General features: G+C 46.4%; 12 protein-coding genes, 7 long non-coding RNA genes and 2 pseudogenes across 24 annotated transcripts; 11 read left to right on the plus strand and 10 right to left on the minus strand.

Moving 5' to 3' along the window:
* Positions 1–67,886: 67,886 nt before the first annotated feature.
* Positions 67,887–68,548, minus strand: LOC150001280 (large ribosomal subunit protein uL1 pseudogene; annotated as a pseudogene).
* A 2,138-nt stretch (positions 68,549–70,686) lies between these two features.
* On the minus strand, positions 70,687–75,462 carry EVX1 (even-skipped homeobox 1). The gene is made up of 3 exons (XM_090287793.1): positions 75,036–75,462; positions 73,290–73,534; positions 70,687–72,668 (listed from the first exon to the last, which is right to left on the minus strand). Exons 1-3 carry the CDS (start codon positions 75,460–75,462, stop codon positions 72,117–72,119), a joined length of 1,224 nt encoding a protein of 407 aa, XP_090143919.1. The 3' UTR covers positions 70,687–72,116.
* Positions 75,463–111,848: 36,386 nt separating this feature from the next.
* On the minus strand, positions 111,849–114,683 carry LOC150001282 (uncharacterized). The gene is made up of 3 exons (XR_016513004.1): positions 113,862–114,683; positions 113,611–113,745; positions 111,849–112,612 (listed from the first exon to the last, which is right to left on the minus strand). It is a non-coding gene; the product is annotated as an uncharacterized LOC150001282 (long non-coding RNA).
* A 168-nt stretch (positions 114,684–114,851) lies between these two features.
* Positions 114,852–118,106, plus strand: HOXA13 (homeobox A13). The gene is made up of 2 exons (XM_090287794.1): positions 114,852–115,830; positions 116,540–118,106. Exons 1-2 carry the CDS (start codon positions 114,915–114,917, stop codon positions 116,782–116,784), a joined length of 1,161 nt encoding a protein of 386 aa, XP_090143920.1. The 5' UTR covers positions 114,852–114,914; the 3' UTR covers positions 116,785–118,106.
* Positions 118,107–125,631: 7,525 nt separating this feature from the next.
* On the minus strand, positions 125,632–130,646 carry LOC150001284 (uncharacterized). 4 transcript variants are annotated; one of them, XR_016513008.1, is made up of 5 exons: positions 129,633–130,646; positions 129,365–129,480; positions 128,054–128,248; positions 126,760–126,948; positions 125,632–126,374 (listed from the first exon to the last, which is right to left on the minus strand). It is a non-coding gene; the product is annotated as an uncharacterized LOC150001284 (long non-coding RNA). The 4 variants fall into 4 exon arrangements; XR_016513007.1 differs by having other exon boundaries at positions 129,365–130,639; XR_016513006.1 differs by lacking the exons at positions 129,365–129,480; positions 129,633–130,646 and adding an exon at positions 128,651–129,130 and having other exon boundaries at positions 126,760–126,870.
* On the plus strand, positions 129,584–133,345 carry HOXA11 (homeobox A11). Its single transcript, XM_090287078.1, has 2 exons — positions 129,584–130,450; positions 131,842–133,345. The coding sequence occupies exons 1-2, from the start codon at positions 129,730–129,732 to the stop codon at positions 132,072–132,074; spliced, it is 954 nt and encodes a 317-aa protein (XP_090143204.1). The 5' UTR covers positions 129,584–129,729; the 3' UTR covers positions 132,075–133,345.
* Positions 133,346–140,286: 6,941 nt separating this feature from the next.
* On the plus strand, positions 140,287–143,686 carry HOXA10 (homeobox A10). The gene is made up of 2 exons (XM_090287077.1): positions 140,287–141,506; positions 142,709–143,686. Exons 1-2 carry the CDS (start codon positions 140,528–140,530, stop codon positions 142,981–142,983), a joined length of 1,254 nt encoding a protein of 417 aa, XP_090143203.1. The 5' UTR covers positions 140,287–140,527; the 3' UTR covers positions 142,984–143,686.
* Positions 143,687–147,335: 3,649 nt separating this feature from the next.
* HOXA9 (homeobox A9) lies at positions 147,336–152,425 on the plus strand. Its single transcript, XM_090287079.1, has 2 exons — positions 147,336–150,011; positions 151,028–152,425. Exons 1-2 carry the CDS (start codon positions 149,435–149,437, stop codon positions 151,264–151,266), a joined length of 816 nt encoding a protein of 271 aa, XP_090143205.1. The 5' UTR covers positions 147,336–149,434; the 3' UTR covers positions 151,267–152,425.
* A 5,275-nt stretch (positions 152,426–157,700) lies between these two features.
* Positions 157,701–161,145, plus strand: HOXA7 (homeobox A7). Its single transcript, XM_090287082.1, has 3 exons — positions 157,701–157,779; positions 158,020–158,607; positions 159,606–161,145. Exons 2-3 carry the CDS (start codon positions 158,229–158,231, stop codon positions 159,923–159,925), a joined length of 699 nt encoding a protein of 232 aa, XP_090143208.1. The 5' UTR covers positions 157,701–157,779; positions 158,020–158,228; the 3' UTR covers positions 159,926–161,145.
* Positions 161,146–162,203: 1,058 nt separating this feature from the next.
* LOC150001289 (uncharacterized) lies at positions 162,204–166,645 on the minus strand. 2 transcript variants are annotated; one of them, XR_016513009.1, is made up of 4 exons: positions 166,369–166,645; positions 163,228–163,334; positions 162,864–163,071; positions 162,204–162,638 (listed from the first exon to the last, which is right to left on the minus strand). It is a non-coding gene; the product is annotated as an uncharacterized LOC150001289 (long non-coding RNA). The 2 variants fall into 2 exon arrangements; XR_016513010.1 differs by lacking the exon at positions 162,864–163,071.
* Positions 166,646–167,005: 360 nt separating this feature from the next.
* On the plus strand, positions 167,006–170,868 carry HOXA6 (homeobox A6). Its single transcript, XM_090287081.1, has 2 exons — positions 167,006–167,681; positions 169,109–170,868. Exons 1-2 carry the CDS (start codon positions 167,240–167,242, stop codon positions 169,366–169,368), a joined length of 702 nt encoding a protein of 233 aa, XP_090143207.1. The 5' UTR covers positions 167,006–167,239; the 3' UTR covers positions 169,369–170,868.
* Positions 170,869–170,926: 58 nt separating this feature from the next.
* HOXA5 (homeobox A5) lies at positions 170,927–173,917 on the plus strand. Its single transcript, XM_090287080.1, has 2 exons — positions 170,927–171,958; positions 172,924–173,917. Exons 1-2 carry the CDS (start codon positions 171,064–171,066, stop codon positions 173,172–173,174), a joined length of 1,146 nt encoding a protein of 381 aa, XP_090143206.1. The 5' UTR covers positions 170,927–171,063; the 3' UTR covers positions 173,175–173,917.
* An 861-nt stretch (positions 173,918–174,778) lies between these two features.
* HOXA3 (homeobox A3) lies at positions 174,779–208,664 on the plus strand. 2 transcript variants are annotated; one of them, XM_090287084.1, is made up of 5 exons: positions 174,779–174,912; positions 187,898–188,077; positions 192,347–192,429; positions 203,894–204,539; positions 205,969–208,664. In XM_090287084.1, the coding sequence occupies exons 4-5, from the start codon at positions 204,014–204,016 to the stop codon at positions 206,769–206,771; spliced, it is 1,329 nt and encodes a 442-aa protein (XP_090143210.1). In that variant the 5' UTR covers positions 174,779–174,912; positions 187,898–188,077; positions 192,347–192,429; positions 203,894–204,013; the 3' UTR covers positions 206,772–208,664. The 2 variants fall into 2 exon arrangements, with proteins under 2 accessions (XP_090143210.1, XP_090143211.1); XM_090287085.1 differs by lacking the exons at positions 174,779–174,912; positions 187,898–188,077; positions 192,347–192,429 and adding an exon at positions 200,636–200,858.
* On the plus strand, positions 184,162–186,446 carry HOXA4 (homeobox A4). Its single transcript, XM_090287086.1, has 2 exons — positions 184,162–184,841; positions 185,402–186,446. Exons 1-2 carry the CDS (start codon positions 184,223–184,225, stop codon positions 185,758–185,760), a joined length of 978 nt encoding a protein of 325 aa, XP_090143212.1. The 5' UTR covers positions 184,162–184,222; the 3' UTR covers positions 185,761–186,446.
* Positions 192,095–200,579, minus strand: LOC150001294 (uncharacterized). The gene is made up of 2 exons (XR_016513011.1): positions 200,490–200,579; positions 192,095–193,079 (listed from the first exon to the last, which is right to left on the minus strand). It is a non-coding gene; the product is annotated as an uncharacterized LOC150001294 (long non-coding RNA).
* On the minus strand, positions 201,874–204,612 carry LOC150001295 (uncharacterized). Its single transcript, XR_016513013.1, has 2 exons — positions 204,463–204,612; positions 201,874–203,079 (listed from the first exon to the last, which is right to left on the minus strand). It is a non-coding gene; the product is annotated as an uncharacterized LOC150001295 (long non-coding RNA).
* LOC150001296 (uncharacterized) lies at positions 207,642–211,100 on the minus strand. The gene is made up of 3 exons (XR_016513012.1): positions 210,810–211,100; positions 208,919–209,015; positions 207,642–208,159 (listed from the first exon to the last, which is right to left on the minus strand). It is a non-coding gene; the product is annotated as an uncharacterized LOC150001296 (long non-coding RNA).
* A 262-nt stretch (positions 211,101–211,362) lies between these two features.
* Positions 211,363–214,138, plus strand: HOXA2 (homeobox A2). Its single transcript, XM_090287795.1, has 2 exons — positions 211,363–212,484; positions 213,130–214,138. Exons 1-2 carry the CDS (start codon positions 212,106–212,108, stop codon positions 213,867–213,869), a joined length of 1,119 nt encoding a protein of 372 aa, XP_090143921.1. The 5' UTR covers positions 211,363–212,105; the 3' UTR covers positions 213,870–214,138.
* A 523-nt stretch (positions 214,139–214,661) lies between these two features.
* On the minus strand, positions 214,662–218,409 carry LOC150001298 (uncharacterized). Its single transcript, XR_016513178.1, has 2 exons — positions 218,111–218,409; positions 214,662–214,796 (listed from the first exon to the last, which is right to left on the minus strand). It is a non-coding gene; the product is annotated as an uncharacterized LOC150001298 (long non-coding RNA).
* A 113-nt stretch (positions 218,410–218,522) lies between these two features.
* Positions 218,523–221,212, plus strand: HOXA1 (homeobox A1). Its single transcript, XM_090287796.1, has 2 exons — positions 218,523–219,244; positions 219,721–221,212. The coding sequence occupies exons 1-2, from the start codon at positions 218,593–218,595 to the stop codon at positions 220,074–220,076; spliced, it is 1,008 nt and encodes a 335-aa protein (XP_090143922.1). The 5' UTR covers positions 218,523–218,592; the 3' UTR covers positions 220,077–221,212.
* Positions 221,213–253,077: 31,865 nt separating this feature from the next.
* LOC150001300 (U6 snRNA-associated Sm-like protein LSm4 pseudogene) lies at positions 253,078–253,574 on the minus strand (annotated as a pseudogene).
* Between the last annotated feature and the right edge of the window lie 29,565 nt (positions 253,575–283,139).

Raw genomic sequence — 283,139 nt, forward strand, 5'->3', positions numbered from 1 at the left:
TTTTATCATCTCTTGTGGTTTTTGTGGGTCAGAATTTGGGAAGGGTTCAGCCAGGCAGTCTGTCTAGGCAGGGATGTCATAGTTGTATTCAGACAATGCGGGAGCCTGCAAAGCAGAGGGAGCGGGACAGCGAGAGCCAGCCAAGCATCTATCTCTTCATATAGTCTCACGGCCTCTCTATGTGGTTCATCCACATGTGACAATTTAGGCTTCCCCACAACATGAAGGCCTTTTGCTGATGAGCTCCAAGGAGCAAGGTGGAAGCTGAATCACCTTTTATTGCTTAGCCTTGGAAGTCACATGATATCACTTTCACCACTCTGTTGGTCAAGACAGCCAGACAAGTCTAGTGTCAAGATGAAAAGACATAAACGCACCTTCAGTGGGAGGAATGTCAAAGAATTGGTAAATATATTTAAAATCACCACAGCAAAGGGTTAGAATTGAAAGAGCTTAGTGATTGAATTTTGGGAGTGAGGGATATAGAGTGGAAGATGAGTCCCAAATTAATCAGTTGTTATCTTAGTATGTTCAGGATGCTCTAGCAAAAGTACTATAGACTGGGTGGCTTTAAACAACAAGCATTTATTTCCCAGAGTTCTGGAGTCTGGGAAGCTGGGAAGATAAAGGTGCTGGCAGATCCAGTGTCTGGTGAGGGTCCACCCCCTAGTTCATAGATGGCCATCCTCTTGCTGTGTCCTCACACAACAGGAAGGATGAGAGAGCTCTTTGGAGTCTCATTTACAAGGGCACTAATACCATGTGTGAGATCTACATCCTCATGACATAATCACCTCCCAAACACCTTGACTTCTACTATCATCCCATTAAGATTTCAACATATGAATTTGGCGGGGATATAAACATTCAGACTGTAACATCTGGGTCAACAGAAATGTTACCAACCAAGATATGGAATTCAGGAGAAAGAGACGTTTGATGAGAAAGAGGTAGATTTAGGATGTTTCTAAGCAAAGAGTTAACAGTGCAAAGTTAGAAAGTTATATCTGAACCCCAAGAGAAAATTGGAGCTACAGACAGAAATCTGGGAGTGACTGGAACATAGGGAGGCCATAGGCTTGAATGGAATTTCGCAGAGAGTGTGCAGATCAAGAACAGAAGTCTATAGACAAAGGGAATAAAATTTTGAGGCCATTTGAGTGTCCCCAAACACTAAGTAGATTATATCTACCCCAGCGGAAATAAACATGGCTGAATCCACACGAGTCCCTCGGTAGGTGAGCGGATATTGAACAGGACCGGTAGCTGGGATCCATCCTGATGACAGTGGAGGACTGGACCAGAGCTGTCTGATCCCAAGGCCCACGCTCTTTCCCTCACCAGATCACCTCGCTCCTTGCTCTGTGCTCCCATTTCACTGGAAGGTTTAACAGTTCTCACCCAGTTGCCCATCCTTCCCTTGGTTTCCTTCTCTTTTGCTAAAGTCTGGACTGAGATTGATTCTCAGCTCTGCGCATCTGACAGATAGATACAAACTACTCATACATACTTGTGCTTCCTAAGTCTATGCTATCTTTTTATATTTTTTAAAAAGTTTATACTTTTAAATTTAAATATCTACCTCTCCTCCTCCAGAAAAGGAATGAGAACTCTTCTAGATTCTTCTTGACTTTTATAGTTCTTTTTTTTCAAGTGATCGGGGTTATATCACTTACACTCAGATTAAATTTGACTTTTCAAGATCTTCATCAAATAAATCACTTTGTCAAGTGATTTATACCAAACCTGTATAAAAGCCAGGTCGTCTGGCCCCTTGATCTTAGCGGAGATCTAAAGATTAAGTTGAAAACAGAGCTTCTCAAACACAAATGTGGGCTCATTTGATTTTCTCAATAAGCCTGTGAAGAAGACAAGCAAAACAAGTATTACCATTATTTCTAATCTTACTGATGAAGAAGTGGGACCTAGGACAGACATTCAAGTCACTTGTCCCAGAAACGTTATTGCTGAAGGAGTTAGCCCAAATACAGACCCAGGCCTCCTGCTGTGACACCGTGACACACTGCTTCTCCCAGGCCTATTATGCATGACTTCCACGATCGTGAAACATGTGGAATAATTATTAGGTGACAGAATTGTTTGGAATGGAAATAGACAGTCTTAAGAATCAATACTAAATCAGGAGGATATTGGCTGGATGGTGTCATAATCCTGGTTCCACTGAAGATATTCATTTGTGGAATTTTGTCTGTTTGCTTGTTTTTTAAGAACATATGAACACCTTTGTCACAATGACTTTCTGAGGACGTGGTGCCTTGAGGCATTTCTGTGGAATCGCACCTTATGAATCACTAATAAGAGTCCTGGCTTTCATTTTAATCCTGCATCCAGACACTGAGGGAAAAATTGAGAACTTACCCTTCCAGATTCCTGTGGCCAACTTTATATCCTGTTATTAAAAATGACTCCTTTCTGGGGAGGCACCACGGAGGCAGAAGGAGGGCCCTACCGGCTGCACAATGAGGTGGAAGGACTTCGGAGGCCCTTTCCTGGCCCTACCTATTCAAACACACACACACTCACAGCCTCCTTTGATTTACGATGCTGCAGCTCAACTGTTTTGAAAAGCTGATGTGTGGGATCCTTAAGTTATCTGTGACCTAGGTCACTAAAGACAGGCGCAATTTAGTAAAAGTATTAATTGGAACTCTCCTGTCAAGCCTCACTCCTCCAGATAAAGTTACATATCAAACCCACACAGGCCACTGGGCTATTCTGAGCAGCCTGAGATTTTCAATATCTCATAAACAGGCCCCTCAATCACTACAATCTAATAAGGCTATAATCATCATTGACACTATAATGATTAAAATGAATAAAACCCATTAAGAAAAGTCATGTTGAGTTATTAAAAGTTTCGCTCTGTGTGATATGTAATCTTTTATCCATTTTTTATGATGAAATCTGTAACCATCTATCCACAAAAGACCATTAATTTACTGCTCTGTGGATGTTACCATGCTCTTTAGTTTAACAGCTTATCATTGATTTCTTGAGGGAGATATTATATTTGGAGAAATACACATGGAACAAAAGCCCGAATGTTGCTGTAAATTTCCCGCTGACAGGATGATCAAAGTGTTTTGGTCTGGTCTGCAGTCCGGGGTTGGCAAGCAAGTTTTCTAGAGCAGAGAGAGCCCTCCGGCTACCAGGCAGCAGATGCATGTTTTGGGGCACCGCAAATGCTTCTAAGGGAAGGTCATGTGCGTGGCGGGGAGAGAAACAATAAAATGTCCATTAACTGGAGCCTCGTTAACTGGCTTATTGGCATCTATTAGAAACAAATTGCAAACAAAACTGATCCTATTATAAACTTCTCTTCATCCCCTCCATCAAGGGTAGTCGTGATTGGCTCAGAAGAGGCCCAACAAATACAATCCTGGCAGATGACTCTTTTATTTGTAAAGGGGAGGATTGGGTTTCGGCCAGTAGCGGCTGACAACGCCGACCAGCAGGGAACTACAAAGTTGGGAGCAACTGATGTCGTCTTGCCCACATTCTTTCACTGGGGACTTTTTTCCCCCTCTAAGCAAACAGCAGTTTTAAAAAAATCTGAATGAAAGAATGTGTAGAGTGCTGAGCTAAGTGGTGGGGGAGCCTGATTCTTAATGTGTACTTTTTCTTGTAATAAACTCTGCTCCGATATCTTTACTGCCCATCTCTTATTTAATCTTATTAATGGTCAAACCTAAAACGATTCTGTGAAGCTAAGGAGAGGGTGTTTGTCTTTGACGATGTTCTTCATTTTTCCTGAAATGATTAATATATCCGTTTGCCAGTCTCTGAGGGGACTTGCCAGGGTTGTCCAGCAGGTAATGACAAGGTTCACAGAACAAGATGACAATGGCTGCCTCATGTTTTATCAGATAGTCTTATTTTCCATATTTGCTTCTCCTCAGCGATGTCCTGCTGTGGGTTTTCCCCTTTATCTAAATAACATTAGGTTATAAACGTCATTCCGTAACATACCAACTCTTTTACTAAGGGAAGCTTGTCATTACCAAAATAATCAAATATTCTTTATGATCCTCCCTTTTAAAAGAAAACAGTGAATTCCATAAAAAGGTTGAAGTATAATTCAAAGCATGGCAAACGGACATCGATTTTTATCAATCTTTGGAGAGTTCATTTAAATCTACACCCTTCTATCATGGAAAACAAAATGGTTGCTAAATGAAAAGGCAAATTTGCCAGGAATAAAAAAGAAATCGCTCTTGATATAACACATCATTAGCCGGTGGAAGTGACTGCTTCAGGGCATGATGATGCTTATGGCCTAGTACAAATTTTTAAATGATGTAAAACTTCCACAGATCAGAATGGCATGAGTAACTGGTAACTACCAATCCTCGCATTTCTACGCATGCACTCATACCACAGTTGAAGCCAGGGCGACATTTCACATGTCCTCAACATACTGAGAAAAAGTAAGCTGGTGAGATATAAATACAGTGCTGCGGGTGCCCAGACAATGAACTTCTTCTGCTTTTTCTATATGATCTCTCACCTTCCATATTCATGTCAAGAGGGAAAAGGGACTGGGTGAAGTATTTGTCTGTTTCTCTGTGGCAAGTCATTACCCCCCTCTCTTTTGGGGGGATCAAGATATAATGCAGTATAAATGGTCATTTCACTGTATCTAAAGGCCCTTAAGAGAAATAGCAAATCACTTAACATGCCAATAAAAATGGACTGTATTTAAAAGAAAATTGCGTGTGTGTGGGTATAACATAAAGTAGAATAAATAAGCTAGAGTAGGGGATAAGGAAATTAGGAAGAAATCACTTCAGTACATCAAAGAAGTCTTCTTTTAGTATATCTTCAGAGAAAGTGAAATTGACTATTAAAATACCTATAAAAATTGTAAGGACGTTCATGAATTTTAATTTATCATCATGGTATCAAAAACATAGCCCTTTCCAACCACGGAGGCACTGAGAATATTTTGTGACTTGAAAGTTTTCCTGGTGTTAATTCGAGCCTTTAATTAATTATAACCTTTTAGAAGGGGGTTGTTTCACTGCAAAGAAAAAAGCGGTTACACAGAAATGATGAAAAAACAAGCCGCATTGTGGATCTTGGTGAAGCTTTGTATCGGTAAGCAGTGGTGCAAGAATGATGAGTCAGCGCTTCTGTGATTACAGGTGGAGAGAGCAATAAAATCTTGCTGAGTTTAGTTATTGAAATTATATGGTTTCATAAATAGTATAATGTTGTTCTCAGCGGGTAAATGTTATATTTTAATGACATCCGTATTACAGCACATACAAATTCTCCAGCTCAGGGTCAACAAGACCCTCTTCTATACGAGCAGCTGGAGCCCAGCTCCGAGGCTCAGCTGAATGATTCAGGAGGGGAGAGAAACGGAGATCACAGTGACTTATTAGTTAGGAGAAAAATGTTTTTCCAGTAGGCCATTTGGCAATGCGTGCAGGTTGGAGCTGGTTAGAACTTGATAGGTGACCAGGCTTTCTCCTGAGGTAACAGAACCTTACGTGACTGTTGCCATAATGAAAGGAGCAAGCCTGCCACGGTGCTCAGGGACTCTGGCTTACAGCCTTCACTGTGTGCAAAGACAAGTCAACGTACTCCTTCACTAGTCTCATACCAGGGCACCCTGTTTAAGTCCAGGAGTTGGAATGACAGGCCACACATCTGTACATCTAAAACTTCTCCTGGCTTTGAAAAAAATTTGAAGAAACTAAATTTGTTTGGGTTGTTAATAAATCAGCTTTGGTTCATTAAAACAACTATTCATTTGCTGTAATCCTTCCAGATGTTTTGCTTCTGAGCCTGCCTCCTCGAGTCTACTGCCAAGATTGGTGTGGTTATTTTCATGTGAATAAATGACACATTATTGTTTCTATTTTTTGTTTGTTTGTTTTAAGTATATTTTACTGATTATGTTGTTACAGTAGTCCAAATTTTTCCTCCTTTGCTCCCCTCTGGCCAGTACCCCTCTTCCCCCAGCAACCCCACCCCCCTTAGTTCATGTCCATGGGTCGTGCATATAAGTTCTTTAGCTTCACCCTTTCCTATATTATTAACTTCCCCCTGTCTATTTTGTACCAACCGATTATGATTCTTAATCCCTGAACCATTTCCCCATTCCCCCCGCTTCTCCCTCACAGCTGATAACCCTCCAAATGATCCCTATGCCTATGATTCTGTTCCTATTCTGGTTTGCTTAGTTGGATATTGTTTTTATTTTTTAGAATCAGTTGTTGATAGTTGTGAGTTTGTTGTCATTTTAGTGTTCATAGTTTTGATCTTCTTTTTCTTAAATAAGTCCCTTTAACATTTCATATAATAATGACTTGGTGATAATGAACTCTTTTAGCTTTACCTTGTCTGGGAAGCACTTCATCTGCCCTTCCATTCTAAATGATAGCTCTGCTGGAATGAGTAATCTTGGTTGTAGGGCCTTGCTTTTTATAATTTTGAATACTTCTTGCTAGTCCCTTCTTGTCTGCAAAGTTTCTTTTGAGAAATCAGCTGATAGTCTTACAGGCACCCTGCTTTTCTCTTGCTGCTTTTAAGATTCTCTCTTTATATTGAACTTTTGGCATTTTAATTATGATGTGTCTTGGTGTGGTCCTCCTGGGTCAAGCTTGTTTGGGACTCTCAGTGCTTCCTGGACTTGTATATCTATTTCCTTCCCAAAATTTGGGAAGTTTTCCTTCATTACTTTTTCACATAAGCTTTGCATTTCTTGCTCTTCCTCTTCTCCTTCCGGCACCCCTATGATTCGGATGTTAGCATGTTTAAAGTTGTCTCAGAGGTTCCTAAACCTCTCCTCATTTTTTTCAGTTTTTTTTCCTCATTCTACACTGGTTGACTTTTTCTTCCTTATATTCCAGATCATTGGCTTGAACCCTGGTTTCCTTCCCTTCACCATTGGTTTTGTGTGGATTTTCCTTTGCTTCACTTGGCATAGCCTTCACTTCTTCCCTTATGTGTTTGCTGTACTCAAGCATATCGGTCAAGCCCATGAGCATCTTCATTATCAGTGTTTGGAATTCTATGTCTGTTAAGTTGTCTATCTCCTCATCTGTGAGGTTGGCTATCCCCTGGTCACTTAGTTCTCCCATTGGAACCCTGATCCATCCCCCCTTTTGGGCCACACTTCTCTGTCTCCTCATTCTGACAGGCTCCTGTGTTTGTTTGCCTCTGTGTCTTAGGCAGAGCTGTCACACCTTTTATGTTGTAAGGGGTGGAACCTTAGGTATTCATCAGTACAGGTCGACCTGTTTCACCACGTTGTGGCGCTGTATGTGGGGGAGGGGTCTGAGAGGGAACAATGCCACTTGCTCAGCAATCGCCCTTTTTCTAGGCACTTCTCCCATTTCCGTATGGGACTGGCTCCTCTCTAGCTGCTGCCCTGGCCATTGTTCCCAGAGTAGGTGGGTCTGCAGACATTCTAGGACCCTGGGGGTCCTTTAAACAAGCAGACTCTGCTGAGAGACCAGCAATTTCTTCCTCCACCCCAACCCCCACTGGTCTGCACAGTCAGAAGCAATGAGGCTTGATTTTCCCCGGTGTTGGGACCATGAGCTGTGCGGTCTGGTCAGGAGTTGGAAATGCTCCCCAGGTGTCCCTTCCCACTTTTTAAAATGTGTGATTACACTTTCCACCAGCCTGCCACTGCCCCCGCCGCCACTGCCGCCACCACACTGTGTCCTCTCCGCCCCGGCTCCACCCCTCCTACCTGTCTGGATGAGTATTTCTTGTTTATATCTTTGATTGTTGGACTTCCATGCAGCTTGATTTTCTGGAACTTCTGGTTGTCTCTAGTTATGAGGTAGTTGTATTCCTTCTTAGTTGTGGAGGGAGATGCAGCGTGTCTGTCTATGCCTCCATTTTGGCTGGAAGTCTATTGTTTCTCTTTTGAAATATCTCTCATATATAGACCATGTGATAGTTTACAAAGCACTTTCCCTTGCATCAGATTTTATTTAATTCTCACAGAAAACTTTGACATACTGGGAGGTGGCTTTCTCTATTTTAGAATGAAACTAAGATTCAGAAAAGCTGAGTCAAGATGATAAGTGTTGAAATCAGAAAAGAAATTTAGGTCTTCTGTCCCCAAATCCATTCCCCTTCATACCTTACCAGACTTACATTAGGAATTTTGAACACCACATGATGCTCAGTAGTTATCTTTAAGTCACAGCATGATAGTTCATCACTGCTAATCCTTTTATGGGGTTTGTTTCTGATGTCCAAAAAACACTACAGAAGAAATGCCTTTAAGAACAGCTGCTTATTTACTCTGGTTATTTCAAGACAAAGAGCATTAGAGATGGTCACGGACCTGGCTAGTCATCCACCCAACAGTTATCTCCCCCTTTCCTTGCTGAAAGAGTTCTGATTTTGCCTGGGGACCACCCTTCCTATGATGTTCATGGGTAATGCCTCGGTAGACCAGGCCAATCAAGGTAATAACATATTCTTCCAATGACTGATTTAAGAAAGGGCACGTGACACAACTGACCAATGCAACTCAGGAGAATGTCTCCCAGCTACCCACTTAGGGAAGTTTCCTTGCTTTTACAAAGAGAAGTACAGTAACAAACACTTCCCTTCTTTTATTTTATTTTTTTTCAAAATTTTTAAATTAAATTTATTGGAGTGACATGGTTAACACGGTCATATATGTTTCAAGTGTATATAACTGTGACCCATGATCTGTATATTGCAATAACAAACACTCCCCTTCTTTTTCAAAGTATTTTATTTGTTTGTTTGTTTGTTTATTTATAGAGGACAGGAAAGGGAAGGAGAAAGAGAGGGAGAGAAACATCAGTGGGTTGCCCTTTGTATAAACCCTGACCAGGAATTGAACCAGCGACCTTTGTTTTGCAAGATGGTCCCCAACCAACTGAGCCCCACCAGTCAGGGCAACACTCCTAACAAAATTTGTGCAGGTTGCATACATGTCCCAATTCAGTGGCATTTAAAATTAAACTATAAGCTGTTGAATGTGTCTTACTTACACTGTCTAAACAACATAGGATACTATTATATTTGTGAGGTGTTCCAACTTCCTCAAAAATATACTTTATTTACCCAAATGAGAATCTTCTTCAACCTAGATCTGAAAGCATCTGAAGGCCTCTATATAAAATCACCTCAGTATTTTAATAATAACATGTGATTTAACTTTTGGAAATTAGAATAATGAAATGGCTAGAAATCTATTAGTTAATAGCTTTAGATAATACAGTAATCTTAGGAAATCATTATGATTCTAAATCTTACAGTAAAGAAAATTCTTATACTGACAGACCAAACTGCATCATCTGTTAACATCACAGAGATGTTTGCAGTAACTCATCGAGTTCCCACAATGACACCTAAAATGAGCCAGGCTCAAAAACACAACCAAGATTTACAGTTATGCTGAGAAAAATGCTGCGCCATGTCTTCCCTGTAAGATGTAGTACTATAAAAGAATACAATGTAAACCATATATTAGGGAGAGAGTAACAAAAAGGTAAAATAAAAGTGGAATGGTCGCCTATCTAAGATCCAAGTATTATCATATATGTCAAATTATTCCCAATGAAGAACACCTTGAATCAAGAATACTTGAGCTACCCATTTTACTATCAACAAGTCTTGGGACATTCAATTAGTTTGAGATAAAGGTCATTTTCCCTAATGCCTGTGTACCCTTGATCAATATTTCTCAGGGCCTATTAGATGTTAATTATGAGTAACCCCCAACCCCAAGAAGGAGGGTCTTGGATTGGCTTTCCCCCAAAATAGGGACAGAAACAAGAATTAAAGTCTAAATAGTGTACTTAAGAAGTGAAATGTCAACAAACTCACAACTATCAACAACAGAATCTAAAAAATAAAAACAAAAACAAACTAAGCAAACTACCAGAATAGGAACAGAATTAAAGGGATGGGGAACATTTGGAAGGGTATCAGCTGGGAGGTGGGAGGGGAAGAAAGGGGGAAATGGTGCAGGGATTAAGAAGCATAATTGGTAGGGACAAAATAGATAGAGGGATGTTGAGACTAGTACAGGAAAGGGTAAAGCCAAAGAACTTATATACATGACCCATGGACATGAACTAAGGTGGGGGAGAAGGAGGTAATGGGCGGAGGGGAGCAAAGGGAAAAGAAATTGAGACAGCTCTAACAGCATAGTCGATAAAATACTTAAAAAAAAGAAGTGAGTGAACCCTAGGAAATTCCAGTTCCATTCTTTGTAAAATAAAAATAATCATATTTAGTCTGCAGTGTTACTTCAATGGCTAAATAAAAATGCCTGAAACACAGTAGATTATAAATATTCTCCTCTCCCCTAGAAAAGGAAAGAAAGTCACTGGAATGTCTGCATCACCTAAATTAGCTTTATTAATTTGTAATCTAGTTCCTATCAGGATGGGACAGAATTCAGAAATTTTATTCATTACAATTCCTTGTACAGTAGACATAAGTGCATAAAGCTACCGAGACTTATAGAATCCTCAGATGCTAGAGTCTGAGGAACTTTGGATATTACCCCCCACTCCTTATTTTTCAGGTGAAGAACCCTGTGTTGAGAGAGGTTATGTGACATGCACAGGTCACATAGCCAGTTACCAGCAGAGCCAGGAGGACAACCTGGGTGTCCAATGTTGTTCCCACCAGAGCTTGTTGGTTTTCTTAATCTTGGGTTCAGGTTTTCTGTTCAAAGCAGAATAGATCCTACCAGAATTTCTGTTGTTTTCCTTTTTGGTTATCTACAGCTAAATCTAGAAACACTTTTCCTGCAAACTTGGAGGTATGTCCCCTGGACATGGTGCACTCTCCCATTCCTTGAAATACTCTTTTTCTGTCCCGACTTCCTCAATCCCCCCTCTCAAGTTTAGGTTAGGGGTCCTTCTGTAACTTTCTTCTATTATCACTTCATACAGTGTTATAATTCTTGTCTCCTCCTCTTGACTTGGCATTCCCCGAAGACAGGGCCATTTGGTACATTTTAGTCAGATGAATTATTTAACATACATTGAAGAGAACCTGGTTGAAACAGGTTAGAATAACCTCAGATGTTGAGGTAAATGGGATGACTCCCTGATGCCAGCCATGTCCTTACTGAAGGTATGTAAATTAGAGATCAGTACACTGACAACCTCTGGAGAACAATGGTCCAGCCTAGCTAGAGTCCCAAAATGGGGACTGGGTGGAAAGCCCCAGATCTACCAGCTGGGTGACATGGAAAGTCATTTCTCAGGTCTCTGTGTCAGCTTCCCCATCTCTGAAGGTGCGCGGGGCGGGGGGGCGGGGGGTGTCCTTAGGTTATTTTTAAGGTCATTTTTAGTTCTAAAATAGTAAGATTCTAAAATAGTAAGATTCCAAAATAGTACGTTCTAAAGTAGTTATAATTCATTAACTATAACCCCACTAAAGGCTACTAAACTAGATTGTTGCTCTCAGGTTAGATTTCAAAGAAATAACCTAAATTAACACACAATGTGTTCCATAACCAACTCTACTTGTAAGTGATAAAAACAAATCTTTTGAAATCTTTGAGCAAAATGCAAATCATATACCTTTCTCTTTTTATAGTCACTACTTAGATCTAAAAACATAAGAACACAAAAGCCTCTCATATCAATTTATTCATTTATCTTATTAAAATTACTCTGTGAACACTGTGGCATTTGATTCCTGAAGAAAGCCAATAAGTTTATATATCTGGTCAGTGATACTGACAGGTCCCTGCATTAAGAAAAAAATGATTTTCTAGAGTGCAAGAACCCTGGTTTCATTTGACTTTCTAACATGAATATTTGTGAATGTTTTCAAGGATAGAAAAAGAAGGCTAATTATGCTAAACAGACATTTTGGTTTCAAGAATTTAAAACAAAATCGTAGGCAAAAGCATAGCAATCTGTAGCAAGATGGTTGCTGCACCAGGGAGGAATGGAGAATTCTCTTTCTGAAATGGTTTGCAAATCATTTCACCAACAATAGAGCTATAAATAAAAGACCTTGGGAGATGCCCTCTTACCAGAGGCCTCTGTAATATGCATAAGTGCACGTACGCATGTATGAGAACTGCCTTTACATTCCCTTTACTGTTTTCAAAAATACTCCTAAACTGGGTAGGGAATAAGAATCAAAAGGTGGAAATTCTTTAACATGTATACTTAATGGGTGATACCTTAAATATCAAGCAGCTTAAGGAACTGGAGTTTTTCTAGAGGCTATTGAACCATGAAGCACTTAATCAGTGTAGAAATGTCTTTGGAACTGAACAAAAAAAAAAGATTGTGTAACAAGATTCTCATTTCTCTAGGGCAGAACTGGGGAATTGATTAAACTAAAACTCAGGAAAAATTTGCTTAACATAGATGTAGCTATCAATGATGCATTGGTAGTTGTTTGAAACTGGTCACTGTCCTCTGTAATAATATTAAAGGTGATCTATCTCTGATGATTGATCTCAGGTCTAGTGGAAGTTAAACTTGAGAAACTTCATAGTCAGATAGAGGCCGTGTCAATTTCAGCATTGCTATTTGTGCTATTTTTGCATGTTGAACATCCTATGCAATTTTTACTATTGTTACACACATATTCTACATTAGATTGGAAATTGAACTGAAAAAAATGCATTATATTTGTTGTGTGTGTGTGTGTGTGTGTGTGACAGAGAGAGACAGAGACAAAAGGACCTAGAGACAGAGTGACCAGAATGGAAAGAGGAAAAGGTACAAGCGCTTACTTGAAAACTTACACTTCAACTATAATAAACTTAAAATAGTTTTTTAAATGCACCCTCTTGAGCAAGTAAGTCAAATACAAAATACAGCCTACAATTCCATTTATATAAACTACACGAGTCAAGGCTGTTAGGAGTTAGGGTAGGGGTTACCCTGAGATGAGGGGAGATGACTGGAAAAAGGTCGCACAAGGGGACTTCTAGGGGACTGCTTAGAATCTTCCAGATGTGCCGGTTACACAAGTGTGCTCAGTTTGTACCAACTGTTCCCGCTGTCCCCTTGTGGCATGTGCACTTGTCCATGGTCAGAGCAGATGCTGAGATGGAGAGACAAGTGAAAACATTTTATTAGAGTAACATCTGACAAAGGAAAAGGGGGAGAAGCAGGATTGGCCAGGAAGAGCCGTCAGACCATCAGCTGATCAGGAGTCCACAGCAAAGGTTGCTCGTTGGAAGAATTTCATGGTATGTAGAAATGATGAGGCCTTGCTCAGTCATTGGCCGGGGCCATCTCAAGAAGAGCATGAACTTCTCAGCTCAAAAATGAACCTAAAGGAATTAACAGTGAGAGGCTGGCAGCAAACCATAGCCCTCGCCACTGGGCAATGAATTCTTTCTTAAAGGGAGTTTGAGCAGCAGGTGAATCCTTATAGTGCAAGGGGCTATGAATACATACTAACTATTTAACATGATATATAAAAATATTATGTTGTATTTCATTTCAAAGGGCTTTTAAGAAAAAGGAACATGCCATGCCATCTTCTCTAAGTGTTCTTGACATCTACTCACGCAGAACGCCAGCATTATACAAGTTAAATCAATCAAAATCTTCCACTAATTCAAAGTGAAAAGACTATTATTTTTTCCATTTTCAGAGAACAAAATTCTAATACATTAGTTTCTCTTATTTTTAACTTTTTATCTCAAATTCTTCTTAAATCTCTGACACATCCTCCTTGATGTCTGTACAGAAATCTAAATAAAGTGTCATCTGATTTAGCACAAAATTATAGATATCTTTTGTCATAGCAATAGTTCATAAGAGGTGTCCTACCACAGGAATGAGTTTGAGAATCATCTGTGCTACTTAGAAAAAACAGACGCTAGAACTGCCACTGGCAAAGGAATAGTTCAAGCTCAAAGGTCACAAGCAGTTAGGGTCTGTGTATGTCTCCTCACAGGCACTGCATACTGTGCTGGTGTCTCTCATCTTACAGGGCCTAGAGAATAAGTCACCTGTTCAATCCTTTAAGCTCAGGTTACATTGTACCTGAATGCCTAGTCTGAGCCTGCCCACGTGTATTCCATCAGTCTGCCTCTTTGGGTATCAGAGACACCCCAGGCCTAGATCTTAATCATGCTCTCTGGATTCCAACACACACATACACACACACACACACACACCCCTTTCCTACTATTCTTTCTGAACCTTCTCACTCATAACCTCTTACCCTCACAGCATGCTCTCTACCTGACCCAACTTGGCCTGTTTCCCAGACCAGAGGCTTGCTCTATCTTGTAGCCATCCTGGTAATAAAATATGTTAGGTATAAGGACATTTTTAAAAGTTCAGAACAGAAGCCTAGAGCGTGTAGCAGGGCATATATATACATATATATGGAGAGGGACAGTGCGTGTGTTTTCTCCTGATAATAGAATGGAACAGCAATCATCTAAGAATCCTAACATTAGAAATGCTTTACAGTATTACAAAAAGTGATCAACAGTCATTTACCTGCAAGTTCGTTATAGCATAAGCCAATAAGACTTCAGTACTAAAAAGAAAATCCAAGGAACACCTCTACAAATGACTACTAGAAAGAGACAGCTATGATTTTGGCCGAACGGAACCCACCTCCTTTGTTTGGATAGGGTATGCCTGTTTCCTCTGGGAGCCTTGCTGTCCCCGTCACAGTAGGCAGCTTTGATAGGACTGTCAACAGAGGCACACTGCGTGCTCAAGCCCAAAGAATAGCACGTGGTCCCAGCTAGACCAATCGGGATCGCGGGGTTTTTCGTTTTCATTAGAGGGGCACACGGATAGAAAGATGAAATGGCTGTAGGTTATCTGTTACAGCAGGTCTCCTGACAGAACAATCAGAAAGTTCCAACTTCTTTGCCCTTAGGAGCTACTGTTCTTTCCTGATCTAGCTTTTCAAAGAATAGAACAATTTTCAGGAAAAAACACAAACAGACAATAAACCCCCCACAATTTTAATGAATTCCCATCACCGGACAGGACAGAGTTCATTCATTCATTAAACAAAATTTATCAAATTTACTGAGACTTATGCTCTGACCATGACGCACTAACAGGAGTCTAATTTACCCTCTGCCTGAAACAAACAAAAAAGAAAAATACATTTTCAAGATATTAGACATCAGATTTTGAAGAACAACAATCCCTGAAGGTGGGAAACATACAAGATGAGCCCTGCAATTACCTCAGACTTTGTAGGCTCTGACATAGGAAGAGGAAACCCAGGCAAAGTCCCAAGATCTCCCTGCACTGGGGAGGTCTGGGAACACAGGGACACCAAGGCAGCTAGCACACACAGGACACAGTCCCAGGGAAGAGAAAACTGCCCAACGAACTTCCCAGGTTTGCAGAGCAGTCACCCTCTGCTTAGAGCCTGTGGATAAGGAAACCGCTCAAGGCTGGCAAAAGGAGCACCGGAAATGGTTAGAGGGAATAATCTCCAGAAATCATTCAGGGCCAGAAATAGTTCCTCTTCCCACCACCCAGTGTGGGAGGCTCACAATTCCTGGGGCTCCCAGTAGGATACTCAGAAGAGCTTCACCTCAGGAGTGGGCAACATTTGCCCTAGGCGAAGCTCTGGTCTTGCCTTAAAAAGCTGAAAAACAAGATCGGAAAGGATCAAACTGTTCCAAGTGCCTTAACTGTCTTCTCAACTCTTCTATAAATCTAACATTATTTCAAAATCAGTTTTTAAAAATGACATACCATGGGCCAAGAAAATATGATTTAAATCCAATTTCTAGGGATGTACACTACAATGTCTGAGATAGAAACTACATACATTGGATGGGATTAATAGCAGAATCAGACATTGCAGAAGGAAGAATTAGTGCCCTTGAATATAGAGCAATAGCCACTATTTAAAATGAAACACTGAGAAAAATACTAAAAAGAGAACTTCAGGAGGCCTAATACATATGTAACTGGGATCCCTGAAGAAGGAGTGGGCAGGAGAAAATGTGAAGAAATGACCAAATGAAATTTTTCCAAATTTCTTTACCCATAGATCCAAGAAACTCAATAAACCCCAATCAGAAGAAACCCAAATAAAACCATACCAAAGCATACCATAATCAAATTGCTTGAAAACAGTGATAAAAAGAAAAATCTTAAAATTATTAAGAGAATGTGGTAAATATAAAAGACTTTTATTAAGATCCTACCATGATTCAATGAAATGAATAATCCCCTTCCTTCCTCCTTCCCTTCCTCCGTCCCTCCCTCCCTCCCTTTGTGTCTCTCTTTCTTTCTTTCTTCAAAGAATAAAAGGTCTAACAGAACTTACATATGTTTTTACTTCAGACCCCTGGTTCTTTGGATTCCAAAGATACATGAGAAATATTTCTTTCATAAATCAGATACTCTCCTTGCCTTGAAACTAGTATAAAACACTCAATATTCAAGCATTCAGACTTCCACTTTCTTTTTCTTGAGGACACCTATTGTCCAGAACTCCTAACTATATGGCAAAGATGAGTATTTAAAGTTACTTAGGGATTGGACTTCACAGATGAAAAATAAGGTTTCCATCACTGTAGATACGTTTTGAAGGAAAAGGAGTTCCAAAGTTGATTGTAACTGGCAACTGTACTCACAGAGAAGAGAAGGGAAATCTGAGGATAAAGAGAAGGAAGGTTTCCAACTTCAAGGCTTTTGATATTTTTAAAAGTAACGAGAGATGGAAACTCAGAACAGTTGTGAGTGAATGCGGGAGGAGGGGCAGGTAGATTTTAGAGGTCAGTCCTCTGCTATCATGCACCTCACAAAATATAACCAAAGATATCTTTATGCCAAACATTCTTCTTTCTTTATAACCAATGCTGTCACCGTTCTAGAAATGTGCCATTTGGACATTGAACATGGCATGCGCTCCATGACGTAGATTTTTAGCATGCTGCTTGGTGTTCATTTGGACCATGTAAGGACAGAAGTCTAGACTCTGTCCTTTCCTGTCACCTCCCTGCCTTCCTTTCCTCTCATCTATTCCTTTCCTTTGTGATGAATGTGCCCCTCGCTCTGAAAAGAAAGAAAAAGCTTGACCTGAGAGGGTTTTCTGTTCACTTTGGTTGTTCTTCAACTCATTATCTTTCAATCGGCCACTGGAGACTCCGCTGCTGTATACTTAAGGCACCCTAGACGTCAGCTGGGGATGAATTTATCATGAAATTTTTATAACAGAGAGGGCCACGAACAGTAGAGTGCTTTTAAAATGTCTCCTCTCCTGAAGACAGGTGATAAGTTCACTCTCTGGCGAGTTCCCGCTGCTTTCCTATCACACTCAGATGTTTTCATTCTAAGGAGAAAATATTACAGATGCACATAAAGTTTTACTGTTTGGATGGATGAACTGCACACCAGGTACTTGGATCTTTTTTCCTATCTATAATGTATTTTAAAATCAGTTATATTTAAGGCTTCCGATTCTAGCTGGTTTCCAAGACAAATGGAAAAAAGACTCGTAGGAAACCTAGTCTGAGTTTGAAGGAGCTGCTTTGCCCAAACTTCCAACCAGAATATAAGTCTCCTCAATGGCATTCTTTACAGCACCCACCCTCTCAAATGAATGGGGGTGGTATTTGGGGTTTATATGAAAAGCCAACGTGGGAATCCCATCAATAAACATAGCTACAAAGTGTAGTAAGTGTTTCAAAGGTGAAGCAGGATGCTGTCTAGAGTACATCAGGGTGCAAAGTTTAGGTTGGGAAGGGGTTGTCGAGGAAGACTTGCTAAAGAAGTAGTATTTAAGCTAACCCAAAAGTCAGGCAGATAACGACTGGGAGGGAAAGTGTTCCAACAGCAGAGGCAGCTTGCGTCAGAAGGCTCGGGATGCACGCAGTTAGCGGGAACACACACGAAAGCCCGCAAAGCAGCTAAGACTGGACGTGACTGGCTACCCAGCCCTGGCTCACAGAGAGCGGACTTCTCGGCTCCAAAGTGCGCTGGAGAGTCGGGGCAGTGTCCTGGAGGGCGGGCTTTAGCCTGGACACGTCCGTGACTCGTACCAGAGGAGCTGAGGTCAGAAACACATTGTGACTCGTGGGCCCCAGGCACTAAGCCTTTGTGGGCTGTTTGTTCCATTTAAATATATATATATGGCCCTGGCTAGTGTGGTTCAGTGGTTGAGCATCAGCTTGTGAACCAAAAGGTCATGAGTTCACTTCCTAATCAGGGCACATGTCTGGGTTGTGAGCCGGGTCCCCAGCTGGGGGCGTGCAAGAGGCAACCAATCAATGCTTCTCTCCCTCTCTCTAAAAAATAAATTAAATCTTTAAAATAAATAACTATATATAAAAAGTTATACATTATAACTGAGTTGGTATAAACATTAATATAATCCAGGCTGGATTATATTCACTTTTTTCTTCTGCTATTAAAGACATTAAAACATGTTTGTGGGCCTCGGAAAGTACTGTGGCCCTGACCACTATGCCTACCGTGCCCAACAGCTAAATTGGTCCCGGCGAAGGAAGGTGGAGGTAGAAGAAGCAAGGCGAGCCAGACCCATCAACCCGAAGAAGTAAGTTTAAACACATTTCTAGACCTGCTGGGATGTCAAGTGATACTGGGGCTTCTTGGAAGTCTTTGCTGACCTTCAAACAAATAACAAATAATCACATCACACATTAGTGATATTCACGTACACTTCTGTAGTGCTTTTTGCATTAATAAAGCCTGTCTTAACACCACCTTTCATTTGACCGAGTAAGCTATGGATTATTCACCTACTCACTCACGCAGACAAGGTTGAAGCAAGTGTTCAGTTACCTACTTCTCCCTGAAAGCTGAAGAAGTATCTGGCAAGATTGTGGCCTTTGAGATCAAGTTAGATCTGGGTTGAATATCCCTCATCCAACAAGTCATAGTCGTGTGACCCTGAGCAAGTTGCTTAACTTTGCTGAGCCTCAATTTCCCCCTCTATAAAAACATCGTTATATTCTCAAAAAAAAAAAAAAAACATTGTAAGCTTAAGTGAAACAATAGATCTCAAGCATCACTACAACCTAAAAATAGTTTAAGAATATTTTATAATTTTTTTAAAGCTTCTTGAAGAGGGTTAGAGCCCGGGGGACCATGGAAACTGGAGTACCTCCTGCCGACACAGGGCAGCTGGATAAGGCATGCCAGTGCATGTGGCTGTATGTGAGTGTGTGTGTTTGTGTGTAGGTTTTGGAGGAAAGGAGAGGAATAAAGCTGGGATTGAAAATATGTCTAAGCCAGTGTCCTTGTGAGAGCTGAGGATTAGACATTTGGACACTGGCCATGTGGGCTAGCACCTCTGGTGTTGGCCAGGTAGGAAATGGGTTTCAGTCTCCTACAATCTTTGTAGGCTTCCAATGGTTGCAGATGAAAATGAATTCTGAACTCCTCTGAGTATATTTCATGAAGTATATCTGGTCAATTACCAATAAAACCTAACTGAGTTCGTCTCATGTCAGGAGACCCTTAAAGCTGCTATCATAAAACTCAGCTGATGAAAGCATTTCTTATTGATTACAATCATTATTGGCTCAGCCTGCCCAGCAAAAAGCAAATGCGCATTACACCCCTTGAGAAAACACATTTCAGAACCACACCAATTTTATGAGACAAGGCTAAGAGATTAAAGCATTTATTCAAAGCCCCTTGTGATTTTTCAGGAGGCCTGTCTCAAACCAGGAAGGTCTCTGTGATTCAGAGAATTCCAGAGCGGCAGGCTCTGTGATTCACGCAACCCAGCCAGAGCCATGTGTCTGACTAGAAAGACGTCCCCAAACTCACGCAGCCTAATTTGCTATTTTATGCTATATTCACCTTTCACGTCTATTAACTCAGCACACCAACTATTGATCTGAAAATAAAATTAGTTCTTGCTTTCACATAACAAAGAATTGCAGTTTCTAATGAAAGAAATACTCATACTTGATTGCATAATAGAAATCATTGTATTTCCTTATTACAAACGTACCTAATTAGCAAAGATTTTCATTTCCCCTGATGTCAGGGGTGGGCCAATCGCTATTCTAAGCACATAGCTGTCCCTTAGGTGCATCAAAATTTGCATCTTGCAAAATCCTTTTGAAACAATGCCTTAGAATGAAACAGAATAAAGATTTGACATGAGGTTTTGAAGAGCAGAGGACAGAGAGATCTATTAAGTGGCAATAGTATTCCTCAGGAATCAACCAGGGAATTCTTTCGTCTGCCTGGCTCTTCTCCACAACCTTCACTCTGCCTGTGTGAGAACACCTTTTAGAATTCTCAGCATAATAAATAAGATCGTTTACATTTTCCTCTGCTGCTCTGTAGATTCTTACAGAACATCAAAAATTGAAATTACACTAAATATAACCCCAGAATGTATAGTATAATGAAATTTGTAAGTGAAATAACTTTTAAATTAAGTAATAGCATTCAAGGCTGGTAAAGCTGTGGCAACACTGGCGCTCTCATGCGCTTGGAAAACAACACAGTAACGTGTATCATTAACTATACACGTGTTTAATACTATTGGCTCATACTGCCATGCCAGGAACCCCGAGAGAAGGTACTCATGTATCAAGTTGGGTTTTTGTTGCAAGTAACAGCAGTGAATTCAGAAAGTTAACAAGAGGGTAAAGGAATTCAATGGAAAAATCTGGAAAGGCTGAAGGACGAGGTCTGGAGTATCTCCAGACTGTAAGGATAGTCTTCTCAGGGCACCTCTGTTGGGAGGAATCCATAAAGGTCCTTTGTCTTCCAGACTCCACTCAAAATTCAGATTTCCCAGAGGGAACATCTGATTGGCCAGTCTTGGGTCATCTGACCATTGCTTAACCAGGGGATGACAGGGCAGCCCAACACAATAGAGGAGAGTGGGATCCCCACTCTCAAAAGAGAATCGGGTTACCAGAAAAGAGGGGAGTGGCTGCTGGGCAGGCAAAAGGAGGAAGTGCCCATTACACGCTGGGAAGCAAGAGTTTCCTGAGCTGCACGCGTGCGCCGGTTTAGGCAGAGGAGTCTCCTTGACCTCTCCCACTGCTGCTTCTCCAACAGCTCAGAGATTTAGTTATGATCCCATGTTCCAGCATCGTTAGGCAAGTAGCACGTGAAATCAACAAGGAACATTTCATTTTAAACTTTGCTGATTATTCAAATTTGTTTTGCATTCTTGGTAACGATTTCTTGCTCTATTTTTGTGCCTCCTCAAATACAGTGCCATCATACATGATGTTAGCCCCATTAGGCATGAAGTAACCATTATTTATTATTATAATCAGGGTTATGAAGCATTAAAATAGGATAGAAAATTCTTTCCATGGGCCTTTTCAAAGCCTCAAAAGTTGGCGTTTAATTTGTCAGACTTTTGCTTTCTTCATGCCATAAGGTGGTGTGAAGTGTTGGAGCAAAACTAATCAATGGTTCCGATGTCTTTGACTCCTAGTATTACATGAAAGTGCTTGGGTATTTCCCCGATCCTGCCCCAGAAAGATGAGACCCTAGCTGAACTCAGCCTCCTTTGACAACTTGAATAGGAGTGAGGCTTCTCATATCTGGAGTTTAGCCTTATGCTTGGGAGGGTCAGCCATGGTTAGCTAGAATTCAACGATAAGGCAGGGTACAGACCATAAGGCAGATGAGAAGACTAGACCAGTGCAATACTGTATCTTATCAGCATGTGAGACATATATTAATACTTAAAACCACTGTTGGGAAAGGAGTGTTTTTCTTTTCTTCAGCTTTTTTTTTTTTTAATTTAATGGGGAGTGGATATTAATTTGTTGTTCCACTTATTTATGCACTCGTTGGTTGATTCTTGGTTGTGCCCTGATGAAGGGTCAAACCCATAACATTGTATATAAGGACAACTCTAAGCTGCTGAGCTACCCAGCCAGGGCTGCTGCTTCTCCCCCTCCTCCTCTTCCTTGTCCTCCTTCTCCTCCTTCTTGTTCTTTCAACTTGGCTAGACCTTTCTCTACATTGACAAATATGACACAAAGATGCTTAGGGGAAGTTGCATTGAGATAGAGGTGGGAGCACAGGAGAAAAGTAAAATAAAGGGGAAAAAATGTAGCTAACTTTAGATTCCCAAATAATGAAGTCACTTAAAGGTTTGCTTTAATAAGGCGATAAAGCCAATTAAATAAACAGTTTATGACAAAGAATGAGAGTGTTTGATTAACTTCATTTTTGCCTCATATTGTTCAATGCACTAATCATCCAAAGTTATACCTAATTAATAATAATATTTAGCACTTTTTTAAGAAGTCCATAAGTAAGACTTTTCTCTGCCATTAGGCAGATATCACTGGACATCATGAAGATGAATACCTTAGGTGCCCCCACCATAGACAAATGTGCTTATTGACTGAGGGGCTAGAGGAAGATGGTAAAGAATTGCAGGAACACAGCTGGGAGACGGCCGTGTCCTAAGTATTCCTTCCTACTTTTCACCTTTGACATTTGCCTGATACTGACACTAGACTATATTTCTCCAACTTTTACAGATGTATCTCTTGAAGAAATATAGTTCATAAAACAAGAACAGGATGATTTGGAAAAAAAACAAGTAGATATCACATAAATTAACAAATATCACTGAAATTGAAAACAACCTCAATAGATGAATTAAGCATAGAAAGAGAATTAGAGAATTAAAAGATAAAGTTAGTAAATCACTGAGAACACAAAACTAAGAGCTAAAAATATGAAATATATGAAAAAAAAGAGACATGACAAGTATATTGAAAATTTCCAGAACAAGATATCCAGACTCAGAATTTTCCAGATTATTTTTCAAGTTTCCTCAGATTAAAAAAGCACATCAGTTTCTGATCCAGATAAGTACAAACAAATCTATAGAGAGACGAATGCAAGTAAAATTGCAGACCATAAAGGACAGATGGAAAAAAAATCTTAAATTATGTCAAAGAGAAGACAGATTATCAACAAAAGAGCATTAGCACTGACCGTAGATTTCTCATTAACAACAAGAGGTGCCAAAATAGAATCAAAACAAAAAGAGAGAGAGAGACAGAGAGAGAGAGAGAGAGAGAGAGAGAGAGAGAGAGAGAGAGAGAGAAAGAAAGAAAGAAGAAACTAAGAGAAAAGAAAGAAAAGAAAAGGAAAGAGAAAAAGGAATCAAATATTTAAAGTGCTGAGGAAAAATAACTGCCAACCAAGAATTCTGTGTCCTGATGTGGCAGAGACTGTGCTGTAAATTCATTAAAGCTTCTTCATCTCCTCCTGGGTACACAGGATGGCTACATTTCCCACTTCCCTGAGGGCCAAGTTCATTGAATTTCTAGCCAACATGATGTAGTGGAAGTAATGGACAGCACTTCGAGGCTCATCAGGAAAGGTTAAAACAAAAACAAAAAGTGCTCGCTCACTCTCTCACTCTCTCGCCCCCTCCATGCGGCTTGGAGAAGGGGCCTTCTCCATGCGGAATAAAGAAGCTAAGTTCTCTATGTGGCCTGGAGAAGGGGTCTCCAGGCTGCTTTAAGAGGCTCTCCCCATGCAGTTTTGAGAAGGAGAGGAGATCCATGAGGTTTGCAGGATGAAGGCAGTTTACAAGGAGGCTGAGAATCCAGGCGGTTCTGCATTGAGAGCTGGAGGGCATCACATCACAGAAAGGACCTCCCCAATCAGATTTGAGTGATTGGCAGCTGCTGGTAAAGCTGAACTGTGTTTGGAAAGTAGGGAAACGGTTTCTCTAACTTTTCTAAAACTAGCCTGGTTTGGTAAGGGGGAGGCAAGGATATGTGTTTATGGGTGTTTTAAAGAACATAAGACTTAACAACAGAAATCCGCAAATAACTAAATCTATATAACTGTTAAATAAACAATTCTTTTTCTTTTCACTAAAAAAAAAAAAAAAAAAAGCCATGCTTTCCCTGGGAAGGACCCAAGCATGGCAAAACCATGAAACAGAAGCAGCAAGCATCCCCGATTCACTGATTGGAGGAAACCACTGAGGAGAGCCAGGTGACCCATATAAGACTGAGGCATGAATTAGAGCTTTAACAATAAAGGTGGTGGAAAGGAAGAGGCAGGAACACTGGGCACAGCTGACCACTATGCAGACTAATCTGAATCTTAAGAAAACAGCTAAAGAGTGTGATTTATCTGCATAATATACCAGATAAGCAATCATTCAAGAATAGAGGTGAAATATGACCAGATCCTTTCTAAAAGAATTACTAGCATATATTTAGGGAAAGGGAAATGAATCCAGAAGAAAGGAATAGGAAGCAGTCACAACAGTGAGTAAAGATATCAATTGTATTTGTTAGTAAACCTAAATAAATATTGACTTAAAATATAACAACAAGGGAGAAATAAAATACTTGATTATAATGTAGTAAATTGAAAAGGGAAATGCAGAAGGAAGTTCATGTATGCCTAGTTAATTGTATTGTTCAGCAGATGGATAAAAATAGTGCTAATCTTTAAACTTTGTTAGTGGAACAGAGTTAATTTATTTTTTAATTTTTTTCAATGTTTTAAATTATTTCAATCACACTTTACTTTCAATATTATTTTGTAGTAGTGTCCGGTGTACAGCGTAGTGGTTAGACAGACCATCATATTCTCTACAAAGTGTTCCCCCTGATATGTCCAGAACCCACCTGGAGAACAGAGAGTGAGGCACCAGTCAGTATGGCCCAGTGTGTATTTCTGGGCCTGTGGTGCTCTCATCACTGCTTATCTGGTTTTCCTCTTGCTCTAACCCTTCAATATTGGTAACCTGGCTCAATAGACATGGATGAGACAATAAAACAATTAGAACGGAGGTGGGGGAAGAAAGGGAAAATGGGACAAAGAAATCCTTAGATTGCACAAAGAACACTTTCCAGTGATACGACTGTGACCTCCGCTATTTCACAGATGTGCTTTTTACCCAAACCCTAACAGAGACAGACACCTGGCTACTGCGATCACTCTGCAAAAAAGCAGAGAATAGTTTGGCAGTTCTTCAAAATGTTAGCATAACTGTGGCCCAGCAATTCCATTCCCAGATATATACCCAATAATAATGAAACCACACGTTCACACAAGAACTTGCACGTGAATGATCGTTGCAGCATCATTCACGAAAAGTGGAGGCAACCTAAACGCCCAACAACAGAGGAATGGCTGAATAAAATGTGATATATCTGTACAATGGGTTATCACTCATAGATGAACCTTAAAAATCCTATGCTGAGGGAAAGAAGCCAGTCACAGAAGACCACATACTGAATGATTTCATTTATATGAGAAGACCAGAATAAGCAAATCTACAGAAACAGAAAGTAGACTAGTGGTTGCCTACTAGTGGGGGAAACTGGAGTAACTGTTAATAGGCATGCGATTTCTCTGTGGAGTGATGAGCATGTTTTATAATTACATTTTGGTGATGGTTGCACAATTCTATGAATATATTAAAAACTATTGGACTGCACACTTTAGTGCACTATATGTTATAGGTCTCAATAAAGCTGTTAAAAAAAGAACACCTAGATTTCTCTCCCAAAACACACTACAAATCAAAAATCCAAGATTAAATTGCAAAAAACAAATAGAATATTGTTTTCAAGCTTGAAATAAAATGTATTTATATATATATATATATATATATATATATATATATATATATATTTAAAAATAAAAATGTAAGGAAGACCTAAACTAATGGGCAGCTCTCTTCACAGCAAATCGTATTAAATATGGCTTTTAGAGACCTGACCATGACTTTGCTGTGGGAGTCAGTGACAGTAGACAGTAGACAGTAGGGGACAGCAGGGACAATGGCTGCAGTTGGGGTCCTAATCTTGAGATGAGAAAGGCAACAGTCTGAGGCTCTGGAGGCCCAGGCGCACTGCTTACCTTGTGAAATCCACCGAGGCCTGGAAGCAAGCGCTATGACCTCTATACTGTCTATTTTTATTTTAACTGTGAGAGCTCAAGTCAAATACTAAACCTACATTTCCATAGATCCCAGACAAAAATAAACACAGACTATTATTCTTAATCCCTCCCGATTAGATTGCATTTTCTGTGAAAGGATGGATGAGTTCAGTCTTTGCTAAAGTATTTCCTCATGGGTGGGTCCGTGATGAAGGACCCCAGTTTTCCCATTTGAAAGATGCATGATCCAGCTGTTCTGTTTGCCCGCTGCAACTTCTTGCTAACCTTTCTGGAATGAAGGAGAGCAAAACAGTGTTTAATTATTGTGACCTGAGCATGTACCTCCCAAATGAGAAGAGAATCTTTTGTATGTACATGCAAGATAATAGCTTCTTTTAACCAGTGATCTGTCATTCTAATTCATTGTTTACAATTTCAAAGGTTAGTACGTATTTTATCTTGTAGGTCTTTAAAAAATACAGTCATTTTGGCTAACACACAGTGTCATACACTAAGGCCTGATAAGTTGAGGCCTAAATGTTTGAAGACCTCTAAAGTAATAATCACTAAGTGCTTAATTTCAAAACACACACCATTCATTTGCTACCCAGGATGAAGTGCCCATCACAGAGGCGCACCCCTGGCACCAGGCCAGACTTTTCTTCCTCAGCCTTTGGACAGTTAGGTTCCCAAGGCAACGAGTTATCTCTCTGGGCCTCCCAGTTTCTGCCTTTCCGGGCGGCTGAGGCCCAGCGTGTGTATGAACAGGGCAGAGGAATCCCTTCTCCTGCTGCATCGAAATCTGGAGTTGCCAGTTCTAAATGAATGTCTAGGTCACCTCCAGCGCAGTCAAAGCTGCGTGAGGAGTTACTCCTGCCCGGGGTCCCTTCCTGTAGCACCTGCTGGGAATGCTTCCTAGGAGCCACCCAGGGGACTCTTGCCCAAAGGTCCAGATCAACACTGTGTCCTCACTCACAGGCTGGCTAATTTCCAAGAAGCACCAAAGCTCAGCCCTGTCCTACGGGGAACCAATTTAATTTTTATCAAAAAGAAAGAAAAAAAAGCTTGTCACATAATCCAACATAATCAAATGACATATGGACTTGAGTCAATGAATCGCTCTTGTGCAAGAAACAAGGTAAGCAGACCTCTGACTGGCTGAGACCCAACTGGGGTCTGGCTGAAATCTTAATTCAAGTTTAAAGAGCAAATCAAGGTTTTTCTTTGCTAAAGGACAGGGAAGTTGGGGCAGTATTTACGAGGCTCTGGAGCTCCAAGTTTCAACCACAGAGAGGAGACATTCAAACAGGAAAGCAAAAATCTTAGACCAAAAAAAAATTCTTAGGGAAAGAAACTATTATCAAAATTCATATAAGGTTAAATTTTAAAAAAGAAGATGCTAAACAGGTGTACGTATGTACCAACTTTTGTTTAAAATATATATATAATGAAATATATATTCCTACTTGATTGATTTTGCATAAAGAAACTCTAAAGAATATAATGCTTACTAGAAAAACTGGTTCCTTAGTTCGGGGATAGAAAACTGGGGACACAGAGGACTGGAGTGAGACATAAAGTTTCATTATGTATCTTTGCTTATTTTTTTGACCATATGTGAGGAACTGCTCTCTGTACTTAGGACGTATCAAGGAAGAAAATTGCTCCTTCAAGGAGCTTACATGTGAGTGAGAGAAAACAAATATAAACACATAAAAGTAAGTACATTAAATGGCCATAAAAATTTAAAAGTACATAAGAGCCAGGGATACAAGGGTTAGGGATGGAGAGTTTGCATTATTACATAAGGTGGTCAGAGAAGCCTCCGCGGGATAAGAGCTGTACTAAGATTTGAAGGAGATGAGGGGATAGAAACGTGGATCTTTGCAGGAAGAGTGGGCCAGGCAGACGGGAGAGCTGTGGCAGTCGTTCTCAGAGGACATTGGCCAAAGTCTTTAGACATGACTGGTGGTGGAGTACTACTGGCATTCAGCGGGTAGAGCCCAGCGACGCTGCTACACATGCTACAATGAACAGGGCAGCGCCTCACAATAAAGGCTGAGCCAACCCAAACCGCTGTAAGTGCCAGTGCTAAGAAAGGTTGAGCTAGAGCAAAAGCCCTGAGAAGGGAGGGTGCCAGGTACGTTCAAGTAACAAAGAGGCTGATGAGGATCTAAGAGAAGTAGGCTGTCCTGCTTGTATCGTCCTAAGATCGTTCATCAAGCTACAGCTGAATCACAGACTCACACAACTTCCCACGGCAAACATTAATTCTAACTGAACTCTAGACCCCTAAGAATGCCATATTCACAAGGTTACCATTTTGTAACAGTGCTGACGCTTCCTACTATTGTGCAGAACAGTGTTAGTTCTTCCCTTCATTCCTCCACTGCCCCGTCACCAGCCCCAGGACAAACACAGCTTCACAAAAGACTGCAGAAATGCCCACCTTCTTAGTTAAGGACGGGGAAGAATTCAAAGCGAGACCATTACCTTGTAAAACGAGAATGAAACCTTGGGTTAAGGAGGTAGAAGAGCAATAGGGAAGATGGAGGCAAATAAAAATAACGGAGAGGAAGGTGGTTTCCTTCCCTTGTCAAAGAGAAAGAGGCTCTGGGGTGTCCTGCAGGGGGCGCCATGAAGAAGGGAGCCCTTCAAGTCTGTTGCCTCCGCCAGTGAACGAACACCCGAGACACACAGCCCCCTCCCAGAATTTCCCATCCTTTCCGGTCTCCTTGTTACCGTGTTCTCTTTAGTTGCTACCTCGTCATTGCTCTATAAATGTTTGTTGAGCTGAACTGTTGTAAAACAGAACTGGCTGACATGAGGACTTCCCTCGGCATTTCTGGAGCCAAAGTATTTACATTAGTAGGCAGGAAAACACAAGGTATATTTAGGTAAGAGTGACTGGTTCCATTTAACTAGAGTATCTGTCAGGTTTAGGGGAGCAGTGAGTAATAAAATTAAAAGCCAGAGTGATATTAAAATATTTTGTAACTGGTATGGTTATAAAAATTAATATGTAAATGGATACATTTCTGACACTTAAAACTATATCCTATTTTAATCACTAAATAAACTAAATTATATATGTATCTGGAGATATTATAGTAGTCATTAGAAAACAGGCTTTGGTGTCACCCCAACCTGGGTTTGAGTCCTGGCTGCACTAATTTTTACCAGCTTCGAGAACTTAGACCAGCTATTTAAGTGCCCTGAGCCCCAACTTTTATAGCTATAAGATGGCGGAAATAATAGTATCAACCTTATAGAAATGCTGAGAGAATTAAAACCATAATTTATGTTGAATGCAAGGTCTGGCAATAGTAAAAACTCAACAGCAGATATTAAGATCAAAATAATTCTTTTGTGTTCTTCAGATGCCAACTAGACAAAAAACTTCTCAGTTATTCCTATCTCATTGTCATTACCAATATTTGCTTTTGTAACAATTATGTGGGTAAGGACTTCCTGTCTGAATTATCTGGATAACTGGCGCTGACTGGAAAGGCCTGGCAGACAGCGGGGGTCAGAAGGCACCTCACTGTGGGCAATTCAAGGTAGGAGTATTAAAAGTGTAATCCTGGATAATGGAAGTATTCTGTTTTCATACAAAGACACAATTAAATGGAAATAGATTTTTAATTGACCCTTAAAAACTAAGTAAATATTAATAATACTGAATTGAAACAAATTCCAAGGTCATTTGTTAAATGAAAATATCAAGGTACAAATACACAAATAGGACACTTACTTACATGTATGTTTACAATATACACATATGTGTGTGCATACACACATTCACATACACAGTGCATGTTTCATTTCCCTGTGCAAATGAAAACTGAGAGATAGTCAGAAATGGAAAATGGACTCCGTTTTCATTGTATATGTTTTACTGCTCTGAATTCTAAAACCATGTACTATTAGCCCTGACTGGTGTGGCTCACTGGGTTGGGCATCATACTACCAACCAATTCCCAGTCAGGGCACAGGCCTGTGTAGGGTCTCTGGTTGAGGGCATATGAGAGGCAACCTAACTAGGTGTCTCTTGCACATTGATGTTTCTCTCCCTCTCTTTCTTCCTCCCTTCCTTTCTCTCTAAAAATAAGTAAATAAATTCTTAAAAATAAATAAAAATGAAATACAATCATGTTCTAGATAACATAAAAAAATCGTTTTAAAAATTATCAACCAAAAAAATTGGCTGTAAATCGCATGGAGAAAAGAAGCTCAATGTTTACAAAATTTTGAAGTCTGAGAATACCAGATGCTGGCAAGAAGTGGGAGGAAATACAAATTCTTATTCTTTTCTCCCGGGAGTGTGAACTGGCACATTTTGAAGAGCAATGGGAGAAATAAAAAAATTAACCTGGAGCTTAGTTATACATTGGTGTATTATATAGCAGCTAAATAAATGTGAATAAAACTGAATCACGTTATATTCTTTAAGTTGTAGAACAACCTATTGGGTATATCATTTATGTATCATAAAACACAAAAACACCCAAAATGATTCTATGTGTTATATATAAATATACACATTTGTAGTTAAAGCTCAGAAACATTCAAGGGAAAACTACATCCTAGTCCTCCCATGACAGTAGCTTCCGAAGGTGAGGGAAGGGAGCCGGGAAGGAGTAGACTGTAGGAAATCAGGGCGTCGGGGCAAATTTCCTCTAAATTCTCTATAATCCAATCTCAACCAGGATCTGTGAGGCTGGGCAGGAAGGAACATTAATACATTTGATCCCTGTTTTGAGTGAACTCCTGGCTGGCTTGCCCAGAAGCAGATGCAACTGGGCAAGACAGCACCCGCCATGTGGCACGCAAACATCTCTGGGGTCACGCACCAGCCTGAACACTTCGGTGGCACTTTAGGTGCCTAAGTTTCTGCATCCGCAACATGAAACTAGTAAAAGTGCTGCAGAGGATTGTTATATAGGTCCAAGGAGAAAATACATGTAAATGCTTAAAACAAAGCCTGACATGTAATAGGTGCTCAAGCAATGTTAGCTATTGTTCATCAGCCATGGCCAAGCCATGAGCTAAGAAAGTCCCAGAGGGCAGGTATGTTCAGAGGTGACTTTCCGGGAAAGAAAGCTCAGACTTCCCTAGAGGCCTAATTTAGGGCCACCACCTTCAGGGAAGGCTGTTTAAGGAAAGGACACTCCAGGCAGTAAAGTCAGCAGATGAGAAGATAACACTTGCAGATAATGGGCCCCGGTTGTCCGAACACCTCTAACAAACCATCGAGCGAGAAGTAAGCCATGCCAAGGGAAGGGGGGCATCAGACAGATTTTCAGTGACTTTAACTGTGCAGCTTGCTTATGAGGGAAATATTTTTCACCTCTGTTTTAAAAATTCAGTCCTTTGCTTATGAGATAATAGGACCCTGGGAGTGACCTATTGTGATATTATGTTCACGAGGTTTCTGAACCTCTGGAGGCTTTGAATATTTCAGAAAGTAAACATAATTCCAGCCTCTGAAACTACATCACAGCATCCCGTGATAAGACAACCCCTGAGGTCCAAAATTGGGGGTCCTGCTGGTCACATCAGGGCAGAGCTAGGTGCTGGGAGAAGTGAAACTTAGAAATGAGTGATCTGAGAAATAATAGCAGTTGCAGTAACATCTGTGACTAATATTTACTCTGTACCAGGCACTGCGCTAGTTATTTGGGTGAATTACCTCACTCGATCCTCAGAACCTCTATGAGGAAACTGAGGCCATGACTGGTTAGGTCACCTGCCTGAGGCCCAGGAGCTGCCACCACCCAGCTGTGAACTCTTGGGCTGGTCACCTCACCTGTCCTGATCTCACTCCATTCACCTGTAAAACTAAGGGTGGACTGGATGATCTCAAGGGACACCTCTAACACTTAGATTTCAGGTTTCCATGAAATTAAGTCACCTCCCTTCTGCCAATAAAACCACAATTTCCAAAGCCTTCTCTAACACAGATTGCCCAAAAAGGAGTACGCTCCTCCCCTAATATTAAATAAAGGTTCCAGTGTTTTGGTCAGAACATGTAAGGCTCTGAACAGCCTTATACAACAGTGTTTGTGTTTAGGGGGTGGGTAGGGAGAGAGAATGGGGCAACGTGGGCCACGTGCAGGAGGAGCCAGGCGCTGGTTCTTGGAAAATCATGAAAGCATGTCCTGCTTGAAGTCATCAGTTCCACTAAACCAGGACCCCTGAAAACCAACCTTGTGACCTTTCTGCTGGGAATACTAAATGAGCCCCCAAGGTCTTTAGAAATATGGGACTTACAAATAAGGCCAAATATTTCACCTCTGATTCTGATGAAAGGTTTATGAGCCCCAGAATAGTTCAAGCACGACATGTCTGGATTGAATATTTGGTGTGCACTTAACACCAACGGGTTTCAGAGGCTTCGTGTTTCACAACCAAACTTTGGCAGAACTGTGTTAGTTACCTGATACCCATGGTAGGGGACATTTTCTCACTTCTCGGTGCCATAAATAGTGCGGGCTCCTGTCTGTGGCATATGCGAGTTAATTAGGCACGTTAAGCTTCAGAGATTTGCCGGCATTGCCGTCCCTTGACTTTGTGACCACAGGAGATGATGACATGCAGCTGACTGAGGTTCTAATAGGGTGACCACGGAGAGGAGGGTTCCCAAAAAATGCAGGCTCTCTTCCTCCCAGCAGGCTAACTGTGCCTTGGTCTTAGTTAGAACATGAAAATAGACATGCACGACATGACTAGAAAGAAAATCCTCTGAATCTCAGAGGAAAGTCAGTTCTATTTGGAGATAAGAGTGTAACTGGTGCTGGTTTGTTCTCTGATCACTCTCATTGATTGAGATCTATCGTTAGGAAGCGTGCAGGTAGGAATTAAAGGCAAGCATGAGGCAATAAACACTGCTGATTCTTAAAAAGAATGACTTGGAGTCTGCACGGTATATTCTAGTTTACAAAGTACTTTCTCACACATAAAAGAGCCTATTTAGCCCTCAGTGGAGAGATGAGAACCAATTTCTAAAGGTAAAACCTTGTTCTGCCTTTAGAAAGTAAAATCATCTGCTCTGCACTCATCAGTAGGACTGATCACATACTGGCCACAGAGACACCGTCTCTTGAAGAAAGGAAAAATGTCATTGACTGGCTAGGTGACCTTAAAAACACTTACTCTTTCTGATCTTCAGTTTTCTCATCTGCAAAATGGGCATCATAATAATAGTGTCTACTTGCCTTAGTCCAGTCCAGCTGCTATAAAAAGTATGTTACAGACTGAGTGACTTTAACAACATAAATTTATTTTTCACAGTTTTGGAAGCTGGGAAGTCCAAAATGAACGTCTCGGCTGATTTAGTTTCTGGTGAGAGTTTTCTTCCTGACTTGTAGATGGCCTCTTAATCTCTGTATGCTCACATGGCGGAGCGTGTGTATGTGTGTGTGTGTGTGTGTGTGTGTGTAAGACAGAGACAGAGACATGACTCTCCGGTGTCTTCTTATAATGACACTAATCCTATCAGATTCGGACCCCACCTTTATGACCTTATTTAACCTTAATTGCCGCCCTAAAGGTCTTCTCTCCAAATACATTCACACAGAGGGTTAGGGCTACAACATACACATTTTGGGGGACACAGTTCAGTCCATAGCACTTCACCAGGTTTTTGTAAGGGTTAGACAAAGTAATACATGTTAAAGACTAGTTAGGGTCTGGCATTTAGTAAGAGTGCAATAAGAGTAAGAACTTATTGCCTTTCGACTTGCTAACAAAATATAAAGAAAGGACACAATCCTTGAAGTCCGAGGATTTATTTGTTTGCTCTTAAGCAAGTTGCTGAGCCACTCTGGATTTGGTTCCCTAATCAATGTATTTGTTTCCTATATTTAGTGTGTTGGCTTCTTTCCTTGCTCGTCATCTTGTGATTGCAAGATTGCAGCAGCACCTCCAATCATTTCATCTATTCCACACAAGAAGGCAGAAGTAGAGGCAAGGCACATGTCAGTTAGGTTTGTCTCTTTTTACCAGTAAAGCAGAAGCTTTCTCAGAAACTATATCCAACAGACTTCCACTTACGTCTTATTGGCCATCACTGTGTCACATGGCTACCTCTTACTAGGAAAAAAATAAAGAGTGAGGGAGGAGGAATTTGTGGCTGTGTCTGCCATAAAGTATAAAGGTTTCCTAGAGTGAACTCAATATTTGCATGCCCATGTTCTTGTTGTACTAGTGATGACAAGGTAACCTTATTGTGGGGTCACCAAAGATTGTCACCTTCACCACATGTGGTCACTGGCAGCCTCCACCAACAACATTCTGATCCACGAAATGTACCAAAGCTAACTTGGGAAAAAGAGAAAAGGAGACATTTACTCTCAGACAAATCTAGAAAGAAAAACGCTACAGCATGTGTGATAATATACAGAGAAGCTAGCTTCCTCTGTCTGGGTTGCACAGACAGCTTCATTCTGTTCCTCTTCTCCTCGTGTACCCTGTTTTCAGAGACCATTCAAGCCGTCACAACAGACACATGACTCTTTCTTAGGGTTACATCACTCCCTAACTAAGTCACAACGAGAAGCCCCAAGTTCTGAGCTGGTGCCTGGTCTTCCCCCAAATGCTAAAAGGCTTTTTAATGAGGAAGGCAGGGAACTAGATCTCAGTCAGAGCATCTCATTCCCCACAAAGGAAGGATCAAGGTCACAGAGGACAGAGCAAGCAGCACTTAAAGTACAGAATCTAGGCAAAGTGGGGGATCTTTCTGTCACGGGAAGAAAAAAAACATCTAAATAATGCTGCAGACATTCCAAAAACCGTCCTCTTCTAAGGGCTACCGAGAGGTGGGCAACCTGACGTTTTTCATGAGCACTGTCATGAAGGATCAGCGAGCTGCTTTTTCATCTACTCGCAAAAGCAAACAAATCACGGAGCCGGGTTTATTCCAGGAGGTTTCATGCAAATATTTTAAAATTCAGATTTTGTCAAGCTGGTTTAACTAGGAGAGCCTCATTGGAAGAATATGCTAATAAGTCATTAAAGTGCACTCATATCATGCCATATGGTACACTTGAAACATAAAACACTGGCCTCTATTCTTCGGGCAGAGTCGTTTGATAAAAGAGAACCCTGGGGAAAAGATTGTTGCTCTGTCCACCCTCACTTTATATGCTAACTCTTATTCTAGGGGCCTGTTTGTTTTGATGAAGCTTGGCAGATATCTGTAAATGGACTCCACTGGAGAAAACTATTGCAGATATGTTCCTATAAAATCCAGGCTGGCAGAAATATGTGTGCATGAACTCAGTTTCCAGGGTGGCTTTTGTTTTGCTAATTATTAGTACAGGTTTTCATAATTACATTCTAAGTGCCATGTCTAGTGATGTCTGTTCTTTTAACTAACTGTTAAAAAATAAGATAGACATGGGGTCAGTGCATACAACAGACAGACAGATTAGACACCAAAACTGTGTGTTTAGTGGACGTCTTTAATATGCAAGTCAGGCCTAGGCTGATGTACATTCAGAAACAGAACATGGCAGTTTGGGCATTTAATTGTGCTGTGGCCCATGCCCCGCATTTGAGGAAATTATAGGCAAATGCAGAAACTCGATGATCAGTCTCTGGCTGCAGCACTACCTCCAAACCCACCCCACAGCTGGCAATTCAGAGAGGGGACACAGGCTCCCCGTCGCCAGAAATACTATGTAAGTGTCAAAGTTAAGTGAGTTTCATTTCAGCACTGGGTTATTAAGGAAATATATATATTGCGGAGCTTTGGGGCGGGGACCCCACCTTTTACTTTTGCTTGAACCTCAGTGCTCAAACTCACGTCCAGTCCTGGGCATGCAAGCACTCAATTAACAGACAATATGTTGGTCACAGCATCTCTCCTGACATACTGTAGGAGGGAAACTTTTTTAGTTATTTGCAAAGACGATCCTGTCTCCTAGTCTATGGAAGCAAAAGATGAAGGAAGGAAGGAAGGAAGGAAAAAAGAAAGGAAGGAAAGAAGGAAGGAAGAAAGAAAGGAAGGAAGGAAGAAAAAGGAAGGAAGGGAAGGGAAGAGAAGAGAGGGGAAGAGAAAGAAGGGAAGGGAAGGGAAGGAAGGAAAGAAAGGATGGAAGAAGGAAAGAGAGGAAGAAAGAACCACACTGCATAGTACCCTGCCCACAATAGAAACAAGTGGCCTGGAAAGGTCCACATGCCACGGAGTTTCCTGGACTGCTGTCTGTCGGGCCAAATCTAGGTCAGAGGCAGGACAAACTAATAGCAGGATTAAGACAGCTTCTCTGGGTTCCTAGAACAAAACAGCATACCAATTATTTGCCTAATGAATTATATAAACCTCCCACTGATCAATTAATAAGTATGACTATTATTTTTTACCTCCATGATTATAATTTCTAAGCAATCCCTATATACAGTGACTAGAATCATTTTATTTGTTTTTAAGATTTTATTTATTTTTATTTTATTTTTTTAGAGAGAGGAGAAGGGAGGGAAAGAAGAAGAGAAACATCAATCAGCCTTTCGCACACCCCCAACCGGGGACCTGGCCCGCAACCCAGGCATGTGCCCTGACTGGGAATCAAACCAGCAACCTTTCAGTTTGCAGGCTGGCAGTCAATCCACTGAGCCACACCAGCCAGGGCTAGAATCGTTTTATAATTGCACAATTGTGTAATAATATAATATTATATATATAGTTAATAATAATTATATTGTTATGCAATTATAACATATTTTATAATTTTATATTATAACATATTATTACAAGTAATAATTTTGTATTGCAATGATTATATAACAACCTCTTATAACTATATAACTATGCCTACATAATAATTATTTCACTTCCCAAGATATATTGTTAAATGAAAAAGGAAGCTGTAAAAGTATTTAATATGATGTCATTTATTATACTTATTTTTAATCACATTTGTACTGTTTTGGGTTAGGGTTTTTTTTTCCCTGATTACAAATAGAAGACATACCAAACAAATTCAAACGCAGAACAAGTTAACACTAAATATCAGCTCCGAATAATCTCCTCCCCCTACCTCTACCAGAGCTCTGTCCTGTGGGATTTCTATGCTAAACTGAGATGGGCGTTTTATGTGTGAGTTTTTAATGAGTGTGTAATGCTGTTATCTGAAAAAAGAGTAAGTATGTAATTTAAAAGGAAAATTTTTCTACCTCAAATTCATTTTGGAAAAAGGGACAGAACAAAGAAATAAAAATATTTTTTGTCATCTGTTAATCTGGGTAATTCTGATCCCTCCATTTACCCCAAGAGCTCAGCAGAACATAAAAAAAAAAAAATCACAGAAACCTAAAAGAGTCTGTCTCACCAGGATCCTGGGACTCCTTAGAACTTAACTGCAGGAACCAGAAAAATCACAAGATCCCGTGGCTGCACCTGGGATCCCACTCTTCATCCCTGCATCCCAGGTCGTTACATCAGCGGCCGCTGTCGTCCTGCCCAGTGGAGTGTCTAGCACGTGTGTGTTGTGATGAATTAGTCTCACTGTTCCCAGGCCCCATCCCTGTCCTCTTCCCATTCTTCGCTGCCAGATGAATCTCACGGGGCAGTGGGGAGAGCTGGCCTGAGCGCAGGTTTGGAAGCAGAGAGACCTCAGTGAAAACTCCAGGGCTTCTCCACTTCCTGCCTATAGAATTGTTGAAATCAGAAAATACGCGCCACAAAATAAACACCACCACCTGTAGCATCCCTGCCAACAAGCACACTCGTAAGCTGAGCCAACGATCATCTCCAGTTTACAGGAAATTAAGGGACAGGAACATGTTGCATGGAACAAGGCGACATATCAGCAAAGTTCAGAATATAGAAAAGTCTAAGGAGAAAATCTGGTTTCTCCAACAAATAAATTTCAAGAAAAAAAGAGGAGAGGAATGAAGAGCTTTTCAATAAAAGAGACTGAAGAAACATAGCAACCAATTTCAATATATAGACTTTATTTGGTTTTTGATTGAAGCAAAACAAATTATTTGTTTTTATGAGAAAACCAAGAAAATGTGAACAATGGTTATTTGGCAATTTTTTTAAATTATGACTTAATTTAGGTATGGTGATAGTATTGTGATTATGTGGGTTTTTTTTTAAAGAGTCTGTCTTTTAAAGACACACACTGAAATATTTATGAAGTGCTACGATGACCGGGATTTCCTGCAAGACAATTAGAGGCTGGCGGAAGGGGAGGGGTAATAATCAAACAAGATTGGCCATAACTGATCATTGCTGAAGCTGAGTGGTAAATACAGAGTGGGTTCATTATACTTTTTTTTTTTTTTATTTTCTCAACCATTCTCTTTTAATTCAGCCATTTCTCACATCCTGGAGTCTGTTGTTTCCATTCTCATGTATCGTTTAACACGCACCTCTGTTCTCTGTCCTGTAAACTCTTAGCAGTACCTAGAGACTTGGTCACATAGAAATTCCACTATACACAAGAATATTTTATAGGTAATTTTCATACTTTTAAAAATATTTTTAATTGGTTTTCCCAGCTGAAGAAATGAAGATGCTTCTTGGAGAGGTCATTCTGAGTTTAAATTATTTACATAAGTAAAGGACCAACATGGAGCCTGGCACATCATCATGGGTGCTTTACAAATGTGCTTTCCAGATTTCTCCCCTCAACCCCTCAATAACCTCTCCCATAATTTCATTATCTACTGGATCAAGTTTTAAGTACTCTTAAAATTCCAGCTCTCCTACGGTCTATTCCTAGTCTGCCTTTCTAGTTTTATCCTAGGCTTGAAACACGTGCACATGTACTACGTTTCTCAACTCCAACCCTTCGGTCAGAAAGACATTCTCCTTGCCTCCTCTCTGCCATCCTTCGAGACTCACTTCGAGCCCCACCTCCTACAGGGGAAGCTTGGGCTCAGCCAGCCTGTGAGGTCTCCCTGAACACTGCCTTGAACTGCGATTCCCCGCTTACATTATGAAACTTCCCCTGCTACGTTTTTGTTCTCCAACAGCCCGGGCACGGGTAGGCCTCAAGTCCCTGCTTCTTTCACAGCACACAATCCAGCCCATGCACACAAGGACACGCTATGGATGTCTGCCAGCCAAGAGAATGAAAAAATGAACCAGAGAATAGCTTCCAGCCTGAAAAGAGGAGGGCAAACCTGCTCGGTCACACCTAAACAGACACTCAAATTTATAATCCTGACTTTGCTTATCCCGTTCTGAATTCCATGTATGAAGAAGCAAAAATTTTTCCAGGCCCTGATATCACTATGATCATGATCAAGATTTAATAGACTCAAATGATCAACTCAAGTATCTGAACATAGAATTTGGGTTCCCAATTAGGACTGCGTAGGGAGGGAAAAGGGCAATTAATGCACAGCTATGTGACCATATGAACCACTGATGTGATCATGGCCCCACAATCATTTCCAAGCTACCTCTGTTCCAGCAAGACGTCCATCAAGCCCACCTAAAACTTGGCTCTATAAAATGAGTCATGACTTCCTGAATCAAGAGATTCTGCAACATTGTGTGGTTGAGAAATAAAAACTCTACCTTCTCCTCTACTCTCCCAAGGCCTCAGAGAGGGTTCTAAGTGGCCAGCAGGCCCCAGATGGACAGTAATGACCTTGAGCTTTAGCCTGATATCTCCATAACTCTTTGCCACATAATTATGAAAGAAAGATCTATGATATGGTAATGTTTGCTTCACCATCAGATTTTTGCATTTTTTGGGACTACAATTAACAATAGAGCATTCTAAGGCTCTTATATGGAATTCCTCCTTGGTGCCTGGCATATATTTATTTACCAAAAGGCACAAGGGCAGAATCTGATGAAAGCTCTAGCCCTTCTCCTAAGGAAAATGCACACATACATGCAAAATTTTGCATGTCATTTCATATACTTCTAAAATGACGTGTATACAATTATTTTATTCCCTCATCACTCCCAACAAACCTACATCTAGTAACAGAAAGAATAGTAATGAAACATTATTTCTTTAAAAAGTAAATATTCCCAAACTATGTCATGTTCTTTCAGAGAGGCTGCCTGCTTTTATGCTGTAACAATTCTCCAACATTCCAGGAAGCATTCAGAACAATGGGCAGGGTCAAGGGACCTTTGGGAGAATTTGGGGGGCAATCTTGGATGATTTCTTAATAAAGCAGTCATCATTTCTTCAGGGACAAAAAACCCCACCACTTACAGAACGTATTTAGTAGAAGCCTAATAGATTGTAGGTCTGATAGCAAGGCTAGAAACAGTGATATTGATTTGGGGGAGTGCTTCCAAGGGACAGGTGAGGGGCCCTCTCTAGCTATATTTTGCTCAGAGCTTGACCCCTGGGGCTCCACTGGTACAGCTCAGGAGAAATGTTTTGGCAGTTATAGTCAGTTATTAACAGAGTGACAATAAAGGGGCACAATTCACAAAGTCATCTTCTGCTAAATGGCTCCTTGCTTCCCAGGGCACTACATTCACAAAAGATTCATCCATAGCCCTGCAGCCCTGTTTTCACTGCAGTTGCAAAACAAAAGCATCATGTTCCCTATTCACTGCCCACAGTTGATAACTTTCCTAATTAGCATTACACATGTTTAAGACCCTCTAATTATTTAATGATGGTCACCAGGTAATCCATAACAGCAATTACATATCTAAACTGTCATGGACTATTGGACAAATATGCAATGGGGCATTTTAAAGGCATTTAAAATGTAATGCTAATTAGAAAGGTTATCAAATACAGTACTTACCATAATGGGGAACATATTGGAATTTTTGTGGTTTTAAAAAAAACAAAAACAAGAAAATGTTGTTTATTAGTACTTAGGTTTTGTGACTATAAGTAAGAATGAAATCAAAGGATGTGGAGAATTATCTGGAGCCAGATACATAATTTAATGTGAAGTTCTCATTGTATTTTTTCATTTATTAGCTAAGCATCAATTAATCACCTATTGCATTTTCCTAAGCATTAAAAGCTAATAATAAAATATTAAGAAGAATATGTGGCTTGCTCATGCCCTTGAGAAGTCTGAAATCTAATTGGAGAGGCAGGCCATAGAGAAATGGAATGACCAGAGATCAATTAACCAACTGTATTTAGTATTACCATTATAAAAAACAAAAACAAAAAACTGTAATGACCCAGTTCCAACTATATGCAAAGCACTGAGGAAACATGACAAAGACTCCTGAATGAGGCAAATTTCAAGAAAATTCTTGAAAAGAGTTGGGGATAGAGACGGATGTGTACTGACAAAAAGCCAAAGAGAAGGTGTTACAGGTTGAGATGATTGAGATGATGGCTTAAAGGCCAAGAAAGGACACTGGGCTTGGAACTAGAAAGCCTGTGTTGAGATTTTGGTTTCTCCTCTTACCAGCATTTTGACCTTGAGCAAGGCAACCCCTGTAACCCTTAGTTTTCGCATCAGTGAAATGAGGAGGATAAATCCTATTTCATGGGTTGGTTGCAAAGATTAAATTGGTGAGCATATATGAAAGTATGATATTTAACAAAGTGGTTGACATGGAAGGCATGTAGATGCTTTCTAAATGAATGAGAACAAAATTGTAACCGTAAGTTGAAGCAGACTGTGTTTCAAGAGTAACAAGTCCATGAGGTTTTACAACTGGAGTTGGTTCATCTGGTAGAATGTCTTGAACTCAGGGCTGAATCACTTTAGATTTGTTCAAAGTGACTAGCAGGACCCATTGTCAGCTCTTGAATGGGGGTATGGGAAGGCGATCTTAATACTGTCCCAATAATTATGGAACTATTGGAGGCTAAAGAATCAACTAGAAATTGGGAATTAAAAAGGCTCTTGGAGTGTTCAGAGATGAGGAGATAAACCACAAGCAAATGGAGCTACCAATTAAAAGAGAGAGGGGGAGAAGGAAGGGGTCAGACTTGAACATGAAATAATCTGCATAAAGTTGGTACTCAGCACTATTGCCCTAGTCCAAGCCACCACCTCTCACCTAGACCCCACAGGAGCTTCTGGGTTAGCCGGAAATAATTTCGGCTGCAGGTAGCATTTTAGTTATTAGTGGCTTCAATAATAAAGGCATTTACTTGTTCTTTTAGATAAAAAAATTCCGAACCAATTCAGACTTCCCAAAGGCTCCAGGGTTTTACAGGGGTTCCATATCTGTGTCTCTGTAACTTTCTTGGCCTTTCCCTCATGGTCACAAAATGGCTGCCACCACTGCTGGTATCATTAGAGCAAAGGCAGAAAGCAAGGGCACGAGGCAATGCAGGGAAGGCAGCACCAGCCAACTCTCACATCTGTCCCTTTCATCTAAAAATACATTGCCTTCCAGAAGCCTTCCAGTAGATTGGCTCCTATGGTACAGAGGTCATAGCTGAGTGGACCTGGCCGCCTCTAGCTGCAAGGGAAGTTGAGAAGTAAAATCTAGACTTCTAAGCGGTGTGGTGGGAGGAACGGGGACTCGGGATAACTTCTGTGTAGTCACCAACAGTATCTGCCATGGCTTCCTACCTTGTTCCTCTCTTCCGGACTTGTTTCCCTGTAGTCCATTCTCTACACATCCTCCAAAGCATTCTTTCAAAACTGTAACACTGATTTCATTATTTCCCTAATTAATTAAGACTATTTAAATATTTCTTATTTGCATAGATTAAATGTGAACTCCCTACTTAGGCTATAGTGTCCCGCGCTATATTGGTCCTGCCTGTCCCTCTAACTATTCTTCTCATGGCTCCTCTCCTCCTAACTCACTGTTCCATGGCCAAAATGGCTTTCTAGGAGCTCCTCCAGAGGGACTCCACACTGCTTCCCGATCTGGGATAATTCCCCCTCCCACATCTCAGGCAGCAGCTCCTCCTCACGCAGGTCTTTCCTCCTTGGAGAAGTCTTCTCGGAGTACACTATTTAAAGCAGGTCTCATGGACTCAAACCCCACTGCTCACCAAACCTTGCTTTTTCCTTGGTTATACTTACCGCAATCCTTAATTTCCCTTATCACAATTGGTCATTATTTTGCTTCTTTCCTTATTGTCTGTCTCCCCCTGCAGAGGTGAGCTCTGTGAAGATGGATACCACCTTCTCGTTCTCCTTTTTTTGACCACTTCTTACACAGTGCCTGGCACATAAGTGTTCGATGAATATTTGCTGAATGAATTAATTAATGAACACATGATCAAGAACTGGGTCTTAGACAATGAGAGGAAGAATAAAAAAAAATAGTAAAAGAGAGAAAAAGAGTGATAAAGAATTAGGAGGGAAAAAGTCAAAAGAGCTTGAATTGTGTGGGCCCAAAGAGCTTCAAGAGTGAGAGGAAAGGATTCCATCCCAAAAGGAAAGGATTCATCAGCATCAGATGCCATAAAAAGAGCAAAGAGAAGGAAGAGCTGAAAGTATTGGTGAATTTGAGTAGGAAAAGGCCCATGGTGACTTAGATTTAGAGGTTATATAAGAGATGCATGTTCTACCTGCTGCATAAAGAGCTTCAGAATCCAAGAGAAGACACAATAGCACTGAAAGGAAGTGGTTTGCTTTTCCCTTCTTGGCTCCAACAGACACTATATTGTACCTTTTTTATGCTTTAGTTTTTCAGTTACTTAACAACAAGAGAAATATCTTTAATCTTCCTCTCTACCTTGGTAAGATACCTCAAGTATCAAATGACAAAAAATAATAATTTGAACACCCAGGAAGCTAAATAACAAAAGAATTTAATAATAAGACAGGGGACAAATTTGTATTTGGAAAAGGACCCAAAATAAGCATGTTCATTCTTCTCCACTGGAAAAAGTATTCCCCCATTCAATAATCTTTATCCCATCCTAAGTTTCCTCTACCTTATATATCTTTCATATATAATTACGAGTAGTAGGCTGGTAGAAAAGCCACACAAAATAGAGTTGAGTAAGGAAATTTTGAGGGTAATTGGTCCATAAACATGTATATTTTTACTTAACTGTTAGATGATATGCTTCAAATCATTACCAGAGAGAACAGGGACCATTATGAGTCACAGCCATGAATTGTATTAGAATAAAACTTGGTGACATCAAGGAAAGAGTATCTGGAGGAAATCAGAAACCTCCTGGTGGTAGTCCTTCCAATTATTCCCATAGTGCAAATCCATGTGACTATTTCCATTATAGGTCCTTAAATTTTAAAATATTATCTTATATGTTTTTTAGAAATAACAACAGAAATAAATGCCTTACCTCTGTACACGTGCTGACAAAGTGAGCATATAAATGCCTTAGCTTCTGATAGTCTTCAGAATAGGATTTTTTGGGACATCATCAGAATGGTTTCTTGTGAATAGCCCAGCGGAGAGAGATAAGGCGGCGGAGGTTTTATCTGCACTGCAGCTGTGAGAAGACCCAGGAACCCTCTTGAGGGCTCAGTAAAAGTAAGAGTCTTTCTAGGTCAGCGGTTCTCAACCTGTGGGTCACAACCCCATTGGGGGTCGAACGACCCCTTCACAGGGATCGCCTAAGACCATTGGAAAACACATATATAATTACATATTGTTTTTGTGATTAATCACTATGCTTTAATTCTGTTCAATTTGTAACAATGAAAATACATCCTGCATATCAGATATTTACATTATGGTTCATAACAGCAAAATTACAGTTATGAAGTAGCAACGAAAATAATTTTATGGTTGGGGGGTCACCACAACATGAGGAATTGTATTAAAGGGTCGCAGCATTAGGAAGGTTGAGAACCACTGTTCTAGGTGGTCTCTTATTTAATTTTATCTTAACATTCATAAGAGCACTTAAAGAGATTTAATTATAGCATAAAATGACTTTCTGTTGATATTTTTCCCTGAAAAAAAATTAGTAGCCAATTTGAAGAAAAGGGTAGCTGATCATTGTGAAGGGTGAGTTAGAGGCCAAAAGGATGAGCTATCTAAGAGAACAGAACAAAAATACAAAGAAGTAGAGATAATGAGGAAAAAGGCTAAGCATGTTAGAGGGGCCCTATTATGTGAATACCAGGGGTTCTAAAGAGAGAGAGAAAACAGAAGGGAGACGTAATACCGTAATTATACAAATGGAAGAAATGTCTGCAGGCTACAACTTCAAAGGGCATTGCCAAGTTTCTAGCAACTCCAGTGACAGAACACACACCCCTAGGAATATCATTGTCAACTTCCTGAACTACAAGTATGAAGAGAAAAGCTTAACACCTTCTAGACAGAATGAATAACTCACAGAGGAGAGCGACAGGCACTGGATTTCTCATCCTGAAGACGGGAAGCTGGACTAACATCACAGGTGTTTGGGAAAAAGAAAGTGCCACCTAAAAATGCTGTCGTCTTTTAAGATATCATTTGTTGTAGAAGTGAAGGAAGATACTCACATACTGTATCTGGAAGGATTCAAAGAATGTATCACCCTGTATCCTAGCCGAAGAAATTAATTGCCAAAGATCCTAACCTAACAACCTAGGAGATGAGAGCAGGAAAAAGGTGGAGAGAAAAGCAAGAGATTTCAAAGATCTCAGCTGAGAGAGGAAGAAAACAGAGAAAAGAGGACGTGCAAGTCCCCTAAAGGCCTCATCGTTAGGGTTGAAGGAAATCCAGAGGAAATTCACCACCTTATGAGGGGACAGAGTGGACATCTTGCTTCAGGTAATAATACAGGTACTTGTGTGTGATTGTGAGTGCTAAGAAAGGACAGAAACCGGTGAGAAAGTCAATCAGATGTGATTCCACCGCCCTCATACACGAAGAAAAGCAAATTTAATTTTTTTTATTTTTAAATGCCATTTTTACCTATCAGATTGACAAACATAAGAAGTATAACAACATCCAGCATGGCTGTCGAGGATCATGAGGTACCCTCACACGCTTTTGATGGGAACGTAACAGATGTAATCTTTTTGAAAAGCTATTTCACGGTGCCTAGCAAATGCAAAGTGAACATACCATATATTGAATCTTCTCACTTGTATTGTTTTTGTTTTTGTTTTTGTGTTTGTTTTTGGTTGGGGGGACCCCTACTCTGTAACAATTCGCCCCTCTCAGACTTAAGACCATGTATAATCTTATAAAGGACAATGGGCGAAGGTCTTGTGCTCCTCTAGCTGCTTCAAGCTGGACATGGTCGTCGTCCTACCTACCCTTGGGTCTAGAAATCCCTAATAAGTGTGGGGGTGGCCTTCCATACTGCTTGATTTTCTGACAGTGCTGGGTGTTATTAGTTTTGAGATCTGGTTGTAATTCTTTCTGTGGTTGCTAAAGGAGGCAAAGTGTGTCTACCTACGCCTCCCTCTTGACCAGAAGTCCTCTCAGCCTCTTGAGATTTTTTTCTTTAAAGAACATATGTACATATGACAGTGAATGTTGCTGGCAGGAAATTTTAAGCTTGTTTACCTCTGGGTTGAGGAACTGAGGATTGAGGTGTATAGTAAGGCAGACTTGTTTTTCCCTATAGGCTTCTGTCTTTTGTATAGTTTTAATTTTTTCCATTAACATATACTACATTTATAACCTGAAATAAAAGTAACTTTTAAAAAGTGTAATAAATGATATGTGTAGATAGGTGTGTATGTACATATTCATACCCACATGAAACTGCCTAGTACATAAAAATATCAAACGGTATGAAGCATCAAAATGCTGATTACAAAAATTCCACATTACCACATGGCATCATTGTTAAATAATCACACTTAATTGTCGAGCATTTTTACCTTGGCATTTTGGGATATCCTCTTGCACCTTCTGTAACTAATTAGTCAAAGCTAATTGTTTCTCTCAGAAATGCATGGCCCCATCGGGAAGCCCAATTGCAGGGCAAAGATACCATACTGGATGAAATCCCTGTCTTCTGAAATCTTCAGTATTTTGCACAGCATTTGAGAAACATTTAAACCATAATATCTAGAAATGAAAAAATCAGTGTGCTGTGCTCTGTGTTAAGTACAGCATCTTGAAAATCTATTGTTGAGCAGTTTCATTATCAATTATATCGACATAAATAAAATCTTTTAATAATAAGGATAATTTAAAAATCTCACTAGGTCTGTTAGAAGCACATTTTATTGAAAAGTGTGAATGTCTGTTAACATCGCCCCCTTCCCTCCACACTCCATAGCTTCATTTCTCGGTATCTTTCTGTTATTTGTCATGCTTCTCTTTTGCAAGTCTGCTAGATTCCACAAATCTTGTTCATGTCTCTCTCCAATGGGACACTTATCTTCAGTGATGAGAGATAAATGCCATTAATACTAGAAGAAATGTTTTAAGCATAGAACGAGAAGAGTCCTATAATGGCATAATAAGCACAATGCTCAGAATAGAGATAAATCTTTAGAAAATTAGGTTCTTTCATCTCATTAGTTTCTCGGGGTCTTTTTATCATATCACAAGGACAAAACAAGTAAATCAACTTCCTTCTTTATGTATCACTTGCACACTTGCTTCTTGCTCTCATGAGTGAGCAAATAATGATCAAACCAAATCAAACCAAGTCTAGTCTTATCTGCTATCATGGGACACCACCAAGTGCCTATAGAACTCAACTGACTATCCAAAAACCTTTCCAAATATTTGGAAACCAGTCCCCAAAATAAAGACCAAGGTGGTCTATGATAAGCTATGATTCAGGGGCAAGCTTGCTAGATTGGAGTCACAGGACCTGCATGCAAATTCCAGGTTTCTCATGGTCTGCCACTGGGTGCTTTAGAAAACCACAGGAATTTCTCTGAGCATCACTTGCCTCACTTATCCAAGAGAAATGCTAGTTATGCCTACTTCCCATTGAAAACACTCAATAACTATTTGTTGAATGTTGACTCCACAACAGCAAGATTATGTGGAGTAGATGAAATAATACACTTGCAAGCATGCAGCAGGTAAAAGCATATACAAACGTTAGGCTGGATTAGCTTGTGCCATTACTGCCAAGGGAAGCAACAGAACACAGAGATTAGGGTTCTCAGCTCCAGCACCAAATTGCCGCAATTCCCGTTCTGACTCCCCCTCTAATTTAAACTCTCCAAGCTTCAGTATCCTCTCCTGTAACATGGAGATTATAATCTTTTGTATTTCATTAGCTGTGCTTCCTTTTTGCCAGTTTTCATCGTTTTCCTAATCAGCTTACATTATTTTTATGATTTTTTAAAGTTTAGGTATATGAATATTCACTCTGTAAACCCAGAACAAACAGATTCAGTTCGTAATCTAAATTTGAACTGGATTCCAAGGTATAAATTCCCACTTGGTATTTGGAAATACTTCAAGTGAGTTTGTTGTTACAGGCAGGGTGGATTCAAGAAGTTTTCAGAGAGTAAGTGAAGAGTTAAATAGCCATTTTCACTCAGTAGAGGATGACTTCTGGAAGAGGTGGGATCTGAATTCTTGAGAAAGGAGGGTCCCTGATAATCAGTATCATTGAAGAGGGTAACCATGGCAACAGAGCCTGGTCTTCCCATTCCCAACCCTAGTTCTCACCAGCAACACTGGGAAAGTCAGCGGAGGCAGAGAAAGTACACAGAACCCCACCCTGCCTGGGATCCCAAGGGCCTGGAGTTCAGCTACACTATGAGTCATAACCAGTTAGAAAGACTAGGAGAAGGTCAAGTCAGTCTTTGAGAGCAAAGCAAATAAGAACACTCATCTACCCACAATATTCATCACCCTGTGGCAGTGTGAGTGCAGGCGGGGACTGGCCCAGGTGAAAGGTCAGTCTGTAAAGCAGCTGCTGGGGTGAAGCCCAGGCAGAGAGAGTGTCAGGAAACAAAAACTAAAATAAAGGGACGTCCTGTTTGTCCAGACTTGAATAACACAGTACTTTTCTTAATTAAACTTAAAGTATGTCATTGGTCATTTGGTCCTCACTATCATCCCTTCAGACAATAATGGAATACATGGCAAATCTCAGCCTTTTCTATTAAGTGTCCCCATTGGTTGAGGCTGAACTTGGATCACAAAGATCTGAGGACATAATTCAATATAGATCACCAATGCCACAAAATTTCTCTGCAGTTCTAGTGTTCTTACAGTTTTCTCTTAAAATCATGCAAATTTTACATTCTAGCCAATAGAATACCTATTTGTTCATTTAAAATTATTATTCTTAGGCTTTCTTAAAAAATAAAATGTTCAAACATTTTTTCTTATTTGAGAAATAAAAAAATTAGGTGTTATATTTTCTCCATTTTACCAATGAGAGCCATATAGCTATTTAATGGAAGAACTGAGATTTAACACACATCTCACTCCAAACTGGCAGCATCCTTTCTATGATTGCATGTGGCAAAGGAGGGAAAAAGCCTAAATACTAAAAAATGTTCAAAAAAATCAAAAAGAAGAAAAAGGGAATTAAAGGAATGAAAAGAAGAAGGAAAAAAAAAAGATAAATTTATCCAACCATATCAATAATGATTTAAATGTAAATTATTAATTAAATGATTGGTGTCAACTATATAAGAAACTAGCTTTAAATATAATGGTATAGGTAAATTTAAAAAGAAACAAAACAGAAACATACAAACACAAGTCAAAAGAAAGCTGAAGTGGCAATATTAATATCAGAAAAAGTAAACTTCAGAGAGAAAAACATTACCAGCTATAAAGAGGGACGTTATGTAATGTCAAATGGACTAATTCACCTAGAAAACCTAACAATCCTAAATGTGATCTACTTAACACTAAAGCTTCAAAATACCTGAAGCAAAAACTAAAAGAACAAACAGAAGAAACAGGCAAATTCATAGTTATAACTGGAAACTTCAACACTCTCAATAATTGATCAAATAAATAGACAGAAAATAGTAAGGATAGATAAGACATGAACAACATCATCAAGCAATTGAACATATTTGACATTATTGGAAATTCCACCCAACAACAGCAGAATACATATCCTTTTTAAATACACATGAAACAATCTTACGACCTATATCTTAGGTCCTAAAAACAAATCTTCAACAAATTTAAAAGAACTAAAACCATACAATGCATGTTTCCTGACCAAAATGGAATTAGGCTAGAAATCAATAATATAAAGATAACTGAAAAAAAAGCACCCAACACTTGGAAATTTAAAAAACAAACAAACAAAAAAACCACTTCTAAATAGTTCATGAGTCAATGAAGTCTAAGTGGAAATTAAAAAATATTTTTAAATGAACAAAAATGAAAATATAACAAGTTAAAATTTGTGGGATGCAGCTAAAGTGTGCTTAGAAGAAAATTTATAGCATTAAATGCTGATATTAGAAAAAGAAGAAAGGTCTCCAATCAATTATTCTACCTAAAGACACTAGAAAAAGAAGAGCAAAACAAACCCAATGCAAGCAGAATAAAGAAAATAATAACATAAGAGCACAGATCAATAAAATTTAATTCAAAAAAATATAAAAAACAAATTGATCCAAAAGCTGGTTCTTTAAAAACATCAATAAAATTGAAAAGCCTCTAACAAGACTGACAAAGAAAATAACAGAGGAGACAAAAATTACCAATATTGAGAATGAAAGAGAGAGATCACTACAGAGACTGCAGTCATTAAAAGAAAATGAGGGAATATTATTAATAATTTAATAAATTCTACAACTTTGATTAGATAGGCCAATTTCTCAAACCAGCAACACCAAACTTATCCAAGATGAAACAGATAGCTAGAAGAGTTCCATAATAAATTGAATTGGTAGTTAAAAATACTTGTTGAAAAGGAAATCTCCAGGTCTGTATGGTTTCACTGGTGAATTTTACCAAACATTTAAATGAAAAAAAAAAAAAAGTTCTACACTATCTTTTTCAAAATAGAAGAGGAGGGAATACTTCCCGTAGTACTTTATGAGGCCAGCAGTATCTCAACAAAATCATAGTCAGTAAAACTATAGACCAATGCTTCTCACTGTCATAGTGTTTTAAATCCTCAACAAAATATCAGCAAATGAAATCTAGAAATACATAAAAAGAATAATATGCCATTACTAAGTGGGGTTTGTCCCAGTAATGCAAGGGTGATTAATATTCTAACACTAAGCATATTGTCTAAAAAAGAAAAGCCACAAGATCATATCAATTGATCCAAAAAGGCACATACTGTGCGATTCTACTTATAGGCAATATCCAGCGTAGTGAAAATCAGGGGAGGAGGGGGGAGGAGTAGCTCCACAGGTACAGGGTTTCAGTTTTGAGAGATGGAGATGTTCTAGAGATCTGTTACACAATACTGTGAGATAGTTAACACTACTGAGCTGTATACTTAAAAGTAGTTTAGAGGGCCCTGGCTGGTGTGGCTCAGTAGACTGAGTGCTGGCCTGCAAACCAAAGGGTTGTGGATTGGGTTGCAAATTAGGGCACATGCCTGGGTTGCAGGCCAGGTCCCCAGTTGGGAGCGAGCGAGAGGCAACAACACATTGATGTTTCCCTCCTTCTCTCTCTCCCTTCCCCTCTCTCTAAAATTAAGTAAAATCTTTTTTTTTTTAAAGTAGTTAAGAGGCTATATTTTATATTAGACATTTTTAACCACAAACATTTTTTATAAAAATAGATTTTTAGGCTCTACCCTTCATCTGATGAGAACATTTGGAGGTTAGCCTGGAAATCTGCATTTTAACAAGTTTCCCAAGTGGTTTGCAAGCACATTTAAATTTGAGAAGCTCTGCTGGGGAACATATTTCCAAGTACGTCAGCAAGCTACTAAATTAGTTGTCATCTCTGCCCTCTCTTACCCTTCATCATGTGGGGGAGGGGCAGGTAGGAATCCCCTATAGCATACTACACACAAGCATCTAATGGATTTTCAAAGGAAACTACTTCCTTGAATTTTTTTTTTTCCCCTGAGGTCTTTCTCCTTTCAGCTTTTCTTTTACCAAGAGGAGTCCCTGGCTTTGGATTGCTACCACTACCAGGTGACCTGCTTTTGCTCCTGACAGTGCCTGAGCAAGCCCTCAGAGTTTCCTTGTGTAGTTATCTGCACAGACACCTGTATGATCAGATCTGCCTACCAGTGTCTTCTTGAATCATTTTTTTTTTTTTTTAAGATTTTATTTAGTTTTAGAGAGAAGGCAGGGAGAAAGAGAGGGAGAGAAACATTGATGTGTGAGAGAAACATTGATTAGTTGCCTCTTGTACAAGCTCCAACCAGGGACCAGCCACAACCCAAGCATGTGCCCAGACTGGGTAACCAACCCATGACCCTTCACTTTGTGGGACAACGTTCAACCAACTGAGCCACGCCAGTCAGGGTGCTCCCTGACTCTTTACTCTCATAACCTGTCAAGATAGCAGCCTAATAACAAGACCCCTCTACCTGTCTTTAGCAACCCACAGCATCAGATCTGTTTCAAGTTTGAGTGGGAAGGTATTTCTCTTAAATAAAAGACTGGGTCGGCCCTACCAAGGCTTATCTGTGTTTTAAAAGAAGAGTGTCTCTGTCCAAGTAAGTCTCTAATGCAAGTAAATTCTCTAACAGGAAGAAGTTTTGAATAGGGGGGGTAGAAGGTGGCACCAATTAATCCCTGTTTTACAAAAAAAAAAAAAAAAAAAAAGCTGAGTCTCGGAATTTCTTTGGCTTGACCAAAAGCGAATCAAAGAATGTGAAAAGAAGCTCTGCCTTCTAATGCTTAGCTCCAAACCTTGCCTTCTATCTGCTGGTGAAAGTAACTCAGAACATATATTTATGAGACTTCTGGTCAAGATGGTGGCATGAGTAAACACAGCTCGCCTCCTCACACAACCACATCAAAATTACAACTAAAATATAGAACAAGCACCACTCAGAACCATCAGCAATCAAGTAGAATGGAAGGAAATCTGACAACCACAGAATTAAGGAAACTACATCGGTCCAGACTGATTGGAGGGGCAAAGACGTGAAACGGGCTGGTCCCACCTCCACGTGCGGTGGATGAAAACTTAGGAAGGATGTCTCAGGAGCTAAAAGTCCCAGCCCCACCCAAGGCCCCCCCCAGCCCACGGTTCTAGAATGGAGCTTATATGCATGGCCCACAGACATGAACAATGGTGTGGGGATTGCCTGAGGGAGTGGAGGGTGCTTGGTGGAGGGGGCAAAGGGAGAAGAATCAGGACAACTGTAATAGTATCATCAGTAAAACATAATTTAAAAAAAAGAATAAAGCATATAAAAAAGAACATATATTTGTAATTTAAAGTGACCATTTACCACTTAGCCCACCTCCAACTGTCAAGTTTTTTATATCACATTTTAAAAATAAATAGGATGTTCTATAATTTTTTAAAAATCTATATGTTGAGTATTTAAAATCTGGCATTGAGTCCAGGAAGCAAAATACTAAAGATGAAGGATAAGAAATAAAAAAGTAAAGGAGAGCTTTGAAGCCTAAAATTGCAAATTTCAACAAATGGAAGATATACTCCCTCTAGGCCTAGACTTTTGGATCTAGCCAGGCCACTTATTCAGCAGCCTGAAGGAGCTGAGATAGCCAGCCCACCCAGGAAAGTTTTAGGATTTGCTATGAAGCATTAGGACAGGGATACGAGAACCAGCATTTAACTTTAATGTGAATATGATCAATGCTTTCTCTCCTTTTTTCTAACTTCAGGTTATTGACTTACCCTTCCTGGCCCCCTGTGTCCTCCTCTATAAAAATTTGGGCCTCAAGAAAGTCCCTTCCTGCCGTTACATTCATCACTTTATGAGCCACACCAGCTATACCCTAGAATGGAGCTATAAATTTAGTCTGGAACCTTCTGGGCTCCCAAAACTGTAGAAAGTATATGAATGGCCCTCAAATGCCTAATCAAGGGCAGTCTTTTTGGTCAAGATGTGGGTTCAGGTTGGGGGCAGTGTGGGTAGGGAGAGTGGATCTAGGGCTGCCCTGTAGTGTCCCTGAGCACAGGTCATCTAAGGCTTGGGTTTTCCATACCGAGGGTCAAGAGCCTCTAATGAATCAAGGAATTTAGTGGGTCACCACCAGCATGTTTTGAATGGAAAGGGAAAGAAACCGTCTGAGTTCATGAGTAAGTATAAATACTGTTTTAGCAAAATTTGGTTGGGGGCTGCGTGTGTGTGTGTGTACTGGGTTGTGATATAAGATGTCTTTATTTCCTGTGAGAAACAGTCGAGAATTTGAAAACCGCTGACCTAGTTGTGAGCAGAGGGAGGGGCATAAGGAGAGGTGTCTTGCCAGCCCACATATAGGCCTGGGAGAGGGTGAGGAACAGAGGGGGAGACTGGAATTGTCCCATGACCCAAATCCCCAATAACCCTCTAAAAACTCTCTCAGGATTCTTGAGAACAAGAAAGAGAGGCAGGTCTCCCACATCAGGAAAGTGGCCCTGGCTACTGGCCTACGCCAGTAGGATGGCTTTTCTGTGTTTGTTTGTTTGTTTGTTTGTTTGGGGGGTTTTTGCCCAACAACTCACTGTTCAGAACTAACCATGGCTTCTAAAGTCTTTGCACAGCCACTGCGCCTCACGTTGCCTTAATATTTCCAAAATTCAAAATGATCCAAACAGGGTTTTAAACTTACCTACTTAGTGACACAATTTGCAATTCTCACTGCAGGAAGATTTTCAATATACATCAGCCCCAGGGAATCCCGCCCCATTGAGGCATTCTGCACTTCAAAGCTTCCTACCTTATCTTCAGGTACTGGAATTGTTAGAAGGTGTGTTACTAATTACTCTGTTTGGGGGTAGGCAGGAAGTCTGTGGCATTGCTATCAGTTTTACCTTCCTCTTTACTTCGGAGCTAGGTAGGTACTCTTTCTCAGAGACCTCCCACGTTTCAAAGCCTGCACCTTTCCCATTACATGGGGTTGCCTCTGTTCCTGAGGAAGCAAGTACATTTCTTATGAATCTGGATTGACTTCCATTTGAGCTGTTTGAGAAAGTATTCCTACTGTTCTCCCAGCTGAAAAGTTTAAATTACTCTCTGAAGAGATAGCAAAAAACAAAAGTGTTGCAGATTCTACAGAATTTACAGTTAACAGGGATTATTGGTGAGTATAGTTTTCCGTGGGAATTGAAACCATATAGGTTGATTGATCATTTGACCTCCTTCTTTAAAGAGACAGTAGGAGAATTAAATGCAGAGACTGAGCATAGAGCGTACTGCTTGGCATGAGTACTGGAAGTCTAAAGCGGGATTTCCAATGTGTTAGATCAAAATTGTTTGTACAGAACGTATTTCCAAAATTATAACAAATGATTAGTAAAATATGATTCAAAATATACAATTCATTTTAATACATCTTTCTCTTTACCAAGCACACAAAATTAAGTCAATTTATATCAACCCCTCATATTTTTATAACTAGTGCTTATAAGATCCTTGAAATGAGAAGGTACTCTTTGAAAGTCAATTAATACTCTCAGATGAATATTCACTTTAACTTGGCTCACTTTTAGTTTCTGAGGTAATCATTTTCCTCTGAAATAAGCCAGACTGAGGAAGATTTATTTTTCACCTTCCACAAAATCAACATACACATTGATCTACTGTTCTGAATCAAGTAACCGACAACAAAACTTTGGAAATCAATTTTCCTCCCCCCATCCACGGAGCACTGTGAGGTCCCTATGCCATTTACTGTGTATCTCATGATTCCAGGTGATGGGAAAAGGGACATGGCCTGAAAAGTGGGATAAAAGGCAGAGTGACTATGACAAGCCCCAAATGAGGCGATTTCACACATACAGTACTCCTGTCAAGAATGTGTTGCTTTGTCCTGAAACTGGAATAATTGACTTTGAAGGGAGGGAGGGCAAAAGCACAGAACTTGTTCTCAACCCTGCGTATTAGCCAATAACTAAAGCAACTTCCTTTAACCAACGAGATTGTCCGTCAATGAAGCATATAAACAGTCACTGCATAAGTCACAGCAACTTCTTAGGCACAATGTCCAAGAATTACATTGTAGAAAAAGGGCAAAATAAATCTTTATGCCACTGGGACTTAACTTCACAAATGAGGAGAAATATTAAGGGGTCCACCGTTCATTTTTTTTAAAATTATATTTTATTGATTATGCTGTTACAGTTGTGCTGATTTTTTCCCCTTTGACTCCCCTCCACCCTGCACCCTCAGGCAATCCCCACACCATTGTTCATGTCCATGGGCCATGCATATAAGTTCCTTGGCTACTCCATTCTGTAACTACCTATTTGTTCTTCTTAATCCCCTCACGTCTTCACCTACTCCCCTACAAACCCACTCCCATCTGACAACCATCAAAATGCTTTCTGTATCCATGATTCTGTCTCTGTTCTTCTTGTTTGCTTAGTTTGTTTTTTAGATTGAACAGTTGATAGATTTCTATTTATTGCCATTTTATTGTTCATAATTTTCCTCTTCTTTTTCTTAAGTCCCTTTAACATTTCGTATAATAATAGTTTGGTGATAATGAACTCCTTTAGGTTTTTTCTTGTCTGGGAAGTTCTTTATCTGCTCAGTGGTTCTAAATGATATCTTTGCTGGGTAGAGCAATGTTGGCTGTAGGTCCCTGCTTTTCATGGAATATTTCTTGCCAGTCCCCTCTTGCCTGCAAAGTTTCTTTTGAGAAATCAGCTGACAGTCTTATGCAAACTCCCCTGTAGGTAACTACTTTTCTCTTGCTGCTTTTAAGATTCTCTTTATAATTAACTTTTGACATTTTAGTTATGATGTGTAATGGGATGGGCCTGTTTTGGTCCAACTTGTTTGGGACTCTCTCTGTTTTCTGAACTTACATGTCTATTTCCTTCACCAAATTAGATAAGTTTCCTTTCATTTTTTTTTTCAAATATATTTCTAATTTCTTGCTCTTTTTCTTCTCCTTCTGGCACCCTATGATGCAAATGTTGGAACATTTGAAGTTGTCCCAGAGGCTTCTTACACTATCCTCGTGTTTTTAGATTCTTTTTTCTTCTTGATGTTCTGATTGGTTGTTTTTTGCTTCCTTATGTTCTAAATCATTGTTTTGATTCTCAGCTCCATCCACTGTACTTTTGTTTCCCTGTAAATTGTTCTTTATGTCAGTTAGTGTAACCTTTGTTTCTGACTGGATCTTTTTTATGCTGTTGAGGTCCTCACTAAGTTTCTCAAGCATCCTAATAACCAGTGTTTTGAACTCTGCATCTGATAGATTGCTTATTGCCATTTTGTTTAGTTCTTTTTCTGTAGTTTTGATCTCTTCTTTCATTGGTTCATGTTTCTTTGTCTCCTCATTTTGGCAGCCTCCCTGTGTTTGTTTCTATGTATTAGGTAGAGTTGCTTTGACTCCATCTCTTGGTAGTGTGGCCTACTATAGTAGGTGCCCTATAGGGTTCAGTGGCAAAGCCTCCCCTATCACTCAAGCTGGGTACTTGAGGTGTGCCCTCTGTGTGGGCTGAGTACACCCTCCTCTTGTAGTTGAGCATTGGTTGCTGTTAGAAGGTCAATAGGAGGAATTTACTCAAGCCAGTCAGCTGCAAGGATTGGCTGTGATCAACTCCGCCCTCCATGGAGGACCAGCTGTGCAGAGGCAAGATGGTGATACTCTGACATGATCTATAGTTGTCCACTGACCCTGGCGTTGCCAGGTGGTGCAGGCCAAGGTCAGCCACAACCTGTCATTTGCTTGGGACCACCCTGTCTGAGCTGTAAAGCAATCTGTAATGGTTGCTACTTGTGCTGGGCTTAGAAATTCCCAGGTGGAGCCAAGCTGTGAATCTAGGCTGGCTGCTTCTAGTGCTGAGCCTGGGAATCACTGAGGCCAGCTTCTGTTTGATAGGATTTGGGAAGTTGTGAAGCATGAGCCAAGACCAGCCATTGATATGGAAAAGCAGCTTGGGTGGGCCCCCACATTGGGTGGGGCAGAGTCTCTGGAGATCTCCAAGGTGGGTCAAACAGCGTTAGCCAGGTTGATGGAATCTCAGGTATGGCATCAGCCTTCCGGCTCTGTGGCTCAGTGGCTCTGTTGGGGGAAGGTTTAGAAAAGGGACAATAGTCTTTGCTTGCCTTGATGCCAGACACTTCAGTTTCTCCCAGTATGCTGATACTTTTCAAGCAATACCCCAGTGCTGGAGCTCAGAGGGAGTGAGTCTGAGTAGGTGAGTCCAGGTGTGGGTTCTTTAGTAGGAACTGCTTGGGGCTCCAGCAGTTTCTTCTACTGACTCAGTTCCTGCTGGTTTTTGCAGTCACTGAACACACCCCTCGAGTATACTGATGACTCTGCCCCAGATCTGATGCTCTTTTAATAAACTGGAATGACCACTTTGGCCTTCTGAAAATCTCACTCTCATTTTACCCACAACAGGGTTTTAGTAAAATGTGACAAAGGCTCTTTCACTAGTCTCACTGTGTTTCCCATCAGTGGAGAAATGAGGCTTTTCTTCTCCTTCTGAGGTTTGTTTTATTAACTTAACATTATACCATAAAAATCTTTTGATGTCAGTGAATCAGCCTGACACATTCCTTTGCATACATGAAGAGATGCTGAAATATTATTTTTTTTAGGTTGCAAAACATTTTAATTTCTAGGGTCATTCCTGGCTCTGAAATGTCAGGGTACCTCTACATATGTAGTATATCCAAACTAGTAAAATTTGGGTTAGTCAGTAGATCATCTGAGTGAAGCATGTATATTTAAAAATTAAAGAGACCCAGAGCCTTTCCTATTACTCCCAACCTCAGTTCAACTGCAATCAGTAGAATTTACTGAGTATCTACTAAGTGCTGGGGAAGCTTATGCTTCCCTTCCCCAGTGGTTCTCAGTATTCACTGTGTATCAGTGAAAAGGACCACCTAGGGGAGCACTGAAAACTACAGATGTCCAGACCACCGCTTCCAAGATTCGGGTTCAACTGGTTTAGGGCAGCTGATTCTAATGTGAAGCCAACATTGAAACCTTTCATGGCTAAAGTCACCATCGCTGCCACCACTGCCACCAACACCATCGCAACCACCACCATCACAACCACTACCACTATCACTGCCACCACCACCACCATCACCACCACCATTACCATTGCAACCATCACCACCACCAATCTGCCCCAGTTCTGTGGCAAATCCCAACAGGTCAAACTTACACAAGTGACCTCTACTTTCCTTCACCCCCAGAAAAGGTGAGACTTGGAATTAAAACTTATTCCCACTCCAGGGGGTAAATGGAGTTAGGATTAGGGGTAAAAGATTAGAAAAGGGAAAGGAATTAAAGTGTTTTATGCTTGCTATCTCATTTAATTATACTTACTACCCTAAGATTAGGAAACTGCAGCTCAAAAAGATTAATCAACTTGCTGGATCACTCAGCCAGTAAGCAACAAAACAAGATTTATATCAGTCTCTCACCTTAAAACTTATGTTCTCTCCATGGTGCGCTTCCCATCCTGAAGGTCTAACTTCAAGGCTCCATACCTTACACATCACCTCCACGCCAGCAGTCATGCCTTCTTCCAGGTTCTGTCTTTGTGCAATCAGTTTACAAGAGTGGCTTCTCTTCAGTTTGCCCTACTAATGTTAAATACTGTATTACTTAGGATTAGGTTCAATTCCAGGGGCAAGAAAACTCAAATTAAGAGTGGATCATTGAAGACAGAAGTTTCTCTCTCATGGGAAAGAAGTCCAGAGATACGTGGTCTGCTTTGCTCCACACCTGGCTTCCTTTTTAGGGTCCAAGATAGCTTCTTGAATTCCATCCATTATGTCAAATTTCAGCCAGAAAGAATAAGGAGAGGCAGAAAAGAGCACAATCCCCTCCTTTTAGGGACACTTCCTATTAGGTCACACTCACCAGGTCTGCTTATATCTCATTGGTCAGAACTTAGTCACATGGCCACACCTAGCCAGCTGGGACATATAGCCTTTATTTAAGTGGCCATCTGACCAGCTGAAACCAGGGGTTCTTTTACAAAAGAAAAAGGTTATGACAGGACAAGGACAATGAAGTCTCAGCCATGTTTCCTTGCCTGATGCTCTGGTCTTAACTAAACGTCATCAGTCTGACAAGTTTGGGAGCCTTATTTGTCCCGCCCTCCTGGTACCGGTTTCTCTTGCTAGTTGCACAGCTATTGTCTTTGATCTCAGACTGCTGAGTAATAATGCATCTTTCACTTCTGTTCTTCTGCTACTGGGCTCCACCTTCCTAACTGAGAAGCTTGGTACTGAAAACTTATGGAATCAGGACTGAACCCCTTTGGGTGCCATGGCTTGACCTCTTGGTTGCTCATTTCTGAGTTGGCTTCCACCAGCTAGGTCAGGCAGGACTGGGACCCCTCGCCTAGTACCTGACAATTGCCTCTTCGCCCCAGCACAACACCCACGCCATATCGTTTTGCGTGGCTCTCACTAAAGCTATAACTTGATAGAGAGAAGCTGGGCAGCTGAGGCAACAGAGTGTAGCAGAAAAAACAAAGGGCTTGGGTCCTGGATTTGAGTCCTGAATTTCCCCCATTTACTAACTATGTGACCTTTCTGGGTATATCTGTCAGGATGCCCCAGAGGAACAGAACCCACAGAAGAGGGAGAGAAAGAGAAACGTAGATACGTAGATACACATACATAAAGAGATTTACTATAAGGAACCGGCTCACATAATTCCGGGGGCGGAGAAGTGCAGATCTAGGAGAGCCAATGTTCCGGTAAGTTCCAACACAAGTCCGAGTCTGGAGGTTTGAGAAAACTGATGTCCCCGTTGAAGAACAGAGAGAAAGAATTCTTTGTTATCAGCCTTTTATTCTATTCAAATCTTTGAATGAATGGATGAGGCCCACTCACACAGAGGAAGGCAATCTGCTTTGCTCAGTTTATCAATTCAGAAGTTAATCTCATGCCCTGACTGATGTAGCGGAGTCGGTTGGGCATCACCCTGCATCGTGAAAGGTCACCAGTTCAATTCCCTGTCAGAGTACATGCCTGGGTTGCAAGCCGGTCCCTGATCGGGGGCAAATGCAAGAGGCGACTGGTTGATGTTTTTCTCACTCATGGATGTTTCTCTCCCTCTCTTTATCCCTCCTTTTCCCTCTCTCTAAGAACAAATAAATAAAATCTTTTTTAAAAATAACAAATAATAATGATTAAAAAGTTAATCTCATCCAGAAACACATTTTTAGACACATCCCGAATTATGTTTAACTGAATATCTGGGGACCCTGTGGCCAATAAAGTTGGCACATGAAGTTAACCATCACACTGGGCTTTTACCCTGATATCTAAAATGGTGATAACAGTGATTTTTGTCTCACATGGCTGGGTCAGATTTAAGTATGATAATGTATGTGGAAATGCTTAATTTAAAAAGTGAAATCCTACTATACACATGTCATAAATGTGATAGCAAATAGAAGGGTACAAAATGGTATTCACTTGATGCAGGGAAGAATGCCTTTGAAAAGTAAGGAACAAGCTAGCTGACAAGACTCCCCTGTATTACCTTTCATCTCAGGGCACCCAACCCTGGAGTTTTTCCAAATATTTCATTCTATTCTCTTTCTGTTCTACTTCCGCTTCCCCTTTTCCATGCATCAGTGACTCTGCCCTGCCCTTACTACAATCTTTTACATGGCTTTGCAAGAAGAAAGAAAGAAATTGAAATAAGAAATGAGTGCTCGATTGCAGCAGAGGATGACTCTGCGGTCCCAGCAAACAAACAGGTGCTGTCCGAAGTTCTTCGTCTTTATAAAGTCATGTAATCCTCAGAAGGACCCTATGAGATAGGGTCTGTGGGAAGCAGACCCTAAGGTAGTCCCCAAGGATCCCTGCCTCCTGGTTTTGATGCTCTGTTGATGCCTTGTGTAATCCCCTCCCTTTGAGTTTAGGATAGAATTGGACCTAGTGACTCACTTCTAACAAATATAATATGGCAAAGTAATGAAATGCCACTTCCGAGATTAGGTAACAAGACTATGCGCTCTCTCTCTCTTCCCCTCCCCTTCCCTCCATCTTTCGCATACACACCCACTACCTTATGGAGAGGTCCATACAGCAAGGAACTGAAATAAGCCCCCAACCATCAGCCAGTGAAGAACTGAGGCCGTCAGTCAAACAACCGACCAGTAAGAAACTGAATTCTGTCAACAATCACAGGTGCTTGGAAGCAGATTTTCCTCCAGTTGAGCCTTTACATGAGACCACAGCCCCAGCGGACTGACCTTGAGCCAGAAACACCCAACTAGGCCGTGAAAAGATTCCCAACCCACAGCAGTTGAGATGATGCTTATTGATTTCAGCACTAAGTTCTAAGGTTACAGCAACAGATCACTATTACGTGTTTATTGTTATCACCTCCATTTTGCAGATGAAGAAACTGTATATCAGAGAGATTAAGAAACTTCTAATGTTATACAGCTTGTAGGTGACAGAGTGTGGTTACAAACCCAGAAACTCCGGGTCCACAATCTGTGCTTTTGAGTTGCTTGAATCATTTGTTTCAATAAATAGATTTCAGAGTGTTTATATTTTGTACAGTGTAAAGTTTCCGATGCCAAAGATGTACAGGCTGTAAGTCAGATAACAGATGAGCTCTCTTTTACCAAGTCCCCTGCCAAAGCAATTGTATTTCCTACCATAAAATCACCCTAACCAGGATTATCACCACTAATGAGTTCTTCTCAAGCAAAGCACGGATTATTTATAATAGGTTATAAACACAACCTTAAGCCATATCAGCACCAAATTAGAAAAGAAAGAAAATAAGGTGTAGCTCTGGCTCAGTTGGTTGGAGCATCATCCCAAAAAGTTGTGGGGTCAATTCCCCATCCGAGCTCTTAGAAGAGACACCCAATTGATGTTTCTCTCTCTTTCTTTTTCTCTCCCTTCCTCTCTCTAAATGCAATAAATATATCCTTGAGTGGAGACTTAAAAATTATAATAATAATTTTAAAATATGTGTAAACCACCCTGGCTGGTGTAGCTCAGTGAATTGAGCGCCAGTCTGTGTGAAGCAAAGGGTTGCTGATTCGATTCCCAGTCAGGGCACATGGCTGGGTTGTGGGCCAGGTCCCAGTTGGGGGCGTGCCTGAGGCAACCACACGCTGATATTTCTCTCCCTCTCTTCCTCCCTCCCCCTCTCTTCCCCTCTCTCTAAAAATAAATAAATAAAATCTTTAAAAAACTGTGTAAACCTAGGTCTGGTATTGACCATACAATAGATGCTCAATAAAATATTGATGGATTGATTCATTGGACTAAACTGTTCATTGAATACCACCAAAAAAAAAAAAAAAAAAAAAAACCTGGAGATTGTATTTCTGGAAGGCTAAATGGAGTTGTGGTTTTTAAAAATAGACACATGAGTCCATCCTTCCTCCTACACTAGCACCCTTGTCTAAGAACCCACCTCTGATATTAGCAACTCCTAGAGAAATAAGCTGTCAGCCTGCCCTTAGCCACCATACTATACCACAAACGTGGCTTCAGTGTGGATTCTGGAATCAGACTCACCTACTAACTGTGACACAGGCAATTTCTAACTCTCCATGCTTCAATTTCCTCATCTGTAAAATGAGAAGCATCATAGTCCTCACCTCAAGTGGTTGCTGTGGGAATTAAAAGAAATAATACACGGAAAGCATAGAACAGTGAGTGACATGTGACAAATACTCCATAAATGTTAGCTATTCAACTTCACTGCCCACCACCACAGATCTGGTCCCTGGACTTTCTAAGTGAAGGCAGAGAAATGTAGGAGCCACAGTTACTGCTGAACTGAAGAAAAACCTCAGTGGAGTATCTTCCCACTCCCTTCCTTGAACCCACATGCCCATAGCAAAGAAGCTTGAAAAGTCTCAGCCCAGGAGCTGAGTTCCCTGTTTGGTGGATTCAGTAAGTGGTATGTTTTAGAAATTAGCCAAAGAGTCAAACTCTATTGAAACAACAGATAAGTAGAAAATTGGCAATATTAGATGCATATGTCATGGGATTCCTAGTCAAACGGAGGCATCCTTTAACTTTAGTTCACTGTCAAATCTCCAGAACTCCAGGAAAGAATCTTCTCTCGGTCCCCCTTAACAAACTTTCTGTCAGGTAACTATTTCTGCAGTATTTATCCTTACTGGCTTCCTTGCCATCTCCGCAAGATCTACACTTCTTTTACATATTCCTTTTCCCTTCACTCTACAGTTTCTCTCCCCTACACATATGTACACATTCTAGTCCACTCTCTCTCTCCAGTTCTTTCTCCCTTGTCTTCCTTTACAAAATGTTGTATTTGGGAATGACATACCCAGGGATATACAAATTGATATCCGGCTCTCACAGTTAAAGAATATACGCTGCACAGTGACTGGCCCATAGTAGGCTCTCAAATATTTGCTGAATGAAATCCTCTTTGACTGAACCCTCCAAGGGTGGATGGAGACAGAGTATCTGACAGATGCTCAGATCCATAACTCTAGTGAGAGCTGAAGGAAAGAAGAAGGAATATTATATGTACATCATCTATACCAAGCCCTGTCTCCTGTCTACCTTACAGAGCAGGAAAATGAAGCTAGGAAAACAATGTAATACAGATGACACAGCTATTAAGGGGCAGAGCCCAAGCTATGAACTTCATCTTCTATCTTCCAATCCAGTGTTATCCACCTGTGGTACAAATGTCCCTTACTTCCCAGAGGTATGACTTTGTAAGGCGTGGAAGGCAGCAGATGGACCCTTCTCAAAGAGTGGCCCTGGATTCAGACCCAGGGTGCCACTTCTGGTCTCAGCGGGCCACTGGCAGCGTTTGAAATCCACCCATCACTGGGGCTGGTTCCTTTATGGATTTTTCTATTCAACACATCAAGGGGCTGGGCCTGAGTTGATTTTATGGGGACACCCTGGAAAGGGAGCCCAGACCTTCCCTCTCCTCTACCCCAGGGCTCCTGGCAGGCTGTTTATTTCCACCTTCCTCCAGGCTCCAGAGAGCCGGTGGCTCCTGTGCAGGTCTGTGTGCGACTCAGCTCCCGGCTCAGCTCCCGGCGCCTTGATGAGGCATGTTTAATCTTCCACCCGGATTATTTAACCTCCAAATCCTTAACAAACAGCCATTATTAACGAGATGAGAGACCACATGGGGTGGGCTTCTACAGACAATGCACTCTCCCTTGGCCTCTCTGCAAGCACATTCATAATCCTCAGCCACTCGCCTGCCCGAGCCCTCCTGCCAGGCCCAGGGGGAGTCAGGAAACTGGGTAGAAACGAGGTGATCTGGACCCTTAGCCACCATCCCCACGGCTGGAGAGTCTGGGCTCTGAGACACGTAGCCGTGTCTCTCCCTTCCTCCTCTGCCTCCCTCCCCGGCTCCAGCTCCCAAGGGATCAGTACAGTGCGTTATAAATTTTACCTTTCCAGTGTGCCGGAGAGGCGAGAGGAGGCTGCGTCCCAGCTCCGGGCAGCCCGTCCCCGAGGACACCAATTAAAGGCACTAATTGGACAGCAATACATCAAAGTCGTTCCCGGGAGTGGGTCCTCAGAGCGCCAGGAATCCATTAGTTGGGCTTTTGTTTCAAAACACAGAAATACAGAAGAAGGGGAAAAAGGGAAAAAACACCTCGACGCTGCCGGGAGTAGCGCGTGTGCTGTACCCCGTGGACGCGGCTCTGTCTTCACTGGAAGCCTCTTTCTCTTTCCTTTTGCTCCAGGCTCTGTTCACCAAACGACCTTTCTCGCTTCTACGTTCCAAGCCCACCCCACTTATATCCCCCCAAAGCGCCGCCTGGAAAGGCTCCTTGTCCCCTGCACCCTCGCCCAGAGCCCGTGTAGACGCGGCACACAGTGTTAACTAAGCTCGTGTGTACCGATTCGGGGAAAGCAAAGCCACCTCCCCGCGCACACTCTTCTGGGTCTTTGCCCGATGGGGGGGGGGGAGACACCTCAGAAAGGCACGTGTCGTCTCGAAATCTTGACGACCGCCTCGCCTGCATTGGGTTTTCACGAGGCACGGGGACGCTTGCGGTGGCGTGACCACCCCGGGGAACTGCCTCGTTCGGAGGGGTTATTTCAGGAGGCAGGGAGGGCACTTAATGGGGGAAGGACGGGGAGTTCTGTTTTTGTTTGGTTTGGTTTTTGTTTGGTTTGTGTTTGTTTGTTTTTAGAACCAGGCGCTGGTCACAGGCCCGAGAAGCCGGTCTGGAAGGGGTCTAGGCCGGGAAGAACGTGCAGCGACCCCAGGGGCGCTTTCTGCCCCTGGACGGCCAGGGGGAGCGACCCGCCGTGGGCTTAGAAGGAAGCCAAGTTTAAGAGGAGGGTGAGCCTTCGGAGTCCAAAAGCCTCCAAGTACCTCCGCCCGTGCCCGGCGAGGCCTTCCGACCTGTGCGACAATGACCCAAGCGCGTGAGACCGGGGTCTGTGCCCGGCGATGGCCGAGCCCGTGGCACCAAGTGCAACGCCCTCGGGTGGCTTGCTCAGGGCGCTGCTCCCCGGGAGGCGCGGCGGGGCCACACCCGCAGCCGAGCGCCTGACTGCCGTTTCCTGCCCAACCTGGAGCAGGCGAAGTGTAGGCTGGTCGGGGGTCAGCACTGCAGCCAGGGCGCTGGCTGGCGCGCCCCGCAGACCCGGCTTTACGTGGGCCGCGAGGACGCCAGAAGCCGATCCCGGGGTGTCCCTTATCTTGCGGGGGCCACGCCCGCTCCCTTCCCTCGAGGAGCCAGATTGGAATGGCTGTTTTTGATCCCATTTGTTTCTTACCCCAGCATTTGTTTTCCATTTTATAAACGCTTCCCTTTAAGTAATTGTCCCTGTTAACAACGTATACCTTTCAGCAGCCCTCATTGCGCTATAAATAATCTCGATGAAGATGCAAGGATATGACTTTCACAAGATTGGACAATTGATTCAATCTGTGACCCACAATCGCGAATAATATTGGAAGGCTATTTAAACAGATGAAGGCCTAAATTGTCTTGCTTGTATCTGAATTAATTTCTCATTCATCATCATTATGAAGTGATTGGTCTATTCAAGCTCTTCAGCCTGCTGGAACAGAGCGGGATTTAAATGAGATTGTAACACAATTTAAATGCTTGCCAACTTTAACGAGGCCAATTGAGCAGCTGCAATAAATACAAATATTTTTCTAAACAGCCTTGTTTTAAATAATTACTTAATGCTTTCATGTTATTTTTAAGTAGCAATCTTTCTCTCTCTCCTGCTCCTGCTCAGAATTTCACATACTTATTCGCTGAGAAGGCGATTTTGGAATCGACTTTGTGTTTCTGTTTGCTTTGTAGATGGTTGGCTTTCCCACCCCACCAGGGTCAACATTTCGGGGTTCCACAACCTGGCACAAATGGTGAGCTGGGCCTTGGTTTCACCCTAATGTAGTCTGATGTGCCTGCCCCCACAGAGCCAGGGAGGAGCTGAGTGATGGAAGAAATTTGCCATTTGGATCAAGTCGCTTATCCAGACACATCCCTACATGGGTCTTGCAAACGAATCCATGCAAGTACACTTACCTACGGCACCCAGAAGAGTGGCATCGTTTCTGACTTGTTCTGATGACCATCAGACCATCATCATCTTGAGCAAATCAGAATTCCAGCATATCCCAAAGGTGTCCCTTAGGAAGTTCAATCTGCCAGCAGCTTGGCTTCCCTACAAGTCGACTGGAGTAGGTAGGTGGAGGCCAGCTCAGGGTTTCTTTGTTAGGCAACAGTCACAAAAAGAGAACCTGGCCACAGCCATTGGTTGAGGGTGGAATAATTAGAAGAAATCCCAGTTCTGTGCCCCAACCTCCTTTCCCTCCCCACCACTCATTAACTCCTACACCTGGCTCTCTCCCTCCAGGATGATGTGCATGGAGAGGATGCTAAGAAGGAAAAGCTCATCCCATTTCAAGAATGCTGTCCTGGTCTGTCTGGCCATCCTCCACAAATGTCCGCTGTGACATCCATGCTCTTGGGCTGACATATGGTGCCTGTGAGGGGTGGGGGGTTCCTCAATTGAGGAATAATGGGAGCAACCGAGCGGGAGAAGACTGGGAAACAAAAGAATCTTTTAAACTTTTGAGAGAGGTGTGAGGCTTGGGGTGGGGAGGCCTCTGACTTGCGGCAGGGCCCGAAGCTCACATTTGCCATGACCGCGTAGGGCCACGTTCCCCAGGGAGACCTAGGGTAAAAGGGTGTGTTCTTTTCGTTTTTGTTTTTAATGGTAGCAGTATGGTTTGTTAAGCTGTGCCTTAGTACAGGCTCTGGGGCTTGTCCGTGGTGCTCTTCATGTGCAAAGCCCCGACGTTCTGCCCGTTCTTTTTGAGCAGTGACACCAGGAAACTGACAGCCAAGTGGATGTTGTACACAAGCTCATCATCTGTCATCCTCATGTGGCCAACAGCCACTACCAAACACAGCACCTTTTTCATCGACTTTGGCCACCATGTTCTCATTGTGGGTCAACAAGGAAGGAAACTTGCCAGCCTTATTCAGGCCCGGCCCAGAATTCATGGGATCCGCTTGATCAGAGACTCTGAAGCCAAAAAGGCATCGTACTTCTTGACCAGCTTTTTGACCAGTTTTTCTTACTCTTGCTGAGTTTCTTCAGTGCCTTGATGTCCATGCAGGGGATGTCCATGGCCTTAACCTCATCACAGTGCTGCTGGTCCCCCAGAACACATACGGAAAACTTGGGGCAGGGAGTGGATTTAAGCCTGACAATACCCCAGAAGCATTTGTCCTTCTGAGGGTCACAGTTCTTCAAGCTGGTCTGTAGCTATACCATCGGCAAAAACTTCCAGTGCTTGTGCTGGTTCCCATGCAGGACTTCCTGCACCACCTCATACAGGGGGCTTTGCTGCTCCTGATTTCTCACGCCGTTGCAAAAACCGGAAAAGAAGAAACGGTGCATTCTGAATCACTCTTCCCTCTGCCTGGGATGGGGCCAGGAGGACTGAATGTCTCGGCTGTGTGGTGCAGGGTTCTCAGCTGGGATGACAGAGCCCGTATAGTCACTAGAGAAGCCATGCATGGGGCAGACCACATTGGAGGATTCAATCAAACTGCAGGCCAGGAAAAAATGGGGACAGGGATGGAGGAACCAAGTGATTTGCTATGTAACTGGGCAATTTAATGCCAGAGTTAGAGAGCTGCTGGCTGGAATCATTCCATCTTCGAGGCTCTGCCTAGCTCATCCTCTTTATCCTGTTGTTTAAAATGAGCATTATCCCAAACATATGCAATGCAATCAGTTTGGTCACACTTACAAGAACACGCTTTAATAAGGCAATCAATCACTGGCTAACAAGCGGTCGACGGCCAGCGCTGAGTGCGTACAGGGGCTGCAAGGCGGCTGGTCTTGCGGACCCGGAGGACCGCCGTCCAGCGCTGGTCTGCGCTAACAGACCCCGCCCCGCCCAGCTGGATTAGGGAGCCCAGGGAAAACGTGAGTCAGACTTTACAAGGGTTACCATGGCCTATGGGCCCCAAAGAGATTCATGCAAAGGAGATGGAGCCTGAGCCTGAAGCTCAAATCTGCATGGGCTACTAATAGCTGTGTGATATCAGGAACCTCTGTTTTCCCACCTGCAAAATGGGACTGAAATGGGGCAAAGCTAAGTAGAGGCGCTCAGAAAGTTGAAAAAAGGTTAATGATAATATAATAGCATGTCAGTCCTGTTGCCTGATCTAGCCTTCTCATTTTACAGATGAAGAGACTGAGACTGTGGAGGGTGGTCATTCCCCCTCCCCCTGCCACCACCCTAATGTAGGTATCAGGCCACTTGTGGCTGCAGGGTGCAGGCGGGCAAACCTGTTTTGAGGTGCGTGGGTGGGGGAGGGAGTGTGAGAAGTGGTGCCTAGCGCCAAACCGCAAACCTTGGCAAAAGGGAAATTTCATTATGAAGTAATGAGTAATTCCTCCTGGCAAGATGTATTGTTATATCTTCCACTTCAATTTGGAGGAAGAGAGGCTCAATTACCCAGAAAATACAGTCAATTAAAGGCTGCTGATTGGACACGAGGCCGGATCATCGATCTTGTACTTTCCAATATCGCTGCAGACACCTCATTTTCCCTCCCTATTAACTGAAAATACGCCTGGCATTACAGCGACCCGCAGCCCATTTACCTGTCGCGAGCAATCTCCGCCTGATGCGAAGTAGCCGGGAAATTTGCCGGCATTTGGCACGGGAAGCTTCCCAGCTGCAGAGGGAGCTACCCAGGGATAGGGGGTGGCAGAGTGAGGGGGCATCACTGTGTGCAGAAGGGTTTGCTCTGGAGCTGGAAGAAGGCTGGAGGCCAATTGAGAGGTCCACACCTGCTCAGGGACACACCCGCAGACGACCCTTGGAATCCATGCATTCTGAATTCCCACCTGCTGAGAACACCTGTCTCTCCTCTACCTGAGCAGGACTTCAGAGACAGCCACAGTGGCTCTCCTATGGGGACAGCCGGTGGGAGTGAGGTGGCTGCTGAGCACTACTTGTCCCCTTGCCCTGACAAGCCCAGAAATCCACCCTTGTAAATTACTTCCAGTTTGAAGATTCAGACCCTTCCATCCCAACCATGGAGTCCTCCTCCCTCACTTCCCTGAGCCCTAATTTTCAGACCCAGGTTGACCAGCAAACCCAGCTCTCTGCAGCTCTCAAGCTCCACCCCTACTGCCTCATTTGTTTCTACTTGTGTTGGGGTAGAATCCACAAAAACTATAGTCCAGAGTCACCTCTTCTTAAAGCGTTGGAGCAAGTGGAGGAGAAAGCATTGCAGGAGTGAGCCCCAGGTGGGGTCGGTGCTCTTCCAGGTTAGCCCTGGGAGGCCCCCAGCATGCACAGCACTAAGGAAACATGCACCTCAGGGCAACGTGGAGCCTGCCTTCTCCACCTCTGTGCAATGTCCACCTGGAGCCTGCCAGTGCCCAGCAAAGATTTGGGAGACTCCCAGTTTGTGGGTTCATCTTTTGGTTCCTTCCCTGTCCAAGCCTAAGGTGGCTGAACTAGCAATTCAAAGAGTCAACCTACTTACTGCCTGCTGCCAAAAAAACTAAAATGCTAAAGTGAGAATCATGTCCAGCTTTTATTGCAATATGGTCAACAAATTGTAACAGCAAATTCTTTGGGCTTCAAAGGAAAACCAAAGCAAATTCATCACCTACAGGAAGAACCACTCCCTCCCAGCCAGGGTGAAGCTTGCATTGAGGGTTACAGGTTCTCCTAGCCCTCAAGAGCTGGCTATAAGAATGAGAGTGGGAGTGAGAGTTAGGGAGTAGCTCCTAAACAAACTCTGGTGTTGGGGGGGTGAGACGAGGGCCCCACAAGGGGCAGAAGGCTCCCACAGGTATCTAAAAGTCTGGCTCCAATGGCAGCTTGGGAGAAAAATGAGAGGAAGAATAATGCAAAATGCCAAATGCAAAGGGCAGGGCCGGAAAGCTCCTGGTGAAGGCAAAGGCTGGAAATAGCCTCCAGATACTGAGGGAGGGAGATGAGGTCCTGCTCCCTAAGCTCTTCCCTGGGCGCCTTGTTAATAGCTCAGCTCTGTCCTCTGTGGCTGGCTGCATAGTGATCATTATTATACATTCAACATTCAAAACCCTCCTCACACACATCACTTACTAATCAGAGTGTGTGTTAGGCCCAGGGAGAAGAGGCTCAGTAGAAGCCGACAAGGGACTCTTGGTGGGGGTGGGGGGTGGGGGTGTCTGCAGCCTCCCTGCCAATGTTAAACAAAAAGTGCGGGAAGGGTGGTGGCAGGGTGGGGGCTTGGAGAGGAAGTTGCAAGTTGAGAGATATCAAGAAGCTTGTAGGAAGGAAAGAGAGCAGGTGCAGGTACATGGCAGAACCAGAAGATGTTGTGGAAGTGAGGCTCCAGGTAAGCAAGAGAGCCCCCAGGTTCCACGGGAGGGCCAGGGTTCTCCCGTGGTAGTAAATCATCTCTCTCACTCTCTCCCCTAGATGGCTGGTGCATTGCCATCCACAAGCCCCTGGCCATGCCTTGGAAAAAGCTGGCAAAGATTAATCTCTACCCGCTCTGCATACACAGCGTTTTGTTTAGAGAGACAGCAATTTCCCTTTCCAGTGCTTGGGCTTGGCCTTGGGGGATGGGAGTAGGGCACCCCAGTGAGAAACGGGTGTGAAGTGGGGGGCTGAGGGGCTGGATATCGGTTGCTTTTGCTGCTAAGTTTGTTTAGCTTTGGAGCCACAGCCCCAACCCGGGTAGGGGGCAGTGGGTCTGGTGAAGAACAGCAAAGAGGGGCTGCCCCAGAGGAAGGTCCCTCAGCCTCTGCCCCTCCTTTCCAATACCGCTGCCCAAACGCGCCAGCCAAGGCCGTTGCCCGGGCGTCCCCATCCTTGAGGCCGAGTCCTGCTCGTCATTTGCGGCCCTCTTCTTTCCCCTCGGTGCCCTGGGGGCGGGGAGGGGCTCTGGCTGAGTCCTGGGTGGGACCCTCACGGGCGTCCTGTAGCCGGTAGCCCGCGGGCGATCCCTTATCTGGTGAGGGGCACCTCCTCTCTCTGATCCATTGCGACGGAGGAGGCCTTGCTGAGCACGGAGGGTGCGAAGGTGAGGAAGGAGTCCGAGCGGGAGGTGGAGGCACAGGTGAAGTCCGAGGCGGCGGCGGCGGCGGCGGCGGCGCGGGGCGCCAGCCCATTGGCCGGGCCGCTGTGGCAGGCGAGGCAGGAGCAGGGGCCGCCGGCAGAGGCGCCAAGTCCGTGCGCGGGGCCCGGATAGAGCGGCGGGTGGCGGAAGGCGCACAGCAGTTCGGGCCGCGGGTAGGGCTGCGACAGCACGCGGAAGGTGTCGAGGGGGCGCAGCGGGCCGCTGAAGGGCGAGGCGGCGGCCGAGGCGGCGGACGCGGCGCCCAGGCCCACGGGCGAGTAGTAGGGCAGGGGCAGGTGCGACGGGAAGGGGTAGGGCAGGCCGCCCGCGGCCGCCGCGTGGCTCATCATGTACGTGTAGAAGGCGGGGTCGGCCGGGTGCGGCCAGGTCATGGCCAGCCGCTGCCGCTTGTCCTTCATGCGCCGGTTCTGAAACCATACCTGGAGGGAAGAGAGGCGCAGGCTGGGTAGCCGCGTTCCGCCCGGTGCGCAGAGGCCGGAAGTCCTGCCCCACTGCGGGGGACGAGGCCCGCAGCTCGGGGAAGAGCCAAGTGGGGAGATCCTCTGGGTGGGCACTGGTCCACCCCCCACCCCCACCTGGAGCTGGAATCCCTCTAGGAGAGGCTGAGAGAGTGACGCCAGTGTCTGTCCTTCCCAACCTCCGCCCCTGAAGCCAGAACCCCCTGCGCTGCCAGAACCAGGCGTCAGTGCGCGAGTAGCGGGGGACACGGGTCTGAGGCAGCAGGCAGCACTTCCCCAGAAACACGTCCCCTTCCAGCTGCTCTCCGTTGGGACGCTTCCTTGTCACCGGCCCAGGCACCCCATCCCTGCTGTTTATTTGGCTAGGAAAGGGGCAGAGTCAACCTCACGGAGGGTAAATTTGCCACACCTGGAGCCTGCACCAGGCCTGGACACTGCCAGCCCGGCTGCCACGTGGGCAGGGAGGCCACAGACCCCGATTCCTGGCTCAAGGCACGGTTTAGGAACTGGGCAGTAGTATTTACTTCCTCCTGAGCTCCTGAGTTGGGTGCACCCCCTCTCCCTAGTCCCAGGAGCACATACCTTGATGGTGGTTTCCGGCAGGTTTAGGGCAGCAGCCAGCTCACATCTCCTTGGCCTGGATACGTAGTTCTCCCTGTAGAATTCCTTCTCCAGCCGTGCAATCTGCTCCCGGGTGAAGGCGGTGCGGTAACGGCGCATCTGGTCACTGGCACTGCAGGCCAGGGTGCCCTGCGAGCCACTGCTGTTGCTCTTGGGGGCCTCGCTGCCACTGTTGGGACTGCTGGCCAGCGCCTCGGAGCCTGGCCCTGCACAGGGAGCCCAGAGCGCACAAGCACAGACACAGAAACACTGCTGATGGGGGCTGTAGGCCCAGGATGGAAAGAGACACCCCCTCCCCTCTCTGTAGCTTCAGTCACTGCTTCTCCGGGGGTGCCGGGGACTTCAAGAGCCAGGAAGGAAGGACAGGGACTCACCATTCAGATGAGCACATAGCAGCCATTAGGCCTGGCGTGGCTGCTATTTGGGAGGCCTGTATGCCCTGCTGGGCACAGAAGCCCTAGACACCTGCCCTGGGGCTCAGGTGAGATGCAGCTCCTCTGAGCTTCCTGCCCACTGCTGCCAGGAGCGGGCAAGGCTGTGACTATTAGACAGGCAAGTGCATTGACATGCACCATTGTGCTGGAGTATTGTGAACTCTGGGTCTTAGTGCACTGAAGGATGCTGGGCACGAACTGGTTTTCTTGCTTTTGTGTGGAGGCATGAGTCACAGGGATGGCAGAGCAGTGTGTGTATCAGTGCCCTATTACCTTAGAATATTTGAGGAGAGTATGAGCTGTTCTTAGAGCATCCTATGGTTAGGGAGTCAGGGTCGCCGTGGTAATTTGTGGATGTGAATGAATGCTCAACAAGGAGTTGACTGCCAGGGGCGGGGGGTGGTTTCCCTTCTACAGTAGGCTCTTCCCACCCACCCCATCAGCTTTGTGGAGCAGTGTCTGCTGGTGGGTTCTCTAGCTTTCCACCCTCTCAGGGAGACCCCCAGCCTGGACGTTAACCACCACCCCACATTAGCCCCTGGTCTGGGAGGGGATCTCCAATTCAAGCAGTGAGACAGTCCCTCCCCCTCTTTGGGCTTAACCCAGGGAAGGGTGGGGCGCCTGCCCCCTGCAGCTCCTTTTCCTTTGGGTGGAGAAGTGGGACTGGGAAGGGATGGAGCAAGGGGGAGGGCCAGAGCTTCGCCTTTTCAAATGCAACCGGAGACCAAAGGCAATTAGATCATTGGGACCATTTCCGACCTGGCGCCACCGAGCCCGGGAAGTGACAAGGTAATTTGGACCTCTGACCGACGTGCAAACTGGTCGAAGGGCCTCAGCACCTAGGCGGCCCGGTCAGCAGCGATTTTACGGTTTTTTTTTTATGGACTCCGCGCTTCCGCGCCTGGATGCGCCCTACACCCCGCCAGCCACAAACTGCCGGAACCCGCGTTTGATCTCACCCACGCCAGGGGAAGGTATCTCCCAGACGCAGTTGAAGCAGTCCCACAAAACTCTGAGCGGTTGGGGTGCACTTTGATTCCCCCTCAAACCCAGGGCTTTCGTCTCCCCCCTCCCCCCAAAGCATAGCTGTCACCCTCAGTCCCGCCAATGCCAGAGCACAGAAGGAGACCCCACCAGGGCTCAGATAGCAGGGGCGAGTTGCTCAAATGGGTCCCCCCGGCCACCCTGAGGGACAGAAGTGTCTTCCTCCCCCTCCGAACTGAAGTGGAACGTGGGCGCGGTGGGAGGCCGGGAAAGGGGTTGCAGTGGCTACCTTTGCTGTGCTGGTACTCGGCGTTCCCCGTGGCGCAGTCCGGGGTGCAGCTCACCTCGATTTCTTCATAGAAATCCGACTCGGTGTCCGAGCTGCTGGGTTGCCCCTGGCCCGAGAGGCTGTCGGCTGAGGCGGCCGGAGGTCCGGGGCCGAGCACAGCGGCCCCGGCTGCCCGCGGCTCGGTGCCCGGCCCCGCAGCGCTTCCTGCTAGTCCGTCCACCGGCTCCTCCTCCAGACCTCCCGCCCCGCGCTCCCTGGGAGCCGGAGGACCGGCCCGCGGGCTCAGGCAGCCACGGGGCACCATCTTCTCGGGTGACTCCGACAGCGGGCTGCCCACGGCTTCGGACAAATTGGAGACCCTCTTGCCAACCAGAGTTCCAAGCTGTCCCCCATCCAAAAACATAACCATGTCCTTTCGGCTCTCCATCCCGGGGCTCTCAGGACGAAGGACAGGGAAAGCCCCAAGTGAATTCCTAGCCCCCGGCTCCCTGGGTCCCCAGAGGTCCCACAGATCTTAGCTGCGGGAGGGAGAAAGAGAAGCCAGACGACTGGATAGGCGCAGAGCGGCCGGAGCGCAATGTCCACGGCGACGGCGGCGGTGGCGGTGGGGAGCTGGGGTCACCTTGTGATGCGAGCGCTCCTCTGTGCCGCACCGCCTCTGGGAGGAAGCCCCATTGCCCTCTTCTTTCTAAGCTGTCATCTTCCTGCTGCAATCGTCATTACAGTACCGCTGGTGACGCCACTCGGCGAGCTCAAGTGGATAAATAGAAACGTCTGCCACAGCGAAGATGAAAGGACCCGCAGCTAATGGCTCGGCAGTGATGCGCCAGGTGTGGGCCTCGCTCGAATGGGGAGGAGAGTGTGAAAACAGAGAGACACACACACTGAGAGAGGGAGACACCCAGGCAGAGGGGATGCAAATGGAATTCCGCAGAAAGAAAACAGAGCTTTATGCGCACGGCGAGTTCCGCAGGGGCTGCGGGACTCGGTAATTGAATATGCTTTTGATTTTTTTGTTTTGTTGTTTCAGCTTTGGTTTTCTTAACTTGGTGCCTTGATCTAACACTGATAAGAGAATCCATAACTGTATTTTAGCAGTGTGAAGGCCGAGTCACAGGACTCGCTTCTCCGGGCGTTATTACAGCCGCCTGTCCCTGGCGAGCTAACATCAAACGGGCTCCAGAGTCTCTTTACAAGCTGCCCCAGAACATATTCCCTTCTCCCCCCCAAGTCGTCTCAGGGGCTTGAGCCTGGGGTATCCGTTCCTTTTTGTTTCTCCTCCCATCTTCTACCCCTAGCTATCTCCCTTTTCCTGGAAACCCAGAGAGAACTTTGCTATTTTTCTTCCCCACAGGGCAAGAGATAAATGTCTTAACATTTTTCATTAAAGACCCGCCTTGGCTGCTGATTCAAAATGTTCACTGATTTTCTTTTATTTCTCCCCCCGCCCTTCTAGGTGGCCTTAAGCTTTCTACAGCTCGGCTTGACCTCCAGGTGTATTCGTAGAAGAAACAGCTTTTCCGTGTGTTCGGGTCTCACCTGCACTTCAGGTAAGTACGGTGGGGAGAGGTTCTGAGAGTGGCCTTTTCTTCTTTTCTTGTCCCTATTCGAAGGTAGTCATTCAGAGTGAATGAATTCCCTCATCCCCCAAAACTGGGTTTTTGAGTGAAGAGGTGCCTAATATGGCCCCTGCAGCAGCAGCGGCAGGGGTCCCTCACTGGGAGAAGGCACTGTTCTTCCCAGAGATTTGGGGCAGGAGTTCAGGGTTCAGAGTACTTGAGCCACAGCTTTGGGGTTCACAGGGGTTCGACTCACAGGGTTGTCACCGGGGCCTTCGGTCCTGAGAGAAACAACACCAAAAATGCTCTCATGAATATTTGGGGACAGAAGGAGGACCCTCATGGCAGAGCCCAGGAGGAGGGCGTTTGTTGTACTTGGTATCTCTGGGAGCAGCAGCCCACAGGTTCCCTCTCTGGTCTTCTTCCAGGGAAGGCAAACTAGAAGCCTTTAGGAAACCGACCCTTGCCAGCTCTGAGCAAGCCATCAGGGCTGGGCTGGTGGGCTGAGTCTCTCCGTACTTTGCTATGGATGGGAGGCGGGCCCCTTCTCTGCACTGCTGCCCCTACACCTCTCCTTTCTCCACCCCCTCAGGCCTTCTAGCTTGAAACCACCAAGGCTGCCCCTGCACCCCCTCCTTCTCCAATGTCCCAAGACAAAGCCCCCGTTTCCAAGATTCCAAAGGCAAGTCCCTCTATTACTCTTTTTTGTCCTTCTATTGCCTACCTTTCTCTCCTTCTCTTCTGTTTTCTTTTTCCCACCTCTTCTCCCTCTCTCCCTGCCTCAGTCTTCCTGTCTGTGGACTAATGGAGGAGGTAGAGGAAGCAAGGGGTTCAAGGAGAGGACCATTCCCTTCTCATTCCTGCTTCTGACTTATGTCCCTTATTCAATAAGATCCTCACCAACCTGAGGAAGGGATTCGGATGGTGATGTCCACATAGACACCTCCACTCCTGGGACTCCCAAAGCCACCATCTGCTGAGCATTGCTAGCCCCCAAGTCCTGGGGGATATTTAAAAGGTGAGAGGAGTGATTGGGAGTGGGGGGGGGCGGGGAATCCCAGAGCCTTTTGCTGCGGTGCAGAGTTTTCTGAGGATTTTGTCACACCCTGCTCTTCCCAGCAGCAGCCAGAGCCTGAGGGACCATCTGGCTTCTCTCTCTCCTTCCTGTCAAAGCTGAGCCCCCAGCATCTGTGTTAGAGCTGCCTAGGTCGCCCACCCTCAGCTGGGCCCTCTCGAGGCTGGGCCTGGGGCGTGCCCACCCTTTCCTTCCTCTGGAGCCCTTTTCCTTCTCCAAGAGCCCCCTCCCACCCCCACCCCCACTCCCGCTGCGCTCAACTCTGTGGGGCCTGCTCCTCAGAGGGACTCCGGGCTGCCCCGCCCCGCCCCCCGTTTTGCATTCAATTGGGAGTGCTCTGCGTTTGATCCTCTTCTCTGGGTTTTCCCTGCTAGATGAAAGCGGGGTAGGATTGAGAGATCAAGAGGTGCCACTGGCATTTTCTTCCTGGGTCCTTCCTGGGAGGAAAGAGGCTCAACCCGGGACACAGCCTCTCCAGGAGGTTGGCTGCATCCTCTGGGCTTTGGATCTGAAGCCTCTGGGATTACCCCCGCCCCATTCCTCTTTCCGACTCCTGCCTCTGCCCTTTCAAAGCAGCCTCAATTTCCCCATTCGTTAGAGGCCTTTGCACCCCCAGGAGCAGAGGGAAAAAAATCTTTAACCAAATGTCACTTCCAAAAGCATCCTTTTGTCACCATCAGATGAAGAGAGGCCGGAATTTTAATATGAGGAGGAAGAAAACAGGAGGGGGCTGGATGAAAACACTTTCTGTTGTTTTTTTTGTTTGTTTGTTTTGTTTTTTCGGTTTGGGGGTATTTTAATAGCGTGGTTATCACTGTGTCTTGAAGGTAATCTTCCCAACACAGCTCGAAAAGGAAGGTAAATTCATAGAGGGGGTGTCAGCAGCAGCCGCATAAAATCGGAGAGGGGGTGACACAGCCTAAGTAGGGTCCGGCCCAGCCCCCACCGCTTCTCACCTCCCTTGGCCCGGTGGATGGCCCGCCTGCCACCGCTGGCCTGCTGTCCCCTCCCCGCTGGGTGACAGGCTTAGGTCCCGGCGGCTCTTCTGGGATTGAAATTCTCCGGACTTCAAAAGCTCTCGGCTCCGCTTCCTCCCGGGCTGGGCCGGGCCGGGCCGAGGGAGGCGGGTGGGAATCCACGGGAGGCGACGCCGAGATAAGAGTGAGCCATGTGTTAAATGGAATCGGAAGCCGGGTCTGGGCCACCAGAAGCGCTGATCCTGCGGAGCCGCTTCGCTTCCCAAGAAAACCCTCCTCGGGAGAGCGGCGGCGGGGGTGTGGGGACTGCCTCAGTGGCTGCGAACCCCTCCGGAGTGACGTCTGGGGCCTGAGTACCTGCTCCAGCCGGACGCGGGGCCTCCCAGAGGCGATCACCCGGCCCAGCGGAAAGGAAGAGGCGAGGCAACCTGGCACAGGGCACAGGGTTCCCAGAGCTGGTTTGGCTGCTTCGGTACCAGCAAAAATTTGATCAAGAAACGATTGGTTTTGCTTTTCACTTTGGTAAAACGTGAGAACAAAGGGAGCTTCCCTTCAAACCATAAGCGTCGCCTGGCTCTTGTGGATCTTGATCCTGAGCCCTGCGTCATGTTTCCAGCGTGGGGCACGCGGCTGGCGGTCTAAGTTCCCCAGCCGCTAGGTCTCCGAGGCAGGGATCGTGGGGGTGAAGGGACTCCTGGAGGTCGGTCCTGCCCGGTCCCTGGCTGCTGCTGATGCCCATCTGGGAGCCCAGAGCTCAGAGGCACTGCGAAGTGGACCCTCCAGAGGTCCTGCTTCCTCGGGCAGATCACCCCTAGATCCCTTCCCCCACCCCGCAGAGGCAGTTTAGTTGACGGCTGGGTGAGCCTTTGGTGGGGACCACGGAACAGTTTCTCCTTCAGGCAGGCAGAACCTGCGGCTTCCGGAACTCTGGTTTGGACAAGTGCTCCCTTGTCTCCACACCTCCTGAAGCAAAGGGCCAGGCTTCTGGGACTGGAAACTGGATGGTTTCCCGACCCAGCTGCCTCCTCCTCCTCAGGTCCTTGGAGCCCGCCAGCCCTGCAGCTGATCCTGCTGTTTCATTTGTGGGCCTGGCTCCTGTAGGCCTGAGCCTGCAGCTTCCCCAGCCTGAGCTGTGCACTAAGGCCTGGCCAGCCCCATCCTCCCAACCATCACCTGCCCACCCGAGAGCTGGAGGACTTGGGGCAGGACTGGGGGCCTGTGCACCTCCCCAAGCTTGAGGCTCGCCCCTGACATCAAGTCAACAACTATGAGTGCCCGTGTTCTGGCCAATGAGCAATTCCCCAACACCCAAGCCTCTGAAGACCCAGGCATCCCCGTTTCCCACCCTGACAGAGATGATATAGGTTTTTTCCTTCACCATTACTGTCCTGACATTTGCTTTTTATTACAAAGTACATTGATGGTCATTTCTAGTTTAATCTACATAACATTCTTTAAAAGGCCTCAACAAGTTGAAGTGCCTTTTCTCCCATAATTATATAGTGACCAGTGGTCTTGACTCAAATAGCCAGACCCCCGCTGAATGTCAGACCCTGGACATTCGGGCCTTCCTAGGCCTTGTCCATCCCTGGCCTGCAGGGATGCCTCAACACCCAACAATGACTTAACTCTCCATAAGGCAATCCTCCACAAGCCCCCAGCCCTCTCTGGGATCTAGGTAGGTACAGGGGCCCCTCAGATGAGAAAGCTCATGGTCTGCACTCACGGGCTGTCCTTGTCCTGCCTCACCTGTGATTTCCCAGGAGGACAAAGAGAAACTCCTTCTGAAAGTCTGGGAAACCCCCATGATAAGAGCAGTCACTGTTCTAAGCATTTCACCTATTCTAGCACTTTCCATCCTCACAACAGGCCTGAGGAAGATATTGAGAATCAGCCCTACTTTGCAGCTGAGTAATCTGAAGCCCAGAGAGGAGGCTCATGTGTAAGTGACAGAGGCCGGACTTAACCCCCATCCCTCTAGCTTCAATCAGAACTATTAGAAAACACTGGGCATTGCATAGTGAACCTTTTCTTCCCAAAATGTCTCTTGTGTCTTTTGCCAAAGCGCTTCCTCCTCCGCCTCATTCCCTGATGGATTCATAGGGGTTGGGAGAAGTGTGTGGGGGGTGGGGGTGTGAGCAACTAACCTCTGGTCACTTGCTTTGGGCATAAAGGAGAGGAAAGAAAAAGGGGGGGGGCAAAAACCATTTGGAAACTTCCTGGAGAAGACCCCCAGGCCTTGCCCTGTTTTAAAACGGAGCCCAGAAGCTGGGTGGGGCTTGTGCAAGGACCTGCAGGGAGGTTGAAGCCACCTCAGGGATGCAGGGGGAGAGACTAACTGCTCTGCCCAAGCAGATGCGAAGAGTCTTTAGGGCCTGAGTTCCAAAATATCAGAAATGTCACTGCAGCAGCTGATTCTGGTGACCCTAAGAGACAAAGTCTATATACTCCCTTTAACCATCACTATCCCCTGAGGCCCTAAACACCTGTCTGGAAAGGGGCAAAACTCCCCAGGGCCATTCAGGCAGTTTTAACCTTTTGAGAGCCATGCCCCATTCACATATCTGGCAAACCTCAGTGCTCAGGGACACTGAGGTTAGCCTTCAGTTTCCTAGATGCCCCTAGCCCCTACAGCCCCTGTCGCCACCAAATCCCAGGCACAGTGGCCTGATCCCTTTGATAGGGGGTGTGGCTTTACCAGAGTATTTACCCTTATAAGGGGCAGCTACCTCTCCAGGATTAATGGCCCCAAGTGATGAAACCTAAGGGTCTGGCCAGCCTCTCCACACCGAATCCTGGACTGAGCACATCCTGCTGGCCCTGCACATGCCTTCATTCGAAACTTAGGCCCTGGAGGTGCAGCTAGGGCAGAGAATGACCAGTCTTGGGGCTTTTTGTATAAAGCAACACTCACCTTCCCTTGGGACAAAGGAGGTTCCCAAATGCGGGGAACTGGCAGTTATCATGGAGTCCCCTATACCAAGGCTTCCTTTTCTGCAACGGGGGTGGGGTGGGGGCGAGGGGAAAATGACTGGTAGCTTTTTGGTTTCGTTTTTTATAGCTTTCATTTGGGCACAAAATCTTTCCAAGTGCGGAACTGCCCTAAGGCCAGAGGTGTCTGCTAGCCTCACCTGAGGGAGCACCCCTGACCCTCAGCCTAGCTCTGGAAGAGGGAACCCCCCTACTGCTGCATGGGTCAGGGTGGCCCAACCTAATGATCCCTGCCTCTGTGGGAGTCGTTACCAGGTGGGATCTCTCTCCTACAACTTAACTAGCCCTCCCTAAATGTTCCCTCCTGGGTGCGGGAACGTTCCCTCTCTGTGAGTCTATTTCTGGGTATTCACTGCCAATATGTCGGCCTCGCCTGGTTCCCTGGCCAAGTAGGAGGCAGAAGCCCCTTCCTCTCTCCTCACTCTGCCTCTCCGGGCCAGGAGACGCGGTGGCGCCAGACTGCAAACCGAGGACTCAGTCTCCCGAGTGAGGGTTGGAAGAACCGCCCCCAGGCAGGGAAGTCCAACCGGTCAGGCAAGCTAAGCCATTCCCTCCACGAAATGGAAAAACCCTTGTGTGAGGAGTTCTGAAGGCTGATTTTTATAGAGCTCCTTCCTATAAGGGGACCCAGACTACTCCCCCTCCTCCTACTGAGCTTCACAGAGCCCCGATAGGGTACAGTTTCTCCCGTTGTGCAGGGGAAACCTGACTCTCAGAGAGGTTAAGGAGCTTGCCCAGGGTCACACAGCTGGGAATTGGCGGAGCTGCCAGTTCCAGCTTCCAAAAGCCACATTCTCTCTCTGACGTGAGCGTTGTGTCCCCAGGGCCGAGGACTACGTTCCCTAACACCGCAGACAGACAACCGCGGTGCCTGGGGCATGACCGAAGGACACGGACAGGGGCCACCCTTCTCTGGCTGGTTTGGCGGGTGCGGCAGCCAGTGAGCGATGGGCAGGATCCATGTCGGGCTGTCACTGTAAGTCTCCGAGGAGCGGGGGGAAACGGGAAGGGTGGCCAAGGACAGGAAGGGCCAGAGGGCGCCGCGACGTGGAGGGACTGTGAGTTCCCGTCCCAGCAGCTCGGCCTTAAGTGAGTGAGGGTGCGCATGCGCCTGCAGCAAAGAGTTTCAGAGGGTGGGGTACCGGCTATGAGGGGCTCGTAATGGAGGGAGAGCAGGAGAGATGTCGATCTAGAGGACAGTGTGTCACCTGCCCAGGACTAGAGTGCGCGCCCAGGCCTGGCCGAGACCTGGAATCTCAGTCCATTCCTGTTCCGCACAGGGCCAAGCCAAATGCAGCCCGGAGCCCCCTGAGCTCCCCTTTCCGACCTGTTATCCGGCGGACCGCCCCGTCCTAGCCCGTGGCCCCTTCTGCGCCCTCCTCCCCTCCCACCCCTAGCCGCCGCAGTGACAAAGCGCAGCTCCCGAACTGCTGTCTTGGTGCGCCCCCCACTGCCGACCGCCAGAGGCGGAAATCATGGTGCGTCCCAGCATCTCTGCTGGCTCCAAAACCGCCACTCTGCCAAGGCGGCAGTCCACCCTCCCTTCCCCGAGGGCAGCCGGTCTTCGGTCGGTAGGAAGCCTCACCCCGTCTTAAGCGCCCACAAACTAAGCTGGACCCCAGGAGGGGTGGGTGGCAGATCAGGGCCCCCCTTAGCCTAGGCTTCTAAGGGACGGGTAATTAACCGTGAGCAGCTGAGGGACTGAAGGAAACGGGCAACTCCTTGGAAGGGGTTGCAGAATCCACACACATATACATTGTCGAGTCTGGCTATCATACGGAGGATCACATGGGTGGGGGTGCCTTATAGATTCCCCTGGTCAGCCAGTCTAATCACTCACGCCCCCAACACACTTGCTGACCCTATTTGTTGTGGAAACTCAGGCACTGGGGATCCCTTTACTCCTCTGTCTCTGCAGACCTCCAGCGATTCTTTCTTGAGTCTCGTTGAGTTCTGAGGCCCATTTATAAACAATGTGACCTCGTGGCAACTCTTTTCAGGTCCTCTTTGACAATGTTTCTTGAAGTGTGGTCCCTACATCACCTGGGAACTTCTTAGAATTGTAAATTCTCAGACTTACTGAATTAGAAACTCTTGAGGGGTGGCCCAACAATCTGTTTTAACAAACCCTCCAAGTGATTTTGCGCACACTCTGGTTTTAGAACTGCCACCTTCTGAATCCCTTTTGTTACCCTGGTTTCTACATTCCCATGATTCTCCGCTATGCCTGGAATGGCTTTTTATAAATGTAGCCTATTTTTTTGGTACTTCTGATATAGAATTTTGTGCCTCTGTAACCCATGTTTACTCTTCCCTGTTCTTTCCACTTCATGTCCTCCGTGTATCTCTTCCTGCACTGCCGTATCACGGAACGGTGTCATTATCCCGTTTAGCTCCTCACTCATCTTCTCATTCATCCACCAAGGACACGCCTCACTTGGTGGCAGATTAAAAACTGCCCTGGAACTGAAGCAGCTGGAGCAGAGTAGAAAACCTGCCCTTCCCAGAGATTTCTCTCCCAAAAGGGAACCAGGGGCCTTGACATGTGATTGACTTGCTGGCTCCAGAGTGGAAAAGAGCAGATCTTCCATGTCTGGGTACTGTTATTCTGCCAGAGAACAGAGAGAATGGAAAGAAGTGCCTGGGGACAAGGAAATATGAGGCACACAAGTAGGTTTTCTATGGGCTCCCCAAGGACTATGGGCAGGGATACAAAGGGGTTCTGCCCGCGCCTCCTGCTTGCAGAGAGTGATTTAGGCATCTGCTGTGCCTGGTTAAAAGCAAGCAGGTTTAGCAGGAACCAAAAAGACCTGAGCCATGTGTCTATACATATAGATGCTTTTTCACTGAGTCAGATTTTTCTACTATCAAACATACTCTGGAACGCTAGTTAATAAGTTAAATTTACAGCTAATGTTATAAATTAGTCATCATGAGACCAAGGTGCTGCCAAGAATGCCCACAAATGAAGATAGCTCTATCTTCTGTGGACTGGAGACCATTCTAAATGCATTGCTCATAGCATATCACTAATCCTCACAATTTCATGAGTTGAGGTGGAGAAACCAAGTCAAAAATGAGTTAAAAGCTTACTCAAGATCACACAGCCCATTAGTGGCAGGGACCAGAATTGAATCCCAGCAGTGTGATACCAAGGCCAGGCCCCTCCTCATGATGGATTCAGCTCCTGCCTTATGGATCCCAAAGGATTGATTTCATTCTTAAAGGTGGCTAAACTGATCAAAGCCCTGAGGATACTGCAGCTTCATCAGGCATTTCTACTACCATTGTCAGTAATAGTTAACAGTTGGGTGGTCTTTTCTTATTCCAGTAATATTTTCACACTGTCCCACTTGATACCATAATCTTGTATAATAAGAAGAGCACCTGTTAATATAAACCGCATTCCACAGATGAGAAAACTGAGGCCCTGAGAGGTTCAGTGCCTCCCCCCAAAATCATTCAGCTACTGATATCAGGCAAAGCAAGGAACACTGTTATTCCTTTTGACATATTTGTCTTTGTTTCTTATGTTTTTTCTTTCATTCCCACTTGAAACACATACTCATGCATCATTATCTTAATCCTTGACGTCTCTGTTACTTTAGGTTGCTCCTAAGGACCTCTCTGTTCAGCATTTTCTTTGCTTCTCCCAGGTCCCTACTGAGGTAGAAAAGGCCAGAGCTCTTCTTTCCAGTTTCCAGTTGAGGAAGCCAAGATCTAAAGAGTTCATGGGACCTGACCAAGGTTATAGAGCCACAAGGATCAATGTCTCAGACTCTTTACAGGCTCGAGTAGGAATTTGGTAGATAATTGTACAGAATGAATGAATCATTCTTAATTTGCTGCCCGATCCTTAAAGCCCAGCAATACTGACAGACACACAAAGGAAAGGCAGACAGTTGTGAAATACTACCAACAATTTAAAAGTGTACATAATATAATGTGCTATTAATTAATGCAAGTTGTTACTATAATGGACTTAAAGTTGTTTCATAACTTCCATTACTGGCAATATGTCAACTTCGGAATGTTTTTCTAATTATTCTAGAGGCAGCCTTACTGTTCTTGGAAAGAATTAGAAGAGGAAAGAGGTCACTGTTTTAAAAATAGGCATGGAAAGGGCCAAAGGAACCCGGATCCAGGATGTAACTCTGCCCTGGTCTTAGGCCCTCAGGAATGGGTCTGCACTTTCGCAAGCAGCAATAGTCAGGCCGTGATTTTAATCCTAAACATGGCCCATCAACAACTAAAGATCCCTTTTACCTCCAACAACTGATGAATTTTCCTTTTATTAGAACCTTCCTTCCACCACAATCTTCATCTTTTCTCAGCACAGGCAATGGATAAAAAAAAAAAGAAAAACCTGCAGGCTCAGGCTCTGAGCTGAGAGCATGATGTGCCCACTCTTATGTAAGCCTCGGCACAACCCTTAGAGGAAAGCACAGGTCTCTCATTTTACAGACGAGGAAACTGAGGCATAAAGAGGTTGCACAACTACCCTGAAATCTCACAGGTAGTAAACGGGAGAGCCAGGAGGAAACCAGGCTTGTAAATGCCAAATTTTACTTCTAATAACTGACTCCATTTCCTCTATGGCTATAAACTCTGAGATTTTCTTTCTTTTTCTTTGCTGTTGTTCTTTATTTATTTTATTTTAAAATTTTTATATTTTGATTACAGTTTATATTCAATATTATTTTGTATTAGTTTCAGGTGTACAGCATAGTGATTAGATAATCATCTCCTTTACAAAATGATCCCCTTGATAATTCAAGGACCTACCTGACACCATAGTTATTGTGTTATTATTAACTCTATTCCCTCTGCTGTACTTTTCATCCCTGTGACTCTTTTGTACTTCTCAATGCCTTCACCTTTTTCACCCAGCTCCGCAACCCTCCTTCTCTCTGGCAACCAGCAGTCTGTTCTCTGTAGCTACGTGGACTCAGATTTTCTGATCCAGCAGAGCAGTGAGGAGCTGATCTGAAGTGCAGTGAGGCCTAGAGGGAGAAAGCCAGATCCCAGGGACCTCGGGGAAGGTAGAAGATGATCTGTCACTGCTGTGAGAACAGAATCCGTGGTGGAGGAGTGTTCCCAAGTGTGTCCAGCCAACATTTCTGGTGCTTCAAAACCAGCTGATGACAAGGTAAGAGCATGCACTTGGAAACCAGACAGACCTGAGCTTGAACACCAGCTCTGGCACCTACTAGCCCGTGACCTTGAGCAGACCAAAGCTACGGGATGTCAGATCTAAGATGCAGCTGTCAGGGAGAGAACACCAGGACTGCCACTCAGAGCTGTTCTAAAGATTCAATGAGATGCTAAGTGGAAAGGGCCTAGCACAGTGTCCGGCTACAGTGGGTCCTCAATAGATGCAAATTCTCCTTTGTCCCACCTTATCAGCGCCCCTGCTTCACCCTACTGTGTTTGCAATTCTCCTTTCTCAACGTTATACTCCTGGTAAGTGAGAACCAGCACTGACTCTGGAGTAAAGAAGAATGGGACCAGGAAACCTATAATATGGTTGTGCCCCTCTCCCTACCTGCTGGTAACATGTTCCAGAAACAAATAAGTATGTAGCAAAACTAGGGTGCATTCATGCATTTGTTGGAATTCAACAAGTAGGGGATGGTAAACACATAACTGAAATAAAGAATTATCTGGCTGGCATCTTTGCAGTGCCGTTATAGATGACATCCATGATCCCATGTCCTTTCTGTAACTTTATTCACTAGGACCTGGGATAGGAAGAAGATAATCAGGATATACCTAGTGTGGACGTGAAATGGTCCCTTTATGGTAGAGTAAAGGCATAGGCAGGTGACCTGTAGATGATAATAATAAGCTACCATTACTGCCTTCTTAACTGGAGTGGCAATTTAGCACAATAGTTAAGTGCGCAGGCTCAAGTTAGGTTGCTTGGGTTGTAATTTCAGCTTTGCCACTCACTATACTAGCTGTGTATGTTGGGCCACCAGCAGAAATGACACATGGCAACATCCAGGTGCCTTCTTTAAAAGACAGAAATGTACAGGGGTGGGCAAAAGTAGGTTTACAGTTGTTCATATGGTAAATAATTGAATAATTAATAAATAATAATACAAGAACAAGCTGTTTTGTGTATTCACAATGGTAAACCTGCTTTGCCCACACCTATATGAACATTTTGCACAGGGTTTCTTTATTGTTCCTCTGTCCCATTGCCTGGAGCTTGGCTACTGCCATCCTGGACTTACATATGACAGAGGAACAATGTGGAAGAAGCCTGGGTCTCTGACATCATGGAGCAGCACACCAGAGGGACCAAAGGCCTGCAAGAGAATGGGAAATTAAGAAGTCACGTTTTCCAAATTAAAAGCAGAGAGCCATAAAGAGAAGGGAGAGAAAGAGGAAAAAAATGTATAAGAAAATGTAAATTTCCCAAGTTTTTCTGGGTGGTGATAAAAGTGTGTGTGTGTGTGTGTGTGTGTGTGTGTGTGTGTGTGTGACATTTTCCACTGTCAAATTGCACAACATCTTCATAGAACTTCAGGGTACACTAAATCTTTTTCCAGGCAGGCAGCCGCACCAAAGAAAACATCGCTAAAGCACAACCAGTGACCTAATTATTTTTACATGTACAATATGCCACTTTTAAAAAGTAAAATCATTTTACCTAACAGTGATATCACCTAAGAGAGAGATTGCAGAGGGGCAACTAAACAGTATTTCTGGAGATAAAAATAAACGAACTAGCTTTTCTTAGGAAACAGCCAGCTCTTCCATTTCTATTTCTGTTCTCAATTTGCTATGAGACCTTAAGTGAGCTACGAAACATTTTGGACCTTATTAAAATGGGGTGGTAATTTCATATAGAGTGGGTATTGTTAAGCCTTCTTGATTGCAAATCCAAATTGAGCCTTTCTCACAAAAATGTAGCTTTTGTAAGCAGCTCACTGCTGGGAGGTAAGGGGATATGTCTGAAGAGCTAATGCTGTTACAGATACATATTCCATATGCTAACTTAACAAAAATGCCTCGAACTTTTATTTCCTTGGTGGAGAGACATCAGGGTCTCTGGCCTCTTTTACATGCTTTAGTCTTGGGTGGGAAGTGCCTCTAAGTAAAATAAGAAACCATTTCAGCTGTATTTCTTCTTTCCCACATCAGTTATTATCTCTAACAACTCATTTTCCATCCACCATGGTTCCCTGTACTGGTTTTATGGTAGGGAGTCTCCACCACAGTAGGCCCTCTGCTAGTCTAGCCAATGCTTTCTGGCTCCCCAGTGAAAAAAGGGGAGAAAACTCAGAATTATGACAGAGCTGGCACTGAAATGTCACTCTTACTTTTCTGGGCACCATCCACCCTCTAGTTGGCAAGTCTGAAGGTTTGAAAAAATTCCCCTGATGGCTAGATGCATGAATTTCCAGTGGGATCAGATTAGCACATTCAAGACTTCACGAGAGAATGAGAGGATAAGAAACAGCTGCCCACATGAAGTTCCTGAAAGGAAGACGCCTGCCTCCCCCTTAGAGCTCCTCTCTAGCCCAGGGTACAGTCATGTGCAACATCTTTGGCCATTGGCTGTGTTTTATTGAGGCCCCTTGGGCTGCCAAGAGAATGGGCCAATGGTCACGAAAGTGGGCTCTAGTCTTGCCCCTGCCATTACCTGACTAGGTGACCTTGGACAAGTCACTTTATTCCTCTGGACCTTCATCTGTGTTTGGAGTACCAGTCTCAGCTCTGCCACACACTGGATGGCCTTGGCCAATTCACAGTATCAAGTATCGGAGGAGGTAAAGAGCTTTGTTTTTCAGAACGCCTCCACCAGGGCATTCTGTGGCTCCAGCAGGGGATAAGCAATGCCTGTGAGCGCACCCTGGCAGTAGCAGTGAGAAAGGTGGACTCAGCCGTGTTAGAAATTGAAAAGACTGGGATGGCAGATTCTCGGCTCCAGCTGACGGTGTTGCCAGATATTTCATTTTCAATGCGTTTACATGTTGGCAACTAATTTGAATTGTTATAAAATTCTGTATTGGCCAATGATTCAAGGCCAGAAGTAGCCTACTGGGCAATTGGAGACTTCTGCTGTCTGGTGACCCAAGGAAGAGACCCACTTGCTGGGGTCCTGGGGCTGGGGGTGGATGCAGTGTCCCCTGTGTGACGGACACAGCTGTCCTGGCCAAGGCTTCACAGCCTTGCTGCTCCTACCCCAGCCTCAGTTTCCTCGGCGCACCTGGGTCTATTTCCCTCTACCCACAGGTGGGCCTGCCTGTCGCTGGAGGGAAAAAGAGTATATGGCAGGCAGGACCGAACCCTCAGGGCGTCAAGGGTTGGCTGTGGGTCCCCAGCCTCCTGAGTCCAGCCACACCTCAGACGCGGGGGGCCTGCAGGTTGCAAACAGCGCCGCCAGCAGGTGCCGACTGACGCGGCCGCCGGGGGTCTGGGACACACACAGCCGCACCTGCCCAGAAACCCCAGGGCGCGCGACTTCCTGCCCGCGGTCAGGGAATTCGGTAACACATTCGTTGGGAGGAAATTCGATCCTTGAGGAACAGTGGAAGTCCTTCCTGCTTGGGTTTAAAAACGGATTCTCCATCTGCTGAGAAAGCCCTGGGCTGCGGGCGGCACTGTCGCCCCTGTGAGTTGTGCAGACACCCCGACCCCTGGGGGCCCTCGATCATCCCATCGGACACACAGCAGGGCTCCCTTTTGCGAACCCCTCTCCTCTCCCAGCCAGCCCTCCAAGTTAGCGAAGCTCTGTCAGCTTCAAATAAAGAAGCCTATTTTCTATATAATTCAGATTGTGCGAAAGAACCTCCGAAGACTGGCGACAGCACGTATGGACACTGTCAGGCTCACACTAGTGGTGAGACGTAAAAAAATAAAAAATTAAACTTTTGGAGGTAATTTTGACACTTGTAAATTTATAGTTATTATTCCATGTGTCCCTACAATCTTCAGATTTCCATTATACTATGCATTAAAAATATTTACTACAACATTTTAGTGACAATGAAAAAGTAGAAATAACTGCGCATTAACATGAATAAAATAGTTAAATAAATAATGAGTATACATATTGAGGAATATTTTTTTTAAAAAAGCTCTGTTATCAGGCAAACAGGCTGAAGCTTACATTAATTTTTTAAAAGTAGGTTTAAAAAAAACAGTACATATGGTATGATTCCACATTTGTTAAAACGCAGAAAGAAATTGTAAGTAAATGGCTGCAACTTACTCAGATATAATTGGTGACTTTTTATGTCATAGATGATTATATAAGAAACATATGCATTTTATATGTACATATATCTGGAGGAATGTGTACCCAAATGTTACATTGTTTACCTTTGAGGTGATGATGAGAGGGGAGTATAGGGAACATTAACTTGCTACTATATCTATTTTCAAAGTTTGCTTGCTTTTTAAATAAGCTTGCATTAGTTTTGTATTTCCCACACACAATAAAAACAATAAAGATTTTCAAAAATCATATCCCGTCCCCATTCCTAGACCACCAGATAGTTATCACTTGTCTAATTCTCTCCGGTCTTATTATTATGTTAATTTGCCCTGCAACCTCTTCTCCCTGAACTCTATCCAAGAAACTTGCATTCTTTTCAACTTATAAATTGCCTGTTTTATATGTGCAAACAACTTTTAAATCCTTTCAACCAAAAGAATGAAAGAAGTGAGACTATTACTTCCCCTCAATCTAGTCATATTATTCAAATGAAAGATGAGGTATAGTCTTTTTGTGTCCTTAATAGCTTTGCCATTTTAAATCCACCACCTCTAAAGTTCTGTGTAGATGTGGCCTGTTTGGTCCTCTGGCTGCACAAATTCTCTCTCAATGCAGCAAACCATGAAAGCAGATATTTAAAATATGGTGTGTGACTCTATTTAATCCAGAAAGGCTTCGTACTTTATAGAGGAAAAACCTTGGAAAGTAGAACAGGGTTGTCAGGGCAGAAATTGGAGTGGGATGGGCACTCTGGTCTGAAGAAGGTACGCTGAAAGGGGCTGGGAGGGGACTGTGATTTGGGACAGAGCCTGTACTTCTAGGATTGTTTAAATCAGTCTGACGTTCCAGAAACACGAGCTTAGTTCACACTAGGAGAAAAGAGCATGGCCACACTGCAGACTAGCAGAAATGAAGGTGTGTCTGACATTTTTAAATATTCATATAGAAAAATGGCACCCAGCAGCAATAAACGGGATCCACCCCCACCAAGACTCCGGTACGGTTCTTATTTATACATGAAACATCGTATGTTCTTAGGCAAAATTTCTGAATATTCCAGGTGCACACACTCTCACACATATAACTCAAGATTTTTCCTCAGCCCCTGGCATCCCTCTCCTTCTCATATGTATTAATAGCATAAGGGTAAAATGCAGGTGCCCTGGAGCAGACTAACTGGGTTCCAACCTAGCTCTGCCACATACTAGCTTACGACGTCCGTCAAATTGTTTAACTCCTCTGTACTTCAAGTTCATCACCTCAGAAATGGAGATAATAACACTACTCATTTTACAATATGTTGTGCAGTTTAAACGAGGTGATCTATATAAAGCTTTCAGAACAATAAAGCCATTTGAAATACTAGAAGGAGCTTATTCTTCCCCCATTCTCCCTTCTTAGACACTGGGGTCTCCACATTCTCCAAACTGTCTTGGTTCCACCCTTTATTTCATGGAGATTCTGACAGTTGCTCCTCCCTGCTGGCTGCCTTTACCCTGGCACTCAAATGACTGCACCATAGCCCAAAGAATACCTGATTGAAAACCTAGATTCTGTTCTCCCTCTTCAGCGATTCTTTCTGAGCTTTTAAAACAACTTTACTGACATATTTTATATATCATAAAATTCACCCATTGCAGGTGTACAATTTAGTGATTCTTGGTAACTTTACCAAGTAGTGAAAGCATCACAATAAATCAGTTTTAGAACATTTTCATCCCCCAATAACGTCCCTCATGCCCTTCTATAGTGTAATTTCTCTTTTCACCTCCAGCATGAGGCAACCACTAATCTACCTTCTGTATCCAAAGGTTTATCTTTTCTGGATATTTTTAGATAGATAGAATCATATAGTAGGGAGTCTATTGAGTCTGACTTCTTTCACTTAGCACACATTTTTAGGTTCATCCATGATGTGGCATATGTTAGCATTTCAATACTTTCTGTTTTATCACTAAATCAGAATGATTTCTGCCATGCCTATAAGAATTAGATTATATAACAATATATTTTAAAGTTACCATTTATTTTTTAATTAATTTATTATTTTTTTTTAGAGAGAGGAGAAGGGAGAAAGAAAGAGGGGGAGAGAAACATCAATGTGTGAGAGAACTATTACTTGGTTGCCTCTTGCACGCCCCCATCTGGGGACCTGGCCTGCAACTCAGGCATGTGCCCTGACAGGGAATTGAACCTGTGACCTTTCAGCTCACAGGCCAGCACTCGATCCACTAAGCCACATCAGCCAGGGCTAACAATATTAATAATAAGTAATTAAAACTATTATTATCCCTGTAGACACTGGGCTAAGTGCTTTATTTGCATCATAGAACTTAAACTTCATAAGTCTTATGGGCTATCTAGATGATATTATTATAGCCATTGTTGAGTTAAAAAAAAAAAAAAAACACTTTTGGAAATGTGAACATCCTTGCCCAAGGTCACCAGGCAAGTATGCGGCAGAGTGGGGATTCAAATCTAAAGCCAGAGTCACTGAGTCACCTTGCACTATAAAATTTAAAGGGTCTTTGTGTTCTGGATCCTTCTCTCATCACAAAAACAAAACCTAGGGAACTATTCATAGTAACCCCACAAAACGGATGACGATAAATGGCCAGGGCTTTGTCAATTGCAACTCTCCACTCGTACATAAGGAATTGTCACTCTACCATTTTCTCCATACCTGAGGCTGCCCCTGTTTGGAGGACATCTGGCTCCCTTGGGGGAAAGCTGGTGGCACAAAGGACTCAGTTTTGCTGGGTTAGGATTTCTAGTCTCTGCAGAGGTTGTCCTGGGCACTGGCTAGGCAACCTGGGAAGGGAGGCTGGACTTTACCCTTCACCCTACCAGGGAGTGAATATGTTAGGAAACACCCCTTGGGATCCATTCCCCCCACAATTTTTAGGTTGGATCATGGCAGAACATTATAACAACAAGGACGGACCATCCCATCCTGCCACCAGTGGTACTGGAGGGGACTGACTGTTCAGTAGGAAGATGCTGCTTGTGCAGGGAGACACACTCTCCTCTCAAGGTTTCTAAAGAAATCTCCAGTTGTTAAAGTAGTGGAACCTTTCTGAGTTTTATGATGAACCCCAGTCCCCACATTTTATTTATTTTGTTTAATAAGGAGGTCAGGTTTTTATTTATTTATTTATTTTCAGAGAGGGGGGAAGGGAGAGTGAAAGAGAGGGAGAGAAACGTTAATCAGTTGCCTCTAGCATGCCCTCAACCAGGGACCTGGCCCGCAACCCAGGCATGTGCCCTGACTGGGAATCAAACCTGTGACCTTTTGGTTCACAGGCCAGGTGCTCAATCAACTGAGTCACACCAGCTAGGGTATCAGTCCCCATGTTAATTGGTGAGCCTCAGGCAGGAGATGCTCACCTCTAAATATGTATTGTTGTTCTGAATGTATTAATATTTGCTTTAGTAATAATACTGCAACAAATCACACTCCAAATCCATCTTATTATTTCTGAGATGTACCCAAGCCACTCTCAATAGTCACAGAAGGAAGGGTCCTCAGAGTGAAAGGCAGCCCCCGCATTCCATGAGGGAGACCAGGGATCACAGGTGGTGCCTCAGTGTCCTGTGGACAGGTGGGGGTAGGAACCCGGGTCTCTGGTCCCTTGAAAAGATACAGGAGAAGCAAGTACTCTGATAAATCCACACCAGGCTCTGCAGCAGCTACATAGGTAACCTCTTCTTCATAGCACTTTATTGCCTGTGTGTAATGACCCTTTAGAGCATCATGTATTTGTTGAATGAAAATAACCTTTTGCTGGTGCTAGATGTCAGGAGAGTGGCTCCTCTTGGGGGGTGGGGAGGTGCCATGTGCTGGCTGTGTTCTGGTTAGTGGTCTGCAGCTGACTACACAGATGTACTCACTTTGTGATATTTTGTTGATTTTATGAGGTATGCACTTTTTTTTGGTATATAGTATTTCAATTAAATTTATCCAAAAAGGCACAAATAAAAAAAAATAAGTATTTTAGAATGAAAAGAGCCTAGCACAGTGCCTGTTATATAGTAGATGGACATCACATTACATTTGTGGGACAGATGACTTCATTTGAGCTTACAATGTAGGGTAAACAAACGCAAATAGTATTGTTACTGTTGTCATCATTAAGCTTCCTTCACAGATTAGATGTTACTTTGCCCCGTCGAGCAGTTGACCCAGCTTCGAACTTCGAGCTTTGTCCCTCTCCCCGAGCTGGAAGAAGGAAAATCACAGCCCCATTTCACTTTTGCTGCTGTGCTGGCCACCCTGACTCAACCCCAGGAGGCTTGAGGAGGAAGCCAGCTGCCGGGAGGCGGTTCTGTCAGCCTGGTCCGGAGGAGGTGTCACGGTGCCTCAGCCCAGCCCGAGGGGTCCCCGCCGACTCCACCCACCCCGCTCTCCCTCGGGCTTCAGGTTCTCTAGGTTTCTTGCCCCACCACTGGTCCTTCAAGCTGAGTCTCGTCCACTGAAGCCTTCCCAACTTCCTCACTGGCCTCCACGCCCTGAGCGGTGGTGCCCAGTGACTATCCCGGAAAAGAAGACCCAATTTTTCATCGCTGTGGGATGTCTTCTGCAGGATGTGATGGTGGCAGGAGGAAATACAGAAACGTGAGAACAGCTTTTGCTTATTGGAAGCGCAAGCCAGAGCCTTCCACAGGGGCTCCCCTTTACCTGGACTTACCTGCACAAGTCCAGCTGTATGTGCACCTGGTTCATAGTGGCCGAGAGAGGGAGGGAGGCTCCTGAGTCACCGCAAGGTCTCTGCCACCCATCTGTAGCACCTTGCACAAGTCATTGATCCCCTGCCTCAGTTTCCTCATCTGTAAAATTGGAATAACAGTAGTGCCCAATTCATCAAAGAGTTGTGAGGGTTCCATAAGATAATGCCTACAAAGTAGAGCATCTAGAATACAGGGAGTGCTGGACAATTCTTCCCTTACCCTCCCTGAACTTGGCCAGACTGGGCTTGTGCTTGTTCCCAGCATGCCCCTTGCATCTCCAGAGAGAACCCCCCCTGACCCCTCCAGGCCCAGGACAAGCACCCCAGCCTTTTTGCCACTGGCCCCAAACACACCCCCACACCTGCACACACCTTTTTAAAATTTTTTATTGACTGATTTGAGAGCGAGAGAGGCATCAATTTGCTGTTCCATTTATTTATGCATTCACTAGTTGATCCTTGTTTGTGCCATAACTACAGATCAAACCCACAACCTTGGCATATCAGGATGATTGCTCCAACTAACTGAGCTACCCCACCAGAGACACCTGCACACTCTTAACACACTGCTTATCACTCCATCCGTGGGTCTCAGCCTTCGGTGCAATCGTTGATGTAGCCATCCCATCTTTCTCTCATGTGCAACCCCCCACATGCGCACACTTGTGCACAGTTAAGGCTCCTTTAGGGTAAGTACCCCTTCTCATATTAAATGCCAAGCAGTGCCTAGCAGGGAGGCTCGCTGGCTGAGTGAATGTCTGCTCCAGGGCTATAGGTAGAGAAGGCCTGCTCCACCTCCAGACCCCATTCCCCACCCCCTCCCCCTTCCCTGCAGCTGGTGGTGCTAAATACTAAGCTTCCACCCCCTCCCCCCAACTCAGAAGCCATATTCACCCTAGCAGTGGTGACAGGTTGATGACTCCTATAACAGGCCCCTTTCCTCCTCTGGGGGGTTCCTGCCTGCATGGAGCCTGGTGGAGGGGCCACCAGCAGGGCCGGAAACCTGGGGAGAACGTCTCTGGCTGCCACTGACTTCTGTTACCAGAATTGGTGTTTTTCTGCAGTTACAACCTTCTCTCCTTCATTATATGTCCTGTGTTCCTGAGGCAGTAAATACCAGGGATATGCATTACATTTCCCATAACTTATTTTCGATGATCAGAAAAGCATCTATAAACAGATCCACTGTTGACAGGGACTCTGGCTCTGAAGCTCAGAGTGAGGCTTCTAGAGCACTGGCTACTTGTTTAGTACAAAGATGCCCACCTCCCCGACTGCCCTCCTCTGGGCCACTGTCTGTCCCACACTAACAGGAAGCAGCAGGGAACAGCAGTTGAAAACATGGCCCCTACCCCCAATGCCTGGGTTCACAGCTGGCATTGCCCCTTCGTAGCTGGATGATCTTGAACAAATTAGTAAACCTGGCTGTGCCTCCGTTTCCCTATCTGTGAGATGGGGATACTGATAATAATAGTTCCTAGAGTTTTTTTGTGGATTAAATAAGTTAATATTTGTAAAATGATTAGCATTCTGTAAGCACTTGATGAGTGATTTTTGTCAAATACCTAAAACTTATTATATCTGGAAACCCTGACTCCTAGATGCCTAGCTAGCCTTAAATGGTAATAATCTATTCTAGAGAGAGGTTAGGGATGACTGCAATCATATATATTGGATGATATATATATGATATTGGAATATATATAAATATATATAGATATATAAATCCAATTTAACCCTGTTCTTATTGTTATTCAAGCCTGATAGAACTGTCCTTGTAAATTGACCAATTTCTCTCAATCTTTACTTTCCTTCACTTATGTTTTATGTGCACACATTAGGAAAGGAAAACTCAAAAGAAAGAGAGGAAGGAATGAAGGAAGGGGGAGGGAGGGGCAAAGAGGGAAGAAGGATCTGGTTGAGATGATAAGATTGTGGTAAAACTCTTATCTTTAAAATTATTTTCCATCAGCATTATATTAATAATAACACATGTTCAATAAATTATGCCACACTCGTACTTTCCTGGACCGTGAAGTTTCCAGAACACCTAGTGAGAAGCGGTAGCTCAGGGCAAGGTCGGCTGGGTCTCAGAACTGGAGGAAAGAGATGACCCCATCCATGCTGGCTGGACTCTGCCCAACAGCATCGCAGAGGCCACTCTCGCCTCAACGTTTGCAATAGGCTCTCCACTCCCTGCTACACTGAACAGCGCAGGTGACACAAAACTCAGCCATTTCCTACTTCAAGGCCAGGCATGGCAAGAAAAGGGGTTTTATTTCATTCAGGACTGCAGGAAAAGGTGAGGCCTGCATCCCCTCCCCCAGCATCTATCTTACACACGCACACACACGCATTTATCCTAGATTAGTGTGTCTAAAGGTTTGGACCCTGTGCCCTTGAAGCTACATGCTTGTTCAAAACCTTCATGAAGCTGTTGCAGTGGATGTTCAGGGCAGCCTGAGAAGGTGTTCATGGTCCAGCTGTCCGAGAGGCTACAAGGAAGGGGAGCCCTCTATCCTGCTCCCCAGGCTCTCTGAAACCCTACAAAGGTCATTTGTCTCCAGAAAAACACTCCATTTTTTTCCCCCACAGGGGCCTAAACTGGTGGTTTTCAACTGGGAGCAATCCTGGCCTCCAGGGGACAGTTGGCAATGTATGGGGACACTTGTATTGGAGTAGGGACTAGAGTCCAAGGATGCTGCTTACCATGCTACAGAGCACAGGACATAACTCCGCAACAAAGAATTATCCGACCCAAAACATCAGTAGTGTCTAGGTTGAGAGATCCTGACCTAAACCAAACTCCCATTGCCTGGGAGGAAGTAGTCCCTCAGGACTCCTCCAGCTTCTTAGCAGAGAGCACACGGGAGCATCAGGAGGGGAGCCCAAGAGGGCCCTTTCTCAGACCCTTTCTCAGCCACTCCTTCCTCCTCCTGCTTCGCCTCCCAGAACAAAATCCCCTGGCATCTGAAAAGATTAAATAAAACCCATGATTCCTAGCCCCTCAAGCTGCATATCCCTGCCCCTCATATCCTATTTCCCTCCTGCACCCCCCCACTCTTGGAGCACAGTTGGAAATTTGAATTGCAATCTTTACTGTCCGGCCCTCAAAGGCTGGGCCTGCTTCCTCTCCCAGGGACAAAGTCTCCTCAACGTCCTGCCTCCCTTTGAGATGAACCCCCAACCTTGCCTCTTTCGCCAACTGTAAGTTTTTCTTCCCCACCTCCCTCTACCCCCTCGCCTTCTCTTTCTAATTAAACCACATCCAGGGTGTTGGGAGGGAAGGGGAAAGGATTCTGAAGACTTCCGTGCTGCAGGTTCTGGGGGCCTACAGCCTCATGGTTTTTTGTGAGGTGCCAACCATGCTGTGATCATTAAACTCCACAGTGGTGGGGGGCATTTTCTCATTGCCGTTAACCTGGGAGCCAGCTACATCTTGTTTATCAGACTTGTTTTAATTCAGCTTGGTCAGGTTCCAAGTGTTGAGGTGGAGATTAAAGGCAACTGAAGAATCCAATTAGCCGCCCAGTCTTCTTTAAGCCAAAAAATCAGGTCACAAACTAGATCAAAGTGAAATTATTTCTCGACAGCACTGTTCATTAAGGGGAGGGTGGGAGCTCACACTGCTAAACTGGGCTCATTACGGGGACTGGCATTTTAAATACAGTATCTCCCCCAAATTACATGTTTCAGAGGTCGGAGGGAGAAACCAAGATTATCTTACGTGAAGTCTCTGTTTGGCTAATAGAAAACAGAAAGCTAAAAAATGAGCATGTAACTTCTAGGAAAGGATTTAAACAAGGCCCCAATTTTCCTGGGCCAGAAAACCGAACCTGGAAAGTGGAATTGGCAACAATCACTCCCAGGTAGAGAATTCCTCCTCCAGGGAATCTAGACAGCTGAGAAATCTAGGTTTTCCAGGTGGCCCTTTCACCTATTTTCCTCGAGAGCCCATCTCTTTCCCTGGCTGGGTGCAGCTTCAAGGGAGGCCCCGCTGGCAACCCAGCCCAGCCTTCCTCCAGCCCCAGGACCCAGGCAGAGAAACCACTCACCATTTCTGAATTCTGGGTCCCAGGCAGAGTCAATTCCAGAAGCTAGAGTCCTCCCCCTGGCCCTTTCTGTGTTTCTGTGGGCTCTTTTGAGGGGCTGAAAAACAGACAGAGGAAACAAGGAAGGGCCTCATCACATCCTCCTCCCAGAGAGAGGATCAAATATTGGATTGCTCTGTGGGCATTTAGAAACCCTTGATTCTATGAAAAACTACATTCAAAAGAGCAGTAATAAGACACATGCCCTTCTTCTGTGAGCACTGATTTTACACTGAGCCATGAAATCTACAGAAACACTGGCTTTCTCCACCCCCTACACCCTTCTGCTTACAAAATTCTGCTTAGCCTCTCCAGCAACCAGGAACCTCTGGGTCAGAAGATGGCCTTATGAAAGCCCTGAAGGCCGCACACCTGAGGGATTCCGAGTGTGGTTCAAATTTCTTTTTTGGCGCTTTGGGTTGCGGTCACTTCTGGGTTCTCTGAAATTTGAACCACTAGTGAAACCCTTCTTCAAACTTACCAGTCTCTTCAACCTACTCAACCTACTGGGAGCAAAGCCACTAGTACCCAGAGGCCTGATGCCACCACCCCTTTGAGTGGGGAAAAGATGGGAGAGAGAAAGGGAGACACAAGAGGATGGAGGAAGAGCAATGGGAGAAAGTCTCAAAGCTTTAATCTGCACCTCCTGCCAGGGTCTTGCTGGCCCCAAATTTCTAGCTGCTACAGAACTGACCAGCTCCCTTCTCCAGGTCTGGGAGCTTCAACAACTGCACTGTGCCTGGCATCCAAGGCTTGGGGTTTATTTGAGGTTGCAGCCACCCGGGATGCCCACTAGGCTTTTCCTCTAGCCAAAGCCTACACTCTCAAGGAGGATGCTGGGAGCTCACGTCTTAGAAACTTCCCCCACCCCTGGTGGGTCTCAGAACCCCAGACTCCTGAACCCAAGGAAGGCTAGCCCAAGGGGATTCCCCTTGGACGATGCATTTGGAGCAGGAACAAGTCACGTCTGGTGGCTTTCTTTCCCGGCTCTGTGTGAATGTTTCCGTCCCTGATATTAGGTCACCCTCCCAGATCCTTCCACACCCGCAGAGGCTCCATGCCCCGGGGCCAGCAACGGCGCTGCCAGGCCTCTGACTCCCACACAGATTTTCTTACGTGCCCCGCGGCACGAAAGGAGCGCCAAATGTTCTTGTTTTGTTTTGTTTTCAATCAGCGGCCTAAAATGAGTTTCAAAATCTGGTCTTTTCCTAAGGAGAAATGCGAGGACACAGGCCCGCGGCGGAATGCTGCACCAGCGAGAACCGGACCGGGCGCTTCGGTGCCGAGTCGGGCGGACCTCCAGCAGAGAAGCCCTCGGGAGGACACCGCAGCAGCCCCGGCCGCCTGCCAGGGACGGGGGTCTCCCAGGCAGAGGCGCCCCAGCTTGGCAGCGGGCTGCGCGCAGTCCCGCACCACCCCAAGGCCTCGCTCTTTTCGGCCTAAAAGCCTGAGCTGAAATGGGAGTTTGGGGAGATGAGGACTGCTGTGGGCTGGCAAACGTAAGCCTTCGTCCCTCAGGGGTCTGGCACCGTCCCGGACTGCTGTCCCTGCAGTGGTCACTCTCACTGGGCGGGCCCAGCCGCTGTCCGAATATGGGGACCGAGGTGTACGTGTCGCGGGGCGGGAGGTGCCAGCACGAGACCTTACAAGGTTCCGGAGAGGCCGGGTCAGGGTAGGAGGCTCTGGACCTGCCCCTGAAGGCCGACGTGCCGGCCCTGGGGTGGAGGCAGGGATACCCATCCTAGCTGTTCTCTTGGCCCCTGGAGCACCCAGGACCCAAAAATAGCACGTTCACCGCGGGTCAACCCTGTGAGAGCCGACCCCGCACCCAGCCCCAGCAAGGACTCGGCCTGCGCCTTTTCTGAGGTCCTGAGCCCCAGAACTGTTCTAGAGGTCCCGTTTCAACCTGGAGCAGCCTCGGAGTGGGGTCTGCATGTGCGCCGAGGCGGCCTGATGAGGAGACCTGAACAGCCCGGAAAAGGGGGAGTGCTCAACGCTGCCCACGGTAGGGGCTGCCCCGGGCCGCGAGGGCTGCAGGCCACCAGCCCCAGCCACCTCGGGTGCCAGGCCTTGCGCCAGGCCCGGCCTCCGGGGACCCGCGCGGGCCGCTGGGCTCCTCTCTGTCGCCGCCTTCTCTCCCCCGCGCCCCTGAACTTGGCACAGAAGCCGCCCAGGAGACACTTCGAACAATACGGGAGAGAAGAAAACATTGGTCCGCGTAAACAGTACGAATCACCCTCAAAGTTTTCCTGGCTTCTCGTAAAGGTGGCCGGGGCCGTTTACAGTAAGAGCAGAATAATGTTTGCGACTGTAAGACATAATTATCTCCAGACTTGCCTCTCCCCCGCTCCCGGCTAGGGTTTTCACGAGCGAAAGCGGCTAATGCATTTGCACACATTAAACATCTTGAACGCATAATTACAGGCTGCAGACAGGCTGGACAATAAAATATCTCGGCTCGATATTTTTGGAAGCCTTTTGCGACTGTGCCTGGAATAAATAACAACCGCTTTCTCTGTCCTCCGCCATCTAACGGCGGCCGCCTTCATGTCAGAACACCCCCACTCCACCCCCGCCTGTGCTTTTGAGAAACGAGGGTGAGAGGCAGGACCCGAGGGAGGGGGTGGCTGCCTGGAGGGGTCCCCGAGGCCATAGGCCCTGCTTCAGGGTGCTCCTGAGCAGGGGTGACTGGAATAAAGACAAGAAAACGCGCTGCGAACCCCAGAGGCCGTCTTCCTCTTTATAGGGGCGCACGCGGGTCCCTCTAGGCTCCACGGCCTCCGCGCACAGCGGCCTCCCATCCCTTCCCGACTCAGAGGCTAAAGAATTTGAAGAAAGCCGCAGATGGTCCGGTTCTGGCTTCACAACCACCCTGAGAAGAGCGTCTCCAGATTGAACTGGTTCCCCGCTACCTGAGAAAACTGCTTGAAAAGAAAGAGCTCCCCATTGAAGCTGCAAGACCAGGAGGAAGAAGCTGGGAGTGATTCATTCCTTCCCCAGAGGCCTGGGACAGTTTAGCTGCCCTTGAATCTCAGTCGCCTTGTCAGTAAAATGGAGATTATTATAACAACCACGGGACCTACTTCACAGGTCGTTATGAGGGAGCACTTTAAAATTCTTTTATTGCCATATAACTTACATATAGCAAAGCATAAAATTCTTAAGCACACCAGCTAGCTGAATTTTTATATGTGTATACACTTGTGTAACTACTACTCAAATCCTGATATAGCATTACCAGCCCCTAAGAATCTCCATAAAGAAGCACTTTTCAAACTAACTTTAGCTGTTGATGATATTATTGTATCTAACTCAAGTAGCCAACACCCAGTCAAGTATGTGGAGCTTCTTGAAACTTGGGGACAAGAATGACACACCAGAGATACACATATACACATAAAGGATATTTACTATTTATACCATGGCTAGGGGCTGCAGGAATCTCTAATATGAAGGAGCAGGTAGGGGCCTTGTCTATAAATCCTCAAGAACTCAGGAGTAGAGGGAAATTGAAGATCAGGCTTGAATTCTTTTTGAGACAATGGAGTTCTTCTGCTGCTGGGAATAGCTGGAGGTTTCATATTCTGGGCTGGCATGTTCATTTCCAAGTTAGGGCCAATCCAGCAGAGAAAGGCCTGAGAACCCCACCCAAGAGATGGAAGTCTGAGTGGATAGCCTATAAAGCTCATGTCTAAGCTTTGGGTGCCTTATTTCAATGTCTGATTTGATGTTTGAAGGGAATCCCCCAGATGTATGTTTGGCCAGGAAATAAATGGGACACCCTATTTTCTGAAAAGTGTTGCCTCAATGGCTAATACATGAAACCAACTGATGCACATTACAAACAATACAAAAGAATTTATAGCAAAAAAGTGAATTCTTTACTGTACTCTGACCCTCAGTTCTCCCCAGAGGAAGCCACTGTTACTGATGACTTGTCTAGTCTTCCAGCCCTATGTACACACCCCCTTTTTAAGAGCATACTGGTAGCCCTCACTATACATGCTGGCTGACCTTGGGTTTTTCCCTAAATAACTGCTCAAAACAATTCTTCGTGATGAGTATATTGCTTCAGAAAATGATGTTCAGCCCTGGTGACTCAGCCCAGCTGAAATTCAAGCTAACCTTGTATGGTCTGGCTTGGGGAAGGGCCACTATAGCCTAGGTTCTAGATCCTGACCTACCTCAAAGGGGCTTGGCAACCTTCAAAACAATCAGCTAACTTGGCCTGCACCATCATTACCAGCAACTCCCCCATCCCTCCGTGGGCAACCTGGGGGAAATAATCGAGGCATGGACCATGACTTCGCAGCTACAACCGTTCTCTGGAGTCAGGGGAAATTGGAAGTGCCTCTTGGAATTTTTAACTATTCTGTCTAGTAGCTATAAAAACTGCTCAGGTCATTAGCCCACCCTGGGTGTCTGCCTCCAATCCTATTTCCTCAGTCCTCTTTGGAGCTGGATGGGATGGCCCTTGCCCTGGTCCCCACCCGGACTAAGCAGAGGCGGGAGGGCACAGTGGGGGCCACAGCCCCAGACTTCGAACCCCGCAGTGTCCGCCAGGAGACATCGGAGGAAATGCGTTTACCACCTGGGCGACCTTGACTGCTGCCGATTAAAGTTTAATCCGAGGTGTGTACTCAGCCTTGCTATGTTATTTAAACACATCAAAGGTCATAAAAAAGATTCCAATGGCAAAAGCGGTCCGACGCAGGCCCGCAGGGAGCCAACGTTTGATTCCGGTGGATTTCCAGAGCCAGGATTTGGAGTGCGGGGCGAGGAGGGGGACAGAGGAAAGAAAGAAAACAGTTTGTTTTTCCCAGAGGAACGCCACACTTCCTAAAGTGGCGGGGTAAACCGAGTCTCGGGCACCCCGCGGGAGCAGGCAGCGCCCTACAATTCCGACTAACTGGGAAGACATCTAGTGGGAAGAGGGCGGAACTGCAGCAGAGCCTTGTGCGCATCCTCTGCCTCTGCCTGCTGCCACCATAAAGTGACTGCCCCGGGACTGGGTGGGGGTGGGAAGGTAAGACGGGAGACCCTCTCTCCCCGGCCACCCCTTCGAAGCACGCGACCGTCTTGAGGATCTCAGGGCGTAGCGCAAGGTCCACGTCGGAGGGGAAAGGTCCGGCTCTCAGCAGCTTTCCTCTCTCCAGGCTGCGGTCCTGGTGGGTCAGCTAAGAGCAAGAGAGGCTCTGGATTTTCGGATTCTCGTCCAACTCATTTTGGGATTTCTGAACCCAGATCGGGCAGAGTCCTTGGAGCCACCATATGCGGGTTCTCCTCAAGGGTCCTGAGTGACTCTGAGGACCAAGAGGTCGCTGCAGAAATCTATGTGAGGCCAGAGGTCAGCTTTGACGCCTACCAACTGCTGGCTGGTGTAGGTCAGGCGCGCCGTAGAGCTGTAGGAGCCCGGCTTCCCAGAAACTGCAGGTGGTACTACCCACACATCCCCATTTTCATCTTGCCCGCCCACTGCCTCTTGCCCAGAATACCTAATTTCTATGGAAGATTGGGCATCTCTCAGAACCCTGGGGGATAGACCCCACGTGTGGAATGCTGTCTCTTACCTCAGCTCTCTCCATGGCACCAGAGCTTCCTTCTAACCAGCGGGCAGCCAGAAAGATAAGTGGATTCCCTGCTGGCCTCCCCATCTTCCTCGGCTGCCAGTCACAGCAGCTCTATTGGCCGGTTTCACCTGTACACAGCGGGGTCTCCCTCCTCGGACCCCCTGGTGACCACTTCGGCTGGGTCTATGTTCTCCATCTTGTGACATTGCATTTCTGGGGATTGTCAGGGAGGAAGAGCAGCAGCAGGGAGCCTCCTGAGGGTACATACAGGCCACATTTCAATGTGGGACTCCCAGCAGCCACCACTGCAGTGGATCTGCAGCTCTATGGGAGACTTTTCAGGTCCTCTGGGGTGGGGACTGCAGGGGACAGAGACTACCACTGAGAGTGGCCTTCTGTAGGAGGGCCCCGCCTCAAGCCTAGTCCAGGGTTGTCACAGTGGCCTCATCCCCTCCTCCTTTTGCTCATCAAGCTGCTTTCTCCACACCTACCCCTATTCTAGGGCTTGGCCCCTCCCTGATTCTCAAAGAGAGCTCAGGGGACCCTCTTTTTTGTGTCTTCTGTTATCTTCTCAACCTCCCCTCCACCACCCCCAAAAATAAAAACACTAAAAGTAACTGGAGACAGTGGCTGAGACCATTCTGGGCAAAATGCCTGAAGCCCTGTCACACACTGAAATGCATCCTTAAAGGGATATGAGGGTTCTGGCCCCTTCTGCCCACTCCTCTTCATCACTTCTCTGCTGGGTGAATCTTGTCCCACAGGCAAACAGGCTCCTGTGGGTTTTATTGAATCCAATACAGACCGCAGGAGCGGTGGTGGATAGGGGCGGGAGGGCAGATTGCCGCTGTGTTAACCAGCTTTATCTCCAGGAAATGAAAAGCTAAGATTTGGATCCTGTAGCAAATGAAGCTGGGATCCACGGGCATGGACGAGTCTGGGTCCCACAGGAGTTCAATGGGCTGATGGGCATGCTTGGATCACAGCTGACCCTTCACTTCCCTACGCTGACACACACCACCCAAAAAGCCCCCTCCCAGCCCACCTACCCAAGCCATAAGTGGACCTGTGACTGGATTCCACAGTCCGAGCCCTCTCTGCTCTGCTCCCATCTCAGACCTGTGGGGACATCTGTTCCTCACGGTGACAAATGAGTCTGCTTGATCTCAGCGACATCAAATTACTTTGCACCAGCCAAGGGTCCCATGACCCGACATAACCCCACATTAGATCCTAGAAATGTAAAGAAATATAGCCTTTTTAAACATGGCTGAGAGCACATAATTGCTAGCAGGCTCGATTGGTTGTCCCAAGCCTGGCTCAAGACCTGTGCCGGACAGCTGACTCCAGTCAGAATTCCTTGCTTGGGTTCTCCGTGGGCAAGACGTTCAAGCCCCCATTTAATTCTGGACTCCAATCAGTTTCTCAAAATCCAGATGACTGTTGTGCAGTTAAAGAAGTCACAGGGAGCCTTGCAGCCTAAGCACCCACTCCTCGCCAGCGGGGGGCCCCCAGCCAGGCTTCTTCAGCGAGCAGGCTTCTGCAGAGAATGAGCTTCTGCGGAGCTTTAAAAACACAGGCCTGCCTTGGGTTGCCTTGGCTTGACTTTTTGCTGGGAATTATGCTGTCCTTGCTTCTGATTTTTTGCCCTCACATCCCTCCCTTCCTCTTTGCTCCCAGCTTTTCTGGGATGGCATCTCTTGTCCTCTATACCTCTTCCTCTGAATCTTCTCACTTCTGCAGTCCCCAACCTGACCCTGACCGGAACACTAACCCCTGTGATGAACTCCATCCTAGAGTCAGCCAACTAGAGGTGTTCCAAGGAGCTGCTGTGCCCAAAGCCCCAATAGGGATCACTCTTGCTGATGACCTACAGGCAGCAAGGCAGGAACTCGGGGGCAGACAGCATCTTCATGGGCTTCTGCTGAGTGTAGTTGGAGTTATTTGAGAGGTCTATAAAATCTGTGCACACAATTCTCTTGTTTAATTAAACATTCCTTATGAGTTTAGCCAAAAAGCTAATGTAACGAGTGGTTATATTAGCCTATGGTAGCATAAGAGCATCCAGAATAAAAGCATCCCATGTGTTTAACAATACCTTTTTTAAAAAGTGATTAAGGAACCAGAAACTATACAAATGCAAAATAACCCAACACTTTGCCACAGAAAGAATGACAACTCTCCACTCAGACAACTGAACATATGAAGCAGCTAGCTGGTGTAGGTCTGGTCAAATTCAATGGTTTGCTATTTTTCATTGTTGCCTTTTTCTTTCTGAAGTTACCAAGGCTTTTAGTTAAATCGCACTTCAGAGTTTCAGAGTTTGCTGGGGAGGACCATGCTCATTGTCAATTAGACCACTGAATTAAAATAAAATAAACCACAATGCCTTTAATCATTCTTTAAAAAAAAACTTTTACTGCTGAGGAGATTTTTTTTTTTTTTTATAAATACACTGAATAGGATTTCTTTTGGAAAACTGTGGTTGCTGTGATGGGCTATCAGTCCTCTACAAACATTCCCTTCCTGGCTTAATCATTAGAAACCTCCTTTTGGTTTCTATCAGGGGGGGAGGTGTGCTGAAATACAAAACTGTCATTTGTCCAGTAAGAAGGGGATATATGTCACCTTAGGGCACAGAAAGGACTGAGCCATGGTGTCCATCTTTCCCCCAAACCCTGGTGCAGCAGTAGCAACATTCTATTAAAAAATGACACAGTCCTGGAAAAGGGTATCGTGAGTCTCCCTCATATGCATATTTGAAAAAGAAGAGATGTAAAATTTTAAGCAAGATGCCCCAAACCCCAAACTCCCTTTTAGTCCCGATTTATTTTAGGTGGACCCTTCAGTTCTTTCTAGACTGTGATTAGAACAATTTGAGTTCAAACATACTGACCCCTTGAAATCTATCCTCAAAACCGTATATTGGGAGTGGAATAATGAGATGTCTAGAATTTTCTTTAAACTACTCAAAAAAGTGGATGAGGATGATGAAACATGAAAGACAAAATGATAATAGTGGGAGTTGGGTATATAGGGGTTCGTTAGACTTGTATGTGTGTGTGTGTGTGGAAAATTCCATAATAAAAAGATATTTTAAATGTAAGCAAAGGTTTCGGAAAAATTATCCCTGCCAGAGGGCTCAAATAAAAACATAGTCCAGTTGGGTAGCACCTGAAGGTATCCATTTAACCTTCGTTTTCTAAGACGGAAAACGACCTTGCTCCCTTTCATTTCGCCGGAATCAGCCGGCCATCCCCAAGCTTTCTTTCCGGCAATCTCCCTTTCCCAACCCATAAACTGAGCATCCAAACCCGAGGTTGGGGGCCTGATTAATGGAGCTTCCGTACTCAGCTCCCCCGACCAGAGTGTAAATACCCATAAAAACTAATATCAAAAGTTTTTATTGAGCTGCTTCGTTCCCCTGAGCGCTGGGCCAAGCAGGGCTGGAGCAGCGGGACAAAGGAACGGCGACTGCGCCCTAAGCAGCGTCCGCGCCCCTGATCGGCTCCGCGCGGGGCGCCACAGCCGGCGGAGTTTCTGGGGAGAACACCCAAGCCAGGTAAATACCAGTCGGGGGCTCGCCTTCCCCTGGGGACAGGTGTATTTACCCAGCCGCAGGGGAGGGAAAAATCAGAATGGGTAGAGACGCCAGCCACCCTGAAGTATGTCACCGGGCTGGTCCGACAGGGTGAGATATCTTTCCTCCGTACTGATGCCTGTGTTTCATCCACGTGACGTTGGATGTCTTTTTCACTGTGTGTGTGGGCGCATTTGATGTGGGAATCTGCGTGTGCCTATCAAGGCACACACATCGTTATGATTACGGCATAGAACGTGCTGGTAAAAGTCTGATCACACCTCTGTGTTCTCTGACTTCTCCTTCCCCCATGGCTGCGCCTGTGAGTTTTCCTCCTTCAGCTGCTCTCAGCAGTGAGAATTCGCAACCAGGGTCAGGGACTTGGGAGCCTTTAGGGTTTGAGGAGAAATGGACTCACGCAGGTCCAGGCCCCCTGGCTGCCTGCACCCGTTTCTCCGCGAGAAAGCCGGGACTCAGCCCGGCCAGGCTGAGGTCCAAACACCCCCCACACCCAGTGTCTTCAAACGCTATGTCTTCAGCATATTTGTTGACAAAATGAATCCAAAGCCCAGAGCTGATTTCCTGTTTTGTTGCTGCCGGAGCAGCAAGCTAGGACCTGGGTGGAGGCCGGCGGGTGGGACGCCTTTGGGGCAGTGGCAGGGACAGATAACGTCTGGACAGAGACCTCTGGGCCTTTTGGTGTCGCAGCGGCCCGCATTCCTCCGACCGTCCGGCGCTCAGCCAGTGCGCTGGCTGAGTGATGGGGAGCTCACTCCTGGGGTGGGTGAGCCCGGAGTCCAGAGGGCCTGTACGCCCACGGCCAGATGAGATCTTTAGGAATGCGATTCCCTGTTCCCGCGGAGCACTTCCCGAGTTGCCCCTTCTTCGGATGCACGCTCTGGTCTTTAGACCGAAGGCTGAGCATCCAGGTCCAGTTAAGAGCAGAGCAACGGCAGCACGTCGGGGGCAGGCAGCGGTCCCCTCACCATCACCATCGCCACTGGCAGAATCATCCAGGCGTTCGTGAGCCCCAGGCAGCCACTCTCAGAGGCGCGAACGTGCCCCCTATTCCAAGTCTGCGCCAACCCTGGGGAGTCTGGCCGCCGCTGGCCGGCACTGTGCAGAGGCGGCTGCCCTTCCTTCAAAGGCACTTGAGTCCCGGGGCTGGTAGTCCTAAACAAAGTGTGGGGGCGCCCCTCTCCCTGCTCAGGGACTTTCTGGTTTCTGGGAGCAACGCTACAGGGCAGCGCGTAACTGATGTCCTCCCTGGGCTTCTGTGGCAGTCCTTTCTGAGGCACTATGCACTCCCTGGTGGTTTTGAAGGCCTGGTGCTGAGGGAACCCACCAGGCAGCTGGAGATCTGCTCCTCCCAAAGCTTGCTGTCCTCAAAATCCACGGCATGAGGAGATCTTAACAGCAAAGTGGGATCTGTGTGGATCTTCCTGGATCTTGCACTTCCATTTTCACTGTGTTGGCACTGAGTCACTACAGCGCCAAATGACTTCCCAGAGTCCAAAACTGTTCCTACAGCCTTGGGCCTTTTGCTGCTTCATTAATGCTTCAAATGCACAAAAATCTAGAACCAACGCTTGAACAGGTAACTCAGGACGGGCCAAACTGCCCTGCCTACTGACCACCAGTCCAGGTTTCTTCAGGACCTACTCTTTCTACTTATGAAAATGAGTACAATTTCCACCCAGGCTGGAAAGAGGGTGGGGAAGCTCACAAAGCCCACCATGAACAGAATTGCTCCCTACTCATCTCTTCCCCAAATGGGCTGGTCAGCTGCAGAGCCCTAGGTGCTATACTGTCAGGTTATTTTTCCCTGTCTTCTTTCTTTTTCTCTCTAAGTGAGCCTCTGCTTCTCTGCCCTTTTCCCTCCATATCTTTCTTCCATTGCCATTATCTCTGCGGCCCCAACCCCTGTGGAAGAGAGAGGGTTAAGATGTTCTGCAAATGCTGCTCGTAAAGTGGCTTGGATACATTAGAAACACATGAATATCCTGAAATACAAAGTGTCTTTAAAACCAACTGAGGAATGTTTATCCTAATGTTGGATGGATGCAGAGAAACAGTGCCAGGGAGAAGTGCTGACAGCCTTCTCCCAGTTAAAGTGAGAGCAGGTAAATTTCATTTGCTAGTGAAAATCAAACTCGATTAAAACATAGTTTCCCTTTTCTCTTCTAACCCTGAGAGCCCAGGGCCCCATGGGCCACACTGGTAACGAGTCCCCCACCCTTCACCCCCCCCCCCAAAAAAAACCAGCCAAAGTCTCTTTCTTCAGCAAGCAGGAGGCTCCAAGACAGCTAAGCCCCACGGGGCACTCCGGCTTGCCCCAAGAGGTAAGAAGCCATGGCTGCAGGGTCTGGCAGCTCCTGGAACAAAGGCCAAGCCCCTGGGCTGCTGTCATCCTCCATCTTGCCCTTGCTGCCTGTTCAGGGCCCCTTGGGGTAGATCAGGGAGCACCCGGCAGAGCACCCCTCCACCCCTCCCAGCCTCTTCCTTAGGGGGCCAGTGCCTCCTGCAGATCCAGCCTTGCTCACAAAGGGATAAAATTGTCATGGCTAGGATTCAAATTCCCATAGGAATTCCTTAGCATGACAGAGAAAGAAAGGAAGAAAGGAAGAAAGAAAGAAAGAAAAGAAAGAAAGAAAGAAAGAAAGAAAGAAAGAAAGAAAGAAAGAAAGAAAGAAAGAAAGAAGAGGAGAGGAGAGGGAAGGGAAGGGAAGAGATGGAAAGGAGAGGAAAAGAGAAGAGAGGAGAGGAGAGGAAAGGAAAGGAAAAAGAAAACAGAGAGAGGGTCACAGTCAACTAGCTGAGCAGACAAATGAGTCTTGACCTTGCTGTTGGGAAAAAGAAGTGTGCTGAGACTTCTGTGCTTGTTTCTCAGAGCACACTACAGTTCTTCACTGCCCTGCAACCTTTCTTTTTCCACAGCAAGCCAGTGTGGTGGCTGCTTGGAGGGCTACGAGGCTAAGAAATGGTATTGGAAACCATTAACAAATCTCTTATGTCCCTTGACAAAGGACAAGGAGGGAAGAAAAAGAGATTTTCTTGATTCAAAGTGAGTAGAAATTCTAGAAATTGAAACCCAAAATTATGTATGGAACTCATTCAGATTCTACAAACCATCCCCACTGGTTGGTGGCTACAACTCAATGTCTAACGGAACATGCAGACTCTTAAAAACAGTGACAGCATGCCAGGACGCCATTGACTTGCCTTATAGAAAAAATTTATTTCATATATATCGAGATCCAAGACATAAAGGGAAGGAACAGGCTGCCTCCCTCTAAGTAACCATGCCTCAAGAGTTTTTGAAAGTTGATAGGGAACTAAGAAAATATCTGAATAAATTGATTACTAAAGATCCACCACAAAGCTCAATAAATAATTCAGGCCTGAAGCCCTTCCCTGGCTGGGGCTGCCACATTTAGGGAGCAAAACCTAATTTGAAGTGCAACCCAAAGTCTTCCCGCAGCACCATCCCTCCGAGACAAACCTGCTCCGGGGCTCCTCAGCGGACAAGATGAAATCTTGTCTCACCATTTTTGGTGAGAAAGGACCCAGATGACTGTGGCAGTCTGTGGAGCTGGGGCCCTTCCTCTGCACTCAAGGCTTGGTCTCCAGTGAAGTGGGGAGAGGGATTGAGGAATGTAGAGCTGGCCTTGGCTGCTGCGTGCACCAGCAGCTGCACCATGGCCAGAGGTGAGCTGGCACAAGCGCCGGCTGGTGGGGGCTCCTCGAGTTGGGTTTTCGTTTTTTCCGGGTCTGGCTAGAAAACAGAAGAGGCTTGAAGCTCAGGCCAAGAGCAGGGCGGACGCAGAGAAGAAGAGTCTGTAAACACCGCCCCAAAAACTCCACAAAGGCAGCAAAAATTGCCGGGTAACCAAACAGAGCCAGAAACAAGAATTCCAAAGGAGAAAGAAGTCAAGAATGAGGGGACATGGGCGGTGGACCTTTCACAGCTAGCTGCCTGGGTCTCCGGGCTTGCATGGCAATTCTCATGCTGGCGAGACTGAAACTTTCAACTTGACCTTGGCCTCCAGCCGTGTCTGCCCCATATGTAAAACAGCCCTGAAGTTCTCAGGAACTGAGGCCTTGAACCCTCCTCTGCCTCTTTGTCACCATGAGTTTTACAATGCCACTTGGAGGAAGGAAAGAGGGCAAACAGGCCCAGAAAGTAACACAAAAATCAGGTCCCTACAGAGGCCGGCTCTTTAGTCTGCGAATGGACAGTCAGGGAGGAGGTAAACTGGGGGCAAATCAATATTTACCCGGAGCTACTAAAAATGTGGGAGAGAAAGGACACACTGGTTATGTGTATGTTTAAAGGAGGGGGTGTCATAGAAGGTTTTACTGGGCAACACTTACATTTGGTCCTGGCAAACCTGGGGGTCAGAATCGATAAAAGCCTGAGCCTAGCCTCCTTGGTCAGACCCTGCAGGAAGACCGGGATCCTTAGAGATTCGATGTGGATGTGGTAGGATGCGGTGGGGTTGTAGGGGCTAGGGATATTCGAAGTGCTCTGAGCTTAGGGCTGAGTCTACAAGCTGGGACCAGCAGGCAGGTCCAAGTCTAGATGCTCAACAGTCCACTTGGGTTGGAGGGGATTGTATGTAGCGCTCTCCCCAACCCTGATGTTCCCATGGAATACACCCACTTTCACTTTGAATGCATGTTCCCCTTCTGGGCATCTGACCAGATCACAGCCTCCACAATCAGAAATACAAGTATGTGGCTCCAAAGCGACAGGATCCCAGAACTCCTCACCAAATCATGGTCGCTGCTTGGCTTTTCCAGCACCAACATCCCACCGTACTCTCAGAAAAGGGTCGCATTCCCCAGGCACAGAGGAGAGGCTTCTTAGGCTGGTTCTTGGATAGAGGAGCTCCGGGCAGGCACCCTCTGCAGGATGGAAACAGTGTTCTCCCCAATCATACTGGAGGAGAAGGAATGAAGTGGCCCCAAAGAGTCCCTTTTTCCTGTCCCAGAACAGAGTGAAATAGAGAGTGCCCAGGTACCTGGAAAGTCAGCTCCTTGCCCAGGTTCTATGAAGCTTCATTAGACTCCAGAAGTGGGGCTCTTTTAAGTCCCAGCCAGCACCCTACCAGCCTGTTTCTCTTAAACTCCTTCCACTGAAGGTGGGGAAGCACTGGAGAACAGTGCACACAAATTTCGCTCTCATCTCAGTCTCTGGAGGAAGAGTTGTTACTGGTGCAGAGTGAGGAGCAGTTTGTATATATAAGTGTGAATGTGTGATCGCGGTACATTTAAATGTGTGTCAGTGTGGATGTGATGGGTCGTTCTAAGCCTATCGGCCTAAGTGCGAGTGTATGAAATTGTCCACCAACACCGTGGGCAAGGAAGTACAGGAAGCTCCTAAATGCAGGCCAGGCTTTCCGATGGAATGTCCTGGGACCCACGGCCCAGGCTCATCCACAACCGCCCAGCCACTGTTCCCGTGGAAGGAGCGCCCAATCGGGACGCTATAGAAGCGGAAAGAGCTAGCGTCCGTGATGGCCTTTCGCTGCAGAAGGACGCGTGGACACCTGAAAAGAAAACAGCGCCGGAGGTCCCAAGAATCACCCTGCCTGCACTACGCCTCGTTACCCTCCCCAGTTGCCCGAATTTTACCTGACCTGTCCCCACTGCCTCAGGTCGCAACCAACAGCGCGTTTCTGTCCCCTCCCAGCCTGACGCTGCTCTGAGCCCCACTGGGATCAGGGAAAGGACGGGGAGCGGCGCGGAAGCCGCCCTGCCCTCCCTGCCGCACCGACCTCTCGCGCCCCTGCCTCTCCCCAGGGTGGAGGGTGTGCGCCGCGCGGCGGGCGCTGGCGCGGGGGACCTCGCGGGCGGCGGCGGACAGCGGGTGCCCGGAGCCGAGGCTGGAGCCGCCCGCTTTGCATACGCCGTGGGCGGAGCGGGGGGCCGGGCCAATGGGCGGCCGCCTGGCGCGACCCCGCGGGGCGCGATCCGCCCCCCTCGCTCGGGCCCCGGCCCCGCGCGGCGCGCTCTTCACTTCTTGGGGGCTTTTTAAAACAGCGCCACTGGGGTCTCTCCATGCGGCTCGGGCTATGACAGCCTCCGTGCTCCTTCACCCCCGCTGGATCGAGCCCACCGTCATGTTCCTCTACGACAACGGCGGCCTCGTGGCCGACGAGCTCAACAAGAACATGGAAGGGGCGGCGGCGGCGGCGGCGGCAGCGGCGGCGGCGGCCGCCGGGGCCGGGGGCGGGGGCTTCCCCCACCCGGCGGCCGCGGCCGCTGGGGGCAACTTTTCGGTGGCGGCGGCGGCCGCGGCGGCCGCGGCGGCGGCGGCCAACCAGTGCAGAAACCTGATGGCGCACCCGGCGCCCCTGGCGCCCGGCGCCGCGGCCGCGTACAGTAGCGCGCCCGGGGAGGCGCCCCCGTCGGCCGCCGCCGCCGCCGCCGCCGCCGCCGCTGCCGCTGCTGCAGCCGCCGCGGCGTCGTCCTCGGGAGGGCCCGGCCCGGCTGGCCCGGCGGGAGCCGAGGCGGCCAAGCAGTGCAGTCCCTGCTCGGCGGCGGCGCAGAGCTCGTCGGGGCCCGCGGCGCTGCCCTACGGCTATTTCGGCAGCGGCTACTACCCGTGCGCCCGCATGGGCCCGCACCCCAACGCCATCAAGTCGTGCGCGCAGCCCGCCTCAGCCGCCGCCGCCGCCGCCTTCGCGGACAAGTACATGGAGACCGCCGGCCCGGCGGCCGAGGAGTTCAGCTCCCGCGCTAAGGAGTTCGCCTTCTACCACCAGGGCTACGCGCCCGGGCCTTACCACCATCATCAGCCCGTGCCCGGCTACCTGGATATGCCGGTGGTGCCTGGCCTCGGGGGCCCCGGCGAGTCGCGCCACGAGCCCCTGGGTCTTCCCATGGAAAGCTACCAGCCCTGGGCGCTGCCCAACGGCTGGAACGGCCAAATGTACTGCCCCAAAGAGCAGGCGCAGCCTCCCCACCTCTGGAAGTCCACTCTGCCCGGTAAATGGCGCCCCCCTTCTCAGCTCCGGTCCTCCAGCTCTGCTCCAGCTTCTCCTCCGCTTGCTCCCGGGTCACTCGGGTACCCCTTTGCTGTCTCTCCCTGACCTGCCCTAGCGGCGCTGCACCCCTGGGAGCCCGACCCCGCTGACTGGCGCTGCCCATACTGCCCTTGAGCTGGGCTGGCTCCTGGGTCTTCTTGGGTGAGGGATGGCTGGGAATAAGCTTTTTGGGACCCTGGCTGACTTCCTTCTCACTCGGTGCCCCGCCCTCCCTAGCCCTTGACATCGACTTAAGGTTGGGAAATTGACCTGGAAACGGTTTACTAAATTGCCCGTATTCATTCTCTCAGAAATGGTTTCAGTGTAGAAACATCAAGTGTTAGGGGTTGGGAAATACAGAGAGCTAGGCGTCGAAATGTTGTCGTCCCCTGGGCCCAGTGCTAAGGTGTGGGCCGCTAGGCCAGGCGATCAAGGGAACGGAAGCAGCCGGCCTGCCTGAGACGGTCATGGGAGCCCTAGACAATTTCATTTCAGTGCAGAACTAACCATTCTCTTCACTGACCGTCCAGATTTGGGCAAAAGGCTGGATTTTGCAGAGCGTGGCAAAGGGCAGCTGGATGCTGCAAAGCGGCTAGCTCAGATCAAGCTGTCGCCTGCGTCCTGGCCTGGATCTGATCCCTGTGTAACTTGCTTTCTTCCCTGTCTTCCAGACGTGGTATCTCATCCCTCAGACGCCAGCTCCTACAGGCGGGGGAGAAAGAAGCGCGTCCCTTACACCAAGGTGCAATTAAAAGAACTCGAACGGGAATATGCTACAAACAAATTCATTACCAAGGACAAGCGGAGGCGTATATCAGCCACCACCAATCTCTCCGAGCGGCAGGTTACAATCTGGTTCCAGAACAGGAGGGTCAAAGAGAAAAAAGTCATCAACAAACTGAAGACCACTAGTTAATGGATTAAAAGTGGAGAAAGAGGGCAACTTGAAGAAATGCTTCAGAACTCATTGCTTTACCCAGATAATCATTATAATGCTTAATGATAATTGAAGAATGGGAAAGAGAAAGAGAGAGACACGGGCATTTTGCTTTCCTAAAGGGGATCTCTTTCTCCTTGGTGGAATCAACTATTTTAAAACTTTAAGGAATGGTAGAGACTGCCAGTTCTTCTGCCAACCCCAGCAGACCATTAAATGACAAACTCTAGAATCAGATGTCAACCCCCAAATACGCAATTTGAGATAAGTTACGCATTTACTGAAATCTTGTAAGTATTTATGTGACTGTTATATTTTAGGACATGTTATATGGTCATAATCCAAAAACTGGTTACAAAAGCAAGAGGCTGTTGTAAACATCTGCTTGTCCTTCGCCATCGTCACCCCCTTTGCATGTTGTTAAGTGACTGCTCAGGTAAATCTTAGTGAAAACCCTACCCTTTTTGTATACTCTGCAAAACATGTCATGTATAGGTTTAGAGGGGAAAAGAGAAGGTACTGAAATAATGATTTTGGACTATTTTCTATGAAGGTAGATAGGGAGAGGAAGCTCTTCCAAGGATCATTTGCCTTGGTAGTAAATACAACCAGCTTAGCCTTTGAGGCTACAAGGGAACCCCAGTCTGGGAATGTCCTTCTGATAATAATTTTCATGTGCTTATAACAAGAATATTCTGTGGCATTTGGACTATGTTTTCTGCCCCAACATTATTTACTTTCCAAAGTATTTGATATCATTTTTTAAAATATTGGAAGCATCAGAAATTCACAGAATTTACTTTATGTCACATCTCCAGAGAGGTACCACCCCAACATGGTGGACTTTGGTTTAAATGCAACAATTACTTTTTCATTTAAATTGCTATTTTCCAATATTTGCTAAAATATTACTGGAGAAATAAATTTTCTCTTTTTTTAGAAAACTCAGAACGGAAATCCATTCTCCTGAAATATTTAGATGTTTACATTCTATATTTTGGTCTATTAAGGGATTTGTATTTTTCCATGTTTATTGTGTTATGAGACTGCATTAGAAAGTTTAGGAATTCATCTTCATAGCACATTTTTAATCAAGCAGTTATTCCAGTCAGCACATTCATTTTGTTCATATTCACTATAAAATGCTATCTTGTAAATAAAGACATTCAGCACACTGTGAAAATGTATTTGTGCACCTGCTTTCTAAATACTTCTACTAAAAGTAATTAAAAAACCTTAGACCTGTAGATAGTGCTATAGTGATGTTAATTATGTTAATAAAATAGTCACTGCCATTAAAATCTGAAAGAAATACTCATTATTTTCCTATGCACTGCACAGAAAGAAAAGAAGCAGGTTTGTTCTGCACAAGCCAAGGACCATTCTTTTCTATTATTATTTAGTTGAGCTATTTTTTTACTTTGCTACAATTTTTTTTAAAGCAAAGGGAGAAATCCCTCATAACTAAAATCCTAAAAATTTAGAAAAGGGGGTTAAAATGTCAGGTATTCTTAAAATGAGAAAAAAAAGAAAGATGGGAGAGATAGTGTAAGTTCTCAGGCTCCCTATAGGAAATGAAAACCAGTTGTTTAGTATCAGCGATGCCCAGGATGTCGTATTTTAAAATCTGCTTTTGGGTCTGCATGCGTCTGAGGGGGCAGGTTTTGATATTTGTTGAAATGACAGGACTAGGAAAGGCCTTAAACCTTGACCTTGACGAAAAAAGACAATTTGTGACCTTGACTTTTGACAGCTCATGAATTGGCCTTGGCTGGATTAGTAGATCAAGGGCGCCACCTCGCGTTGACAAGCTTCCTTGTAATTCTTCGGCTTCAAGGGAATCAAAAGGTCTTACCTTCTTGACTCCTTAAGAGATTTAGTACTCATTTCTTTGGCTCCAGATGGAGCAGATTTGAATATATGTAAGTTATACATGTGCCTGTATATATGTGAACATATATATGTGTATACATATATGCATATCAGTGCTTGTGTGTGCTTGTGTGTGTAGATATATATATATATATATATATATTTGTAGAATCTGTACAGATATAGTATTAATTACTGATGACCTGAGACGTTGTAATTTAAGGCAATTTCTAGAGTTGAGGTACAAAATGTACTTTACATGATGAAGTTTTGCTCCTTTTCTTTACTGACCAAGTTCAATTTGTTTTCATAGTAACTTGCTGCATCAGATTTCTGCAGATCTGCTTTAAAGCTGTACATTTTGTCACAACCTAAGAGGTGTTCTTAAATAACCAGTCTTTCCTGGCTCTCACCCTCCAAGGTGGTCTACCATCCTAATTAGAGCTGTAGGGGAGTCTATACGGCAAATTAAAAGTTTCAGATGCCTCACTAACTCTAGAGTTCTAGAGTTACATTTCAGAAATTCAAAGAAACCCACCTCTTAAGAGGTCAGTATGGAGAGCTTAAAGATCTCATATCTACAAAATGACCATAATATAAATGCAGAAGGAGCATTATCCTGGATAGCTCAGAGCTGAGTGCTGCTCCTGGGTGGTGTGCAATCTTATATTGATGTTTGCAAACCTGCCATTTGATTTGTGGAAGAAATATATACATGTAATATTAATAACCACCATCAAAACTATAATAAGTATTGTTTCTACTATTTTGTGACCCCTAACAATACATCAGGTGCTGTGTTTAGAGTCATAAATAATACATATGTATGTTTATATATTTAATATACACACAGGGTAATATGTTCTTGTGGAATCCATGCTATGCTCATATGTATTGCAATGTTGGTGGAACCAGGAGCCTTATGATGCAGAATTTTGAAATGAGGTTAATTTTATCTTTATGTTAGAAGAAAGTCATTGTGACTGGAAGAACTGTATCCATCATTTTACAGGAAATAATATTGGTTGGTTTCAAACCTGACGGAAACCTCTCCAACCTGAAGACATAAAGCTTGTTTATAGATGGGGAATTATAGAAGGCATCTCTAAAGCTGTCTCAAAAACAGCATGGTCTTGAAATGTACATATGGAATGGCCTTGTGAAGTGCAATCAAATTTTGCTGCCCTGAGGACTTTACTCCACTGTGGAAACTAATGAAAAAGATGCTTCGGATCAACCTCCCTGAGTCTGGTGCCACAGTACTGTATTTCTGAATGAGCTGCCATCATTCCAAAGTAACAGCTTTCACCCAAAATATTTGAAGTGGTGGAAAATCCCCTCAAAACTGGATCAAACTGTGTGTTTACAAACAGCTCCAAAGGGGACTCCTCTGTTGATGGAGATATTTTTCTTTAGATGTAAGAACTGTTCAGAGCCTCAGGCCTAGGAAGGAGGCCAACAGCAGCCCTGCAGTGGAATACCGCCCTCTCACACGCCATCCCCACTGCAGGAACTCTGGGTAAAGTAGTCGTTTTTTTTCCCCCCTCTCTCTCTCTCTGCAAATTTTGAAACTAATGACAAAAGATGTTTCAGAGGTTTTTTAAATTGCCGCCCTCCTTGCTCTAAATTGGTTGTTAATAATGTTGATTTTACCTAACTCCCCTCTTATTTAAAATTCCTCTGAATCTACCAGACAGCATGAAGTACTCATGGATTATGGTGGCTCCCTCATGCCCTCAAATCATTTAGTCTAAACCTTTAGAAAAAAAGGACACCCAGGAGGACACCAGCCACCATGTAGGAAAAATAATGCCAGATACTGTGATAGTGGTGCTGAATAGCTCATTTCAGTATATTTTTTTCCAAAAGGGAAACTTTCTGAATAAGACATTGTAAATATGCGAACAACTAAATACCGTTTTCATTTATTAAACTAGCAAAGATTTTAAATTCTGTCATGGCCTGTCATGTTACCATTTTTTAAAAATTGTAAATATGAAATTTAGGAGGGGGAAAAAACCCCTACTTTTTTCATCTGCTCTTAATGCTGTCAAATTTATTAAGATATTTTAAGTGGTTGATTGTAAAATGTCACTACTATTTATGCCTGATACAGAGCTGAAGCCATGCATTTAAATAGTGTGTTTTTTTTTTAAACAGAAAAAGAAAAAAAAGAAAGGGGAAAGAAAATTATTTTAAAATTTTAACCTAATATGTTTTCTTAAAAATTCACGAGGCAGCGCAATTCAGCTGAGGGTGATATAGTACGTGTGCGGGTAGTGACAGGTTTCACCGTGTAATATATGTGCCGCTCACACCTTGCTGAGTGTGTTTGGTGGAGATGCGGCCTTCTGTGCACGCCGGCGAATTCTCGAGGCTCCGAACGAGCCGAAGGCTGCCTGAGACGGCTCAGCTTTACACCGGGTGGGTTAAGAGGCGCCTCTCCGGATTCGCGGACCTCTGCGGAGGAGACGCGAGGGGCTCGCTGATTTATGCACGTTCCTTTAACGTTGATAGAACGCGTGTCAGCAGCCCAAGACCTGGAGAATCAGAAGCGTGCAGCGAGTTGCTTACATCCCGTTTTTCATAAGCAAAAAATGTAGCGTTATCCAAGAGGCCTGCGGAGATTTTTGCCTAGGTGTTAGGACAGGCACACCGGGCAAATAACAGGTGACTCCATTCTTTATGAAAATACCCACTTCCTGATCGGCCGGCTCCTTCAGTCCCGCGCATCTGCCAGCGCCCACGAAGGCCTAAAAGCTGTTTGCTGTTTTTAATTGAATTTTAAAGGGAAGAAAATAGACGCTGGCACAGAAAATTGTCTCCGTCGACGCAGCCAAGGCTGTTTATTTCCTTTCTGCACGGCCTCGTCGCGCCGCTGAAGAGCTGGATCCACCGGGCACGAATCCTGACTGCGGGTGGCAGTGCCGCGGCGCGGTGCTTCCCACGGTGCGGGGGCGCGGACCAGCGGGGGATGCTCAGCTTCGGACTCAGCCACCCGATGTCGCGCCCCTGGGGGCAGAAGCGAGGCTCAAAATCCTCCACACTTGTTCGTGAACCCTCTACTCAAAATGGAGGCTCCAATCCTACAGAGCCCGCCTTGCTTAGGGCTCGCGGGCGTGCCACGGGACGCAGACCGAGGTCAAGGCCCTGGACCCCAGCCCGCGCCGGGGGGACTCGGGGGCTCTGGGCATCCGCCCTGGGGAGCCGCCCCGCAGCTGCAGGCTGACGTCACTGCCGCCCAGGCGGGCCTTTGCGGGCCTCCCCAGGAGGTATTTGATGAGGACAAGGCGATTGAAACGAAGGTTTTGTGCGGGTGCCCCCTTTTCCGCCCTGCCCCCCCTCCCCAAAAGAAGAATCGGGTATTTAATCTCTCGCGGTCTTAATTCCTGGCAGCGTGGAAGGTGGTTTGCAACGGGAAATAAAACTTGACAGGAGCATTTTCTCTAAAAGGGGTTCTGAAACGGGCTGAAAAGAAACCGTGTTTTTCTTTACCAAATACTTCCGTTTTCCGAGCCCCGGGCCAAGGGGTGGGGTGAGATCCAAGGGAGCTGAGTGCACAGCGAGCCGGGCACGCAGGGCCAAGTTGTGGACCCGAGCGGCCAAATCCGGAGGCGCGGGCTGGGAGGTAGCCCTGGGCCTCGCGGCGCCCGGCGCCTCTGAGACAGTCCGCTCGGCCCGGCGGCGCCCTCAGCCCGAGGCCAGGACCTCGCGCGCGCCCGCGCGCACCAAGTTGGCACGGCCAGGGGCCAGGTTGGCACCCACGGTAGTACCTGGCGCTGGCTGAGGGCAGCCAGGGTCAAGCGAGAGAAGAGGGCCCTGGGAGGGCCGTAGACTGCTTGGCTTTAACCCTGAGGCCTAGGGGAGTTGAAGACAGGAGCTCGAAAAGGTGACGAGAGCACTGCTGGGGGCTTTGTTCAGGCTCAGGGTCTGCGAACCCTGCACAAAATGAAGAGGGGATGGGGTGAGCGGTGTAGTTGGAGAGGATTGTCTGGGCTGCTATTGGGTGGGAAAGCGTGGAGAGGGCAGAATCCCCCTCCCTCCAACTCAGCATACTCCCGGCTTAGCCACAAAGGTCAAGTCCTCCGCGCCATGGCCCCGTCCACGGTCACAGTCGCGTGGCGCTGGCCCCAGGAAGGCAGAAGACACACAATCGGCTGGCGGCAAGCAGATTCTGATAGCTTGGGGCTCGAAGACTTGGGGCAGGGGTTCTTTCTTGATTTTCAACTCCAGCCCTGTTGAAGTTCCAGCAGCCAGGTGTGTCTCAGGCTATGCCACCAGCCAGTCCTGGAAGAGCAGGGTCCAGGAGACTGAGTCCGTGAGGCCTATTCCCTGTCAGCGGCACAGGGCCTGCAAGGTGGAGAGACTAGACAGGAGATGGAGACAGCTGGATCGGAGTTCTGAGTTCTTAACTCCCACAAAAACAAGGGACGCAGTAGGGCCAGAGGGCCAACTGGGCCAGGAATAGGTTGAGGGAACAAATAGCCTGCTGGGAGCCTCTCTTGAGGTGCCTGAGTCCAGGCGGGCTCCCTCAGTTCGTGGCAGGCCTTTGGTGAGACCTTTGATGCTCTTCCTCTTCTGCCTAAAATCTGGGCCAAGAAGTGAGGTGATTCTTCCAAAGATAAACATCCCTGATCCCAGGTCCCAAGAATGCCCTCACTGTATTCTGGAGGGTTGGGAGCCCCTTACCTCTGCCCATGGCCTGCTGGCATCAGGTCACCACATCAGGCCCAGCAGTCAACAAATAGTGTAAGCCTGGTTTGCTGCTGAGCTTATTGCTCCAGGTAAATCAAAGATTTTGTCTCCCCCTGCCCATCCCCACCACACACACACAGAAAACAGAAAAGTTGGGCTTTATCCCTAGGGCTGCGTGGTGGAACAAGGCCTAGAAGGGCCACTGACCACTGGAGAGAGTGCCTGTGGGTGGGTACTATGGCAGAATTGTCTTGCAAGGCATGTGGCAGAGACTCTTAGGGCAGGCTTGGAATGCACAGGGGCTCATCCTTCTCAAGTCTGGAATATGAGCCATGAATTGTGGCTAAGTAGAAAGAAGAGGCTGGGGAACTGTTCCCAAGGGCATGGGGGTTTCCTGTGAGCTATAGCTGTGGGGACCATGATCCCAGGGCCAGAGCTGACCTTCTGGTTGGGCCATCCTCATTTGTCCCCTTTATTGTATGCATAATCAGTTGGGGAAACCCGTTTGGGCCGAAGTTGCAGGGAGAATGGAAGGCAGACTGCAAACCAGGGATTTGCCCTTCAAAGTTCCTCCTACCCCATTTGTTCCCACTTGGTAGGGGGAAAAAGTCTCTAATGAGTACACAACAATAAAAATAATAGTTCTTCTCAAAGAAAGTAATCCTTTTTCTCCCACCAGTTTGGACCCACTAAACTAAATAATAGATTGTTTGGGTGTCTGAGACCTTTAGTTGAGCCCTATGCCCCACCTCTCAGAGGCCAGGGGAAGGATGTGGACCTCTACAGATATCAGGGGACCTCTGATTATTGAACCTGTGGGCCAGAACCAACCATAAGGCCAAGTTCAAGGCATTACCTGTTCCCATGCTTTTGGAAGGGTAGAGGAGCTTGTGGAGAGGTGGGTGTCTTGCCAAGCCAATGGGATAAATTAACCCCTGCCTCTACCTAGCAATGACAGAGAAGAGTCTCCTGAAATATCATTTCAGTATCAGCACTGCCTCTGAACAGAGCTGATCTGCCCATAGACAATTTCCTAGTTTCCTGAGAACAAATACTGGATCTCCTGGGCCTTCCTAGAGAATCCATCTTCCAGGCTCACCATGGAAGACAGATGTACCTCCAGGACACCTCCGACTGGGAAGGAGAGAGCCCTCGATGGAGGTCTGGCCTCTGACCAGGGACCAGGGAAGGGTCGTATGGCCATTTCTACCCTGGGTCCTCACAACTGGCTCATACACCTGTGTGCAGTATGGTCACACAGGTTTTTGTTTAGCTTTCTAGAAACAGGTGTGACATTTAAGGACAAAGGAAGGTAGAGGCTCAGACCAGCAAGAAGAGGCAAAAAATTTGGTGCCTTAAGTGATCCATAGGTAAATGACCATAGATCTTTGGGAGAGAGTTTGTCAAGTGGGCCTGAATCCTCCCAGGCCGGCTGCCATCCAGGATTGCTGGGCCTAGAAAAGCAGAAGCTGCATCCCAAGAAGAGAAGATGGACATGCTGGTAAGAGAGGGAGGGAGAGAAAAAGGATGTGGTAGGGCTTTGGAATGGAGTATTCAGAAGGTGACAAGTCCAGTTCAAATCCCTGGTGAAAGCCTGAACTGAGGAAGGGTCAGGAACCTAACAGTCACCCTTCCCTGTGCTTGACTACTGGGTGCCCTCCAGTGGCACCTCACTTCTTGCTCAGCCTATGAGAGGCATCAGAAGAGGCAGGAGGCTGAAGAAGGGGAGACTCCACTGGAAAGAGGCAGGGCAGGAGACAGGCAAGCAGTACCTGCAGGAAGACGGACTGGCTAGGAGGGAGTGGAGTGAGCGGGCAGTCTGGTATTGGCATTCACACTATGCACTATACACTAAGCACTCAAAGGAGCGCAAGTGCAGGCACTGGGGAGACAATGAGCCACTACCTGAGCCCAAGCCAGCCCCAAGGAAAGAAGATAGCAGCCCAAACCCAGGGCCCATTCCGGGTTGGGAACACCAGAGTCTGGAGGTGTTCCCGGCCCCCAGCTCGAAACCTCTCTTTCAGGGAGCAGGTGTTAAGCTGCCTATCAAGTGGCAGTTCTTCGGCTCAGGCTCCTGTCCCTCGAATGACTGTGCTGGAAACACCCCCAAGCACAACAATCCCCATGAAAGGCCTCACATTGCCCCGGTGCGCACTGACCACGCCAAAGCCACCCAAACTCGGGCACCGCCAACAACGGCCCTCCAGCTGCCGTCCAGACCCATCGGCTGCAAGAAGAAGCGGAGGCGGTAGTGCTGGGCAGAAGCACCTGGACACACTTTATTCCGATAACCCGCCTAGAAAGGCGCTTGGAGCGCAGGTCGCACGAATCATCCTGTCCCAGCCGGGGCGCACTCAGCCCACTCGAGGAGCGTCCGGAGGCGCTGCAGAACTCCCCTAACTCCCCCCCGCCCCCAACATTGGGGCCTAATCAAACGAAGCCTTGGAAAGGCTCGGTCTGCTTTGCTGAGCAAATCTCCTCGTTAGCCATTTCCGCCTGAAGAGGTTGGCGCGGGCGGACGCCAGCCTTCTCCTCTCCGGGTGGCCATCTCCAAATGCTGCGCGGGGAGCGACGGGGCTGGCCCTGCGAGGGCTGCCTAGATCTTGAAATTTGGAAAAACAACAAGAAGAGATTGGAACGCCTCCCTCCCTTCTCCGCAGACACGCACGCACCGTCAGTCCGCAGCCACTTCCTGCCTTTGTTTTTCTTCCTCCAAAACATTTTTGGCCTCTTGCATTCGCTGCTGTGGGGCTCCGGTTTGACGATAAAAGGAAATACATACACGCTGAAGATTGTTTTTCTGGAGATGGCCCCGCGCTGTGGAAATCTTGAGAAACAACAGCTCCTGAGAAACCAGTCTCCAGGGCGAATGTCACAGTCTTGCCTGGCTCAGCCTCTTCAAGAAATGCGACTCCGACTTGGACTTCCTGGGCGGCCTTAGTCCCCGTCGGGTCTTCCCCTGAGTCCTGAGCCCGGTGGGCTCCGCTCCCCTGTTGGGCCTCCTGCAAAGCGGAAGGGTCCGTTAAACTCAGAGAAAAGTAAAAAACTAAGGACCCCCAGCCCTGCCTCCCCTGCTTCCCCAAGATACGGTCTGATCCTCAGAGCTGCGCCCACCCTCAAACTCCCTGCCCCAAACATTCACACAGCCAGTATATTCTAGGCAAGAGGGGCAGGAGCGGGCAAAGCTGGGAACAGTGCCGCAGCCTTGGGGATCTGAGCGCCCACTCCTGTCCCTCCTTGCTGGGAAACTAAAGCATTCATTATTCCTGGCATCGAGAGCCTTTGCCCTTATCTATCTTCGTGGCTGTGCCCCCACATGCCCCCTTCCAGGCTACCAGGCCCTCCCAGCACCCGCTCCCGTACGGACAGCCTTTGGAATTGCCCTACCAGCCGCTCCCGGAGCGCCTTCCTCTGCTCCAGTCTTTGCTCAGAAATTCACTTTTGTCTCCTGCAGACACCCATGGGATCCAGACCTGCCGGCACCCTCTAGGCTTGGCTCTCCAGGACAGGGAAGACATTGGTTATGCAGAGCAGAGCACATCCCCATACCGACCTTTCTGTGGGGACCTCTTCTCTCTGGCACCAAGGGGGTAACCGATCTAATTAGGAGAGGGGCTGCAAGCAGCTGGGGGAGGCAGCCTGGCGTCCCCCGCTGGCAGGCCACTGCAGCCTGTCTGCTCAGGCACAAGCTGAAGTTGACTGCCAAAAGTGCTATAAAACCCCAGGTCTGTCTAGAACTGTTTTCGGTTCCCCTAGACGCCCCCGGGTTCAATTATAGCCTTAAAAGCCCTAATACAAGTGCAAGAATTTGTTTGCCTTCACCCAGGGGCGGGGCAAGCCCCGCAATGGTGGCGCCTTTGTTACGGCACAGTCACTGAAACCCCTCATGCATTCCTTTTGTTTGAGGGTGGGGGTGGTAGGGACTGGGTGGGCTGTTGGGAGAGAGTTTGGGAAAACCAAAATCAAACCAGGGAATGGCTCAAATACTGCTGATTGAAAAACTCTTCTTCTCCCTTTTATATTCTGCCTCTAAGAAATAGATACTGTGGAGAAATAAATATTTTGCCTTGTTGGTCACTGCTGGAAATGAAAGTTGCCCCCCCCCCCCGCAGGGCAATTCCATAACTATGATTCCCAGCTTTAGGAGGTCTCATGCTCCCCTTTCCCAACAACCTTTCTTCCCATGAGACCTTCTCCCTCACACTTGCCACTGCCCCCTGCACAAGCCACAGTGGACAAATATGTCAAGTTAAAGATGCACAAATAATTTTGAGTTCAGCTCTGAGGGATTCAAGGGGCATGGAAGTTCGTGCAGCAAAACCTGAATAAAGAGTTCATTAAACCAATGTGTTGTAGTAGTATGATTTGTGATAAGCTACCCTGTAAGGGGGGGGGGGAGTAGGAGCCACATAAACATTAATGCTAATAAATTAGTTTGCTCCACTACAGAGTAATTATTCGATATTACTGATATTTACAGCAGGCATTCAAATGCAATGGTGAGCCATCACTTGGAGAAAATACGTAATGAGAATATTCCTTTTCCAGTGCAATACATGATTAGATTTGTTATTGAGTCGGTTACAGTCAGCTCAGCAATAAATAAATAAATCGATGTTGACACTTAAATACCAAAGATGTTAGAGTTTATACTCTAAATCTCCCCAAGATATATAAATACCTTCAGCTATTTCCTGGATGGGAAAAGGGAAAAGGTTATTCTTTTTCATTTTCGACTTTGCTTCAGTGACATCCAGCTCCTTCCAAGAAGATAGGTGTGGGGAGGCCTCATGCCTGGGCCCCTCCCTGCTCCTGGCTCTGTCTGGCTGCTCTATGTCTTCTTCTTTCGATTCTCCCAAACATTGTCCATTCAGTCCTGCAAGATGGTGAACATTTTTCACCATGAATTTTTTTTCTTTCCTCTTCCCAAGAAAACTAGACTCACACTAGCCGCTATGGCCTCTGTCTCTACATATTCATCTCAAATCTAGCCTTTTCAAGGCAGCCTCATCACCCAAGGTGATGGGAGTCTGGGAAGCACGTCTCTTTTCTTTGGCATTGTGTTTCTTCCATGGGATGAATAGCAGGACAGGCGCCGAGCCTTCTGAGTTTCTGCCCTGCACACCTCTGACTCTCACGCTTTGCAAGAAGGAGAGGAGGCGTGTTACCCCTTTCTCAGCGACGCTCCCTGGCCCTCACCCCCTCCTCACTGCCCCCACTATTCACAGAGCTCTGGGATTCTCTAGAAGTCTGGTGGGTCCCTGAAGGTGCAGCATACCCAGGAGAAGACTCCTCGGATGTCACCGCCTCTAAAGCAGCCCAGGCTCGCCTCTACTGCTTGGTTTTTCGAGTCTTCAGCTTCAGAAGACCAGGCGGGCTGTCGGGCGCACCAGTGCGCAGCTGCGCAGCCCCCACGCCTCTGGCTCTGCCGATTGACTTGGAACCCCCAAGGCAGCGAGGAGAAGGGGGTGGGGTGAGGAGACCGGCAAGGAGGATGAAGGGGAGGTGGATCCCGGGTAAGACGAAGGCCCTTCGGGACCTGCGGATCCCTGACAAACCGCGGGGGAAGCCGCCTGGTTGTTGGCGGTTTAGGGACGGAAGGCACTAAAGGGGTTCGGAAGTGACCATGAATGCGAGCGTGTAATCAAGTCACCGTGCAAATCGGGCAAGCCACGAGGCAGGCACATCCACCGTTGCGAACCCTGGCCCCGGAGGGTCGGAGGCAGAGGTGGCTCCCAGAGCAAGCCTGTGTGTGGAGGGGGGGTGGGCCGCGAAGAAGGAGGCGCGAACGCGATCCTCCAAGTGAATTGATTCCCCGACCGACCACGCACGGGCCACGCAGAGACGAACTCCCACCCGGACACCCCCAGCCTGGGGTACCCTTCACCGGGGGAGTGGTGAGTGGCAGGAGCTGAGCTCTCTCACCGCCCTCAGCGCACTTGAGGGCGAGGACGGTGCCGCTGAGCGCAAGCGGGGCTCACCCCAGTCTCACCGCGCGCCGGGAGGCCCCCCAGCCAACATGAGTTACACCGGCGATTACGTGCTTTCGGTGAGAACACCGAGTGACGATCTGTTGCTTCCCCTGAGGTAGCTACAAAGAAAGAAAGCCTGGAGGGAGGGGAGGGAAGAAAAAAAAAAAAAAAAAAAGGAAAGGGGGGAAAAAAGGCCCGGACTAGCTCGCAGCTTGTCAATTTCAACATCGGGTCACATGACCAGCACCTCCCTGCTAAGGATGGGGATAGATTTCCACGTCAGCTTACGTCTCCAAATTTCTACTTCACGGATCCGCTTCAAAGAGGCAGCTGCAGTGGAGAATCATGTTAAGCTCGGCTACTGCGGAGAGCCCAAGGTAGCCCAATGATGGATTTTGATGAGCGTGGTCCCTGCTCCTCTAACATGTATTTGCCAAGTTGTACTTACTACGTCTCGGGTCCAGATTTCTCCAGCCTCCCTTCTTTTCTGCCCCAGACCCCGTCTTCGCGCCCAATGACATACTCCTACTCTTCCAACCTGCCCCAGGTCCAACCCGTGCGCGAAGTGACCTTCCGAGAGTACGCCATTGAGCCCGCCACTAAATGGCACCCCCGCGGCAATCTGGCCCACTGCTACTCCGCGGAGGAGCTCGTGCACAGAGACTGCCTGCAGGCGCCCAGCGCGGCCGGCGTGCCTGGCGACGTGCTGGCCAAGAACTCGGCCAACGTCTACCACCACCCCACCCCCGCCGTCTCGTCCAATTTCTATAGCACCGTGGGCAGGAACGGCGTCCTGCCACAGGCTTTCGACCAGTTTTTCGAGACGGCCTACGGCACCACGGAAAACCTCGCCTCCTCCGACTACCCCGGGGACAAGAGCGCCGAGAAGGGGCTCCCGGCGGCCGCGGCGACCTCCGCGGCGGCGGTGGCGACGGCAGCGGCCACGGGCACGCCGGCAACTTCAAGTTCGGACAGCGGCGCCGGCGGCTGCCGGGAGGCGGCAGCGGCGGCGGCGGCCGAGGAAAAGGAGCGGCGGCGGCGCCCCGAGAGCAGCAGCAGCCCCGAGTCGTCTTCCGGCCACACTGAGGACAAGGCCGGCGGCTCCAGTACGTATAAAGGCAGGGCCCAGCGCTTTATGAAAGGGGAGTTGGAAATCTAGCGCAGCACCGCTGTTAAATTTTTATATGCTGTTTTATAAGCATATAAGGTTTATGAAGGGCCTTTAGGTTTCCCCCAACAAAACTTTGTTATAAAAGGCGGGATCACGTGGCGAGTGCTGAAATTGGCCGTGAAATACCCACCGGCCAAGGCATGCTTGCAAAAATATATATATATATACCTCTCTTTTTCCCCTTCTCAGCTCCCAAGCCCGGCAGCTGGACCCCGCTCGGGGCCAGCTCAGGGCTGGGGAGCCGGAGGTGGGCGCCTGTAAATTCCCCCTGCAAGGGCTCCAGGAGCCTTTGATAGCAAGGTAATCCGGAGATTTTTATAGAAACCATGTGTTGCGCCGGGTCTCCAGTCCCAGCCCGGATTCAAAGGCATCGCTGTTTAACGATGGCGCTAGAAGCGTGTTTAACAGATAAAATAGCCCGCTTAGCTCGAGCAATATATTAAAAGAAACAAATTAACCCAAAGTTGGCCTTTTTGTCCAAAGGAAGTCATTCTCCTCCTGCGCTGTGGCAATTACTTGCCGCCTTCTGTCCATCCGTATGTTACTCACAATTGTTATTCAATCTGTCAAAAGCGGGGCTGTGTTTTTCTTTATGTCTTACGGAGTTTTATCCAGAGGGGGAGCAAGTTGAGGGTGCCCGCAGCTTTGGGGAACCCCTCTTCCCTCCACCCTATATAAAAAAGCAGCCCTGTGCTAGGGGGACCAGGATAGCTGTGTGGCCTTGGTGCTCAGAGAAGGCCCAGGGTAGGGGGCTTCCGCTGACATCTCCTGACCTCGAGGAAGCCAGGAGGCTGGCCAAAGAAGCAAGAGCTAGTGGCCAGCACTCAGGCTGACAAAAGAACCGGCAGCTGCCCCACATGTTGAGGAGGAGAAAGACCGGGGCTGGGGGCTGGGGCCGCCTTTACTGCCTTGGAACCGGCCTGCCGCCTGCCCAGGTGCTGGAAGGTGAAATGTCCTCAGGCGGCTATTTGTTTAGTCTGGCCAGGCTGGTGGCGACCAGCAACCCCCACTCAGCTGCTCTGGAAGCGGGCCTCCCCGACACAAACTCTTCCTTTGCTATGAGGAGCCCTCCTTTCTGCTCTGGAGGCAGCATGAGCAGCCTCCCTGGGGGCCTATCTAGGGAACTGACTTTTATCTGGGGTTGAGCCTCTGCCTGCAGCCTGTCCCCACCCCACAGTAGAAGCCTGAAGGTAGGGGCCAGGAGAAGCCCTGATGGGGCTTGGGCAGGGCCTCCAGTTCCTGGATCTGGCCCCTCTCCTCCACTCGGGACTCTGGGATGGATTGCAGGCCCCACACCTGGCTTACTCCCGACCTCTTCCTCTGCAGGTGGCCAACGCACCCGAAAAAAGCGCTGCCCCTACACCAAGTACCAGATCCGGGAGCTGGAGCGGGAGTTCTTCTTCAGCGTGTACATCAACAAAGAGAAGCGTCTGCAGCTGTCTCGCATGCTCAACCTCACCGACCGTCAAGTCAAAATCTGGTTTCAGAACAGAAGAATGAAGGAAAAAAAAATTAACAGAGACCGGTTACAATATTACTCGGCCAACCCGCTTCTCTAAAGCTCCAGCCAGCTGGAATTGGGTGGGGGGCTTCATACACATGAGATTATATGCAGATTTTGCCCTTGACAAGGTCAAGGCACACAGTGACTTTTGAAGAAAGGAGGTGTGCAAGAGAGGGGCCACTACTGGGAGATACCCCGAAGGAGGCGGCCTGGGACTCTCTTGGCATCTGTGGTTAAGATTCCTGATAATAATTGGATTCAGAGAGTTATGCATCAACTAGGACGAAGGGTTTGGGACCCCTGGTGGTTCACTCTTGGAGACTGTGGAGCTTCACGCTGGGTGTGGTCTCCATCAGGGACTGGGCCCCCTGCCAGGTCCTCTGGAGATCAACCCCTCAGGACCCTCCACTTGGAGTCTGCCCCCCCCCCCAGGATCCCTGCATCAAGAAGCTTTTCAGTCTCCAAACCCAGTTCAGTCTGGGGACAGGAGCAGGAGGAAAGGGGAGGATTCCTGGATGTCCGGAATGGGGCTGCTTTCTAAAGCCAATGTGAAAGACAACTGGAGTAAGAGGTGGATAGGAAGTGGGAGAGGGCTGCTGATTCTTGAGAGAAAACAAACAAATAAAAATAAAAAACAATCTACTATTTCTGGTGGCATTAGTGGCTCTCCACTCCTCCTAGCCACTCACCGCATTGTCTCAGGCCTGAGCTGCTTAGCAGTTGCCTCCTGCAGCCCACCTAGTTTTTCCTATCATTGAGGGTCTTCATCCTGGTCTGCCGCTCAAGCAAGCCTAAAGCCTGGTTGCAGAGTAGACTATTCCCCAAGGTGGAAGACATCAAAAAGCAAAGAGGCTGCGCCCAGGCCGCTGGCCCCTAGATCTCTGCAGGAAATGCCTGTGGAGTGCGGCAGCTTGGCAAAGACTTTGCCACACTTAATAGAAGCTTGGGTTTGCTCAGGGGAGGAGCAGGCCTGGCCAGCGGTCCCCAGCTATGAGGGGCACAAGTTTCCCAAAACACCCGGTTCCAGTGCCACACTCTGCCTTTCAATGCCCCAGAACTGAGCTTGGAAGCTTCCAGTGACCTTCCAAGAGCTCAAAAGCGATTTGGAATTATTTTAAAAGATAAATGTTATATTATATATATATATTTCCCTGCAGAACCAAAGCGAATTTCAAAAGATACATGGTAGAGGGGAAAAAAGATGATGAAGAAAATATTTAAAGGCTCTATCTGTTTACAGTGTTCCATGGTTAAACTCACTCACTGCTAAGAATATTTGAATGTACGCTTCATACAGGGATGGTGTTCAAAAGACTTGTAAATAAAGGAACCGTAACCTATTTTGTTTGATTTTTTTTTTTTTTTTTTACCATTAGTTGATTTCCTTTGGGGTACTGGGGGGGGTGCAGGAAGGGTGCTGGAAATGGCCTTTTTAATTTTTTGCAATATTTTGAAATCATTGGGGGTTTTCTCTGAGGTAGTTCTGCCTAACAGTGTCTGGGGACCTCAGCTGAGAAAGCCAGGCCTCCTCTCATTGAATCTTCTCTGCTTCCCTGTGTTAAGAAGCATCTGGTGGCTCTGTCTGTAACAGGAGTGTTGGCCTGTCCCCTGTTCTCACCCACCACGGATGTCCGATGTCGCAGCATGTATACAGGCGATAGGGCACAAGGACAATAAAGACTGTGGAAACTTGAGTATCGGGTCCTGGTGTGACATTTCTCCCCTTGCTCACCTTTTACTGCCAAATGTCTAACCCCATCAGCCCCCCCCCACATACACACCAAGAAAGGGGCAACTTACCAGCCCCCTGAGAGGGTGGGGAGGTGACTTAGGATTTAATTCCACTAGAAACCAGATTTAGGAAGCCAAGGTGACTAGCCAAGTCCTTAGGGGACATGGGGTTCCAGGAATGGGGTATCTCAGGACTTGGAATATGGGTTTCATTCTCTTACTGACCCAGCCCTGGAAGAAAACCTTGGGGCTTGAGGTAGCCAATGAATCTGATCCCAGACTGGGCTCCCTCACCTCAGGACTAGCAGGACTGAAGTGGAACCCCTCTAGAGTGTTCCAGCCAACCCTTCAGCAAGAGGGAGACCGGTCTGGGTACAAAGACAGAGCAGACTCTCAGGAGTCTCTAGGGGTGCTTTCTCCCTAGCTCCCAGTTGACACTGCCTTTTCCCTTTGAGGAAAGAAAGATGCCTGTTTCCTCTTTGTTTCCTGCCTTTGAACTTCTGCCTTAAATTTGGACATCACCCATAACCTTGAGGGGCAGGACGGATAGGCCAGAGCCTTTTGTTGCCACTCCACCCCTACCCCACCCCACCCCACCCCACCCTCTCCCTAGCCACCAAGGCAGGGCCAAAGGAGCGGAGAGCATCAAATTTGAAGAAGGGCCCCAGACCCCGCTTTGTTTATTTGTTTGTGTGTTTGTCTAACTGGCGCGACTGGGAAGACTGAGCTCAAAGAGGAGTGGTACAGACCCCCGGAGATGAATGTCTGGGCTGATAGACACAGAGGTGAACAAGGACTCTCCTGAGGGGCAGGGAGGGGATGGGCAGGGAAGCCCAAGGTTTAAGGAAAGACTCCCTTTGGGATGGTTAAAGATTAACCAATGTCTCGCAAGTTGTTAGGGAGCGTCTAGCCAGGAGAACTGTTCCCGGGCGGGCAGCGAACGGGCGCGGGGTTTGATTTCTGAGCCCTATAAAAGCCCATCCTCCGATGGCTGTGACAATGTGGTCGTAAACCCGTCCGGGGCCGGCCAATTTGCATATTTGGAATGCGCCGCTATAAACCCGGCTGGGGTTTTGCAGCAATTTCTTAGATGTAAAAGTGAGATCTCTTTAGCAGCGGGCTGGGCACATTCTCTCCTGTCTCTGCCTGGAGCCTGCTTCCCTCTCCCGGCTCGGGTCGGAGCTCCGGCCGGGTCTAGGCGCTCAGCTGCCACGAGATGGCGCACTTCCGATCAATGTCAAAGCCGCCGGGGAGCCCGGAACCCCAGCGAGATTCTTGGCCTTTGTTCGCTTCTGATACTAAGAGCAGCACGTTACATTATTTCACTTGTCCCGCTCCCTTTCATATCAAAGAAGGGGGGCTCACCTTCAAGAAGTTGTTGGTGTTGTAATTTAAAGCAAAGCGCCTTCTCTAGGCCTCGCAGGCGTCGCGGCGCGGAGAAGCCAGCTGTCCCTTGGCAGTGATTTCGGAAATGTGTCAAGGTAAGAGGCCACAAGTTTAGTAATTTCAAACTGGCTGGGGCGGGAGTGAGGAGGTGGCCGATGTCTGAGCAGGGCTGGGGAAAGTATCTAGGTTTGTGTGCTCCTGGGTGACGCTATAGGTGGTCAGCCCACCTACCGCTCCCCCACTCCCCATCGCTCCCTAAGGTTGGAAAGGGAAGGCCTAAAGTGGGAAAGTATATGATTTTAGCTCCTTCCGCCAGCTAAAAGTCTAAGGCAATCTTTCGATTTTGTAAAAGTATTCAGAATGGGACGAGCCAGGGATGGGGTATATCCAAGAGAAAGGGTCCCCGCTGGTTGTGCTGGAATAGAGGGTTGTGGTGGGGGCAAAAAAAGGAGGTGGCGGTTCTGGGAAAAAAAACTGTCTCTACTCGAAACAATGAGGTGAACAGCGACCGTGGTCATTGGGGCAGGCTTATTCCCCGGGGCAGACGTAGTAGTGGTCGCTGGTTTTCAACTAGGTGCGGTCTCTAGGTCTGCCTGGCAGCCTGGGGAAAACCTTTGTTCCGAAAAAGGCCAATTCAGAAAAGTCGCGTTTGATTTTCTAGGCTTCCAGAGAAGTCTGTATTGCTTATTTGGAATGTACCGCTATAAACCTGGCTGGGATTTTGCAGCAGTTTCTTAGATGTAAAAATGAGATCTTCTGCATATTTTGCAAATATGCAAAACTTGTATTGGTAAATATATATTTTTAAAAACCGGCACCGAGGATAAACTGTGACCAACCAATCCCTCCATCAGTGTTGTCATAAAACAATTTTTAAGTAATCATTTCACTTATAGTTTGGAAAGCAGATTCAAATTACCTCTTTTCCTATATTTAAATCTTTATCCCAGTATGTTTTCATTTGTTTCTTTAAATGATTGGTTGATTTGTTTTCCACAAATATACAGTGCATAGGTGAGTGGGGGAATCTTAGAGAAAGTAGGTGCTGCCTGTGCGTGCGTACATACGTATGTGTAAATTTTGCCTATCAAAGTCACTAGTCTTTGTTGAGCACTCTGCCAGAATAAGGCAGCCAAGGAGTGGACACCCACACGGTGCTCTCTGCAGTCTGAGCTGTACCTAAAATCCCAGAGCCACCGAGTTTCAAAGCCAGAGGCAGTTTATTGTGGACAAAACTAAGAATATTGCCATTTAGGATGTGCGTGAAAAGGCTCCAACACTTCCCCCATCAGGAGAAAGGACCAGGTTGGTGGTTGGGTTTAGAAAAAAAAAATTTAGGTGGGTTATTTAGGGATAGATTGTACCTGATTGACTGAAAGCAAATATCCCTGGAAATACTACTACTCTTAAAGATGATAGGGAAAAGAACATTGCTGCTTAAGTTTTTTTTTCTAACTCTGCAGTAAACGCAATAATCAGAGCAGTCCAGAATTTTTGTTAAAGCAGATACGTAAAAGTAGCATTTACTCCTCTGAGGGCCTAATTCTTTAGTGGGTCTGAGCCCCGAAAACACTGACAGCGACCTTCAGATACAAACTGTGTACTACCTACCTCAATCTCAGTAATGAGTACTTTTTAAAAGAGGTTTTTTTGTTTTTTGTTTTTTTTTGTAGTAACTGATTTTTGTGGAAAGCAAGGGCCTTCTCACGAGGAGGAATCTGCTGGCGGGTGAACTGCATCGTAATCCTCGGCAAAGGGTCTAATTCACTTGCCTGGTGTTCACTTTCGCTCCAAGGCCCTGGGAGAGGAAATATTATCATCCAGGTAGAAACAGAGATATTTACTCTTAAATAAAACATGGGGCCTGTCGGGGTTCACATAATCCTGCACAGGCCTGGTTAAAGCAAGCAGTCACCGAGAGTTTTAGGTCAAAGGCATCCAGAAGGCAAGAGAGAAATTCAGCAGCTGGGAAGGAGGTCGAAAGGAGAGAGGTTAAGAAGGCAAATGGGCGAGAGGGGGAGAGTGTCTAGAGGCTGACTCTTGCTGCAATTGAATTGCTTTTCTTAATCTCTGGAGGGGGGAGGGGGAACCTCGGGAAAGCCGAGGCATTCAATAAATGGAATATTCTATTGAGTAGTCTAGCACCTCACCTTGGTGTTACAGTCTGGGGAGTGTGGAGACTTGGGGGCGGTCAGGGATGCTGAGAGCTCTGAGAAGGACTGAGAGGGTTTAACTTGAGCTTCAGCTACATTGATACCTTCTCATTCGAACCAGGGGTAGCAGGGCAGTGTGCAACCCAGGCTTACCCGCAGCCTCTCCATTTGCGTTTTCAGTGCAGCAAGCCCATGGGCCCCAGAGAGGGCTTCCACATGGGTTTACACACTCCTTTTTTTTTTTTTAAAGCACAAAATAGCAAAAATGAAACATCCCAGTTGGTTTATGACAAGGAGGCAGTGGAGGGGACAATGCTAGAGAAAAACATCCAGCTCTCCCCAAAGGTTGGTGAAGACCCAAGTGCCAATGCCATGATGTTCTGGGAGCTGGCAGCCTCGAGCCTTCTTGTAGCAGATGCAGTACCAAGCTGACTTCCGTAACTTAGATTGGCGCGTGCATGCTCTTGGATCCCATCCAGCCTAGAAGCCCATTTGGCCACCCTACAGGGCCCTGATTAGACCGGGCCTGAGCTGCCTAGAGTGGGGCACCCGGTTTGTCTTACCAAAGTGATAGGGGCGCTGAATTCCAGGAGAGTCCTGAAACATTCTGGAGGGCCTTCTGGGATTTGAGGAGTCTGTGTACTTTTTGACAATGATGGGTCAAAGTGTGGGAACGAACAGATGTGCATTTTTCACAGGTCAAGAGGCAGAACTTGGCCTTAGATTTTGCAGAGGAGCCTTAACTTCCAAAGAAATTAAGAAAGATAAGTTTAGATCATAGTCTTTCATTTTATTTTGTTAGCCTCCACCATCTCAAGCATTCTGTCCTATGGTCACTGGCCCTTCCCAACCTGTAGCCTGGGTAGTTGATTTCTGCATTTAGTCTGGAGAGGCACCAAGTCCTCTCCCACTGGCCTGCTGGGGCTCATGTTCTCCTCAAGAAATCTTCTCTTGTTCTTGTGACCTACTTCTCACTTGGCAGAGCTTTTCTGAGAGGTATGAACACTGCGGAGGGGCAAAGCGCCCTTCTCAGGGAGTCCTCAACTTTGTGGTATTTCTCAGCATCACTGCTTAGCACAGTAGCCCAGTCAGTTCCACCCACCTGGCAAGGCAAGCTGGGTAAGGACCAGGCCCATCCAGGGAAGGGTCCTAGGCTGCGGAGCTGTGAAACGGTTCTGTGCTCAAGTTCGTGCCAGGTTAGAATATGCCTTGGCCTTGTGCATGAGAGCGACGTGGAGAGCGAAGGGCAGTTTCTAATCTTGTGCACAGACTCCTGACTTGATTCAGCTGCCTCAGTGCTGCAGCCTCAAGGCCCTGTCCGATTGGAGACAACCGGCTTTCTCTTGCGTTCCCCTCTTCTCTCACCATCTTGCTTTCTTCTCCCTCTCCCCCTTTCTTTTCCTATTCCCCTTCTCTCCACCCCAGATGCCCGGTCCGCAGTCAGTAACATCACTTGGGTAGCAGAGGTGGAAGTGGCTGGAGCGCAGCGCAAGCACTGGCTCGGCATCCTCGGCTCTGCGCTCCGAGTAGCTGTAGCCGGCAGAGACCGCAACTGCTCGCATCTCAGAAGCCAGCGCCAGGGCTCTGTCGCCTGCTCTGCCGTGCACTCTCCCAGAGTCCTCTCAGGTTTTGCTTCCTCCTCGGATTTGGTTCGGTTCATCCTGGGAGGAACACGGCCGAATTCTGGCAAATCACTCGGGATGCAAGGTCTTTCCCCGCCCCGCAGAGGCCTGAGCGGTTGGCTGCCTAGGAGCGGACGTGCAGCGGCCCCAGTCAAGGCCTCTACAGGGGCCAGAGCTGGTGGGGCCGGCGGGCCTGGGGCATCCTGGAGAGCTGTAGCCCGCAGACCAGGGGCAAGGCCGCGACCTCCTGGGCTCCGCTGAATCCGGCCGGAAAAGGTCGAATTTCCTGAGACGTCTGAGGCCCACATTTGGGGGCTAGCGCCTTAGGCCAGCCATTTCCAGTTGACTTAGAACGCGTCTCTACGGCCATGGACGAAGGAGACCCTGGCCTCTGAAGGTTCCTATAACTGGGCTAGGAGCCCAACCCGGCCTCGCCGGGAACGGATTTCCTCACCGCGAGCCTCGTTAAAATGCGCACACCGCGGGAGTGAGGGCTGCCCCAGCGCCGGGTTTGGAGGGGAGGAGGGAAGAGGGGTGGGGATGGAGAGACAGGAGTGTGGTGACACGGGTTCTTGTCGTGGCCTCCAGGAGCAGGCACATGCCAAGGCTAAAGGGAGAACTGGAGAATAGTGTCAGAGGTGTCTGTTGGCCACCCCTCCTCCCAGTTTTCCCCTTCAGGTCTTCACCTCAGGGCAAGCCAAAGACCCTGAAGACCAACGTTTATGTCACTTCGCCCAAAGGGCTTGGAGCTTGGAGCCTGTCAGGATGATGGGCTATGGGGTGCCTGGACCTGGCGCTGACCTCAGAGTAGGGGTGAGGGAGTCTTTCAGGTTGCCAGTTGCTTCCATAATGCTCACTCATGCCAGCCCACTAAAGTCCACCGACAGGCAAGCCCGGTGAGCACACCAAAGGCAAAGATCCTAACTAGGTCAACAGTCTGGCAGAAGAATGTATAGGGGGCTGAGTGGCCAGAGCATTGCATTTGGGGACAGGGTGTGGGGTGGAGCGGAATTCTGTGTGGGATGTGAAAAAGAAGTGTCAATTGTCAGCTTTCAGTCTGCTCTGGATTTCTGAGGGTCCTGGTGGCTTTGGGACCAGGTCCACCACTTTTGGGAGAGAGCTCCAGAGCTGCGTGGGAAGAGCTTGAGGCCTGAGAGAGGACCCCTTAGTGTTTAGAGTGTACGGAGGGCTAGTGGCAGATTCCAAAATAAGGAAGGGAGCACCCATGGCGGGCCAGGGTGCACACCATAAACACTCCACTTGTTAATAGCACGGGGCCCAAGGGCCCTTCAAACAGAACCACCCCGAAAGAGGGTTCACGTCCGGGCATGGACTTGGGGAGCCTAGGGGCCAGGTCCCCTCCCTCCAGCCACATTGGGGCAGCCCCCCGTTCCTGGCCTTTGGGCTGAGTATCGGGTGCGCGTCTTGAGGCCCATCAATACAGATTACTTACTAATATCAATCGCGGGCTCCGAGGGCGCCCTCCGAGAGCTGCCCCACGCCTACGAAATCAAACTGGGAGTGGTCGCGCAGAAACTCTGGCTCAGGATTGGCTGCAGGCGCCCGCCGCGGTGCGGGGGGATTGCTAATCGTATTCAGCATGTTTTGCACAAGAAATGTCAGCCAGAAAGGGCTATCTGCTCCCTTCGCCAAATTATCCCACAACAATGTCATGCTCGGAGAGCCCCGCCGCGAACTCTTTTTTGGTCGACTCGCTCATCAGCTCCGGCAGAGTCGAGGCTGGCGGTGGTGGCGGCGGCGCGGGGGGCGGCGGCGGCGGCTACTTCGCCCACGGCGGGGTCTACCTGCCCCCGGCCGCCGACCTGCCCTACGGGCTGCAGAGCTGCGGGCTCTTCCCGGCTCTGGGAGGCAAGCGCAATGAGGCGGCGTCGCCAGGCGGCAGCGGCGGCGGTGGTGGCGGCAGCGGGGCCCTGGGTCCCGGGGCGCACAGCTACGCGCCCGCACCCATAGACCTATGGCTGGATGCGCCCCGGTCTTGCCGGATGGAGCCGCCCGAGGGGCCTCCGCCACCGCAGCAGCCCCAGCAACAGCCGCCACCGCCGCCACCGCAACCACCCCAAGCCCCACCGCAGGCCACTTCGTGCTCTTTCGCGCAGAACATCAAAGAGGAGAGCTCCTACTGCCTCTACGACTCGGCGGACAAATGCCCCAAAGGCTCGGGCGCCGCTGCCGAGCTGACCCCTTTCCCGAGGGGCCCGCCACCCGACGGCTGCGCCCTGGGCACCTCCAGCGGGGTACCAGTGCCCGGCTACTTCCGCCTCTCTCAGGCCTATGGCACGGCCAAGGGCTACGGCAGCGGCGGCGGCGGCGCGCAGCATCTCGGCGCCGGCCCGTTCCCCTCTCAGCCCCCTGGGCGCGGCTTCGACCCGCCACCCGTGCTCGCCTCCGGCTCGGCGGATGCAGCCCGGAAGGAGCGAGCCCTCGATTCGCCGCCGCCCCCCACGCTGACTTGCGGTGGTGGCGGCGGGGGCTCGCAGGGCGACGAGGAGGCGCACGCGTCGTCCTCGGCCGCCGAGGAGCTGTCCCCGGCCCCTTCCGAGAGCAGCAAAGCCTCGCCCGAGAAGGACTCCCGGGGTAAGCAGGGTGCGCTCAAGGGCCGCAGTCCGGCGGGCACACTGGCAGGCCGACCCAGAGAAGGGAAAGAGCAGAGAACCAGGAGTCCGCGCAGCACCCGGCCGGCCTTGGCCCGAGCTGCAGGCAGGCTGACCTTGTGAACTTGCTTTTTAATATTTGGGCGTGGGGACGCAGTAAAAATTCATGTCCAGCTTAGCGCCCCACACCAAGATGTCCTCCGCGCTGGCCTCAGCTCACCCCGACTGGAGGCGAGGACACCGGCGAGAAGCCCCCCTCTTGTGCATGTTCTTCTCCGTGGGCCGGAGCACCCTCAGCCGTGGTCTGGGCCCAGTCTGCGAGGCGCGGCCCACGCGGGGGGAGGGGGAGGGAGGGAAAGTGGCTCACCCGCAGATAGCGCGGATGTTTGTAAGGCATCCAAAACAAGCAGCCGCCAGCACCAATAAATAAGCCCATTAACCGGCGAAGTTCGAGTTTACGATCCCCCATGCTTTTTTTCAAAGTTGCTGGAGGGGCGGGAATCCTCTTTGCGGGTAGAAGAAAAGGCAAATCCGGCCCGAGCGCCGGGGCCCTGAGCTGAGATCCCAGAGGGACCTTTTTGCTTCCTCTGGAACCCAGAATCGCCCTGGACTGCACATCTCCGGCTCCAGAAGAGACCCGAGAGCGGCAGGCCCTTGACCCCCGAATCAGTTTTTTGTGCCTTCCCTGTGTCCCAACTATGTTTTTCTCCCTCTCCTTACTGGGCCTTTGGCAATGAGGGAGCTGGAGTGAGATACAGCCATGCTGCCCACTCCCACTTCCACGAAAGCACCGCGGCCCCCAGGCTGGGGGAGCTGCAGGAAACGCTTGTCTGCCTTAGGGTTAGAAACAAAGAAAAAGTAAGGCGTTAAGTTCAAAATATACAGTCCTGCCCTCCCCGGCCTTTCTTTCTGCAAGCACCTGGCAGCTTTGTGCTGAAACAGGTGTTTGGGGAAAAGCAGAGGAAAATGTAAATTAGAAGGGTAGTTGTAGATGGAAGGTCCATTGGATTTTGCACAAGCCTTTTGGAGGAACTGCTCTTCCTAGGCAAGCAAGGGAAAGAGGAGCATAACTCCGTATATAACTTAGGCGATCCTTCTTGTGGCAGAGGTGGCCCAAATTCATCTCTGTCATCGGCCCACATAACCTGGGTTTAACCATCCCCTCTTTATTCCCTTAAATGCTAGGCAACACCAAAGGCGAAAACGCAGCCAACTGGCTCACTGCAAAGAGCGGCCGGAAGAAGCGTTGCCCCTACACGAAGCACCAGACGCTGGAGCTGGAGAAGGAGTTTCTGTTCAACATGTACCTTACTCGAGAGCGGCGCCTAGAGATCAGCCGCAGCGTCCACCTCACGGACAGACAAGTTAAAATCTGGTTTCAGAACCGCAGGATGAAACTGAAGAAAATGAACCGAGAAAACCGGATCCGGGAGCTCACAGCCAACTTTAATTTTTCCTGATGAAGCTCCAGGCAACGCCATTTCTTGTTTTTGTTTTTGTTTTGTTTTTCCGCTTTCAGAGAGCCGTTCTCCTCCCTCTGGCTTCGGCCTCTGCCCAGGAACTCGCACCTGTGCGGGAGCCCCACTCCTCCCTCCCACACTCGCCATCTCGCTGGCCACATCTGTGCAGGGCTGGTTTGTTCTGACTTTGTTTCGTTGTTTGCTAGGTGCTGGTTTATTTGTTGTTTTCTGGGGGAAAAAGCCATATCGCTCTAAAATTCTATATAGATAAATATTGTCCTAAGTGTCAAGGGGTGAACTGGGATGGTTTGCGGTCTCAGTATGCCACTGCTCAAAATGGCCCCTGTCCTCCTGGTGGAGCTGGTTTCCTGAGGGGGGGGGGCCCGGGTAAACCTAGCCGGAAGGCCCAGGTCCCACTGTAGGCGCTGAGGTGTCTGGCCTGAGGTCAATGGTGCAAGGAGCTGCCACCAGGCTGGCTGGCTTGGAGTGTTGGGCTGTGTTTAATCAGGGGATACAGGCCCCTAGATTTCTTTCTTTTTTTCCTCTTTCTTTCTTTCTTCCTTGGCAAAGAGAAGGGCTTACAGGCATACAGGTTGGCAAAAGGGCTTGACTTTGGCTGACTGGAAAATTAAGAGGGTCAGAAAGATGAATTTTTTCTTCCTCTGTAAGATATCCCAGCTTAAAAAAAAAAAAAAAAAAAGAATGACCATGACAAGCAAACCCCTCTTCCAGTTTATGTAAGGTCTTGCATCTGGGAATAAATTACTTCCCTTCTCTCTGAATTTCCATATCCTCTGGCTGTAGATAAATAATCTGATGTAGCTTAGTTTATACATGTGGATTTAGTGGATTTTTGTCATAAAGTAATTGTTACCACTGGTAACACACGATAAGCACACCACAATTCTCCGTATCTTGAAGAGATTTTTTTTCCCCACTTTTTTTCTTCTTTCTTTTCTTTCCAAAATTCATGGAAGCCGAGGAGGGCTGGGGAAAGCGGAATAGACTAGAGAAAGGAAACATTGTTTGGTTTCCTTTATACTGTGAAGTTACATGCATAAAAGGGTCAAACCTGTAGGTGCAGAAAAAGAAAAAAACTATAAATGCAAATCTGTATAAATGTCTATTATTATGAAAAATTGCCAATCTTGTTTTATGCAAATGCATTCTATCGTTATTATAAATGTTAGTTCTAGCTCTATTCTAATCTTAAATCAGAATAAATTAATATTGTAATGCTGCTGTGCGTGGAAAAAAAGACGATGTTTATGTTCTTATAGAAGAATAAAAGCTGTGGAATGAAGCTTTTTAATTTTACCTCTTTTTTTGACTTCTTATCTTCACCTTCCACTTTATCCCGTCCACCACTTTTACAACAGGAGGACTAGCCCGCGCCCCCTGCAATTACTTTAGGCATCTATTTAAATATTACCTAGACAGTCGTAATTTGTCTGGGCCCTATAGCCCTGGTGCCGTAAGGTTTGTCGGCTTTTGTTCAGTTTTATGACTTGCTAGTATATCTGGATTGTGGCTGTCTTGGACCGGTGGTTTCAGTTGAGAGAGGAGCTTCATAGAGGAAGTCAAACAGAATTTCTTTCGGGAGCCCCAGGGAGACTGGTTATTTTGTGGGTCCCCTGGTCCTGGATGACCCCCAATCTAGGAAACCGGGGAAAAGGCTGGGCCCACAGCGCCTCACTAGAGTCCGCGGCAGCAGTTAGGTAGACAGCGACCGCGCTGCCTGGACCCCCACCTCCCCCAGCACAGCCTCCCCCACCTGGTCGCCCTCCGCGGGGCCACGCGTTTCCTGCTCGCGGGAGGTGGGGGGGGGCGACGGTAGGGGGAGGGGGCGCGGGAGCGCGCGCCCCGGCTGGCTGCCTGGCGGGGAGGGAGAGAGGGGGAGAGCGAGCGGCGGGGAGCGAGCGCGGGAGGCCGAGACCAGATTGGGATCCGGGCTCGGGGCTGTCCCTGGCGCTTTTGAGTCGCCCAGGGCTGCTGCCGCTCGGCGTCCGCTCGCTGAGCCGCAAGATTTGGGAAACCAGCAGGGACACTGCTCGTTCTCTTTCCTCGCTTCCTCCCCTCCTGTTTTCCTCTCTCTCCTTTACCTTCCTTCCTCCGTCTTCCAGGTTCACCTTACAGGGGCCGGTGGCTTCTCCGTCCGTAACGCCCTAGCGGCAGCCCGGGACGCTCAGTGGCAGCGGCGGGCGCAGATAGGCGCGGGGCCGGGTACAATCGCAGGGTTCTCTTCTGGCTGCGGCGGCGGCGGTGGCGGCGGCGGCGGCGGCGGCAGTGACGGCGGCGGCGGCGGCGGGCGAGGCAGCCCCGCGCGGGCAGCACCAGAACTGGTCGGTGATTTAGGTAGTTTCCTGTTGTTGGGATCCACCTTTCTCTCGACAGCACGATACTGCCTTCATTACTTCAGTTGAAATCGTCTCCAGGTACCTGTGTGCGCGAGGGCCGGGCCGGGCGGGGCATCCAGGCTCTGGTCCTGCCAGGCCTGTGATGGCAACCTCGGCTTTTACCGCGCAGGAGCCTCGTCCCTACCTCCTTCTCAGCGCCCTACCTGGCTGCGGGCCTCACCCCTTGCCCCACCTGGCCCCAAGCAGGTACAGTCAGGTTAGCTGGCTTTAGCGGACGCCGGGGGGCGTGGTAGGAATTCTGGGCCCCGGGCCATTCAAGGTCAGGGGCGCACACTTCCATCCTGGGCCTCCCCTGCTCCTGGCCTGTGCCTAGCCAGGGACTTCGCCATTCTCCTGCAAAGCGAGCACAGCATCAGCCCCAACCCAGGTCAGGACACAGGAAAGATCCCGTTGCCAGTGGAGACTCAGGCCAAACTAGAACAGACAGGGCAGCCAGGGTCTGGGATCCTGGCCTTGTCACTTACCCTTCTCTCTTGTAAACTGCTTTCTGCTCTCAGGAGTTGCCTTCGACTCTTTTCTTCCTTCGTTACTTCCTTCCTTCCCCTTTTTTCTCTATCTTCTTTTACTTACTTCTTCTTTCTTTACTTCCCTTTTCTTTATTTTCTTTTATCTTCGGGTTCTCTGTGACCTTTTTTTTTTCTATCTCCATCTCCTCTCCTCCCCAACTCTTCCTTCTGGAGGGACCCAGGGCTCTCTTGGGGAGAGCCGGGGCGGGAGTGTCTTATTTTTCTCTGAGGGCTCAAGTAGAGATGTATTCTGCTAAGGAAGGGCTCGCGTGGGAAGTCTGTCGAGGGCTGTGGATCTGGGCTTGGTGTGCTGCCCCACAGGCAAGGCCTCGGTTACGATCACGACCGGATGGCGGCGGCCTTGCATTCCGGTCAGCAACAGCAGCCTAGGAGATCTGATTAGTGGTCTTTCGCGGCGTTTTGTGTGTTCACATGGAGGGCAGGGAGGCCTTCACCAGCCTCACTTAGGGGCACGAGGCTGGGACCTGTGCTCAGCCAGGCTCAGTGGAGCCCAGCCACCACCAAGGAGGGAACTGCCAGGGAAGCTTCCTCGGCTCTCCAGGCCCCGCCGGTCGAAGCTCGGGCTTTAACCGCGATAAGGTAGCCCCGCTAGGGCAGAGATTGGCTGCTTGGTTGTCAGTAGCTTCTATCAGGTTCAGAGTATGTTAGACATGGCACCTTGTGCGGACAACTGCTGGAGAATGGGATCCTTCCAGCACCCGAGTTTCAAATAATAGGGGAAAGTAACTGGAAATTCCAGAACCACTGGGACACAGATTTGAGTGAGTCCTTGTTCCAAGTTGTAGTCCACCAGTGGAAGCTAGTCGGACCATTCTCATTATTACTGGGAACTGAAAACTACCTTCCTCCCTCCCTAGACCCCAACACATGCAGGCGCACGCACGAGAAGCTTTCAGATTGTTTTCCACCTAGCCATACTGCCTTTCTCAGCACGGCTTTGGACGCAGGAACTGTTTTCACTGCTCAGCTCCTGGTCCTGTTACCTGAAAGGCTCCCGCTGAGCTACCCTCGGGTCCTCTCTGCCATTTCCAGGACCTGAGTATTGGATTTGTTTTGGAGGCCATGGTTTTAGAGCTCTCAGGCAAAAAGAAGCAGTTTGTAATTACATCCATTTATTATTTCTTTATGCACACGCAATCCCTTTTACTTCCAAAATAAAAGCAGATGCAAGCCTGAGTGGTCTCTCCCCAAACCTCTGGGCTGTGGAGGGATGATTTTGGTTTTGTGACACCCCCCCCCACACACACTTCTAGACTCCACTAAGGATTACTTAACACTCAAACTCTTCTAAATACTTAGTAGCTGTCTTACTTGGGGGGCTAAGGCTATATAAAGGAAGGCTTTTTATTTTTAAAAAAATACTATAAATAATTCGTGTCTTCTCTGGGTACCCGTCCATACCCCCTTCCCCCCCAAAAGGAAAATGGAGCCAGGCATGTCCAGTCGTTTACAGACAATCACAATTAGAAGCAAAGGTTTCCTCCCAGAGAAATTTTTCTTAATTAAAATCTCAGAGGCCTCGCGAACTGCCCGATATTCGGGACACCTTGAACTGGGGAGGGGGTGGTGATAACGTGAAGGAATGTACACAGAAAGGAAAAATACTAGCCGGGGAGGGGTCTGAGGTGGTCAGGACCAGCCCCGTCGGAGTTCATTGTGCCGGCCACTTCCCTTTTCCGCCGCGGGCGAGAAAGGGGCACCTGGTGGGTCTCTGCTAAGCTTCTTAGCCTCGCTGGGAGAGCCTGGCATTTGGGGATCACTATGCCTGATAGGGATGTGTTAAGGTTTGGGGACGGTTACTGGGATTGTTGGGAGGATGAAGGCAAAGGAAAAGAAGATGGAAGCACCAAGGCTGCCCGCCCTCGCCGCCAGGGAAGTGGGCTAATGAGAAACACACTCTTGCAGGCACAGTGTTCACACGTGAATTTAATTACGCCGTTTTTTAGGAGTTGCTGCTTTCCGTTTATATTTGGAGTGGGTTTTTCCTCCCAATTAACAGAGAGGCCTAGGCCCTTTAATTTATTCCTGAAAGACTCTAAGGGGTGAGAAACACACTCCTCAATTTGGCCAGGCTGAAGAATGGGATTAAAGTCAGTGCCCCGTGCCCCTCCCGGTTTTAATTTCTCGCCCTGGACTTGAGCTGTGGCTGCCCTACATTGGGCCTTGTAACAGATGAACCACCCGGCCGCGTGGGTAACCGAAGCGGACCCTCCAGGAGCAGTGGCCAGGAAGGAAGGAGACCTGAAGGATTCATGCTGGGCCCGGAGGCCAGCCTCTCTGGGGCGAGCCTCCCAGCTACTAAACCAATGGGTCTCCTACATCGAATTCTCCGTTTATTGATGCTGCCTCATATTTTTTTGCAGCTCGCTTCCGGGAGTGCGACAAGGGTAGCAGAGCTCAGCATTAGGGCCTCGGAGGTCGGAGCACAGGGCTGGGGCGCCTGCCGCGTCCTCTGGAGGGGTCTTGTGATTCCCGCTGACGCCAAGCAGGGCGAGCTGGACGCGCGTGTACGAGGTCCGGTCGGAAGGCGCGGCACAGCCGGCCCCCAAACCGTTTTCTCAGAGATGGCTGGCCGCTCCTCAGTGGGGCGCTTGCTGGAGGCACAGCGGTGAATATGGGAGCTGTCCTGGCACCCTGCGATCTGATCTGGTAGGGCAAAGTCCAGGGGCCCTTAGGAAGCGTCCTCTGAACAGCCTGTCCCTCTCCAGTGGTGGCTCAGTTTGAGACGACTACGGCGTTGATTTTGACTTGTCGTGGCCAGTCCGAGGTAAACTCGCATCTCCGGGGACTGTGGGGATTATTTACAGGGAACCCGCCAACCAAACACAACAGTCTAATTTAACCTTTCCAAGTCCTCGTAAATTTTTACAGCTGGGAGCCACGGCGAGGTAAACGAATCTGTTGGTCGTTCCCAACTTCCCACCAGCCTGTGTGGCTTCTGAAACAATAATTTCTTATGAAATATAAATATAGATTTAAATACAGTAGAACGAGAATGCGACTTGGCTGCTTTTTTATGGCTTCAATTATTGTCTAATTTTATGTGAGGGGCTCCGCTGGCCGCAGTCGCACGCGGGACCCGCGCCTTGCTGATGGCGTGATTAATTGTGATATAAAATAGTCCGCTTAAGAAGTGTGTGTCTGGTGGTGGTGGTGGGAGGCGAGGGAGTCCAGAGGCAAGGCCAGATTTGATCTTTTAATCTTTGTTGGCCACAATTAAAACAAACCCGATCGTTGAGCGCTGCGATCCCTTTGCATAAAAACATATGGCTTTTGCTATAAAAATTATGACTGCAAAACACCGGGCCATTAATAGCGTGCGGAGTGATTTACGCGTTATTGTTCTGCTGGGTGGACACGTGATGCGCACGGCCAATAGGGGCGCGGGCGCCGGCAACTTATTAGGTGACTGTACTTCCCCCCCTGGTGCCACCAAGTTGTTACATGAAATCTGCAGTTTCATAATTTCCGCGGGTCCGGCCTGCCGGCCAGGCGCAGGGTACAACGATGGCCACCACCGGGGCCCTGGGCAACTACTATGTGGACTCGTTCCTGCTGGGCGCCGATGCTGCGGATGAGCTGGGAGCGGGCCGCTATGCTCCGGGGGCTCTGGGTCAGCCCGCCAGGCAGGCAGCAGCACTGGCTGAGCACCCGGACTTTAGCCCATGCAGCTTCCAGTCCAAGGCCGCGGTGTTCAGCGCCTCGTGGAACCCGGTGCACGCAGCGGGCGCCAACGCGGTGCCCGCAGCTGTGTATCACCACCACCACCACCATCCCTATGTGCACCCCCAGGCGCCCGTGGCTGCAGCGCCGGACGGCAGGTACATGCGCTCCTGGCTGGAGCCTACGCCTGGCGCGCTCTCCTTCACGGGCTTGCCCTCCAGCCGGCCTTATGGCATTAAACCTGAACCGCTGTCGGCCAGAAGGGGTGACTGTCCCACGCTTGACACTCACACTTTGTCCCTGACTGACTATGCTTGTGGTTCTCCTCCAGTTGATAGAGAAAAACAGCCCAGCGAAGGCGCCTTCTCCGAAAACAATGCTGAGAATGAGAGCAGCGGAGACAAGCCCCCCATCGATCCCAGTAAGTGTCTCCTCCCTCCAAACCTGCCGCCAACTCCACGCCGGCCACCCGGATCTGCTGGCCCTCCAGCTTTCTCTCGAGCCTGCCTTCGCCTGCGCTGGGAGCTTACAGAGAAGAGGCCGGGAGCCAGAAGTTGCTGTTTGAGACTCCTCGGATGGGGTCCCAAGTCCACAGAGCTGTGACAAGCGGTCCACCGGGCTCAGGGGGAGGGGAGGAGGCAGCTACCGAAAGAGGGGGCGGGGCGGGCACTGCAGAGCCAAGACCAGCTACCCCTCTCCCTGGCTGCCCGGGACCAGGACAGAGATACTTTGGGCTGTTCTTCGAAAGCAGCGTCTAAGAGAGAGCCTTTTGTGAGACTAGATTGTCCAAGAGCGGCAGCAGCAACTGTGGCTGGGGTGCTGGGAAAGACAGCTGATTCCCTCCACCTCTTGCCTTCAGCCAGCGGCTGTGTAAATCCTGCCCAAGATGAGGCTGTAAAGGACCAGGCCATGAGGGTCTTCATGCCAGATTATTCTAATAAACTGGAGAAATGAACAAGGGCCCGCCCCACTCCCACAGCCTTCCAGGGAGGTCAAGGAGTAAGGAGAGTAGAAGGAAAGGTGGGGAAGGAAAGACAGAGAGTTATTCAGAGGGAGAAAAGAATATTAATCTTGCTATTTGAACACAGGGTAGCGTGGTTTCCCTCTGCCTGGCAAGAAGGAGATCTGTTTTCAAATTTCACTCATCACACGTTGTGGGGAGAGTGGGAGGGCCAAGGAAAAGACTGGAGGACAGAGGGAGAGAAAGAAGGGCCTGAAACGGGAGGGGGAGCCGAGGTTTTACTGCGTGCAATTGTAAGTGACCGTCCCAGCGTCTGTCTGCCAGGGGTCCATTGTGTCCCAGGCTCTGCCGCCCTCCCTAACCAATTCAGCAGCGTCCTGCACTTCGGGCCGAAGACCCCAGGAGGTTCCCCAGCTCCCAGCGGAGAGGGGGGTGCTTCTCCTTCTAAATCCCCTTTCTCTCCCCCCCCTCCCCAGGCAACCCGGCTGCCAACTGGCTCCATGCGCGCTCCACTCGGAAGAAGCGCTGCCCCTATACTAAACATCAAACGCTGGAACTGGAGAAAGAGTTTCTGTTCAACATGTACCTCACCAGGGACCGCAGGTACGAGGTGGCCCGACTGCTCAACCTCACGGAAAGGCAGGTTAAGATCTGGTTCCAGAACCGCAGGATGAAAATGAAGAAAATCAATAAGGACCGAGCAAAAGACGAGTGATGCCACTTGAGTTCATTTAGAAAACAGACGGAGCTAGAGAGAAAGAGCAAGGACTGCCCTTACCCTTCTCCCACCCCCATACCACCCCAAGCCTCCAGCACTCTGCACAAAGCGGCGTTAAACTCCAGGCCTCATCTCCCCCTGGTAAACCCTTCTCAGGCTGGCTCCTTGGCCTGCCGCTTTCATGGAGGAGGTATTGTAATCTTTCCATTTTCTCTTAAGACAAAACAGACGAAGAAGAAAGAGGCATTAGCGTTGATGGCAGAGTACGCTAGCTTGTATATATTTTATAAAATCTACCTGTTCCTGGCTTAAACAAAAACTACCTTTTTTTATAATGCACAACTGTTGACTGCGGGCTGTAGAGTTTTTAGTCTGTGTAGTTAATTTAATTTTCTCTTTGTGCGGCAGAGCGATCTGCCCAGATACTTACTTGAACACTGTTTTATTGTGGTAATTATGTTTTGTGACGCAAACTTCTGTGCTGGGTGATCCACCCGTTGTGATTGTGAAAGCTAGAATTCAATTTGAACTCAGGTTGTTTATGAGGGGGAAACAGTTGCATAGAGTATAGCTCTGTAGTGGAATATGTCTTCTGTATGACTAAGCTGTTAGCCTTTGATTGTAAATTAGCTGTATGAATTTCCCAGTGAAATAAAAAAAAATTTTTTTAAAGAAAGAATGAATTCTCCCAGATGCATAGATTCATGGTTTTCTCCACTTTGGAAGTTTGGGCATTTTTTTTTTTTTTTTTGTCTCTACATGCTCTATAGATCTGTCTTGTACATTGTATGTATAATCCACGTATTAAAGGAAATGCGATCAGACCAGCTTGAAGATTGTTTTTGCACCAGAGAAATGGAGGAAATTCGGAGCTATACGTATGCGCAGAAGGTTACTACCTATGGTTTACGTTTAATTTTAACTGGGGGAAGATATTGTAATGGAGTTAATTTTATTGATAATAAATTATACACTATGAAACCGCCATTGGGCTACTGTAGATTTGTATTCTTGATGAATCTGGGGTTTCATTGGGCTGAATATACACTGTATATTTTACAATAGTACCTCAAGGCCTACTGACCAAATTGTTGTGTTGAGATATTTAATTTTTCCAAATAAAATATATTGATTCTTTTCTATTTATTTTATTTTATTTTTGTGGGTCAGCTCTTTGCACCTCTTTCTCCTAGGGCAGGGGAACATTGATAGCCTCTGGGTGGAGCTGGGTTGGGATGGAAGAGGGAGGACAGAACCTCAAATTTGCTCTGTCGGGCTTCGGGGAGCTGGAACTACGGCAGGCAGCCGCGAGCTGGCCTCAGGGCTCAGCGCACCAGGCGGCTGCCTGGAGGCACCAGCAGCAGAGGAAGGTTGCGGGACACGGAGCTGTGAGGCCGGACTCCTCTCTTTGTGTCCCATTTGCCAGACGGCCCTGGAGACCTCTGAGAACTGGGCCGGCGTCCTGGGTAGCGCTAGCCTGTAGCAATGAAAGGCCACTCTTTCATCTTGGCGCCCCAAGAAATTGCCCAAACCCGTGTGCACGGGGTCTGCTGGGCCTTTCCTGGCAGTGGGGGGAGATGGGAGCGTGGAGGTCACCGGGACCGTGAACTGAGGGCCGACCTCCTAAAGAGTCTCCGAGGAGGGAAACAGGAGCCTGGTCGCCCCAACCTGGCTGTGGGGACAGACTTTTGGGAACTCTCAGGGGACTGAAGGCCTGCGCCCCGCACCCCCACCTCCTGTCGGGCTGGCCCCGGGGGATTCTGGGCCCTGCTCCGCGCACCCCTCCCTGAGTGCAAGTCTTGGCAGAGGCAGAGCCCAGTCAACCCGACGAGCCCTAGTGCCATAAAAGAAAATGAGGGCTGTTACCATTTATGGGGTGTAAAGGGCTGCGGGGGCGGGGTGGGGGGGGAGGCCACAACCTCGGAGTCCTGAGAGCCTACTAGATGTGGCGGGAGGGTTCATCCTCATCTCCCCCTTTTCTTTCCTTCTTATTCCCCAAGACTTCTGCAAAGATATCCGTATTGCAAAGCGTAAAAGGGGAACCAGGGCCCCAGGAATGGGTGTCTCCTCACCCCCCTCCCCACCCCCAACCTGCCGCCGGGTTGGGACACCCTCTGTTGTTGCAGACAGAAGGAACTTCAAAGAATGGGCACTAAGAGTGTGCCATAAAGGCCGGGTCTGCGAACTGTCTGGAATTCGGCCCTTAATCAGTTTACAACTGTCCAGACCAATTAAGATTTTCCACCAAAGCCCTTTCATTTGTCTGCTCTGTCTGCAGCCGATAAAGCGCTGCGGAAACAGCCCTCTTTTATGGGTACTGCCCTCTCAGCAGCTTCGATTCCGGGTTCCACGCAGACCCCCCGGAGACCCGGCCCTAGCCGGCCTCCGGGAGTGTGGCGCCGGGCCCGTGGCGGCTGCAGACGAAGCTCAGGCCCGGCAGCTGTAGCTGCAGTGCCAATATTTGGCCAGCAGGTGGCAGTGTGGCTCCACGCAAGAGGCATCTGTGCCGCCATCTCCCGCCGCCGCGACCCTGGGAAGTTCCTAAGATGTCGACTTGACGCGAGCCTTTCTGGAATGGGAGCCCCAGATTTGAGTGAACCGCGGTGGTATATTTTCCGTGCTGCACACGCCAGGATGGAAGCCTTACTAGGAAACAAGCAAGCGGCGGGGATTCGCCTGACCTCCACCCTCCGTTGCCTCTCCATCTCGAGGGCCTAACGCTGCGGAACTGCAGCTCCAGGCGTGGGTACGGCTCTAGGGTCACTGTCCCCAGCCTGAGACAAGCCTTGGGGCAGCGAGACTCACGGAGAAACCGGATGAGCGACGGACAGACACAGGACTAAGGCCTACAGCCCGCGGACCTGGTGACCGACCCCCACCCTACCCCCCAGGGTGTGTGCAGAGGGTGTATCCGTAGCCAAAGGTCCTGGGGCTCGGGAGACCCCCAAAGGCTGCGCCCCGGTACAGGGCCCGAGGAGCCAGCATCCGCGGGTGGGCCAGAACCCAAGGACTCCGCTGTCTTGAATACATGACAATAAAATTAGGCGGCTGAAAATTGGCTGTAAAGGCATTCTTAGGAACTGTTGAGTATAGGTCTGGCGGCTGAGTTGCCTATGAATGGAGACAAACCAGGAACTGCTTTGGTTATTCTAAAATAAAAGTGATGTTTAAAATAACCTTCTAGAACAAGTGTAGGTGCTCACGTAGTGGAAGCCACCTCTGCGTTTTGTTGCCACTGAATTTCCTCCGCAGTGGAGATACTGAGGCTACTCTGGTGCCCTCTGCTCAGAAGGCCAGGAGAAGGGAGTGGACCCCCATCAAGGTCCAGCCTATCCTCAACCCTGAGTGTAGAACATGCCTGGAGACTTCCAGGAGGTGCCCGCAGAGCCGTGCCGCAAGGGTCAGCCCCAGGTGCAGAATGGTTTCCCAGTGAAAACGCAAAGGCAAACAGAGGACCCTTCGAAGCACCCCGGAGCCCTGTGAACACCGCACGCGGTGCATTTATTTGGGTTGTAATAGTCTCTGCCAAGCCCACAAAATGTTTACAACCTGCATCTCCGCCTGTACACGCTATAAAAATGGGACTGGATTTTGGCTGACATCTCTCCCGGGTGCTTCTCGCTTTCTCTCTCTCCTCCTCTCTCCCCTTTTTCTCTGTTTATATACACACGTTGGCATTTCAGACACACGCCTTTATTATATTTCCTTACATAATACACAATATTTCACAGAATCTGATCTTAAGAAGGGTTTTATAACTTCCCGAGCGCTGTCCGGGGCCGTGTATCCAAGCATCAGATGGGAAGCTCGGTTTATGTAACTACAACTAAACAGCAAAGGAGCAGATCAGTGGCCACCGCTTCTCTCACCAGGTCACGGAGGCCCCAGGGAGGTGCAGGCTGGCGGGGATCTCAGAGGCCTCATGGATAGTCAGGCGGGGCCTCTCTTGCCCTTGGCCTGCGCCACCGGCTGCGAAGCGGTTCTCCCTGCTCGGCTGCGTGGGACCGGCTTCCCTGTAAGTTTCTCAGAGGAGACCATCGCACCAGCCTGAGCGCCTTTGCACTTGTCGGGAAGGATTTGTCCCTGCGCTGCGACCCGAGGCTGCTCACTGGATGGAGAACCGATGCGCAAGTCGCGCGAGGGGCGCGGGTAGAAACATTTACAGAAGCAAATCGCTAGCCGCCTGGTTCCTGCAGGCTCCTTTTGCTGCCCCTGAACGGGGTTTACATTCTTATTTGGATTTAAATGTTGAGGACTGTTTGGTACCAAGAAGTAGGGAAAACACATTCGTCTTGATACAAAGGAACCCAGCCCCAGGAGAGCGGTGGACAATGTCTATCTAAAGACAGAGGGGCAGATGAGAACCCCTCCTACACGCGCCTGCTCCAGGCCGAGCGTCAAGGAGTATTTCTATGAATATTATCACATATAACCCAGGGCATTTATGTATTTTTAGCCAGATATTTAGGAAACTAATTGCTCAAGAACAAGCGGTTAAAGAGGCCTATTGAAAATGTGATTCTGTCTAGCCTTTTCGTTTTAAAACGCCGCCACAGAAGGCAGGAGGAGAGAGAAAAGACAGAAACGAAAGGGAGGTTTCAGCACCCGCCAGACTCGGCCCAGTTGGCTGACTTGGGCCCAGAGAGGCCGAGGCCTTGCGGGCGGTATCTAGATAGTCCTTGGCCCAGGCGGAGGGGCAGCGTGGCCTTTCAGGACTGCCTGGACCAGCACCGGGCAAAATCTGGCAGAGATAAGCCTGTGGTGTGGACTCTAGTGCTCTTGGCCGGTATTGCGTTCCTTCCTGCGCCCCCGAAATCGCTCCCCGTTTTGTCTCTTGGGTCAGCTCAGTCGGGGCAGGTTCTACTTGAAACGCTGTCGCTGTCGGCCACTTCAGCCACCGGAGTCTAGACAGACGGCGGTGGCGGTCAGAGGGCCAGGTCTGTCTCTTTGCTCTGTGTCACTCCAGGAACAATTTATTGGCCTAAAGCTGTCTAAATCTGCCTCTTTGATCTCCTAGCCCTCTTCTTGTTTGTTTTGTGTTCCTTTAACATTCTTAGGTTTTTATTTCCTTCCAGAAATTGATGCTGTTTGGAATATTTTGGGTTTTTTTTCTTCACTTCCTGACTTACCCCTCAATTTCCCAACCAAGACAGCTATCATTCTGTTCTGCCATAAAGAGCATCCCGGATATTGCCCCCCTCCATGGCCGTGGTACCTCCAGGGAACACGAACCCAGCCCCACCTGTCCCTACAGCCCCCAACTTCCTATCCATGCCCTGGGACATTCACTAGGCCAGAGCTGGGGCTCCGTTGCAACCGGGTCTGAACCCTCCTGCCACCTTTTGTGCTTCTAGGACCCCCTGAGAGGGTGCGGTGGCCAGGGGCGGGCTGGATCCTCTGAAAGTGAGGGGAAACGCTTTCTACATGAAGAACCAAACTCTATAATTTAGAGGAGAATTTCCGGGGCAATTCCATTGTGAGGTCGGGTTTATGGTGTGCAATAGAGCTGAGCAGTAAAAGGCATACTGACCTGTCGGCCAGGCTTCCAACTCGGCCTGGGCAGTTTATGAGGCATTTAGGGGAAGGCTTCACCCCTTCACCCTCCAAGGAGCGGTGAGTGGTAGGGGCTTTGGCTGTTGTGACCCTGCCCAGGGGTTGGAGGCTTGGGAAGGTAAGCTCCACCAGTTGCGGGACTGGATAAGAGGGAGTGAGATTACTGTGCGCTCCACTCTGTGAGCTGGTCTTTGAAAAGATGAAGCCTTTTGGGAGGACTATCTCTATTTGTCTTTGGGGTCTCCAAAAGAAATAGAGACCCAAAGTAGGCTGCATTCCCAAGAGCCTGAGTTTCCCTTTTTGCTTTCCAAACTGTCTCTAAAGAGGTATTGCTCTCAGGCACTCAGGCCCATGAGGAGCTGTAGAGGCCCAGGGCTGGCCGCAGGGAAGGCTACCAGAAACCTCAGGGTACAAGCGGTACCTGGAAAGGTGCAGGGCCTGAGGTTCCTGCAAGCTGGGGGAGACTTGGTTTTCTTTCAGCCAAAGAGAATCCAGGGTTGTGGAAGGACCAAAGAATGTCCAGCCATTTTTCCGGCTGCCAGTCAGGTGCCCAGGAGCAAAAGCACAGAGCATGAGGAGCCAGCAGTGTCCAAGAAGCAGGGAAAGGAACCCCACATTAGTAAATCTGTTGGCAAATGAGGCTCATTAACAGATAAATATTTCACTGCTTCCTTTAGGGCGGATCAACAGTTCACCCTTGATTAAGGAAAGGAAGCTGGGAGACCTTGACTTTATTCGAACCACATGGTTCCTGTTTGCTGTGGCATTCTCGCTGCAGCTGGAAGCGACGCAGCGCCGGCCCGATCTGAATCGGAGTCTAAGTCGGCCTATCGCCCCGCTGGACCTGGGTGGGAGGAGACATGAGCAAAGAGTTGATTTACCCAGATCAGAGACTTGCCCACTGGGCCACCGTGGGACGCGCGGGTGCGCGGGGTGCAGAGACCCTCCTTGGTCTGGGTCAGTGGGCAGAAGAGGGGCAGAGAGGACCCGCAGGCTTGGTCCAGGGTTTAATAATAGGCAAGAACGGGTAGCACCCTCCCGGCCGCACGCAGCCTCTGCAGGCCACGCGCCCAGGTTGGCGCTGGGCTGAGCGCTCCCACGGAGGCTGGGGTCCTGTTCCCGCAGGACGCGCCAGGCCGGCCAGGCGCGGGCAGATTTGTTGACCACATATTTGAGCCTTTCCCCGTTCCATTCTAGGCTGCTGCGGGCCCGGCAGAGCGAGACCACCTGTGAGGGTTGCTGAGATTGGCGGAGGCGATCATGTGGGCGGTCACGTGCTGCGGCGAGCTCCGTCCAAAAGAAAATGGGGTTTGGTGTAAATCTGGGGGTGTAATGTTATCATATATCACGCTACCTCGTAAAACCGACACTGAAAGCTGCCGGACAACAAATCACAGGTCAAAATTATGAGTTCTTCGTATTATGTGAACGCTCTTTTTAGCAAATATACGGCGGGGGCTTCTCTGTTCCAAAATGCCGAGCCTACTTCTTGCTCCTTTGCGCCCAACTCGCAGAGAAGCGGCTACGGGGCGGGCGCCGGCGCCTTCGCTTCAACCGTACCAGGCTTGTACAATGTCAACAGCCCCCTGTATCAGAGCCCTTTCGCGTCCGGCTACGGCCTGGGCGCCGACGCCTACGGCAACCTGCCTTGTGCCTCCTACGACCAAAACATCCCCGGGCTCTGCAGTGACCTCGCCAAAGGCGCCTGCGACAAGGCGGACGAAGGCACGCTGCACGGTCCGGCCGAGGCCAGTTTCCGCATCTATCCCTGGATGCGGTCTTCAGGTAGGCGCGGCCGCTAGGCGGGCTGGCTGGGCGGGCGGACTGGGAGCGGGGAGCGCGGGGCTGGGGAGCGCGGGGCTGGGGAGCGCGGGGCTGAGGAGCGCGGAGCTGGGAGCCAGGCGGCTGCGAGCGGGCGGCCCCGTGACTCCTGGCGGCGCTGCCTTTCTGGTTTTAATTAGAGTCGAGGCGCCATAGCGTGGAGAGCCCGTAGCATTGTATGTAAATGAGGCTCATAAAACTTTTTATGGCCCAATTAATGGGTTCAATCCTCGTAAATTTATTTAACTCCATTTGCCTTGGAATTTTAACATTAAGTTTGTTCGCTATTCTCTCTTTCTCATTCCCTTTCTCCTCTCCCCTTACCTCTTCATTTTCCTTTCAGCCTGGCTCTTCTTTCTTAAAAGCAGGGATAACCTAGTCCTTCAAGGCCCCTCACACGCCATTGTGCCAGGAGCCATTTAAAGGCTGAGGTGGGGGTGGGAGCAGGGACAGAGGGTCGGAATGCCCTGGGAAGGTCTGGGGATGGGGGCACGGACTGCTGGGGAGGCAGGGGTTCCCTGGATGCAGAGCATCGAAGCTTGCCCACTTCCCCAGCCAGGCGGGAAGCAGCCCGTCTTGTCTTTGAATGGCAACAGTGCCGCGTCTCCCACTTGCCCACACTCTATATTTACAATTTCCCTTTGTCAGGAGGAAGCAGGACATTGTGGAAGCCTAGCCGGCTGGAAAGGGCGGTTGTAAAGTTGGGATTCTGCGCCTTCCCTCTTCAGGGAGCTGCTTGCTTGTCTAGCACCGCAGTTGGGGTCTTCCCCTATCACTCCCGCTCCTCCCCCAGCTCAATTCAGTTCAGGGCGCGGGGCAGAGGGGGCCCGCGCCCGCCGGGGGTCAGGGATGGGAGGAAGGTATGAGCTCTGGGACGGGCGGCCTGGCTAATGCAATGACCTGTCTGTGTCCCTGTTGGCTTGTCTGTCCGTGTGTCCATATATCCACATGTCTGCTTGCAGGGCCTGACAGGAAGCGAGGTCGCCAGACGTACACACGCTACCAGACGCTGGAGCTGGAGAAGGAGTTCCACTTCAACCGCTACCTGACCCGGCGCCGCCGCATCGAGATCGCTCATGCGCTCTGCCTCACCGAGCGCCAGATCAAAATCTGGTTCCAGAACCGCCGCATGAAGTGGAAGAAAGAGCATAAGGACGAGGGTCCAGTAGCAGCTGCAGCCCCGGAGGGCCCCGTGCCCGCCGCAGCAGCCACCACTTCTGCCGCCGACAAGGCTGAGGATGAGGATGACGATGAAGAAGAGGACGAGGAGGAGGAGGAATGAAGGGCCCAGCGGGCCCTTGGCTGCACCAGACAGTCAGGAAAGCGTCTTTAGGGACTCATCGATTTTATTTACAAAAGTGGAAAAATAAAAAGAAAATGTAAAAACAAAAAAAACAAAAACAAAAATAAACCCAACCCAGTCCCCAACCTGTACTCCATTTGCCCCATTACCCACTCCAGCTTCCAACTTTTCTGGACAGCAGCTTCCTAGACTGGTCCCCCTGGGGGTCCTCTGTGCCTCCGAGGAACCCCAGCAGATACCCCCCACCCCCCACCCTAAGGCCGTCTGGCCCTGAGCTGGCATGGCTAAAATACTACCTAGCACAGGCCTCGGAGAGAGGCACCCCAAACTACCTATGGGCCCAGCCCCAGCGGGCCTCCACTCCCAGGAAGCCCACAGTGTCCCAACACTGGCAGACCCCCAGCACCTCCCCCATACCGTCAAGGACCTTACTCTCTCAGTACTACCTACTTGTCCCAAACTACCTATTTTGTGCTCCCTGGCTCGCCTGCTACCTAGTGCTGGCCCCTCCCAGGCCAGGCCCCTGCTGCTTGCAGCTGGCAGCCTTTGGGGTCCCTGAGGCTGTGCTGAGAAGGTGCTGTGGTCTGGAGACCAGGGCATTGGCTTCTATTTAAATTGAAAAATAATATATTTATTCCAAAGCATTCTAAGTGCTGCAACCTAGAATCCCTCTTCTCTGGCCTGGGTACTCCAAGTTGAGGCCCATCACCCCCTACTTCTGGAGGGGAGCATTCCCAAGTTAGCTGCAGATTTCTGAGTTAGCTTCTGCTTAGTAGGACTGCAGTGATGCTCCCAGCCTCCCTGTCCCCTCCCTGCCCATATGTCCTATTGCCCAGCCATGTTGAATATGTATACCCTGACTTTTCCTACAATAGCAAATGTTGTATATTTGAACAAGATTTTTTTTTTTTTTTTTGTCATTTATATAGTCTTGGAGCTCATTTGTAAGGCAGTGTCTTGAGTTGGGAAGGATGTGTTAATGGGGTGACTTTGTAGCATGGTGTGTTGTCTTGAGCTAACTCTATAGCAGGTGGGGAGAGCCAATGCCCTCCCCAGTGCCCTTCATCTCCTGTGTTGTCCTGCGTCCCCCTCTTGTCCCCTCAGCTCTAGCCTGGGGTTCTAGGAACAGGAAGGTATGCTTCCCGTCTTGCCCAGCTATGGTGTTTTATGTAACAGAAAAATAAAGATGCCTGGTGACAAAGAAATGTGGACTGCTTTATCTGGGGGGCGGAGTGGTAGGAGAGGGTGACCATGGCTGGAAAGCAAGCCCTGGATCTGTGTGTGTGTGTGTGTGTGTGTGTGTATGTTTAAAGGGGGTTTAGGGAAGCAAAAGTGGAAGGACAAATAGGGTCCAAGTGCTGGGTGTCCATGAATTGTGTGAATGCGTGTCAAATTCTTTTTTGTGTGGATTTTTTATGTGTGGGTTTGTATACGTATGTGTGCACCGCTTTCGTACATGTATTTCAATGTACGCCTGTGTGCATTGTTACAGGAGTCCCTAATTGTATGTATTTCTGTGTCACTAATTGAATGAATGTGTTTCTGTGTGGAAATAATTGCATGTACTTCTGTGTCCATAATTGAGTGTATGCGTTTCTGTGTGGCCATAATTGTATGTGTACATTTCTCTGGGTGGTAATTTTTGTCCAGTTTGTGCAGGCACAAACATTCTCCAGATACTTTGAAAACGAAATCTTCGTTTGATACATTATATTCTATGAACCTCCCTAAAAACCTGCATAAACTTCAAGAGCGAATACAAAATCCGCTCTTCCCTCTAAGGTTGCGGGGTGGGCTTGCAAAGGGATATCACCCTGCCACCAGTCCCGAATTTTCCATGAGCCCTGAACCTAACGCCAGGCTGGGAGGTGGGATTCAGGGACTGTGACGCAGCTCCCCTACCCCCACCCCGCATTCTGGTGAAGTAAGGGTCCAGCACCGCAGCTTAGGACTGTGAGAAGGGGTGAGGGCCACAGACCCCTGCAGTAAGCCTGGGCAGGGGCGTCTAGGTGCGGGGAAGGATGAGGGTCTGTGAAAAGGGCGACAGCCGATGGGGACGGCGCACAGCAGTGTGAGCTAGGCAGGCGAGGACCTGGACTCCAGTCTCCTGCCTGGGCTGGGCCTGCTTCTTATTGCTCTTTTATAAAACCCGGCCCAACTGCGTCTGTAAAACCTGCGGCCTCAAGTCGGGGCGGCCTCCGTGGTAAGATGGCGCCGGTGTAAGAGCTGCCTCCTCTTAGAGATGGGGAAAGGGTCATAAATCCGTTGTTGTTTATGAAAATTTACAACTTTGCAATACAACTTTATGAGTTGTTCGGCCCTTCCATTGGCCGCTGTCGGTCATGTGGATGGGAACCGTGAACATGAACTTTTTTATAATTTCCCTTGCGAGAATAGAGCCGCATTCTTTTGCTCCGCTCCGTCCTGCCTGCTTCGGAGCTCTGCCTTACAGCCCCGCTCGGCTGCGCTTTGTCCGGCGATGGAGAGCGAGACGAGGCCCCGGAGCGGCCGGGCCTGGCTGCTCCCGCTGGAGGTGGGGCGCGCCCAGTCCCCGGCGCCACGGCGGCCGCTTTGCAACTCGCAACCTGGATAATTTCCTGCGTCCTCTGGCACCAGGAAGGAGGACAATTCGTCTCCCCGGGCTGCCCAGGCGACAGCTGTCAGAGGGGCAGGAGCTTCTGGGAGCCGCCATCTGAAGGTGAGACATGTGGGGAGACACGAGCAAAGGTGGTCAGGTGGCGGCTGGCGCCGGCGGTGGGAGAGAGCAGCCAGGGTGGCTTTGAAGAGGGGCATTTTACCGGTCACCCACAGTCCCCCGTTCACATTCGCCCCCTCAGCACACGACACGACAGCCCCCCTCCCTACACACCCATTCCTGTTCTCCTCTCCCTGGCTCACAGTGGCAGAGAATGCCCGCCTTCCTTCCCGTGGCACAGCGCCCTGGCACGGGGGCAGGAGCACTGAGGTCTCTCTCCCCTTCCCCAGCGCCTTGGCCAAGCCCCAATGGAAGTGGCTCTGCATCCTGCGTTCCCCGCCAGCCTCTCGGGTTTGGAATTTTTTACTTTTTTCATTAATGACCCAGTTGGTTCGATTGAATTCCCCAACGACTGGGGATAGATCCCGACCTGGTAAGGTGGGAAGAGATGAGGGCAAAGTGAATTTATTGGCAGGCGTTTTATTGCATCAACATAGCACCCTCTATTCCTTGGGAATTGGTTTCTGGAAAGAAGGGTAGAATGGGGCGGGTGGGGGCGCGGAGAGAGAAACAAACAAAAACTTACTAATTCAGCCAGAGTCCTCTGCGGATTGCCTGCTGCCTTCCACGCGGTTTTCTGATGAGGGCAATGTCAGAAGCGCGGGGAGAGGGAAGAGGTGCGCGAGTGCAATTCTGTGTTGGAGGAGAGGATGGGGTTAATTGGCTTGGTGTTCCTTGGCGGGAAGTTTCGGTGCAGAGGATGGAGTCGTGTTATTACGCTGCTAAGGTTGCAATGAGGACGCAAACCAAGTCGGGGCGATAGGGGGACCCCCTACCCACCCACTCACCCACCTCAGCTCCGCGGGCCGGCGACCGCTTGCCCACCTTCCGCGAGGGCTGTGGAGCATCCCGGGCGGAGGCGCGGAGGGGGCCGCGGAGTTAGCTTTACATCGCGCGGTGGCACCTTCCGCGATTTGGTCTGGGCACCTCTCGGCGGGATTTGCCCCGGGAGCTCCCTGCGCCAGCGACCAGAAACCACCCTGAGGTTTTGGACTCGAGTTCTTTATGTTTGCTTTTTGGTTTAGGTTGTTGTCTTCTCACCTTAAGATACTACCTTAGTGTGCATGAGATAGTGAAAAAGAAAGTGGCTGTGGAGGTTCGGGGCGCCCGCGGGCGCTGTGGGTGCGCTCCGGGCAGATAAAGCGGCGTATTTGCATTGCAGGGCCGCGGGCGGCCTGACTGCGGCTGCCGCGGGCCCATTATTTATTGCGACCTAGCCCGGGCGGCTCGCTGCTGCCACGCTGTGGCCGTCGCTGGGACCGACGCTGGCCGCAGCCCCGCGTCTTGCAGCCTGGCGCGACTGCTGCTCGGGCCCCTCACAGATTCCCTGGCAGGCCGAGCAGAGGGGGGTGAGGGAGGACCTGAGGGGCGGTCTCCCAGGGCCTGACTGGCCGGGAACCTCCTCCGCCTTGGCCACCTGACAGGAGCTGGACGCCCGACTAGACTCGGGTCCCCCCTCCCCCCTGCACCATGGAGACTGGTTGCACAGGCCGCCTGGCACGTCATGGCTGCTTCTGTCCAAACTGCGCGTCCCAAGGCGCCCTGGGGGCGCACGCTGGTTCGGGGAACGCAGCGCTTTGGGATTTTGAAATCACAGTGGCCACTGGTAGTCCTGAGGCCTGCAGGCCTGGCTGGCCCTGAGGATTGGCTATGGCAGGGAAGGCGGGCTTTGGCTCCAGGCGAGCCGGTGACAGGCACAGGCCGCACCTGTGTGCTGTGGGCTCTGGTCTGGGCTAGAGATCCGGGAGGAGGAGATGGCCTTCAAGGTCCCCCCAACACCGGCAGTTCGCCTTCCAGGCTGGCAGAGGTTGTGGCACTCAGAGGGCAGTCCAGGGAAAGGGCGATTGTGGGGCCCTGCTCTCCATCCCGTCTCCCTTGAAGAGCAGCTGAAAGGTAAGTGGACCTTCTGTGTGGCTTTGACCGAGAAGATAGAGCCCTGGTGACCATTCTCACCATCCCAGGAAAGGCCCCCTCCACCGTTTGTGGCTGCTATTCTTGCCTGAGTCTCTCTCTCTCTCTCTCTATATATATATATAATCTCCACTGGTTGGAGACATATATATTCACTGGTTGGAGAAATAAATTTGGGCGGCTGCCAACATGATATTTACCAGCCTTGGCTAGCATGTATAAATTTCAATTTAATATATTTTTCCATCTCAGTGCCTATAGAAACTAGAAATACAATGTGGTGTTTTTGGTTTTGTTTTTTGTTTTTTGGCTCTTAGCTGAGAAATCAAATTCTCTTGTTGGATGGGACCATTAGTAGATTGAGAATCCAGGTCAAACCATAACAAATAATAATAACAGCAGTAGAAAATTGCCACCAGCCCCAACACTGTGTGGGACCTGGAGGAATGAAGCAAAAATTATAAATGTAATCATTTGTCAACATCTCCAAACGCTTTTTTTTCACCTTATGTAATAACTTGCTTGAAATCACTTACATCTGATGGTCTCGTTTAATAAACAATAACTCCACATGATTTTCTCGGAACATAGCTTTAAAAATAATTTCCTTAAAATGTTTTGACTCTTGAGTTTTTATTTTCACCTATCAGATTCTTTCCCTGAAGAAATGCAAGGGAAATATAAAATTCTATCCTCTTCTGCCAGGTCCATTTTCATATATGTAAAGAAGAAACTTCCCCAGCTTGGATTGATTGGGCTCAACCAGAAGGCATCTGGGCACAGCCCCCAGGGGTGGGAACAGCCGCCTTCAAGGGTGTACACTAGGGTCTGTGCACCTAACTGACCCAAGCCCAGTTCTTTTCCATTTTTTCCTTTTGGGGGGAAGTAAGGGCAGGGATGGGGGGATCGAAAAACAAGGAAGATATTGAGTAAGTCATTTCCAGACTCCTAGGGGGGCATTGCCATTCCCCACAAGTCCTGAACCCCATTCTCTACACTTGCCAGAGTCTTACAGATCTTATAAATACCCTCCGAAAATTCAACCAAATCATATAAATAGTCTTTCTTCAATCTTCACAGAATCGAGGACTTTAAAGCTAATTCAAGGGGCTTTACCAGCCCCCAAAATACAGTCGTAAAAATGCCATTGGAAAGATATCCCATTTTACAAAATGAGATTGATCCATGAGCTGTAAAAGTCAGCTCTCTCCAAGGCACATCTCTCAGGCAAGAGAGAGCAGCCCAGGACAGGCTTTTCCTGTCTTGTTTGGGGAAGGCCAGGCCTGGGACTGCGGTAAAAGCAATTCGGACGATTTCCTGAAGCTGGTGAGACAACTGGTCCCGTTCTAGAGCAACTGTCGGGGGCAGGCCCGGGAGCAGTCCCAGGCAAGGCAGGAAAGAGGACACATCCCAGGAGAGTGCGCTCAGCGTGGGGCGCCCCAAACCCCAAGCACATCAATTATTCCGCAGACTTGGGCCCAGGCGAGTTGCCCATAGAGGGGGACCGGTTGGGCCAGGGACCCTGAGTCGTCCGCACCTCTAGAATGAGGACAGAGATTCTCTATCTGGATCTGTCTCGGTTCTGAGCGGTCCAGGCCGCGGAGGGCGATTCCCGGGGTTCTGCGCGATCGGAGCGGGTCCCGCAGCGGGCTTCAGAGCTTAGTCTCAAGGCCACTCCTCTGTAATCCCTTTCCTGTAGAAACCAGTGGTTTCTGGCCTATTAGTTCCTGGTTTCAAAGGCGGAACCGGGACTCACAGTTTGTGGAGGTGCTTTGAGGTCAAGCAGTCGCTGGCCATTGGAGCAGAGGGAGTCGGGACTCAAAGAAGGTGTGTTGTATGTGGGAGGAGGGGCCGGCGGGGTAAGAGAGTATCTGGGGCCGCGTCCTGCTCAGCTCCAGGTGAGCCTCCCGCCCTCAGCGGCGGGCAGGCCTAGGCCCTTGATAGTAGTCGGGAAGGACAAAAGGAGAGGATGAACCAATTTCTAAGGCGCAGGAGTGCGGAGCAAGGAGCTCAGGCCTGGTTTCTCAGAGCCCTGCTCCTGCTCCGGAACCCGCACCCACGGGTAGGGGCGTGCAGGGGGAGGGGCAAACTCAGGGCCCTGCCAGGAGGGCAGGCCACAGAGTGCAAAGCCACCCTTGTCACCGCCCCTCCCCGCGCAGGGCTGTCAGGTTTCCTGTTAGGAGAGAAAACCCAGCAAAATCCAACAAGGCAAAAAGGGGAGGAGGAAAGAGCGGGCCTGGTGGGGCCTGACGGCGGCCCGGGAGCGCTGCTCCAAGCCCCAACCTCGGCCTGATCCTCACACTCCTGCCCGGGCAGTGCCCGCCGCTGGCGTTCGGGAAGGGAGCCGGGCTGGCCGGCTGTGCGCGCCCATTAATCTGCCGGGCGGGCGAGCGGCAGGCGGGCGGGCTGGGGGCTGTTTGTAACTTTGCTGCCTCGGTCGCCGCGGTCCCCGGGGAGCGGGCTCCGGCGCTCGCTCCCATTGGCCGCTGCCGCGTCAGCTGGTGCGATTTGCTGCTGTCGCTTTTGGCGTTCGGCCATCCAGAAACAAACCAGTTCGATGACTACTAATAGTTATAGCCAGATGTACTAATACACAACAAATCACAGTCCTGCAGAGGGGCGCGCAAATGAGTTCTTATTTTGTGAATCCCACTTTCCCCGGGAGCCTGCCCAGCGGCCAGGACTCCTTCTTGGGCCAGCTGCCCCTCTACCCGGCCGGCTATGACGCGCTGAGGCCCTTCCCGGCTTCGTACGGGGCGTCGAGCCTCCCGGACAAGACGTACACCTCACCTTGTTTCTACCAACAGTCCAACTCTGTCCTGGCCTGCAACCGGGCGTCCTACGAGTACGGGGCCTCGTGCTTCTATTCTGATAAGGACCTCAGTGGCGCCTCGCCCTCGGGCAGTGGCAAGCAGAGGGGCCCCGGGGACTACCTGCACTTTTCTCCCGAACAACAGTACAAGCCCGACAGCACCAGCGTGCCGGGCAAAGCCCTACATGACGAAGGCACCGACCGGAAGTACACGAGTCCTGTTTACCCCTGGATGCAGCGGATGAACTCCTGCGCTGGTAAGGCATTTCCCTGCAGCAGCGACCCCCCCACCCCCCAAGAGAGTGGAGGGAGAGGGGGAAGGAGGCCAGGAAAGAAGGAAGGAAGAGACAGCGAAAGTCGACAGAGGAAGTAGAAAGACAGAAAGAATGAACAAAGTTTCTTTGGTTAAAAAAAAAAAAAAAAAAACCCATCCCATTCCCAATGGTACAGTCAAGCTGTGGCAGAGTAAGGGCAGTGCACTAGTGTCCATGTAAGATGACACGTTAGGGGATCATGTTTGTGTGTGTGTGTGTGGGGGGGTCATTGCCATACTATGTGAGACTGGAAACAGGGGCAACCTGAAGAGAGAGCCAGGCTGGATGGGAGGGATCTCCTGCCCACACTGCACCCTGGTGACACCCTGCTCAGATTCCCAAGCCTAGATGGCCTTCTGCACCCATCACTGATAACTTCCCTTCACCTCCCACCCCCCTCTCCTTTCTGCCCTTTAGAAATTCACATAGCTAGAGGCCCTTATTTGGCCTCTTCTGGGGTCACCCCAAAGCCTTAGAGGGCCACATCCCCAACCTCAGTATTTCTTTTCTCTCCTCCCTCCCCTCCTCCCCCTTCCACTTAACTGCTCACTTACACCCAACTTCTGCCTCTTTCTGAGACCCTGCCTGAGTCTCAGACACCCAGCTTGAGGGGAGCCCCCACTCATGGGCCCCTTTGGCACCAGAACAGATAGCCCATCCCAGTCCTACATTTCCAGGAACCCCAGATGGCCCATTGCTCCATCTCTTTGCCCCTAGTTTCCCAAAACTCCACAGGGAATCCTTGGAGCAGGACAGTGCCTAATGCGGATTTTAAAACTTCAAGTGTTTTTGCTTTTAAAATCTGCATGTTTCTTTTTCTTTTTCTTTCTTTCTTTTTTTATTTCCCAAGGAAGCTCTGCATTTCTCAGAAAGGCCATACAATTTGGGGGAATATGCAAAGACGTTAGAAGGTTGACCATTTTTAATTTCCCCAAAAGTACTTTGAGTCGTGAGATGGCGGGTCACAGTAACATCTTCACAGAAATCCCTTTGTGGATTTGGAGTGTCTACCCTACTCATAGGGTTCCACACCCCCACTCCCAGACATACACCACGCTCCCACAAAACAAGGCTTTGGTACCCAGAATTAAGAATGCTCATTATAGTCTTTGCTTGTAATGGTTTTCTTACAGAGAAGATTTTTCAAAAACAGTAACTTCCCACCCCAAGTAGTTTTAGGTGGAAAGCATCTCGCTTGGTATGAAATAATCTTCTCCCATCCAGCCGGCTTTTGGTCCAAGACTTAATGGGAGAGGCTGGAGTGGAGGCGGGTGGTTTCCAGCCCAGAGGCCAGGGGCGCGGGGTGCGGGGTTGACTGGCTCCGCTGCCCGGATCCTAGTTCACCGGCGTCTGGCCATTTCTGCCTGCAGGTGCTGTGTACGGGAGTCACGGGCGCCGAGGCCGCCAGACCTACACGCGCTATCAGACGCTGGAGCTGGAGAAGGAGTTCCACTTCAACCGCTACCTGACCCGGCGCCGCCGCATCGAGATCGCAAACGCGCTCTGCCTCACCGAGCGCCAGATCAAAATCTGGTTCCAGAACCGCCGCATGAAGTGGAAAAAGGAAAATAAACTCATCAATTCCACACAGCCCAGCGGGGAGGAAGCTGAGGCAAAGGCGGGCGAGTAGACGCCTGGGTGGGGACCAGGCCAGTACCGCAACTTCCCTCGGCTTTGCCCCCTTGCCTTCGCCTGCTCCCCAACTTTTCTCCCTGCCTGCTACCATTCGGGGGGGCTTACGCAGCTTCAAGGGAGCCCGGAGCTTTACAAACGCCTGAGCATTTATTTCTTACAAAAGAAAAACACACACACACACAGCCAATCCCAGCGGTGGAGCGGGGCGCACTGCACACACAATCCTGCTTCCAAGGCTGCCCAAGCCTTCTCCGGATCCCAGGGCAAGCCCCAAATTCGTCCCCGGCTCTTGTGCTAGAGCCTCTGCGTGCCCCTGAGCTCGGGGCGTGGGTTTACTGGAAAGGGAAGAACCTCAGAACCGAGCTGCTTTTGGCGTCTGGGCGTTTTGACCTCCGTCCCTCGCCACTAAGTCCCGAAGGGCACCACCAGATCGACTCCAGACACTGCAAAGAGGGGGCCTAAAGTTTGGGGCCCTATCACTGCGCTGGCCTCCCAGGCTGCCCCCACTCAGGAAGAAGCTCGAGGAACAAAGGGGGCCCCAAGAGACCCTAGTCTCTCGGCCCCGCGCGCAACTGTCCGTGGAAGAAAAGCAGCTGCAGCCAAGCCCAGTTAACCTGGGCACGGGTGGAACTTTACAGCCCGGGAACGACTGGGCTCCCGAAGGCTCGGGGCTTCGGATTCCAGCTCCCGGCCTCGGCCTCCGACAGCGCTGGAGCTGCCACCACAGCAGCTTTCGGGACCTAAGAAGGGGACCCAGGGCCATGGGACCAGCAAGAGTCATGGTTTCCAAGCATGCCAGGGGCGCCTGCTATGCAGGGCCTCCAGCGGAGAAACCCTCCCATACCTCTCGGTTATATTTGTGATTTACTTTCATCTTTCATATTCCAGGAAAATAACTACGGATATACTAGGCACTGCCACGGAATGCTTCCATCAACGCCTTCGTTTTACTCCTGGAGGTCTAAGCAAGACCCTAATAACTCGGCCTACGGATTCCTAGCCCCCAAGAAGGTTCCATGGCTGCGGGGAGCCTGGGCCCAGTCGCTGGGTTCACCGAGAACCCTCCGACTTGGGGCCCGGCTGGCTCCAGGAAAAGGATCCAGTGGTGAAGATTCTCCAGGCTGGATACTTAAAGCAAATCAAATAGCAAACTAATGACACGAAAACCATATTTACCCGAAAGAAAAATCGAATCTGGTTATAAGTGTATGGAATTTGACCTCGCCTGGGATAAACACTACACAAAAGCTATCTTTAATGGACGCCTGTCATTTAAGGGCGGCAGGGACACTGTCCCTCATGCGCTCGCAAAAACAGAGCCGTAATTGTAGCTTCTGCTGTGGGCAGGATTTATTTCTCCAGTTGGTTAAATGGCCTCCCCCCTCCCCCGAAGGTGATATCTGTATTTTCAAATTTCAGAGCTGCAGGCAAGACGGGCAGAACCGGCCCCAACCTCGACACAAAAATAAAAGGGGCTGCACAGCGGGGAAATAAACTTGTTGTAAATAAAATCCAAGTCACCCCCCCCTCCCAGTCCTCTACATCCTAGCCGGGCACGCGATCGGCAGCTGACGGCCTCACAATTGGTACATCCTAATGGAACTGCGAGGGAAATGCAATAATTTTGCCATAATGGGCTGTAACCTCAATTCGACCCCGGCCCCTGCAGCCCCGAGTCGGAAGCGGAGCGATGCACCCTGCCTCCAGCGGGTGGCGCTCGAGTCCGGCTGAACGGCGGCGGCGGGCGGCGGGCACGCGCCTGGGGCGCGCGCGCCACCCCTCTCGCCTCCACCCAACTCCCCCATTAGTGCACGAGTTTACCTCTAGAGGTCATCAGGCAGGATTTACGACTGGACAACAAAAGCACGTGATTCGAAGTCGTACCCCATATTTGGGTGCCTACGTAGGAGGGAACCAAGTACATGTCCCAGTCATTTCCATAATTCATCATAAATTGTGCAAGGGTGCTATAGACGCACAAACGACCGCGAGCCACAAATCAAGCACACATATCAAAAAACAAATGAGCTCTTATTTTGTAAACTCATTTTGCGGTCGCTATCCAAATGGCCCGGACTACCAGTTGCATAATTATGGAGATCATAGTTCCGTGAGCGAGCAATTCAGGGACTCGGCGAGCATGCACTCCGGCAGGTACGGCTACGGCTACAATGGCATGGATCTCAGCGTCGGCCGCTCAGGCTCCGGCCACTTTGGCTCCGGGGAGCGCGCCCGCAGCTACGCGGCCGGCGCCAGCGCGGCGCCCGCCGAGCCCAGGTACAGCCAGCCGGCCACGTCCACGCACTCGCCTCCGCCCGACCCGCTGCCCTGCTCCGCCGTGGCCCCCTCGCCCGGCAGCGACAGCCACCACGGCGGGAAAAACTCCCTGGGCAACTCCAGCGGCGCCTCGGCCAACGCCAGCAGCACCCACATCAGCAACAGAGAGGGGGTTGGCACGGCGTCCGGAGCTGAGGAGGACGCCCCCGCCAGCAGCGAGCAGGCAAGCGCGCAGAGTGAGCCGAGCCCGGCGCCGCCTGCCCAACCCCAGATCTACCCTTGGATGCGCAAGCTACACATAAGTCATGGTAAAGCCAGCTTTTTTCTAAATCCACGCGGCAGCGGGGGCGCGGCTCTCGGTCCCCTTCTCTCCTTTAACGCCCTCTCTCCCCTTCTCTCTCCTGGTCTCGCCTCTCCCAGCCCTGTGGAGCCTCTCTCTACCGGTCTCCTTCCCTGCCTTCCTCCATCCTCCTTCTGTTCTTTGCAGCGCCCTGTGCTCGCAAGTGTGTGGGGAAAAGGGCCGCTGGATAGGCAAGTTTAGGCGTTCAAAGGGGGGAAGAGGAGAAAACCCATGTCGAACCCCAGCGCCTCGGAACACGCTCCTGGTTCAGGCCAGCCAAGCAGGGAGCAGAGAGGTAGAGGATGGCAGTAGGGGCTGTGAATTGGGCTTGTCAGGACGGATAATTTATGAGGAGGGCTACGCTGGGGAAACAGCGTTACTAATTAGAGTCCCCGAAAAGGGGATTGAGGGGGGGAATAATCCAGGCGAGAGCTGGCGGGATTCTGGAGTTTGGGGGCAGGAAAGGAAAGAGAAGAAAAAGAAAGCAGGGACCCCAAGCATGCAGGCAGGAACAGGAGGCGGCTCTCGGGCTGGAACTTTGGGGAAGGGTAACCTGGAGGCCACTTAGGCGCTGAGAAAAGGGCCTTGCTTTGGTGAGTTTCTGAGCGGTGGGCAGCCTGGAAGGGCTGTGCCCCCTTCTCGGGGCTCCAGGGGCAGGGCCAGAGGACAGGAGAGTGCCGAGGGAAAGCTGGTCGATCCTCTGGGTCGTGGCTCCAGCCTCGGACGGGCCGATTGTTCCCAGAGTCGAAACTATTGTTTTCTCTCTAGAAAGGAAGAGGGAAGGAAATTCGGGAGGGGTGGGCGGCCGAGGAGGGAGAACTTGTTGAGCTTGTGTCTCCTGTACCTTGCTCAGGACCCTGACTCATCCAGCTGGCCGACTCTGGTGGCCAGGGACTGAGGCTGGTGGCTAAACCGCTGACTTTTCTGTTGCAGACAACATAGGCGGCCCGGAAGGCAAAAGGGCCCGGACGGCCTACACGCGCTACCAGACCCTGGAGCTGGAGAAGGAGTTCCACTTCAACCGCTACCTGACCCGGCGAAGAAGGATTGAAATAGCACATGCTCTTTGCCTCTCCGAGAGACAAATTAAAATCTGGTTCCAAAACCGGAGAATGAAGTGGAAAAAAGATAATAAGCTGAAAAGCATGAGCATGGCCGCGGCGGGAGGGGCCTTTCGCCCCTGAGTATTTGGGCGTTTAAAGTACTGAGCAGTATTAGCGGATCCTGCGTAGTGTCAGTACTAAGGTGACTTTCTGAAACTCCCTTGTGTTCCTTCTGTGAAGAAGCCCTGTTCTCGTTGCCCTAATTCATCTTTTAATCATGAGCCTGTTTATTGCCATTATAGCGCCTGTATAAGTAGATCTGCTTTCTGTTCATCTCTTTGTCCTGAATGGCTTTGTCTTGAAAAAAATAGATGTTTTAACTTATTTATATGAAGCAAGCTGTGTTACTTGAAGTAACTATACCAGAAAAGAAAAGAGAAAAAACACACAAAAAGTCCCCCTTCGACCCTGTTTAGTGCCAATGTTGTGTGTTGCACTCCAGTTGTTTAACTGTGCATGTGAGTGGAAGTGTTCCTGTCTCAATAGCTCCAAGCTGTTAAAGATATTTTTATTCAAACTACCTATATTCCTTGTGTAATTAATGCTGTTGTAGAGGTGACTTGATGAGACACAACTTAACTTGTTTGACGTGTAGTGACTAGTGACTCTGTGACGAAAACTGTGACTCCGAGCGGTGTGTCCCTGCGTGCCTTTGTAGGACCCTTTGCACGAACTCTGGAAGTGGCTCTTATAAGCGCAGCTTCAGTGATGTATGTTTTTGTGAACAAAGTTACAAATATTGTCCAAGTCTGGCTGTTTAAGCAAACTGTGATCAGCTTTTTTTTTTTTTTTTTGTATTTGTTTTTAAGGAAAAAATACTGACTGGAAACAAAAATAAACTTTCTATTGTAAGTTCTCTTGGTCTGGTTTGTGCCAAATAGTGAGCGGCTCTTTTTGCTCTTCTTTCTATCTGTCCAGTCCTGGAAGCGGTGGGTCTGAGGCTACCTGAGCAGCCTGCCTGTGCAAGGAGACCTCAGACCAACACCCTGACCCACAGCCTCCCTAACTCTGACCTTTCAGAAAGTTCAGAGCAGAGGGTGGAAAAGCTGTGGGTGCTTCCAAAGCTTGAGTCCAACCTGCCCATCTCTGAGGAAACCAAGTGAACTTGCTGGGCACAAAAAAGAGGAAGAAAGAGAAGGGAGGAAAAGCCCAGGGCTTTGTGAGTAGCCCACGGGGGCCCACACAGATGCTGCCTGCTTCCTAAGGCCATCCAGGGCCTCCACTTGAAGAGGCTGCTATGTCAAGTTGTGGCTCCCAAACCCTCTGCCCCTGACCCACCCAGGCACCCCTTCCCACTCCTCACCCTGAACCCAGTTGGCTTCTTTTGCTACAATTAATTTGCTACAAATGGAAGGTACTTACCCCATCCTAGCTCGATTGTGAAACTCCTCAGAGCAGCTAAAGCGCAACTAGAGATTTGCACATTTACCGACTGCTTACACTGATGCCGTCTTTCCTTTTAAAAGTTATAAAACAGTAAACTTTATAAGCCCCAGTTCCGGCTATATGACATTTGGGTGCCAAATGAATAGGGTTTTGTCTATGAATTAGATCGTAAAATCATCCATAGCACAGACAGATCGGCTCACTGGCTATAAAACGTCACGTGGGGCCATTAAAGTAAGTTTTATGGTTTTGGGGAGTTGACATCCAACATTATATACCACATAACATATAATCTCACTGACGCTGGACTCCATTTGACTCTTTTGCAGGCTACGTGTGCCGCTTGGTCATTCAAATTGTCAATTTTAGGTCCAGAAGTGTCCTAACTACAAGTTCTCAAAACTCTCTGAAAAATGGCTCCCTCCGAGTTAAGGTAAGCTCGCCTCCTGAGCGTTTTCCAGTTTATTTGTACTCTAAAAACTTTCTTCCTGGATCTTTCTCTCTCTCGTTCTCTATCTGGTTTAGTAACTCTGAAGTTGTCTCTAAATTCAAAAGGGGGGCGCAAACTTTTCCTCCGCCCCCCTGAGCAGCGCCAGGGGCCTGCTCTGCGGAGTCACCACGGTGAACAGCGCCTGTGGCCGTGCCGCATCCTCAGGCCTAACTTTAATTGCTGCACCACCGCGGATGTTAATGACTTCCGCTGCCCTCGCCGGCGTGCAAAAAAGATGATTTTTGTGTGTGCGAATAGGCCTGTGTGTGGAGACTTGGCAGGGCTGCCCCCCGTTCCGAGCTGGCGGATCTCGGCTTTTCGGGGGGTCTCAGAGCCCTCGGGTGGGGGGCTGGCAGAGAGTGGGGCGCGGGCCTCAGGCGCGGAAGGCCGCGCTGAGCTTGGGCGTTTGAAAGAAAGGCCCGGGCAGGGCCAAGGCGAACTCTGGCGGGATTCCTTGTGGGGCTGTGGCAATATGTCTTCGCAGGCCTGGGTCATTTGGCAGCACTGAATTGAGGCGGCTGCCTTCGGGGCCGGGTTTCAGGCTGGCTCTCGAGAGCCGGAGGGTGGCAGAGGTAGGCGAGGCGCTGGCCGCACCTCAAGGCTGGGCCCTGGGTTGCCAGGCCGAGCCCAGGACGCTGGGGACTGCGGGCACCCCACCTGTGGCGAGGGCTCACCACCCCCTCCCCCCGCGCCCGGGACCAGGCCCTGAACCTTGCTGGCCTGCACGTTCTTTTTATTTCGGTGGGACTGTTCTCACCCGCCTGTGAGTCTGAAGCAATAAACTTTATGGCCGGATTTAACTTTAGTCTTTGAATCCCCAGGCTAAATGAAAGGAGTTAAGGCTCTTTCTTTTCTTCCGCCCTGCCTTTCTTCTCTCTCTCTTCTTTCCTTTTCCTCTCCTCTTTTGTAGAATTAAAACATCTATGCACAGGACCCTCAAAAGGCAACTTAGGCGTCCCCCTAGATAGCACTAAAGATTAGAGAAATTTACTCCCCCTCAACATACAGGGAGAATTCCTCCAAACTGGGCTCTTAAGTTTGGGGGGAAATCGAGGTGTCTTCAATGCCCAACTTAAAAGTCCCCAGAGCCATTAGGTTGTTTTCCCTGACACGTCATAAAGGATAGTTGAGGGAAGAAATTGGTCGTTTGTCAGTAGGAGATTTCCGCCTTTCTTTTGTTAGCTGCTCTTTCTGTTTGATCCCAGGAAATTTACATAATCTATGATTTCCAAAACAGTCCTCAATATTGCACCAATGGGTGAACTAAGGTGAAATAAATTTTTCCTGGGTACAATTCCAGCTTGGCCTCAGCCACCCCCTCTGGCCCCAACCCCCACATTCTTCAATGGCAAAGTGGTGACTGGGGACACTGTGGCCTGTCCTGGGGTGTTTCTCTGGGTGGGTACCCACAAGGGACCTAGCAGATTTCCCCCTATTCCGTCTGAAGAATTAACCCAAACTCTCCAACTTAGAAATGAAACAAACAAAATGGGATCTTCTGTTTCCAAATGCTTTTCTCCTTAGGAACTGGGTAGTTTTCTGCAAGTGCTAATTGGTAAAGACACATACTTAAGTGCTTAAAGTGAAAAAAATTAAAGTATAGATTTGGAATTTCAACATACTTTATTGTCTAGAGGCCACTTACACTCAACATTAGTCCAACAGATGTCTCAAAAGTTAAGAGGTCCAAAAAGCAAGACCTGGGAAGTTTCCTAAAAAACTGAAACCCTCCCATAATCCCCACTTCTCTTGAATAGTGAGTGTCAAGGCAAATCCATGAAGTCATTTTTTGGTAACCTGTTAAAGTGAGCGTTGGTGTTTCAGCACTCAGGAAAATGTGTCTGCATCTTGGTGGAAACCAAAATAGAAACTCTCCTTGGGTTCTCTTTTATTATTTTAAGTGTCTGTAAGAATCCTGGAGTCTTTGTTTTGCTGCTCTGAGTTTTGGGTTCCTTATTGGAAAATACTGGGTGAAGGTCTTATTTTAGCCGCTCATTTGGTGATCTTGCTTGAGTGGTTTCTTGGTGACTACAATTAGTAGCAGAAAAAAGAGTTGTAGGGCTGCTGGCAGTTCACTTGAGTAACTTGCCTGGAGGAAGCGGCCACACCACCTCTGTGGCCCCTTCCCACCCTAGGTATGGGAATTGGCAGAAAGGCTGTTGGACCCATGTCCAGCATCTCACAATACAGAGAAACTTTCCCATGATTTAAAAAAATTAGAGGCTATAAATATTGTCAGCTTGCTTATTTCTGTCTGTTGTAATCTTCATAAAACTTTAGAGTTTAAGGGGCAGGCCAATTCACATGGAATTAAATGACTTTTTAAAAATTACAGCATCCAGTCACACGTATGTGAGCATTACTGGAGGAGTTCTTTTGTTATTTCTTCCTATTTTCATATGAAGCATAGTAAAGAGGATGGCTGGTTATCTGCTCATTCTGTAGATAAGTTATTTCTTCTCATGCATTCTTTGAGGTTGTTTTTGCAGAGAAACTTACTTAAAAAGAAAATACCTTTTTCACTGAGGGCTTTATGAAGACATCCAGCCTCAGCCGGTGGCAGAAGTGTCTGTCTGTGTTTCTTGTCTTGTAAAAGGAGAAGGTGTCTGAAGCGTGCAGGGCCCCGTTTGTTTCTACAAGCCAAAGAGACAATATTTCCTGAACTATAAATATAATAGGAAGCTTCTGGTCACACTCACTTAGGGGTTTGTTAGGGTTTCCATGGTCTAATTTCACAACATTATGCCAAGATTCCTTTTCTTCTGCTCTTTCCTGTGCCTCATTGTTGGCGGCTCTGGGAGAGCAAGACAATTTTCTACCAGAAATGGAGTCATGTTCGTGTGTTGAGATGTGAAGAGTATTATATCCAAACAATTAGTGAGGGGAGAGCAAATTACATCCTGAAAGATAGGCTATTGAAGAGGAAAATAATCCTTTTAACTTAAAAGATGCACTTGGAAACCTCTACTCTGCCTTAGTTGGGAGTCTGTCAGAGGTTTGCCCATCATGGAGAGTGCAGAACTGTGTGGCTCCATCCCTTTGGCTTCTAGGGCAGCATTTTTTTTTTTCCAGTCAATGATAAAACCATAAGTGGGGCTTCCAGACAGGGCTAAGGGGGTCAACCTAGGCTCCAGCCCACATAGGAGTGGGGTGCCTCAGTCCTAGCCATTCAAAGCCCCAGAACTGGAAGATCTGCCTAGGTTTGTTTGTCTGGTGTTTTTCACAAAGAAAGCTTCCTTCTCCTACCACACCCCCTCCCCACAAACCAGTCTTTTCAATAATAATATTTGTTATGAAGGTTATTGGGTAATTATTGTGATTTTGTGAAGCAGCCCTTGCTAGAGGTGAAGTCTGTCATCACCTAACAAATGACGCCCGCGCAGTTCACTGCCGGGTTAAGTAAATGCAGAGAAGATAAATCTGCACACCCTAGGAATCGCCAGCAGAGCACGCTTTAGTACAAGTTCACAGTCAACTCGCCTGCCTGGGCCAGCTTGCCCAACAATTAGGGCTGCGTCTTTATTTTTAAATAAAGACAAAAAGTGTCTCCAAGTTCCATTACCTGCTTTCCCCATCTTCTTTTTTCTTTCACTCTTTGTGAGGTTCCCCTGCCCTACTCTCAATTTTCCTCGTAGATGTAATGATGAGTGATTTCAAAATAATCTCATTCTTATTTTAAGTGCTGACACACAAAAAAAGAGGTAGAAGGCTGATTTGACAGAAAATACAGTCACAAACACACGAAAATATCCAGTGCATCCTCTTACTCTAGAAGGCAGAAATAGGGTGTCCCTGAGATCCTGGGGCGGGTCTTCTCCCTGAAAGAAAAGCTACAGCTTTGTATATCTTTGTGGTTAGTGTGTTGCAACTGCAGGTCAGAAAGTTGAGGGTCAAAAGTTTACATTGTGCAGCACTCTTCGTCATCTGCCCAGACAGAGTTTGATGTCAATGCTAGAGCTGCGATCTTGACTATCAGCACAAAAGATAAAATGGCTTGGAGTGACGCGTGTATCACAGTATGGACTCCAGGTGAACCCTAGTGGTTGAATGACCTCAATTACGGAGAAAAGGATAGAAAATTCCTCTTTTCAAGAGTAATACATGCTGTATTTCATCTTGAATTATTGCTCCCATTCTGAGGGAATAGCAGCAGGTAAATAGGCTTAGATGACTGAAACACCAACACCTTCCATATTGGAGAACCAGGAGCCTATGGGTGTGTCACAAAATAAAAAAGCTCAAAACTCATCAGTGGACATTTAAGAAATGACGTAGCAAGTTTCCAATGCTCCCTTGTACCTTCAAAAGCAAGAGAACCAGCAGGGAACTTCCTTTATTTGAAAACAGCAATTTTGATTTGCCATTTTTTTCTTTTTAGTACCCATAATGATCCCTAAAGTGTATGAGAACAAGGGCAAACACAGGCACTTCTTGCAAAACGTATTCTTTGCAATTTTCAAACACAGAATGATTGTTCTGAAATTGCCATCCACTAAATGCAAACCGTTCTTAGAGCTAGAAAGGGGAGGAAGGAAATGAAAACCCTCCCCAAAGGGGCAGGATTCCTCTACCCCTCCACCAGCAAGAAAATGCGTATTCGTATCATGAAATTGTTCCTGTTGTTGGAAAATTTTCATTATGTTTATTGTTAACTCTATACTGAGAAATGCTGCAATCTATAAGTGAATAGCCAAGCTGTAAAGAATATGCCATTTGAGCAGGAAGGTGGAATCCACAAATGCCAGAGCAACTTCTATTCTCCAGAAAATACTCTTTAAAAATACATTTGGAATAAAAGCTAAGGAGAGGGGAAGCAAGCTGAGGAGGCAGGGTGGGAGAGTGGAAAAGAAAGGGAACAGTGTGTTAAGGAAGGCAGCTGGAACCATGCCTCATGTTTGAGTTGCAACTGGAGAGCTAACCAATATTTTATTGTTTATGCACCTATATTAGCTTAAGTGTAGGTGCCATTAGGATCTATTTTCTGGGGGGCCTATTTTCCTTTTTCATGTATCGACCTTTAAGAAATCATTGTAGGGAAGTGAAGAGGAGAAAGATGAAAAATTTTTTTTCTAGGTTTTTCTATTTAACTATAGAGATAAGCCAGTTCAACTACTCAAAATGTAAACTCTAGCATCCCGATATGGTTGATTGGATTTGCTGGTGTCAGGTACATTCAGTGGTAAATATTTCCCAAACACTGCCTTCATGGAAGTAATCAGATTGCTTCCACTGTTCAATGTGTAAAGTTTTCATTCAGCCAAGAGCTCGAAGCCAAATGGGGGTGTGCCAGATGAAAACAAGAAAGGAACAACTGTGGTGACTGCTGTTATAGCAATGAACACTTCACCACATCTGGGCTAGCAAAATGAAGAAAACTGAAACCCCCACTATTACTCACCAAGACAATTATGTATCTCTTTGAGAAAAACTTGTTATTGTATTATTGGTTTAAAATGTTCCACACCTTAGAAATATGTCAGCTTCAATAATCATAGACACCTCTTAGCTAGTTTTTGAAGTAAAAGAAAACAGTACCTGCAGAAGTTACTGCTTTTAGAGTATCTACTTTTTTATTCAGAAGATAGTGATTTTTAGGCCTTTCACACAATACTGGTGTAAATTTGTATATAATCTGAGTATAAATTTCAATCTTTATGCCTGGGTTGTGCTCATTACTATAAATGACTGCAAGGAAATTACCCCCAAACAATTAATTGGTCAAGTAGCTGGTAAAGTATTGCTCCTTTAAAATCATATGCTTAGTGTAGGTGAAGGAAAGCTCTCAAATGCCACCATCAGGCATTCAGAAATTCAGCATTCCCTGTGTGCGCTCCAGAGATGTGTTTCAGATAGAGAACAGTCAGTCTGGGAGACTCTTGCTCTGTAGAACAAAGGACAAATACAGTCAATACATTCCATAACGTTTACATTTCCTTTGCTTCCCCCCCCCCCCTTGTTTTTCCCTGAGGAGTGACCTGCGCAAAGACCCTGCTCTCTAAAAGACACTGTATAGACCTTTTAGAAGCGCAAAGTCCAAGGCCGAGGTGAACTTCAGGTCAGCGCGTCTAACAAATATGAAAATGTCGGCTGGTGAAGGGCGCGCCTTGTGATTTAACAAAGACTGTCAATGTGTAAGATTAATAAGAAACAAAACGCACACGGTGTCACTGTTCGGTCACTTTGAAACTTGGGACAGGGTTGCATTCAAGAGGGAAGGCTATTCCAAATATATTCAAAATGATTCAAATCAGATTCAAACTAGGCTGCAAATTCTGCCTTCCTCTCGCCCTCCCTTTCCCTTAGACTCCCTTCACTCTCCTTATCCATCTGGGATTCGAGGACATGATGAAAAGTTATTTCATTTAATGGGATTTTAAGAAAGCTTTTGTTGGGAATATACGTTATCCCTGCACGTGGAAATGAGCAAATGTGCTTACCAGTTTCCCAAGAAAAGGATAACGCTTTCACCCTGCTTGGGACTGGAGCCAGTTGGTGCGCGAAGATTAGCATGCTCCCTCCCTGCTCCTTTTCAGAGCATCCCATCTTTTTCTCGGGTGAGATGCTGCTGGTAAACTTCAGTTTATTTATTAATTGAGTTAGCTTCTTTCTGGCTTTGCTCTGGTGTTTTGGATTGTACATAAAAACTAGAGGTTTGTTTTTTTTTTAAATGATTTTCAAAAGATTATTCGATTCAATGGAATGATGCTATGGCTTGCACAGAAAGATTGTGGAAGGACCAGAAAAGGTACTGAGATTGTTTATTACAGCCATAAATCTTGCAGTAAAATGTCAAAATGTCGGTGTGTGAGATAACACTTGGTGGTCCTGGCTCCGTTTGTGTTTATGATACGAACCACAAAGACAAGTTACAGGCCTTGGGGGATTCTGTGTAAGCCCATCTTCCTAAAGTAATAGAACCACATGAAACACAGGCGCAGTTAACTCGTTTAGGCTAACCGTATACAAAACAGTGTCCATGCCTTGTTAATACTTTAAAATAGAAACCCGGTAGAAGGCTCTGAGGCTAAACAACATGAATTTTGTGTTAATGTCTGTAAATAATATTAAACAAATGTGGTTAAGACCCTAGTACTCAAGGCTGATGACATGAGGATGACGGCAAAATTTCCTTGTCATGTTTTTCTCATCCCCCTGAAGCTCAGAGAGCCCAGTTTTGTAAATTATATATAATTCAGATTACGTATATTCAGTATATATGTATATATTATTTTTTATTACTGTAGAGAGATCCTGGTTTAAGCTGTATTACATTTTATATTTTTCCCCAAATCTAGAGAGCATGTGGAAAGATTATATTCAGTGTTGATTTCTGTCTGTGGCTCAGATTTCATTTAAATATATATATATATTCAGGGTGCACCACATCAATGGACAGCACTCTTCACAGACACACAGCCAATGTGGAAAACCTCTTTGTACCACTTCAGGGTGATTCCAGTTAAAAAGCTAACATGATCCCTTTTTAAACCTCTTTTCATAAATTAGTTTAAAGATTAGTCCCATATAATAGGCTTTATGTGGCTAAGCATTAAATGACTATCCATCAAATGGATATTCCAGCATTTAGTAACTCATATGAGTAACCGATATAAATGAAGATAGAATTGACATTCCTTTTGAAGTGTCTCCAGACTTAGGCTATAACTTTCCTTGTCTGCCCTCCAGATTCAGTTGTGGGAAAGCTGTTTATACTGCTCTTTGAAAAATCAAATAAGGTGCACCAGCTGAAAAGTCCTTGCTCTGCATGCCAATATAAAGTATTTTTAGAATGGTGGCTTATTCTAGTTTGTACTGCTTTAATCTAGGCTGAAAAGTAGAGGATCTGGGTGTGTCTGTTACTCAGAAAAGGAAAGGGAAAGTACACAATACAAGTAAGGCATCAGTATTTACTTCAAAGATCAACATTAGGTGGAATTAATAAGTAATTTATTTGTTAATAATGGTGTAATTAGTTTACCCATCAAATTTCAATTACCAAATGGCAGGCAGCAGTCCTCTCTCCCCTTTCCAGAGCTACTATTATCGTTAATATGCTAATTTTCAGCAATTCAGAAATTACAGACTGTCCTATAAATAGAAGTTTACCCTCAGATTCAGTCTGAGAGAGCAGCATCAGAAAGACAGGACATAAAATTCTTAGCGGGAAAGGACCCGTCGGCAGTCAGATGGGCACAATGCCTGTTCTATCGGTAGCTTGTTTTTGTCCAGGAATTGTTCTGAAATAGGAAGTTGTTGGTTTCAAAGCTTTATTTTGTGGAGGCGTCGCTTCTGTCCTTTTCCCCACCGTTGGACCACCGTCTCTTTCACAATGGTACCTAGTAAATGCGAGCGTGTTTAACTCTCCCATCAATACCTCCGTCAAAAGAGATGCTATTAGAAGGTTCTGATTTTTCTTAGGAAAAAACTGACTCTGTCTCTAAAAGAAAGAGAAAATGAAAAGTGCCTATCCGGTTATACTGGAATGGCCTAGCTTCACATTTTCAGGCTGATTTCTCTTGGCTGCGCACCCACCCACCCGCCCTCCCTCTGCGGTTCCTGACCGGCTCAAAGCCGGGGGCTCGGGCGCGGACGCCGCGAGCACAAGGTGGGGAAGGGGATCGGCTGATGAGAAAATGGGTCTGTTGGTCTCATTCGCTTTATTCCGGGGCCAGGATTAAAACGAGGCTACTTCCCTGGTCCCAATACCATTCCCTGCCCCAGCCGGCCTCGAACCCTGGAGGACGCCGGGCTAGGCTGGGCCCGAGGTCAACGCTGGGCCGCGGGTGCCCCGATGCCCTGAGGCCTAGGCCAGGAGCAGGGCATGCATAGGGCATGGCCTGGCCGTCCGAGTGGACCTGAAGCCCGGAGGGCCCCGAATTCCCAGCAGGACTCAAAGTTGGGGGGTTGGGGGACCAAAGCGCCAACTCCCTCCCTCCGCCTGGGACGGGACAGAAGCATCCATCACCTCGCGCGCGCTTCCTGATCCGGGTCCGCGCGCGCGGCGCGCCCATTGGCGGGGGAGGGTCACGTGCGGGTACGGGGCGGGGGAGGGCGCGGGCGGGGGAGGAGCGGCGCGAACTTTGGTGGCATTGGCGGCGGCGGGAGGGGGAGGGGTGGGCGCTTGACAGCGGGGGAGGGGAAGGGAGCGGAGGAAAGGGGGGGATGGGAAGAAAGGCAGGAGGGGGAGGGGCCTCGGCGAGCCCAGAAAAACGACAACGCGAGAAAAATTAGTATTTTTGCACTTCACAAATTAATGACCATGAGCTCGTTTTTGATAAACTCCAACTACATCGAGCCCAAGTTCCCTCCCTTCGAGGAGTACGCGCAGCACAGCGGCCCGGGCGGCGGAGACGGCGGCCCAGGCGGGGGCTCCAGCTACCAGCAGCCCCCAGCGCCCGCGGCCCAGCACCTGCCGCCGCAGCAGCCCCAGCTCCCCCACGCGGGCGGCAGCCGCGAGCCCCCCGCCTCCTACTACGCGCCACGGGCCGCCCGCGAACCCTCCTACCCTGCGACCCCGCTCTATCCCGCGCACGACACCGCCTATCCTTATGGCTACCGCGGCGGCGCCAGCCCCGGGCGACCACCGCAGCCAGAGCAGCCCCCAGCGCACGCCAAGGGTCCCGCGCACGGCCTGCACGCGAGCCACGTCTTGTCGCCCGGGCGGCAGCCCCCGCCGCCACCTCCCCCGCAGCATCACGCGGCGCCCCCGGCGCCCCCGCGGCGCTGCGAGGCGGCTCCTGCCACCCCGGGCGTCCCGACAGGGGGCAGCGCCCCCGCGTGCCCGCTGCTCCTGGCGGACAAGAGCCCGCCGGGCCTGAAGGGCAAGGAGCCTGTGGTATACCCCTGGATGAAGAAGATCCATGTCAGCGCCGGTACGTGGCGCCGCTGGGGAGGCCTGGGAGGGTGGGCTGGGGCCCGGCCCGGGTTTGAGGGTCTGAGCGGGGGTCAGGAGGAGAGGACAAGGGGAAGGGGGCCTCGGGAGGGGAGCCCCCATCTGGCCCAAGCTACACTGCTACAGTGGGCTGTGGGTGTGTGCGCGCCAGCCAGCCGCCTGATCCCAATGTGAGAATCCTTTTGTACCCGGGGTCCCTTTATCGGGAGATTTACGAGACGCCAAACTGTTAGGGCAGTAATTATAGCCCCCATAAATTTAATTGCCCTGGCAGAGGCTTCAGGCCATGTGTCTTTGAAGCTTTTCTTCAGCCCCAAGGCCCAGCACCATTCTTTATGGCTCTCGGGTGTTTCCCGTTGTCAATAGCCTGTGAAACATTTTCTTTGCCGTTTTATGTATCTTGAGTGAACTTGGTGTCAGGTTATTATATAATGATGATGTCCAATTGCTCTTCCCCACCCCACCTTATCTCTCCTCCTCCTTTCCCTCTCTTTTCACTCCCTCCTCTTTGGCTTTCTCCTTGGGGTTATGGGCTTTCAGTCAACCCCAGTTATAGCGGAGGGGAACCCAAGCGCTCTCGAACCGCCTATACACGGCAGCAGGTCTTGGAGCTGGAGAAGGAGTTCCACTTTAACCGCTACCTGACCCGGCGACGCCGCATCGAGATCGCCCACACGCTCTGCTTGTCTGAGCGCCAGGTCAAGATCTGGTTTCAGAACCGGAGGATGAAGTGGAAGAAAGATCACAAACTGCCCAACACTAAGATGCGATCCTCCAACTCGGCCTCGGTCTCAGCAGGCCCACCAGGAAAACCACAAACTCAGAGCCCGCAACCGCACCCGCATCCCCATTCCCACCCCCACCAGGGTGCCTCCACACCCATTCCTTCCTCCATATAATCTTCCAGAGATCTAGACCAGTTTCTGTTCCTCACCTGCTTTTCTCCTCTCTTCTGCCCCTACCCCCATCCACACCTCCCTGTCTGGACCATAAGAGACCCCAAAACAAAACCCAACTTGATGAAAAGTATAATTTAAAAAAGAAGACGACATTGTCCTGGTTAAGAGTGTGTGCTGGTTGTCATCCAAGAGAGGACCATGGCCAGCATGCTGGCTGGTGGAACAACCTGATGGCCTGAAGAAGGCTGCCAGGTTTGGGTGGCTCGGAAGGACCACTTGGCATCAGATATTTTGAGATGGCTGGACAGCCGTGCTGACTGGAGACATGTATCTGTATATTTGTTCAAACAGAAGAAAACAGACCCTTTCCCACCTTCCTTATCACCCCTCTCCCCATTAAGGCAGCTCATACAAGCTTGTCTTGAACTGAATGAGTAGACATTGTGGACCTCACAAGATTATTTAATTCTCAACATGTATAGACTCAATGATAGATATGACACATAGTTTCCCTTCTTTGCATTTATTTAAAATGTTGTAGAGATATTGTTGTCTTATTCCCGAGGCACAATCTTGGAGGAGAGGGGCGTGCATTTAGACCCATGTGCAATTGTACAAATTGTGGTGTGGCTACATAGAAAGCCATGTGCTAAGAATAAACAGTTTTAAAAGACATTAAAGCTCTCAAACACATTTGTGTCCGTCCTATTTTTAATTTTAAAAAAGTGCTCTGGATTGAGATGCTTGACCTTGCATGGGAGCAACTTGTAGATGGCTTGAGTTGTGTTCACTTGGGTTCTGACTGTTCGTATAATTTGCGTGAGTGTGTTCAACTTGAGCTGAACTCTTGTCAAGTTTGACCCACTGTGGGAAAAGTTCCAAAGAGCATGAAGGCTCTTGAGCTCTGAGAGGGCTCCTCTTCTTCCCAAACTTGGCCAGGCTTTCAGGCTTCAAGTCTCTGTAAGGCATAGAAACGTGCGTGTCCTTCCCTGCAATGAAAGGTGAAACCGTGCAATGCTACGGGGCCCTTCTGCAGCTGCTCTACTCGCTGAACTCTGAGCACACTTGGAAAGAAGTGGTCCCTTTGGTATTTATTGCACCTTCACACTTAATCTGCCTGTTTCCCTGGAGATGAAAAATAGTTTGTGCAAGGGGTTGAGATTGCTTTTTGTTTCTTCCCTGTTATTAAGGTTCTGTTCACTGACTATAGCTTAAGAATTTTTATTCATTTGCCTCTTCCTTTCTTCCTTCCTTTTTTTTTTTTTAAACAAGAGCTTTCAAAATAAACAATTTCCTCAGTACACCCTCCAAAGTTTCTAACGAGGAAAGAAAAAGTTTAATGACACCCCAAATTGCACCCAAAGCAAGGAAGTCCTGGGTGTATTCAATACTGGAAGAAAGCCATACTCTGAACTAGGGTCGCTTTCCTCAAATGCTCCCGGATTTTTCTGCCCAAATTAGAGATTCAAAAGGTTGAAGATAAAATCCACTTCTCAATCCCCATATCCCTGGTATTTATTTACTGATCTACAAATCAGTCAAGAGAATTTAGACTTGGCTGTCATTGAAGGGACAAAATACAAAAAAAAAACCAACACACGCTAGCCCCAGAATATTAGAATTGTCACTTGGCCTTGAATGAAGACAGTTTTTAGTTCATGTAGTAATTTTAGCAGAGATGGGAGGGGGCGCTCACCTACCTCTGCAATAACAGAGGAGTTTTAAACACATTTTCCCAGCAGTGGCGAACCTTTAGCCAGTGGACAGTGGTCAGCGCTGCTACTCCTTCCTCCTGTGTGTGATACAGGCAAGGGTGGGCGGCTGTCTACCTGTGAACAAACCAAATCTGAGAGGGAAGTGATGGATGCCAGCCTCAGAGCAGCCTCTGCCTCTCCCCAAGAAAATTCAGGGGCAAACGAGTACCCACCTTCCCAAGTCAGGCCAAACCTGGCATAAAGTGCATTTTATAAGGTGTCAAGGAGTGCCAGGGATTTCTAGGATCACTGCAGCTGAAACTTATTAACCCTTCCTCTGCCACACACATTTGTAAAACAAAATTAAATCACGCCGAAAATAGCAATTTTCCCAGGAATCATTAATCACCTCATACAATAAATACTTCTTTGTAATTCAACAGCAATTCTGAAAGGCATTCTCTGGGAAAAGTCTGTGGAGAAGCAAGGGATCTTCTTGCAAATAATGTGGTCTCGGGCAAAAACGCAGCATCTTGGCTGTCTGCTCAAAAAATGCCTAGACTCTTGGTGGAAACTGAGTATCGAGCTGCAAAACCTCACATGGCAGATTGTCATCATTTAAGGTAAATTCTTATATTTCTCCTTTGTAGTGAAGGAGGGGTGGGGGGCATTAATTAGCTGCATACTGGAGGCAGCTGTGTGGGGCTAAAAGGAGTAATGTCCTTTCACTTTTATAGACTAGGAAAGGGAGAGAGAGGATGGAGACTAAAAATATACATATGTATTCCAGGGCAAAATAGCATTTTTACCCAAATTGTCTTGATTATTAAGGTATTGGTAAGTTTTACGAAGTCAGAATTGTCCAAAAACGATCCAGAGGATTGTATAATTTCTTCAGTGTTTTGGCCTATTTCAGATTTGGTCTTTTAAAGGAGCTTCTTATAACAGCTTAGAAAAATCCCACTTCGTGCTTCAAAATCCTGCATTGTCTCCCCTTTGCTAGGGCAACCATAGAGTTCACCCAGAGGACAAATTTTCTATCTCATTAATTTTTTTTTTAAAGAAAACCCTACTGGCCCCTCAAACCCTTGACCTTTAAAGACAGTATTTTGTGTAAGCTCTATAATTCTTCTACAAAAATGACCCTTACACATGCTCTCTTCTTCTTTCTCTCTCCTTTCCTACAACACACAGTCCTCTGCTTTAGTCACATAGCCAAGCTGTGCATGACTTGGGAGATAAAAGTTTTGTCAACATCTGAAATCAACCTAAATCGGATAGGAGACAGTTTAATGGTCACAGTTTGAATTAAGTGCTTAACAGTCTCCCCCCTGAAGAAAAATGGCACTTTGCAGGCTCTCTTTCCTAGTTTTGCTGAAATCTACGATATACCTGGTGTTTTATTACAGCAGGAATTCAACTGTGACAGGCATAGTAGGGTACTTAATACCCAGGATGGAGCTCATGGGGAGATTACCTAGATATATGTTGAGTGGGCCCTCAGTACAGAGTCCCTGACTTTATCCTCAGTAGTCCCTGGACGCCCCACAGGCTCCCCCCTCTCTCAGCCCCCTCCTCTGCATTGGATGGGTATCACCTTTTCTCCTCTGTCCCCCCTCTCTGAGCTTCCAAACTGTGCTGCTGTTCTTCTCACCCACCACTGCCTTCCCTCCGGCAGTTTCACATTGAAACAGGTCAACCACTCTTTAGAATTGAAAAAAAGAAAAAAATCCAAAGAATCAAAATAGTGAGCAGCAACGTGGGCTTCCCATCTGAATGAATGGGTTCTGTGCAGGAAATAGGCTGTTCGTTACACCCTCGTGGTCTCTGCATCCCTAGCCAGGGTCCTATCTTGGAGAACACAGGCTCACCCTTCCCAACAGCTGAACCTCCAACGGTTGCCCTTCTCTATATTATATACTGACCCGGGACTGACTATGCTTTTTCTCTCAAAAGAGTATGGGCCAGGAAAAATAGGAGGAGGAAGAGACCTATATTCTAACTCTTTGTTAGGATCAAGGAGGCTACTGGGGCTGTTGTGAAATATTCTCATCTGAAATTTCTGTCTTGGAACTCTCTCATGTCTTATTCTCAGGCCCCAAGCTCTTGGAATAACCCCTTCCCCCTTTCAGGCCAGCCCTAGTCTCTGGAATTGATTCCTGAAGCTAAAAGAGATCCCTGATGGAAAGAATATCCCAGGAAAAAGAGACCTGGAGGCCATCTTGGTTTAATCTCAGTTTACCCAATGAGAAGCTGAGACAGCTGAATGCTCCCCCCCTCCCAGTTCTTCATGTTAATGAGTTGTAGATTTGTTCTCACCTTGGAGAGGAGTACGTGCCCTAGCATCTTTCTCTGGCAGAAGGTTATTCTGTCTGGAACAGACCAATGAGTCTGGGTTCACACTTGACATGGAGGACCACAGATGTGCTTTACCAGGTTAGAAAGGTGGGTTCTTGCCTGATGAGCCATCAGAGGCCCTGGGGAGGTTAGGTAACCAAACCTCCTTAGCTAGGGTGCTGAGATAACCTCTGGGCTCAGGAGGAGGACAGATGTCAGGGAGCCTGAGAGAGCAGTGGACACACTAGTGTCCACAATTCTCATAGTCCCAGAATGGCTAGTTCTGCTCCGCTTGTCCTGGTAGTTCTGTAGCATTCCTTGCCCCAGAGCTGGGCAAGGGCATCTGTGTTCCAGAGGCCTGGGAGCTGAAAAAGCCAACCAAGGGCCCTGGTTGCAGCAGATAAAGGTGTAGCTCCTGTTCGAGGGAGATATTGAAATTGTAATCTCTGGGGTCACGTGATTCATTAAATAATTAATGCCGATCATCAAGAATGGATCCAAGTCGTCAGGGCCTCACTAGGAATGACTCTCTCAGAAGTGAGACCCCCCAACTTCCTATTTGATTTTAAAAAAAAAACGAAGCCTCAGATTTATTTCCAAAGGCTTTTAACTCCCTCAGGAAGGCTAGAGAGAATCCTTTAGCGGGAAGGACCCGAGCTGGCGGGCCCATGCTGGATCTTGGGGCTTTTTCTGCAGGATTTCTGCGAGTCCAGGGAGCGTGCTGCGACCAGGGAAATGTGAGTCCAAGCGGGTTTTCTGCCGTCATATCCTGGCTTTGGTGATGAAGTGGGATGGATACGCAGATAGTTGGTAATGTTCTGATTCACACTGGGGAAGGCTGCAGAGATACCACAGGACAGGCGCGCGGCTTTGTTCAATTTTCCCGATGTTCATAAATCACCCGCGCTGGGCAAGCAAGGGAGCTGGCGAGCGAGGGAGCAAGCGAGCGCCAACAACGCTGAGACAGAGGCCACAGCAGCGGCAGCCATTGCAGAGGGAGAGACCTGGGCAATATCTTTGTGACTCATTAGCCCCACCGATTTATGGGGAACAGCAGCCATGAATATTTGACTTGGAGATAAGGAAATAGCAACAACAATAACCATAATAATTACAATACTCCTAAGTGTCGCTGAGTGGGGGTGGCGGAGCGGATAGTAGCATAGCGGATCTTTCTGGGGCGAGGTTCAGTGGCAATGTGCAGAGTAGCTAAGCCCCACATAACTTAGTCATGCGAGGTGCCCCAAGGCCATGGGGCACTCCCCTTGGGGAAAGAGAGCGAGTTTGAACAAAAGAAAGGGACCCAGCATGGGTTCTGAGTCCCAAGTGCCTGGTGGAGGGTGGGGACTGCAGTCCGTGGTGGTAGCAGAGGGCAGCTAGCTACTGGTTTGTGGCCACTTGTTCAGTGTGCTAGGGGGCTCTGATGCCTGAGGGTCAGGGGACCTGTCAGCTATTTGGTAGCCGCTCTTGGCGCCATCATCAAGATTAAATGGATGTGGGACTGCCATTAAAGGCTGGTTTGGGGCAGGCTGGAGTTTGGGGAGACTGTGCAGGTTTGAGTGACGGGACAGTGGGGCAGGAACAAGGTTGCGGAAGCAATCCACCCGGCAGAGTCCCAGTGCAGCAGAGAACTTCTTCAAGCCAGAGCCCATTGCCTAGGACCATTCTTGTCCCTTCCCCAGTGTCTTCCCCTGTCACCCAAGCTGGCTGACCATTTGCTGATCAGAGAGCAAGAGAGGACTGCAGATACCTTGAGGGACGAGGCAGTAGTAGTATTAGGGCATCTAACGGCTTGTACCCACTGTACAAGGTGAAGCTGATAGGGCCTCTAGATGAGGTATTGTCCGATGCCCCCACGTCTTTCTCAGTTTCCTCCTATTTCCAGCAGCCTTAGCTGGCCTGCTGTGAGGGACTGGGCTCTGCAGTGGTCCAGCCAGCCCACTGGGATGGAGAAGTGACGCCCAGGGCTTGAATGAACCAGAAGACAAAACCTCTCAAGGCTGCCCCTGGCCCATGGGCTGAGCCTGGGTTGATTTCGCGCCAAACAGAAATGAACACTATTAGTGAGGTTTCAGGAGAGTCCGTGATTGAATGCTCCCAGACAAGGCTTCCCTTTGTTAGCAAAAGAAAATAAAGCATGCATTCACATTCCCCAAGTTGAGGTGCGTGAGGAGCTCTCGGAGCAGAGCCGGCACCAAGAGCGAAGCTCCTTCCTCCTTCCTATCTTGCTCCGCCTTGTCCATTTTCTTCCCCCTTCCCCCCTTCCCACCCCCTATATAAAGAAAGAAAAAGAAGAGTGTGGGTGCGGAGATGGAGTATGTATTTATTTTACAAAAATAAATCACCATCTTCAGGCCATTTGTAGACGGGAACCTTTCGAGCAATGAGTGCGCCGCATGGACGAATGCCCTGGCGACTCCTCCGTGTCCGCGTCACCCCGGGGGCCACCCTGGTGCCCGGACCGGCTGAGCTTCCAACTCTGGTCTTCCAATTCCCTTTCTTTGCAGCCTTTCTTTGCAGCCACCGTTCACCATCTCCTGTTTATTTGTCCGCAGAGCACCTGGACACTGGAAAAGGGGAATCACTGAGCGCGGAGAGTTGGAGACAATTGGGGGTTCAGTCTTAAACATCTTTCGAGGTAAGCGCTGCGTCCAAACTCATCACCGCTTGGAGCTGTGCACTGGGCCTTTGGCAGAAGTTTGTTCTCCTGGGCAGCTGCAGCCCTTGGAAAGAGGTTCTGGTCAATATTTAACTTCGGAGGAGTTTGGAGCCAGGCTCTTTTCAGCTGCACGCTCCACGAATGCGGGGCTTCAGGCAGACAAAGAGTCAGCCCGCAAAGCTGGTGTTGTGCAGGACTGGCGGGTCAGTCGCAGAGACCAGAGATGTATGTGCTTGAGGGGGCAGGGCTGTTAGAAGGGTGTATTTGTCTCTTCTAGCCAATTTCAAACAAACCACTACATGGAAGAGCGGGGCAAAACTCAGCAGAGGCGATGGGCGCAGCGGCCACAGCGTGGGCCGCTCTCCTGGTCCACTGGTGGCGGTGCCTGTGGAGGCTATGGGTTCAGAAATGGGGCTTAGTCCAGCTCTGCGGAGACAAAAGTGGTCTCGCCTGCTTGCAGCTCCTCCTGTCCTTCTGCTTTTCCTCGGTGTGAGGGAAGATGCTGTATTTCCGAAGTGTAGACCATCCGTCACAGGCAGCGGGGCTTTTAAGGTTCCTTTAGCCGAGCTGATCCGCTGTTTTCCCTACAGGAAAAGCAGAGGTTTTCTATGTCTTGGCGTTTTCTTTTCCTATTTGGAGCAAGGGGGAAAAAAAACTCTTTAGAATTCTTTTCCAGTTCTGGCTTAATTTGTTCTTTTAGTTTGGGATGCAGGGAGGTAATTGCTGTGGTTTATTACCTTGTAAAAGATCCATAAATTTCGTGCCTTATTTGGAGGAGGGGCTGCTGGAATAGCTTTCTAAAGCTTGGTATGAAGCAATGGGTTTGCTTTTTACTTTGAGGAATTACTTCTTTTGAAAAGTTTTCTGAGATTTTGTTTTCTATTCCCTAGACCTCAGTCTTCCCTACAATTTGCTCCCCAAATAAATAACAGGTTGCTGATTCATTGCAACATGCTTTTCAGTGATGCTCTGAGGCTGATAGGGTGTTCTGGATACAATTTGTATTTTATTCGATAGGAAGTAAACAAAATAATAGTAAAGTTGGGTTACTTTCTCAGCTACTGTATGTCAATTTATATCAAGTATAGATGGAGCATTTCAGGAATTTGCAACTCAGTGTGCATATATGATTTGCATCTCTGCACACAAGAGAATCATTGAGTGTATAAACAGTTGCAGGAGTTTGAGACCATGTGTATAAAGTGATATACACATTCGTGTGTGTCCAGAGAACTTGGAGTCCCTTTGTAGTGCAGTTGCACCCACAGGAAATATCTCATGTTAAATAATGATCCATAACCTCCACCAAAAAAAGTGAGCTAAGAGGGCCTAACCTGATGCTGAGTAGAAAAACCACTAGAGTTAAATAAGGGGAGAAAAATGTTAAGTGTATTTGTGACAGAGAAATCAGATTGCAGTGTTTGAATACAGCTATATCTAATCTGCCAACACCCTTGCAAATATTGACTGAAGCTTTGTATCCTAAGTCACCTGCTCCTTCCGAGACAACTTTCTGCCTATTTTGGCTCTGGTGCCCTGAATCCAGGGCATGTGTCTCCATCCCTGGCTAGCCAGGTTGGGCACTAGGGGAGTGAATGGAGCAGGACTGGCAGTTAGGTTTCCCAGTCTGGGCCTGGATACTTGAGCATCTCCATTCTTGTTCTCTGGAATGGAAGTTTAAAAGGCCCACAGCCTTGCTCCAGGAAAGCAGATTTCAGAGTGGTGAAGGAGGACTCTCAGCTGCTGGCTCCCTGGTGACCTGCCCAGACCAAGATCTCTCTTAGGGAAGCTGTTTTCACCTCAAAAGTTAAATTTCTCTTTATTTCCTCAGATTTTTTCCCTTTATATCCCACCAAATCACCCCATCCTATCCCCAAGCCATTAATGTTAATTGTTAAACAGCAGTTGGAGCATTAACTGGGCTGTTAATAGGGGCATGGAGACTCCTGGCTGGAGCTGAGATGCCTCTGGGCCTTGCTGGTGTTAAGGCATTTCTCTGAAGCACTACCAAAGACTTCTTCCATTGATTTATGGCCTTGGGAATTTCGATTTGCTCCAGACTGTTCTGAGAATTCTGAAGGGGGCCCCTTCTCATCTTTGAGTTGAAACCTTTACAGAAACTTTGGTTAGGGAGTTTGCCAGTGACTGGGCAATACTTCTAGGTCCTTTATAGGCTATCTTGAGAGCTCAGTGTAAAATATTTGGGGGTGGTGGGTAAGAGGAGCAGAGGACAGTTAGTAGTGGCCTGAGTCCTTGGGGGGCAGGTACTGGGGAGTGCTTTTTGGAAACCAGCCTTTGGTCCTGTCCCCACCCCATCCCCAAACCTGAGAGAAGCAGGTTTTCAACTCTGAGTTCTTACTGTCCAGTTTGTGGCTTAGGTAAGAGCTGAGAAAGTTGACATAGAGGCTCTCTCCTGTCTATATCACAGACAGAACCTTATTGGAATATTGCCACCAGTGCAGGCCAGGGCTCATTTCCAAGGGGTGAGGTCTTCTCCTCTTTTATTGCCATTCTGATTAGGACACCCCCACGGACCAGGCCCCCTTACCGAGGGCCTTACAGTCTCACCAGGCCCCTTCTATTTCCCTGCAGGGGAGGAGAGGAGGGGAGGGGAAGAATCATGCACAGCCTCCTGCAGCTGCTACAAGTGAGTCCTAGCTAACTGAAGACCTGCTCTCCAGGAACAAAAGAATATGACGTAAGGGTCTCGCCCCCTCAGAACACTCTCAAAGTTCAGAAACTAAGACCTGAAAAGAGAAACTTTTTAGACAGCGCCTGAGAGGGTGAAGTGTTGAAATCTGTGGAGAATGAGAATGTCACCAAGAAGAAGGCAGGCGTGTATGTGTGCTTATTTGTTCCCGCCAGGTTCCTCCTGAGAAGAGTTGGTACAGTTCAGTTTCTGCTGGTGGCGATGGAGTTGTCTTAGGGGAGGGTAAATAGACCTGTCTACAGAGAGGGTCCCAGATTGTCTTGTAGATTAATTCAAGGGATGCCAACAAGTTTTTTTTTTTTTTCTCGCAGAGACAATGAAATCATTTCCCCTTACATTTTTCATCATTAGAAGCATATAAGTCCATGTATTATTCAGCTATGCCCTGAGGAAAAGCATAAATGCAGGTTTGGCCCAGGCACTGAGTCCTTCCAGATTTTGCAAAACTCTGACCCACCACTTTAGAGCCAAGCACCTCTGTACTAGGGGGCTCCCATCAAACAAAACCAACTGGACTTGGAGGAGGTGCTTTAGCCTTTTATCAGGTAATTATGGGCCTTTTGGATTTCTACAGTGGCTGTGGTGTATGGCGTGGGTGTCAGCAAACTCCACACAATGGCAGGCCTGTGAGGGAGTCCACTGACCAGGCCAATCATTACTGGGTTTTCTTCTGGAAGCAGGGCCTGAGCCTTGCCTTGTGATGTACTGGCCACAGGGCCAGAGGAGCCTGGAGTGCCTGGGTGTGCTGGGTACAGCAGGTCCCCGAGTGGAAGGCTGCAAAGAAAGTTATGTGGACCCTAAGAATGCGGAGAGCACTGCTGTTTCCCTATGTTTGGATAGAGCGCAAAGAAATATAAGTGGAGATAACCGGCCTTGTGCAGCACATGTCGGTGGGTGGGGAACGCAGCAGATGCCCCCAGCACCCTACCGCCCTAGACAAAACTCTTCCCTACTGCTGGTCAAGGTCTCCCACCTCTCTTCCCCGGAAACTAAATGTTCTGCTTGGAAACCTAGTTCCTTCAGTGATTCCCTATTTCAAATAAAAGGATTTAAGTTGACGTGTGACCACGTGAGCACATAATACAGCGCATTATTGTGGCATTTGGAGCGGAGACCAGGCGGCTTCGCCTGTGATTACGTTTTGTAGATTCTCTACAGAGAGAGCTTTTTTCCCCCACCCCCACACACCCACCTCCTCCTTCTCCTTCCCCCTTCTCCGGAGAGCGCTCTCCTAGCGGGTTGCAGTTTTCAGTGCTCATGGAGCGGTTCTGGGCCAGCTAGCCGATGGGACTCGAGGCTACACCAGGAGGATGGAATTTATTTTAAGGTATTTCCGCTGATTGTTCATATCGAGAGTGAGTTATGGCTGTGAGAGACAAAGGTCAGGCGAGGAGACCCTGGTTCACAGACAGGACCCTCAGTCCCTCTCTTCCTTTGTTTCTCCTTTAGAACCGAAACCATTAGAAAGATTCCCAGTAGCGCCTGAGACCGAGTTTAATTCCCTGGAAAGTGATGAGGGGTTGTAAAGGAAAGGGCACTTGGGTGCTAATCGGTGGGCCTGGTGGCCTCAGCGCGAGGGTGGCTTTGTCCACTACCGTGGTGCTTGAGTCCCCAGAGCTGAGCCCCAGGCAGAGGGAGGGTCTCAAAGCACCCGTGCAGGCTAAGCGCAGGCTAAGGTAGCCTCGGCTGTGCTCCGAGGCGACACTGGACGAGGTGGACGCTGAGTGAAGGAGAAAGGGAATCGCTCCCCTGTTGCTCCTGTTTGCTGGCCAGGGATGCAGGGCTAGGGCTGACCAGGGCAGCCGGAGCAGCTGGGAGAAGGAAATCAATGAGTGTGCAGATGCGCTGCCATTTTATTGATGATGCTTCAGGCCACTTTGTTCAGTGCTGGGTCGCAGGACGCGCTTTCTCAGACACGGGATGGAAGGAGCTGGACCCCAAAGACGCGCCTTTGTTTCGCCGCATACCCTGTGCCCCATAGAGGTGGAGAAGGACAGCTCTGATTCAGGAGAGGCTTGGGGTGGGGGCAAGTGTGCTGAGTGCCCCAAAGCTCTGTTATTTGAATGTTGGGGATACAGAGGAAAGAGGTAGCATGAGCTGCGTTTGGGCTTCATAATGAGCATGGCCTGGCCGGCCCCAACTGTTCCCAGCTGGCTTGAAGAGTTGGAGGACCCTAGGCTGGAGGGAAGTCCAGAGGCAGAGACTGTAGAAAGCAGAGGCAGACTTTTCTCTGGCTTCAGAGCCCCAGAAATGGTGCTATAGCCAGGATGGAGGCAGAGAAGAGTTAAAGTGTCTTAAATTACTGGGTAAGCCCTAGCTAATTGGGCTTTGGGGACTCAGCACTCCTGGGAAAGATGGAAACTCCCGGAAAGGGTGAAGGGAAACTTTGCTTTTCTCTGCTCTTGAAGCTCTCAGGGCAGAGGAAAGGGGTGCCTACCAGGAGTCAGGAAGTGGATTTGCCTCGCAACTGTCTTTAAAAAAAAAAAAAATCTTATTTCATTTTGAACTTGAAATCAAATGAGGTTTCCCCTACTTGAGTGGGATTTACTTCCCCAGGATGGAAGGGCTGCTCTGCCCTCCCCTCTGCCACCCTCGGCACTAACGGCGCTAACCGTGTTTAACTGAGGCCATTTCAAGTGCTCTAAAACACCCCTTGGAAATAAAATGTAAGCTTTAATTGCTGTTCAATTACTTGTCAGCATTTCATTTGATTTATGACCCAGTTCTGGCGCATTTTTGACCCAGTTAAAGACTCATAAATAATATAGTTTCACTAGAAAGAATGAGAGAGGGAATAGAGGTTTGTTAAAGGCATCGTTTTATTGTCGCTTCAGTACCAGCAAGCAAAATAAATTTCTAAGGAAGGACTCTCGAGCTGGTTCTGTATAAAAGCGTGCACAGTGAGAAGGAACCAACAGCCACAGAGCACAAGTTGCTTTTTCCTCCAAGGAAAGAGAGCTAAAGCCACTCTATTATAGCTAAACTGTAGCTATAAAAAAGGCTTAGTCCATTTTTGCCCTCAGAACGCCAGCCTCACCCTCACAGGCAAGTGTATTTTCTCATTAATTTTCCTCCCCACTCTGGGATTTCAGTGCCTTTTCTTGCCAACAGTTATTCCTCACCTTGGTCCCTGGCTGCACAGCCAGCGGTCCCCCCACCCCGCCGCCCCCAGCCACCGAGGCCCTCTCAGGCATGTTCACTAGAAGACCCCTGAGAAGGGCACCAGCACACCTTTGCTGTTTCAAATATTCTTCTAGTACTGAAAAAATGTTTTCTTCTGGTCCCCGTGGGCAAGAGAGATAAGGAGCACAGAGACTTGGGGGAATTTGAGGAGCCAAAAGGTCTTAGCAAAGAAAACCTCAGTGGTTTTGGTGGAGCCGGGTGAATGGTTGTGGGGTTTGCTTAGAAAGGGCAGGCGGCAGTGATGGGTAGTTTCTGGCAATGGAAAATGGACGGGAGATATTTTTCTTAAAAACAACAGCAAACAAAAAAACTTCAGCCATTATAAATTATTATTTTTTAATCACCTCACCTGCCTTGCTCCCAAAGCCAGCACTTTGGATTTCAGCAGAGAGGCCTGAATCCAAGCAGTCTGTATGCCAAGGCGCCAGACCCCAGCCTTAAGGTCAGAACTCCGCTTCTGCCGGCGGCAGCCTGTGCCCAGAAGCCACCTATTTGGGGCAGGCAGAGCTCCTGCCCCAGATTTCCCCCAGGCTCCCCAGCTCGGCGGGTCCAGCCCCCGTGTTTTGCCCGGCAAGGTCTTGGCGCAGGTGGAAAGGTATGCGCCCGGGGCGCTCCAGCCCTCACCTCGGTGCCCTCGGCTCCCTTGGCCCCCGGCCGTCCCCTTCCCTGGGAGGTTCTCACAGAGAGCTGGCCATCCCTGCGTGCAGCTGGCTTAGTTGAGAAGGCATGAGAGTCGCGTCAGCAGTTTGGAGGAGAAAGTGAGGGTTGATTATTGACCCACGCCTTCTTTCTTCAAATGCCACATCCAACCCGGCGGTTTGAAGAGAAAATGCCGCCGAGCGGATTTTTGCGGCAGGCTCTGGCCTCCTACGCGGCCCCGCTTCTCCTTTCAAGTTGCGCTGCCGCAATATGCCATAAGGAGCGAGTGTTTGCTGTTTTGTGCTCTGTTTACAGCTTTGGGGCGCGGAGTCATAAATCTTGCCCAGCCATAAATGACAAAAACCATTGGTATGCATGAGGCCACCCTGGCCAGGAGTGCTTTTTGATTTCTCCCTTTTCCCTTGGCTTTGTTTTTGCTCTAAGGTGACACTTTGGCTCCCTGACAGTTTAAACATACTACTTATATTTTTAACACCTTCCTTTGAGAAGGACCGGCCGTTGACACCTTGGGATTGCACGAAAGCTCCATTTCTCTCTTTTTGCCACACACATACCTTTGCAGAGTTTGCTTCTGAATCTGGGGAGTTGAGGAAGGCGATAGGAGGGAGGAAGGCTATTCTCGGTAAAGTTGTGGAAATATTACCGGGCACAAGCAGGCCCTTCCTCTGCTCAGTGTCCCTGTATACCTCTAATTAGCTGGGGGCTGCGGGTGGAGGAATACCACAGATGTCGGTTGCTGTAGAGGTCAGGGCTTTATCAGTCTTTCCGTGTGAGTGACCTGTGTATTTGTACTGTGACCCCCCCCCACACACACACCCAAGAGCTGGAGACCCGGGTTTCTAGACTCTTGTGTATACCTGAGCCCAGAGCGTCCCATTTCACTGCCCCAAACAGCGTGCGTCTCCCCCAGGCTCCTTCTCTCCTGGCTGCCAGGATTTCAGTGTTTCTGCCTACAAACATACCCACAGGCAGTCCTGTGTGCTCTTTGGGAGGTCTCTCGAGAAAGTAGGCCCTATCTGAGCTCCCCAAAGATTGGTTTTGAGGTTCTTCATTGGGGGTGACAGGTGAGGTCAACGGCCCAAAATCTGGGGAACTCTCTTCTGCTTCTCTTCCTCCTTGCCCCTCAACTGGAAATGTCCAGGGCAGAGGGTTACAGGGTTTCTCAAACGTATTACTAAGAAATAGAGCGCGGCTAGAGATCCCCTTTGTGAGAGCGTTTGTCCTCATTAGCATAATTTTCCAGGACCGTAGTGACGCCCAGGAGCGAGGAGAGGGAGGGCGTGGGGGTTGGGGGGAGGCTGCACTCCTCCCGCCTCTGCCGAGTCCCCCTCTCGCTCCCGGCCCTCCCCTGGTCTCAGCCCCATCCCCCACGCCGGCCCGCGCAGCCCCAGCCGCCTCGGCCACCCCTCCCGCCCGCCCCCAGTACCCCCCCCACCGCACCCCCTACCAGTCGCTGCTCCGCGTGTAATATTCATAAGAAACATACCCAAGTCGGTGCCACTAGCCCAGGCAGAGCCCCGCGCCGTGCTAGCGCTTATCTCCGGGCCGCGGCTGCTGCCCTCGGGAAGGGCAGGGGGCGGGGGTGTGGGGGAGGGGTGGGTGGGTGGGGTGGGTGGGAGGGGGGGTCCAAGCCGCCCCAGTCCGCCCTGGGCGAGCCGTGCCGGAGCAGCGAGGCGGCCACGCTCTGCGTCGCGGCGTCCGGGCCTCCGGGTCTCCCTCCCGCCCGCCGTCTCGGCTGATGCTGAGGGTCGGTGCCCATCCCGCGCCGAGGGGACCCGGCCGGGCCGCTGAGCCGGGCCGGGGGCCGGAGCCCGAGCCCGAGCCTGCGCTCGCGGCGCGCTCGTCAGAAGTTAAGGTAAGCAGGGCCACAACCGGCCGCTCTCAGCGCTGAATGGCGGAGTTTACGTCTCGGTGATTTATGGCCGCAGACTTAAATCTCGGTTCAAGAAGAGTTCACAAGCCGGAGCTTCCTTCCCGGCAGTGACTGATACCCTTACACTTCGAGTTCAGGCCGCTTTCCCATCCCCGCCCCCACCTCTATCCTTTCCCCTAGCCCAGCCGCAACTTTTCTGTGTTGGGGAGGGAGGGAGGAAGGGGTGGGCAATGGGACGTGGGGGCCCTTACCCCGTGTTCCCACTTGAACTCGGGGTGAGGGCAGGCTGAGGAAGGGGCGTGAGGGGAAAGAGGGAGCGGTGTTTGAAGGAAGAAGGTTGAATTTGGGCAGCCCTTGCACAGAGACAATAGGGCTTGCTTCCTGTACTCAACTTAGCCTCCTCAACTCGATTTCAGCTCTTGCACCTGGGGGTTATTGTCCAGAAACGGATCTTTTAGGAGGAATCTCCTCCTGTCCCCAGCCTTTGCTTGAGGGTGCAAAGCAAAGTTTCCTGGCTGGCAAATCTCCAACTTCTTTACCAGATTGCAAACTTTGGGGGCTGAGTTGAGGGGGCGGACTGTGTGGGCCCCAAGGTGGTTATCTTCAGACCTCAAACAATAGGAAGCACTTTGGTGGGATCTTGGAGGTGAATTCATATTTTAAGTTTATAGGGTTGGTTGTTTGCTCTTTGATTTTTAAAGGTATTTTTGTTATTTTACAAGACAAGGCACAACTTGATGAAAAGATTTGGGTAAAAAGGTGGCCGGTGTAGCTTGTGATAATGGATTAACAAGTAACTTAAAATAGCGTGCATTCAAAATAACTTAATTTTGTTTTAACTATTATCTTGCTATTCGAGTGTCTGGAGTAATTTTCTTAAGCTGATGTTTTATTTTTCACAAGCCTAGTATCTTAAAATTTTATAATGGCAGACATTAACACTGCCAAATGTAATAGGAACTGTTTTCAGTGAAAGAACAAGAAGCAGATATTAAAGTGTTATTCAGTTTTAATTTTATTTTACCATTTATTTACTTTTGATAAAGGTAGCTGTAGCTTTCTATCTATTTCCAAAAGAGAAACAATACTCCAGGGCTCAAGCTCACACACAGTTACTCTGTATAATGGATGCTGTAATTTTTAATTGAGGTTCTGGAAAATTAATTGTGCCTGTTTTGCAGATGTTGGTCAGATTGTTGGTTTAATAATGAAATCCAAAGAAGTGCATTATTAAAGACAAAATTACAGTATAATCATCCACTGGTAGATGCTTATTACATTATTTTTTTCTAGTTAACAAAGTGTCTGCTCTTACTGGAAAACTTGAATAACTCCAGGACTCAAATACGCACAGTTGGGGTGTGAAGTGTAAACCATTTTCTTCATGAATTGGTCATGTAATTTTCTTTTTTAAAAAAGATTTACTTATTTTGAGAGAGAAGGGAAAGTAGGGAGAAGGAGAGAGAGAGAAACATGGATGTGTGAGAGATACATTTATTAGTTGCGTCTCTCATGCTGGCTACTCAAGCATGTGCCCTGACTGGGAATCGAACCAGCAACCTTTAGGTTCGCAGGCTGGCGCTCAATCCACTGAGCCACCCCAGCTGGGGCCATTGTAATTTTCTTAGTGTGTCAGAGTGTGAGTGTGAATATGTGAACTCGCATGGAACTTTTCTGAGCAGAACCAGTGGTTGACCATGCAAAGGTTGACAGAAAAAACGAAACATTTTACTTCTGCAAACTGCTTTCTAAATAAAAAAAGTTGAGAAGGCTTCCAATTGCTTTTCAGATTTCCAAGGTTGCCCTTTACTTGGTGTTTCTGAAGCAGGTAAATAGGCCAAGTAACAAATATCAACAACAACAACAGCACACAAAGATCAGGGAACTCTGGCAGGATTTTATGGCTTGTGCTTCCATCCCTCGTCCGGAGCCAAATGACCCCCATACATCAAATTACATAGCAGCTTCTAAGACAGAACCTATTATCGTTAAGTTGGAAGGAGAGTTCAAGCCGTGGTCATGGAGATGAACGCTGGTTTTTCAGGTTCCTGGTGGGTTGTTTTTTTCTCTAATCCATCATGTTTTAACAGGTAGAATTTGATAGTTGCTCTGAATAACAGCACCTCAGAAAGTCCAAGGCAGGAGGGTCTGGGGACCTTTTGTAACAGAGGAGAAGAGGTGGGAGTGGCTTGCTGGGACATGCCTGAGAAATAGAACAAGGAGAGGATAAGAAACTGTCCAGGATTTGTGTTTGACTTGGCTGGAGGGGGTGTTGTTGGTGGTCCCTCCCCACACAGAATGTTCCATCTAAAGTTTTTTGTCTCCCCTTCTTAGCCACAAGGGGCTCTTTTGGAGGTGGGTCATGTCCCTGCACAAGGGTAGACTGCCTAAGAATCTCAGCTTCTGAAATCCAGTAGGGTCCAGTAGGGCAATTGCCTGAAATTTTTTTGTGCATACCTCTTCGGTCTGGAACATCCAAGAAGGGACTGGATGGGACGTCACCCCGTGTCAGGGCTCTTTTGGCAAATATAAATCCTAAAGCAATGATTGGGGAAAAAATGGCGACTCAAGCTCCCCTTTGCCTCCTTGCTCCTTTCCCAAAATTCCCGTAGGGAAGGAGTCGCGGAGCTTGCGGGACGCGAGGCCAAGGGGCAGAGAGGAAGGGACACCTCGAGTTTTTTTTTTCCTGGAAAAGAAAGATCCCAACCCTGTTCCTTTCTAGCCCATCAGGTCTTTTTCTTCTTTTGGACTCCAGGTCCCCGAGACCAGGCTTCCAGCCCTCACTCTTTTCTCTCCCCGGAAAACCCCCCAACTCCAGACGCAAGTTAAGCAAATATTTGTAGCCGACAGTAAATTCCAGCGGCTTTTTATAGCGCGGCTCTCTGCGCCCGGGGCCAAGTCGTGCTGCTAAATATTGCTGACCACTTTTTCTTTTATGGCTTTCATGTCACTTAGCTATTGAGAGTAAGATGGATTTGCGCGGAGCCCTCACCGCGCGGCGATTCTCACCCCCCCAGGTCTGCACGGGGTGGCCATTGGCGGCGGAGCGTCACGTGACTGCCGGGGCGTGCCAATGTGCGCCCTCACGGGTGTCAAGCCCCTGTCAGAGTGTGCGATCAAGATCTTGAAACAACGCGATGCAAAAAGCGACCTACTACGACAGTTCGGCGATCTACGGTGCCTACCCCTACCAGGCAGCCAACGGGTTCGCTTATAATGCCAGCCAGCAGCCGTACCCGGCGTCTGCGGCACTGGGTGCCGAGGGCGAGTATCACCGGCCAGCCTGTTCACTCCAATCACCCTCCAGCGCTGGGGGCCACCCCAAGGCGCACGAGCTGAGTGAGGCATGTCTGCACACCCTGAGCGGCCCGCCCAGCCAGCCTCCAGGCCTGGGCGAGCCACCCCTGGCCCCGCCGCCACCCCAGGCCGCGCCCCCTGCCCCCCAGCAACCCCAACCACCACCGCAGCCCCCGGCCCCAACTCCTGCCGCGCCCCCGCCCCCCTCTTCAGTGTCCCCACCTCAGAATGCCAGCAGCAACCCCACCCCTGCCAGCGCGGCCAAGAGCCCCCTACTCAACTCGCCCACCGTGGCCAAACAAATCTTCCCCTGGATGAAGGAGTCTCGGCAGAACACAAAGCAGAAAACCAGCGGCTCCAGCTCAGGTAAATGGGTGCCTTCCGTAAGAGGATCCTCTGGCCTGGCTCCTGGTCCCCCAAGCCACCTCCAGGCACAGGCAGTATGGCCTGGAGTGCTGGAACATATCCAAGGGTTCACTGCTCCTCCCCTTTCCACCCTACACAGGTTTCCAGAGTCTTCACAACTAGGGAGGTGACAGGACTCTTACGTGCACAGGAAACACCAGAGAGAGACCTAATGGAAATCTCTCTGGACTTCTTCAAGAGCAAATGGGGCCTAGTGAGTTTGGAATCTCTTGTTCCACTCTTGGACTTAGGACCTTTGTGCAGAACAAACCTGAGTTCCATTCTCTTTTTAGCACAACTCATTTTTAATGAAATAGTGATACCCACTCCACACTGAAATGTGGCAGAATAAAAGCAGGTCTAATCACCCTTCAATTAATAATCAATACTTCACTTATAATCAGAACCTATTTTTAATTCTTGCTCCAGCAGATGGAGTGGCTGGCTGGCTTACCACTGGGAAGGCCCTACTCACACTGAGCACAATGAAGGCAGTCAGGGATCTCCTGGGGGAGGGGATTCAGACTTGTCATCCTAATAGGAACCACATGGGCTTCCTGGAACCCGACTCCAGTGGATGATAGGCCCTAGGTCTTGTGGCTTCCCAGTATCTTGATTACTTTTGCTCCTGCCTTCTCCAGTTGCCAGTGCTCTGTTCTGAGAACCTGGGACCTTCCTGAGCCAGGCTTTGGGGGCCAGGGAGGACAGAAGGCCACAAGATTAGTGAGCAAAGCTGGGGCGGGCTGTTTGATGACATGGAGAACCCTCATTAATAGGACCCAGCATCAGGGGCCTGAGCCTCCCCACCAGATATGGACACTGTTAATGGGATCTCTTCCTTTGGGCAGAGAAGGCTTCCAGATTGGGGCTTTTCTACTCCACCCATCTCCATTGAGGAGGTTAAATAAGTGGCCAGTTGAGGCAACTGTCCAATCCTTCAGACAGACAGTGAACGAGGGAAAGGTTTATTGAGCATATATTAGGTGACCCACATTCCCATCACTGTGAAGGGGATGACAGTGGTGAGACCTGCCCACAGAGAGCTTTAGTTTGGTAGGCCTGCAGGATCGTTAAAGGAGTCAGAAAGTGAATAGCTCCAGGAAGGAAATACAGACCAGGAAGGCAAACTGGAGGTTCTGCTTGTATGTCCTTTATTTCCTTGGAGAAGCCTACGATTTGCAATTTGACTGAATGAGGGGCTAGCTACCCAGCTACCAGCACTGTCCAGGAGGGAGGAGAGCACCTAGTGCCTCCTTCCCCTTTCTGGACCCTGACAAATGGAGGGCTCTTTGGGGTCTGGAGCCAGGAGGTGCCTGGTTAGTTAAGGGACTGGGCGGGGTTGCACAGCTGCCCCCTGACGCCACTCCTCCTCTCTCTTCTGTCCTGGCAGGGGAGAGCTGCGCGGGCGACAAGAGTCCGCCTGGGCAGGCGTCCTCCAAGCGGGCGCGCACGGCCTACACGAGCGCGCAGCTGGTGGAGCTGGAGAAGGAATTCCACTTCAACCGCTACCTGTGCCGGCCACGCCGGGTGGAGATGGCCAACCTGCTGAATCTCACCGAGCGGCAGATCAAGATCTGGTTCCAGAATCGCCGCATGAAGTACAAGAAGGATCAGAAGGGCAAGGGCATGCTGACGTCATCAGGGGGCCAGTCCCCGAGCCGCAGCCCTGTGCCCCCCGGAGCAGGCGGCTATCTGAACTCTATGCATTCGCTGGTCAACAGTGTCCCCTACGAGCCCCAGTCGCCCCCGCCTTTCTCCAAGCCCCCCCAGGGCGCCTACGGGTTGCCCCCTGCCTCCTATCCCGCACCTCTGCCCAGCTGCGCGCCCCCGCCCCCACAGAAGCGCTACACAGCGGCGGGGGCGGGGGCAGGGGGTACACCCGACTATGACCCGCACGCGCATGGCCTGCAGGGCAACGGCAGCTATGGGACCCCACACTTACAGGGAAGCCCCGTCTTCGTAGGGGGCAGCTATGTGGAGCCCATGAGCAACTCTGGGCCGGCCCTCTTTGGCCTAACTCACCTCCCTCACGCCGCCTCAGCCGCCATGGACTACGGGGGTGCTGGGCCGCTGGGCAGCGGCCACCATCACGGGCCCGGGCCAGGGGAGCCGCACCCCACCTACACGGACCTTACAGCCCACCATCCTTCTCAGGGAAGAATTCAGGAAGCCCCCAAGCTCACCCACCTGTGATGGTGGGCTCGGGGCTGCGCGCCAGGAGAGTTCCCCCTCCCCTTTCTTCTTCCTTTGCTTTTTTTGTTTTAAGGTTCCCCTTGCCCCTCCCTTTTCTCTCTCCTCTGCCCCTTCCCATCCCCCCGTTTTGTTTTCTTTGGTAACGCGTTTTTATAGTTTTATGTGACGTAGCAATCTTGGTTGCTGGAATGGCTGTCAGTATCAGTAGCGATATTTATCTCCTCCCGCCCCTCGTCGGCCGCTGGCCCTGCACCCTTTACCTTCTCTACTCTTTGATCAGAAACAGGGTATATGAACAAATTTTCTAGCCGAGTTCTTCAATGTGAATTTGTTCGTACATTTTGGCTCCCGAGGGGACGCGATTACTTTTTTTTTTAATTTTAGTTTTTTAATTGCACTTGTAAAGAGCGAGAAAAAAATCAAAGGCGCTTTGAAACAGGGGCTCCCTGTGCAAGGATAACTAAGTGTACGTCTTTCCGTGTGTGTATGCTGGTGAACAGTCAGATTTATTTATATTTTTTTTGCAAGCATTGAATAATCTAAGTTTTAAATATTATTTATCCCATCCGTTCATATTTATATTAAAGAAATTCTGTACCCTGATTGTTCAGAAGGTTTCTTGGGCCTTTTGTTCAATAGTGTATTGGCGTACATAGGAAATTTTTTATTTCAAAGGGAAATGTAATTCCTTTATAAAAAACGGTAATGATGCAATAATACCAGAGAGGATCCAGCTTTCGAAAAGCAGTGATTTAATTTGTAACATCCGGCGAAACTGAAGAAAACAATCTGTAAACGTGAAAAATGCTACATTTGTTTTGAGAGTTCTACATTCCTTGCTGCTCACACTCTGAGAAACAAAACAAAAAATAATAATAAAGTTTTTATTCTGAATAATATCCGCGTTCGGAAGGGGTTCTTTGACCGAAGATGGGGGTCTGCAAAGAATCGAGGCGGAGGCGAACTGGCCGAGCAGGCCACAGCCGCCCTGCAGCTCCGGCTGGCCGTGGCCTAGGCTGGAGGCTCGACCCAACGGCGAATTCTCGGGAAAGCAGCTGGGGCTCCGGGCGGCTGCAGCTCGGGAGACGCCGAGCGGCCAGCACACTGGGCTGCTGGGTTCCCAGCTGCCACGGAGGCCGGCGGCGGCGCAGGGGCTGCGGAGAGCTGAGAGCAGGAGAAACAAAGGCGGCCGGCCCAGGCGCGGCGGGGGCGCACAGGTGCCCGGCGGCCCCGCCGGGGAGTAAGCGAGCTGTCTTCTGGTCCACGACCTTCCTCCGGTCAAAGCCTTCCGGCCCACATCTTAAGCTGGGGAGTCGCCAGTCACGCCGAGGATGCCGAGCACTTTCTAGGAGCAGCCGGACTCTCCATGGATGCTCCCCCGGTCCTTTCTCAAGCCGGGAGGAAAGAATCACCATTAGGAGCCAGACTGCTCAAAAGAGGCTGAGAGACTCACTCAGGTCTCGAGAACAAGAAAGGCTGAACCCTTCCTTGAACTGCTCGAGTACCCGGCATCGGCATCCTCTCGGAATTTAGGATTTGTGGTCCCCTGGATTTATTTCCTCTCCTCTTCCCTCCCCGGTGTCTTTTTATGGCCCCAGGGGGAGGGGGAGAGAGAAAGGAGATTAATACCTTTCTAATAAAAATGCAATTTTATAAGTACTTCTTTCACTTGATGCTACAAGAGCTAAATATTACATTTCTACTCCTGGGCTGCCTACTGGCTGGCTGGCAGAGGCGAAGGCAGGCGCAGGAAAGGGAAATATTTTCATCTTCAGAGTAAAGAATTGCTCGGAGAAGGAACCAAATTCAGAACGTGCAGACCTCAGACCTGCATCCCCATCAGCATCCTCCTTCAAAGTTGGGAATGAAGAACTACCTGCGTCTGGGGATCAGGAGCATCTGATGTGAGAAATCCCCCTTCCCCTTGAATTCTGTTTCTGAGGCAGAGGTGGAAAGTGTCGCCATTTTGTTTGCAATCCAAAATATTCATCTTCATGGCCTCTATTCGCCCCCCCACCACCACCAGAAGCCCCCTCAGATTATCTTTAGAAACAGGCACTGGACCCATTTCTGGGTACCTGCAGGAGCTGCTTTTAGGAAACCTCCTCACATTTTAAGGAAAAGAAAAGGGCTCAGAAGATAGAAACCTAGGCAGCTGTAAAGATCTGGGTGTTTCTCTCACAGCCAAAGGTGTTTCCCCCACAACTGTCCTTGGGCTCCATATATACAGGTAAAGACTCTGGGCTGTGAAAGAAGGGGATTTGCTCCTTATCCCATGCTCACGTCCCTGCTGAAATGGGGCACATTTCAAAGATACAGAGGCTGGAAAATTCGTCTTTATGAGGACTGGAGCTTCTAAACTTCTAGTGGTTCACCTCTGTAAGCAGGCTGAACAGATACAAGAGTCTTCTTTTTAAGTAATAACTTTAGAGAAGTGCACAAAATTAAAATTACCTGGGAAAATAAGTAACAGAGTGTGTGTGTGTGTGTGTGTGTGTGTGTGAGAGAGAGAGAGAGAGAGAGAGAGAGAGAGAGAGAGATCTTAGAGGAATATCTTTCAGAGATACCACTATTGGAACCCTTTACTAAAATCAACTCTTCAGCTGAAGGAGGACTGGCTTGGAGGTTTCCTCCTTCCCCCAAGACAGAGATTCGAAAATGGGATTCCAATATGATTTTCCACATCTTGCCAGTCAAGACATTCATTTTGGCTTTCAAACAAAAAACATTCATCTCACCCCCAGCTTCCTAGATATTAAAAAGAAATCCTTATTAAACTATCTTCTGAGTTAAAGTAATAGATTTGAGGAAGATTCCAGTGTTGAATGGTGGAAAAAAAAGGGTTTTCTTCCAGATGGTATTTGAATTAAGGCCGCTGAGGCAGCAGAAAGCTCTCACCCACGCAACCCCTGACAAAGCCTTGGTGATATGGGGGCAGCGCTGCTCCCTCTCTGTAGTTCCCCCTCCCCTTACCCCCTCAATATTTTCTGGTAAAAGCAAATGCCGAAAGCTGCCATTCCAGAGTCTGTGAAGCATCTTTCCTAAAAGCAGCCTTATAACTTTCTGCTTCCAAAAAATATCTTTTAAAAGACGAGTTTTCCTTGTTTACTTGCGTTTCCTGCTCTCCTCTTTGCTCGGCCACATTTGATCTTGGAAAGAGCTCGAAGCTGAAATGTGTTCTTAAGGGCCAGAAGCTGTCAAGGCTTTTGGTGAGCAAGATTGATCGCGCCCAGACTTCCTTCAGAGCTTTGTTTAGAATAAAAGCAAGAAAACTGAAAAACCTCACATTTTCCAAAATAGTATCTCTATCTGTAAGGCAATGCTCTGGGCTAGTCAACGACGGAGGGCACTTTATATCTAATTTCCAATCCAAGCTCCCTTTGATGCCGGCCTCAGAGATGGATTCCTAATCTTGCGCCTTGCCTGGCCTTGCTTGTTTTCTACATAGGGTTTTCTCCCGCCAACCTCTCTCTTCCTAGCCATCAGAATGATTTATTTTCCTGCCACCCATGCCTGCTGGCCTGGGGGAGTCTGATCACTTGGTCCATTTCAAAGGAAGCAAACGGGGATTATCATCCTTAGGGTTTGGGGGGAAAGAGATACCTTCAGATTTCTTTCTCAGCCTCCTCCCCTCTTTCTAGCTTCCTGGATTATTAAAAAGTTATTTTTTGGTATCTAAAGATGTTATCTTTTGAACCCTCCAGCACGGTCCAAGATGTGCCCAGTCTCAAGTCTCAGAATTGGAAAAGAGAGAGAACAGAGAAAGAGAAACTTTATAATTCCTCCTTGGGTCGCCTAGTCTCACCTGCGGTGCTGTTTCCCACAACAGAACCTGAGTGCAAACATTCCTGGTGGCCAAGGAGCGGGAAGGTGCGGGAGACAATTCGGGCTGCCAGGGAGCACTCACTGCATCTGAACCAACAAGCCCCCAATCAGAGCGACAAGAAGAAGGGCAGAAAAAGAAAAGGGAAAAACAGGCGACTTCTCCCTCCCTGCTGCTAACTCCCAAAAGACTTCCTGGAAATCGGAAATACTCACCGCACCCGAGCCCTATGGGTATGAAACCCGGAATGCCAGGAGCCGCGCACGCCTGCTCGGGGGTGGCATTTCTTTGGCTGGCCGCCGCCCTGGCTACAAGGATTTGAACACATGGACCTGGGGTTGTTGTCTTGCTTGGCACATGCATCTGTCTCGAGCCACTCCTGAAAAGTTGATGGCGCAGGAAGATGGGGAAGCTTCGAGAGCAGCCTCCCGTTTTCCGCTTCCCTCTGGAGCCAGACGCAAAGCTGCGCTGGAAAAGCCGGCTAACAATGGACCAGGGTCCGGGTCTGGGGGAGCGGACTCCGAGCTGGGCTTTGGGAGGGGGGCGAGGGCCTACGGAGGTGGGGGGGGGAGGAGAAGTGGACAGAGGAGAGGGAGGGGGAGTGGAGAGAAGAGGGGGAAAAAGAGGAAAAGAAGGAAAGACAGAAGAAGGAAGACAGAGAGATCAGTTCTGAGATTCAGGAAATGGTTTTGGAAAGGGCGGAAGAGAAAAGGAAAAATAAAGGGGGGGACCCAAGAATCAATCTCTCTCTCTTTCACTCTCTCTCTCTCTCTCTCTCTCATCTCTCCTCTCCTTCTGCTCCTTCCTCCTGCCTTAGTAGAACTTATGTGGCTGGGATGGGGGCCCTCGGGTGTCAAAACTTTGAAGATTAATGGATTACTTTGTTAATGACTGCAGGCGTCAGACTGAGGTGCTTAAATGATTTGTGAGGTGCGAGGCGTCTTCCCGACAGTCCCAAACAATGCGCGGAGTGTGCGGGGGAGGCAGAGGGCAGCCTCCGGCGGGACCAGCGGCAGGCTCACACTCGCACACTCACACGCACTACTCAGCGCACACACCAGGTCCTTGCCGATGGGAAGGCAGGCAGGCACCCTTGCCCCCACGCACTACCGGCATCCCCACCCACACCCACATATATGTATTTTTGCCCAGAAAAAAGTGTAAATAAAGCCTCGCTGGCCCCCAATGAGGCGTTCCTTCCCGACTTTTTTGGATCAATCAAACAGACAGTGGCTTCTTTTGATTAAAGCCCAAATTGTCATTGGGCAGAAGCAATCATGTGACAGCCAATTCGGTCCAATTTCAACCTTGTCTCCATGAATTCAATAGTTTAATAGTAGCGCGGTCCCCATACGGCTGTAATCAGTGAATTAGAAAAAAAACACCCCAGCAGCGATCTTCTATGATAGATTTTTTTTCCCTCCGCACTCGCCTTTTTCCTGGGCCTCGCCCCCCCAAAGCCCCTCCAGAAGAGGGAACTTTTTCTCCGAGGGGGCTCCAAGGAGAAGGCCATGAATTACGAATTTGAGCGAGAGATTGGTTTTATCAATAGCCAGCCGTCGCTCGCTGAGTGCCTGACATCTTTTCCCCCTGTCGCTGATACATTTCAAAGTTCATCAATCAAGACCTCGACGCTTTCACACTCGACACTGATTCCTCCTCCTTTTGAGCAGACCATTCCCAGCCTGAACCCGGGCAGTCACCCTCGCCACGGCGCTGGCGGCCGCCCCAAGCCGAGCCCCGCGGGCAGCCGCGGCAGCCCAGGGCCTGCCGGCGCCCTGCAGCCGCCCGAGTACCCCTGGATGAAGGAGAAGAAGGCGGCCAAGAAAACCGCGCTGCCGCCCGCCTCGGCCGCTGCCACCACCGGCCCTGCCTGCCTCGGCCACAAAGGTCAGTCCAAAGACGTGGCCCCAGGTCCCGGGACCCCGTTCCCCTTCGGGGCTGCCTCGAGAGCGGTTCTAGGGGGGAGGGGAGGGGAGCGTGGGCTGGGAGAGAAGGCGGAGAGGGAGAGATGCTTGGCTGCCTTCCCTTCCCCTGTGGGCTCAGGAGTGGGTTTGATGGAGAGAAAAGGCATCCTACGCTCTACAATGAGACATATATTTTTAAGAAGGGGGGAGGAACTTTCCCTAACTTGTGTAATGTGGGATGATTTATTTGAGTTGGAACTGACCTCCTCTTGTCTAGTTGTCCTAGAGTTTGGCTTTTTGACAGTAATGAAGAGTGATAGATCGCTCTTGCTCAGCTAAGCAGCTGATGCATTAATTATAAATTGTGGTGTGGGTAATATAAAGTTTGCTCCCGGATGGAGAGGTTGGGGGGAGCTCCAGGCAGGAATCGGACGGAGGTGGAAGAGATGGGGTCCCCCCGGGCTGGGCTCCCAGGAAAGGCAGCACAATAGCTCTACTGCATCCAGGGGCGGCCATTTTGTTGCCGTTGATCTTTTCTGCTATATTTATTCTTCAGCGGAATAACCCCTCTCTGGACCCCTCCACCTCCAACTGTGAGTGTGTCTCTTGTTGGTTTCCTTTTCCGCAGAATCCCTGGAAATCGCGGATGGCAGCGGTGGGGGCTCCCGGCGCCTGAGAACTGCTTACACCAACACGCAGCTTTTAGAGCTGGAGAAAGAATTTCATTTCAACAAGTACCTTTGCAGACCCCGGAGGGTGGAAATAGCAGCGCTCCTGGATTTGACTGAGAGACAAGTGAAAGTGTGGTTTCAGAACCGAAGGATGAAGCACAAGAGGCAGACCCAGTGCAAGGAGAACCAAAACAGCGAAGGGAAATTTAAAAGCCTGGAAGACTCCGAAAAAGTGGAAGAGGACGAGGAAGAGAAGTCTCTCTTTGAGCAAGCCCTCAGCGTCTCCGGGGCCCTTCTGGAGAGGGAAGGTTACACTTTTCAGCAAAATGCCCTGTCACAGCAGCAGGCTCCCAATGGACACAATGGCGACTCCCAAAGTTTCCCAGTTTCGCCTTTAACCAGCAATGAGAAAAATCTGAAACATTTTCAGCACCAGTCACCCACTGTTCCTAACTGCTTGTCAACAATGGGCCAGAACTGTGGCTCTGGCCTAAACAATGACAGTCCCGAGGCCCTCGAGGTCCCCTCTTTGCAGGACTTTAACGTTTTTTCCACAGATTCCTGCCTGCAGCTTTCAGATGCAGTCTCGCCTAGTTTGCCAGGTTCCCTCGACAGTCCTGTAGATATTTCAGCTGACAGCTTTGACTTTTTTACAGACACACTCACCACAATCGACTTGCAGCATCTGAATTACTAAAAACATTAAAGCAAAACAAAGCGTCACAAAACAAAAACCCCTTTGACCAGGTGGTTTGGCCTTCTTTTATTCTGAGAGTTGATTTTTATTTTATTTTTTCTTGATCTACCCTCTCCTGCCTCTAAATGTTGAAGATTTTCTGTTTAGTGATTACCCTGACCCAGTTTCAGAGGTGTCTTTTACAGATTATTTTGGAGTTTCAGTTGTTTTAAATCTAATCCAACAACCCTTTATGTGATTTACTGAAAGCAATATATGAGGCCTGCAAGAAAGTGATCATATAATTGTATCTTCACTTTCTTTTTATTTTTGTATTACATTAGGATGCATTGTCATGCGTATTTTTGGTAGAATAAATTCTCCTTTGCTATAAGTAGCTTTCTTATTTTTTCTCCCCCCCTTTCTCAAAGCTCCTAACGGTTCCTTTTTCTTCTTTTAGTCTAACTTGGTAAATAAAATTCTGGTCACAATTAATCTTCTTTTTCAATTTTAATATATTTATTAAGGGGGTATGATCAAAATCTTCAATAGATAGAAACAAAAAAGAAAGCCAGAAAATGGTTAGGGCATCTGAGAAGTGATTCTTTTTTTTTTTTCAAGGGAATGACTTTGGTTTTTCAGTGTAGAGGTTCAAGCTATAGGTGTAAATTGGTAATAGAAACAGGATTAGGAAGCCTCTGAGTTGGGCCAAGCCCAACCTTTTGAAAGTGGAGAAATAAAGTGCCTACAGAAACCCCCAACTCCAGGAACATGGAGTTTCTTTAACAAGCTACCAGTCTCCAGGTCAATAACTAAGTTATCAACAATTCATTTATTTATACACATTTGTTTGAAACATCTACATTCCAACTCCTCCCCCGCAAATCCCGAACATTTTCAGTGTTGTTGATTAGTCTCCCAGCTGTTGATGGGTCCAGGAAAACAGACCTAAAAGATAGAGAAAAATAAAAATAAAGCAAAACGATGGTCACCAGCTGGAAAATACACTTCAGAAAGGATTCTTTCCAATTCTCTGGCTCAGTCATTCTAGGATTCTTTTTTTTTTTTTTCCCCTCCCAGGGTCAGAAAAATCAATATTTCATTCTTAAATCTGTTTACGTGGCAAATAATGGAGCATTAAAGCTTTGAAGTCAGGTTAGCAAGCTGAGATTTAAAATGAAGTGTTTCTGCACCCTAAGTTATAAATTAACCAGTTTCTAGAAAGAGAAAGAGGCAAAGCACTTTAAATGAAATATCAATAAAATGTGATCTAGGGTATGGTACTGGGTTGTTCTGGTTTTTGCCCCCCTCTTATGTTTCCCCATGCTTATTTTTCCCTTACTGAGCTCTGTTCTGATGGCTACTTACCGTGAGAAAACGCAGCGTGTAAGCAACATGTGTTGGGGGCGGGTTGATTTAAGAACCCGGCTCTTAATAGCACAGATTGGAAGTTATAATGAAATCGGGATCTTTCTCCAAGGGTTTGCTCTCTACCTCCCCCCACCCCTTTGCCCCCTAAATCCCGGTAGCGGCGGAGGCGCGTGAGGATCCCGGCTGGTCCCCTGCCCCCAAGCGCGGCGCGGATCAGGGCGGCCCGGCAACTGCCAGGGCTGAGCCTCTGCTGTTTGCGATTCGTCCTACGCTCATAAATCAAACGCTTTCTATGAATGAGAATGTCATCAAAGAGATCAATTGCAGGAACACATGCACAAATAAAAATCCTCTTACGTATTTGCCGGGGATCCCCGTCCGAAAGCATTAAGTTAGAAGGCGTTTAGTCATAATTCATTTTTATTGCTCTTTAAAAACAACAGCTTGGCTGAGCCCTGGATGCCTGGAACGGCTCGCGGCCTCGGCGGCGTTTTGTATGCTCCTCGGTCCCTCCCTTTCTAGTAGAAGAGCCCTGAAAGCGGCGCTTGGAGCCGTGCAAGCCGCTTGCAGGCGATCGTTTAAATAGTAACCAAACCCCCCCTTGCACACACTATCCCCGGGCTTTAAAGGGGTTTTAGCTCGAGTCGTGCGGCGCTGGCCTACTTGCCGGGAGGACGAGGGTCTCCTACAAGGTGGAATGAGTCCCAGGATTTCGTGGGGGGTGGGGAAGGACCCGAGCTACGGAAGCCTGCGGGCTGGAGGCCAAGGAGGCTGTCTTTGTGAGAGGCACCGGGAGATCAGCGCTCAGGGCGGCCAGCCGGGGCGGAGCCGGCGCGGCTGCCAGAGCCCGGCCTGCAGAGAGCAGTACGCGGAGGCGGGGTGGGTCGCCGAGCTCGTGTGCTGGCCTGTGTGCCAGTGCAAGCCTGTGATCCCAAGAAGTGCACCCACCCCTTCGGGCCCTGAAAAGAGCCACGCGGGGAGGAAGAGAGGCGAGAGGAGCGCAGAGGCCGAGAAGTAGCAGGAGAGCGATGGTGGCCAGGGGTGGCTTTGTGACACAAGCCCTGTGGCCGAGGCGGGGGGAGGTCACGTAAACCCGCACTTTGGAGGGCAAGAAAGGGGCAGGCATGAGGCCAAGGGGGAGAACGTACCGACGAGCTTCGGCTCAGAGAGCAGATCATCCGCAATGCCAGCACAGATTCCCTCACGACCCGCCTCCTCCCCCACAGGAGCCCTGTCTCTTCCCAGCGCTTGAGGCCTTGGCGGGCCCAAGGAAGCCACCTCCAGGAGGGCCGCCTTGCCTATTCCCTTCTCCAGGATGAAGTTCCCCAGGTGCTGAAGTTGGGGCAGGAGTGATTTTTCCTCCCTGTGTTTCCTCTTAACCGTGACTGGGGGTGGGTCAAAGGTCATATAAAATACTTTTCAAAAGGAAATGTTTAGGGAAAATATTTCTTTGCTACTGAAGTGAGTCAGTGAAATGTCTACAAGTTTTCCCTTTTGGGGGGACAGGCTTTGGAGGAAGCTCTATATGTGAAGAACAGAATGCAGAAACCTGAAAGGTTCAGTAACACCTTTGAAATGTGCTTCCTTGCTTTAAGCAAAACGTCCTTCTTCCAAAGCTACAGGGGCATGGGATCCCCAAATCCACATACAATTCTCAGATGAATTTCATCTGTCGGATTCTGATGTAGTAAACACGGTCAGTGTAAAACCTATACATCACTGGCTGCAAAGCTTCCTGGAAGCTCTCTGGATTTCTTTTACCCAAGAATGCATCAACTCTCGGCCTCTGTTAGGCCTTTTCTCTTTACAAGCCAAGGGTTGACAAGAAACCTCATAGTAAACAGCAATTAACGGCCCATCAGCATCAGGGTAGTGTGAGGGTGATGGAGAACAGGTCCCCTGGCCTGGGATGACGCTCAGATTTGCACGTATTTCTCTAGGGAAAGACCTGAAGGTTCACACAAGGAACTACACAGTCAGTTACAAAGTAGAGGAGGTGTCGGGAAAGAAGAAAATGTTCTCTCCACCATCAGCCATCTGTCCACCGCCCCTCCCACCTGCCAGCCCACACCCCCACTTCAGACGCAGTAGAATGGGGGGGTGTGTGAATAAAGGAAGCTCTACTAACTCCTGGACATTCCTCCCTGAGAAAACCAGAAATGTTGCGGGGGTGGGGAGTCAGGGTAGTTTGTGGGAGCTGTGGTCTCGTCCTTTGAGGTCCCCACCAGAGCGCGCAGGCTACTGGGTCCTGCGGAGCCGGCAGATGGCCTGTAGCACACGGCCCGGCCCCCACGCTGGCCACGTCCGCTAGCGTCATCTCTCTCCCCCGCCTCCTACCCCTCAAAATCCAGCGGCTGAGCAGCTCCGCATCTCGTAAGACTCCCAGAGCCAAGCTGAGTGGGGAGGAGAAAGGGGCGGAGAGCGAGGAGAGAGGGAGGGCAATGAGCCCGGCCAGCCCCGGCCTTTTCCGGCAGGCTCAGCTCCTACGGCTCACCCGGCTACCATGCATCGAATTACAAAAGCTCCTCACTGCCATACTGATAGTCAGCGTGGCGGAAGTGGAGTGGAGGTAGGGGGCTTCCGAGACCTCCGTGGAGAAAGAAAGTTTCTTTTCTTGTCCACGTCTTCTCCACGCCCACCCGGGTTCCCCCTAGCCAGCCATCTGCGGACTTTCTTCTCCACTGGAGCTTGGAAAGCTGGTGGCCCAGCCTAGTTCTACCCACTGCGCTCCGCGCTCCTCACTGCCCCAAGGCACCACAGCAGGGGCTGTGCATTGAAAGCTCCCGGGGAGCTTGGGCCGCGATGGCCGCTGGGATCCTGCTCAGTGTGACCCGAGCTCTGGCCCACTGCTTAGCCACCCAAAAGAGCGCGGAACCCTCTTCCCTTCTCACCTCTCGTCAGTTCATCTTTCCTGTGCGGTGGGGAGGAGGGCGGAGACGTGGGTGGGGGAGATGCCTCCCAGCCCCCACCTCCCGAAGCGGGGGGGGGGGGGTCTACCGGAGTCGGCGCGCTCAGAAGGCAGCCTCTGCTCCCCTCTGCCCCAGCGCTCCGAATCTGCCCTTGCAGCCTCCACAGCTGCTGCTGCCGCCTCGGCTGCCTGGGGGGGCGACTGCGCATCACCTAGACTGAGGAGCGCCGGGGATTTAAATGCCACTGAAACGGTGATCCATCACCACGGGAGCCAGCAAACTTTCGCAGGAGGCTCTGCCATTGGCTCCCACAGTCACGTGCCTCCCGTAGCGCCCTCCGCCCTCCCGCCCCCCCTCCTGCGCACTGTACATTCATATCATTTTTCTTCTCCGGCCCTATGGAGGAAGTGAGAAAGTTGGCACGGTCACCCAGGGCTTCGCAGGACCCGGTCACTCAGTGACAGATGGACAATGAAAGAATGAGCTCCTTCCTGGAATACCCCATCCTCAGCGGTGGCGACTCGGGGACTTGCTCTGCGCGAGCCTATCCCTCCGACCATGGAATTACAACTTTCCAGTCGTGCGCGGTCAGTGCCAACAGCTGTGGCGGCGACGACCGCTTCCTAGTGGGCAGGGGGGTGCAGATCAGCTCGCCCCACCACCACCACCACCACCACCATCACCATTCCCAGCCGGCCACCTACCAGACTCCCGGGAACCTGGGGGTTTCCTACTCCCATTCGAGCTGTGGTCCAAGCTACGGCGCGCAGAACTTCGGCGCGCCTTACAGCCCTTACGCATTAAATCAGGAAGCAGAAGTAAGTGGTGGGTACCCCTCGTGCGCTCCCGCTGTTTACTCTGGAAATCTCTCATCTCCCATGGTCCAACATCACCACCACCACCAGGGTTATGCCGGGGGCACGGTGGGATCGCCTCAGTACATTCACCACTCATATGGACAAGAGCACCAGAACTTGGCCCTGGCCACGTATAATAACTCCTTGTCCCCTCTCCACGCCAGCCACCAAGAAGCCTGTCGCTCCCCTACATCAGAGACGTCTTCTCCAGCGCAGACCTTTGACTGGATGAAAGTCAAAAGAAACCCTCCCAAAACAGGTCAGTCTTGCCATTCCGTGGTTGCTCCTTGATGATTCTGGAAGAAGCTGGTATGCTTAGTTTCCAAGGAAAATTAATATATATATATATTATTTTTTTTAAAGTTCTTGATTCCACCGGTGTTGTGGGGCGTTGGGGGACTGTCCAGGTGTATTGGGGGAAAGGAGAGTCTCGGGCTGTTGCGTTTGTACAGGGGCTGAGTTTCAGAGATTCTGGAAGTAGGAAATGGGTAGGTGTGTGTGCGTGGGGGGAATTCTGGTAATATCTCTGGGTTCCATTAATCACCGGCCTGACCATGCTAATTGTTGACTTCAGATTAACTCTTTGCACCTCATCACTCACCCTCCCCAGCCCGGTTTGTGTTGAGAAATTCTCGATCTCCTCTTTACCTGAATATTGTTCTGAACCTGTAGAGGATCCCATATCGACTGTTAAAATTTTATCCTTTTCTTCCATCGCTTCCCAACCTGCCCCAGGAAAAGTTGGAGAGTATGGCTACGTTGGTCAACCCAATGCGGTGCGCACCAACTTCACCACCAAACAGCTCACGGAGCTGGAGAAGGAATTCCACTTCAACAAGTATCTGACGCGCGCCCGCAGGGTGGAGATTGCCGCGTCCCTGCAGCTCAATGAGACCCAGGTGAAGATCTGGTTCCAGAACCGCCGAATGAAGCAGAAGAAACGAGAAAAGGAAGGCCTCTTGCCCATCTCTCCCGCCACCCCACCGGGAAGCGAGGAGAAGGCCGAGGAATCTTCAGAAAAGTCCAGCTCCTCGCCCTGCGTTCCTTCCCCGGGGTCTTCTACCTCAGACACTCTGCCTACCTCCCACTGAGAAGGGCTCAGCCCCAGACTCCGCAGCCTAGGCTACTGCTTGGGCTGGGACTTCTTACCCAAAGCACATTCTTAGCTTATCTTCTTTTCCATTTGCAGTTTCTGTCTTTCTGATCCTATCTGGAAAGCTCCTGGCCAGGATAATGTCTTCCCGGAGAATTCTGGACTAGATGTTTGATTGAGGGGGTGATGTTAACTCCTTAATGCAGATTGGGTGCCAGCACCAATTTTCTGATGACCTCAACTCTTAGGAGATTTTCACAGAACCTACTGTTTCTTTCAGATGCCCTTTGGAAAATAGTCTCCTTTGCCAGCAGAAACATGTCAAAGGGAAGCCTCACATCTTTTATCTCTCTGTATATTTACAGTTCTCCCCTACTTTGCTCTCAAAGCAAGGTAGAGAGAAAGGAAGAGAGTTCAGAAGCTCATGAAGAAGAGATGCACTATGAGCATGTTTACACATTTATTTCACCTTTAATTTAATTCAGTTTCGTGTGTGAGTTTGCTGGTTGTAAATACTTTGTCCTGAGAGATTTATCTTTATACAGATTTTCTAGAAATGTTTAGATTAAGTGACTAAAACAGGGTGGGCAAACTCTCAAAGCTGGTACAATTTTATATGATTATAGGTTAAAGAATAAAAGCCCTCTTTTAACTTAATCGGATGCCTCAGAGGGTAGCCTCAGTTTGTTCCTTTAGTGAGTTGAGAAGGTCTGCAGACCACAAGGTTCAGAAATGTTGCTTCCTGTGCTTATCTCTCCCCCTCCCCACCCCTTTCTTGTTTCTCTGGCCACACTCTATTTAAACTTCGTACTGGGTTATTCAGAACCTAAAGGTATTATTCAGATCAGCTTCTTCCTTCTACAGTTATCTTAACTGGATGTGATGTATTTTCAGCTCAATTGTTAATGTGATGGATGGCACAATGAATGTATATTTTGTGTGATTCGTGAATAGTCTTTTGCATGTCGCACAATGTTTTGATGTCCCTGAAGTACCACACTGAGTTCTATCAGTTATCCTTTGTGAGCCTACGATATTCCCCATTTCCTGTACAATCATGAACAGCTCTGAGATCCTGGAGTGATGTGATCCAGAGCAGAGTTTACGGGTCTTAAGATGTCTGTAATAAATATATTCAAGTTTCAGATATGCTTAAAGATCCATGTATTTGGCCTGGAGACAGTTCCTTGCGTCCTACAAAGTTGGGTCATTTTGTGTGGGGAAAGGGAGAAGGGCGGTATGCATTTTCAAAGAGGCGGGACTTTTCTTGGGGTGGGGGGAAAGTGCTTTCCACTATGTTGTTCAAGTTCCCCTTATGAGTGTACAATAATTGCACCTAACTGATATCTATAATAGGCTGATTGCCTTGAAAATAACAGTAGTTCCCTTATTATAATCAAAGTTCATAATGGAAAAAATGGTGAAGAAATTTATGAAGGAGATCTATTTTTGAAACAAACATGGGTACTTCCTGGGTCAAGTGCTAACCTTTTCACCTCCAACTGAATGTTGACGTATATATAAACAGAACCCCCTTCAAAAGCTGAAACTCTTCAGTCAGTCTTTCCTCACATCAGTGAACCAAGAGCTAAGAGATTCACATTTAATTAGCTCCAGTATAAGGCTGTTTGAAGAACGGGACCCCACCCCACCCTTCTTTCTTCTTTTTGGATTGTCAGTGTTCCTATATAATCCACCCTTTAAATTGAGTGTGGTCTGTTTTCAGTAAACCCGTGTATCCCTCCACCCGTTCCTCCTGTCAATTTCTATCCTTTCCTACCACCCTCTGCACACCCCTATCATCTCTAGGTTACACATCCCATTTCCATCAGATTCAGCTTTGATTTTATAGCCACCATGGCTGCAATGGGTCTTCAATTCTTAATTCCACACCACATAACAGTGGAAAATAGATTTGATTTTCTTGTCTGGGCTCAACAGGTTCTTCCAGGTGAACTTGTGGAAGCTGCCCTGAAGTCTTTCACTATTCAAGTTGCTTCTGACCAAGGCATGTGTTTCTACAACAGAGCAAGCCAATCAAAGAGTTCCAAGTGGCCCTCCTAGACTGCTTACCACCTTTCCTTTACTTTCACACATTTTTGGAGGGTTTACTTTAGTCCCAAGTTTAGAACAGACATTTTACAGCATCACAAATAAATACAAACATACAACTTCCTTCCTCTCCAAAGGGTGTTTTACAAAGGATGGGCTGGAGCTCTAGGGGGAGGAAATCCTACAAAAACTTGAAATTTACAGACCTAGAGCACCTAAGAGATTTCCTATATCTCCTTGTCAAAGAGGGAAAGCCCGGACTTTGCAGGCATAGTGGCTGCGGCCATATCAAGGGTACCTGGTGCCCTCCCCTTGGCTCCTGGGCTCTGGGGTTGCTTCTAAAAGACTCAAGTGGATGAGGGAGAACTTCAAAGTGGGCCAACTCTTTCTTTCATTTCCTTCGCTTGGCCTTATACAGTATCTTTTGTTTATTAGTGTAAGACCACACAGCAAAACAGATGGCTGGTTTCCAAATTCTTTAATGTGTTAAAGTGTCATTTGCATGCCACTGCCAAGATTTCAATATCTAAAAGCAGGCCCCGAGCTGCTGGAATCCCGGAGATTCCAATCTTCAATGTGCTGGTTTTAATGTAGCTGCGAGAGAGAGAGAGAGAGAGAGAGAGAGAGAGAGAACGATAAATTATGGCTAAACATCCCAAGCCTTCTCTAGGTTGTGGAATAAATCAGTTAATAAGCAATGCATTTAGGAAACATTAATATACCTTTCAACAAGAAAAACATTTGTATCTTTGTAGTTGTCTCAATCGATTAAATCAAAGGCGCTTAACAGCTTAACACATCCTATTTCAAGGTCTTTTTCTGTTTTGGCCTCTGAGGAGCACAGTTAGCACCTTGAAAAATGACAGCAATGGTAACTGAAATGACAAAAGAGGAAAAGCAGAAAATAACATCTTATTGTTAGATGTTAAAAGCACAAGCGTCGCAGTTAGGGACTTGGGATAAACACAATATAAAATTCCAGTTTTCAAGTGTTTTTTCCTCTCGCCCTTCATATTTATTAAAAGTACTTCCGAAATTCTGGGAGTTCCCAAACTAGGCTGTGTTGAGATCTTGTTGCCGGTTCTGAAGTCTGCTCCGGGCTTCACCTTTGAAAGTTTACTTTTGGAGGCTATTCAGATGCCCTGGTGTTTTCCTCTGGGGCAATCAGATTCAAACCGATCAATATTTACTCAGTCTGAAAGGGTTGTTGAAAAGGCTGCTAACAACAAACTGCTTAGCTGCTCACCCCTGTTTAATCTCAGGTTCACCGAAAGTTCAAGAAGAGATGAATGCAGTGATGGGTCACTTTAGAATGAGTCCCAGCGGTTTATCTGAGCTCTCTGCTGAAGGCAACAATTATAGTTCCATCCCTCTTTGGAAAAGGGGCAACTTTCCTATTATTCTTTTGCTAAACAGTGTTTACTAGAAAGTTAAAACACTTTCATCTCCCTTCCTGGCTCTTTTTTGGGGGAGAGGGAGAGGAGCTTTCAGCTGCCCTTCTCTTGCCACCTCCTTTTAGCTTTCTGCCAATCCACTAGGTTTCATTTGACTTAAAATAAATTATATTGAATATTTAAAAAATGTTAAATTAGCCTGACAGAAGAGATTCGATTTATTTCTGATGCCATGAGCTATGAAATGAAGCTCTTTGGGCCATTAGAGTTTATCTTCTTTGCGAAAGTACAGGGCAAGATTGAATTGCAATCCATTTGCGTTTGAGAAATATCGACAATCAGAGCCCCAATATCCATCTGAGATGGCTGTTTAGAGATGGCTGTTTAGACAGGAGTGGGAGGAGGGTGAGGAGGGAGAATTGACTTGTGCAGAAGCAAATATCTCAGGTGGAAAGTCAACTTTAAAATTTTACGCTCTCCTAGTGCACGAATTACTGAGATGAAAAAGGAAGACCCAAGGAAGCCAATGGGGAATGGTGAAAGAAGATGCTGGACACTGAAGCTAATTGGTACAGCTCTGCAAAGGTCAAAGTTCATGTAATCACTGCATAAATGCATACTAAATAGGGAGTTATTAAGCTTTTCTGATGGCTGAGCACGTCTGTGGGGGGGGAAAAGAAAACGGTCACTGCTGTTTGTGTTTCTTACTGAAGAATAATCATTCTTGCTGTAGAAGCTCCAGGAGCCTCAGTCCTTAATTTACTATTTGGAATGACAGACAAACCTGTATTAAAATGCTAAAACCAGTGCATTGATGGCATCTTTATATCGAATGAGACTATAAAATACATCTCTAACTCCAAGAAATGCTATGGCTTTTCCAATACACACAAGGACACAAGTTAACATGTCCCTATCAGATAAGCTACTCACTAGCTGGCTAAGTTTGGTGACACTCTGCTGTAGATAAGCCTACTTTTTGCCTGAGTTTTTCCTCTCCTCTCCTGTCCTCTCCCTTTCTTCTGCCCAAGTTCTGAGAGTACACAAAAGTTCTGCAGTAGGACTATTTGGGTCTAGATATCCAGAATTGACAGGAACCCATTACCCAACCTCTCATTTTATGAGTCAGAAAGACAAGGCATCCAGAGGTGGATGGATTTGATTTAGAGACCATAGCATCAGGACTCTTGTTTTCTAAATAAAACGAGGGTGGCTTAGAACCTGAAGCCAGTGCACGTCTTAATTCTAAATTTCTGATTTGATTTTTCACGTTCTCACTTATTCTATGTGATTTGTTTCAGGCTGGATATTGTTTAAGTTTTCCCACTTCTTGTTTACTAGCCAAGTCCTCAATTTTGAGGCCATTAGGATTACTGAATCTTTTTTTTTAGAGAGGGAAAGAGAAAGGGGGAGGGAGAGAGGGAAACATCGCTTTGTTGTTTCATTTATTTATTCCTCCATTGGTTGGTTCTTGTATGTGCCCTGATGGGGGATGGAACCCATAACCTTGGCTTTTGGGAAGATGCCCCAACCAACTGAGTAGCCACCCAGGGCAGGATTACTGAATCTTTGAACCGACCTCCCAGTTGAATTTTTCTGCCCATCTTGTTTGAACAATAAAATGTTGGGCTACTTGCTGTTAAAGACATATATTCTTAAAATATGAAGACAGAGAACAGGTGAAATTCAACATATATATATTTGATGTTGTTTTTAAATATAGACAAGGGGAGAATAAATGAAAGAGCAGTTGCCTGCACCCAAGTTCAACCTTCATTAAGTTGTCAAGCGATATCAGCTAGAAAGGGCTTAGAGATACAAGGAATAGTACAGGCGTTTTCTTAACTCTAAATCTTTTTTTTTCTTTTTCTTTTCTGTTTGTGTCTCTTTAGTTTGTGGCACAGCACAGCTTCCTGAATTGTTCTTGTCTGTACACCTACACCTACACATACACAAACTCCAATCCAAATAATTAATATAAAGTTTCCTTGCAACACAACTTTCTATATTTTCTTTCCTCCATGGGGTTCTACTGATCTCAGCAGAACCTGCTGCCCAAAGGGACATTTATGGCTGTCAGTATTTGAAAAGCTGAACTGGAATCCCTGTAGCTTTAGACCTTATTTTTAATAACACCAGTCACCAAATATAGCTGACCTTCTATTGCAGAACTGCAAACAAAATATCAGTCAAGGGTCTCTGCTTGAGGACTCTAGCCTTATAAACAATGTGGCCTTTTGGGGGGTGGGGGAAATTCCAAACCCCCATTACACCCTGCGAAATGTTCTAAAAAGACTGCATTTGGGGTTTATTGGAAATAAAAGACACATGTCTCTTTCAACATTTCCAGCCACAACCAAAATATGTCTCCATTTTTTAAACAGCCTATTACATTTTTTAGTGTAAGAAACATGTTCGTAAAACATCTAGTCCTAAGGCTAATCTCTAGAAATCAGATTGTTTTGCGCTTTCATTTTAGGCTTGGGTGGTTCCTTGGTTTGGGGGGAAAATATGCAGTTGTTTGCAAAGGAAAATAAAAGAGAAATTACTGAATTAATTAATTTTTAAACAGGGATACTTTTTATCCGTACTGGACGGTTTACAAAAGATAATCTGCTTCCTTTTAAAAGACAAATCGCCACAGAACCATAAGAAAAACGCAGAAAGCAATGATTTTGAATAGTAGGAGTTCCTCTCCCCGCCCCCCCTCCCTTCATATCAGCCACACGGTTCCGGGAAATGGTCCATCCTGGGGAACAAACGGGGCCCCGGTTCCAGGAGCGCAGGGGCAGCGCGGGGCGCCCCCGGAGCCCCGGGAGCTCGGCTCGCGCGCTCGGGCCGCACGGGCAGCGCGGGCGCGGGAACTCCGGCGCCGCCAGGGTGGCGTCGGGCGCGGCTTTGAGCGCCGGCCTCGTGGCGGCCGGCCCGTGCGCCTGCCTCGGGAAGACGCCCCGGGTCTTCGCGGGGGCCCGCCTTCTCCCACCGAATTCTTCCGCAGACGCCTCTGCCCGCTTTCTCGTCCGTCCCGGACCCCGGGGAGCAGCATCGGGCTCCTCCCGGCGTGCGGGCCTCGAGGCGGGCTCGGGCGGCCTGGGGCCCACGGGGTGCTCGGCCTAAGCCGGGGGGTGGGCAGTGAACAGAGCCTGAGTCGGGGCGCATCCCCTGGGCCTGCGGAGGGCCCCGCTTTGTCTCCAGGGGCCACTAGGCCTCACAGGCTCTCATTGTTTTCCCGCCAGCAGCGCCCTGCTTCCAGGTGCCCCGCGAGGGAAAAGCCGGAGCCAGGAGGCGGCGTGGCCGGCCTCCTGCGGGCGAGGGCCTCCGGGCTTCCATCCCGCGAACCTCGGGAAGCCGGGCCCCCTAGTTCAGGTTCTCAGGATTTGAAAGGGGGAGAGAGATTTCACTCCCTGCTGGCTGCCTCCTCCCAGATATGTTCAAAATACATGTAATTGAGTAACATTCTTCGCCTTTTAGTTCAACTGCGATGTCTTGGAGGCTGGAGGTGGGGGTTTCTAAACGCTGGGTGTACCTAGAGAGACCAGTGCCCCTTCAAGCAGGGAAGCATCCCACGCAAATAGCCTCTGGTTGCTGCAAGTCTCCCTTCTTTCTAGAAGGTCGTCTGTACCTCTCCCCATCCTTTCAGCTGAACAGTCGCTTTCCAAGGGACGCTTTGCCCCACGACACCTATAGCAGCGACTGTCCACGTGCGCTCGTCTTCGCTCCCTCAAGGGGATCTTAAGCTTCTGGAGGGCAGGGCCCTTGACTTCCAGTAACACGAAGAGATAATCCCTGTAGGGCTCTTACCTTTTCTTTACTCTCAGAGTCTCGCCATTACACACTAAGGTGACTGTTCTTGTTGACACTTGTTTTATCCTCTAAAATATACGTGGTTTGTCAGTATCCTGAAAATCTGGTATTTATTAAGAATTATTCTGAGCCAGGTAATGACCAATACTATGTCACATACTTTACATACATTGTCGTTTCATCCTTAGCCCCAAGAAGGAGGTACTGTTTATTATTTGTTATTTTACAGATAAGGAAATGGAAGGGTTACAGGATATTAAGTAACTTGTCCACTGAACCCAGAGCCCAAACTCTTACCCACTTTGTTGTAGTGCTTCTCCACAGGGCCAGCCACACGAGTGCTCTATCAAGAGTTATCAAGCTGTCGTTGTTGGTACATGTACTATAGTGGGTAATTGCTTACTGATAAAGAATTAGAGAGCTGGAAAACCTGTGTAATACCAGACTTAAGTGCAAACTGTGACTACACAATCTTGGGGAAATAAGCAAATGACAAATATTTGAGTGAAAACAAAGCTAAAGAGAGGTCAAATTTAACAATAAAGTCAACGAGGGGACAACTTTAACAATAAAAGACTTTTTTTCATATCTGACACTAATTGATTAAGGGAATTCTTTGCAGAGAGAAGAAAGAAATGATTTATATTTATTCACAAGTTATGTCTGTGGCACACCCAATATGTGGACAGAAATGGAAATATTCAATATAAAATACAGGTATTTTGTCTTTATGAAAACTAACATCCATAGGGCTGGAAACATTTGAATGTATGACATTCCACCCCACAGTCTTCATTTGGTTATTTTATGTACTGGAAACCCAGTCACAATCTACATTTAAGAACAACAACAACAACAAAAGAATAATTTATGTTCACCCAAAAGGGCTAGTCCTCATAGTTTACTTCTTAGCACTTCTTGACTAAAAATAACCAGAGGAACCAGTTTCAATGTGGTTTGAAGAAACATATTATGAGGCCTAAAAAGAACCAGTCTTTAGAAGCCGGTTATTCTCAGAACTCAATTTACACAAAGTCAGATTAAGAGTTGTATGTAGAACCCTGACCAGTGTGGCTCAGTTGGTTGGGCATCGTCCTGCAAATTGAAAGGGTCGCTGATTCCATTCCTGGTCAGGGCACATACCTGGGTCGCAGGTTCAGTACCCATCTAAGAGACAAATCAATCGATGTTTCTCTCCTGATTTCCCTCCTTTCCTTCCTCTCTCTCTCTAAAAAAAGAAAAAAAAAGAAAGAGTTGAATGTAGAAGAACATAACTTTGCTTCCCTCTACCTTTTTAACTTTTATAGTGTACAAGGACTTGGCGTAATTATAAACATTGCAATATTTCTAATATTTTTTAGTTATAGAATGATAGAAAGTAAGACAAGAAAAGACATTAAAAGTAATCTAATCTGGTTTTTCTATTTTACAGGTGAAGAAACTGAGACCCAGAAATGTGCCAGCAGCAATAGAGGTAGGAAAAAGAATTTTCCTTGTATCTTTAATAAAAACTTAAATGGGTATTAAAAATTGCAAGCAAACATCTCAGGCTAGATATATTAATAATAATTATTAAGTATAGTAATTATGGTAATTACAATAATAATAAAATACTGAAGATTTCAAAGTTGTTAAGAATAAGTAGGTAAGAATAATGAGAGATATGGCCAGAGGGTTTCTATCTCCCTGCTTACCTCCATGAATTCTACAGAAAGGGTGACTGACTGCTCAGATACCTTCTGTCCCACGGGTAAAGAGAAATTGGCCGTCCCACTTTATTTCTTCCATATCAGAAATTCTGTGTATGGTTTGACAGATGAGACAGAGACAAAAGCAAAAAGAAAGTCAAGCTTCTTAATTACCCTGCTCAGTCATTCAGATGGCATGTCAGCGCCCTGGTTGCTGCTTGATTCAGGAACCATGGAAGTTGAGGGGGTATTCTGGCTTTATTGGTGTGTTCCCTAAGGACCACAAGGACTTAACTTGCAATTCATTATCTGAGATTTAAAAAACAAAATTCCTTCTATGAGAGAAATCCAGACTTCAGTAATTTGTGACAACTTATCAAAATTTTTTTTCATTTTGAGTTGGCATACAGTGTTATATTAATTTTAGGTGTACCACGTACTGATTATTCATTTATATACCTTACAAAGTGGTCACCCTGATAAGCTAGTATCCATCTGACCACACATAGTTATTACAATACAGTATTCCCTCACTTATCGCGGGTATTATGATCCAGACCCCTCCATGAAATAGGAACCTTACATTTATTCTACACTCTTAAACCTATGTAACTTTAACAACACATGTATACAGTACTGCAAAATCCCACAATATAACAAAAAATCTGCGATAAATAATTAAATATAATATTTTTAAAAATCCAGTGATACAGTGAGGCCGCGATAAGTGAACCGCGATATAGCAAGGGACTACTGTAGTATTGACTGTATTCCTTGTGCTATACTTTACATCCTCGTGACCGTTTTTATAAGTGGCAATTTCTACTCTTAATTCCTTTCAAATACTGTATGATTTCACTTATATATAATATAAAAAACAAAATAAAATGAACAAACAAAACAGGAACAAACTCATAGATACACTAATGTTATGTCATAAAGATTATCTGCATTTTTATGGCATATTTTGAATTTAATGATTGGTTAAAACAGTCAATGTACCATTAATTATTACATCGAACACTTCTTTTGTCTCTTTTATTCTTTTCTTTCCTGTAGGATTGGCTAATATCTGAACCTTTTACGTTCAGGCAGTATCTTACTATGAGTCAGAAAAGGCCATGCCTTTGCTCTCAGTAGCCTCATCTATTTCCAGCACAGCCATGGTGAAAGTTCTAGAGATGACATATATCAGCAACCATGTCTAGTGGTGTGGAAGGGCAGGTGGCAGAGTCACAGTTTGGGGCAGGGGCAGCTGTCTCCTCACTAGACTGACTCTGTGGTGGCATTTAGCTCTGGCTGCCGAGTTTTCCATTTTTCAAGCTGGATTTCCAGTCTTCTTAGCACATTTCTGAGTTACACAAATGTTCCTTTTCCAATCAAATCGGCAACAGTCAGTATTTTTTGCTTACAACAAAGAATTCTGATACACCTTCCACGTGTTAACACCAAATGTTGGTGCTTTGACATGTTTTAGGGTCTGTAGGATATGGCCTGGAATTGTGGGATGGAAGCTGGACTACGTGATTTCGAAAGTATCCGTATAGGATGGGCCAGATGGCAGCTTCTTCAAATTCCATTTTTTCTCTTTTTCCAGCCAAGGTTTTGTTTTGTTATTTTGTTTTTAAATATACACCCCGTAGCGTTGTTAAACCTAAACAAATACATAAAAGCCAAAGATGGCTCTTTTCTTTGTTCACCAAGAAAACACAAACTTATCTAATTGAATTGTAAAAGAGAACTTATTTCCTATTTTATTTTATAGTTTTCCTGTCTTGTCTTCATGAATGTTTATTTTTCTGAGGCTGGGCCTATATGTGCCGAAGTAGCTGAGGCTTATTGACAGCTTATGTTGTGCTGGGCGCTATGCTAAACGCATCACATGGATTCGTCCACAACACTATGAAGTGTAGGTGCTATTACAGTCTCCATTTTAAAGAAGAGGAAAATGAGGAGAGAGGTCGCCCAGCTGGAAAATGGTGAAGTTTACTTTTAAACCCAGCAGTCTGACTCCTGAGCACTCATTCTTAATAACATTGTATATAGTCTTTCTCCTAACTGGTTTGACTGACCCAATTTTTCCTTTTCTTGCCTCCCCCTGCCATCTCCTCGCCTCTCATTTTTCCCTTTCTTATCTGAGAATGACATGAAGACGTCCAGTCCAGTCCCTGATTGAGCATCTATAATTGTGTGAGGCGGATGATGCTTCGGTACCTATTGCTGCAGGTGTCCTTTGGTAACACCTAGAGATTTGCTCTTCTGGCTCTAAGAATTTCTTCTGCCTTCATCTCTTCCTGACCTCCACTAACTCTATTCCTTCCCCTTCTCAGAAATTCTCTCATCTCCTTACTCTGGTTTCTTTCTTGCTGCTTTGTATTTGAATCATGTCTCATGACTGATCCTTCATTAATGAAAACATTTACTCAGGGATGATGTAAAATTTTTCAGAGAGAAGATGCCAACCCTTTTGAAGGAGTGTACAAATCATTGTGAAACATAACCTATTACCTAATTTATGTCACATGACATTATTTATTAATATTTTATTAGAATTTAGTTAAACATTTCAGAGAAGGAAAACTCTGATTCCAAAAAACCTCCGCTGCCTTGCGGCATACCTCTTCAGGGGAAAGGCTAAGGGAGTAAACCCCGACAGAAAATCCGGAGCCGGAGTCCCTAAGGCGGTTTGACGTTGTAGTCAACACCGGCAACTCCTGCGGCGCACCTGAAGCCAAGCTGTATTGACTCCGTCTTTCCCTTGGATCCTTCAGCTGCGAAGAGAGGGGGGGTCTGCTGCATGGGCAACAGCAGATCCTCCATATCACCCTGCCCAGGCTCTGTAGCTTCAGCCTCACTGGAGAGGACACTCCAGCGTCATCGCAAGATGTCGATTCAACACGGGAGGAGACAGATACCGTGTCACTCCCGAGTCGGACTGCACAGCCATTCTCGGCGGTGCAGATAGACTCTTAAGAAGCTACACCATCGTCTCTCGAGACGGACGGCTGCCGACGACGAGTTAAACATTTAAACTTTTAGAATTTTATTATCAAAGTTTTATAGAGTACTTGGAGGTGACATTTCTTTCTCCCCAAATTACCTTTAATTATGGTTGGAACAGTGACTGACATATGATTTTGGGGCTCTTTTTATAAAGTGTATTTTATTGATTATCTTGGTACAGTAGTCCCAATTTTTTTCCCTTCGCTCCCCATTTCCCACTACCCCTCTTCCCTCCAGCAATCCCACCCCCTTAGTTCATGTCCATGGGTCGTGCATATAATAAGTTCTTTGGCTTCACCCTTTCCTATATTATTTTTAACTTCCCCCTGTCTATTTTGTATCAACAAATTATGCTTCTTAATCTCTGCACCATTTCCCCATTTCTCCCCCTCCCCCTCCCAGCTGATAACCTTCCAAATGATCCACATACCTATGATTCTGTTTCTATTCTGGTTTGCTTAGTTGAATTTTGTTTTTATTTTTTAGGTTAAGTTGTTGATAGTTGTCATTTTAGTGTTCATAATTTTGGTTTCCTTTTTCTTAAGTAAGTCCCTTTGACATTTCATATAATAGTAGCTTGGTGATGATGAGCTCCTTTAGCTTTACCTTGTCTGGGAAGAACTTTATCTGTCCTTCCATTTTAAATGATAGCTTTGCTGGATAGAGTAATCTTGGTTGTAAGTTCTTGCTTTTCATCACCTTGAATACTTCTTGCCAGTCCCTTCTTGCCTGCAAAGTTTCTTTTGAGAAATCAGCTGATAGTCTTATAGGCACCCTTTTGAGGGTAACTTTGCTTTTCTCTTGTTGCTTTTAAGATTCTCTCTTTATCTTGAATGTTTGTCATTTTAATTATGATGTGTCTTGGTATGGTCCTTCTTGGGTCTAGCTTGTTTGGGACTCAGTGCTTCCTGGATTTGTATTTCTATTTCCTTTGCCAAATTTGGGGAGTTTTCCTTCATTATTTTTTCACATAAGCTTTCAGTTTATTGCTCTTTCTCTTCTCCTTCTGGCACCCCTGTGGTTCAGATGTCGGCATGTTTAAAGTTGTCCCAGAGGTTCCTAAGCCTCTCCTCATTTTTTAAAATTCTTATTTCTTCATGCTATACTGGTTGACTGTTTTTTTCTTCCTTATGTTCCAAATCATTGATCTGAACCCTAGTTTTCTTCCCTTCACCATTGGTTTTGTGTGGATTTTCCTTCGTTTCATTTAGCATAGCCTTCACTTCTTCCCCTATGTGGTTGCCATACTTAAGCATATCTGTCAAGCTTGTGAGCATCTTTATCACCGGTGTTTTGAATTCTGTATCTGTTGGGTTGGCTATCTCCTGGTCTGTTAGGTTGGCTAGCTCTTCATCACTTAGTTCTCTCACGGGAACCTTGATCTGTTCCCCTTTTTGAGCCATACTCCTCTGTCTCCTCATGCTTGTTTGCCTCTGTGTCTTACGCAGAGCTGTCTCTCCTGTTAGGTTGTAAGTGGTGGAGCCTTAGGTATTCCTCAGTAGAGGGTAACCTGTTTCACCACGTTGTGGTGCTGTGTGTGTGGGAGGGGTCTGAGAGGGAACAATGCTGCTTGCTTAACACTTGTCCTTTTTTCCAGGGACTTCTCCCACTTCGTATGGGACTGGCACCTCTCTAGATGTTGCCCTGGCTGTTGTTCCTGGAGTGGGTGGGTCTGTGGATGTTCTAGGACATTGGGGGCCCTTTAATCAAGCAGACTGTTGAGAGACCAGTAGTTTCTTCCTCTGCTCCAACCCCCACTGGTTTGCACAGTCAAAAGCAATGAGGCTTTATTTTCTCAGGAGCTGGGACTGTGAGCTGCGTAGTCTGGTTTGGTGTTGGGAGCTCCCCAGGTATCCCTCCCGAATTTTTTAAACATGTGACTGCACTTCCCACCAGCCTGCTGCTGCCACTGCTGCTGCTGCTGCTGTTGCCGCCGCCACCACCACACCACATCCTCTCTGCCCAGGCTCCACCCCTACTACCTGCTTGGATGAGTATTTCTTCTTTATATCTTTGTTGGACTTCCATGCAGCTTGATTTTCTGGAACTTCTGGTTGTTTCTGGTTTTGAGGTAGTTGTATTCCTTCTTAGTTGTGAAGGGAGATGCAGCGCATCTGTCTACGCCTCCATCTTGGCCAGAAGTCTGATTTGGGTTTTATGATGACTTTTGCTACAGAATATAAGGTATCTGGGAAATGTCAACATAAACTTTATGCTCCCAGTTTTCCTGTGAAAGGCAAGAGACTGGAAAGAGAAGAGGGTAGAATTATAGAAACTTGGAGCTTTTCAAGTGCTTGCTCATTAGAAAAGATAAAAAGGGAGGATACAATAGATAGAAATGACCCTGGGGAGATTGTGTGCTTAGGGAAAAAAGGGGATCTAATTTTGGGAAAATTCTGTAGATTGAGTCTAAGGATGCTACTGACTCAGAGTTCCTTTGGTTTAAAGGTGATCAGTTTCCAGATCCAGTGCTAGAATTCTGGAATATATGAGAGACTAGAAGTTTTTTAAATTTCTGGTTCAAAAAAGAAAATAGAAATAGGAGCAAGTATAAAAGCAAAGATAATTTACCCATAGTTAACTAATGTGTCTATGCAATTATATGTGTGTAGATATATATATATGAATGAAGAGCCTTTTTTCCTGATGCCACACTGCTCACATTGTTCACCTTTCTTCTTGAGTTCCATCCAAAAGCCAAGCCTTATTATTATTATTTTTTTGCCCCTGGGACTTTGCAACCTGGGGTGAATCCCCCTTCTCCATTTTTTCCTAAAACCTTGAGCTTAGCTACGTGTTGCTTCCTCAGAGAGGCCCTCACTTAGAACCTTCTTTGTTTTCTCAGCATACTTACCACAGTTTGCAGATGTATACATTTTTGGTCTCTCCTTCTAGGTCATAAGCAACTTATGTCCTGAAAGCTTTTCTATCTCTTCACTGATCACAGAGTAAATGCTCAGTAGACACTGAATGAATGTTTATATTAACTAGGGTCTGGCTAAGCTGCTGTAACCAACTTAAAATATGGCTGAACTTTAATTCTCTTACATGTCAAATTTCAGAGGAATGTAAGAGCGCAGACAGGTGAGGTACCTGAGCACCAGGCGGTCATTCGCAACCTGGGTTTCTCCCATTTTGCTGCTCCGACATTCATTCCTTAGGTCTTGTCTGCATGGTTAAAGCTGTGTTACCTCCACCCTTCCACTCAAGTATTTAAGAAGAGGGATAGAGGGAAAGTGGAGGGCAAGCGATTTCCTATAAAGTAAGCAACTTGGAAATGGCACACATCACTGCCCCTCACGTTTTCTTGTGGTAATCTTAGTCATGGAGCCACACCCAGATGCTGCAAAGGCGACTAGGAAACGTTGTCTCATGGGTGGCCACAGGCCATCTAACATGGAAGAAGGAGGGAGCAAGCATTGTGAGTATGGTGAAATAACTAACCATCTGTTTCATTGTTGGATAAATGCTTGCTCAAAGAATGAATATGCATCCTCATATTCTCAGGGATAAGGGCTTGAGGACTGTGTTTTAGAACCCCAGAAGATACATATGTGATACTAAACTATTCGGCACTAAGATAACATCAATATGTTTCACGTCAGCCTATTCACCTGCAAATTGGGGGGCAAGGGGAGAGTTAAAAATCTAAGAAAGTTGAAACTGAGCAAAGGTGGTGCAGGGCAGCTCAGGTATTGTGAGTACAAACCTGGCTTTGTCAGAATTTGGAGACAAAGTCTCTGCCTTCAGCAAACTTCCAGAAGTAAGGCTTTAACTGCTACAATGAGGTAAGACTTCCCTCTTATCATTCGCTGTCAAGAAGGGAGCTATTCTGAAGCAAGGACATTACTTGACTATCAGCCTTTACTCTGTTATCCTAAATTTGACACCAACAGTCTGAAATTCTAAGGCCCCAAGTAGAGCAAAACCAAGTGATAACTATTTTAAAAGATATGGATGAAATGCATGCATCCTGATACAAAAATAACACTTTAATAAATGCAGTCTGAGTATGGAGTTGTATGACAATGCTTGCACCTGTCCTCTCCTACCAGTGGCTAAGGGAATCTTGGCAAGGCTTATAATCATCTGACCTTCCCACATGACTACAGATGAGAGGAAGGGGCCCAGCTGCTGCCGCAGCCTGAGTTGTCTTTATGTTTGTGGCTACAGGAGACACTGGTCTTGGCGCTAGCCTCTGCTGCCTTAAATTCCCTCAGCACAAGGAAGGTAACCATCCCTCTCCCATTTGGCCAAAAGATTAGGGGACCCATTTTGCCCTTTCTCTGCCTTTTGCCCTGTCAAATTACTATAAACTGAGCTCATGGGTCTGTCCTCTGTGAAAGTGGCCCCAGGGAGAGGGAGAGTGAATTCCTGCTCCCCTGTCCTCCTTTAGTGTTTTCTATTTGTCAGAGCGCTTCTCACTTTGGGACTTTGGGACTCTTCTTTGTAAACTGCTTCAGGAGAGAGACTATATCTTATTAATCATTGATTCTTTCTGCCTTGTAATACCTGGCACATGGTAGGCACTTGATAAATGTTTGTTGAACACATGCGTGAGTGAATGAGGGAACAATTCTTTGGGTTCTTTCTGTAGCCTCTTAGCTCTTCTGCTGTGGTCCATAACTTCCCATGGTTACAAATACAAAATATGATTTCAAGTTCTTCCTTGATTCCAAAATATTTCCTTATTTGCTTACTGAAGTTAAAACTCAAAATTCTTTAATGAAGAATTGACCTTTCATTATACAATGAGGTGTAAAATGGTTCAAATATAAATGTTGCTGGAATTAACATACTGACTAAAGCTCATTGAAACCAAAGTGTAACCAATCAGTCAATCAAAAAGTGTAAATAACTGATACTGGAGTCTTTTCTGTTTTGACAGGGGGTGGAGGTCAGAGAAAAGTTGGTGCTTCAGGCTTAGTGAGGGTGAGAGAGGATAGGAGGTCAAAGGGTCATCTAGGTAGAAACAGAACATAGAAAGGGGATCTAGAGATCACTGATTGAGCAAGTCCTTAAAGTCTCGATTTTAGAGAGAAGTGTAGCACAACTGCTCATGTTGCAATTTTGTGAGAAAAATGTGGAGAACTATGTTGCATGAAAACAATTGCTTTATAGGACTTGTTAAGATCTGAGTGTTTGTGCATGTGTGCACTTTAAAATGTTGACTTTACTGCAGAGGAACTGCATTTTTAAAGAGAAGTTAATTAAAGTCATATAATGTAGATTGTATCCCAAAATATCTCTTCTCGTGAGAGAATGATTTGAGTACTTAGCATAACTGACTATGTGATATTGGAGATGGCCCCAGATGGGGAAGAGTAGAAGTTGTGACAAGATTCTACTTTGAGTTGGAGCCACCGAAATGGGCACTGCCATCATCTACATTTTATGGCAAATTGCTGTTATCAAAGGAACTCTGGTACCTCAGATTATTCAGGTTGAGCTGCTTAGATAGCGCAAGGCACTTTGAAAACTTCTGGTTAGTTCTCTCAGTGCCTTTGGAAGTTGAGAGCAAATATGTGTCAACAAAGGCCCAGTTCTACACAACTGGTTGAAAATTGGTTGCGCAGGCAGTTCCAAATGATCAGTTTGACTAGTTTCCTTTTTTTAAAATCTCCCTCAAATTGGAGTTGAATTAGACTATTGGTTTGAGAGTCAGATGCCCAAGGTTTTAGTTTCAGGGTCCTCACTAAGTAGCTGTGTAACATATCACAGTTCACTTCTCCTCTCTGGGTCCAGGTGAGATACTATATAAACCTCAGGGCTCATTCCAGACTTAACACTTTCTATGTTTCTACTCAGTGCAACAACTAGAGTATTTGACTTAGCCAACCAGTAGCCAAGCTTGGATTAGAACACATATTTCATAATCCATTTAACCTCTACTTAAAAAAAAAAAAAACTTTTAATACATTTTTATTGAAATATAACATATACACAGTATAGCAAGTGCATAAGTGCATGCATCTTAAGTGTACAGATTGCTGAATATTTTAAAAGTATTGAATTATAATTTAGATACGAGTCAACCTTTTAAAAATGCATAGTTTGATGAGTTTTGATAACTGTATACTGTTATGTAACAGCACCACAGTCAAGATACAGGCCATTTCCATCATCTCAAAGAGTTCCCTTGTTCCCCTTTACAGTCAGCCTCTGCTTTCCACTCCAAATTCCTGGTGACCACCATTCTATTCTTTATCCTTATAGTTTTACTTTTCCAAAATGTCATATAAATGAAATCATACCATATGTAAACTTTTCTGTTTGACTTTTTTCTGTTATGCTTTTAAGATTCATCACATAATTGTATAATTGCAACCTAGATGAAAATATAGTATTTTTTCCAGCGCCTTAAATGGTTCCCTTATGTTCTTTTCCAGTCAATACCCCCTCCCACTTTCTGACTTCAATCATTGTATTAGTCTTATCTATTTTGTATTTCATATAAGTGGAATCATGTAATAGCTACTGTATCACCTTTTTTCCTTGATGTAATATCTGTAAGGTGCATTCATGTTATACCTAATAATAATTTATTCTTTTAAAAAATCACTGTGCAGTATTCCATTGTATGAACATACCACATTTTATTTATCCATCCTATTGTGATGACATTTGGATTGTTTCTAATATGTGGCTATTTTGTTATGAACATTCTGTTGATGTCTTTTGACAATATTCTTTTGAGAATATGCATTCATATTGTATATATTCCTAAGAGTAGAATTGCTGGATCATAGGCTAAGCATATGTTTAGCTTTAATAGATGCTACCAGTTTTTTAAACTGGTTGTACCAATTTATACTCTCACCATCAATGTACACATATGAGTTTCAGTTTTTCCATATCCTTGTAAACACTTGTTATTGTCTGTTTTATTTTTTAAAAGATTTCATTTATTTATTTTTAGAGAGGGAGAAGGGAAGAGAAAGAGAGGGAGAGAAACATCAATGTGTGGTTGCCTCTTGCACGCCCCCAACTGGGGACCTAGCCCGCAACCCAGGCATGTGCCCTGACTGCGAATTGAACTGGTGACCCCTTGGTCCACAGTCTGGTGCTCTACCCACTGAACCACACCAGCCACGGTGTTGTCTGTTTTTTTAATAGTAACCACCCTGATGAATGTGGGGTGGTATCTTGCTTTAGTTTGATTTGCATTTCCCTGATGATTAGTGATATTGAGCATCTTTTCATGTGCTTATTGGTCATCTGTATATTATCTTTGGAGAAATGTCTGTTCAAGTCCTCACCCTTTACTTAATTGGACTGTTTGTTTTGTTGTTGAGTCTTAGGTGTTCTCTATATATTCTGGATATCAGTAACCTCTGCTTTAAAGTAGAGTGAAATTACATGTGCAATTTCAACACCAATAGTGTGGGGAATCTGGAGCGATCATAACAAGACAGCTAACAGGGGCAAGCAGTAGTGGGGCCACCTTTTGTTGACAAAAAGACACGAGTTTCAAGAATTTATCATTCCTGTGTCACTAAGAAATAGTGGTGGTGGTGGTGGAGATCCCTCCTTGATTCAGTCACCCCTCATCTCCTTTTATTTATTTAATCCCAGTTTCCCTGGAAGAAAATTTCTAGGGCACTAGTTGGTAAAGAACCCTTTCCTTCCACCTTACCAGAAGAAGTAGGAGAGTTTATTCTCTTTCATTTGAGACAGCCTTTGGAAGCCTGTATCAAACCTATTCAAGAAAGGCAAGGTGGCTGTAGAGAATCCACAAATGGAGTGTGGGGTCATTTGCATGTCTGGAGAAGAATGTACTTTATATTGCCAAAGATAGTTTCCAGGAAACATAGTGAGGGTCTGTTTGAGATTCAGCTGTTATTCTTGATGTTGACAGCACTAGGCAGGTTTGAGCTGTGGGCTGTAGATGGGCTTTGCAATGTGGTCATTCATTTAATAATATGCCTATGAAACTACAGCCAAAACTGCCAGATTTTTTGTACTTTAACCCTAATGTAGACTGTATAATGGAGTTTTTATGCGTACCTAAGAATCACTATGCATTTTAGAGTATTTCTGGCCACTGTACAAAATACATGAATCAGGTTAAGGAATAGTCAGTCAGACTTGAATTAAATATATATTCCCATAATGGTGATCATCTTTTTTTTCTTGGCTTGACATTATTATAGCAAGCTAAAATAATAGGGGATAAGTGGCTATTACAAATGAACCATTAAAAGCAACAGTAAGCCAAAGTTATCATTGATCTCTCTGTGTCTCTTACTTTATAAAAACTAATGTAGTGAATTGCCATGCAGTTACCTACTTTACTAATAAATCTGTTGTGTCAGGGCAGTGACCTGATGTTTTCTTTTACATATAATTTATAGTCTATTGATTTAATCCTTTGAATATCTTACCCTATTGGTACAGCATAAAACCATTTCTTAATCAAAAGACAAAGGAATCTTGGGATGAAACCACATGGCAGAATATTTTTATTGAAGATTTCTACTTGGTCAATAGCCAAATAAAAATGAGCTTATTTTTGAAAAGACTGAAAAAGGAAATGCTTTGCTTTATCATCTGTTTGGGTAATTGAATTATAGCTGTATTTAGAAATTTAGACTTTTTTCCATGGATGTATTTAGAAATTTAGGGTTTTTTTTTCCATGGACAGGGGAGGGAGGCTTTTGGAGACATTTTAAGAAAACACTAGCTTCTTTTATTAGTGAGTCATAAACAAGAATGTGGAAAATGAACTCAAGTAGCAGAGAGTTTAATGTGGTTACATAAAACATTGATGTTGTGCTGCTAAAGCTTTTCTTTCAACTTGTGGCAGAGAAAGCCAGCACATTATGCTCTTCTAGCCAGTATCTGGCACCTTTCCATTTGGCAACACATGCCAAGAAGCCAGGCGCTACACCACCACAACTCACTGGAATAGAGCTGCTGACTCCCTCTCACTGTCAGTTCTAAATTTCTGGCAGTGAGTATTACCATAGACCTATCATACCTCCTGTCTAACTGAATAAATTTTGAGTTTGATGTGTAGCTCCTGAGCTTTTTTCACTTGTCTCAGGCAAAATCTTAAAGAGTACCATCAGATATTACTGAGAAGCAGCTGAGAAATAGCAAATATAATAGAAAATAAATACAGGATTAATTTAGCAGAAGCTTTTCTCTATTTCTGTCCACTTGTCTGTTTGTTTATTTTTCTTTAGATGTCACAGATCTTACCCAGGTAAGCTAAAAAATAAATAACCATGCATCATTGTCATGTGACAGGCATAACTCAGTTTGGAAGAAAGCAATTTGAGGATGGCTATCCTATTGCCATGTTTAATTTTTTTTCTTCACCTAAGGCAGATAGCGGTAGAGAATATAAAAGAACACCCCTTGAATAGAAAGCAGTGATTTTTTTATGGCGCTCATAACTCATACCATCAATTTTATCTGTGGTAGGTCCATGTCAAAATCAGAGTAATTAAATGGAATGACAATCCTGTTAAATGTGTTAATGCCATTGCATTGCAATAAAGCATGTGCAGATTTACAGTTAAGTCTTGTCTTCCTCCTTAGCCATAGGGAGTTGTGACAAACATTAAGTTGTACAGCCATAGGAACCAAAAGGGTATTCATCAAAATAAAAACACCAGGTGGATACTCTCAGAATTATAATGGCTTCGTATGCAATTACTCTTTTTCACTGCATATTTTTGACTGAGTAATAATTACTTTTGCATGGGGAAAAGGCAGGATCAGCTAGTTTCAACTCGTTTTATTACAACCCCCCCTTTTTAAAATTTGCAAGGCACCATAGAACCATATCTGTTTATTCAGGTGAAAGTATATTTGTTCCAGTTCTTAGCTTTCAAAGGGTAACAGATTCTTTTAAATACAGCACACTGAGCTTTTAATAGTCATTTTGGTGCTATGAAACAGAACATTAAGATGCATATGGATGGTGTGGTTAATTTCCTAAGCTATCACTAGGAATCATCAATATAACAGAGATAAAGGAGGCTTGAAACCTAGCCCAAGCAATGAATTGACAGCCATCTTTAACCACTGTGACCTAAGAATGACCCTGCGCTCTGCTGGTTGGGGTAGTTAGATATGTTGCAGAGCACAGGAATCAGATATCTAACAGGCCTAGAGGCCCCCACTGTGTGACAACTGCAGAATCACTTGCAAGGTCTGATATACACATAGGTGACAAACAGTGATGCCAACTTCATGAGCTTTTATTTTATATTTCAAAATAGAATTGTGTTTAATATCTATTTTAGCTGCTCCCTGCTTTGTAAAGTTAAGAGTCATAAAAAACAACTAACAAGTTTTTATACTATTTCCAATGTTCTACTTTGACCATGTTTTCAAATATTGGTACTGTGTATGTATACATTTTGCACATATGCACATCAAGAATTAATTTTATGACAGTGGAACAATATATTCTAAAGTTCTTAAAATCACACATGGCATTTTATGGTAAAATGTATTCTTTGTTTTGGTAGCTCTTTATTTCTAAATCTTCCTTCCATTTTAAGTTTCTTGCTTAAGTCTTTATAATTTGATCAGCAATGATATGTTTAGGGGAAGAATATATACGAAATTGTAGAGTATAGATTTAGTCTTCGTAGTCATGCTCTCTGTTGCAAAAATGCTATGTATGTAAAATTGTTATTTTAATAAAGCAGAGTTGTTAATTAGGGGATAGACATTTAGAGGAGCTAAGCAATAGGAATTCAGTTACCTCATTAGCTTTCAGTGACTAAAATAGAAAGTTTTGGGTTGTTTTCTCTTTTGTAACACTTATTTTCCTAGGATTTTCATGAATGAAAACTGGATATACTTACCATAAAAATATATAAATAAAATCATTTGTATTATTAGCATATGTATAATGACTAAATGTTTACATATCAATCTGTGAAAATGCAAATAAGGTGATATCTGTACAATCTCCTCCAAGTTTAACCCTCTGAGTGCCAACGTCACTGTGAGCGACACTGACAAATTTTCCCAAAAGTGCCAGCGTCGCTCCCAGCGACTTTTTTCGATGGCTATAAATGTAAATAACAGTGGAATAATTTGTATTTTATGTCTTGTTCTCTTTTTTTGTACCTCAGGTTATATATTGGTATAACGTTTTCTCATGTTGATCCAAATTTTGAATTACGCATGGCACTCAAAGGGATAAAATTCATTTGAAAGGTTATTTGCAAACAATAAATAATCACAGTAATCCTCTGTTTCTCTGAAGTCTCTGTGATTTTTAGTTTTTCAAAGACCACTGCTGTTTGCAAGTAGATCCTGCATTTGGAATTTCTCAGTTGCTTTGTAGGAACTAGACTCCAAGGTCTTTGGGGGAAGTGGGGGGTGTCCATGACCCTGAGGCAGTGCTTAACATTGGATAGAGCTAGAGCTTCCACCTTAACTCCACTGGGTAGGGTGGGGGGTTGAAGCCCTTTGCCTCCTATTTGCCTTGTTGAAAAATGATAGTTTTTAATTTGTTTTAAAAGATTGTATTTATTTATTTTTAGAGCGAGGGGAAAGGAGAGAGAAAGAAAGGAACAGAAACATCAGTGTGGTTACCTCTCATGTGCTCCCAGCTGGGGACGTGGCCCACCACCCAGGCAAGTGCCCTGACTGGGAATCGAACCTGTGACCCTTTGGTTCACAGGTGGCCACTCAATCCATTGAACCACACCTGCCAGGGTGTGATATAGGTTTTGAATAAAATCTTCACAAATACCAAATTTTAACTGAATCACCTTCCCTCGAGGGCCACTACAGGATGCCAAATTCAACTGCCACATTTACTTTCAAGCTAATGCTCCTCCAGGGATGGCGTTTCATGGTTTATTATTCCTTGTTGTGCTTTTAATGAGAGAAACAGGTAGTGATCTGCATATGCTAACTGGTAATGCTTTCTAATAATGGTGTAATCTAGGTTTATGCAATAGTTCTCTGAAAAGTGGGGAGGGATCTGTGGCTAAGGGACGAGGGTTGCCTCCCTGGCTCTGTGACAAATGAGGACTTTAATCTGATTCGTAACCTTTACAAATAGCTCCGTTCTGACCAGACCACTGTATTTGGTGACCTATTCAATTTATTAATGTTTCACATTGGGCCTAAGTGCCTACAATGGGGAAATGACAACAAGTGAGTGCCAGTGACCTCATTAACTTCGCTAACACTGCTAAACGGATGGCTTGGCATTATGGAAGTTTGCCCCTTGGAAACCCTCTACCTGAGGACAGACAGTAAGACTATCAACTGCTGCGGAGATTTATATATTCTGCTGCTTTGCTCATTTGCATGCACCCCACTGCATTTTCTTTTTTAAAGTACTATCTTTTGTGTCCAAATGGTGCCTCCCTGTAAATGGGATTCATCTTTGGCTTGATTTGTTTATCATCACGAATCTGTAATGCTTTAGGAGGAAGTAGAATGTTTCATCCTTCAGTTTCCGGAAGCAGAAACCATTCTAGCTCTCTTAAGAAGAAATTTAAATATAAGGAATTTTGTCCTTATACAACTGGAGCTGTGAGCTCAGGGTTGGGCCTGTAGGGCTAACTCCCAGAATAACGCTGCTGAACAGGCCTGACATTTTAGCTGCTACTTGGCCGGGCAAGTGGGGAAATCAGGAGTCTGCCATGGAAGTGTGGGATTCAAGAGCTTATCACAGTAGCCTCACAAAGCTAGACTAGATGCTGGCATTCTGCTGAAGGAAAGCTCAATTGCTTCCCTCCGCAACCCTAGCTGCCAGCAGCGAGAGAGAGGACAGCAGCATGCTTGCTCTCACTTCCCTTTCAATGGCCAGATCTCATGTGAGTGCATTTACTTGCTGGGTCCTGATCCCCGAACTCCTGCTGCAGGGGAGTATAGGGAAATAGGTTTTTCAGCTTCTTGGTCTCTGTAGTACTGGGTAACACACTAGAAGGGAATTGAAATGTATGTTGATTGCTAATTTATCATTTCCATCTGACAACCTAACGAAGTAAAATGTGTAATAGAATAAGAAATCCATGGGTTTTCTTTCTTTTTCTGATGCTCTTTGATTTCTGTTTAGACAAGTGACTTTTATCACTGAAGTAGTAAAAATAATGACAATTCTACAATATTTTCCTTTTTGTTTGAAGAAGCCTGGCTATTCACAACTCTTTCCTAAGTGTTGAGTGAAGATGTAATAACCCAAGTCTCTGAAGATTATCCATTTTCTTAAATCTTTTGTCTCAATCAGTTGCTCTTGATTTCTCCACTGGCTTCCATTTGTTTTTGTTTCGCTCTGTACCCATTCCCCTTAAATTATCGTTTTAGTGGGATTGTTTCTGGAAACTACCTTTGGGATTGTCCTTGTTCTAAGCTCAGGATCTAGGGGAAACCTTGAGCAAAGTCCCACCCCTGTCCCTGTAACCCCAGCCTGGGTGTGTCACTTGGATCCCCAATTGTCCAGGAGGAAGTTGGGCCAGTAACAGTTATGTTACTTACATGCTCTTAAATTTTTTTGTTACGGCCCTGGTTGGTGTGGCTCAATGGATTAAACACCGCCTGTGAACCAAAGGGTCACTGGTTTGATTCCCGGTCAGGGCATATGTCTGGGTTGCAGGCCAGGTCCCCAGTTGGGTTTGCATGAGAGGCAACCACACATTGATGTTTCACTCCTTCTCTTTATCTCTCTCTTCCTCTCTCTCTAAAAATAAATAAATAAAATCTTTTAAAAAGTTTTTGTTATAAAAATCTTAAACAGAGTTATATGTCAGTTGGAAACATTTAGGGACAGCATTTATTTCCCATTGCTGAGCTGCCCTGGCCTTGCTAGAATTGGCACCTAAATAGTCACACAGTAGGCATACAATATTGGTTGAATTAATCACAGAACTTAATGGCCATGAAGCCCCATTTTCAAAACTTGTTCGTGTATTTATAGGGTCTCACCTATAAGAGAAACCTAGAACCAGAGGCATGGAAACAATGAACAGACTCACAATGACCAGGGGGGCGGGGGAGAGGGGGAGAAGGTGGAAATAAGGAGAAGAGTCTAGTCAGAGAACAGTTATAAATGGCCTATGGACATGGGCAACAGGTGGGATTGACTATGTGAGTGGGGGTGGGTGGGCGGGGCAGGGGATAGCAATGGGGAAAATTGGGACAACTAATAGCACAGCAATAAAAAAGAAGTTATGCTTTAAGTTTCTGCATCTTCCTTTGGAGTGCAAACTTTACAAAGCGCTATGCTCTCAAGCCATATGACAATACAGTGTGGCTTAATTATGAAAGGGAGTGATTAAGCTACATATCAGAGGGCTTCAGGTAATTAATCACATAGCTAAAGGCCAGGGACAATCTTCAAGGACAGTTGGTCAGGGCTCACATGATGTCATTAGAACCTGTCCTCCTTTCTTTCACCTCCAGTGGTTACATAGAGACCTTCTGCTGTATTAAATGTATCGCTATCCATGATGGCTTTAAGCAACTATAAGAACATATCATCCAAATCTCAAATCTAGTGGTAAAGAGTTCACTTTTCCCATAGCACAAACAGAAACGCAAGACCCAAATCTCCGTAGCCCTGATTTGTTTTATTTAGGTCATGTGCCCACTTAGGAACCATTCAGTGGCTGGGGAGATGGAATGCTTTGATTGACGTAGTCTTAATCTTAAACTCCACCCCAAAATTCAGTGATAGAATCATCTTCATCATGGATTGAGAATGGGGCTGGAGTGGATCCCCAAATGTAAATTTAGGAATTGTTATCACAGGAAGCAAAAACAATGTCTACCAGAAGAACAAAGCAAGCTACCTCTACCAAGAAGATGCTGTGTCCCTAGAAATTTAGGGAGGAGATATGAAGTCAAGAACCAGTGTCACCCCAGTAAATTCAGTAAAACCCCTCTGAAATTTCTGGTTGTGTTTCAGTGTTCTGGGCCATAGGTCCAATGGACTCTCTGAAAGCACTTTTTCCCCCTCATGAAACAAAAGAAATCAAAGCTGAGAGCCAGCTTTAAGGACACGAGTCTAGAGTCAAACTGAGATCGCAGTTCTCAAGAACGATTCAGGACTCTGGGCACTATTTGTCTGGATTTCTGTATTTAATTGAAAACTATTTTTGCGATAATATGGCACAAAGAAAAAAATAAAACATACACAAATGTAGAGAGATGGTACTACACACTCCTATCTACTTGCCACCCAGATTAAATCACTGTCTAGGTTTTGGCATTTTCTTCATCCGTCATCTCCTTTTCCTCCTTTGCTGAAATATTGTACAGCAAATCCTAGATATCATGCCATATTACCCTTACCATTTCAGTATCAAATGTTCTTTTTTAATAGCCTTGTTCTTGTTATTTAATGCAACTAGGAATGACTTAGCTAAAATCCAATTATTCTGGAGCATCAGGAGCTTGGATTCCTTTCTCCTAAAAGCACAGAAGCCAAGTACACCTCTGAACCAGTACCAGGCCTATGAGTATTCACAATACTGAAAGATTGCAGCATTGTAAACAATAAGAAAGGAATTAAGAAGATAGGTGTGTTCTATGCTTATATAGACAGGACTCTAGCTGGCTTTCTGTTGACACAGTTAGGACAGTTGAAAGGTACCACAACTTCCAGGTTTGTGAATCTGATCATCTTTAATAGTTGTCTTTTTTATTAGGGAATTAAGATTTTCTCCTTTGAGATTTCAACATGTTTTCTAGAAATTGATCTCGTTAGAAAACTACCTATCAAATGAATGTGAAGCTCAAAATTTATTTTAATGTTACTTATACTATCTTGGGTTCAATGGAGGCACCCAGGCTGGTTAACTTGAGCTGTTTTCTTAAGTATAGGTTGATATGCAGGGATAGTCAAGTTCCAAAAAAGATTTGTGGTTAGAATTATGATGCTAAAAAATTCAGTTGAGATTTTTTTCAGAGAGGTTATAAATCACAGTATAGACATGTGGTGTAGCAGTATCTCTTTAAGTAAAATATCTGTTATAGTTTCTACAAAGTTGCCAGTGACTCTTCTTTCTTAACCTATTATTCAGAAGGTCCCATGAGGCTTTGATCTCTGGCAGCATTTCCATTCCTATTGATCTAGGTGAAATAAGGGAGGGGTGGAAGGAGCAGCAGGAAATAGCTATTGATTTATTTACTTGACAAATATTTATGGAGTTTCTGTTATGTGCCAGGCACTGTGCTTAAAACTGTGGATAGATTAAAGAAGTGACAATGACCCTGGCTACAAGGAGCTTATAGTCTACTGGAGATAAGACCTTAACACAAAGTAAAACATGAAATGTCATAAAAGGAATATGGGAATTTTGAAGAGGAAAAGATTTGTTACTTCCAGATTCTGGCATCCGAGGTGGCTGTGTGGAGAGGTGGCAGTTGCAGACCATTACAGACTATTGTATCTTTTACAGAAGAGCCATCGGGAGGCAGCTGCCATAATTCTTTGAATATAAGAACAAACTAGTCGTATGGCTGCTTCTCATCTCATTTCTTATACATTACTTATGCACTGTGTATTACTAATTGTAAAAGGGAAAAAAGATTACTGTCAAATACATTGATGTGACTATTCTTTATCAGTAGTCTATGAATCTGTTGTAGCTGTGCTTCTGTAACTCCTCAAAGATTTTGGAATGCACAGGGAGCAAGATGTCACTTCCATCAGTCTTTAATGTGAAAGTCAGAGGTGGATTTAGCGGCGGGCGCACTGGGCACGTGCCCTGGCCCTGGACTTCTGAAGGGCCCCGCCAAACCTCAACTTTACACTTCTTTCTAATGACACCAAGTTCGGTTTCATTACTATGCTGCATAAAATATGGTTAACATGTATTTTTATTGTCCCTCTCTCTCTCTTTTTTTAAAAGGGCCCAATATTTTCTTCTGCACCCAGGGCTTCAACCGACCTTACTCCACCTCTAGTGAAAGTACTTTGAAACCCTTCCCAACATGTAAAATGCACAAGAATATAAGTAAAAGGGGACAAGATATAGTAAACAATAATGATTAAGTTCTGTCTCTTTTACCTTTGTAAATCTGTTTGTTTTTCCTCATGTTCACTACCACTATCCAATTCCAGGTCAATAGTTCTCATTTAGGATTCCAGGCTTTTAGCTCTGTTCTCTTTCATTCTATTCTCCATCCTGCAGAGTGAAATTTCTAAACACTGATCTGATAATATTTCTCCTTGCTTAAGAATCCTTCAAAGGCACTGCATTGCTCTTAGGCTAAAATCTGAATTTCTCATTACTTGCAAGGCCCTTCATGATCATTTGATGAAGGATGATTGTGGGATCAAAGAGCAGCTAAATATAACATAAACAACTGAAACCATGGCTGGTGTGGCTCAGTGGGTTGAGCGCCAGCCTGCAAACGAAAAGATCACCAGTTGCGGGAGGCAATGGATCAATGCTTCTCTTGCACATCGATGTTTCTCTCCTTCTCTTTCTCCCTCCCTTCCCCTCGCTCTAAAAAAATAAATAAAATCTTTTAAAATAAAATATATAAGCAACTGAAAAAAAGTTGAATGTTATGTTATGGGGTAACAAACAGTAAAAGATATCACATAAAACATTTACTTTAACTATATCTTATTTGATATTTTATTCTGTTTCTTACATGAGCCATTTAGCTGAAGCATACTTTATGGAATAGATTCTTTTCTCTGTAAAGTGAGTTTCTGCATTTTAAGTTTTTTCTACTCCAAATTTCTTTATAGAATTAAAAATTGAGCCCTAGCTAGTGTGGCTCAGTGGATTGAGTGCCAGCCTGTGAACCACACGGTGCTTGTTCAATTCCCAGTCGGCACATGCCTGGGTTGTGGACCAGGTCCCCAGTAGGGGGTGTGCGAGAGGCAACCACACACTGATGTTTCTCTCCCTCTCTTTCTCTCTCCCTTCCCCTCTCTATAAAAATAAAAAAATTAAATCTTTAAAATTGATATTTCTGTGAGAACTGTTCACCTTAAAAAAATCTAAACTTTCAGGGCTCTGGCTCTGGGCTCTGTCTTCTTCAAAGATGCCTGGATGATCATGTTGCAGCTGCCTGTATTTCCCAGTGGATGGTATTTTGGATGGGAAGGACCTCCCGTGCAGCCTAGGATTGGGCTGGCCTGGAAGAGGGTGGCAGGGTTATTGTTTTTTGGGTGTTCTAGTGGGGACAAGCTCTGAAGCAGAAGCCTGACATTCTTCCAAAATTGTGTAGCATTTGTATCTTATGTTGTTTTAGTTTGCAAACTAACCCTATAGAAGTGAAATAGCTAAAAACTAATGGAGGGGGACACTTTGGCCAAGATGGAGGCCTAGATAGACATGCTGCGTCTGTTTCCACAACTAAGAAGGAGTATAACTATCTCAGAACTAGAGACAACCAGAAGTTCCAGAAAATCGAGCTGCATGGAAGTCCAACAAACAAAGATATAAGGAAGAAATACTCATCTAAACAGGTAAGAGTGGTGGAGTCAGGGTGGAAAGGACGCCATGTGGTCATGGCTGTGGTGGCGGCAGCAGAGGTGGCAGTGGTAGGCTAGCAGAAAGCACAGTCACATGTTTTAAAAAGTAGGGAAGGACACCTGGGGAGCGCTCCCAGCACCAGACCAGACCACACAGCTCACAGTTCCAGTGCCAAGGAAAATAAAGCCTCATTGCTTCTGACTGTGCAGACTAGTGGGGGTTGGGGTGGAGGAAGAAACTGCCTGTCTCCCAGCAGAGTCGCCTTGTTGAAAGAGTCCCCATGGTCCGAGAGCATCTGCAGACCCACCCACTCTAGGAACGATGGCCAGGGCAACAGCTAGAGGGGTGCCAGTCCCATATGGGAAATGGCAGAAGTGCCTGAAAAAGGGGCGAGTGCTGAGCAAGTGGCATTGTTCCCTCTCAGGCCCTTCCCCTCACACAGCACCACAAGGTGGTGAACTGGGTAGCCCTGTACTGATGAATACCTAAGGCTCCGCCCCTCACAATGTAACAAGTGCAACAGCTCTACCTAAGATACAGAGGCAAATGAACATAGGAGCCTGTCAAGATGAGGAGACAGAGAAGTATGGCCCAAAAGAGGGAACAGATCAAGGTTCTAATGGAAGAAATAAGCAATGAGGAGATAGCCAACCTAACAGATATAGAGTTCAAACACTGATGATAAAGATGCTCACAGGCTTGACAGATATGTTTAAGTATGGCAAATGCATAAGGGAAGAAGTGAAGGCTATGCTAAATGAAACAAAGGAAAATCCACACAAAACCAATGATGAATGGAAGGACGCTGGGGTTCAAATCAATGATTTGGAACATAAGGAAGAAAAAAACAGTCAACCAGTACAGCATGAGGAAACAAGAATTGAAAAGAAATGTGGAGATGTTTAGGAACCTCTGGGACAACTTTAAACATGCCAACATCTGAATCATAGGGGTGTCAGAAGGAGAAGAGGAAGAGCAAGAAATGGAAAGCTTATGTGAAAAAATAATGAAGGAAGACTCCCCAAATTTGGTGAAGGAAATAGACATACAAGTCCAGGAAGCAGAGAGAGTCCCAAACAAACTAGACCCAAAGAGGACCACATCGTGACACATCATAATTAAAATTCCAAAGGTGAAAGATAAAGAGAATCTTAAAAGTAGCAAGAGAAAAGCAGAGAGTTGGCTACAAAGGGGTGCCTCTAAGACTATCAGCTGATTTCTCAAAAGAAAGTTTTCAGGCAAGAAGGGACTGGCAAGAAGTATTCAGTGTGATGAAAAGCAAGGACCTACAACCAAGATTACTCTGTCCAGCAAAGATATCGTTTAGAATGGAAGGGCAGATAAAGTTCTTCCCAGACAAGGTAAAGCTAAAGGAGCTCATGATCACCATGCCATTATTATATGAAATGTTAAAGAGACTTATTTAAGAAAAAGATCAGAACTATGAACATTAAAATGACAACGAACTCAAAACTGTCAACAACTGAGTCTAAAAAATAAAAACAAAAACAAACTAAGCAAACAACCAGAACAGGAACAGAATCATAGGTATGTGGATCATTTGGAGGATTATCAGCCGAGAAGGGAAGGAATAGCAATAGGGAGATGGTGCAGGGGACCAAGAAACATATTTGGTTGGTACAAAATAGCGGAAAGTTAAGAATAATATAGTAAAGGGTGAAGCCAAAGAACTTATATGCACGACCTATGGACATGAACTAAGGGGGGTGGGATTGCTGGAGGGAAGAGGAGTAGTGGGAAGAGGGGAGCAAAGGGAAAAAAATTGAGATAACTGTAACAACATAATCAATAAAATATACTTTAAAAAATAACGGGGTAATACTAGGAGAACTCAGGTGTTAGAGTTTAGCTTTAATAGATAGGTTTAAATGATTGAAACATTTTAGAAAAAAATCTAAACTTTAAAACATCATCTGTTTAAAGGAAATGAAAATATGTTAATTCAAATTTAAATATATAATTTACATATATTTAATATATTAATTTAAAGCAGACTTATTTTTATTTTTAATACAATGAAATAAATATTCAAAAGATGCCAATGACTTGATTGAATAAAATAGAGCAGAATTAATGATTTTCATATAATATTAACCTCCAAATCATAATAATCTACAGTAGGATGTCATGTGATTTTTTTTTTTTTTGTAGTTGTGTTTTGTTTTATTTCTGTAACACAAAGATGGAGAGGTGAGGCAAAGGTGCAGGGCTCAGCCACACCCACACAACAGCTTCTGAGGCACATGTCTGTCCAGATTTGTTCTGAAAAGACAATTTCAGGTCTGTGCTTCAGGAAAACTCTGTGAACTGTCAATCTCTGTGCAAAGAGCTTAAAAGGAAAACTTCCCGTCCCTTTGCCACACAGGGATCCAACAAGAGAGACAAAACAAAACTGTTTGGAAAATGCCCCCCTTTACACACAAGGGCGAGGGCTCTAAATATGCATTAACACACAGAACTTCCCAGGAATCAAGCTGGCTGCAACTTCACAAAATCAAAGACACCAAATAACATTTTCAACTGTAAAAATTCTGGACTAAAAAAAGGAGGATACAAAATGCACAGGTGGGGGTACCCCCAATACCTGCCTCTTATTTGTGTTCTGAACAGGCTCATGGATCAGACCAGACATGTAGCTGGGAGACAGGGGTGTAGTTGAAGCTCAAGTCTCTGGGGGACGCAGGGCCATCCCACTGTTTTCCCATCTGCCTGCCTGGCTTCTTTTCTGGCTGACCTCTGCTGATGCCTGGGATCCTTCCTGGGCCCCAGCCGCCAAACACATGTTGCCCAGCATCCCGCATGCCAGGGCCTTTCTGCTGCTTCTGCTGCTGTAGACCCCATGACCACGACCTTTGGGCACCATGTCTTCCCTGACCATGTAGATGATCTCGTCAGAGATGAGAACGTACTCGATGGTACTGCCACGGATGCAGCACTTTGGCATTCGCCAGACTGTGTCTCCATTCCTTGATGTGCAGATCACCTCACGCAGGTTAATGCTCATCCAATTGTCACAGTTTACCAGGTGCCCATTTTACCTCTCCCCTTTTTTAAGCCCTACCAACATGGGGTGATTCTGAGCTATCTTTAGCAGAGACAATGGGAGCATGCTGATCAATAGCATCACAGCGTACAGGTGCCTCTGCTACTGCTATTTGCTTAACCAACGTCTGAGATGCATTCGCATAGTTGCAGGTCTTTCATTTCCAGCATTGAATATTGTTATCACCACCTCCTTTACAGATAGGGATACTGAGGTCTAGAGGCTGAGAATGTTGCCCAACACTAGAGTGTGGTGTTGGCAGGGATCTGACCTTCCAGTCACTTCTGCCACCATGAGATTTTTAAAAATTCTATTTTAAAAAATATTTTATTTACTTATTTTTAGAGAGGAGAAGGGAGGGAGAAAGGGAGAGAAACATCAATGTGAGAGAGAAAGAAACAGCGATTGGTTGCCTCTTGTATGCACCTGGACTGGGAACCAAACCCACAACCCAGGCATATGTGCCTTGATTGGGAATGGAACTGGCAATCTTTTGCTTTGTTGACTGATGCCAACCAACCGAGCCACACTAGTCAGAGTGGCATGTGATTTTCATATTGTGTTTCTTGGCACCTTTAGCAATTGTTGACTTTATAAACACAAGTTGCTCTGTTACAAGAGGGAGTGACTTACAGAAAAATAAGCCAAATGCAATGATTTAATATCAGCAATCACTTCAACAAATGGGATGGTACAATTATTGACAGTTATTCAAAGGGAAATAGATAAGAAAGGAACATTAAAAAGACATTACTGAGACAAAGGAAAAGAGGTCCTGAACTTTTGAATGGTCTGCTGTGGCGATGCTTTCATTCATTCGTTCATTCATTCATTCAAATGCTTATTCAACATTTACTCAAAAATATGTATTGAAAATCTACTCTATACCAGGCACAGTAAATAAGCTCTGGGGATGTAATGGCAAAGAAGTCGAAGTTCTGACCCTTAGAATTTTCAATCTAGTGTGGGAGTTGGTTGGAATGGGTGCATAGAAACAGATAATAAGTCAGCATGTAATAAATAAGAAAGTTAATTTTTGAAAGAGGTAAGTTCTGTGATGGAAGAAAGCCTGGGAGATGATAGAGTCTGTGTGGGGAGTGGTTACTTACATAGGCTGGTCAGGAAAGGATTGTCAAAGGACAGAGCAGAGACGTTTTATGATGAGAAAGAGTTAGAGAAATAAGAGACTGGGAGAAGAATGTTTCTAGTTGAGGGGACATTAAATGCTAAAACCTATGGGTAGGATTAAATTTGTCATGTTTGCAAGAAACTCAGGGGCAAGGGGGATTGTGAGGTGGATAGGCAGGGAAAAGATCACACCAGGCCATGTAAGCTATGGTAGGAAGTTAAGATTTTAATTTTAAATTAAATTAATGAAAACCTGCTCTGCCAAATACTATTTTTTAAAAATTTTATCTTTATTGTATATAGTTTACATTACCTTTTAGTCCCCTTACACCCTCTCCCCCTCAGTCACCACACTGTTGTTCATGTCCGAGTCCTTTTCCCTTTTTGCTCAGTCCCTCCCCACCTCCCCTCCCCTCACCCTTAGCTGTCAGCCTGCTCTGCATCTATGACTCTGTCCCCATTTTCCTTGTTAGTTCAGTTCTTCATTAGATTCCATATATGAGTGAAATCATCAGACATGCAAATTAAAATCACAATGAAATACCATCTCACACCTGTCAGAATGGCTATCATCAATAAATCAACAAACAAGTGCTGGTGAGGATGTGCACTGGTGTAGTCACTGTGTAAAGCAGTAAGGAGATACCTCAAAAAATTAAAAATAGTCCTGGCTGGTGTGGCTCAGTGGATTGAGCGCCAGCCTGCAAACCAAAAGGTCACCAGTTTGATTCCCAGTCAGGGCACATGCCTGGGTTGCAGGCCAGATCCCAAGTTGGAGGTGCATGTGAGAGGCAACTACACATTGATGTTTCTCTCCCTCTTTCTCCCTCGCTTCCTCTCTCTAAAAAATAAATAAAATCTTTTAAAAAATGCATCTGCCTTTTGACCCAGAGCTCCCACTTCTGGGAATATATCCAAAGGAACGAAAAACACTACAGTAATTCAAAAGAACATAAGCACCCTATGTTCATAGCAGCGTTATTTACAATCGCCAAGATATGGAAGCGGCCCAAGTGTCCATCAGTAGATGAGTGGATAAAACAAATGAAATGAGCCAAATACTGTCTTAAAGGAGCTCAGTCTAGTAGTGAAGACAGACATGTAAAGAAATAATTGACAAGTCAATGTGATAAATTTGAAGATAGTTGATTTCTGCCTTCTCTCAGTGGTTTCCAATTATGGCTTCAAAGTAGAGAAAGGAACTACATATGTCTGGGTATCATCCTACAAAAAATTCCTGATTTTAATTGAACTGAGCTAAGGTCGGGCCTCCAGGTGTGTAAGAAGTCATACAAATGATTCTAATGCCATCAAAGTGTGAAATACTGCTGAGGACAAAGGCTTGGTTCCAGTGGGTAGATGTTGGTTTCCAAGCAGGTTCACTAGAGAAGCCACAAATACAGCACCCTGGAAAGTTTCCTGGAAGATCAAGGCTGGAATCAAATAGCTTATATAGTGTCCAGAAGTTCATGTTCATAAAGAAATGTGTTCAAGGGATAATTACAAAGACCAGAGCAGGTAGCTTGATGAGTCTGTGTAACAAAACAAAACAAAAATTAAAAGAGCAGCTTTTCAAGAGGAAAATGAAACAAGAAGAAAATCAGTGGTAACATACATATTTTAGAGCAGAAATAAAAATGAAGCTATCAATTTGGCAGTGAAATTATTGAGTCCCCATGATTAGCCACTATTTGATGTTCGAAATAGTGTGAGACATCTGCCCTACAGCAAGGGAGGAACAAAGGGAGCTATACAAATGCTAGCTTTCTGGAATGGAAACTTGGCAGATGCTATCTTCTGCAATCCAGTGATTCATCCCATGATTTGTAGGACTGTTCTTGGTACATTCCCACAAAATAAATAACAGGGTTTATCAGTCTTTACTTTTTCTCTTGTATTCTCTGAGAAAGCCAAGGCATGACAAATCACATTTGGCTCAGTGTCATGATCCAAAATTAAAATTGAGGTACTACTAACACCATTTATAAAAATACTAAATAAATAATAATACTTCTTAGTGGCTTGAAAAAATTAGAGGCAACACTTCAAGACTTACTTTTTTCCTTAGGGTTTGTGAATAATAGAGTAATGGTTGTATGTGTATGTTTGGAAGTCGTTTGGATCACTTAAACTTATATCCTGCTCATTCTATTTGTATTTCATGTGTTCTCTATTAAATTACTTCTATGTGATAGTTTCTTTTTATATAGTTATTATTATCACATTTTACTAAATTACCTTTGCTATAAGGAAATCTATAAGGAAATATCAAAAATTATGAGACTGTAACCTGTTACCATTATACTGCTCCAATCTCAAATTTTTACTAGTTAGAGACCATTCAGTTGCCTATGGAATTAAATATATACTTTTTTTTTTCCTAGATGATTCTAGGACAATAATTTCTAAACTTTTGGATTTCATGTACTTATAAAATTTTACTTTTAAAAATCCTTACCCAAGGATATGCTTAATGTTTTTAGAAAGAGAGAAAGAGGAGGAAAGAGAGAAAGTTAGAGAGAGAAACATCCATCAGCTGCCTCCTGTAAGGCTCCTGACTGGGCTTGAACCCATAACCTTTTGGTGTATGGGATGATGCTCCAACTGAGCCACCTGACTGGGGCTGTACTTGTAAAATTTTTAAATAAAGAAAGGAAAATCATATGTGGTTGCAAAGTGGCCCAAGCAAGGCCATTAAAAAAAACACTGTCTAATAAAATTATCAGTTTATTACAAGATGTTAACTCCAAAAAAGCAAGACATGGTTTTTAATATTCCTTCTAATCCTAAAGATCTATTTTTAAAAAATATTTTATTAATTATTTTAAAGAAAGGGGACGGGAAGGGGAAAGAGAAGAAGAGAAACATGGATGCAAGAAAGAGACATGGGTCAGTTGCCTCTCGCATGACCCCGACTGGGGGCCAAATCCACAACCCAGGCCCTCACCAGAAGTCGAACTGGTGACATTTTGCTCTGCAGAACAATGCCCAACCAATTGAACCACACTGGTCAGGGACTAAAGATTTAAGTGCTGATTGTATAAGGTGATAGTTGCTTCTCCACATTCCTCTATAATAACCACTATACTTAGCAGAATGCTAAAAACATAGATGGTTCCCAGGAAATATTTTAAAACCAATATTCTGGTTGTTATAGATTCACATGGTATCTGACACAGCTCAATAAGGAATTATTGAATAACTCAGTGAATAAATGAATGCATGTCCTTTGTTAGTATATCCAGAGTTCAGACACTGATTTTCAGCACTTTGAGCCAGTAGATATGATCACCAAACCTGATACATGGATTCTTCTCTATATCTGTCATTGCGCTGCTATAAATAAAACAACCATAGTCAATGAAAACATAAATTTGATTACAAAGAGTTGTGTTTCTTCTGCTGATGACTTAGCTCATTTTATGTCAGTAATTTTTAATAGCTACTTAACATTTTCCAATTTAATTTTTGCTCTTATCTAGAATGTGAACTGATCAATAGCTCTGCAAGCAGTTTGATATCTTTCATCTATTCCATTCTGTTCCCTAAGCACGATAATCTTTTCTTTAACTGCTGGACACTTTGACGTGAAAAGCTGATGAAAAGGTCAGGTAACTTCTTGGGGAGATGATACATGTGTTTAAATGTTTCTCAATTCTGCTTTGATCTGCTGGCTGCATGCATTTATTGACTACGAAATTGGATACAAGTGAATTAGCTCATTATTCCTTCATTGGAAGTTACAGCAGTTCGGATCAAGAAACCACAAATGGATCTAGGTCCCATCCAGTTTTTTTTTTTTAAAAAGAGGTAAAAGTAGTATTGGCTCACTGAAAATAGTAAAATACAAGGGAGTATTTAAAGTATCAAAAGTCCCTCCTGCCCATCCCCTTCCCCTACCTATAAGGGACAACTCTTGTTAACAATTTGGTATTTATCCTGATACACACTCACAGACATACCAAATTTCATAAAATTATACCTTTTAAAAATCGTGGTGGAAAACACATAAAATTTACCATTTTAACTATTTTTAGTGTACAGTTCAGTAGTATCAGTTATATTCACACTGTTGTACAACAGAGCTCCAGAACTTCCATCTTGCAAAACTGAGACTCTGTACCCATGAGTTGTTTCTAGATATTGGCTATTATAAATAATGCTGCAATGAAAACATAGGGGTGCATGTGCAACTATTCTTTCAAATTAGTGTTTTGGGTTTCTTCAGATATATTCCCAGAAGTAGGATCTCTGGCCCAAAATGTAGTTCCATTTTTAATTTTTTGAGGAAATTCCATGCTGTTTTCCACAGTGGCTGCCCCAGTCTGCATTTCCACCAACAGTGCACTAGGGTTCCCATTTCTCGACATCCTCACCAGTCTTGTTATTTGTTGCTTTGTGATTTTTTTTTTTACCAATTTTTAATTAAATCATTGGGGTGGCATTAGTTAATAAATCATGTAGGTTGTAAGTGTACATTTCTATGATACAAGACCTGTATATTGTACTGTATGCTCACCACCCAAAGTCAAGCCATCTTCTGTCACTATCCCCTTCCCTCTGGTAACCATGACTCTCAGTTTTATATCCCACATATGAGTGAAATCATATGGTCTTAGCTTCTTCCGACTGACATTTCACTTAGCCTAATAATCTCAGTGCCCATCCATGTCATTACAAATGACAGTATTTCATCTTTCCTTATGGCTGAGTAGCATTCTGTGGTATATATATATATGTGTGTACCACATCTTTATCCAGTCCTCTATTGCATGACATTGGGGTTGGCTCCATGTCATGGCTACCGTGAATAATGTCACAATGAACATAGCGGTACATATATCTTTGCATTATGATCTTTTTAAAATCCACTTTCCTCTTTTCATTCCTATTTAGATCATAGAACACATACAATTTTGTATTCTACTCTTAAATTTTGTTATAGAATTCATTGGGGTGACATTGGTTTATAAACTCAACGTGGGCTTCAGGTGTACAATTCAGTAATACATCACCTTTATATTATACTGCATGTCCAGTACCCCAAGCCAAGTCTTCTTCCATCACCATTTACCCCCCACTTTACCCTTTTCTACCTCCTGCCACCCCCTTTCCCTTTGGTAATAATCATACTGTCCTTTGTGTCTATAGCTTTTTGTTATTTAATTAATTCCTTCACTGTTTTCACGCAGCTCTCTAAACCCCTTCCCTCTGATATCTGTCAGTCTTTTCTCTGCATCTATGAGTCTCTTTCTGTTTTGTTTGTTAGTTTATCTTGTACATTAGATTCCACATATAACTAAAGTTATATGGTACTTGTTTTCTCTGATTGGCTTATTTCACTTAGCATAATACTCTGCTGTTGAGCATCTTTTCAAATGTCTATTGGCCATCTGTATACTCGCTTTGGAGAAGAGTCTATTCATGTCCTTTGCCCATTTTTTAATTAGATTGTTTTATTTATTTATTTACTTACTTATTTGTGGGTGTCAAGTTTTATAAGTTCTTTATAAATTCTGGATATTAACCCCTTATCAGATGTATCATTGGCGAGTATGTTCTCCCATTCAGTAGGTTGTCTTTTCACTTTCTTGATGGTTTCCTTTGCTGTTAAAAACTTTTTAGTTTGATGTAGTCCCATTTGTTTATTTTTTCTTTTGTTTCTCTTGCTCAAGGAGATATATAAGAAAAAATATTGCTATGAGAAATGACTGAGATTATACTTCCTATGTTTTCTTCTAGGATTTTTTATGGTTTTAAGTCTAACATTTAAGTCTTAATCCATTTTGAGTTTATTCTTGTGTATGGTGTAAGAAGGTGGTCTAGTTTCATTTTTTGCATGTATCTACCCAATTTCCCCAACATCATTTATTAAATAGACTATCTTTATCCCATTGTATATTCTTATCTCCTCTGTCAAATATCAATTGACCATAAAGGCATGGGCTTATTTCTGGGTTCTCTATTCTGTTTCATTGATCTGTATATCTGTTTTTATGTTAGTACTATGCTGTTGGTTGCTATGGCCTTTGTAGTACAGTTTGATATCAGGTAGCATGATTCTCTAATTTTGTTCTTTTTTTCTCAAGATTTCTCTGGCTATTCAGGATCTTTTGTGGTTCCATATAAATTTTGGAATATTTGTTCTAGATATGTGAGATATGCCATTGGTATTTTAATAGGAATTGTGCTGAATCTGTAGATTGTTTTGGGTAATACGGACATTTTAATGATGTTAATTTTTCTTATCCATGAACACGGTATATGCTTCCATTTATTTGTGTCTTTCTCAGTTTCTTTCTTCAGTATCTTATAATATTTTGAGTACAAGGTTTTTACCTTTTTGGTTAAATTTATTCCTAGGTACCTTATTTTTTTGTTGCAATAGTAAATGGGATTGTTTCTTAGTTTCATTATTGGTATACAACAATGCAACTCATTTCTGGATATTTATTTTGTATCCTGCTACTTTACTGAATTCATTTATTAGTTATAATAGTATTTTGTGGAATCTTTAAGGTTCTCTATGTACAGTATCATGTCATCTGCTGTATCCTACCCTTTTCACTTAACATTGTATTATAAACATTTTGACTTTTCATTTAAAATATTTGTATTCATAATTTTAATAGCTGTAAATATTATATTTTTTCTATCATAATTTGTTTAAGGATTCCTTTTCTTGAGCTTTTAGATTGTTTTCAGCATTTTGCTATCATAAACAATTCTGACATAGCTTTGAGGGTAAATAGTGAACATTTTTCATTACTTCTTAAGGCTAGACTCCCAGAAGTAGTAATACTAGATCTCAAAGGGTAAGATTATTTACAAGGCTCTTGATTCATATAACCAAATTGTCTTCTAGAAAAGACCAATTAATATTCCAAAATTAAATGACTATAAATATCCATTTGATTGCATTTTGGCCAGCATTGGGAATGAAAACAAATTTAAATATTTTTCAGTTTGATATTTGGTTGTGGTATTTCATCACTCTCAAATATTTTAAGATTTAGAGCTTGCTCTCTTCTTCCCCACTTGCTTTTATATTGACAAATATATTTTATGTTTATCCAATTCCTTACATAGAATCTAGTGCATATGGGAAGAAAGATAAATTTAGGATCTAAGATCTGTGAATGTAAATAATTTGTCTAAACTTGATGTAAGTAACTGACTAATAGTACTATTAATAAGTTTGTAGCTGGAATAGAGCCTTTGTGTATCAGATTTCCAACACTATTATATTAATTTAATACCTCTTTACCAATGTCTCTATAGAAAAGAAATTGGAATATAGAGATTTAAAAGTATAAAAGCCATCTGAAAAGGCACAACCAGAAAATTTTTGTATAAATTTCTACAATAAAAAGGCTAGCAAAAGCAAGTTTTTAAAAAAAAATAATTTAAATATTTATTTGTTTGTTTATTTATTTTTAGAGAGAGGGGAAAGGGGAAAGAGAGGGAGAGAAACATCACTGTGTGGTTGCCTCTCATTTGCGCACCCAATTGGGGACCTGATGTGCAACCTAGTCATGTTCCCTGACTGGGAATCGATCCAACGACACTTGGCTCGCACGCCGACACTCAATCCACTGAGCCACAGCAGCCAGGGCCTAGCAAGTTTTATTGTGAAGTAAAAACAAGGACTTTCACTTAAGTGGGTGAAAACATTTCCATTCAATTTTAATGTCTTTAAATGATGCATTTCCTACTGTTAATAGCAGTAATCCCCATGGAGAATAATGTTCTTGTTAAAGTCATAATAGATCTCTGTTCACTCATTTAACAGCTTGAAGGTACACTTTTTAGACAGTAGAATGGTAACTAATCTTTCCTGCAATATTTCTGCAACAACTTGTAAAAAAACAGAATTTTTCTCAAGAGTATCATTACAAATGGTGAATCTGTAGAGTTACTACTACGTGTTTTAAAGGAACTTTACCCTTTATTTAGAGATCCCATTTACAAATTTAGAGACATCTTTACCAATTAACAATTCTTGTGTTCACAACTCTAAATCCTGACTTTGGGCTATGGAAACAATTATATGTTATTACACGTTATCCTGTATTTCTCATTAGACATTTATATCAAAATGTTCTGATATTTAGCCAAGTGTTTTAATATATTTCTGTTCTAGTTTGCATTCCATGGCCAACACATTTTTATCAAATTACAGTTTTATGTATTATATTAGAAAAACAGGCTAGCTGCACTGGGCCTCTATAATATATTAGTTTATATTCATTTTTCATTTATCACTAAAAGCTATTAATATATTTTATAGGTATTTTCCTAACTCAACAATTATTATTTGTTTTGAGAGAAACTCAGGTGATAGATGTAAGTGGCTTGTCAGGGTCATAGAGCTAAGAGAAAGATATTAAGATTGCTGATTCAGTCCTTAACCATTAGACCAAACTGTTAGTATATAATGATATATAACAGTTGTTAACCTTTTGGGTCCTCTGGAAAATACATGTGTGCATATGAAAGGGGACATGTTCTAAATCAATACACAGCTAAACCAAGAGTTGATTAGGAGAGAATTCATTAAAGCGGAAGCATTTAACTACTGTATTTTTCATTGAATTATCTCAGCAGACTTGCAAGTGTTATCCTGTGATAAATATCACAATTTCCTTTTCCTTATCAAACTGCAAAAGTAAATATTTTTGAAAAAGTAAAGAACTCCATAATTACATTACTCTGAGTTAATGATTCACTTGTGTATAAAATGCATTGCTATTTGTAGATTGTTTTTCAGGCTTTGTGGACATCCATGATTTTTTGTTCAATAATTGCAATCATCATATACATACAATTTTTACTTGGACTTTTATAATTTTATTTTATGTTAAGATTTAAGTAATTCCCTAAGGACCCATATGATTTGAAAGTTCTTCAACTCATAAACAAAGGCCAGGCATTCTAACAATCTATCATACACTGAGATTATTTTTCAACACATGCTATTTTGTTGCAGAATCATGTAATTAATTCCTTAGGTATAGTTATGAAAGGAGAACAGCAATACAGAAATTCTCAAAGGTGTTTCAGAATAGAGTCAAGTATGAACAGGCCACCTGGGGCAGAAATGGCAGTGTGGGAAGAAATAAGACTGTAATTGAAGTGAGGTTTTGAAATGGTCATTATTCTGAGACTCTGGGTGGATCTAGAGAGGAAGTATAGGCTGTTGGGTTCTCCATTATAGATAAGATGAAAGATATGCCAATCAAATTATATATATCTTAAGAGTCTCATGTGAGGATAATGGTGTTCTTCAACAAGCATGCAAAACACAGGTACAAAGAATTCGGGAGCTTGTGGTGTTTGAAACCCTTGCCTCAGGACTTAGGATCTGCTGCAGTATTCTCTTTCTGAGAGGGGTCTGACAAAGCCTGGCAGGGTCATCACTCCCAGGGACTGAGGTACCAAATCAAATTCTGGGAATGAAGCCATCAAGGATTCACTTACCATAAATGGATATCTGACCTATGGAGTAAGACCAAAGTGCACTTGATAAAACTGGACTGGTTGGGCCAGTCAGAAGTGGTAAATTGAGCTTGGTTCCATAGTATTGAATCATTAAGTCATTATTATCTAAGGTCAGGATTGATTGTAGAGGCAAGGGTCAGAGTTGACCCCAGGGGTGGGAGAGTAGGGGAAGGAGAAGAGGAGAAAGTGAAATGTGTTTGAAATCAAACAGCTTGAATTGTCTGGAAGGATGGAGAACCTGGTGGGAGTAGATGGAATGAATGTGACTAAAACACACTAGATGTTTTTAATATTCTTTACAACTCAAAATGGAAAGTCAGAAAATTATTTTTTGGCTTTAGGGATACTTGGGGTAAAAAATTACTTGAAGTTTTTCCACCAAAGATGCACAAGTATTCAAGCAAAGTAATATAATTGTTATACCAGGTATGTGAAAGCTTCAGTTGCCATTTTTAGTGGCTTGTCTTAATGATCAAACCACCTTTATTTATTTATTTAATTTAATCCTCACTCGAGGACATGCTTATTGATTTTAGAGAGAGTGGAAGGGAGGGAGGGAGAGAGGGAGAGAAATATCAATGTAAGAGAGAAACATTGCTTGGTTGCCTCTCCTACAGGGGACCGAACTTGCAACCCAGGCATGTGCCCTGACTGGGAATCAAGCCCACAACCTTTCAGTTTACCAGATGGTACTCCAACCAGCTGAGACATACTGGCCGCGACTCAGGCCAGCATTTAGTATTTTTCTGAAATAATCTCATTCTTTCTAGATAAGTTCTTGAAGTCTTTTTTATTTAGTGATTATTAAAATGAAGTGCATGATTTGACACATAGCCTCTAGTTTGATCTCCATTCTTTTTTAAAAAATTGAGATATAATTAACTGATAATCTTATACTTGTTTCAGGTGTACATCGTCGGCAGCCGTCCGTCTCGAGAGACGATGGCGTAGCTTCTTGAGAGTCTATCTGCACCGCCGAGAATGGCTGTGCAGTCCGATTCGGGAGTGACAATCCCTGCCGCACTTGGTACAGGTGAAGGCAGATGGCTGTTGTTGCTGCTGCTGACGCTGCTTCCGCCTCGATCTTTTCTGGACCGCCTCCTCGTTGCGCGCAGCCTCCGCGCGTGACGTACCTTGCCTGACCGCGAGCCTCCAGGCTAGGCGGTCGTCTGCTTGAACTTCCCATGTGTTGAGATTGATGGAGCATTGTGTCATGTCCTTTTTGCAGATGTCTTTGAACCGCAGTTTTGGGCGCCCTGTCATCCTCTGGCCTTCTGCTAGCTCGCCGTAGAGGAGGTCTTTGGGGATACGGCCTGCATCCATTCTTTTGACATGGCCGAGCCACCTGAGGCGTCTCTCGCTAAGAACTGCATGCAAACTGCTCATATTGGCTCGCTTCAGCACCTCGGTGTTGGGGACCTTATCCTGCCAGGCGACATGCAGGACGCGTCGCAGGCACCTCATGTGGAAGCTGTTGAGTTTCCTTTCGTGCCTTGCGTAGGTGGTCCACGTCTCGCTGCCATAGAGGAGAGTGCTGAGTACGCAGGCTTGGTAGATGCGCAGTCTGGTTTTCTCAGTGAGGCTGGAATTGTTCCACGCTCGCCGGTTCAGTCTGGCCATAACTGTGGCTGCCCTGGCGATTCTCCGGTTGACCTCCAAGTCGACTGACAGAGAGCTCGAGATGGTGGACCCGAGGTAAGTGAAGTCGTTGACAACCTCCAGGGTGTATCCGTCGATGGTGATGCATGGGGGAGTCCCCGTGCCTTGAGCCATAACATTCGTCTTCGTCAGGCTGATGGCTAGTCCGAACTCCTTGCATGCGTGGGAAAGGCAAGTGACTAGCTGTTGGAGTCCCTCTTCGGAGTGTGATGTCAAAGCTGCGTCGTCGGCGAAGAGCATCTCACGGATGAGCACCTCTTTGACTTTGGTCTTGGCTCGTAGACGGGCCAGGTTGTAGAGCTTGCCATCGGATCTGGTGTGAATGAAGACACCCTCGCTGCAGTCCTTAAAGGCGTATTGGAGGAGCATGGAGAAGAAGATTCCGAACAGTGTAGGCGCGAGGACGCAGCCCTGCTTTACTCCGCTGCTGACTGGGAAGGCCTCAGAGGTTGTGCCGTTGTAGGACACCGTGCTGTGCATGTTGTCGTGAAAGGACATGACCACAGCAAGCAGATGTGGTGGACAGCCAATCTTCCGTAGCAAGCTGAAGAGTCCGCTTCGACTGACCAGATCAAACGCCTTCGTGAGGTCAATAAAGGCGAGGTAGAGTGGTTTATGCTGCTCGTGACACTTCTCCTGCAGCTGGCGTAGGGAGAAGATCATGTCCACTGTTGATCGGCCAGCTCTGAAGCCACACTGGGACTCTGGGTAGACGCGGGAAGCAAGGGTCTGCAGGCGGGCAAGAGCGACCCGGGCGAATACTTTGCCGACGACGCTGAGGAGAGAGATGCCCCGGTAGTTGTTGCAGTCGCTGCGGTCTCCTTTGTTCTTGTACATGGTGATAATGTTGGCGTCTCTCATATCCTGGGGGATGTAACCCTCCTTCCAGCAGAGACAGAGTAGATGGTGGAGCGGCTGTAGCAGGACTGGTTTCCCGCTCTTTAGGATTTCTGGAGGGATTCCGTCGCTTCCTGGTGCTTTCCCGCAAGCGAGGCGGTCGATGGCTTTGCCGAGCTCTGCCGCAGTAGGTGGGGTGTCTAGCTCCTCCATGACTGGTAGGTCTGGGATGGCGTTAAGAGCAGTGTCTGTTACGGTGTTCTTCGTTGCGTACAGCTCGAGGTAGTGCTCGGTCCACCGCCGCATTTGCTGTTCCTGGTCAGTGATGACCTCACCTGTCTTGGACTTAAGGGGGGCGATCTTGGAGGGGATTGGGCCTGTTGCCTTCTTGATACCCTCATACATTCCTCGTGCGTTGCCTATATCGGCGGCTTCCTGAATGCTTCTGCACAGGTTTAGCCAATAGGTGTTGGCACAGTGGCGGGCGGTCTTCTGGACTTTGTTCCTGGCAGCCCGTAGAGCTTGAAGTGTACTGGGAGTGGGCGTGACCTTGTAAGCCAGTAGGGCCTTCCTCTTAGCCTCGATCACGGGTTCCATTTCTTCCCAGTGAGCCTCGTACCAGTCAGCGTTCTTCTGCTCTTTCTTCCCGTAAGCAATAATGGCGGAGTTGTATATGGCGTCGCGGAGACGTGGCCAATTGGATTCGATAATGTCATCTGCCGCCACTCCCTCGCCGAGTGCATCTTCCATCTTGTTGATGAATTGCTGGGTCTTAACTGGGTTGCTGGCACAACTGGTGTTGATGCGTGGGCAACCCTTCATCTTGGAGTGGTGCAACCTCTTCGGCATTATGCGCACCTTGCTTACCACGAGGGCATGGTCCGTGTCGCAGTCTGCACTGTGGTAGCTGCGGGTGAGGAGGGTGCTGCCAATATCCGTTCTTCTGGTGATGACGAGGTCAAGCTGGTGCCAATGACGGGAGCGGGGGTGCCTCCATGACACCTGGTGGATCTCTTTGCACTTGAAGAATGTGTTTGTCACGCACAGGCCGTGGTGACACAAAAGCTCAAGCAGTCGCTGACCATTCTCATTGATCTTTCCTCTCCCAAAGTTTCCAAGGCAGGTGGGCCAGGCCATGTGGTCGGCTCCTACTCTTGCATTGAAGTCTCCAAGGAGATAGAGAGCGTTACTTCTGGGAATCTTGGATAACGCTTCGTCCAGTGCATGGTAGAACTGTTCTTTCTCTTCGGTGGTGGCGCAGAGGGTTGGGGCATACGCGCTAAGAATGCTGACTGGGCCGAAAGTTGTTGACAATCGGAGGGTAAGTAATCTCTCTGTGCCTCCTGTGGGTGGCTCTATGGAGTTAACAAGCGTGTTCTTCACAGCGAACCCAACACCGTGCTGTCTTGGTTGGTCCGGAGACTTCCCTTGCCAGTAGAAGGTGTAGTTGGTTTCTCTGATAGTTCCGTTGTCGGCCAACCGGGTCTCCTGTAGAGCCACAATGTCGATGTGTAGTCGTGCCAGTTCCCTATCGATGACAGCGGTTTTCCTGGCACCCTTGATCCACGGAAGGTCTGCAGTAAGTCCGGGGCACATGGTCCTGATGTTCCAGCTAGCGAGGCGAAGAGCCGGAGGCTTCTTTCTTGTTGTTTGCTTGGAATTAACTGGTGCGGGTGTTTTGTGGCCCACTTTTCGAGAGGCGCCTCTCTGATCCCCACGCACCCAGTGGGGCAGGCGAGCCATGGCGAGACGGTAGCTGTCCAGTGAGGTGCGATGACCTCTCCCACCATCAGAGGAGATCCCTGGCGCTCGTTTCCTTCGCCAATCGGATGAGCTTATAACCGGTATCTGTCTCCTCCCGTGTTGAGTCGGCATCTTGCGATGACGCTGGAGTGTCCTCTCAAGTGAAACTGAAGCTACAGAGCCTGGGCAGGGTGATATGGAGGGTCTGCTGTTGCCCATGCAGCAGACCCCCCCTCTCTTCGCAGCTGAAGGGTCCAAGGGAAAGACAAAGTCAATACAGCTTGGCTTCAGGTGCGCCGCAGGAGTTGCCGGTGTTGACTACAATGTCAAACCGCCTTAGGGACTCCGGCTCCGGATTTTCTGTCGGGGTTTACTCCCTTAGCCTTTCCCCTGAAGAGGTATGCCGCAAGGCAGCGGAGGTTTTTTGGGGTCAGAGTTTTCCTTCTCTGATTTTAGAGATGTCCTTCCTCTTTCCTCCAGGTGTACAACATAATTCAATATTTGTATACATTGATCATTGTGAGCGACTAGTTAACATTCATCCCATATATAGGCATTCTTTTCTTGTGATGAAAAGTTTTAAGACTTACTCTTAGAAACTTCCAAATATAAATGTAGTATTATTTATTATAGTCACCATGCTGTACATGACATCCCCACAACTTATTTTTAAAACTGGAAATTCATACCTTTTGACCAGTTTCACCCACTTCTGGCAAGCACCCCTACCCACCTCTGGCAACACCAATCTGTTCTTTGCTTGTATGTGTTTGGGTTTCTTGTTTGTTTTTGTCTTCTAAGAGTCCATGTTAAAGTGAGATCATACATATTTGTCTTTCTCTGTCTGACTTATTTTACTTAGCATAATGTCTTCAAGGTCCATCCATGTTGTGCAAATAGCAAGATTTCCTCCTTTTAATGGCTGAATAATCCTCCATTATTATATAGGTTACATTTTCTTTATCAATCCACCCACTATGAACACTTCGGTTGTTTCCATGTGTTGGTTATTATAAATAATGCTGCAATGAGCACGAAGGAGCATGGATCTTTTTGAGTTAAGTGTTTCTGTTTCCTTTGACTGAGTGCCCAGAAGTGGAATTGCTGGGTCATATGGTAGTTGTATTCTCATTAGTAGTTTTGAGGAACCTTCATACTGTTTTTCCATAGTGGCTGCACCAACTTACATTCCCACCAATACTGTACAAAGGTTTCCTTTGCTCCACATCCTCACCACTTGTTATTTATTATCTTCTATTTTTTATTTTATTGTATTTTTTCCATTGCCATTCATCCTTCCTATACCTTCTTCCACTTCCACCTCCCATAATCACTACATTGTTGTTCGTGATCATGAGTTTCTCTCTCTTTTTTTTCTGCTTGATCCCTCCAACCCCCCAAGCCCCACCCCCAGCTCATCTAATTGATATCAAGATAGTTTCAATCAGTCAGTTAAAATCTACAACTATTGTAATTAATGATTAAATTGTTAAAAGTAAATTATAATTTTATCTCAATGCATAATTTAATTGTTTAGTTCTATTGCAAATTGATTTCTTAAACCTGCATAGCATATTTTGAACTCAAAATGTGTGTAGATAGAAATTTTTCTTCTAGAACACACTGACCCACACTTTCTAGAAGTATATAACTTTTTTTAGTGTGATGATGAGGTTAGAGTTATTATTATTTTTATAACAGTTTTATTGAAATAGAATTCCATACTATGCAGTTTACCCATTTAAAATGTACAGTTCAATGGTTTTTAGTCTAAGAAGTATGTAACTTGAAGTAACAAGAGGGACGTAATAAAATGTGCCAAATTCAAAATTTCCCTTTCTTCTACACTTAGTCTGTGTACTTTCTTTTTTTAACTTCTTGAACTTTCCTTAACCTTTTGTAAGTATTCCTGGAGTGAAGCACACTTACAAGCCATAGAATTTTAAGGTGGCAGATAATTGCAAAGAGATATACAGCACACACTAATGATGACATGTAGCACTTAGGCAGTGCCTTAAGAACCTTAACCAATTAACTCACACAGCACCCCCCACGAAGCAGTAAGTAGCATTCAGTCTCCTTTCACAGTAAGAAAATGTACAAGCAGGAGATAGTTGACTTTCCTGTGATATTAAGGCCAGTGGGATCTTAACAGAAGTTAAAACTCTCTTGTATTTGTCTGAAACAGGCTCCATTTATGATAGAAGTTTATTTGGAGGATCCTTACAAAAGGTATACTTTTAGGCTGTCTTGCATATGTTTATATTATTTATTTATTCTGCAAAGCATATTATTAAAATTGCTTTATTCAAAAAATAGAAATCCTTTCATTGGCCAAATGCTTTAAATTAAGTGATCTTTCATATCAATCACAAGAAGGTTATTGTCCTCAGAAGTGGAGCTGTGTGAAAAGACTTTAGTTATAATAAAATGAGATAAGGGTCATAAATTAACTTATATTAGTTTAAGGATTAATGTTGCTATTTTACTCTTATAACCAAGTACTGAAATATCGGAACTTTTCATATCAAAATGATTCACAGCTCATGTAATCAGTTTAATTTCTTAATAAAAACATTTACCAGCGACTCCACTACTAGGATTATACCCGAAGAATCTTGAAACACCAATTCAAAAGAACTTACACACCCCTATGTTCATTGCAGCCCTGTTTACAATAGCTAAGTGCTGGAAACAACCTAAGTGCCCATCTGTAGATGAGTGGATCAAAAAACTGTGGTACATTTACACAATGGAATACTATGTAGCAGAAAGAAAGAAGGAACTCCTGCCATTTGCAACAACATGGATGGAACTAGAGAGAATTATGCTTAGTGAAATAAGCCAGGCAAAGAAAGAAAAATACCATATGATATCACCTAATACAGGAAACTAAAGAACAACACAAACAAAGGAACTAAATAGAACAAAAAGCAGAATAGCAGTCAATAGGGGGGAGGGGAGAGGGAGAGAAGGGGGATAAGTAAGGGAAGGGTTTAGTCAAAGAACCCGTATAAATGACTCATGGACATGGACAACGGGGAGGGATATGATTGCGGGAGAGGGGGTGGGTTGGGTGGGGGAGAGAAATTGGGGGAAAAGGGGACAACTGTAATTGAAAAACCAAAAAAAAAAATTTTTAATTATCTATTTGAATGGTAGTAAATATCTTAAATTATTTTGGTCTCTCAGCTTGTCTGATTCTCCTTGTAGCCATGGGAGAGATGACTTGCTGGAACAAAATATGAAATTGTGACTAGAACAGGGTCAAAGTGCCTTTTTGGGGACTGAGCCTTTGCTTGACCTCACTTCCTTACACTCATAAGCTGAGGTCATTAGTCACAGCGCCCACGGCAGTATGGTACAGTTTGGCAGTTGCTTCTCAATAAGTCAGTTATGTTATTGGGTCACTAGTTTAACAAACATTTTTTGAGCACCTACTACATGCAGGTAATGTGCTAGATACTGGAGATAAGAGGTAAAAGAGACACACTTCTCATCCATGAAAGATTTAGATGATTATCTATAGCTAGCAGGTAATTTCTAAATCCCCGAGTTGTGAATCAAAAATGGGATTTTATTATTAGCTGTATTTTTATTTTAAAAGGTATCAGTGCATGCCCATAGACAAAATAGCCAAACCATTCTCTAGCAATGAGCAACTTTGTCACCTTGTCACTGTTTCTCCTACCGGTGAACTGTAACATGTGTGTACCAAAGAAATAGTGCGTTTTGACAGAGTAAGAGCTGGTCTAGCTTCAGTGAATTTTTGTTTTCTCTTAAAATAATGTCACTAGCAGCTCATATCCTTGACCCAATTGGGCACTTGATAAGGCATTTAAATCAGTTAGATGTGAGTGGACAAAATCAATGAAAAAGCATATTAATAAAATTCATTTAGGATAGAGGAATGGTATAATCAAATGAAGCAATTTTCTTATTCATGTGCTCTAAAAGGAAGATTTGGGTTTGGAATAAATTCAAAAGCTAGATTTCTTTCTTTCTTAATAAAAACTATTCTCTATGTAAGTTAAGTCAATATAGATATTATTAGAAAGAGAACAGGAACTACAACTTTCAATAAAAGGTGTACTTTAAAAAGTACACCAGATATATCTGAAAATGAGAAGCAAATACAGTATCCCCTCACTAATCATGGGTATTACGTTCTAGACCCCCTCCGCCCCCGCAATAGGTGAAAATCCGCGAATTAGGGACCTTACATTTAGTTTAGTATTTATATATATTTTAAGGCTTTATAAACCCTTCCCACACACTTATAAACCATTTCCAGTCCCTTATTAACCTTTCCCACTCCCTTATTAACCTTTTCCACACTTTTATAAACACTACTTATGTTCTTAAACATATTCTACACTCTTAAACCTACATAACTTTAACAACATACGTATACAGTACCTCAAAGTCCCGCGATATAGCAAAAAATCCGCGATAAATAATTAAATATAATATTTTAAAAAATCCCGCGATACAGTGAGGCCGCCATAAGTGAACCGTGCTATAGAGAGGGACTGCTGTATTTAGAGTTTTATATTTAAGGTAACATAAAACCACTTACATTCAAAATGTGACTTTATGAAATGAGATTTCTGATGAAAAGAAAGTAGACACTTTCTTTCCTCTCCTCCTCCTTCTTCTCTTTAAAAAAAAAAAGATTTCCTCCAGTATGGAAACATTTAGTAGCCTGAACTACATTTGAAAAACTTGTTAACTTTGGAATTTGATGATGACCTAGAAAAGTACTTAAACTTGCTGAACACGTGGACAAGGACAATGTTTTCAAACAGAACAACTTCATTTAAAAAAGCTAAGGTGAAAGTAAAAGGTATCTTTGGATTCTAAAATACTCCAAAGATAACATTAGCACTTACATGTCCTACGTAGTGAGAAGACAGGCCTGCACAGCGGCGGACGACATAGCTGAGCAACAAAAAGGGGAAGGGTGACTTTTTGTCTTCACTGGTTAAAATAATTAAGGTTATTTTTGAGTACAGGTAGAATAAATCTGATGAAAATTTTTTCTTGGTTGTCTAACAAGATGCTTAAAATATAACATGCCCTAATTTAATTAGTTTATTTTTAATTAATAAAATGATGAATCCCAGAGCCTATATATAATAATGAAGTAATGTCATCTAAGGACACAATGCTGTTCCAAGTTTATTTTTTTTCTTTTCAAAGTAATATGTACTTATACAATATTTGGAAAATGTAAGGTAACATGAGGAGGAAAAAAATACTCATTATCCTCTTACTCCCAAATATCCATTATTAGTATTTTAGTGTATTTACTCCTAATCAGTATTTTTGTGAGTAAATGTTTCTTTTTTACATACTTGTCAAATTAAATGTGCAATTTTGGTACTCATTTTTCTTTAATACTACATTTTAAATATTTCTCATGTTATTTGTTATATCATCTTTTAAAATAACTTTTATGATTGAAAAAGGTATATTTCATTGAAGCAATTTTTAGTAATTTACTTAGCCTTCTTTCTTGGATGATTTAATTATCTCATATTTTTTTCCATTATAAATATTGACTAATGTTTTTAAAATTATTCTATGTTTGCAGTTTTTCCTTAGGATTGATAACTAGAAGTATAATTAGTGAAAAAGAAAAAATGAAAAAATTTAAGGCTCTTGATAAATATAATCAAATCACTTCCAAAGAATGTGTTGTACTTAAAAAATATATACTTTCACCTTTATTATTTAATGTGATGGCATGACAAACTTGCTAGGCTGGACAGTATTGTTATGCTCATTTGCTAGATGGAGAAATTGAGGTACATGAAGTGTGAATGTCTTGACCCAGGCCTACTCACCTAATCATTAACAGATTTGAATGGGGCACTGTGGGAAACACAAAATGAATAAACTCAGAGTTGAGTTGAAGAGATATATAGAGACACCAATTACTTTTTTAAAAGTGACCTGGACGAATCTGCAGAGGAGGTCAGAAGGGCAGTGAATGGGTGGCCGGAGGGTGCCCGGGGTTATGTGGAAACACCCTGGGGTGGTGGAGGTGTGGTGTACAGGCACAGGTGGAAATGGAGGGGTGCGGCAGGGTACTCCACAGAGAGCCAGCAAATGGATGGGGGAGGCTGAAAGAGGTGATATTTTAAGAATAACTTTTAGCTAAATAAGCAATGACTTTTGTGTTTTAAAATATACTTACCCTCTTCTTAGGCTCTATTAGAAGGGCTTTGCTAAAAATATTGTCTCATCCTAGCCTGTTGTTTATAAATCGACCCCCAAGCATGATGCTGACACTGGGCTCATCTGGGTGCTGGGTGACAACTCGGAGGTTCTGAACCACCTCGACTTTTCTTGAGGCACCTGAAAGGCAGACAGTCACTGGCACCGGGTGTGCTCGCTCACAGAAGCTCGCGGTCTAACAAGTGCTGTCAGGCGGCGGTGCATTTCAGATGTTCGTTTTGCTGAAGGCAGATAATTTATGCTACATCCCATAGCACGGATCAAGTACATAAACCCAGAGAGGAATGTTAATGGAAAATGGTACAAATTCTTAAAGTGACAGAGTTTTGAATATTTAACTGATTAATCAGGTTGAAACATTATTGGATCATGTGAAAATTTGAATGATATGTAGATAATGATAATGATGAATGGAAGAACGTTTGAAGAGTGAATAAATACAGAATATTTTATTTAAAACAAAGGGCAGCATCTGGCACATAGTAGGCATTCAGAAACATTTATTGACTGAATAAATGAATGGGTGTATTTATATTTTCTGATGTGCTTAATATACATTTTAAAATTGTGCTATTAATGAATTTTACTGAATTGGCAAATTTTTAAAATATGCAGAATAAATTATTATAAGGCTTATAAACCTTTAAGCAAAAATTTTTTTGCTGGAATTTCTGAGGCATTTGCCTCGTTGCTTTTATGACCATGACTTAATTATAAAACACAACACATAAATATAGGCAGAATATTAATCACAGCTCCCAGAGACAATTCACATTTTTCAATTACCTCAGATAAATTTTCTGCTCGGTTTAGCTGAAGCATAATAATGAGAGCCGAATTGCATGGTGGGCCAATCCAAAAGTATTCCGATACCCAGGGTAAATTACTTCTTTCTAGGAAAGACTGATAAATTTTCTTAAAAAAGAAGGTTGTTTCTGATGAGAACAAGAACTGACTCCCAATAAAGAGTGTATTTTCCTTCTTTACTCTGAGAGGTGGGCTTTAAATTTAATTAGCAAACAACGCTGTGATTCTTTTTTTTTAGGTGAAGGAAACAGTAGCTTCAATGATTAAGCACTTCTCACATGCCAAGGCTGTACTAAGGGCTGTACTAAGACATGCATTGTCTCATTTTATCTTTACTCCAACACCGTGAAGTGGATACTATTACTATTACCCCATTTTACAAATGTAAAACAGAGACCTACAGCTTATGAGTCCTGTCCAAGGTCAAAGAGCTAGTGAGAGGAGGAGCCAGAATCCAAACCAAGCTCCAATTCCAATTAGTCACTGGGATTTGCTCTCTTTCTATACAGATGTTCAACCTGTTATCTAAAATAGCTCACAACACAAACATGTGAAACTTTTTTCAGTTACCAGTGAGTACGCAAGGTCTGTTCCTAAGATGTCACAGGAAAGTTTTCACTTTCTTCCACTCTAATTTCCTATTCTCTAAATCTTAGGAACTGAAGTTAGCTAGGAAACTTGCCTTTTGAGACAACACTATAATACTAGCCAACATTTCACAGCACCATATGCCAGGCACTTTCTATTTGCTTTATAAACATTATCTTATTGAATCACTGCAGCATCCTGAGGAAGGTACTATTATTAGCCCCAGTTTTATACATCAGGAAACTGAAGCTTAGCCATGTTAAGCAACTTGCACAGGAAAGCACCTCCAAATCACATAGGTCAAGTACGTAAACAGAGGAGTTGGGATGTGAACTCAGGCGGTGTGACTGACAATCGGCTTACCTGACTGCCTCGCTCTAACGATTTCTTAAATCATAAGCAGTGGGCCTGCCTCCGAGCAGGTTCAGACACCACCTCCCCTCCCTGGGAAGCGTGCCTCCTGCTGACATTCCCAGTCCAAGTGAGAAGCCTGCAAGAGTCAAACTCCCATAGAACATTGCTCTGAGCTCTATCAGGCCTCCACATGTTGGAATGTTCTATATAGATTTTTTTGTTTTCTCATGGCTAGAACATTGACAGCCTTCACAATTCCCCTGAAGGAAGACAAACTTCTTTGTGACATGTGAGCCTCTTTCTGACTGCAGATGGAGGGTGTGGATTGCCTCTGTCTTGGGGCGGTTTCTCTCTCACTTACCAGCTGAAGTGCCCCAAGCACTTGCCTGCTTCTTTCGTGCTCCCACGATTTCTCACACTTTTTTTTTTTTTAAAGGTAAAACAGCTCTTTCTGTTTCATGTAGCACCAGCTGTCTGGTTTGCCCCTACACCTTCTACCAACAGTTGGAGCAAATGGAAAAGGAATACATTTGCTAGAATGGAACTGACCCATGCTGCCTACCCCTGTTGGCTCAGTGGGCACCCTCTGCAGGGGGGACAATGTGAGTTTTTGTACTCTTGCAACTCTCGCTGGGAGGTCTTTTAAGGGTTGAGGACCTAGGGATGTTTTTCTATCAGGTCATTGTATTCTTTTTTTTCACCTAGGTTTGAGCTTGCATTCCACTTGCATACTGCCATGGAACTTTACAGTTTGCAAACTTCTTTTCTATTTATGCTCCCATTTAACCCTTACAATCCCCTGGCGGTGTTATTCACAGAACTGGGGATGAGCAAAGGGGCTTAGAAAGGTTAAGTCAGTTACCCAAGGTCAGGAAGTCCCAGGTCATTTTCCAGGGGATTCCCCAGTCCTTTCTGCTATACGATGTTACAGTAGCGTTTAAGTAGCACGATCATCAAGTTGAGTGAGACTCCAAGAGGTGCTTTATACCACGGAAGCTCTGTAGTGCAGAACGTGTCTGAGTGCCAATAAATGGTTGAACTGAGCTAGCCAGACACTGTCACTAACTTGTAATGTGCAGTTTAGCCTCAGGCACCCCTTCTAATCTCCTTTGCCTTTATTTATTTACTTATTTTTATCTGCCCTGCTGAAAGGATCAAATGAGATAACATACAGCTTTACAGAGTGGTATAGAAATGGAAGGAATTAACTTTGTGGCATTGTTCTAAATCTGCATTTCCCCACACTTTCTCTTTTCTCTGGGAATGCAGCAGTCCCTCTCTGTTAACGTATTGCGGACTCACTGTATTGCGGGGTTTAAAAATATATTATATTTAATTATTTATCACGGGTTTTTTGCTATATCGCGGGATTTTGCGGTACTGTATACGAATGTTGTTAAAGTTACGTAGGTTGAAGGGTGTAGAATATGTTTAAGAACATAAGTAGTGTTTATAGAAGTGTGGAAAATGTTAATAAGGGAGTGGGAAAGGTTAATAAGGGAGTGGGAAAGGTTAATAATGGAGTGAGGACAGACACCAGACCATACACCCACTAAGTGGTAGAGCTGGCATTGGGGCTAGTTAGCTTTGCTCCAGGGCTCAGGCCTTTGCACTTCCCCTTCTGCCTTCGGAATCTGAAGCGTGAAAGAGGTAGTACATGGGGTGTCCTTTAAAAAATTGAGGAAAATGCTTAAGGAGAGAGTATTCAATCATACTATAATGTAATTCCTCTTTAGAATACTTTTTGATCACTTTTAAAACATGGGTGCAAATCAACAAAAATATATAAGATTAATAGATAATATTTTGGAGGATTTTCAGCCTGTTCCTCAACCAGAACCAACCCTAGCTTCTTTTACTGATGCTTTACTAAATTTTATTTTTAAATTTTCTGATAATTTATTCTCTCTACCAGACTACAGATGCTTCTTGACTTACAATGGGGTTATGTCCCAGTGAACCCATTTGTAAGTTGAAAATATTGTTAAGTCAAAAAAGCATTTAATATACCCAGCCCACTAAACACTGTGGCTTAGCCTGGCCTACTTTAAACATGCTCAGAACACAGTATACAAAAATGCTGCAACACTGTACTCTGTAGAGGAGGGATTTTCAACCGGTGTGCCTCAAGAACTTCTAAATCATGCAATACCTGACTGTTCGTCTGGGGCACTGACCTCTTTTTCCTTGGATTGTCAAATAAAAAATTGACAACAGCCAATATAACAAAGCCATCCAATGTGAATGAATGAAAATTATACCTATTTTTTGGTCAGGTTGGCAAAAAATATAATGTATTTTTTGGTGTGCTGCAGAATTTTAGTAATTAGTTTATGTGTGCCACGAGATGGAAAAAGTTTGAAAATCTGCTGTAGAGTGTGGGTTGTTGACCCTCGTGGCCATGCACCTGACTGGAAGCTGCGTCTGGCTGCCGCTGTCCAGCGCCACAAGAGAGTGTCATACCACATGTCACTAGCCGTGGGAAACATTAATGCGCGTATAGCGTTCCCACCATCATAGTCAAGCCACCGTAAGTCAGGGACTGTCTGTGCAGTGCCTATAGCCTGACTAAGAATGAGACTATCTTCATACTTTCTTTCATTTAGCCCCTTTGCGCCAAATAAAGCTACTATTTCTTTCTTTTTAATTTAAAACTTTGAATAGGCAATATGTCATATAGTTTAAAAACAAGTAAAAAAGTATAAGAAAGTATATTATGAACATTGGCCTTCTCACTCACCTGTCTTTCACCGTTCCTAGTCCCTACACACACCCCCAACTTTGGTAACCGGTGTCTGGTTTTTAATGTATCATCTCAGTTTCCTTATGAATATAGAAGCAATCATAAGTGTTTTTCCCTTTTTTAGTACAAAAAGTAATACTATTCTGTTTTTTTCTTATTTTACTTAATATATCTTTGAAATCTCTCCATACCAAAACATAGAGAATGCCCTCAGAGTTTTCCTTCCTTCCTTTCTTTCTTCCTTTCTTCTTCTTTTTTTGCATAGTAATTTATTTTATGGTGTACCATAATTTATTTAAGCAGTACACTGCTGATGGACGTTCGAGTTGTTCCAGTCTTTTCCAAGCTGCCCTAGTGAGAGGATGTGGGGGGCAAAGGTAAAACTAGTACAAGAAGCAAAATCTAGAAAATCTCCAGATAAGAAGCTGTGACCTGGGAGGCAGGGATAAAAAACATTCTGGCTGCTCTGTGACGGAGCACATCTGGAATGCCAGAGGCTTGCATTTTGACTACACCTGTCCTAGCTGGAGAAAGAAGGAAAACAATCTATTCTTGTGAAACTTCAATACATCTGAGCTTGGTTTGCTGCAAAGTCTCAGAGTGAGAGGACAGATTGACAGCTGGTGTGTGAGCTGCCCAAAGGTAAACTCCTGTAATAAAGAAATTGATAGCATGATAGATAGAGGCGCGATAAGGACTATTATCCACTGGTAAAGTTCTTTCAACAGGCTGCTACCAACTCTCATGTATAGCTTGCAATAGAAAAAAATTGTTCAACAGCTCTATTCTTAAACTTTTAAGTAAGCTCTGATACCTTATCAAAGAGCAGGAGAAAAGATTTATCTTTGTATCTTGGACACATGTCAAATAAAAAACCTCAGTAAAGGGTAAAGTATTTAAAATAGAAATGATTTATCTTAAATGTATAATATTTATCAGTTTACTAAATGCTTGTTTTTATGATGAGATCAAGAAGCAGTTTAATCTTTTGCTTTTAAAGTTAATTACCATGCATGTGTGATTTTATGTTATAGTTTTGATATGGATTCATGGTTTTCATCTTTCAATAAACAGTAAAAGCTTGTAAGCTGATACCACAGATTGTCACTATAATTAAAAAATGAAATATATCAAAAATACAAATATATAATGTATGTGTTACATAAACATTGTTTTATGGAATGTACTTTTTAACTTATTATTGTTGAAAAGAATTTCCTGATTTGCATAGTCAAGGAAGAAAACAATATTACTACTGACTCTTCTCCTTTTTAAAAGTCTATTCTGTTTTCTTTTTTAAATAACCAGGTGAAAGGAGAAAGAAATATCAAAGAAATATTGCCTTCAGTTTTATAAATATTGGTCCTGAGTGAAGATGATAAGGTAGCTACAAGAAAAAGGAACTTAAGTATGACAAAGGCATGCAATCAGATTTCTCTAACCTTGATTTGCTATAGAAGACTTCAGAAGTGCATGCTGTGGACATAGCAAGGTTCTTTAACATTTGGAGTTAATTAAATTGTAAGGAGCTTTTCAGGACCCATTCTGTGTTCTTTGTTACTTTGGGAAACTTTTATAAGGCTCATTGAGGAAAATGTTTTAGAACTCCAAATAATTGTAAAATATGAGTAACTCTGGAGGAAAAACAAATTGAGTAACTTGTTTCCTCTTCTCTGAAGATCGGTAAAATTATTATTTCACCAAAACAACCTTTTTCTTTTAAAAAGGTTGACCAATAACTAGAAAAAGTTTTAAAATATAATTTAGTTTAATAATGTTGTACTTTGAAAATATTTTTTAAAGATTTGAAGGTGAAAGTTTCAGAAACATAAATCAGTATCTTGCTTATTTTGAACCAAAAGGTTTTGAATCCATGATGAAATAGATCAAGTTGTGTCTTCCTAAGCAGTCCACTTGGGCTGACACGGGCAGACAGTCCAGTTTTTCTGAAAGCATGAACCATTTGCATTAGGGTCACTTCGGGTCTTTAGGTGTGACTATTGTATTGTAGTCATGTTGAAAAATAAAATAAATTTCTTTCAGAGATATAAATTGAAGTGTTAATGGATAAAATGTTAAGGTACCTGGATTTATCTTCAAAATAAAATGGTGATGAAGGGTAAATGGGTGGGCTAAAGATGAAACAAGACTGGTTTTGTGTTGATTATTTACTGAAGGTGGGTGATGGGTATGTGGTAACCTTATACTATTCTAATTTTGTATGGCTTAAAATTTCCATTGCAAAGAGTTAAAACAAGAATCTCCTGTGATCTTGTTAAAATCCAGATTCCTGGGTTCCACCCCCAGATTACCCGAGTCAGAGTCTTAAGAGTGACACCTAGAAAATGGCACTTTGTGTAGTCCACCTGTGCGCACTGAAGCTTCAGGACTTCTGGGAAAAGGTTACCTGTACCCCTGGTTCAGTGTATTCATGTCATCCATGCGTGCATTCCATGTTTTGCATACACAGCCTACTTTAATTCACAGAATGCAATAGCAAATTAAAGCAGTTACTTTAGGTAGTCCCAACTTTGAAATTTAGTTTCACAGGATTCATTAAGTGAAGCGAAATAAAACCAAAAACACATCTGCTTCTAACTGAAATATTTGGGCAATATTAACTTTCTTTCACTTTCAGCTGAGAATAGATTATTTTTGTGAATGTCTTAAATTCCTTTTATGACCAAGGCATTAACATCTTATTACAAAGTTTATTTGCTCTCAGTAGTAGTTTCTTACATTTTCTCAAATGTACCATATTACCTGGCACCTTTAAGATCTGATTGAAACATTTCTCACGCCCCTCTTTACTTGGTTAATTTCTCTACTTTTACCCCACCCCTACATAGGAAAGCCTTTATTGTATTTGTAAGGATGGTTAGAGGCTCTTCCTTTGTGGTTCCATGGTCTGCTATAATACCACAGTGCTGTAATGCTAAACATATTGTCATAGCACTTTATACTTTGTGAAGGCTCTAGTTACCTGTCCTCTTCGCTCCTTCACTAGCTATACATTTCTTTTTTTTAAATTTATTTTTTATTGTTTTCCTATTAAAGTTGTCCCATTTCCCCAACTTTGCTGTCCCCTGCTCCACCCACCTCCCCCCTCTGCCACAGTCCATCCCCATTTAGTTGTCCATGCCCATGCGTCATTCACACTAGTTCCTTGACTAGACCCTTTTCCTCCCCCCCCACTCCCCTAGGCTATACATTTCTATTGGTTAAGGATTGTGCTTTGTTTATGATTATATCTCCACTGTAGGAAATATTTACTAAGTACATGTTTGGTGAACAACTGAATGAGTAAAATACCTTGGTACTGTTTTCTAACATGCCAGAGAGTCTTAGGGTGTCACAGTCATTTTTTAAGGAAACAAACAAACATACAAACAAAAACCTTTCTGGATCTAGAAAGCACTTCTTGGCCATAAAAAAAAAAATCTTGGAACAAGTTCTCCAAAAGAAGGCCAAGATTGCACCAAGAATTTCTGTCTTGGGTATAATAATATTGATAATCCCTTTGCTTCTGTTTGCTTTTTTCATACGTATTTATTAACTTACCATAATTAAATTATCTCTTAACTCCAATTTAAAAAATATTTTATTTTAAAAATAAGATACAAAGAGGCAAAAGAATTGCACAGTATACCCAAATATCCACCACTTGAATTCTACAATTAAGATAAGGTGTACCAAGGACTTCCGGCCAAGATGGAGGCTTAGACTGACACGCTTGGTCTCCCTCCACAACTAAGTAGGAATACAACTACCTCAAAACCAAAGATAACCAGAAATTCCAGAAAATAAAACTACATGGAAGTCCAACATATGAAGTTTTAAATCAGCAGTGCTCATCTGGACGGGCAGGAGGGGCGAAATCAGAATCGGGACAGAAAGGTCGGGCTGTGCTGCCCACAGTAGCAGTGGGGATAGTGGCAGGACTGTGAAAAATGCCAGGGGAGCAACCCTGGCTGCAGTTGAGACCCGGCAGCTCGCAATTCCAACACTGGGGAAGGCAGACCCCCCAT

Source organism: Furipterus horrens, unplaced genomic scaffold, assembly GCF_987537825.1.
Source record: "Furipterus horrens unplaced genomic scaffold, mFurHor1.1.pri manual_scaffold_9, whole genome shotgun sequence".
Classification (NCBI taxonomy): Eukaryota; Metazoa; Chordata; class Mammalia; order Chiroptera; family Furipteridae; genus Furipterus; species Furipterus horrens.

Coding starts and splice junctions, on each gene's coding strand:
- EVX1 (XM_090287793.1), bottom strand. CDS start 75,462: ATGGAGAGCCGAAAGGACATGGTTATGTTTTTGGATGGGGGACAGCTT. Junction 73,535..75,035: donor CGAGTACCAGCACAGCAAAG/GTAGCCACTGCA, acceptor CTCCCTGTGCAG/GGCCAGGCTCCGAGGCGCTG. Junction 72,669..73,289: donor TGCCGGAAACCACCATCAAG/GTATGTGCTCCT, acceptor TCTTCCCTCCAG/GTATGGTTTCAGAACCGGCG.
- HOXA13 (XM_090287794.1), top strand. CDS start 114,915: ATGACAGCCTCCGTGCTCCTTCACCCCCGCTGGATCGAGCCCACCGTC. Junction 115,831..116,539: donor CTGGAAGTCCACTCTGCCCG/GTAAATGGCGCC, acceptor CCTGTCTTCCAG/ACGTGGTATCTCATCCCTCA.
- HOXA11 (XM_090287078.1), top strand. CDS start 129,730: ATGATGGATTTTGATGAGCGTGGTCCCTGCTCCTCTAACATGTATTTG. Junction 130,451..131,841: donor GGACAAGGCCGGCGGCTCCA/GTACGTATAAAG, acceptor CTTCCTCTGCAG/GTGGCCAACGCACCCGAAAA.
- HOXA10 (XM_090287077.1), top strand. CDS start 140,528: ATGTCAGCCAGAAAGGGCTATCTGCTCCCTTCGCCAAATTATCCCACA. Junction 141,507..142,708: donor GCCCGAGAAGGACTCCCGGG/GTAAGCAGGGTG, acceptor CTTAAATGCTAG/GCAACACCAAAGGCGAAAAC.
- HOXA9 (XM_090287079.1), top strand. CDS start 149,435: ATGGCCACCACCGGGGCCCTGGGCAACTACTATGTGGACTCGTTCCTG. Junction 150,012..151,027: donor CAAGCCCCCCATCGATCCCA/GTAAGTGTCTCC, acceptor CCCCCTCCCCAG/GCAACCCGGCTGCCAACTGG.
- HOXA7 (XM_090287082.1), top strand. CDS start 158,229: ATGAGTTCTTCGTATTATGTGAACGCTCTTTTTAGCAAATATACGGCG. Junction 158,608..159,605: donor TCCCTGGATGCGGTCTTCAG/GTAGGCGCGGCC, acceptor GTCTGCTTGCAG/GGCCTGACAGGAAGCGAGGT.
- HOXA6 (XM_090287081.1), top strand. CDS start 167,240: ATGAGTTCTTATTTTGTGAATCCCACTTTCCCCGGGAGCCTGCCCAGC. Junction 167,682..169,108: donor GCGGATGAACTCCTGCGCTG/GTAAGGCATTTC, acceptor TTCTGCCTGCAG/GTGCTGTGTACGGGAGTCAC.
- HOXA5 (XM_090287080.1), top strand. CDS start 171,064: ATGCACCCTGCCTCCAGCGGGTGGCGCTCGAGTCCGGCTGAACGGCGG. Junction 171,959..172,923: donor CAAGCTACACATAAGTCATG/GTAAAGCCAGCT, acceptor TTTCTGTTGCAG/ACAACATAGGCGGCCCGGAA.
- HOXA4 (XM_090287086.1), top strand. CDS start 184,223: ATGACCATGAGCTCGTTTTTGATAAACTCCAACTACATCGAGCCCAAG. Junction 184,842..185,401: donor GAAGATCCATGTCAGCGCCG/GTACGTGGCGCC, acceptor ATGGGCTTTCAG/TCAACCCCAGTTATAGCGGA.
- HOXA3 (XM_090287084.1), top strand. CDS start 204,014: ATGCAAAAAGCGACCTACTACGACAGTTCGGCGATCTACGGTGCCTAC. Junction 204,540..205,968: donor AACCAGCGGCTCCAGCTCAG/GTAAATGGGTGC, acceptor CTGTCCTGGCAG/GGGAGAGCTGCGCGGGCGAC.
- HOXA2 (XM_090287795.1), top strand. CDS start 212,106: ATGAATTACGAATTTGAGCGAGAGATTGGTTTTATCAATAGCCAGCCG. Junction 212,485..213,129: donor TGCCTGCCTCGGCCACAAAG/GTCAGTCCAAAG, acceptor CCTTTTCCGCAG/AATCCCTGGAAATCGCGGAT.
- HOXA1 (XM_090287796.1), top strand. CDS start 218,593: ATGGACAATGAAAGAATGAGCTCCTTCCTGGAATACCCCATCCTCAGC. Junction 219,245..219,720: donor AAGAAACCCTCCCAAAACAG/GTCAGTCTTGCC, acceptor AACCTGCCCCAG/GAAAAGTTGGAGAGTATGGC.